The sequence below is a fragment of the Triturus cristatus genome, chromosome 7 (genome assembly GCF_964204655.1).
Source record: "Triturus cristatus chromosome 7, aTriCri1.1, whole genome shotgun sequence".
NCBI classification, from domain to species: domain Eukaryota; kingdom Metazoa; phylum Chordata; class Amphibia; order Caudata; family Salamandridae; genus Triturus; species Triturus cristatus.
Genome location: NC_140590.1, coordinates 560,967,059 through 561,255,416, shown reverse-complemented (window position 1 = coordinate 561,255,416; position 288,358 = coordinate 560,967,059). Strand labels below are relative to the sequence as shown.

The window sequence follows — 288,358 nt, the reverse complement described above, 5'->3', positions numbered from 1 at the left end:
CTTCAATCTCCTCCTCTTCTGATTCAGGAGTAATTTCTGTGGAACTGCTCTTTTCTTTTCTTTTTCCTCCACTGCTTTTTGGAACTTCAGGCTCTCTTTCAGAATCTGATCTCCTTTCTGAGATTCTCAATGGTTCTCTTGAAGCCTTTTCTGCTTCTTTTCCTGAACTTTGATTTTTTCTCACTGGTTCTGGGTCTTCATCATCACTGGAATCTGACTCTTCAAAATACTCTCTACCAGTCCCATCCTTTGGGTTTGGAACTCTCAGAGTATGACTCGCATGCACCCAGTTTTTCACACCAGCACACTTCACTGCAGTTGTCGTAGTTAGAATGACTTGTCTTGGTCTTCCCCACCTTGGAACCAAGCAATTTCTTCTTCTGTGAACTTTAATCCTCACCCAGTCTCCTGGACTCAGGTCATGAGCTTGCTTCTTCTTAAGTGTGGTAGCTTCTTCTCCAATCTGGTGAAACACAGAATGAACTGCGTCAGCCAGGCCTTTACAGTAATCCAAAATCATGTCATCAGTTATTGTCATCAACTTATTGACAGGTACATATGCATGTCGCATTGCACGTCCCATTATGATTTCGTGCGGACTTAAACCAGTAGTTCTATCTGGAGTAGATCTAATAGTCATTAGCACTAGAGGCAAGACATCCGGCCATTTCATACCAGTGGCTAAACACATCTTACCAATCCTGTTCTTGATTGTGCCATTTATCTGCTCAACAACACCAGAAGCCTCTGGTCTGTATGCACAATGTAGCTTCTGCTGTATGCTTAATGCTTCACAAATCAAACTCATGAGTTCATTATAGAAGTGTCCACCTCTATCAGACTCAATCGTTACCGGAAATCCATACCTAGGAATCAACTCTCTTAACAGTAACTTTGCCACTGTTACTCCATCATTTCTCCTAGTCGGATAGGCCTCAACCCATCTTGAAAACAAACAGACTACCACTAGTACATACCTCAGTCTGTTCACTTGGGGCATTTCAATGAAATCAATCTGCATTCTTGTAAAAGGACCTCCTTCTCTACCTATTGTTCCCAGACTCACCACTGTCTTTTTCCCTGTGTTAAATTGCTGGCAAATCAAACATCTTTGACAGATACTTTCTGCAATTGTCCTGAACTTTGCATTGTACCAGGTTTGCTTGAAAGACCTAATCATCGAATCCCTTCCCAAATGTCCCTGGCCATGATGCATCCTTGCCATTGCTGACAGCATGGAGTTCGGCATTACTGGTCTACCATCTCTATAGACCCAAACATGGTCTGTCTCTCTTGGGGCACAACCTGCCTTAATCCAATCTTTCTTTTCTTCCTCCTCTGCCTCATCCTGCAACTGTTTCACTTCATCCCACGTCTCTAAGACATTAGTAAACATCACAGAACAAAAAGACATTTCACCTTCTCGTTCCCGATTAATGGACTGGTTATTCTTGGCGCAATATTGAGCAATGTCATTTGCATAACGGTTGCCCACTGTCACAAAATCATCTCCTTGTCCATGAGCAGCACATTTCACAACTGCTAATTCTTTAGGCAGCTGTATCGCCTCAAGTAATTTCCCAATCACTTCAGCATTCTTTATTGGAGTCCCACACGACGTCAAGAAACCTCTTTGTAGCCAAAGTTGGCCAAAGTCATGCACAACTCCAAATCCATACTGACTATCAGTCATCACAGTCGTTCTCAAATCTTTCCCAATTTCACAAGCTTTTGTCAAAGCCACTAATTCAGCAACCTGCCCAGATTTCACTCCTTTCAATGATGATGCTTCCATTACTTTTGAAACCTTACACACTGCATATGCTGCACATAGCACACCCTCATCATTCCTCAGGCATGATCCATCCACAAACAACACATGATCACTCTCATGCAAGGGAAGATCCCTTATGTCTGGTCTCGGTTTTGTACAGTAATCAAGCACATCCAAACAATTGTGATCATCTTCTGTTTTCACACCCACATTTTCAATATCCGGCAACAATGTCGCTGGATTCACATTCACACATCTCTCAAGAGTCACATTTGATGCTCCCAGAATGACTTTCTCATATTTAGTCAACCGACTATGTGACATGTACTGAGTTCTGCTTCTTGTCAAAAGAATTGCCACATTATGAGGTACGAATACCCTTACAGGATATCCCATTATGATTCCCTCACTCTGTTCTAGGCTTCTGCATGTTGCAGCCACAGATTTCAGACAACCTGGTAAACCTACAGCTACAGGGTCAAGTGTCGATGAGAAGTACGCAATAGGCCTTCTCAGTAATCCATGCTTCTGAATTAACACTGAAAGTGCACATCCATTTCTCTCACTGCAGTACAATTCAAATTCCTTTTCATAATCTGGCATACCCAAAGCAGGGGCTTTACACATTCTGCTTTTCAACTCTTCAAATGCTGCCATTTGTTCTCCATCTAATTCCAATGGGTCTGTCATCTCACTTTTTGTCAGCTTAATCAGTGGCTTTGCTATCAGCGAAAAATTAATTATCCACTGACGACAATAACTCACCATTCCCAGGAACATTCTCACCTCTCTCTGGGTCTTTGGGGCCTTCATTTCCCTGATAATTTTGATCCTGTCATCAGTCACTTTTCTCAGACCTTTCTCAATATTGTGTCCAAGATAATGCACCTCTTTCTTGCAAAATTGCAATTTGGCTGGAGATACTTTTAACCCTCCATCTGCCAGATGATTCAGTAAAGCTATAGTATCTACTTCACAAGCTTCACGTGTCTTTGATGCCACAAGTAGGTCATCAATATACTGCACTAGTACTGAGTTTTCAGGCATGATCAAACTCTCCAATGACTTTTTCAATAACTGATTGAATATCGAAGGACTCTCTGTATACCCCTGTGGGATACGACACCGTGCTAAAATACGCTGGCCAAATCTAAATGCAAAAATCGGCTGGCTGTCATGATGCAATGGAATTGAAAAGAAAGCATGACACAAATCAATCACTGTATACCACTCAGCATCATGTGGAATCTGATACAAAATCACTGATGGATTTGGCACAATAGGACAACATGCCACCACAATTTGGTTAACTTTTCTCAAATCTTGTACAATCCTGAACTTCCCATTAGGCTTCTTTAGCCCCATTATCGGTGAATTACACGGACTACTCAGTAGTTCTCTCAGAACTCCCTGCTGAATCATTTTCTCAATTATAGGAGTTATTCCCTCAATTATTTCTGGTGTCATTTTGTACTGAGGAATGTTAGGATAAGTAATTCCCTCTTTCACTGAAATTTTCACAGGATCTACATTATTCATCAATCCCACATCCTCTCCAGTAAAATCCCAAACTGTCCTTTTCACTGTGTTTCTCAGTTCTTGAGGCAAATCCTCTGGATCAAACACAGCATATGCACCAATTAACTCACTCTCTCTATTTTCTAGAGTCATTCGGTACAAAACATCCTCATCTGGTGTTTCAAAAGCTATTCCATCCGGTGTACAAAAAATTGTACAATTCATTTTACAAAGTAGATCCCTACCTAACAGGTTCACTGGACTAGTGTCACAGACGATAAATCTGTGCATGTCTGAAAATTTCCCTATTTGTACTCTTACTGGTTCAGTAAGACGTGTCCTTATTTGTGTATTGGCTACACCAACTACTTGGATTGCTTCATCCGAGAGAGGAAGATTTCTAATATCTGTTGACCTGACAGTTGATCTTGTCGCACCTGTGTCTACTAAAAAAGTAACACCTTCTTCATTTATTTTTCCATCCACAAATGGTCCTGCCTGGTCTATTTCTAGAGTTGCACCAAGTATGCACTCTTCCTCCTCTCTTCGGCACCGTCAATAATCACCCTCAGACTCACTCCCTTCATTCTTTAACAAGTACTGTTGTACCTGGTTAGAACGCCTTGGTTTGTTTACCTGCTCATCATTGTAGAATCCCGAATCCGGATTATACTTTTGTGATCCTCTATTCTGCGGCAAGGGCGGTTTTGGCTCTTGACTCTGCTGTCTCACAACTTTCTGTTGTTGCTGCTGTTGATTATTCCCCTCGTTCTGCACCTGTTGATTTAAGGATTTTCCCTCATTATTCACTAATGGTGGATTGGTACACTCAGATCTCCAATGTCCCAGTTGGCCACAGTTGTGACATGGGAACTTTTTTTTAGCTTCCTCAAGAGTCCCCTTTCCTTTTCCTGCATACCTAGGTCTATTCCCTGCATTATTTCCTGCATTATTCGCCTGTTCCACCAACTGTGCTTCCTGTCTTTCCGCAACTTTCACTTGTGCCCACGTTGCTTTCTCTTTCAGCTTTCTCTGTTTTGCTTCAATTTCATCACTGAAGTATTTTGCATGTCTCAGAATCTCATCTATTTTCTTACTCTGCCAATCCACAGTATGCTCACGAATTCTTTCACTAATCTCAGGTCTCAGGCCATATACAAATCTGTATACAAAATGACTCAAATCCTTGTCACCCAGGTGTTCATCTCCACTGAATTGTTTAAATGCCAGTATCAGCCTCTCGTAAAAAGCATGAACTGATTCTTTTGCTTCCTGATGTGTTCGATCTATTTTAACCCAGTCTGTCTCTTTTGGAGGTACTTTATTTTTCAGGTATACGATCACCTGCTCATACTTTCTCATTACTTCTGGATCTGGTGCTCCTGTTCTCTGATCTCTTGGATATTCCTCAGTAGGCCAACTCACAACTATTTTACACTCAGCCCACAAGTCTGCTGGAACAATTATATCAAACAGACTATTCAGGTCAATCCACAGCACTTTTGACAATTTCACAAACCTGTCTACCTGCCTATACCACTCGACGGGCTTTTCTCTCAATCGAGGGAAATCATTCGTAAATGATAAAATATCCTGTCTGGTCCATGGAACATGTACATATCCTCCTCCAGGTATTTCTCTCATAGGATAAGTATCCACTGGTTTCTCTTTTTCTCTCACAGGAAATGCTGAATAAGTCCTATCCCCTGATTCTTCTCTCTTTTTGTACCACCTATCCTTCCACTTCTCAACATCGCCCCATTTTCGCAATAAAGCGATCATCTCTTTAATCTGTCCTGTTCTACCAGTACCATTCAAATTTTCAATATCTTTATCTGTGAAATCCATCCTGTAAGACTTCTGCAACACTTTCACTTTATCAATGTCAACTCCATAGTCATTTGCTATTGCTCTTAATCTGTCATGTGTATTTCTCGCTCTCCAGGTGATATTTTTACACATAAACAACAATTCACCATCATGATGATTTTTTAGAATTTCTGTTGGAACTGTCCCTGCAACAAGCTCTTCTAATTCTACACGTAACCTAGCAACATCAATTGCTTGTGAATCTTTATCCCTCTTTTGAAGAACTTTCATCCATTCATTCAAATCTTCAGCTGTTATTTCAGTAGATTTTCTCACTGGAACCACTTTCTTCTGCGGTTCTAAAATTGGCATCCCTGAACAACTAGCTTCACCAGCATCCAGTCCTGAATTAGACTGTACCTCTAATCCTTCACTACATGTGTCATGTCTGAATTTTCCTGCCCTTTTTCCTGAATCTCCTGAAGGACCAGCCAAACTTGTCAATCTATTCCCAACATATGGAATAACCAAACCATTCTCACCCGTCCTCTGCTTATCAAAAACAGGCATAACCGGACCTATGGTTACGGGTACCGTAACAGCATCTAGATTCTTTGTCAGTTCTTTGATCTTTTCAGTCAACTCCGATGTAGTTCTGGCTAATTCTCTCGTATTTTCGCCACTGCTTCTATTCTCTCTTTCCCTGAAAGGATTACCACTTCTTAACTCAGGTGTCACATTTTCTGTCTCAATGATACGCACTGTATCTCTTATCGGAGAAACAACTGGTGTACTCTCTTCTGGTTCCGGTCTATATGGAGGTGGTCTTTTGTAAATCATGTCATTCAAGACCTCATCCTCATATTCATTAACTCCATATCTTCTCACTTCTGCCTCAGGAACCCTTTCTGTTCCCTCTTCAACTGTTCTCATAGGATATAATCCCTCTGACATACTAGCATCTCGCCATCTCGTCATTCGATCATGATGAGTTTCACGACCATGTCTCCTCCCGAACATATACCTATAGTTGCCTCCAGACCTCTGTTTCTCTCGCTCATGCACTTCCTCTTCCCATTCCACTAAAGCCTCGAACTGTGTCTAACCCAATTTTCCAACCATATACAGGTATGATACCCATATCTCGCAGCCATGAAGGATGCAGGCGTTTTCGATGGAGGTAACAATTCACCCTCTCTCGTTTTAACATCTTTATCCTTGTCGAACCAATTTTTAATCTTTCTGAACAAAGATTTTTTCTTTTTCTCTTCTTGGTAATACATTTTAACGTTTACCAAACTCTCTAATCCCTTCCTTAATACAACTGCACAATATGATTTTTTAACCAATAACAGCGCGACTCACACTAACGCACCAATCCTAAAGCGTTTACGTCACTAGAATAGCTCTTCCAATCCTTGCGCGGCTCACACCAACGCACCAATCTCAGCGCGAGCACTATTCTGATCTAATATCCAATCAGAGCGCGGTCTGTTTGACGTCAGCAGTCGCTGCAGTCGCTTCTGTCTCCTGTCTCTTGTCACTCGTCTACCCCTCCTTTACAAATGTACTATATCTCAGCCTTCCCCTGCACCTAGCCAGTAGGCAGCAGGTGGTACAAAATGCATGCAGCCAATGGACTCCAGCGAGTGATTTCTTCACTCATTCATTAAAGGCAGAAGGGGGTGGTCCATTGCAGGACATCAGACAGCACCTCTGGAATGTCTCACACCTACAGTGGCCCACTAGAGACTTGCATGAGGAAGCATTGGTCCTATCCCTCACCCCAGAGAAGGCATTCTGCTGGCTACAGTGGAGCTATTTGTTTCAAATCTTAGAGAGGGCTGGCTTGGAGGTCTGACATTACCATTAAGCTAAGATGGCTATATGATGCCCCCATGACATAGGTGTACTGGGGAGGCTTTGTGTCTGACACATTTTGGATTAATTGTGGATCCAGACAGTGCTGCCCATTATGTTCTCTTATGTTCTTCTCGCTATTAGAACCTTTTGTGGCTGCCATCAATTAACACCCACAGATTGTGGGGATTCTTATGCCTGCGGTGGATTCAAAGATGATATTTTACTCACCCTCGAAGACCTTGGTTCCTCCATCATGAACCTATTACTGACCATCAATGAGTTGTCTCTCAGTGCAGGGTATCATGACAATTGGTGTAAAAGCCAATCACTGCCTATGTCCAGACTCACTAATTCTGCCTCCATTGTAGGCTACTGCTTTCTGTGACAACAGAGTAAACTTAAGTATTTAGGGGTAATACTTAATAGAGGCCTAGACGTCATGGTAAATGACAACTTGACACCTCTGATTACAAATCTTCTAACTTTGCCCATTGGAAAAAACTAAGTATGTCAACGTGGGGGAGGGTACACATGATCTAAATGGTGGTAGTATCATGTTTCAATTTCCTAATGAGAATCTTGCAACTGGCAATTACAACACGCATGCTGATATCCACAGACAAAAAAATTAGGACTTTATTTGGGTAAATATGAAGCCATGACTGATTCCCTCTAAATTGACAACAGACAGGAGATCAGTGTCCTAGTTCTCCGTCTTATCAAAATCTTACCATGTATAACCAATTGTTGTTCATGCTCCACCCCCCACCCCACCATCTTGGAGGAACACTGTCTTGGTGAAATTGGAGTGGAAGGTCATTCGCTACTAATCTGATCTCTCTACCAACTAACAACCAAATTATACCATTGAAGATCCTGACCTGGAGACCTACCACAAGCAAATAGACGTTGATGCAACATTCTATAACATTCTCTGTCCTTGCAATGGTGGGAGCCAAATCCTAATAATCATCTAAATCCAGATATTTAATCACCCCAATATTTTACCCAGATAATTTGAAAATGATGTCTTCACTTGATCTAACGGTTAGCGACTAGCCTCCTTATCAGAAAAACATAATTCAGCAGAGTTAAACAAAATAAAATATTGGAAGCATAACAGACTGATTTCTAGATCAAAAATAGGGCAAAAAGTGCATTCATTACAGAATAGTCAAAACGAGGTACAGAGAAAAATGCAATAAGGGCCCAATTGCATAAATACAGAATCAAAACGTAGTCCTAATTAAACATTTTTAAAGCAAAACCTAAGTCTGACTCATAAAGAGTTCTGACCGCATCCCCATAAAATAATCTAAGTAAAATTGAGAAAATAGTAAATCCCCACACAAAATCAGTCCTATTGACAGCTGTAAAGTAAATCCAAAAAGAAGAAGCCCATGGTTCTAAAGCCCAAGTATTTTTATACACAAATTACACCTTCTTTGAATAGATTCACAAAATTCAGCATGGTATGATCATGGTTAAGGTCACACTGGCAAATCAGAAACAAAAACGTAATTTTCTAAATCTTTAGAAAACCATTTCTTAAGGTAAGAGAAATCTTCTGCTTGCTCCCTCTTCAACTGCCTTTTGGAGCATTGCACAACACAAATGAAACATTTCGTAAACAATGGCTCATAGAATTAAAACATATACACAGACTCTTCTAGCTGATGTCCTTGAAAATGATACTTTGAGCACACAATAGATGCTTCATTCACAATGCATGTTATCTAAAAATGTTGTATATTGCTACAATATTGACATCATTCACTTGATGCTCCTCGGAAACAAGGGAAGAGATAGTTTTGCAGCGGGGTACTTATTCGGGAGGGAATGAGCAGGAGCAATTTAAATAGAACACCAGTAACATTAGTTTACAGTTCTAAGTGACCTAGGTAACTCGTTCCTACTACATCATTAGTTCAAAGGTTACGACTCTATGCATCATTAAAAACTCTAATTATAAAGAATACTTTTCACATGATATTGGTGCAGTTTGCATATTTTTGAAAGCGCTACAACAGTTCCCCCTCTGGTTATATTAATAATCACTAAAAAAATCAATTAATTACTTTATTAATCAAGTATTTAATTGTTGAAGTCTTCCTCCATTCATCTCATCTATTGGATCTCTTGATCTCGATATTCATTCAGCTAAAAATAGATTTGCTCCTTTCCATGATTTTGTATCACTTTGTTTCTCTCCTGTCTTATTACCATATCCTTTCATTATACACTTTATTCGTTTTAATAAGAACAACAAAGAAATTGCACAAATCAAAATTGTTGGTAATGGTGTTAAAACAGCTTGCAGAACTCTATCACCAACAATACTTAGCCACTCACCTACTCTCCCAAAACTACTTCCTATCTTCTATATCCAAGACACTACAGTTTCCGAGACACCTGGCTCTTCTAATGACCTAATTTCATATGTCAGTTTAGTTATGTTAGTAATGCATGAGTCAACCACTTCACTATAATCAGGGACATAAGAACAGCACTTCTTTGCCACAATTACCCAACAGGCTCCACCCTCTTTCACCAAAATAATCTCCAAGGCGAGATTTTCTGCATTACCATTGCTCTAATTGCCAACATCTCCTCATTCACCAACTTAAAAGACCCTGCTTTATCCATGGCAAGTCTATCCATAACTCTAGATAAACATTTAGGGGCCGATTAGGATGGCGGAAGGACCACCACCGCCGGCCCGGCGGTGTTGGTCCTTCCACCATCACACAGCAATTTACCCACTGCCCAATTAGGATGGCGGTGGTTACCGCGGCATAAGCAAAGTCTGTCCACCATTTCACCACCAAATGCAATCGTTCTGATTGCCTGGCAGATGGTGCAGGGTGCCTAAAATGGTGGCGGGGCCTAGCAGGCATCGTCCACCAAACTAGGATGTTGGTGAAAAACGGCCTTTCCATGACGGTGATGCCGCCATGGAAAGGCTGGCGGGGGTTGGGGGAGGCGTTGCTGCACTGGGGGCGGTAACCATAGTACCCCCCTGCATTTCCCTGCACTGCGTGGCAGGCACCACGTGGTGCCTGCCACGTAGTGCAGGGAAATTCACAGCATCACATTTTAGCATTGTGTACGGTGCTGCAGCAAGCAGCACTGTCCGCAATGTTAAATTCCCGGAATGCGCCTGCCAAACTGGCAGGCGCATTGTAATTGCAGTGGTGGGATCGCCACATGACTGGCGGGCGGTCCCTAACACCGCAACGATGGCGGGCACACTCATGTCTGCCCACAATCATAATGAGCCCCTAAATCTTTACATCATTCTTGGCTACTCCCATAGGAGGAATAAAAGCCATGAATATTTCTAAAACCACTAGCCCAAAACTTCTCTTCATTCTTCCCAGATTTTGAGCCTCTTTCAATTCTTCCACCTGATAGATTCTAGGAAGAACGAAAGCTAAATATCTCTAACCTACCCAATTCTTTGGCACATTGAAATAAACAGTCTTCCCACAAATATAATAAATAGGTTCTTACCCTATTAGCAACTCCCCACGAATTTAATAGGTTTTGTCACATGCTTTCACCAACAAATTCTACCTTACCTTCTTCCATTGGACTATGGCTTAACAAACACATTTCACCTTTCCTTTCTTGCTTTATCGTCAATCTTGGAGGTAAACTTGAAAACCATAAATTCTTCTTCTTCTTTGATCTCTTCCAAAGCAGTCTCATGCGCTTCTAAAGTCCTTACCACTTTTATGCCTCTCTCATTATATTCCACAAAAGTGGCAGCAGACACAGATCGGGGATGGCAGGGCAGAGGGTGGGGGATGAAGATGGGGTAAAGAAAAAAAAAAGAAAAACTTTTCTCCTCGCTGTGTCTTGCCAAGTCTCTCCGCCGTTATCTCTCCATGTCTCTCCCGGCACAGAAACAGATCACCCAGCAAGTACTTAGGCTCCCCTAAGCCAATCACAGTGCTGCAAGGCTTGTGATTGGTCTCAGCTCCATGGTTCAGTGCTCAGGCAGAGACAGGGAGCCTGGGCATGTTCTCCATCCATGCCCAAGACAGCCGGACAAACATTCAGGCACACTTACAGAGTGCCCAACACTACTCCTCCTGCTCTGTGAGCAGAGCAGCCCGCCCCGCAAAGCTGCAGCAGCAGGAAAAAATAAAATGATAATAACAATGAGTTATTATCATTTTATCTTTACTTTATTCACGCTGCAAAGGAGTGGGGTGACTATCCCCCACCTGAAAGGAGGAGCCACCACTGTTCCATAGTATAATCACCGTCTTCCTTACTTAATAAAGAGGAATAAGCAATATCTATTTTATTTTCAGCTCTGATTTGTATAATCTCTTTCAAATATTTACCATATTTAATCTATCACTTTCACTAATGAACAAATTCTCCAGTGTCACATTAAAATCGGTCAGGTATGGGGCAAAAACTCCTCATAATTAAAGGTAGAAACAAACACATTGCAGGAAAGTGAGTACAAAATCTCCAGTTGCTTGTAAGTTGTCCTGTCCGTATCCAATTTAGGAAGAAAAGTGCACACGAAACAATTTTAACCTTCATAAATTCAATATATTCTTTGATCATTCCTGTATACACTTCATCTCTAAAACCACTAAATAAATACTTTTCATGTACTAGCATGCCTTGTCCTCAATCCATATGGTTAATTCTAATGCAGCATCACTAGATATATCTTCAGAAACATTTCCCACCGAAGTCAGTAAGCACACCAACAGGCCAACTAATATCACTAATATTACAGTTAATAATGCCATCCCTAAAATTTTACAGCAAGTGCTGTATCCCATCTTCATGTTAGAGACCACAAACAAAAAGTAAAAACAGAAGCAAAAACAAAAATTCCTGGTAGCAAAAATCTAACTCTTCTTTATCTTCTTATTTTATAGCCTAGGCAGGAAAAACTAAAATAATTAGTTCAGTTCTCCCCCCAAAAAAATTAAAATCTCAGCTCATAGTAGTATGAAAATATCAAATCAGCTCCAACAAATCTGCTAGTAAAATTGTCTGTGCATAAGACTCTTTTCAGTTGTGTCAGACCTTAAACAGCCTCCCTGTGTCTTATCTCAATTTTCATCAAAACACAATATTTCAAAATTTCTATTTCACCCTCAAGGCAGTTTTTCCTCTGTATCAAATGCTAGGTCTGAATCATTCTCATAATAGCCACGACACCAGTTCATAGGGAAGCAATCATCTACATCTGTGTCATTTTCTGATGTACTCTGGTGATGCATACTTTTGATTCGGAACTCTCCCTCATCGATCTTTTGCCAGTCGATGTTTCACTCTATCAGTCTCCCAGCCTGACTGCTTTCTTGTCACTGACTCACAGTGTTTTTGTTTGCAAGTTCTCTGGGAATTTCTTAAGCCCTTACTTCTTCAGTGATAGTCTTTTGTTCTCGGTTTCTCTCAGAACTACGGCTCTCACTTGATCTTGCATTCTGTTTAGACTCTCTTCTGTCTGCTCTTGCTACAGTGATTTTTTTTCTTCCAAAGGTGGTCTTTTCAACTCTGATTTTACATTGTATCTTGTCAAGCTTATCATTTTAATCAGAGTCTAATTGTTCTTGTTGCCACCCATGCTGTGCTCTTTTGCATGACAACAGTCCTTCACTCTAATCACTTGGTAACTGGACTTCTGGAGTTTCAAACTCTTCATGGGAGCTCTCACTCACTTGAAACTGTCTCTTTAAATTTTTCTTTGAACTTGCAACTTGATCTTCGCCAGTTAGAGGAATTTTCACCCCCTCTAGATACACGCTGCAAACTTGCCGTGGACTGTAACTCAAACTGTCACTTTGTTCATCAGTCTCTGCACCTTGATCATCAGGATCATCAACTTCTCCCTCTTCAACTGTTTTAACTGCCCTCACTCTCGTCGTGTGAGCAGCGTGGATCTATTGAGGCACTCCAGCACATTTGCCTGCACAACTGGTAGTCAGGATAACTTAATAAGGGCCACTCAACCATTCATTTAAACATCCCTTGTGGACATGTCTACAGATGAAACTCCAGTCCCCTGCATTCAGACTGTGGCAAGGCATATTCCTGCAGTCTTCAGTGACTGAACCCACCCACCTGGTTGAAGACAGTTTTTACCACATCATCCAGGCCTTTGGAATAATCCAGAGCGATTCAATCAGGTATTGAAACAAATGCAGCAGAAGGTACATGTGCACGTCTCATTGCTCTTCCCATGATGATTTCATGGGGTGATAAACCCGTCTTTCTGTTTGAAGTATTTCTTATATTCATCAACAGAAGGGGAAGTGCATCAGTCCATTTCAGACCTGTTGAGGCACAGACTTTTGCAAGATTGTTCATGAGGGTATCATTAGTCCTCGCCACCACACCAGAGGATTGTGGTCAATAACTGCAGTGGAATATGCTTGATCTCAAAAGCAGTACATATTATCTGTAGCACTTAATTCTTGAAGTGAATGCCACGATCAGACGCCAAATCGGGGTATCAACTCCCCCAACTGTAAGGCTATCTGCGCTCTTAATGGGAAATGCCTTGACTCATTTAGAGAACAAATAGAATACTACCAAGCCATACTTAAGGCCGGTCTAAAATCGCAGCTCAAAGTCTGCTGTAATTACATAAATTGGCCCTCTGATATGCCAATGTGATTCACAACAGTAACAGTCTTTTTTGCTTGACTGTATACATGGCAAACTAGAAAGTGGTTCCATACATCTTCGGAAACAAGTCACTATCCTATATTTTCCCAATACAGTTTGAATATCCTAGTTAGGATATATCTCCCTACATGACCTTGATTATGGCGATATTTTTAGATGGGCTGCAACATCAAGTCAGGTAGAATATACGTTTGTTATTTGTTTGCATAGAAATCTTGATAATTCATTTTGTAACCCAATTTCATCTATTTCATTTTTTCATCATCAGGAGCATCTTCCTGTAGATCTCTCAACTGACTTAAAGAAGTCTACAATGAGTCCATAAAAAACAGTTTACATTGATTAAACTGTGTGTAACATTATCATTTGCAAAATGTTCATCTCCATTTTCCTATATCATTGTCCCTTCCTACAAGGCCCAATACCTTGCCAGCTGGACAGCATACTTGTTTCATAATGTGACCAAATCCTTTCCCGCCTTATGGGCTTGCCACTTTACAATTACCACATATTTTAGCTTCTGAATTGCACCCAACAAATCCAATATTTACATGCTGTTTTTAATTGGAGCACTAAAGATGTCATAAACCGTTCATAATCATGCACAACACCAAAACCATACTGGCTATCTGTATAGACTGTCGTATTTAGATTCAATGTCAAGCAGCAAGGTCACGTTAGAGCAATGAATTCTGCTACTTATGCTAATGTCACATTTGGTAAGGAGGATGCCTCCAACGTTTCTGAAACAGAACATACTGCATAAGCAGCTCTCAATCCTTCATATGGATCCCTCGTACAGGAGCCATCAACAAACAGTGTCAAATCTAGTTCCTCAAGTGTGACTTCTAAAATATCTGGTCTTGGTTTTGTACATAACTCAGTCACCTCAACGCAATCATGCTCTAACTCGTCATCAACAATATTTTTCCTGCCATCACATTTGTCTGAAATTGGAAGGTTCAGAATATGACACCTTCAAATTGAAATGCTCTCTGCTCCATATATAACTTGTTCATCATAACGTGTCAACCCGCTGTTAGTAATGTGCTGTTTTTCTTTCTTGTTAAAGGAATTTCAACAGAGTGTAGGGAATAGACAATTAAAGTATGGCCCATAACAATTCCTTCAGTTTGCTCTATTGCCAGACAAACTGTAGCAACCAATTTTAGACATCCTGGAAGACTTAGAACAACTGAATCCAACACTCCTGAAAGATAGGCAGTTGTACACACGAGCCCTCCATGTTTCTGAGCAAGTATTGAAAGTGCACACCCATCTTTTTCATGGCAAAACAAATAGGAAATTATATTGTAGTCAGGCATCTCGAGTGTGGTTGCGTGACACAAACTCACTTTCAGTTTCGTAAATGATACAAGGCACTACGTCATCAAATGGTATCATGTCTTCAACATCATTACGTGTCAGCTTTACTAAAGGCTTTGGAGTCTCAGAAAAGTTTGGAATCCATTGCCAACAGTAACCAACAATTGTCAGAAACATTCAAACCTCCCTCTGGGTGGTCGAGGGAATCAATTCCAGAATTGAAGAAACACGTTCTTTTGAGACTTTTCGCACACCCTTTTCAATATGTTGTCTGAGATAAATAACTTCCTTCTCATAGAACTGCATTTTTGCTGGGGAGTCTTTATGCCCTTTTCCGCCTAATGATTCAACAATGCAATGGTATCAACCATGCAATCCTCTTTCGTTTTGGGCACTATCAAAAGTCGTATATGTACTTAATTAGGACTAAATTAAATGGCAATTTCAAGCTTTCTGAATCCTTTTTAAGAATTTGAGAGAAAATCAAAGGGCTATCCTTGTGAAATTCTACACCACACAAGAACATTATTTAAAAATTTAAATACAAAGTTGAACTGCAAATCTTCATGCAATGATATTGGAAAGGAACGCTCGGCACAAGTCGATGACTTTGTTCCATTCAACCCAGCAAGGAACCACAATTTTGTTAGAATTTTGGAGGTCCTGAACAATTCTTCATTTACTATTCTGTTTCTTAATATTACAGTGTCGGCAGTGTCCACAGATGGGTAGCTACTGACAAACAAAGTTTTACCTCTTAATATGGCTATTCAAATTCGAGAGGTTGCTCAAACACATCAAATTTTACATTTTAGCCACCTTTTAGACTAATACTAGGACCATTTTTGTAGCAGGGTTTGTGCTTGACCCGGCAGGCCACTGCAGATTGTTACTATGGCAACAAATGATATTATTTATTTAGTGGACAGATACTAAAGTTTTAACAAAGCTTAGCATGTGACCGACGCCCCCTCTGCAGACTACATCAATGGTGCTGAATGCATGGAGGCGGCTGGGCTGCGCTGATGCCGGGCCAGCTACAGGAGATTACAGTCATTCAGGCAAGGCTTCATAGTTGTCAAGACTATCATTTCGAGGCGAATTGATGATACAAATGTTTCCATTGTTCTCGGAGCTCTCAACTGGAGTTTTATTGCCCTCACCAAAATCAAAAACAAGTTACTAGTTCAGTCTGCTGAATCAGAGTTGAAATGTGAGATTGAAACCTAAAAACCTCTTAATGAGTCTCTGCTTAAAACACAAACAGTCGCATAATGAGGAACTCTGAACCAAACGGCCTCACTAATTGTCAAATTGAATTGCACTGTCCCCCACAGGACCTGCCAGTACACTGGACCATTCATACAGGCTTCTTTTACATCTCTGAAGTTCTGGGTTTGCAACGCGTCTTTCAGGAAACCACGCTTATGCAACTCTACATACACCCTTCATTGTCTTGCTGGGTTTCCCAGCAACACCAGCCAGAACAGCAGATCTTTGCAGATCTGGGAAATTATTAGATAACCTTTCACAATGAGGATGTCTGATTGCGTTACAATCGCGCATAAGCTCTTTAAACTGGTTCCCATAATCACTATGTAGTGAATTCTGTCAGCTTTGGCAGCTGGACTGCTACGGTCATAAGAATGCAGAGCATTTTTCACACATTGTTAGCGCCAAGGACTTGATATGTCAGGTGAAGGAGAAGCAGCTCAAGCTTTACCTGGCTTACCCCACAACAGAGCAGCAGCGCACAATCTCAGTTTCCAGCCGGAAGCCCAACTTCTTGGGGCCATGGTGGAGTGGGGAGATCAGCTAAGGCAGTGTGAGAAGGAGAGAGGAAGCGGCTGCTGAAGCTGGAGGGGATTCCCCCAAGCACACCCGCCACCGATAAGGTCCCATTCCTAATTTATTTACCTGCCAGTAGTATTCCTACAAGTAGTTTTTATTTCAATAGTTGTATCTATGTGCATTAATTTATTAGCTCGCAACAGACAGAGGTAGTCAGGCTCCTCTGCTAGTTTCAGTGAGCTACCAGATAACATTTACAGTCCATTTTACACAAAAGTGAAAAACACAAACTGCTAGCTCTAAAAAACAAGTGCTGGGCTGGCCTGAAAGAAAAGAATACAAGCTGAGCCTGGGAGTTACCTTTTGTTAAGGTTCAATGGTGGAGCAGCTGTTTGAGGAGCTACAGGGAGACGAGGACAACACCACGATGAATGCGAAAGAATGTCAGTGACATGGGAGGAGGTGGGAGGGACAAATGCTGTAATAAAATGCAAGCAGCTATGGCTCTGAAGCTGAACATGCATCCACGGTGTAACAGGAACTGGAAACAAATAAGAAAATAGTCCCCCAAAGAACAGACAAAGAACCAAAGCATAGACGTACAGTAACTGGACCCTGCTCAGTGGGAGGAATAAAGAGAAAAAGGAGGGACAAAGAGGTAGGACTTCCCACTAGCAAGCACAGATTTTTAAAGGACACTGAAACAAACAAATGAAAAGCAGGGGGAACGGCTTTAAGCCCAAGAGAAGTATATCCTAAGTATATACAAGGTCTTGAATGCTCGACCTAAAATCATGGAATGCAAGAAGGGGGCACCCATGTTTCTAAAATGCCACCTCTGCATGGGCGACAGCCTGCGTCCAAAATGTTGGCTGGACTCGGGAGGGGGGTGCTCTGGACAATTTGTCACTGGTAGACACGTAATCGCTCACACCATTGACACCCAAACAAATATACATTTTAGAAGGGGACAACCGGACTATGAAAGGAAGAAAAGAGAGCACGGTCACAAAATTGAAACTAAAGACCGAAATATTTTTCAAAGGAAGGCTGAAGACGCAGCATTTACAGACCTGACAAGCCAATGGAAATTACTCGTAAATTGCCCTTTGCTGCAAGACTACTGAAGTGAAACAGTCTGTAGTGCTACCAAAATGCTGGCAGAAGAAGGTATGCAATGCTGCCTTAGGTGGTGCTGGCATGCCAGGGCACACGATTATGGACCAAGGGGGCCCTGAGCAAACTGTAGCCCGAAGATTACTTCTTCAGCCACAATAGAAGCGCTGAGGAATACCAGCATGGACATTGTCTTGTAATGTAACTGTGTTTATATAGCGCTTACGACCCATGGCTAGAAGTTGACAAGCTTTGTATTTGCATGAGTGAGCAATTCAAAACATGGAAAATTCTGAATGAGTGGAAATGTACCCAAGATAGGAGAGGGTGTGAAAGCAAAATGTGGCTTGCTCACTGGAATAATACAACACAAAAAGAGATGTGACACTTCAGATCAAAATCTAATGACTCAAGCAAAAATCCTATAACTCAAGACATTTATTTCTTTTTATGACGAAAGCCTCACCCATCCTAAGGTGGCATGCTTCGTCATTGGGCCCCTCCTCACACCAAGAATGGAAATTCACTGATAAGGGCTACAACTCCGGCTCACACCTAAGGGAGGCGACAGAAGGGTTTCTTTATTTTTTTATTTTTATGTAGTGCGTGGTATCCGCTTGACAGCTAGGTATGGGTCGGGTGGTCAAATGTAAGTCCAGTGTGCAAAGTAAATGTGAAACAAAACTAACTTAAAACTGCCTTCTGGTGGACCAATAAGGAATATGCTACTTACCAGTATGCATCTGTTCTTGGCATGTAGAGCTGCAGATCTACACACTTGTGCATAGATCGCTATCTGGTATTGGGTCCGGATGTTTGCAGTTTGTTTTTCCTCTTGGAAAGCCTTTGGAAGTCACGAGGTCGGTGACTACTCCTTTGGATTGTATTGCACATGGGCTTCGGCTCCATCCTCAGATTGTTTTTCGCCAGCAGGGAAAGATGGAGCGTAGTAGTAACAGTAGTAGTAGTAGTGTGCTATCTAAATAAGATAAACTGGAACAGATAAAGGTAGCCGGGGAGGCGGGTGGGCGTGTGTAGATCTGCAGCTCTACATGCCAAGAACAGATGCATACTGCTAAGTAGCATATTCCGTTCGAGGCATATGAGCTGCAGATTACACACTTGTGCATAGATTATATAGCAGTACCCACCGTTAGCGGCGACCACCCGTATCTGTTGCAGTGGTTTGAAATAACGTTTTGAGTACAGCCTGGCCCACACTAACTTGTTGCTTAGTTTGCACATCTACACAATATTGTTTGGTGAAAGTGTGCGGTGTTGACCATGTAGCTGCTTTGCAGATATCATCTAATGGGATGTTCCCTAAGAATGCCATGGAAGCCCCTATTTTTCGTGTAGAATGGGCTTTCGGGGGAATGGATAGCGTTCGCTTTGCTTTATGGTAGCAGATTTGAATGCATTTTACAATCCACCTAGCTATCCACGATTTTGAGATGGGGTTACCTTTGTGTGGTGGAGAGAAAGAAACAAACAGTTGTTTGGTCTTACGGAAAGGTTGTGTTCTCTGAATGTAGTAGAGTAAGGCTCGTTTGACATCCAGTGTGTGAAGAGCCCTTTCTGCAACGGTCTGTGGTTGCGAGAAAAATACTGGTATTTCTACTATTTGGTTTAGGTGAAAGGGAGAAATGACTTTAGGGAGCCGCTCGCGCTGTGTGTGAATTGCTGCTCTGCTCACTCGTGGACGCATTGGGGGCTAGTACTGCTGCGGAGCATCTTCATTAGCATATCCTGAGACCTGGGAGCACATCGGCTCGGTCACCTCGGCAGGGGGAGAGCCTGGACTACAATCTGCCGTCGGAGCGGGACTGCGAGGTCCAGAAGTGCTAGCGCCGTCCACCGCGCGCACCTGGTTCCTCTTCCCGCCCCCTTCTCTCCTCCTCTATTTTAACCACGCCTGGAACGCGTACGCGGGACGCGCGCGGACGAAGAAGCGGGCGAAGACCGGGCCAAGAGCGGGCCCGTTCGTGACCGGTAGTGACCGGACCGGGCTACCCCCCTGTACCCCCCTGAATCCTCCTGCTGCCTGATTTCCTGTGGATCATGGTCGGACGCGAAACCAGGAGCAAATCCCTGTTGGCTGGAGGATCACAATCTGCCGCAGGAGGTATGGAGAAGTTTCTTACTAGGGCTAACAATATTATTGACAAAGAAATTGTCACATTGGAGAAACGATTGTCCAAGGAACTAATGTCTTTCAAACGTTCCAGTATGGGCCCTTTTGCTAATGCTAAAACCCCTGAAAGACCTACTGACTGCTTGCCTGTGGTGGATGCCCAACTTTTACTTTCCGATTCTGCCCCCCAGCTAAGTGTAGACTCTGTTGTTTTATCTAATCCCTCCATCGTCATTGCTGATTCTAGCCATGTCTCCGATTGTGCAAATGTTTCTCTTACCTCTGTAAATGATGGAAATTCTACCCTTCTTACAACTCAGGGGGGAATAGAAGGGGCTATTAAGAAACGGAAGAGTCAGTATTACAATAAAGGTAAAAATAACGGGAGGGCATCTAAAACAGCTAGAATAGATGGAGTATCTGCATTGTTGAATTCCGAAGGTGGAGGGAGTTTACCTAGTAACGATATCTCCATGGATAAAATAGCAACCCTACTAAAATCGATTATTTTTCCTTTAGAGGCCAAACTAGATAGGCTTGATTTTAGAATGTCTAATATAGAGAAATCAACCGCTATACTTTTAGCTAACTCCTCCAAGCCTAATAGTTCTGGTCTCCCTCCTAGCATGCCTGCCCCCCAAATTATCCCTCCTATTACTGTGCCCCAAATTCCTGTTTCAACGTCCACAAGCATCCAACATGATCCCCAAGTTCCTAGCTCTGTTAGCCTAGTTGCCTCTCAGAATATCCAAGCCCCCCCCCCAGGTTCGCATATCCCACCCGCACTTTTGTCTATCGATACCCAAGGGCCCCCACCCGAAGACCTCAAAACTCCAAGAACTAGACGGCCTGACCTACCACCGGAGGCCAACCGGTTCATGGTAATTCTGGCAGGAGCACCTCCATTAGATAGGGGTGAAACCGAAACTTTTAACTCCCTTAAAAACCAAGTCATAAAATGGCTTAATTGGAACCGACCCTTACCGGCACATCTGCACAATGAAGTCATCATGGTGAGGAGGGTACCATGGATTGGTAAAACCCCTAAATCCATTAAGGGAGACTGTATCACTGTCAGTTTTAGAGACCCACGTACTGTGTCTTACATATGTGCGGGTGTTAATAGGTCATTAGATTCCACTATCCAGACTCTCCCTGTCTCCTTTTTCTTCCCCCCACCCATTAACCCCATGTACTATGATGAAAGCAATGAATGGTCTAGGGTTGAACGTAGGGGAAGGCCTTTTCGCCCAAGTTACCCCAGATTGCCCCCATTTCAGCCCCCGCAGATCACCTTCTGGGATTATAATCGATATAGTTGTCTCGATGGGCTAGAGGGAGTCGACTGACTACCCAGTGCTTCCACCACTGTTCCCCCTCTACCCATCGAGACTAATCCTGCCGATAGCGGGGCTACTGTGGAGTATTATACCTTACCAGTAACGGTTGGCAAAATAACTTCTGATCTACTCGATCTGACCCCCTTAACTCTCGATAAACCAACTGAAGTCCACCTTTCACCACTCGATGAGGCTATTGCTGATAGGGGATGTACAATGATTTCTCCCTTGGAAGAGATATCTACCCCAAGTGATCAAGGGTATTCCATGGTGAGCTGGAATATAGCTGGCTGGCGTCAGAGAGCTTCCGCTCTAGGGTGGAGGGAACTTATCCTTGGGTTTGATATTCTATGTTTACAGGAAACATGGTCCACTTTAGACATTCATTTTGATGGTTTTGTTTCTTATAACTGTGTTGCCCAGGAATCTGCTATGGGGAGGGCTAAAGGGGGTCTGCTTGTCCTTATATCAGTTGATCTCCCGATAACTGTAGGTTCGTATTCTACTGTTGCCACACATTCACAAATCCTGGAATTACAATCCAAAAAGGGTAGGAACACTTTACTGATCAATCATTACAATAACACATTTGATCCGACCAGCACCCTGGTTGTGGACGAACTGGAAGCCTTCCTAAATAAAATCTGTAATAAATCCCACACATCTTATGACATCATATGGGGAGGGGATTTCAATATCAGAACGTGCCTGAACTCTCAAACCCCAGTTTGTGGGTTTGATGGGGATTCGGGGGAGTATTTAGCACATTTTCAACACACCCCATATGGGACTTCCCTTAATGGTCTTCTGTTAAAATTTGATTTAGTTATTCACCAACCAGCTCTTGATAAAAAGGGCAACATTGTTCCAACGTTCAAAGGGAGGGATACTGAGTCGGTTATTGACCATTTGTTGATTTCAACCCATTTGATGCCATTCTGCACAGTGCCAATAATTAAGGACTATTGTCTGAGCGATCATAATGCCCTAACTATGTCTATTCTTATCTGGGGCCCCAGAATTACGCCTACAGGCAGGGTTGTTGACAATATTGTCCCAAGTAGGCCTAATGGAACCCGGATAAAGTGGTGCACAGAAAAATCAGAAAAACTACATAGTGCAGTTGTGGTAGGTGGTTCCAGGCAGATATTTCGCTGTCTGGAAGTCAATGCCCTCCCTAAGGGTATTATAGCGGATTTTGAGGATCTAGGCACTATTATTAATAGAATTTTTACTAACAATAAGATGAATTCTAGACGGGATAAGGTTGGCTGGTTCGACCAAGCCTGTACAACAGCGCTAAAAACCCTTAAGCAAGCACTATCCAATCTTCCAAGAGACAGGGAAGTGATTAAAACCTTGCGGTCCAATTATAACATTGAACTTAAACGCAGGAAAAACGAACTCCGGGAACAAGCCTGGGACAATCTGGATTGTGCCGCAGCCCTCCGGGATTGTAAATTGTTTTGGAGTACGATTAATGCCCCATTCCTCCAGAAAGAAGATTTCCCAGTACTTACCGCATTAGTAAGCGAAGATAGCTGGGTCCGATATTTTTCAGGAATATTTGACCCCCCTGAGGAGTCTTATGATAAAATCTGTATGAATCCCCAGCTGACCCCGCAGACTTTGGGAATCACCATCCGAGAAGTAGTCACGGCAATTAATTCTAGTAAAGGAGGTAAAGCCCCGGGACCTGACGGGGTCCCGATAGATCTTTACAAACATGATCTGGCCCTTTGGAGCCCCCTATTGACCCAGGTCTTTAATGCTGCCACTGATCTCTCCACCCCGGCAACCTGGAGTGAATCTGTTATTATCCCGATTTATAAGAAGGGAGATAGAGGGGAGGCCAAAAACTACCGTCCCATCTCCCTTTTAGACTCCTCCCTTAAAATCATGAGCCGGGTACTACTACTACGCCTGGAGGAGTGGGCGACCAATAACAATATCCTGGCACAATCCCAATATGGCTTTAGAAAGGGTTTGGGGACCATTGACCAGTGCATTAACCTCAACCTTTTAATAGGTAAATATACCAAGGTCAAATCGGGCTCCTTATTTCTTTGCTTTGCGGACCTCTCTAGTGCCTTCGACCTGGTGAACCATTCCCTGTTGTGGACAACCCTTCTCGATATGGGAGCTCCCTCAGCCATTATCCATTTCTTAGCTAGGTTATATTCCAACCTTACCACTCAGATACGATATGGACCAGCAGGAGAGTGTACGAGAAAGATTATGGTAAAATCAGGCATTAGGCAGGGGTGCGTATTGGCCCCCTTGCTTTTTTCCCTTTTTATTAATTCTATGGAACAAGAATTAAAACAGGTCCAAGCAGATGCACCACAAGCAGGTGGCCTACCAATTCCAGTGTTGTTATATGCGGACGACACCGTCTTATTATCTAGAACCCCAATCGGCCTACAGCGGCTAATGAACTGTTTTTATGATTTTATCCAGGGCAAGAAACTCAAAATTAACAATTCTAAAACATTCATTATGGTCTGTGGCAAAAAGGTGAATCACCCCAAGTCTTTCTATTTTAAAGATAACAGAATTGAGGTTGTAGATAACTTCTGTTATCTGGGCATTACTTTTAACAGTCAGGGCTCATGGACACCTGAACACATTAACATAAAAGCTAGGTTGGGGAAGGCTACACTAGGTGTCTTCCGATTTGCCAACAAACTGGGCAGCCGACGGATTCCAGCAATGCTAAATATTTATAGACACAGATGTTCATCAATAGCACTTTATGGTTCAGGGGTATGGGGGTACGGATGTAACGAAGACTTACAAATTCTGGAAAATTTGTTTTTGAAACGGCTACTTTGTTTACCCTCATCGGCATCTAACTACCTGGTCCACGAGGAACTAAGGTTGGACCATATAGCCGATTTAATCGAATTGAGACCCCTCCTGGTATGGAGGTCTATTTGGCTGAAGGACGAAACAAGTTTTACAAAGAGCATTATCAAAGATTGTCTGTCTTTGGATAATTTCAAGAATATACCATGGATAAAGTATGTGACCACTACTTTTAGAGAACTCTTTGATTTGGATGTACGCAAAGATCCCGAGATTGTAACCACTTTATCCAAAAAGGAGGTGAAAGAGGAATTTATGAGGGTAAAATTCGTTAAACGGAAAGCAGACACAAGTAACTACTCAACCCATGCTTTCTATTCCTCCAATGCAAACGTGGGTCCTGGTTTGCCTATCTATCTCAAAATAATCTACAGGCAATCTCACCAATTCGTCCTATCCAGACTTAGACTTGGTATTGTCCACAACCTTGTGGCCTTTCCAAAAATGAAATATTATACAACATCTGCCTGTCCATGTGATGAACTAACCAAGCAAAGTACCCTTCATTTTATGTTAATCTGCCCCCTTTATAAAGCCCTACGTATTGTTTATTTGAAACCGTTATTTAAAAAATATTCCGTGTCTTCTACTTCAAATGCCATGAAATTGTTATTTTCACTTGCTAGCCCGGATTTGTGTTTTTTTATAGCAACTTTTATCCTGAAATCTGTTGCTGCAAGAAAAAGTATGGTTTTTTAGCTATTTTTTTTTTTTTTTTTGTACTGCTGACTTCTGTATGCCCTGAAAACAACCCATGATGATATGTACTTTCCCTGTGTAATGTCACATGTATGATTTTATCTGTGTACTTTTATGACGTTTTTTAAACTGTCGAATAAAGTTTATGACTCTGACTCTGACTTTAGGGAGGAATTTTGGGTTGGTACGGAGAACAACCTTATTATGGTGCATTTGGAGAAAAGGTTCTTGAATGGTAAGTGCTTGTATCTCACTGACCCTTCTAAGGGAAGTGATGGCTACAAGAAAAGCGGTTTTCCATGTTAGGAATTGTAGTTCGCATTTATGCAGAGGTTCGAAGGGAGGCCCCATTAGCCTTGCGAGAACGATATTTAAGTTCCACACAGGTGAGGGTGGCACTCTGGGGGGAATTATTCTTTTAAGGCCTTCCATGAAGGCTTTAATGGCAGGTACTCTAAAGAGTGAGAGATGTTGCCTGTTTTGTAGGTAAGCTGCAATAGCTGCGAGGTGTAGTCGAATGGACGTATAGGCTAGATTGCACCTTTGTAGGTGGAGTAAGTAGCCTATTATGTGTTGAATGGACACGTCCAGTGGATTCATGGTGTTGTTATGGCAATAAACAACAAAACGTTTCCACTTGGCGGCGTAGCACGCTCTAGTGGTAGGTCTTCTAGCTTCGCTGATGACGTTCATACAGTCAGGGGGAAGATTTAGGTACCCGAATTCTAGGATTTCAGGAGCCAGATCGCAAGGTTGAGCTGCGCTGGGTCCGGGTGTTGGATCTCTCCATGGTTCTGGGTTAAGAGGTGTGGAAAGAGGTGTAGTTTTTGGTGCGGCACTTCAGAAGGTTCCAGCAGTGTGGTATACCACAGTTGTCTGGCCCACGTTGGAGCTTCTAGGATTAGTGTGAGGGAGTGTAGTTGTAGTTTGCGCACCACTAGTGGAATGAGTGGGAGAGGCGGAAAAGCGTACGCAAATCTGCCTGACCAGTTCATCCATATCGCATTTCCTTTGGACAATGGGTGTGGGTATCTGGCGTCGAAGCTTCGGCATTTCGCGTTTTCGTGGGTGGCGAAGAGGTCTATCTGTGGATGCCCCCACATTTGAAAGTACGGGTGAAGAACTTGCGGGTGAAGCTCCCACTCGTGGATCTGTTGTGTCTGCCTGCTGAGCAGATCTGCCACTGTGTTTTGGACTCCTGAGACATGCTGGGTTAGGAGAAAGATTTTCTGGGGTATTGCCCATCTCCATATACTCTGTGCTAGGTGAGAGAGCTGTGGAGAGTGTGTGCCGCCTTGTTTTTGAATATAATACATGGCTGTCATGTTGTCTGTTCGGATCAGGACTGCCTTGCCTGAAATTTGAGTTTGAAAGGATTTTAGGGCTAAGAAGATTGCTAGTAACTCCAGATGGTTGATATGGAGTAACTTTTGTTGAGGTGCCCACTTGCCCTGTGTGGTGAGGTGTAGTAGATGAGCTCCCCGGCCGGAGACCAATGCGTCCGTTGTCAGTACTATTTGAGGAACCGGGTCCAGTAACGGTCGACCTTTGGAAAGGTTTATGGTATTCCACCACTGCAGAGAGCGATGGGTGCGACTGTCTACCAACACCAGATCTGTTAATTGACCCTGGGCCTGGTTCCATTGGTGCGCTAAGCACTCTTGGAGAGGACGCATCTGGAGTCTTGCGAGAGGCACTATGAAAATGCAAGAGGCCATCATCCCTATTAGTTGCATAAACACTCGAGCTGGAAGGGAGTGTTGAATTTTACGCGTAGAGCTTGAATGCTTGCAATCCTGGCAGAATTGGGGTAGGCTAGTGCTCTTGAGGTGTCTATGGTGGCACCGAGGTATTGTTTTATGTGGGATGGTTGGAGATGGGACTTCTGGTGGTTTACTGTGAAGCCCAGCTGGTGGAGTAATTGAATGGTGGTAGATGTGTGTTGAACACACTGATTGTATGACCCAGCTTTTATCAGCCAGTCGTCCAAGTATGGGAAGACGTGGATGTGTTGTCTTCGCAAATGTGCTGCTACCACTGCTAGGCACTTGGTGAATACCCTTGGTGCTGTTGTGACTCCGAACGGGAGCACGTTGAATTGGAAGTGTTGTCCGTCCACTACAAATCTGAGGTACTTGCGGTGAGCTTTGTGCACCGGAATGTGAAAATATGCGTCTTTTAGATCTAAGGTGGTCAAAAAGTCGTTTTGGGAGAGGAGTGGAAGTACCTGCTGAAGCATTACCATATGAAAATGGTCGGAGTGTATGTACGTGTTTAGGGGCCGGAGATCTAGGATGGGCCGCAGAGTCTCGTCCCTTTTTGGTATGAGAAAATATAGGGAGTAGACTCCCATGTTTTGTTGGTTGGTAGGAATGGGTTCTATTGCCTGTTTTTTTAGGAGGGAGATTACCTCCTGCTTTAGGAGTATTAAATGTTCTTGTGACATTGGGCGCTGCCTGGGTGGGATGTTTGGGGGGTAGATATTAGTTCTAGGCAGTAGCCTGATTGAATTATTTGTGTCACCCATTTGTCTGAGGTGAAGGTAGCCCAGAAAGGAAGGAAATGTTGGAGTCTGCCCCCGACCGGAGTGGAATGGTCTGGGGGGAGTGGGGGGAAGTCCTTGGGTAGGCATTGTGGCAGAGCGGGCGTTGTTTGTTTTGCCTCTGCCTTTATTATTGTTACCCCTATAGCCGCCTCTTTGATAACCCCTCGTGAAGGTGGACTGAGTGGGGGATTTGCACGAAGTGGACGCGGTGTCTGAGGAGTAGCCTCTAGATGTACTGCGAAAGGAAAAGCGGCGACAGGAGTGTCTAGGAGGGTGTGACTGTAAGGCTCCCATGGACTTCGCCATATCCGTATCCTTCTTCATTTTTTCTAGGGCCTCATTCACCTTTGGGCCAAACAGATGTTCCTGGTCAAAGGGATGGTTAAGGATGGAGGCTTGTACCTCCGGTTTAAACCCTGATATTCTTAGCCAAGCATGGCGACGGAGGATGACGCTGGTATTGATGGCCCTGGAAGCTGTGTCTGCTGCATCTAAGGCACAGCGTATAGAGGTGTTAGTGATCGTCTTACCCTCTTGAATTAGTTCGTTGGCCCTCGCTTTATATTTTTCAGGGAGGTGGTGCATTATGCTTTTTAACTCGTCATAATGTGCCCTGTCATATCAGGCCAATAGCGCTTGAGTATTGCCTATACGCCACATATTGGCTGCTTGTGACGCAGTGCGCTTTCCTGATGCATCCAGCAGCTTCGACTCTTTGTCAGGTGGTGGTGCTTCGCCTGACGCCTGGGAATATGCCCTTTTGCGTGCAGTGGACACCACTAGGGAATCTAGTTGTGCTGGTCCTCTGATGTAGGAGGGATCTGTGGGGGCAGCTTTGTATTTCTTTTCTATGCGCGGGTTAATGACCCTGGCCCTAACTGGGTCCTTAAAAACTTCTGGCGCATGCTTTACCACTCCTTTAAGCATAGGTAATATGGAGGTAGACCTATGCGTGGTGTCGAATGTGTCGAGGAGGAAATCTTCCTCCACGGGGTCGGTATGCAAGTCTACCCCGTGATAGTGTGCCGCCCTTTGAAGTAGATGGTGGAACCCCAATGAGTCTTCTGGTGGAGATGGCATGGAGGGGTAAAGGTCCTCTTGTGGGACGTTGGGGATATCAGGGATATTGTAGTCGTCCCATGGGTCTGGGGTTCCTGTAGGAGTGGGGTCCCCTGTGGGTAGGTCCTGGGGGACATCCCCTATGTCATCATATGGGTCCCCGTGATCATCATCGTGTGGAGAAGGGGTGGGAGAAGGATGAGTTTGGGGTGGAGAAGGTGGAGGGGGTGGAGGTGGAGAAGGTGGAGGAGGTAGGGAGGTATTCTGAACGGAGAGGTAGCAGAGTCCTTCCTCTTTGGAGGCGGAGGTGGAGCAGGCTTCTCCAAATGTCTCTTTTTGGAAAAAAGTGTCAAATGTCCAGTTTTTGGATCCTTGGTGAGTGTTTTCTGCAAGGGATCCGGTGTAAATAAGTCCGGTGAGGCTGGTCTGTCCGTCGGCGCTGAAGGCGTCAGAGCCGTTGGCTTTATAGGCTTTTCCGTGCCGGTTCGTTGTTTGGAACCTGGTTTGGGAACCTGGTTTGGGAACCTCCGGACGCTTGGTCGGCGCTGAGATGGATTTCGGCCTCGAAGTGTCGGTGCCGGTGGCCTTGTGTGCTTTGGTCGGCACCGAAGGTGGTGTCGGTGCCGAAGAGCTGGGTTTCGACCCCGAGTGCTTTGGTGCGGAGCTCGGTGTCCATATGGGGGTCGGCTTCTTTTTCGGGGCCGAAGCGTGTTTATCGGCACCGGGGATAGGCTGGCTCGAGCCCGAGCCTCCGGAAGGCTTGCTTGGCTTCATCACCGGGCCCGAAGGTGGGGTGTTGGAAGTAGTGTCCTTGGTCTTGCCTAGGCCCGGAGGAGAAGGTGTGACCGGAGCCTTTTTCGGTGCCGGCAGGGGTGTGGGAGGGGATTAGTACTCACGACTCTCTGCGCCGGGGTGATGTCCTCCACATCTGAGTGGTCGGCCTGGAAAGCGCTGACGAGGCCCTCTTCAGTGTACCGCTCTGGAGCATCGATGCCTTCTCCGAAGAGGTCGTCCGGAATCGTCTTCGAGGAGTGCGCCATAGTTCTTTTGGCTCTTCGGTCCCTAATCGTCTTTTTGGACCGGAAGGACTTACACGCCGGACAGTCTCGAGCCTCGTGTTCAGGGGAGAGGCAGAGATTGCATACCTCGTGGAGATCGGTGTGGGGGAGTTTGGACCCACATCGAGGGCACTTTTTAAAATGGAGTCCGTTCCATTAGCCAGGACCGAAGCTTGGAGAGGCCCGAAGGCCGCCGTCGACGACTGGAACTGAAGGTCTGTGCCGATGAGAAGGCGCGTCGAGTGGGGGAGATCGCGATCGAAACAATACCGCGGTTTGGGGTGAGGATTGCGCGTCGACCGTCAAACTGGAAGCTGTTCGGAACCAGAGCACGAAGATCACATCCGAGCCCGATGGCGGAAAAAAACAATCTGAGGATGGAGCCGAAGCCCATGCGCAATACGATCCAAAGGAGGAGTCACTGACCTCGTGACTTCCAAAGACTTTCCAAGAGGAAAAACAAACTGCAAACATCCGGGCCCAACACCAGATGGCGATCTATGCACAAGTGTGTAATCTGCAGCTCATATGCCTCGAATATGACTTTATTGACGGTCACCAGGTGGCAGATTAAAAATGAAAGGGAGTGAGAACTTCAATCATATCCAAAGTATGTCTCTGTATGGACTGACTAATAAACATGAGAGAATAGCATTTGTAAATTCAGAGGCTGCTGTAGCATCCAGAACGAAATGTATTGCACACAAGGCTAATTAAATAGAAAAGAAACAAAGGATGTCAGAACTATAAATTTGGAAGGTCGGCATGCCAGAACATTACAGTCAGAGCAGACTGAACATTGTCACAATTAGAGCAGGGTGAGGGCGTTAAAACTGTGTCTTCACATGGTTCATAAGCAGGCACCATAATGGGCAACATCTGCTACCATCCCTGCATTCTGGTCCTGATAAGATCAGATGTTACATTGCAGGAATCAAAGTAGGGCCACAGAACCACACAGTGCTTGAGAGCAACTTGAAGAGTGCCTGCAGGGAGTGGGACATACAAGGAAGACATCTAAAAAACACATAGGCTTATGGAGTGCATCACGAAAAAATAAAAAAAAGAGTTCCTGAATAGACAGCACCCGTGGAAGAATAGGAGCAAATCACAGAGGTGGAATGCAGGCTATGCTCCACAGGAGGGTCAAAGACAAGCTGGACGAGCTAAAACAAATAAAGCTAGTTAACAGAAAGCAAGCAAACGAGAATGGCAAAACACAAAGCCAATGGTAAGCAGAATGATTACTAGGTTAGCTTTCAGCATCTCCCAATATATCTTTGCAACCAGTTGCCGTGTCTCTTAGGGTTCGACCTAAAAAGATTCATCATCTACAAAGAGAAACTTACGGGGGTGTGGCCACAACCGCCGCCAAGATGGCCGCTCTCTTGTGAGACCCGGGCCCTACAATTGGCCGTAATCACTGCCATCACCATCTACAGAACTAAATGTGTGCCCTGCTGTGGAGGCGCTTTATTGCAGGATCGGAGCTGGCAGCACACTGCTTCGGCAGTGGAAGATCAACGCGGCCAGCGCTGCCTCTGAGGCCCCTCGGCAACAGGGGCCGCGGGTGAGCCTGAGGCCAGGATCACTCTATCCCGCTGGTGCGCTTGTGAACTCCACCTCCTACCCCCATACATACCATCGGAGTGGCTGCTGGGTGTACGTCCCGCGCTAGGCCCAAACATTGGAGGGGCCAACTCCCTGGATACTACCCTGCTGTTGACGGAGGCCGGGTTACGGCGCCCTGTGAAGCTTAGGCAGCGGATGATGCGAGGGCTCGCCCGGTACCTGCTGGTTGGGTGTCGTCTGCCCCCTGACTGTGTGGCTGCTGGGTCGTGGCCCTCCCAGGGGTTGCCCGGGGCTGTGGCGACTGGCAGGAGGGCCTACAGGCATGGCTGGGGTAGTTTTGGACCATGCGGCGGGCCTTAACGGAAGTGGTGAGTTTTGCCCTCCATGTGCCACATCATTAAACTCTGTACCTGTGGGGGTGCTCACCCGCCCACCGGAACGTGTGCCGTGCCAGCGCATGCAACATCACACATTGAAGAGCTATATTTGCCACTACCTGAGGCGTGCCTTCTGGATCCTTTGATACCTGCCATTGTAAGCTACAGACCTGCGGCTGGCCTGGTGGGTCGTCGTCGCATCGCATGGTCGCTGGCGGGACTGCTTTGTTGCACGCCTGCTCTATCTACGAATCGTCTCATCTCGCTCTATCTTGAGATTATATGGCCTCCTAACTCTTCTTTGAGAGCTATGTTGTGCATCAAACACCTAGCCTGTCCCACTCAATATTGCAGCCACACTCCTGACCTCCTGAAAGTCGTTCAGACTTGCGCCCTCTACATGGGCCGGCGGCTTGCTCTAGCGCCATCACTGCACGGTGGGCTACTGTTTCTATTGCTGTTATCACTTCTTAAAACTGTCGCACTATGGGCCATACAGACCCCAAACAACGTCAGCTCACTTTCGTTCGCACCAAACCTATCAGAGGCCACAGCTCTCACTCGGACACTGATGAGCATGTGGACAGAGACCTAGTTTCGGCTACTACTAGCGATGTGTCAGCCATCATGGCCGAACTCAGGGCAGGTTTCCGTGCAATGGATGCACGCTTTGATACCCTTGCAGGCTGGATAGATAGACTGGGTGAAAGACTGGATCACCAGAGGACCAGGACAGATGGTGAAGAGGAAATTATTTCAGGCCTGGAGGACACCGCCACAACAATATAGAAGCGGTTGTACAAACTAGTACGGACCCTACAACAATTATCCATGAAAAGCGAGGACCTGAAAGCTCGGTCTCACAGGAATAATATACGCATATCCGGTATAGTGGAAACTACCAACATGGGGTGCCCCAAGGTGCATGTGGAACAACTCCTGTCCGATCTTTTTGACCGTTCCAGCTTTTCCTCTACCTTTACTGTGGAGGACACACATCGCTCTCTGGGCCCTCAACCTCTTGAGGGCGTCCTACCTTACTACATTACGCCTCCTCAACTATAAGGACAGGGATGTCGCCCTCCGCATTGGCATGTGAGAGGAGCCCACTTAGGCACCAAGGCACTACCTTTTCACTCTATCCGGACTTCACCCCCAAGGTGCAAGAGGCCTGCGGGAAATGTAACGATGTGAAAAATCTTTTCGTAAACTGGGCATTTGGTATGCAATGCTACACCCATCCCGCCTACGGATGGAACATATTGGAAAAACCAGCTTCTTTGACACCCCTGCTGATGTGGCCACTTTTTGTAAAAACCTACAGGAAAGGACTCCCACTTCTCGGTGACCATCGCCTGAACATGCTGGACCAGAGCATACCCAGCAGTTGCCATTACCTCACCGTGCTGAATCAACATGATAATCATTTGTTTATATATCTGATGGTCTATATGTCACTGCTGTCATGTCCTCTGTTATAAGATACCACCAATCACAGTATCACATTTTTTTCCTATCACAGTTATTTACTAGCGGTTGATTAATATCTGTATTGTATGGCCTCGCTTTTTTCCGGTCATTGGTGGCCGAGTTTTCATTACGCTCCCATGTTGACCCAATTCCTATATATTGGGGTCTCCTTTTTTTGTTCCTCTTTTTGGATTTCCCTAGATGTCTTCTAATCTAGTGTGGGCGGGGGGAGTGGGTATTTTGGTTTTGTCTTTGTTAATGTTAGATTGTCTTTTGATGCCTGCTTGCTGCACAATATTCTACCATGTGCACGTCATCACATGTCACACATCCCTCGTAAACGCACATTTTCATCTTATTACTCTTCTTCACTATGAGCAGAGTGGTTGACCTCTCCACCATATTGTGGAATATATGTAGTACTAATAACCCGCAAAAAGAGAAGCAGCTGCTGGCATTTATGAATAGACATGATATTAAAATTGCTTTTCTACAAGAGACTCACTTCTCCCCTAGCACTGACCATATCTTTGCCAAAAGCTGGGGCCAAAATTGGTATTTTTCATATTATAGCTCATACTCGTGCGGCACCTGTACCTTGGTTCATAAAAGTATTGATTTCCTCTTTCACGCTTGTCACTCCGACCCGAATGGTCGATACATATTCCTTCAGGGTACCCTTGCAGATGAAAATATTCTTTTAATAAATATATATGGGCCAAATGTGGACGACCCTGATTTTTTTCAGGAGTTATACTCTCACTTAGACAGATTGGATTGGCGACCTTAGTATGCCACAATGTTTGCATACAGACTCCACTAGCATACAACCCAGTGACAAACCCCGAGCTGGAGAAATATTCTGTCATATCACTGACACATAGTCGTTATTGGATGCCTGACGCACTCGTTACCTGTCCACTCCAGGATTCACATTCTACTCTTCACCCCACTTTGTCTGGACACGACTGGATTATTGGTTCCTCTCCGCTAATGTATACTTGTGGGTTTCCGATGTCGCTGTCCTCCCCCGGACGCTCTCGGACTATAGTCCAGTTCTTCTTTTCAAGTTACAAATACCATATGAATGCAGCTCAGAATGAATCTGGGGATTCCATAGTGAGGCCCTCCATAATCAAGTATTTTGTGGCAAACTTCTTGAATCCATTATTGAATATTTAGCATTGAATACGGGAACAGTCTTGACCCAGTCCACTTTGTGGGAGGCCTTCGAAGTCTATGTCCGTGGAGTGTGTATTTCAAAACACACAGGAATCCTTTGTGAAATCTGTACATTGAGAATGCCTTACAGGATATAGACGATGCCGCCGCGGTTGGTAGAGATGCCCGCCTACACCAGAGCTCTGTTTTGTTGGCAGAGTCCTGGGAAGTCGCAGATAGGGAAATTGCATATTTGGGCCGGCAAGCCACCACGGAGAGGGGGAGCCACCCGGCCGCACCCTTGCACGTTTACTGTGCCCGAATCGGCTGCATAATTATGCGACTGAACTTCAAACGGATTCTGCAGTTCGTATTACAGGCATGTCTCCGCTGAATTTCAGCATTACTATCAGGATCTTTATGTTTCCTGTGTATCAGGAATCTCTTCTGAGATTTCCACCTATCTTGAGGAGATCGCAATGGTCTGGCTCATTGAAAACCAACAACAGTTCCTTAGTGAACCACTGACCTTAGAGGAGGTGACACTGGTCATTGATGCCCTTGAGGGTTCCAAAGCTCTGGGATTTGACGGGCTGACTAGAGCCTTCTATAAAGCCTTTAAGCAACAACTAGTTCCTCATCTCCTAGCATTGTAATACAAATCCTTGGAACTTGGCACATTACCCCCACACTCTGCAAAGTGGTACTAACGCTGTTGTTAAAACCAAGTAAAGACCCCTGTCGCTGCGCCTCCTACTGACCTCTCTCATTGCTGAACTTAGACAATAAAATTCTAGCAAAGATACGTGTCACCAGGTTAGCTCTGTTGATGGATCAAATCATTGCCCCAACCCAATCTGGCTTTGTACCTCACCGGTCGACCTCCCATAACCTACGAACCATATTTGAAGGCCTTACCAAAATCTCCCAATCCACTCCTGCAGTTGTGGCCCTGTTGGATGCCAAAACAGCATTCAACTCTCTCGAATGGCCCATTTTCAAAGCCCTCTTTTATAAACTTGGTATCCCCCTCTTTCGCCTCTCTGATCATGCTTTTATATACCAACCCTACTGCTCGACTACAGATCAACGTCTCACTTACTGACTCATTTCCTATAACGCGGGGTACTCGGCAGGGCTGCCTGTTATCCCCCTCTTCTTTATTATTGCAATGGACCCCCTTATCCACGTTTTGCAAGATCATCATGAGCACCGGGAGCTGCAGCTCACCCATGGTCCCCTACTGCTCTCTCTATGCGGATGACATTCTGTTATTCATTCGCCATCCACAAGTCAATCTATCTCCCCTCATACAGGAGACTGCGTGCCATGGTGACCTCTCCGGCTCTGGATTAACTGGGCGAAATCCCGTAGACTGATGATGCTCAACCAGCGCCTGCAGAATGTCCTCTTAAGTGGGATGTGGATGGCATCAAATACCTGGGCATCCAACTTCATAGAGACAGCTGGGTCAAGTTGCCTCTCTCCATGGCTAGACATTTGGCCATTATAAAGATGGTCGTACTCCCTCATTTTTTATACTTCTTCTCTAATATTCCCATTCTCTTGCCTCAAACCTTTTTTCACTCACTACGTAATCTCCATATACACCTGATCTGGGCCAGGGTGCGCCCCCGCTGGGATATCCTCACCCTCTCCTATGACGGGGTGGTCTTGGGGTTCCTGATTTCTACTTCTATTATCTAGCCGCTCAAAGCCACTATACCCATCGGTGGTATCATCCGGATGCCCAAGTTCCATATCTTTGCAGTGAAGGTGACCAGCTGGATGGACTCCTACATTCACAGGAACTGCCTATGGGTGTCCCGCTGGACACCACCGCTATTCAGACTGTATCCACAACCTGATGGGCATGGCATTGGCTGCAACACCTGCTGGGCAGAGGACTCCTATACTCTAACGCCCTCCCTCTTCATGATAATGGGTGGCTTCCACTCACACTGGATAAATTAGTCCAATGCAAACTCCGCCGACATAACCTATCCACCATGGGAGACCTATTCCCAAATAGCCACATCTTACACCTAGCTGTTGACCCACAAGTACAGGGAAACTACATGGACCTCCTTATTTTCCGGTGCCTTCATAATACTCTTCGATTGCTTATACCTTCCTCTCCGCTACCCCCTAAAGATTTTCCAACTTTGACGCTAGGGGTGACTGATATGGACAGAGACCATATGGCATCTAGAATATATCGTCTGTGTATTACTATGAAACCTAATACCACTACAAGGGTACGAGAGGTCTGGGCGACAGAACTGGGGATTCCCCTCACTGATAAGATATGGACGTACTACTGCATGCAAATTCAACGCATCTCTATTAGCCATAGGCACATACTGCATTTTAAGTTTCTTTATCCCTGCTTTCTATCCCCCCTGTACATTGTTAAATTCAACCACACTCGATCGGATCAATGTATGAAGAGACACGATCTAGGGCCAGACTTTGCACACTTCACCTAGACATGCCCAGCGGTTGCCACATACTGGACCTTTGTCTTTTCGCACATATATGCCATTATAGAAACAGAATTGACACCAAACCCACTTGTCGCACTCTTGGGTTACACTCAAAATACACCCCGCTCTACGTGCGTCTCACCTCTATGTGCTCCTGTTAGCTAAGCCAGAAATCGGCCTGCAGTGGGGCAGCACCAGATCACCTGTCTCCCTAAGAGTGGCTCAAGACTATGAGCCGCTGTGAGAGTGTCAGTGAAGACTATGCCCATCTTCACCCTCTCACCTCCCGCCCCAGGAATATTTGGTAATCTCTCCGTACATATCTCCGCACAATTGAACAAGATACTACTAATTGATGTCTCTCTGCATTACGTTTACTCTTTGGTGCCCCAAATCAAGATTCCCATTACCTATGATTCCTAATTGATGTGGCATGTTGTTGAACCATCTTCATGTGACGATAAATCATTCTTGCAATTGTGTATCTACACTGTGCTTCGGCCATGTGATTTCAACAGCATGCAATTGTTTGTTGCCATCTGAAAATCTAAAAAAGACAATTTAAAGACTAAAATGCAAAGAGAAACCCACAAGAAACCAGCGCTATCAGACTCCTGAAGCTTCTCTAGGCATGTCATTCACACGCTCACACACAATCCTGCATACAGCATAAAGCCAAATGATGATCAGAGCCCATACTGAACATATTCGCCATAGCACATTATATGCGCCTCGTCTTTTGCCTTCTCTGTGCAACATTCTGCCACTCATCTTTTTGTGCGTTAAGTCTAGACACATGCTTTGTCAGTGTACTCCACAGTGCCAAATAATTCCTCCTCAGACTTAGTGCGAGGGTTGCAGCGGCTCATTGTCTTTAGGTAGCGTGGTGCTGCTTAAACAGCACAGCCAAGGCAAGGTGATGTGTCTAAGCAATATATAACTAACCCTGTGCGGAGTTCGCGGAGTTGCAGTACGTGGAACTCGCGAAGTGCAAAAAAAACTCCGCCGCACTACGCGGAGCTCCGTAAGCGGCGGAGTATGATAGAAAAATGCTGTTTGCGGTCATTGCACAGTGCCAGATGCTTGTCCGCACTGTGCAATCATCGCGAACGGCACCACGCACAGTGCAAGCGGTCCCTGCTTTCCTTTTCTGCTGCTCGAGTAGATTTTTACTCAAGCGGCACCTATCTCAACATGAACGGGCTGTTTCTCAAAGCGAGCGGTCGCGAGCATATGCAACCACTCGCATTGAGAAACCTGACCCCTCCCCGTTGAGAAATCTCGCCAGGAGGTTGATTTTCCACACTTGCGCTCGCCAACTTGATGTTGGCGATCGCAAATGAGGAAAAATCTCGCTGGGAGGTTGATTTTTTGCTGTCGCCCACTTGACATTGACGAACACGAGCCAACGGTACAGCGGCAGGACTCCCAAGCTGGAGTGAATATGTACAATGAAGAATGGAGGGCGAAAGGTTAATAGTTTAAGCAAAAAGGCAACAACACAGTGTTTTGGCTAAGAGAGGGCTACCTGGATTAACAATTACAGCTGGAAGTTGGCCAAAGGCGACGGAAAGCAGTGAAGTTCGAATGGCGGCCATTCAACACAGTATTTTGAAGTTGGGGTTTCACTCAGGACAGGGAACCTTCACCCCTGCCCCTCTCTTATTTCCTCTGAACACTAACGTGTTGGAGTCTCCTGCAGACCTACAGTAGCCAACTAGCTAGATTTACAGGGCTTAACGCACCTACTGTTTAAGTGGCCACACAAGCCCCTGGACTCACAGGCCGGAGGGGAGCAATCACTGGCGATAACCCACAAGTGCAGCAAGACCCTATTGCACCAAAATCGCTTCTTGACAGCAACATAAGGAAAGACCCCTGGCCTAGAAAAGAAGAAAGTTAGATCACAAGTTCTCTGTCCAGTAGATGTCTGAAAAAGCACATGAACCCCTGGTTAGAGAGCTCTAAATAAAATCATTTGCCCACATGGTGTTCTGGTTTACCAACTGCGCCCGGGGGACGGAGCGCTGTTTAATCGAATGGATATCAAGCTCAGCTTACGCTGCACCTTCCAACTTAGCAGCAAAGTCTTTAAGATGTCGCGTGTGAGACAGTGAAGCTCACTCAGATCAAGGCCTCATTGAGAAGGTTGGTTTGTGTCACTTTTGTAATGCAAACCCGGTGCAATGTGTTCGCAAATCTGCTCCAAGAGTAATTCCTGTGCCCAGCCCACGCAATGAGTGTGTGCCGGTGTACATGTTAGGCAACAAATTTGAAATGGTGGTGCTGAATTTGTACACCTCTTCCTACTTTTCAGTTCTTTTTTACCTGCGCAACTCCTGATCCACTCTGTTTTTAACATCACCTATCTCAGCTTTTCTGCTACTTTTTCCCCTTTCTGCCCGAGGCCTTCCTCTCTCATTGTCCTGCTTTCTTTCCTTCTCTCTTTCCTTCTCTTCTTCCCTCTCCGAGTTATGATAGTTCTCCCAGTTAGAAGACAGGCTCTCTGCTTATGGTAGTCCGGGCTCTTTTCTAATACTCTGGAGCAGAATTGCTCTGTTTTCAGGCAGCGTTGCAACAAACATTGTTGCACTGCGTTGCGTCAAAGAAAGAGAGAAATACAACACAATGTCTACTAAGATATGGCACTGTTTTCCTCTCCCCCGAACTGGCACACTTCTGCCCGCCATGCGCCAATGCACACACCCTTGCACCATCCTGCAAGGGTGCGTGCAATCTATCAAGCATAGCTTTTGCCCTGGCGTGGAAGCCTTCGAGTAGCTCTACTTAGCATTACTTTACACAACTTTCCAATTAAAATCACGATTTGCACCGTTTTGCACCGGGTTTATGTCACTTTTGTGATCAAACTCATGGCCTTCAGAGTGCAGCTTGTATTAGCAACCAGCATAACTCAGTGCCCCATCTTCATCAAGTGCTTGCAGCTGATAATGTCCATGATTTCTAGTCACATGTTCACATCATAATAAAAGCCACCCCAATCTTTCATCGTCTATCAGTGAATTCAATACCATTATATTGGATATTGGTTCTTAGAAGTGTGGTACAACATGCTAGATGAAAACAAGTCATTATACATGGAGCTGCTTGTGTACACAGGGTGCTGCTGCCTGGGCATGAAGTTTGAGCTAAGTATACAGATGCTTAGCATTGACACGTCAGAAGTTCTTTTGCAAATGCATATTTCAACTGATTGCACACAGAAATATGTGAAGTAGCTGAAACTAAAACTGTGCCAAGGCACACACAGAATGTACCCAGCTCCAAGACGCATGATAAATCATCTATGCTTGTGCACACTGGACGACGCGCTGATCCAGCATAGAGGAAAGCTCCCTAATGCAGCACACAAAGAAAAAGAAAAAGCAATCATGGCGGAGACACTGCCTGTGATAATAATGCTAATGGCAATGGGCTGCTTTTTGTTTAGTGCTTCACTACTACCATTTCGAAGCATTGTTAACAGGTAGTGTAATCTCTGCTGCAATGGTACAGTTTACCAAACTCAGCAGGATGGAAGGCAGCGTTGCCAGGATTCTTACTAGTGATCTCCAGATGGTCCTGTCTTTGGGCCACATCTTGCAGCAGCAAGCGTTCAACTCACTCAGCTATCCTGCTGAGGAAATGAGGTGAAGACGTTCATAGAAGGAGCAGGGTACTGTATGTATGAAGTAGCAGGCTTTAAGGGTGAGGATGGCAAACTGAGCAGACAAGAGTCACGATCTGAATAAGGTATTCCCAGCACATTTATGTGTCCCCATGTACACTTCAATTGGTCACAACAAGTGTCTTGTTTTTCATCTTACATAGCCACTTGGAAAAGGCAATGCACTATCACACAGTCTCTGGTTTCTGGACAGTATCCTTGTGGGCACTGTTTATTTGTGGTGCCCCATGGCCACAATACTGGTGAAATCCAAAGGAAAATCAAAGTTACTTACTTTAGGTACTTGACACTCTTGAAGCAGCAAGGGTGAACAGTGGTGACTTACTCCAGTAGGTGGTGGGAGTTAGAAATTCCGGTTCAGTATGGCCCAGTAAATAAAACTCAAAAAAATCAATGTCTAGACAGAACTTTAGAAGAAAAAATAACTACATGTAAAAGGTATTTACATAGTTCAACTAAAATGAGGCACACAAACAAATCCAAAACTTTTTGAAGCTGAGCTATGACCTTTAACATTATTATAACTTCTTAGCGCTAGGCTCTAGATTGCAGTTAACATTCGGTTTATAGTGAAAGTTGGCATATGGGGGGGGGGGGGGGGGGGGTTGTCCTGGACTAACTCAGGGCGTTTCATTAACACTTGGTTCCCTACTTCTTAGCAGGAGCAAAACTGTTGCAAAAGTAGGTCTAAATTTTGGCAACGCTAGACCAGACTCTGGTCCATAGATACCTCTGAGATACCACAGGGTGAAATAAAATGTGGCCTCTCTAAAGCCAGGAGAAAGGAAGACCCCATCTATCTCGTGCTCTGACTGCTGCCAGTGATACTGTGGTCACCCGAGGTCCTCTCACCAGTATCTTATAAGAAACAGACCACAGTCAACTGGAGTACGGAGACAATTTAAGGAACCAATTGATGTTTTTCAGGGCATTGTTGGAAATAGTGGGCCGACACTATTGATCCAAAAGTTGATCTTCGCGGGGCGGGGGTGGGGGGAGGCTTGTATCTTGAGATGTGCCAAAGCCTTTTCTAGATCATCTCGTGAAAGAGTGCTCATGTGACTGGAACCACTCACAACAGTGTCTGGTGACAGCAGTTCCAACCAAGAACTGGTCTGGTTTATGATCAGGTTTGACTGTGACTTCTGCGAGTGGTATTTCCAGAACCCTAAGGGATAGAAACATGGCTGAGATTCATCACCCCCAGCTAGCAAACCCACTAACAACATTAGGGGTATGACGTCCGACTCCATCCTGTTCCTTCTGAGGCAAAAGAAGGGTCAATACAGGTACCCTCAATGCACATAATGGATTGACGGAAAGTGCATGCTCAGCCTGACACCAATGACAGCACTGCGACAGTTCCATGACCTGGATGGTCGTCTTCTTTCCTCCTAGTGGTGTGGGTGGCCTTGTTGCTCTTGGGAAGGATTTGTCCATCAAGCTATCCTCGCAAAGGTCGTCCAGTCAGCAGCGGATTTTGCGCATTTTCCCAGAGATTAGGTCCCTCCTAGCAGACAGTAAAACTCCTTAGCAGGCAAGAAGGTCCTCCTCCTCTCCCCAGATTACAAGTCGACACAACAGGGTTCGCAGACGAATGTTATGGCACTTTTCCGAATGTAATATTTATTTATGAAGTTCTTCTAAAGTGCACAAATATCACTGACTACTCATTTTTAGAGCCGATATTTAATGAGGAAATAATGGTGCAGCAAAGAGTAGCAAGGTAGCGAAGACGAGAAGGAAGGACAGCTGACACTGTAGTTACAGCTCAGCCACAAATTGCATTGTAGATTAGTTGATGGATTTGTTTAAGAGACTAAAACTGGTCCCCTTAACACCTACCATTGTACTGTCATATATACCAATACTCGAGAGCGCGGCTCGGTTTGCGAATGCTTCTTTTCTATTAGGAATGGATGATGTAAAGTTGGGATCATCCTCAGAGGAAAGTTACCACAAGAACTATTTATAGACAAGTTGGTTGGTCTGCCTATCGATGTGGATGTACATATATCGTCAGAAGCCATGCCTGTTTGTGGATGCAATGCTGCTTTTCGTTATAATGGCGCTATGCACTTATGGCCAATGTCCACTGACATTGCTCCGCTAGCCAAACGCTTTATTAGAGCGACAGCAGTGTTCGGTTATAGTCAGTTTAACAAACTTGTGGTAATATGGAGTGCTCATAAGTACTTTTATTGTTTTTATTTTCATTGCAGTTCTTGTTTTAATAGTGCTTGCACAATTAATGTTGTATGTCACCCTCTCAAATGTTGGCTTCCCTCCTCAGTGCCCCCCCCGCACCTCAAAAAAGAGAGGAGTGGGAGAAGACAGCGAAAGGGATCAAAAGAATTCCATGCAGGTCTCTGGCAGGTTAGCTTGGCCCATCACATACAATCTGTGGCCTCCCAATGCCCCTTTCATACTACTCTATGGCCTCCCTTAAGGAGCGTGCAAGTCTGGAGCGGCTGAAACTGTCTGTAGAACTGGAGAATAGTGAACTGCCAGCACAGAGCTCCGACTGGGCGACTGCCAGAGGAGTCTAAAAAGTCTACTAGAAGTGTTACATTTGATGCTAGTGTGAATATGTCATGAATTTTGCTAATGGAAGCTGCTAATGCTTTAACTCATGGTTGTGATGCAGAGTAGGCCCCTCTAGCAGGCCACACACACACACTTTCAACTTTACATACAAGAAAGACAAATCAGAGAAAATGCACCATAGTCAAAAACTGCCACAGCTTGGATTCTACACCTCTGGTGAGAGGTTCCAGGTATGAGTCAAGGGAAATCCTTCTCCCTAGTGCGCCCTGAGCCCTCAAAAATGAGGAGATCTCTGTAAGAGGGATCCATTGTTCAGACGGCTGCTCCTTCTATGGCCGGTGACTTCAAGACTCGAACCACAGAGATGACACATCTCCACCTGTGGTCTGATGGCATAGCTATGGCTGCACACTGAAGACCTCGGTCACTAATCAGCTATATTACATAGCTATCAACAGAAGTGTGGAGAGAAATTAGAGACGCACAAATTACCCCCCAAAGTCACAAAGTCAGAATATAGAATCAGGAGAGGGTGAGCCAGCGGCACATGACGGCGTTTCTTGTGTGCTGGTGCCCTCCCACACTTCATGGCATTACAATGGATACAGCACAGAACCACACACAACTACTGAACAATGGTAGTGAGAAGATAAGGCAGGATAAGATTATTAGGCACTGCAGGTGTAGATGTAGCCAGCGAGCAACACCACTTAAAGTGGGCACTGGAGTTGTGGAGGGAAGGTGTTTTTCACAGTTGTGACGAGATGTGCTGTGCAATAGTGGTAAGAGGGAGGGAAGTGACCACCCAATGAACAGTGGTTACTGCAGTTGTGGATAGAAGATGGGTACCACTTTCTGAGAGTAGGTACAGCAGGTAGGAAGAAGTGTGTGGCTCTGGACCCAGACACGGCCCTGTGAAGTGAGATGGGCACAATTCTAAATAGTGGGCACTGATGTGTGACTATAGTGCAGTGGCCAACCCAGGAACAGTGGCTGAGGCAGTTGTGAATGGAGAATGAGGACCACTTCTTGATGGGTACAGCAGTTGTGACGAAATGTGCTGTACTGGGAAAAAAGACATCGCCTATGTGACTGGAGGGCAACCACCATGGGAATAATGGCTATTTCAGACCAGGAGGGAGGGACATGACCACCTCTAGAAAAGTAGGCACTGCACATAGAGAAGGTGGTGGAGTCGGTGACGCCTGGTTGTTCAGTTATAGCTTGGCATAAGCATTGCATTCACCTTTCCATGAAGCAACAGAAGGAACTATGCCAGGTTGGCAAGAAGGCCTTTGTTTCCCACTAATGCACATACTTGCCCTTATCTGTCCAATATAGAAGTATACTTTTTAATATAGTTCCTAGTACTAGTGCGCAAGCTCCTTATAGGTGCTCCAAGTGTTGATACGATTGGTGAGGCACAGTGAGATGAGGTGATTTATTAAAGATCCCACAGTGTGGTGTAAAGGGAGCCTGGGACTACAGCTCATGTCTTCAACAGCGACAGTTCACCTATGTAACTGCATCTACTCCTTTAACACAGGTCTTAATTACCAACAGCAACCAGTCACCCAAGGTCAGGAAGTGCAACACGATAGCGATCTAAGGTTTCAGAGTGAGAAAATCTATTTTCATGTTAAATAGAGCAAAGGATCATAGTTTGTGGTGCTAGAATTCTTTTAGAAAGGAGCAGTGATTTGTACTTTCCTCCAAATCGACTTAGTCTGGTGCATAATGTGGGATCTCTCATACACCAACAGACTCTAGCGCTACCAGTCAGAAGCGTAAATGTGCAAGCAGGACGTGACCTCGTAGACCATGAGGAGCCTTTCTGGAGGAAAAATTAGCATTACTATAGCACAGAGATGGACTTCTGCTTGGGAACCCAGACCACAGAAGGAGCTATACTCCTACAGGTCCAATAAGAACTACAAACCCACTAGTCCAAAAGTATTTTACTTCTGCCCGTAATTCCAAGATGCCAAGACAGTACTTACCTTGCCAATGGTTGCATGTAGGGCCCACCAGCACTCATTTTTGGGGACTCAAGACTTATTTTTCATCATTAGACTCTGACACAAAACAAGAGCGGAAAAGGTAGGAAAAAGGGAAAGGAGGCAGAGTGACATTGAGAGAAGTAGGGGTTACAAAGACCTTGAAATAGTGAGATGGATGAGTGTGTGTTGTGGTGAATGAAAGAGGCACGCGGTGGAATCAAGACTACGTAGCCTTGGCATTTGCCTACATTTGGCAGCTTCTGAGTAAAGCTTGCGGCCTCAGAACTTTTTCTTCTACCAATTAGGCACTGTCATTGCATTAATGCACTTCTGAACTGTGCCCATTGCTTCACCTCCTCCTAGTCCTTTCCCTCACCTTCAGCGAGATCATCACATTGAATATAGTATCTCTAGGGCTTTAAATGGGCAGGTGCTGTCCGGTACTGAGTACCTGCACTTCTTTGAGAGGGAGAGCACCTGCAGTTAGTTCTCAGCACTGCTGAATATATTTAATGGAAGAGTACTGGCACTTCTCAGGAGCAAAAAGGTACTCTAAATAGTAATTTCCTGTACGTTTACACTTCAATTTAAAGCAGGGTTCTCCAAAGTCGGACCTGGAGCCGGATCAATGCCAGATTTTTAAGACAACTACATTTATCTAAATGAGGATATGCCAAAAATCTGGCATGAATCCGGCCCTTCAGGTCCGACTTTGGAGAACCCTGAATTAATGCACTGAATATTTCAAAACTCCTGCGCACCATAACGATCTCTTAAAAGTCTGTGTAAGGGAGTAGGGCTAGTTTGAAATCTTTGTGCTGTGTGTGCACAGGGCTATCTATGGTACGGGCCCACCTGCCTCAGGAAGAAGTTTTCTCCAAGTCTTAATTTAAGATTCACAGGAGCCTCCCTACTACTGGTTCAAAAGTTTAAGAAAGAATGCCTTGAAGGTAAGTCTTCATCTATCACAGCCCAAAGCTGTGGAATTCACTTCCAGTTACTTTGTGTAAAACTCGGGATCTTTTATGCTCTCATAAAACCCTAAAACCCGGCTTTATTCGCATTAGTTGCTGGCTCGTCGCCTTTTTATGTAGGTGTATTCTCCCTTCAGTGCTAGGGGACCTGAACCGGGATTCGGGCGCGCTAAAATCTTTTGACATAACATTTAGTTGAAAGGGAATCCACGGCATTCCGTCGGCTTCCATGAAGCGCTGGGGCTCATGTGGAAACGTGTTTTATCTGTTTTGCTTCTTTAGGTACAAATGTGCACACTCGAGGCCTGGTGCTTGGCGCATGCGCCCGCCTCTGACCCTGGTCTATGGATGAGCAGTTTTAATGGCACTGAGCAGCCTTCACTGGAGCAGACAGATGTGTGCTCTACGCCGGTGGGTGCAGCTGCAGTGACAGAGTTGGCTGTTAAATGATTTGCCTCTTCATTCCGACAGTATTGCTGTAGTCATTGTAATCAAAATATCTAAATTTCAGTTGGACAGGCATGACCTCTTGGAAGAGAGAGAAAGAGAGAGAGAGAGAGAGAGAGGGGGGGACAGAGAGAGAGAGAGAGAGAGTGGGGGAGAGAAAGAGAGAGAGGGGGGGGGGGAGGGGGAGAGAGAGAGGGGGGAGAGAGAGAGGGGGAGAGAAGGGTGGACAGAGAGAGAGAGAGGGAGAGAGAGAGGGAGGGGGAGAGAGAGAGGGGGAGAGAGAGAGGGAGCGAGAGAGAGAGAGAGGGAGGGTGAGAGAGAGGGGGGAGAGAGAGAGAGGGGGAGAGAGAGGTGGAGACAGAGAGGGGGGGGAGAGAGAGAGAGAAAAAGAGAGAGAGAGAGAGGGGAGAGAGAGAGAGAGAGAGAGAGAGAGAGAGAGAGAGAGAGAGAGAGAGAGAGAGAGAGAGAGAGAGAGAGAGAGAGAGAGAGACTGGCAACCTGTGCCATTCATAGGTCGGTGGCCGCGGCGCTTCAATGCCACACATTGTGCTGATGCCTTCAAGCTGCCTGGCATGCGCCCTGCCTCCTGAGCTATCAGCAGCTGAGAGGAGCAAACCCCACCCTCGGAGCTGCAGCCTGCTTGGTTGGGAACATTTCCACTGGCACGACGACTGGAAGAGGTGCTTGCCAACCCCTGCATGTGGCACATGTTTACACTTTGTTAGCTTTTTACAAAGACAATATTCTGTACTACACACCCTGGGGCTCATTAGTCGTGATTTTCCTGCTTTACACCAAAAGTCTGTTAACATGATTCTTTGTATACTAACATAAACATAAACGTTTTCTTAATCATTGTGTAAGAGTATGTATATTTATAAACAGTTTATAAAGGAACACTAAAAAGATTCATGCCGCAAAACACTTACAAGAAATTTTCTAAGCACGACAATTTCCATAAAACCAGCACCACAAACAACACTTCACCATATGGTCCTTGAAAGAAAAGTGCAAGAAATGACACTTTATTAGGCACCCCCATTAAAGAAAACACCAGCCAATAGTCTGGACAGACTCTTAATCTTCGATTCTCACCGCACACACCCTTTAACAAACAGCACACTCCCTGCACGAACACTACACGTTATCACCGAATAAATACAAGTGCACGATCCTTTCACCCACACTCAAGCTTCATGCTCAACACACATGATTTTCACTACAAGGATTCCTTCTGCAGTCACATTGTCAATGCTTGTTGACCTTGATGATACCACAGGAGAATGCGAGTTATAAATAGGTATATATGGGTGATGAGGAGACCTTTGGGTCTGTGGTGGAGTAGAACACGGTGCACTCTGTGCCATGTATGGATTCTGGTAGGTGACAGTGGGTTGGAGCCGGCCTCCCCTTGTCAGACAAACAAGAGCAGATAAGGGGCTACCATCATGGGGTTTCATAAACCCATCACAGCCTATCTTGTACAGGATGCCCAAGCAGTAAACACATCACCCTGCATAGGGACGAAACCAACAAGCTCATAAACCCATCAATCACTCGGTCTGGGAACGAACTCAACAAGCTCGTAAACACAACATGCTTCCCAAGAAAAGGCACGACACACAATAAAAGCTTCATAAATCTTTATGGAATTAAATAGTTTACATTTGATTACCACAGGACAAAGATTCTTCAGGAAACACCTACATAAAACTAGAGACAGCAGCCAGTGGGAGCCCTCGAGCAAAGCTTTCTGGTGCCACTGACCCAAAACATGGATGGACCACAGAGCACTGCTAGCACAGGAATGCGACCACCCCACAGACTCACAGTTTAGTTCCCAGGAGTCCTCCGGAAAAACAGCAGTTATGGAAGTGGCGCCTACGCCTTGGCCCTCAGGGTCCACTCATACATAGTGTTACAATGTGTGTGACCTTCACTCAGCACAAATGAACAAGGGTTTAACTCAAGAGAGTTTTCTATGGGCATCCCTCACAAGTGCAGAGAGGAACAATGACTCCCCTTAGACCCCGTTTTTGCCGATAGCCCGACTACCCCACATTGCATCATGGACCCAACCCGGAAGGTGCATCTTTGCAGGTATCCGAAGAGGCAGATGACGTCTTTCAGGCCGTCCATGAAGAAGCTAAACATTGAATAATCCTACTCCCATCATTTAAATCCATTGTGATAAAATACCCTTCTGCCAAGCCAGAGGACCACAAACGTAGCTTGGCACGAAGGGCGAGAATAAATCCAGTCTTAAAATCAACACCAATAAACAAGCCAACCCAACCACAGTTAATATGAGCAGCCAGGAGGGGGCAGTGAATGTAGTCTGGGAGACGCAGAAGATGCCGGGGTTGGGGAGAAGAAGCAGAGCAATGGAAGTGTTCAGGCCGAGGAAGCAGCGAGACTGGTGACGGTCAGTAGTAAGTAGCAGCTGTGGGTATGTGCAAAGTAGTGACCACCACATCAAGCCCTCTTGAGCTACCATGAGGGATGGCCGGGGCTTCGCCGATCCCAGAGCTGGATGGGGGAAACAGACAGTAGTGTCAGCAGCCGCACACAGCTCATTCCAGTCCATCCCCCCTTCCAGAGCTTCAGCCCATCCTCAAACTCGCTGGATCTCAAAGAGCTTCACATCCGTGTCGTACCAGATAGGGGGATCCATATTCCTAAAAGATACAAAATGAGAGGGTGATATATCCATCAATAAGGAACTCTGCAGGCAGGGTCTCCAGCCTTCACACATCTTGGAGACATATGAACACCAGTATCTCAGACCCTATCTGCATATGTAACAAACATGCACTGCCCAACGGTCTTCACTCATACACCACTCACATGACACATCTACACCCTTAGCCTACCTTCAAACGCCACCTACATAAGTGGCACGCATATAGCCTGGCTTCATACACCACCTATTAATGGCTGGCTCTTATAAAACAAAGTGTTCGACAAAGAGAAGGAGAGTAAAAGGTGGGCTATTTTTATAGAGGTCCTACACATAGGCCCTAAGTAGCGATATCAACGAGAGATGTGTAGTTCCTACAGGGTGGAAAGTCGAAGGGGAATAAAGTTTTCCGAACCCGGACTTTCACCTAGTGAATGTAAGTGCACAAGGGAAGGGAATCCCTTAAGGGTGGAACTGAAACCCTCACACACCCAGCAAGCTAGGTGTCATGCTTCATCATCTGGGTTTTGCTCCTCATCGGGTCGGCGGTGCAATACCCGACGGGCACCCAAACAGGGGCTCTTTTTCGGAGATCTTTTGTTCCCTGCCGTATGGTGCATGCGTGTGAGGGCCCGGGAGTGTAGATGTAAGTGAATTAAAAAGGTTGGTTAATCTGAAAAGTAATTTTATTGGCTCAGTCAACCACCTAGTTAAAAGGGGGTGAGTGGCGTCAAAGCTATATTTGCTCACAAAGGAGGAGTGGCTAGCTACGCTCTACTCTTCTGGTCAACATGTTTCGCGCCCAGTCAGTCAGAGGGATCTCATGGCGCTTCGTCAGGACCTATAATACTAAAGTGAAGTGTGCTCAAAAACTATCTACAGTGTGGTGTGAAAACAAGGGTGAAAAATAGTATGTTAGTCAACCCTTAATGGGTGCCCCTACCTTATGTATTGTTTATAAAAGGGGTCACCTAAAGAAAAGGAAAAATTGGAAAAAAATATATAAACCAACAGCCACCCTTGGCATCTGTAAAACATTTAAAAGAATTAGTCAATCACCACTAGTTCAGTAAAGCAGTGATCCATTTGATATAATCTAGACTGAAATTATACTGGACTACTAACTGGTTATTGACCAATCGACCAATATATGATTTATCAGGACAAGGTAAAAACGGTTAAAACAGGAAGCATAGCAAGGCTCTGGTTAGAAACACAACCATTATTTCAATTGTAGAGAACAAATCATGGTTACGTGTAGACTCACCATTTCTTTTTATAAAAAGCTCATCATCAGGTGCATGGCGCGTCAACAGGGGGAGAAACACATTCGTTCCCTATGGTATAATGATATTGTAGAGAGAAGAAGTAGAGGCATAGGCAAATATGAAGTTAGCAAGATCACATGGGAGAGATCTCCATCTCTGGTGTCTCATAAACATATTGCTTAAGCGTGTGACACCTCTCGTGTGCTATAATACTATGATCTATAACGTGGTTAACCAGGTGCAGCTAACCGAAGACGAGACAAAGGTGTGCATGTCCCGATTGGATCATAAAAAAGCCTATGATCAATTATAGAACACAAAAATGAATGTGAGTACAAGCAGCAGTTTCTGACTCAGTGTGTGCCCGAATTAGTCCTTGCAATCCTTAGCGTGATGTCACAGTGCAAATGTGCGTGTTGAAGGAATCGCGCCCAAGATGTGGAGAAGTCACATTCATGGACCCGTAATGATCCTGATAATGACCAGTACAGAGTCCTATGAGATAGAGCAGCTCAAAGGCATTGCATTGCAGCAATCCGAATGTGTCCCGGGGATGGACAGAGACCCCATAAAAAGTGCGGTTATCCTAAAGGTGTCTAGAGTGCCCCAACGGGTATCTAATGTTTGGAAACACACGTCCGAATTAATCCTCAAGAAACCCAGGGTGTACTTACTTGGCAAAATTCCCCTGGAGGTGAGTAAACCTGCCCGCGTCGCCGAACCCGGAAGCTGGGAAATGGGTCGGTGACGCTGTATTTTATTCAAACAAGGATTGGTTAGGAGCAGGTCACGTGTGATGATGTCACGTCCATCGCACCAATCACTAGCTAGGTGTATATTCTGATTGGCCAGCGGTTGGTAATGTGTGACGATGACACGTCTCTAGCAACAAACACTAAAGGAGTGTATGTCATGCCGGGTTTGAAAAGGCGTTTATTATGGGCGCCATGTTGTAGTCGTCAAAAGGTGTTTTACATACTACGCAGAAGGGAATAAGTAATTACCCCATGGAGCGTAATAGTATCGAGAGAGGCCAGCCACGGAAGTATGCTATAGTAATAAATTTCACCCAGATAAGCACCCCATATGTAATGTCTATTGTCGGTGGTTCTTGCCCGATCTGGTTAGTTAGGTAACCCAAACCGGGGGCCATGATGGAGTGGTGTGTGTCAATGAGGCAAGGAAGGCTGATAGACGGGATTTTGGCTCTATTAGTGTAAGGAGCAATGCCAAAGTCAGTGATACAAACATCCGTCTATGCTATGGTAGCTGAATCACAGGCTCATGGTGCGGTGGTGCAAATGTAGGTCAACATTAAGGACCAAGTATCAGTAAGATCATAAGGTGGTACTAGTACTATCCTGCCTCCTCAACACTATTGCTGGTACGGAGTCCTATCGATTAGATATCGTTGACCAAGGTATGTCATCGTTGAGGCCAAGTCTATCCAATGAAAGGCGATGTACCCAGCGTTGTTCTAGCCTGAACAAGGAATGTTGAGACATTCCGGGCTGGCTTTCAAGGACAATCCAATGTAGATCTGTCGGGCTATGTTTACATGCAAGGTAATGACTGTAAAGTTTCGTGTTAGATTTGCCACATCTAATGTTGCTTTTATGTTCGGTGATACGTGTTTTCACTGCTCGTGTCGTCATCCCTATATAATAGAGATCGCATGGGCAAATTAGTAGATAAATACAGTTAGTGGAATTACAATTTGTATGTCTTTTCAGGACCCATTCGAAAGTGGCAGTGAGGCGAATAGATTTTGCCACAATAGTTTGTCCACAGCAAGAGCACCCTCCGCAGGTATAGTGACCCTGTACAGGGGGAAGATTCCAGAGGGTGTTATGTGCTGAAGTTGTTTGTTTCTTTGGTCTCGTGTGTATCAAGGTGTCTTTCAGATTGTTAGTCCTTTTAAAAGCGAAACGTGGTGGGGGAATCATAAGTGTACCTGCGGATAGTATTCCCCAATGTTTCTTTATCACTTTTTTAAGATTGTTGGACTCTGGTGTAAAGGATGTTACACAAGTAATGATTTCTCTGGTGTCTTTTGTTCTCACTTCCAAAAGGGCCGCGCGATTGTTATTTCTGGCCCTCTTCATTGAGTTGTGAATTACTCGGGGAGGATAGCCTCTTTGTATCAAATTCCCTGAGAGGATGTTGGCCTCAATTTTGTAGTCTGTGACAGAGCTACAATTTCTCCTGAGTCGAAGGAATTGGACACGTGACCTGCTCCTAACCAATCCTTGTTTGAATAAAATACAGCGTCACCGACCCATTTCCCAGCTTCCGGGTTCGGCGACGCGGGCAGGTTTACTCACCTCCAGGGGAATTTTGCCAAGTAAGTACACCCTGGGTTTCTTGAGGATTAATTCGGACGTGTGTTTCCAAACATTAGATACCCGTTGGGGCACTCTAGACACCTTTAGGATAACCGCACTTTTTATGGGGTCTCTGTCCATCCCCGGGACACATTCGGATTGCTGCAATGCAATGCCTTTGAGCTGCTCTATCTCATAGGACTCTGTACTGGTCATTATCAGGATCATTACGGGTCCATGAATGTGACTTCTCCACATCTTGGGCGCGATTCCTTCAACACGCACATTTGCACTGTGACATCACGCTAAGGATTGCAAGGACTAATTCGGGCACACACTGAGTCAGAAACTGCTGCTTGTACTCACATTCATTTTTGTGTTCTATAATTGATCATAGGCTTTTTTATGATCCAATCGGGACATGCACACCTTTGTCTCGTCTTCGGTTAGCTGCACCTGGTTAACCACGTTATAGATCATAGTATTATAGCACACGAGAGGTGTCACACGCTTAAGCAATATGTTTATGAGACACCAGAGATGGAGATCTCTCCCATGTGATCTTGCTAACTTCATATTTGCCTATGCCTCTACTTCTTCTCTCTACAATATCATTATACCATAGGGAACGAATGTGTTTCTCCCCCTGTTGACGCGCCATGCACCTGATGATGAGCTTTTTATAAAAAGAAATGGTGAGTCTACACGTAACCATGATTTGTTCTCTACAATTGAAATAATGGTTGTGTTTCTAACCAGAGCCTTGCTATGCTTCCTGTTTTAACCGTTTTTACCTTGTCCTGATAAATCATATATTGGTCGATTGGTCAATAACCAGTTAGTAGTCCAGTATAATTTCAGTCTAGATTATATCAAATGGATCACTGCTTTACTGAACTAGTGGTGATTGACTAATTCTTTTAAATGTTTTACAGATGCCAAGGGTGGCTGTTGGTTTATATATTTTTTTCCAATTTTTCCTTTTCTTTAGGTGACCCCTTTTATAAACAATACATAAGGTAGGGGCACCCATTAAGGGTTGACTAACATACTATTTTTCACCCTTGTTTTCACACCACACTGTAGATAGTTTTTGAGCACACTTCACTTTAGTATTATAGGTCCTGACGAAGCGCCATGAGATCCCTCTGACTGACTGGGCGCGAAACATGTTGACCAGAAGAGTAGAGCGTAGCTAGCCACTCCTCCTTTGTGAGCAAATATAGCTTTGACGCCACTCACCCCCTTTTAACTAGGTGGTTGACTGAGCCAATATAATTACTTTTCAGATTAACCAACCTTTTTAATTCACTTACATCTACACTCCCGGGCCCTCACACGCATGCACCATACGGCAGGGAACAAAAGATCTCCGAAAAAGAGCCCCTGTTTGGGTGCCCGTCGGGTATTGCACCGCCGACCCGACAAGGAGCAAAACCCAGATGATGAAGCATGACACCTAGCTTGCTGGGTGTGTGAGGGTTTCAGTTCCACTCTTATAAAACAAACCCACAGCCTCCGCTTGTACCCCCACATGTCTTTTCCCTCCACCATGGCATGGCCTCATAAAATAGAAGCACGCTTGTCATGGGCAGACACACACATACATAATTCTGTCCTCCTACACCCATAACATCCACATGTGGCACACTTTAACCTTTCGGTGGGCTATTCGGGCTATGAGTGGTTACTTGACAGTATCTGTGGTGAGAACTGTTGTTTTCTACTGTAGAATCGTGGCCATGGGTGTCGCTAAAGTCCAATTACTTTGTCCATATACTCCTCTACTACTCCCGGCTCTCCTACTGCACTTGGGTGAATATTGAAGTCCTATTTCACGAGGAGTTAGGGAGATTTAAACCCACACATATTAGGAAGGAATATGCTACTTACCAGTATGCATCTGTTCTTGGCATGTAGAGCTGCAGAGCCACACACTTAGGATAGTAGATCGCCATCTGGTGTTGGGCTCGGATGCTTGCAGGTTGTTGTTGTCTTCGGAAGAAGTCTTTGGTCACGAGTTAGGTGACTCCTCCCTTGGACTACAGTGCGCATGGGCATCCACTCCATGCTCAGATTGTTTTTCGCCATGATGGGAAATTATGGAGTTTGTAAAAAGAGAGAGATGTCCATGTGTAATGTCTAAGTAAGACGATGCTGGAACAAATACAGGTCCCGGGGAGGTGGGTGGGCGTGTGTGGCCCTGCAGCTCTACATGCCAAGAACAGATGCATACTGGTCCGTTTGAGGCATATGAGCTGCAGATCACACACTTAGGATAGACTATATAGCAGTGTCTCCCCTAGCGGTGGTCACCTGTATCGGTTGCACCATTTAAGGACAGCCTGACCTACAGAAGCTTGTTGTTTTGCTTGCACGTCAACACAGTAGTGTTTAGTGAAGGTGTGTGTTGTAGACCATGTGGCTGCCTTACAAATATCTTCTAAGGGAATGTTTCCTAAGAATGCCATGGAAGCCCCTATTTTGGGTGTGGAATGCGCTCTAGGGGGAACTGATAGTGTGCGTTTAGCCTTGTGGTAGCATATTTGGATACATTTAAATATCCACCTGGCTATCCCGGATTTGGAAATGGGGTTGCCTTTATGTGGTGGAGATAAAGCAACAAATAATTGTTTGGTTTTGTGGAATGATTTGGTTCTGTCAATGTAGTAAAGCAGGGCTCTTTTAACGTCTAAGGTATGAAGAGCTCTTTCAGCTACCGAGTCCGGATTTGGGAAGAACACTGGTAGCTCAACTGATTGTTTAAGATGGGACCTTTGGCAGGAATTTCGGATTTGTTTAAGAACCACTTTACTGCAGTGTAATTGTAGGAATGGTTCTTGTATGGTTAAAACCTGGATTTCACTTACCCTTCTAAGGGATGTGATAGCAATAAGGAAAGCCACTTTCCATGTGAGGAACTGTAGTTCGCATTTATGCAAAGGTTCAAATGGGGGTCCCATGAGCCTTGTAAGAACAATGTTTAGATTCCACACTGGGGAGGGTGGTAATCTGGGGGGAATAATTCTTTTAAGGCCTTCCATGAAGGCTTTAATCGCAGGTACTCTAAATAGTGACAGGTGTAGTCGATTTTGTAAGTAGGATGCTAATGCTGCTAGGTGGAGACGTATGGATGAGTACGCTAAATTACATCTTTGCAAGTGTAATAAGTAGCAAATGATGTTCTGGATGGATGCATCCAGTGGGCGTATATCATTGTTAGTGCAGTAAATGGCAAATCTTTTCCATTTTGCAGCGTAGCAGGCTCCAGTGATAGGTCGTCTGGCCTCTTTTATAATATTCATGCAGTCTGGTGGTAGGTTGAAGTAACCGAACTCTAGGACTTCAGGAGCCAGATCGCTAGATTCAGTTGACCTGGATCTGGGTGTCTGATTTCTCCATGGCTCTGGGTTAAAAAGGACGGGGAGAGGCGCAGTTTTTGGTGTGGAACTAGAGAGAGTTCCAGCAGCGTTGTGAACCAGGGCTGGCATGCCCATGTGGGAGCTACTAAGATCAGTTTGAGAGACTGTTGCCGTAGCTTGCGTACCATGAGTGGAATGAGTGGGAGAGGCGGAAAAGCGTACGCAAATCTGCCTGACCAGTTCATCCATATCGCATTGCCCTTCGACTGTGGGTGGGGAAACCTGGCGGCGAAGGTTGGGCATTTTGCGTTTTCGTGTGTGGCGAACAGATCTATGTCTGGTTGGCCCCATTGTTGGAAAAAGGGGAGTAGGACTTGTGGATGTAATTCCCATTCGTGGATCTGTTGAGTCTGTCGACTTAACAGGTCGGCAATCTGATTGTGAACCGCTGGAAGGTGTTCTGCAAGTAGGTATATGTTCTGGGGAACGGCCCATCTCCAAATGTTCTGTGCGAGCTGGGACAGCTGGAGAGAATGTGTGCCTCCTTGTTTTTGTATATAATACATGGCTGTCATGTTGTCCGTACGGATGAGGACAGTTTTGCTCTGGAGATGTATTTGGAATGATTTTAGTGCTAGGAATATTGCCAGTAGTTCCAGGTAATTGATATGGAGCACTTTCTGTTGAGTGGCCCATTTGCCCTGAGTGGTGTGTCCTAGGAGATGGGCTCCCCATCCCGTGAGTGATGGGTCCGTTGTTAGCACTATTTGTGGAAGAGGCTCGAGGAACGGCCGCCCTTTGGACAGGTTTATTGTGTTCCACCATTTTAGAGAGCGATGTGAGCGGCTGTCCACCAACACCAGATCTGTTAGTCGTCCGTGAGCCTGATTCCACTGACGTGCTAGACACTCTTGCAAGAGACGCATTTGTAGTCTTGCATAAGGCACAATGAAGATGCATGACGCCATCATGCCTATGAGTTGCATGAACACTCTTGCTGGAAGGGAGTGTTGGGTTTGAAATTTTGCGATCAGAGCTTGTATATTGGCTATCCTGGCTGGGCTGGGATATGCTAGGGCTTTGGAGGTATTTATGGTGGCTCCCAGATATTGATGTATGTGGGAGGGTTGGAGATGAGATTTGGGATAGTTTATTGTGAATCCCAAGCTGTGTAAGAGTTGAATAGTTTGGTGAGTGTGTAGAACACATTTGTTGAATGACTTGGCTTTTATTAGCCAGTCGACTAGATACGGGAAGACATGAATTTGTTGTCTTCTGAGATGCGCTGCTGCCACTGCTAGACATTTGGTGAATACTCTGGGCGCAGTTGTCACCCCAAATGGAAGGACTGTAAACTGATAGTGTTGTCCGTCCACCACAAACCTTAGGTACTTCCTGTGAGCAGGATGTATGGGAATGTGAAAATAAGCGTCCTTGAGATCTAGTGTGGCAAGGAAATCGCCTTGTAGTAGTGGGAGCACTTGTTGAAGAGTGATCATATGGAAATGATCTGAGTTTATATACAGATTTAGGGGTCTGAGGTCGAGTATTGGTCTTAGAGTCCCGTCCTTTTTGGGGATTAGGAAGTACAGTGAGTATACCCCTGTACCCTGATGTTGTAAGGGAACTGGTTCTATTGCGTGTTTTTGAAGCAATGCGAGAACCTCTTGTTTGAGGAGCGTAAGATGGTCTGGTGACATGGAACGCTGCTTGGGAGGTATGTGTGGGGGGGGGGGGGGGTAGTGGTGAGTTCCAGGCAGTAACCATACTGGATAATTTGTCTTACCCACTTGTCTGTTGTGATGGAGTTCCAGACAGGTAGGAACGGTTTGAGTCTTCCCCCTACTGGAGTGGAATGGTCTGGGGGAGTGGAGGAAAGTCACTGTTTTGTGGCGGGGGAAGTACGAGTGTTGGTATTGCCTCGACATCGTCCCTTGGTGTTGTTTCCTCTATATCCTCCTCTAAAATATCCTCTACTGGGGGATGTCTGTTGAGAGGTTTTGAAGGTAGAGGAGGTGTCTGCTCCCATATTTTTGGAGGCTCCTCTGTAGAAGGAGCGCCGAAAGGAGCCGCGTGGTTGTGGAGACTGCAATGCTCCCATGGACTAAGCAGTCTCGGTGTCTTTTTTCATTTTTTCGAGTGCAGTGTCTACTGCTGGCCCAAATAGCTGTTCTTGGTTAAATGGTTGGCTGAGTATGGAACTTTGTACTTCTGGCTTAAAGCCTGAAATGCGTAGCCAGGCATGGCGTCTGAGGAGTACACTTGTGTTTATTGCTCTAGAGGCGGTGTCTGCGGCGTCAAGTGCGCATTTAATTGACACATTTGAGATGAGTTTTCCCTCTTGTATAAGGTCATTTGCCTGGGTCTTGTCTTGGTCTGGCAGGTGTTGTAGCAGATTCTCCAACTGATCGTAGTGAGCCGTATCATAGCGTGCTAGTAGGGCTTGGGTGTTGGCAATACGCCAATGATTAGCAGCTTGTGCTGCTACACGTGTGCCCGAGGCTTCTAATAGTTTAGATTCTTTGTCAGGGGGTGGTGTATCTCCCGTGGTTTGGGAGTTGGCGCATTTCCTTGCGTTGGAAACGACAAAAGAATCCAGAGGGAGCTGTCCTTTGATGTAACAAGGATCTTCTGGGGCAGGTCTATATTTTTTCTCAATTCTTGGGTTAAGCACCCTGGCACGGACGGGGTCTTTAAATACTTCTGTGGCGTGTTTTGTGACACCTTTAATCATAGGTAGAATTTGTACTGTTTTCTGAGACTGTTCAAACGTTTCTAAGAGGAAATCTTCCTCGGGTGCATCTGAGTGCATGGTGACGCCATGGTAAATTGCTGCCCTGTTTACTAGTTGTCCAAACCCCAGGTGGTCATCTGGAGGTGATGGTTTGGAGGGATATGGTGTAGGGTCAGGCATATCTGGTCCATCGTCCAATGGTGCGGTATCTGGATCCGTGAACAGCTCATTAGGATCACCAGGATCACCCCCTCCCCCTAGGTCATCATCATCATCTTGTGGAGGTGGTGTATGTGATGGAGATGGTAGAGGTAAGGGTGGTGTAGGCAGAGGGGGTGGGGTAGAAGGTCGTATGGGAGAGGAAGGAGGAATAGGTGATGTTGCCGAAGCCTTCTTTGTTATAGGAACTGGGGCAGGTGGTGTGTCTAGTTTCAGTTTCTTACATGGCACTGCAGTGACATGTCCAGTCTTTGGATTAATATAGATCATTTTTGTGTTGCATCTGGATGGAAAAGTTCTTGTTCTTCAGGAACAGATTTTGGCGCCAATTTATTCAGTTCCGATCAAGGTTTTGGTGTATCGGTTGAGTCTTTGGCTTTAGGAGGTGTATTATAGTCCTAAGCCGGTGGTTTTGGTGCCGATGAAGGTTTCGTTGCTGATGAAGGTTTTGGTGCCGAAGTTAAGTCTTTCGGCTTGGGAAGTTTCGGTGCCGGTTTATCTATGGGCCTCAATGTTTTCGGTGCAGAGGGTGTCGGATCCGATTTCGGTGCCGAGGGGTCTTTTATCTTCGGTGCCGAAGGTGCCGGGGGTACAATTACTTGCGGCTTGCTTGGGCCCGAGCCACCGGAAGGCTTATGCTTCTTCGGAACCGAGCCCGGAGGCGGGGCTTCTGAAGGGTGTTTTCGGTCTCGACTGAGGCCAGCTGGCGAAGTCTTGACCAATGCCTTTGGTTTTGGAGGGGTTGGGGCAGGGGCAGTGGTACTCACGCGTTACCCAGGAGTAATGGGGTCGTCTGAGTCGTCTGCTTCTGAGATGATTTGAAGTTCCTCGGAATCTTCCTCCGGGACATCGGGACCCTCATCAAAGATGTTTTCTGGTTCCGGGGCTGGTTTGTGTGCCATGATATGGCGTCGAGCTCTTCGATCCCGAATGGTCTTTTTGGATCAAAATGCTGCGCAGGCTGGACTGCTGGCTTCGCCGTGTTCTGGTGATAGGCACAGGTTGCAGACTTTGTGATGATCACTGAGCGGAAATTTTGCTCCACACTGGGGGCATTTTTTAAACGGCGTCCTTTCCATGAGCCGTAGGCCTCACGGCGTGGATAGGCCCAACCGCCCGCGTCGACGTCCGGAATCGAGCCGATGAATTCAATGTCGAGTGAAGGTGCTTCGATGTAGTTGTTAGAAGTTTTTTCGCTTCGAAAAGCTAGTATTTGAGATTTTCAACCGGAGTGGAAAAGTTACATCCGAACCCAATGGCGGAAAAAAACAATCTGAGGATGGAGTGGATGCCCATGCGCACTATAGTCCAAGGGAGGAGTCACCTAACTCGTGACCAAAGACTTCTTCCGAAGACAACAACAACCTGCAAGCATCTGAGCCCAACACCAGATCGTGATCTACTATCCTAAGTGTGTGATCTGCAGCTCATATGCCTCGAACAAATTGTTTACAGAGAATATACTTATTTTCATGTCAGTTACAGCTTTAGAAAGGAATTCGTCTTAATGCATAGTACAAGGTAAAATGTAGAGAAGTTAAAATTAGACACTCGTTAAACACTTGTTAGAAAACTGGCAGGTCGGGTGTCAGACAAGGTGATTGCAATGTATTTCTATGGTCGGTACACTGGTGCTTTGTTCTAGCACCCCGCTGCCCCGGGCTCATGGTAGCTCAGTGGCATGGAGATCCACTTACCAAAATGCCAGGGTTAGCTAAGGGACACCACAAACCTTTTAGCCCTGATGGCATCACTGCGCTGACCTTTCTTCCTGCATCAGCTTCCTATCTGTAGGATGAGTGACGAAGGGACAAAGAGTGAAAGGTATAAAAGTAAACACTTCTCTAAAAGTCCTGTGTATTTTCTGCTCCTGTCTTTATGATCCCCAAGACCAGAGGATGCAAGAGCAGTGCCAGGGGAACCAAAGGGCAGCAGCTACCTCTAATTAACGTACAAGGTCTGTCAGTCTAAGCCAACATGGCAATACTTTGGCCAAATCAAACAATACCACCATCCAAAAGGTCAACGCAATCCTAACGACTGAAAAGGGTGGCAACTGGTTGGTCTTGGAATAAGCAGAAAGCATCTAAAGTCAACACACTACAGTATTCTGCTGTTTGTAACAGTGGTACTGGGCACAGTTCAATAGAACCGTTCAGACTCAAAATAGGGCCCAGTGCCGTTCTGAGAGGACACTTTGGTTTTGGCATTCAAGGAAATTCTGAAACTTTAGAAATGTTTGAAATTGTGAGACTTTTGGTGTCAAAGAACATCCGCCAGACAAGGACGTTCACTGGGTTGGTGGGAATGTACTGGGAGCCGAAGCATCTTAGTTAGTGCAATACCAAATTTGTAATCACAACAGCTCTGTAAACATGAGTCTTCAGAGGTTACAACAACCAAGCCAGCTTAACAGGAGACCCTCAGGGATCCCTAAGGGAAAGGAGGGAAAGCTGTGTTGCTTTGGGAGGTATGGGTACCCCATAAAGTTAAAAGGGGTTATAATACCTGCCAGAAATGGAGCCTCAATTCTTCCCTGACAGTAAGTCATGGAACCAGTCACAGATCACCAGACTGCAGGTCCCCGGCTTACACTACCAAACTAGGTGCTGACTGACCTAGGACGTGTAGTGTGTTCGGAGCAGGATCATCAGTAACTTATCTGGCATTTCCTCAACCATTTTGCACATGATGCAGAAATGCCTCAGATTCGTTCCAGTTAAGGATCCTTATGGCTCCTGGGAAAGGTCTCTCCTTGAGCTATACTCGACAAGGGTCTCATTAAGCAGGGCCTTGGATTGATCTCTCCCAGTCAGGGCAGCTCCTCTGCTCTAGTGAAGGCGCTCATCATAAGAGAAATGGCAGCAGCTCTAATCTTTTTCTCTGGTATCAGTTTTAGGCCCAGACTCTACTGAAGCAACAAAGGGAGGTCTTCCTACTTTCATGCTGTCTCTTTAACCCGCTGCTTCAAATCTCCCTTCCTACATCAACATGAGTACCTAATACATGCTACAGACTTCTACACCTGATAGGAAACAGGGACGCTGCAGCAGAAAGCCTGGGCCCAAATCACATTTTAATTCAAGCTCCACAGCCAGCCACAACAAGTACGATATTTTCCATCATGGGGAAGCCGCAAATGAACACTGGATGTGACGTGGGAATTCATCGGCCAAACACCCCACGTTGCACCAAAATGTTGCAGCGAGGAACAAAGCCTTGCTCTGCTCAGACGACCAATCTAATCCATCAAACCACAGTGGGAGCTCTAAAGTTGCTACAAGAACATGGAAGCTGGAACAGTTCTAACCCTAATGTTCTCTTAAGCTACCTGTGTTACTTTCTCTAAGAAGGCAATTCATGCGGTACATACATGCAGCACATAATGCTATCGAATCACAGTTATAATGGAATAAACACATTTTAACTAGAGGCTCCGGTGTGTGGGTAAAAATACTTATGCGCCTGCATTCCAATCAGATGCCACAATATTGAATGTCACAAAAGCCTGGGGCAGGGGACACCATTCACTATGGGTAGTAGTACAGTTTTCGTGCACTCTCCAGAGGAGCAGAGCCTGGTGCTCTGATGCTACAGTAACAAAAACAATGCGGACCTTCTGTGGCCTCAAAAGTGTTGGGATCACAAGGGGGTCACCCAGAAAAGTGTACAAATACCAGGATGGTACAGGAGGCCTCACTGTTCAAGGACACTCATCCCTACACACTTTCACCCACTACATAAACTAGTACAGACGTAGTTTATGAGTGCAAGCCATTGGGGAGGTGAATTTCATCATATTTTTACCAGTACCTCATCACACCCACGTCCTTATCATGCACTCCCTTTCCCCGCTATGGTCTGCGCTCATACAGAGCCTAAAGTCCCTTTTTGAAATTTCACCGATAGGAAATATGGATTGCAAGAGAGGATATAACGTGCTGCATAGTGCAGGAGCAATGAGAAGCAAGAATTAAATGACCTCTCACCCTTCAGAAGTGAACACCTATAGGTTCAAAGGAACTAGTATTATCCAAGGATTTTGCTCTCTACTTGAGTAAGTTACTCTCCAAGCAATGACTTGCATCAGAGGATGACAAGGACAAACCGTGAGGCAGTTCATAGCAAGAACACAAAACATGTACATCACAAACTCAAGACCAACACCTCACAGACAACTATGAACATGATTAGTTATCATTGTTCAGTGAAATGGGAGCCTGCTACTGCTGTGAAGGGGTATATTAATTCCATAGACCCTCGTGTGGCCATTCAGGGTGTGCACGTTTTCTTTGCTACAGAGAATCCATTGTATTAGCTGTCTTTGCAGGGCAGGACGGTATGCTGAAGGCTATCAACGACAGCTCCTCTGAATCAGGATTATTCCCTAACAAACTCAAGACCGCCTTCATCAAATCTATTCTAAAGATGCCAGGCAGCGACCCAACTGATGCTTCCAACTACTGGCCAGCATGCAACGGCCTGTTACAAGACCTGCCTTCAGTCATTTATCAGTATTCCTGTAAGAAAATGTTATTCTCTCTCACTTTCAAATTGGATTCCTTCCTGGTCACCACAATGAACTCACATTGATCGTCAAATGGGATAGCATAAGCACTGACACAAATGGGGTCACTGTTCTTCTGTAACTAGCCCGCTCTCCTGTCATTGATACTGTTCACCAACTTACATTCCTTCGGACACTTGAAAACAAAATAGTGGGCACTGTCCAACATCCGCTTCCCTTCTTCCTCTCTAAAAGATGATTCTTCATGCCACTTGCCTTTTTCTTCTCAGCACAATTCTCCTCCACATTCGGTTGCAGTAGTTAATGGCTCCACCATCACTCCTCTCTGCTTTACTAGGTAATGTATACCGCAACCAGAGCTCATCCCCTCCTCAACAGCTAAAATTATACAGATGACGCACAAGTCATGCTGAAGCACAGAAAACATCAGATCTTGACACCTGTGCCACAGGCCTTGAGGGAGTTGATCGCTGTAAGTCAACTAACCGCCTTAAACCTAATACATCAGAATCAGAGTTACTAACATACAGGAAATTGACCAACTATCACCCCATGGCCATCTGGCAAAAGAAATTGGTCCAACATCAAACTCTTCACCCAAGTAAGGATCCAGAAGGGTAGGGGGTGGGTCTTAATTGACTCTAATCTCTCCCTTTGTGGTACATGTTAATAAAGAAACCAAAAACTCTTTTGGCTTAAGTTTTCCCTATGTTATAATTTCCCCACATATCGGTGTCCCTCAAAGGGTAAAACATCACCACATTTAGCCCTCTCCTGAATAAAAAAAGCAAAAGGCATTAAAGGTCACAGTCCATCTCTACCGGATTCACAAATGTCAAACAATCCAGAATGTGGATGCAAGCCAGCAACTCCTCTGTGTAGCCTAATTCACATTTCACCAGCCCTTGAATCAATACAATGGCTGCCTATGGCTAGATTAAAATCTTTAAAAACACAATGAGCAACACACACCAAGCACACCACAGCACTGGGCAACTCTGCCTACAGCAAAAACTCTGAGCACACTGCCAATCTAGATCACTAAGCTCAGAATGGACCCACTCTTGACCATCCCTTCCTTCAGTTTCACACCAGTTAAAGCACTTTCTCAGTACAAGTGAACGCAATATGGAACTCTATTGCTGCAAGAGTAAAAATAATTGACAGCTTCCTTGGATACCGGAGAACCTAAAAAACTGTCTCTTTCCACAAAAATAACCGTCTAGTATAAAACCCTACTAAAAACTGCAGTAGGTATCCCATGTCTACTCACACATGTTTCCTGCATCACCTAATATCTATGCACATCTACCAGTTTGGTACCCCTCGTTTACGACGTCTTCAAACCTCAACCGGCACACCTCCCACATAAGACAAACTACAACCACCACCCTATCAACCATGCATTCAGAAAAAGGCTGACCAGGAGCTAGATGCAATATAAATTCTACAGGCTGAAAGGCAGATACTTTAAGGGGTTACACCACCCATACATCCCCTTAACTGGGATACAGTCCTACAACACACCCTGTGCCACCAACCAAAAACACTTTCAGTCAGATGTACTAAGATAAGGATCAGGTTGCAAAAACTGGTCGCAAAATGCACATCAAATTTTTGTGTCTTCTATGTGGCTTTGCGGGGCAATTTTTGTACAATCAGGTCGATTTGCAAAATTACAGTTCGCAGGGATCACAGAACAACTTGCTTATTTAATACTAACTAGGCAGGTCGCAATTTGGTGCCCCCTTTGATTGGCTACAAACACAGAAATGGTGGCATGCAAGGAACAGCAGACATCCATATGTTAACATTTTCTAAATTTTTTTTTTTTTTTTTTTTTAATGCAGCCCATGTTCCTTAAAGGAAGCAGTACTGCTTTAATAAAAAAAAAGCTTTCTGTTTGGAAAAACAAAATCAGGGAGAACAGGCAGTGGTTCCCCGATGCTGCCAGAATGATTGCCCTCTGCGAATCAGTTACCACCTGCTTTGATGCGTCACAGCTGTAAAATGGTTTGTGACAGCAACTGTGGTCACAGACCATTGATACATTTCGCACCGAATTGCAATTTGGAAAGAACGCAGCTTTTACACCCCTTTCAAACTGTGATTTGATAAGGGTTGCAAAAACCATTTTACCACTTCGAAAACGATTCCCCGTGCAAAAAGGATTTGGTACATTTGAAATAGCCGTTCTGCATTCGCAAACACTGTGATGTTGTGACTGTGAAGGTTTGTAAACTCAAAATTGCTCAGTGCAGCCTGGCCCACTGCTCCAGAGCTCACATTCAAAGTCTGTGCCCAAACAGAACCCCCACTGTCAGAGCAGGGCACGCAGGATCGGTCCAAACAGAAACTTACCTTAGATAGATGACGCCCCACATGTAGGTGCGGAACCACATGGCGGTGCCCGAGTTCGCCTGGTACTTGCGAATCAGGATGGGGTGAGGCACTGGCAGTAACCCCACTAGCGTGCCATGCTGGAGGAACTTGAGTATCTCAGACTCATCCGTCAGGCCCCTGCAGAGACAGCAAGCAGCGCAGACGTCATTGTGAGCATCGCTTACATTTTGCAGCATCTCCGAACCTTTACAACTAGGGTTTTTAATACATGGACTACAAAATTCCCAATCTGCTGTAACTGCAGTTGATTTCAGAAAGGCAAAATTACTTGAAGGAAAGACTAACAAAATGTTACAAAGAAATGCCACGTGGCATACAGTGCCGCTTCTAACATTGGGTGGGTTGTCCCCTCCCACCCCTCCGTCATTGACTGCTCAATCTGGACTTTGAAGAGACCAAACGTTCCCAACCAGTGGTGTAAAGGGACCTTTTTAAAGCGCAGTAAATGTGAATATTGTAATGTACGGGGCCTGCGACTGCTGGTGAATGAAAGGTTCCTATGCCAGCTGCTTGTTTTTTCCTTCATGAAACGTATCAATAAAAAGCACTCGGATCGGTTTTATGTTACTTATGTATATAAAAATGTCGAAAAAGCTGGGAAAATAGTGATAGAACATTCAACAAACTGAATTTACTTGTAAAATAAGCAGCATAGTCCGCCTTTTCCAAGCAGCATAATTCAGCCCACTTTGCCACATAATTTGGTCGCGGCCATATTTAATATGCTGTGTGGGGGACGGATTCACGTCCTTAGCCAGGGCACATGTACAAATGTACATTTCAACAGGTCTTTAGGGACACACCACGCAAACCTGATAAAGCAGACAGGAATGAACATTCTCGCTGTGCAAGCCTGATGCTGTTAACTTGCAGGGGTGCAAGCATTACAAACCCTGAGGAACCGACCAAGTGAGCCGAAGTCTAAAGGATTCACCACACAAACTAAAGGATTCACCACACAAGCGTGGTGAAGCGAGCGGATACATGAAAGTGCAGTCTCACGCTTGTAAAGAATTCACAGGACGAGCCTGCAGACATGAGAGAGCTTGGAAGCCGCTGGCTCTAGCCCTAAGGGACTCACTCTCAAAGTGAGCCTGATGAAACAGGCACACAATGAAGCTGTTGGTTCAAGCTGTGACACACTCACGGCGCGAGCCTGATGAACTTACCTCACATAGTAGTAGCCACTGTCCTAGACTCCAAGGGATTTACTGTCCATGCCTAGTGAAATGAGTACACTGAGGGAAGCATTTTCACAAAATAGAAAGCTATCAGCTATATTCATGGATGGGAAAAAAGTGTATGTATAGGTATTTAAAGAGTTCAGAGCTTGGTAGACAAACCATAGTGATGGCAATATACCATTATGTAAATCTTGATTAGCATAATACAATATAGCCAGGGACCATGGAAAAATTCGCAGATGTGTAAAATAGGATAGGAAGCAAAGGGGTATACTATTTTTAGATAATTAAAAGCATGTAGTCACAGTAATGGTCCCACCCACTGGCGAGGAAAAAATGCAAAAACAGCATATCAGATCTGAAAGTAACAGCCAAGAGTTAGGATACCCCCACCTGTGGGTACCAACAAGTCCATCATGGGGGGGTGTGGGCTTCAGTAAAACAGGACAGCTGTTCTCAAACTCTGATGCGGAAATGTTCTGTGCTACTACCTGCTCTCCGAACCCTGGATAGCCTGTTCCATAGATTGCCAACGCATTTGATCCTGTAATCTGCGGTGAGCCACTGGCATATTGGGGGATATTACCAGTAGGCTGCGGGATGTGACACTATTTCAGGGCTGGAGCTACGGCCTATCCAACTCTTAAGAAAATACTGCAGATTCTTCTTTAGCCAGTGACACACCCGCAACTCACATAGTAGATGCTAAGACTTTGTCAGTTTCATAGAGGGTCGGTATCAGGGCAGGGCGACTGGTACAACCGCACCTGGCGCTGAGCTCGGAGGCCGCTGCATTCAGAAATAACTTATGGGTTCAAAAGCACCTGCTGCAGAGTTTCTTGTGTGTCCAGCAGTTTTGAGGCAACAATAAAAATGGAAAGATAACTCTGGTGATTAATGTTCCTGCAGGAGAGAGACAGGAGTTTTGTCTCGTGGCAGTTTTGACTCACCATAATGTGGCGCAGAGGGTTAATATGCCTGCTGTGAAGAATATGTCCCATGCAGATCACAGAACTGTATTTTATGTGGATAGCTCAGTGGGGTACTACTGCTTTTGTCAAAGAGATCCACTTGTTACTTGCAGTTCATAAGTTACCGTGACCTATGAACTCTCAAAGACCAGCATGCAAACTGCATGGTATAGGTTAGATCGTTTTGCTTTTTCCCCAGTCTTTCATTGCTGCTAAAAACGGTTTCTTTGGGTAGAAATATATTCTTATTAGTAATGCTAACCCTTACCACTGTGGTAAATTGTACATTTTGAGTTTGTGCTTCTCCAGACCAAACACTCTTGAAATACACTGCCTACTGGTATGGATGACCTGTGACTCCTACACCTAGTAATCCTCACTTTCTGATGTCACATTTGCTATAGACTGATTTCCACACGTATGTTTCATTGTCTCTGTATCATATGTGTGTATAGAAAGTGTTCTGAAACTACAGTGGTATGAGTAGTGCTATAAAACAAATGAAATGCATGTGAGAGAAGGGCTATGGAAAGATGAGGGGCATTGTTGGAGAGTGGTAGTGAGGAAATCCGAGGAGAAGTACGTCATTGGGGGTGTTGAGGGCAGAAAAGATTGTTGCATCGGGCACGGAATGCGTTCCACTGGTTACACACTTCCCTTTTCTCAGCCTTCTGCAGCACCTTCTCTCATGGGATTTCAGGTTGTGGTCTCATTTATACTAACACTGAGTTTAGGCAGGAAATTCCCAAATTTTCCAACCCCAAAATTAAACTATTTTATCTTCCTGTGAAAATGTAAGGAGAGATGCAGAGGTGAAAGGAAAACCCAGATAGAGAGAAAAAAGGGGAGATGAAGTACTTATGCAAGAGGTATGGACAGATACTGAAGAAAAAAATGAATTACAGAAAAAAAGTCTCAAGAGAGAGATGAAGAAAAGGGGGAGAGGGGAGCGAGTCAGCAAACAAAGAGTAACAGAGGAGAAGAGAGACTAAATCAGAGATGATTAGAAGAGAAAAGGGAAATGCAAAGAAAAAAGGCAAAGCGCAAGAAAAAACAGTCAGGAATAGATGGAATAGGAATCAGGTATAATTCGTACAGAAGATGAGAGTGAGGGAAAGGAAGAAGAGGGATAGAAGATAAGGGGAAAACAGAAAGTGAGATGTAGCATGCATAACAAACACTCTTACAACAGGACAGAATGCACACTTACACTGTGCAGAAGAAGCAGATGAAGTCCTTTCAAAAGAGTCAGTGGCGGGACCAGAGGTCAGTGGGCGCAGAGGTGTTTGTGGGTATTGCACAAAGACAGTGTTTAACATACTGAAGCTCTAATGATACTAGTCTGTGATACTGCTTGACATTCTGAGGCACTGTAGATATTGACTGGGGATAATCCTTATACTGTGGCTCTACAGATACTGGCAAAAGTGCCCAACATACTCTGGCACTGCAGATAGTATGTGATAGTCAGGGACGGCTCTATGGTGGTGCGACCAGTGCCACCGCACCTGGTGCTTACTTCAGGCAGCGCTGTGTTTGCAAGTTTATTTTGGTTTTAAAAGCACCTGCTGCCGCGTTCCTTGCCTACAGCAATTTCCAGGTAACAATAAAAATGTCAAGATAACTCCGGTGATTAATGTTCTTCCAGGAAAGAGATCAGAGTTTTGTCTAGTTGAGGGTTTGACTGATCATAAAATAACACAAAGGTTTAATATGCCTGCTGCAAAGAAAGTGTACCATGCAGATCACAAAGTTCGTATAATGTAAATAACTAGGTCAGTGGGTTACTGCTTTTCTAAAAGACATCCTTTTGTTACTTGCAGTTTGTAAGGTAAAATCCTAATATAGAACAGTGAATTGTTAAAGGTCATCAATCAACTGCATGCACACTGCAAAGTATAGATTAGAGCATAGTCTAATGTTGCACAAAGGATTAATTTGGGTAGAAATCGATTCAAATTATTGAAGAGAACCCGCAACTATAGTGTTCCGTTTTCAATTATGAATTTGTGATTCTCCAGACCAAGCATGCTGCCTACCAGTATGGATGACATGTCACTCCTACACCTTGTAGTCCTCTAGCTTATGTAACATTTCCTGTAAGCTGATTTGCGCACGTATGATTGATTGTCTCTGTGTAATATGTGTGTGATGCAAAGTTCACTGACACCCTAAACTGGTATAAGCGGCACTATAGAACTAATTAAATACATCTGAAAGAGAGTGGTTATGGAGACTTGAGGGGCACTGTTAACAGGTGGTGGTGAGGGAATCCATGGTGGAGATGGTCAGCACCTCCACCATGGATGGGGGGCGCCACCAAACATTATCGCACCGGGTGCCACCAGCGCTAAAGCCAGCCCTGGTGATAGTGCTGAACATACTGTGGAATTACAGACGCCAATATGGAGATAGCGATCAGCATATTGTGGCAGACCCAGGTGTGCGGACAGTGCTCAACATACTGTAGCACTGCGGATACTGGTCTGGGAATAGTGCTCAACATACTGTGGCACTGCAGACACCTTTCTGAGGATAGTTATTGTATTGTGATGCTCCAGACACTGTTCTGAGTACATCGCATAATATAATGTAGCACCACAGACAGGGATATTTGTTTACATACTCGGGCTCTGCGCATAATGCCATGTGGAAGGTGCTTTACATACTGGTCAACTTTGGATTTCATAGCAAAAATGATTACTAGCTAGATATAGTGCTGGCCACACTGTGGAAATACAGTGCCTGGCAGTGCTGAGGTACATACTAGGGCTGTGAAAAAGGACACACTGTGGTGGTTTTCATACAGAGACATTATCAAACCTGAGCATATACAGTGCTTTACATGCAAAGATTATACTGACTTGTATCCGTTGCTTTACATGCTAAGATTATACTGACTTGTATCCGTTGCTTTACATGCTAAGATTATACTGACTTGTATCCGTTGCTTTACAAGCTAATGTATCCGTTGCTTTAAATGCTAAGATTATACTGACTTGTATCCGTTGCTTTACATGCTAAGATTATACTGACTTGTATCCGTTGCTTTACATGCTAATGTATCCGTTGCTTTACATGCTAAGATTATACTGACTTGTATCCGTTGCTTTACATGCTAAGATTATACTGACTTGTATCCGTTGCTTTACATGCTAATGTATCCGTTGCTTTACATGCTAAGATTATACTGACTTGTATCCGTTGCTTTACATGCTAAAATTATACTGACTTGTATCCGATGCTTTACATGCTAAGATTATACTGACTTGTATCCGTTGCTTTACATGCTAATGTATCCGTTGCTTTACATGCTAAGATTATACTGACTTGTATCCATTTCTTTACATGCTAAGATTATACAGACTTGTATCCGTTTCTTTACATGCTAATGTATCCGTTGCTTTACATGCTAAGATTATACTGACTTGTATCCGTTGATTTACATGCTAAGATTATACTGACTTGTATCCGTTGCTTTACATGCTAATGTATCCGTTGGTTTACATGCTAAGATTATACTGACTTGTATCCGTTGCTTTACATGCTAAGATTATACTGACTTGTATCCGTTGCTTTACATACTACTACATTTTGAAAACGAGTCTATCGTCCTCTATATGCTTTAACTTTGTGGAAACTGGCGTGTCTGTAGTAGTTTACCTAATGGGGAATTGGAATATGTTATAGATTTGTCTTCAAAACTGCTTGTAAGAACTATAACTTTGCAGCCAATATATTTATTGCATTCTGCTGTAAGGTGCCCAGTATGATGTCATTGTTTTTAATACTCTCTCGGAGAGAACCCTCCAAAGCCCCTTCAAGAGGGCGGGCTCACTGGTTATGCTCGCTGACTCAGTGCAACATGGGGCTAATATTACAAGAGTATCCATGGCTGTTTATGTTTCTTCGTTCATCTCTGTGTCTGATAAGTTATTAAGCCCACGGCAAGGCTTCCTCTCCGTTTTGTTCCTTCAGCACATAGGACCTCAGAGGCTTCATCTGTAAACCTGGAGAGGTCAGCAGAGCCCAGTGACCATGCGGACATTCTAAGCAAGTGACGTAAGCACGTCAAGCAGCACAGACGTCGAAATATCATTCAAGACCTGAGAGGCTTGAACCCATCCTCAGGAACTGGTGATGGAATCCCCTCCTTCAACCCAAGCATTTTGTTCGATCTCCTTTTGATATGACTAGATTGAACCACTGTTTTGGATGAAAAACCTTTAATTCATCCACAGGTATTGTTAATGGTCAAAGTGATGCATTGCTTTCGAACTCTTTTTGCAGGACTGCTCTTAAATGGTTCTCGTTTTTAGGTCTCGGCTGCGCTTGCGCAGTCTCGCTCCGAGATTTAATGTTTTCAGAAGAGGGGCTTGAACCCACCCCTCTTCTCCCCTCTTCTCCATTGGCTGGCCTCTTAAATGCTGGTCAGCCATTGGAGAAGAGCTTTGCCTCTCCAAAGAAGCCCCGTCTTTTTCGGATTCGGGGGCGTGTTTTTTACTTTCTTTCTCTCCTCTGGAATGTAAACATTCCAGCCAATGGCAAGAGGAGAGAAAGAAAAACACGCCCCCAAATCTGAAAATGCCGCTGCGTTTCTCCGAGGCATTTCTGCTTGACCTCGGAGAAAGGCGGTGGTGTTCAAGGCGATTCCCTCAACGACTGGTACGCCCAGTAGCGAAGCCAGTGTGTCACAGGCCTCCGAGCAAGGAAAAGCAATTATAATGAACGCAGTTTAGAACGAGAAACAAACTCCTAAAACGTACCAACCATGAGCTGGGTGAGGAGGGTTTAATTTGAGCCGGTGGTTACATTTGGGGCCCACCAAATTTTTTTTTGGGGGGGGGGGGGGTCAATGGTTTATTAGACACCCTTGAGATACGGCACCCGTGTCATTCCACAACGGCGCTGCTGCACTTCTGTGAAAACCTTTGGGCACTATTCGCATTCCTGTGCAAATTAAGCACCGGTGAAAAATGCACCTATTACAGATTATTAATTTTCTGTGTGTGTGGCTCTGTGTGTGTGGCTTTTTTTTGTAGGTGGCTCTATGTGTGGTGGCTCTGTCTGTGTGTGGGTAACTGTGTGTGTGTAGGTGGCTCTGTGGGTGGCTCTATTTGTGTGTGGGTTGCTCTATGTGAGTGGCTCTGTGTGTGTGGGTGGCTTTGTGTGTGTAGCTCTGTGTGTGGGCACAAATGCAATAGGTCTCGCAGTTGAGAGTGATTAATCTATTGACATTGTAAATAACAATGCAGTTTCTTTAAATGTTTTAAAAACAAAAACAAACAAAAATAATGTCATGAGCAATGCCAATAGCTCTAACTTTAACAATACCGAGACCATTGCATTGTAATTGCTTGTTCTATTTTGTAGAATCAAGCAAGGCTTTAAGTGGGCCGGGTCTCACCGGGTCTGAGCACCGGCAGTTTTTTAAAGGGGGGCTCCAAATGGGTCTCTATCGGACTCTGTTTTGTGCCCTGGCACAGGCGGTCTGTTTTTTCCCCCGAATGTAGTGGAGAAGTCACAACATAACATCATGCCAGGTGAGCGTTGCAGGGGAAGGGAAATCCTTTAAAGAGAGTCATTATCTCTCTCGATTTCCCTTCTCTTTTTAAAACTCAGGAGCAGCAGCATTGTCACGGTGTCACCAGGGCTGTAAGGGGAAGCGTTTTCAATATTATATACAAGCCACAGTTGCTGCTTATTTATCTTATGCAACTATTATTTATCATATGAAACTAACAACCATTGACAAAGCCAACAGTCCTGACTGGTTGTAGGTATGATGTTACTTTTTGTATCATATCTGGATGCAATGACAGAAACAACAAAATACAAGTCGGGCGGCACCCTAAGCTAAACATAAATTTTAAGTTTACGTGTTTTAAGCCACGCCCTTAATTACATTGGCCACGCCCCGTTATGAGACCCCCCAGTTTTTTCATCCCACTTAAAGCCCTGGAATCAAGGTAGTTCAGGCGGAGGCCCCTTGGTCGGACTAGTATGTTGTGCTCTTTGGAGTCTGCCAGGGATCCATCCTACCTCCAACATTAACTTGAGCATGGAGCAGGGACTTGATGATCCAACAGAATGACAACGACACCTAAGGTGTCATTCATGAACCCGACAGACTGCCTCTTCCCTATATGAAGGTAAATCCGCACAAAATGGAAATTCCTTGGCCGACATCCTTCCCAATGGGATTGCCTATCCACTATTGGCTCACTACTCCTCCTTTCCCAATGTTAGATGCTACTGTCCGCTCACTGAGGTTTACTCTAGATTCCGAGCATGAGATGAAAACTAATGTTGCTAAGCAGGTTCAACGCTGCATTTGCTCTAGCAAATTAAAAATAATAATTTCTCCACCTGGCTTGTGTTTCTTTATTGAAACTCTGGAAATTTCCAGGCTGAGTGGAGGCAATTTTCATTTGGTTGCCCTACATGCTTTACCAGTGGCAGTGCTTAAAATAACATATTTGGCCATTGAAACATACTCTGCTGGAAAGCTGTGTCATAGCTGTCTAGGATAGGTGCTGAATTGGGATAATTACTAAATAACAGACCGAAGGGAGGAGCCTAGCGCGCAACCAAGATGGACGCGTAGGCACAGGGCTCCCCGGACCCTTGCCGCTCCTCGCAACTTATCCTGACATTATCCTGGATTTGTGGACGGATTCTGGAAGATGAACCTTGGCTGAATCCATAACTCTTTTCAGAACGTAAATCGGACCTGGGAGACCTGAAATATAGCGTCTTGCATTTTGGAGGCCCACCTGGAAGCTGTGCCCGGTGCTTTGGTGACCTGTGGGGCCGGGGAGTAGTTGAACAACAACGGCATCGGAGCCTTGCCAATGACCGCGCCCCCACTTTCAGTTTCGCTTTTGCACTTCTGCATGGCCTGATCGAGGAGCTACTTCGCGCGGCTGGGGTGTCCTCCGGCCTTTGTACTGGACTGATTTGTGCCTTTTTCTCCACTCTTCCGAGCGGGCTCTTGGACAGTCTGTGTCTGCTCTGCTGGCACCCTTTTGCTATCGGTCCTGGCGGACCCCTCCGGTGAGCATCGCTCAACATGGCGGGCAAGGGGGATCCCGAGAAATGGAGGACCAAGACATCCCACCGTGGGGGACCAGCCCAGAGTAACATCATGGATCGTTATACCCAGGTCAAAGGATCCCCCGTGGAGGACTCTGGTGGTGGCCCGTCCGTGCCCACGGAATTGTCGCTGCAAGACGTTATGGGCGCCATCAACGGCATAAGGGAGACCATCGCCCGGCAGTACGAGGCTCTGGCCCGTAAAATTGACACGGTTGCCATTGATGTTACGTGAATTCGGGCGGATCTCTCTAAGACTAACGAGAGGGTTCAATCGCTGGACTTGAGGACATCCACTCTTGTTACGGATGTATCAGACCTCCAGGCAACTCTTGGCGATCTAAAGTCGGCAAACGACACGATGTCCCGGCGGCTGGAGGATTTCGAAGGTCGGGCACGACACAATAATATCCGCGTCATAGGTGTACCGGAGACTCTCGACAATCGTCCGGTGGACCTCATGGTCGAAGATCTCGTCCTCAACCATCTTGCTCCTTCTGGCCTGAGCAAGTTCTTCGCCGTGGAGCGTGCCCATCGTGTCCCGGGCGGTAGGCCTCGACCAGGAGCTCCCCCGAGGCCTATTATTGCAAAACTTTTTCATTACAGAGACCGGGATGCGATCCTGCAGGCCTCGAGGGTGCACGGCCCAGTTAACTATGAGAATGCCTCCGTTAACTTCTTTCCGGACTTCACCCAACTCGTTCAGAAACAGAGAATGGGCTTTCAGGGGGTGAAGCGCCGTCTTCGAGATCTGGAACTTAAATACTCTATGCTTTTCCCTGCCAGGCTTCGTGTGGAATATGAAGATCGGACTCTCTTTTTTGAACGCCCCGACACTGTGAGTGACTGGTTAGACTCCCTGCCGGACCGGGGCGAACGATCTGGGCGTACTGGCGGTGCTGAAGGCGGAGGGCCTCCGCAGGAATGATTCTTGGTCCTCTACTTGACATTTCCTTCTGCGCCCAGCCAGGTTCTACTTCAATTGTATATTTTGTCTATTAATGTTCTGTTTGGATGCGGGCGGGGACGGGTCCCTTCCCTCCTCTAGGGTCTTTTTGTAGCATGGGATTGTTAGGGCGACAGGCACACTGCAAGTTGGGGGGGCTGTATAGTCCGCAGGGGTGCAGGGTGGGGGGAGTTGCAATGGCGTGGGGGTGGGAGGGGGTCAGTGGTTATTGGGTTGTGTGTTTTTTCTTTTCAAGGCGGTGTGCTTGTTTCCTTTCAGTTTTAGGTGTCTGGCTGCGTGCCCGGGGACACCAGCTTCTTGTGTTGGGATGGGGGGGGACGGGTTGAAACTTATGTCTTGGAACGTCAACGGATTGGGGGACCGTATCAAACGTGGGGTTGTGTTGCAATATTTGCGCCGATTGGCCCCTGATGTGGTATTTCTTCAAGAGACGCACTTGGTGGGCAATGTATGTCATGCCATGAACAGGGGGGGTTACCGACTGGTTGCACATTCTGGCTTCACCACTGGATCCAGAGGGGTGGGCATCTTGCTGCGATCTTCCCTCCCGCTTGAGATTGACAAAGTTACTCTTGATGATAGAGGGCGCTATGCGTCCTTGACTGGACGGTAGGAGGGTCAGACCCTTTCATTGGTCTCGGTCTATGTTCCCCCGGGCCTCCAAACCTCCACTTTCTCTGATGTGGGTCGTATGTTACTTGAACTTCCTGATAGTCTCTTGCTTGTGGGTGGGGATTTTAATTCCGTGATTTCTGGCGAGTTGGATCGTTACCCTCCCAGAGCCCTCTCTGCCGCCCAGGCGTGGCTCGGCGGGTTCTTGGACACTTTTGGCCTAGTGGACTGCTGGAGGTTGATACATCCGACACAGAGTCAGTACACATTCCACTCCGGGGCTCACGGGAGTCTCTCCAGACTAGATTATTTTCTTATGCCAGCGGCCCAGACCAACCGGGTCCGGGAGGTTAAGCACCTGGCCCGGGGCATTTCCGATCACTCCCCATTGTGGCTCCTCTTCGATACCGGGATGCGATCCGCCGGGCGGGTCGCCCCCATTAACCCCTGGTACCTGCGTGACCCCAAGATCCGCAAGGGTCTCATTAAGTCGCTTGACCAGTATTTTCTTGAGAACGAGGGGTCCGTCTTGTCCTCAGTGTCCTTGTGGGAGGCTTTCAAAACGGTTCTCCGAGGACACGCCCTATCCCTGATCGTGGAGGCCAAGAAAGCTAAGAATGGGGAGGTGGTTGCGTTGGAGGCTGAGATATCGGAGTTGGAGGCTGCCTTGGAGACGGCCGTCACTCAGGACGGGCTCCACGCTCTCAGCCTGAAGCAATTCGAATATAAGTCCCTTGTTACGGATGCTGCTCGGACACTGTATAGGGAACAGCAGGGTAGGCTGTATGATGCTGGGGATAAGGCGGGTAAATTGATTGCTTGGCTTGATAAGAAGGAGAGAGTGAATCGAGTGGTCCCCGTGCTTCAGACGTCGGAGGGAGTGAGTGTGACTGACCCTGGTGAGATTGTGGAGTGTTTTGCTGATTTCTTCCGCGCTGTGTACTCCCCGGTGTCTGATAGGGATGAGGCTGACTCCGGTCACTTGTTGAAGGATATTGCTTTGCCCTGCCTGTCGGTGGATGAGCGTGAGCAGTTAGATGCCCCGTTATCGGTCGACGAGATTGCTACCGCGATTCGTTCCCTTCACTCAGGCAAGGCTATGGGCCCCAACGGACTCCCTATTGAACTTTACAAACTGCAACCGGATAAAATTGCGCCCTTTCTCCGTCGTATGTTTTCGGAGTCGCTTGAACTTGGTTCTCTCCCTGCTGACCAACGTCTGGCCACTATAGTCGTGATTCCCAAGGACGGTAAGCCTCGGGACTGTTGCACCTCGTACAGGCCTATTTCTCTGTTGAACGCCGAGCCGAAAATCCTTGCCAAGGTTCTTGCTAATCGCCTGCTTACTGTTATCTGTGACCTGGTGCATCCGGACCAATCCGGTTTTATCCCGCACCAGAATACAGCCCTTAACTTGCGGCGCCTACATGGCGTACTTGCAAGGGCAGAATATCTTTCAGAGCCAGCAATTGGTTTCCTTGGATGCCACGATGGCCTTTGATACGATAGAATGGCCGTATCTTTGGGCCTCCCTTGCAAAGTTTGGATTTGGGGCTGGATTTATTAGTTGGGTTAAACTCTTATACGCTGCTCCGTTGGCTCAGTTGGTCGTTAATGGGAGGGTTTCCCGGTCCTTCGTTCTTGGGAGGGGCACTAGGCAGGGGTGTCCGTTGTCTCCCCTGCTCTTCGCTCTGGCTTTGGAACCGCTCGCTGCTTGGCTTCGTTGGGAACCGTTGATAAGAGGGATCCAGTGGGCCCCTGGCTTCGAGGATCGAGTTTCGTTGTACGCGGATGACATTCTCTTGTACTTCACCTCACCACGTCAGTCACTCAATGTGCTCTTTGACATCCTTACTTCCTTCGGCAAGAACTCTGGTTTGATTATTAACTGGTCCAAATCTTGTGTCTATGCTATATCCGGTGGCTTTCCTCTCTTGCCTTCTCGTTTTCCCATTAAGGCGTCCCACTCCGGCTTTACGTACCTGGGGGTGTACGTCTCATTGGACCCGGCGGTCCGCTACGAGCATAATCTCCTCTCTCCACTTCGGAGATTGAGGTTAGACGTGGCCCGTTGGCGTAAGCTTCCCTTGTCTCCCCTCGGTCGTGCGGCGCTTTTTAAAATGATGTCTCTTCCCCGATTCCTTTACGCACTTCAGAACTCCTTTGATATTATTCCGGCGGCCTACTTCCGGGAAGTGGAGAGCTTACAGAGGAGGCTTGTTTGGGATGGTCGTGCACGTATTGCTCTTGCAAAACTGACTCTCCCCTGGTATCACGGTGGGCATTGCGCTCCCGGACATCAGGAGGTACTATTGGGCCTCCCAGCCATCTGCTATTAACCATGCAACGTACGCACCTGGTCCGAATCCGGCTTTCGAAATGGATAGATTTTTGTTGCCTGGCGGCAACTTTAACAGAGCGCTTTACTCTCGATCGGCTGGGAGGAACTTAACCGGTCCCACTAAGATTGCTGTGCGAGTGTGGAGGGCTGCGAATGTGGCCATGGGCTGGAATGAGCGTCTGACGGGTGCGACCCCTTTGTTTGCGTCTGAGAGATTGGGAAGCCTCTGGACGACGAAGGGCTTTGAGCGTTGGGACACGATTGGCATCAGTAGAGTGGGTGACCTCTGGGTGAAGGGTGCGGTTAAATCCTTTGCTGCGCTGCAGAGTGAGTACGAATTGAGTGAGAGGGAGTTCTTTCGGTACGTCCAGGTTCGGCACGCCTTGCTCTCGGCCTTCGGGGCTGGGACTGCAGTCCCTGTGTCTTCGCCACTCGAGGACCGCATACTCGACGGTCACTTGCCCGACAGTACTATTTCCCTTATCTATAAAAAACTAATAAACGTTCGGGCGGATCTCCTCGTGCGCCTTCGGGAGGCGTGGACCGGGGATGGTGTGGAACTGGACGATGAGGATTGGCAGTCTGCGCTGTCCTCCCCTAAGGAAATGGCCATACCCGCGCGTCTCCGTCTTGTCCAGCTTAAAATTCTCCACCGTGTCTACGTGACGGGCCCTCGTTTAGTTTTGATGGGTTTTTCTGAAGACAGGCTCTGTAGGCGCGGCTGTGGGCTCGGCGCCACTTTTCTCCATGTTCTCTGGGAGTGCTGTGAGGTGGCGGAGTATTGGCGCCGGGTGCATGCTGTCATGGAATGCGTCACTGGGGTCGCTTTGTTGCCCGAGGCTCGCCGATGTTTGTTGAACGTGTGGGAGCCTAATGACTATAATGCGGCTCAGACTCGGTGGGCGGCCCTTGGGAACATGATTGCTAAGAGGGACATCGCACAGCGTTGGGGTTCCCGATGGCCTCCCACCGTGTCAGTATGGAAGGAGAGCATGGATTGGTGCATGTGCAGAGAGAAGACTGTGTATGTGTCTCGGGGTAAGCCGGGGGCGTGGGGTAGAATTTGGGGTCAGTGGAACGCATACCGAGGAAACATCTGCACGCCCCCCCTCGTGGACACATCTGATGCTGCCTTGTCCCCCTGATCCTGAGGTTCCCGGACTGTTACATTTTATCTGTAGACGGTTGTGGCTCTCCCGTCGCCCCCACCTCCCCCTTGCTCATCCTCATTGTCCACCTGAGGGTGGAGTATGTATTGTGTAGTTCCCCGGATGTGGTTAGACGCCCCTTTTTTGATGGTTTCCGCCTTGCTTTTTGGTGTTATTTTATTTTCTTTTTTGTTTGTATTTCTAAAATCTGTGTATCCTGATAACCTCTGAGGTGCACTCTGTAATTTGTTAATTCGGCTGGGCCCCAGGGGGCCTGTTGCTGCCGTGATGTTGTTTACCATGTATATATTAGCGGCCGGCCCTGGTGGTTGTAGACCCATGTTTGTATTGATTTTTATGTATAATAAAGGTTTTCTCAAAAAAAAAAAAAATTAAATATCAGACCGAAGCAGATCTGTACCCTTACAAGGCAACACAAGGGGAAAGGGTCCAACTGGTGATTGCTAGATGTCAAGAATTGCATCCCTCTTTGTTCCCCAATGTCTTAGCATTTCAAAGCAGGTGAGGTGAATCTTGACTTCCAAAGTTGTATCAAAACTTCTTCCCGTACCTTTTACCACCTATGAAGACACACATGAAAACACACACTTACTTGTCTATGCAGATCTTTTCAACTTGTGGCACGAGCACCTGTAACAGCCTCATGATTGTTTGCAGGGGAAGCTTCGCCTTCCAAGACAACACCTGCAGGACAAAGGTCACCAAATCAATTCCTTCTTTTCTAGTCGAGAGAGTTAGAGAAAATATCATCCCCACACACGAGATCTCTGTTCCAGGAAGATGCAGATTAGACCCCTGGGAGACGCATCACAACTCAACGCGAGGCTGGGGCATCACAGGTCACCACAAGGCAGAGGAGGCACAGCTCAACAGACGAAGAGAGAATCACAACTTGGAAAAGCCAAAGCTTAGCATAAGAGGGAAGAATCATAGTTAAGACTAAGGCACATGAATTCCAAACAAAGCTAACAAGATCAAGAATCCCATGCATTAATTTATAGTTTAGTAAGATTCATGGAATCCTAGTGGCCTCAGGCTTCACCAAGTCACACTTGAAATGCCTCTAGCCTGGAATCCTAAAAGTCAGCGAACACAAGAACACACTAACACACACACACACACTCACACGTGTGCTCTCTCCCCAGTGCTGTCAGTCCCTTTGACCCCTTACTCCATCCAACACTCACCCAGTCAGGTGTGGGATTCCACTGTGTACTGGAGGACACACTGGAGAGCCGTCGACGATCCCGCCTGGACTGAGAACCTTCCTGTAAAAGAAAAGAAAAAAGGGCTGAACATGGAGAAATTCTGCAACATACAATTAGCCGTAGCGTCAAGCACACATCCTACTCTTCCTTTTACATGTTCTGGCGCCAGATCTAGGTGCCATCAGAAAATCAGCTAGAGTAGCTCTGGCTCGCAAGACTCAGGTCACCAATTATTTCCCACACAAACACTGACCTTCCTTTCTCAATATAATTATTCTATACTACTGGGACGATGGCAATACCCTTTCTGGTAGGTTGATCCTGGGCTCCTTCAAAAAAAGTATTGAATGCCCAAAAATATACAGGCAGGACAAATCTTCGATAAAAGACTACAAGCATCTGCCCTAAAGTATCTACAACAATTTCCTATATCTATACTCATCCAATGTGAGATACTCTGCAACACCCACAATATGATTTAGGAAAAGGCATCATATCTCTTGCTACAGATGGTTTAATAATGCCCAACCCTCACATATAGTCAGGCCAATCTCCTTGTCATCCCCACCACCAAGAAATCCAGACTGGTAGAAGAAAAGAGTCTTTGGGTGCTCCACTTCTCTGAAACAGTCTAACTTACCTACATCAAAACAGACACAAACGATCAGCCCACCTTCAGAAAACAGTTAAAAAACATCCGGTTTTAAAATCAGAACGCAAATGCCTCCCTATTTGTCACCCTCACATACTGATTCTTTGTTATTTTTTTACCCAGGTGCCCCCTTCCATTTTCCACCTTTCCACCATCTTGGATGTAGTATACTCTCTAGAAATGTATCTCTAATTGCATGTAGAATGCAAAACTCAACCCACTACATACATTCATATGTTCCCCCTTCCACATGACATCAACCTAAAGACAATGTCTCCACTTCATCTCACATTTTAATCCTCTCCCACATCTCAAGCCCAAAACCGTTTTTCATCTTATGGTCTCAAAATATATACCTCTTCCACGCCTCTAACACATCCTCAATCTTATTCTCATCTCATCATTCCAAGCACTGAACCTATTCATATGTCACGTCTCACTATCCCTTGCTCTTTACCTCCCCTACATCTCAGACCCAAGCTTGGATTCCTTTTCTTATCACAGTCCAATGGCCCAAATTACTTTCAAATTTTTATAGCTCAAGCCTCTCTGGCATTTACTCTACACAGTGCCTTGCCCCTATCCAGTGATAGCCTGGATCTTCCAGATTTTGAATCACTTTCTAAGGTTCTTCTTACAACCAAACCATTTTCAGAAGACCACTGCAATCCTGCTATGATGGCAAAGTAATGTGCCCTCTCTGCCCCCTGTGCAAAAAGAGCGACCATGGATGACATTAGCTCAAGGCCTGAGGCAGTGAAGAGCAACTTCTCCACACCATATCTCAAAGTGCATGTATGGGGCCCTTGTGTTCTAAACATAGCTGAAATCACATCATGAGTGCCCATGATTCAGGATGACCCTGTGGGCCTGGGTCTTACGGGGCTACTCAGTGCCAACGGGTTTAAAGTCTGGAGAGGTTATTATGGACAGACATGAATGTTTCAGAGAATGAAAAGCAGAAGTGCTGCTCAAGGCTGCAGTGATAAAGAGGATTTATGAATACTGTAACATTCCAGCCTTCACTAAGAGATGAGTGGGGAGCTTGCAGGGGGAGGTGGTGGAGAAATTCCATATGGAGAGACTGTGGAAGTACAGATGGTCTTAACAGGAAAACAGTTTTGCAGAAAGAGAAGTGGGAGATTATGGGGTACAGAGGTGTGCTTTGGAGTGGGTGAAAAAGGGTGTAAGACAAGTGAATATACTTCAGAAAGAATGGTCAGTAGCAGGCACCTTTTTGAGTTCGTCTCCCAGGTCATCTCCTACCCAACTGTTCATTTGTTTTCTATACCCTTGTCAGCAGGACTGCAACCAACTCTCACTCCAGAGCCTGCTCTCTCTTCAAGTAGTTCAAAAAAAATTCTTTCTCTTCACCCCTAAATCAAGTGTCCTTTCTCTGCAAGTAGGTTTCTGCCCTACCAGTCAGTTCCCACCACAACATCCTCACTTAATGTAAACTCTTATCCCTATGTCTACTTCTTTAAATTTCAACCCTCCCTCCAGGGAAAAAGATCATCCCAATTTTTTTTTCCTGTTTTAGGTCAACTCTCACCCAAGTCTGTTCTTAATCTTACTTTCCGCTCTCTCCCCAACACTCTATCCTCTAACTCCGGTGTTATCCAGGCATCTGCTCCTATCTCATTTGACCTCTCATTTTCTTTCAAGGTCAACTCTCACCCAAGTATGTTTTGGCCACTTGCCATCCTCTCTACTCTCGGCTCTCACAAAGGATTCCCTTTATACCTTAAAACTGTATCAATCAGAGTTCTACTCTCCTCTAAGGAAAGTACTCACTCAATCATACTCCATCACTCACCTTCTCCCCAACTGTTGTACTTTCTCTCTAGCTCAGATCTTATTCATCTCCCTCACCCAGGTCAACTTTCCCATACATCATCTAAACCCAAGACATGGCAGAGCCACCTTGTGACTTAGCAATGGACGCTGGGGGCAAAGATACACAGACAAGCATCTAAGGCAATGTGAAAACATATCTTGTTATGCTCAATATATTTAAGAACTGAAATGTGTGCAACTATAAAATATTCTGTTGTGCATATATTCACTGTGAGCAAGTTAGAAAAATGATTTTATTTTTCTCTCACTTAGAGGTGACCTCTCCCAGTCATCCTCGTTTCTACCCTCAATGCTCTAGTCAACACTTGCCAGGTAAGCTCTCCCACACAAGCCCTGTCCTGTACTGTTAGCTATCATCCATACTTTTACATTATAAAATGATCTTTGATAGAAAATCTAGCACTATCATGCAGTGGCAAGCAGGTCTATCTGTGGGGACCCTCAACAATTAAAGTACCGGAGTAGGACTTGGGGTTGGAGTTCCTATTCGTGGATTTGTTGATGCTAAGCAGGTCTGCCAAGTCGCTATCTATCCTAGGAATGTACCCTGTGATGTACTGTCCAATACCAAATGCTCTGGGCTAATGCAGACAACTGGAGTGAGTGCATTCCTCCCTGTTTTTGTAGGTAGAACATGGCAGTAGTATTGTCTGCTTTAGATCACGACTACTTTCTGCTGGATGAGGGGAAGGAATGCCCCGAGGGCCAGCTGTATAGCTAACAGTTTAGGTGATTGACGTGCAACCTCTGGTGTGTAGGGGCCCATGCGCCTTGGATGGTGAGGTCCTAGAGCTGTGTTCTCACCCAGTGAGAGAGGTGTACATGGTGATGGCCTCCTGTTGAACTGGGGCGAGAAATGACCGTCCTGCAACAGGTTGTCTGCATTCCAACACTGCAGTAAGCGATGGGTACGGCCCCATATCAACACTGGATCCTCCAAATGACCCTCCGCCGGAGAGCAATGCGCAGCTAACCATTGTTGACTGTTACCTGATGATCCAACTAAAAAAAGCGGCAGTAGTGGTTGAAATGCTTGCACCCTTGCAGGGCTGGGATAAGCCTACCTTAGCGGGAGTCGAGAATAGCACCGAGGAAAAGATGCACTTGGAGGGACTGGTTGTGAGATTTGGTCACATTGATGATGAAGCCTAGGCTGTGAAGGACTTGTATGGTGGTCTGAGTGTGCGCTAGGCATTGGTGCTGCGTGACACACTTTATCAGCCAATCATTCAGTGTTAGAAATGAGGGTCTGTAGTTGGCAGGTTGTTACCCTGTCCAAGTAGGGACTCTTCTTCCTAGCCAGGTTAAGGGGGATACATTTCTAAAATAACATCTGCTCACCCCCTTGGTAACTTGGCATGAGCAGTCAGGCTTATCTCAGAGGGAGTATGAAAAGCATTTGCAGATAACCAACAGTAATACAATGAAAGCATTACAAAAGGACACCACATCAGTTTTAGAAAAAATATCCAATATTTTATCTGTGCAAAACAAGACCAAAAATGATAAAAATCAACCATACAGTTCTTAGAAATAGCAAAAAGCAAAAATAGACTTAAAATAAAGTTCCTTGCAGTTGATAGCTCTGTCTGGGGCTATTACAGCATCTTGAACAACAAATCCAAACAGTTCTGGCTGACTGCGGCTTCGCAGGCCAGCTACAGTGTCAGGAAGACCTGCAAACAGTACCTTTAGAACTGCAGGGCATCTGTGCCATCGCGATGAGCCTCGAAGAGCTGGCGCCGGTGAAGGCAGTCGGTGAAGGAGTCTTCGGACCCTTTAAGTCACACGAGTTGCAGATGGAACTCCGTAAGGTTAAAGTCAGGAGCACTGGCTTCGGGCTGTGGTGCGAAGTGCAGCAGTGCGGCGTGTGGTGCCCTCAGGTAGCAGTGCAGGCAGCGGCTCGCTGGCAGTCGCCCAGCGGCGTCGGTGAGACCAGGGCTGCGGTGCGAAGTGGGGCTGTGCTCGTTGCGGTGCGCAAGAATATGGTGCAACCAGTGGCAGAGTCATTACTGAAGCGATGTCGGCGGACCAACTGGAATCGTTAATGTCAGTGTCAGTAGGCCAAGGCTGCGGTGTGGGACGGTGCAATGCAACGTGTAACTTATGAGCAGTGCCATCAAACCACATTGCAAGCAGCGGCATCGATGTTGGCGTCGTTGGGGATACCAGGGCGGCGGTGTGGAGTGAGGCGGTGCAAAGTGCCGTGCCCACAGATCACGGTGCAAGCAGCGGTTTGGAGGCGACAGGGGTGAGACCAGCGTTGTTGTGCGAAGTGCAGCGGAGTAATCTGTGGTGCCTTCAGGACACAGAGCCGGCAATGGCGTCGTTGATGGCGTTGGGTTGCTTTTTTTCTGTTGCAGCACAAAACACAGTTCCCAGTGCTGGTAGCAGATGATCTTGAAGTCTTTGCTGTTCCTGGGACTTCTTGAACTGGGAGCAAGTTCTACCTCAAGCCCTTCAGAAGCTGAACAGGGGGCAAGTTCTACCTCAAGCCCTTGCAGAAGCTCAAACAAAGAAGGTGCAGAAAGTTCAGTCCAGTCCTTTATCCGCCCAAGACAGAGGCAGCTACTGAAGGCCAACACAGCAAAGCACACAGAAAAGTGGTAGTTCCTCCTCACAGCTTCTCCAGCTATTCTTCTTGGCAGGTTCCTTGATCCAAAAGAGTTCTAAAGATCTGGGGTCAGGCACCCAATATTTATACCACATTTAATCTTTGTGCTTTTTGTGGCAAGGGTCTCTGAGCCCAGTCCAAATCAGTTCTGCCCTCTCTGGCCCAGCTTCACTACAGGAGGTGGACACAGCATTGTACAGAGGAGACACTGCCTATTCAGGTGCTAGTGAAAACTCCTCCCACCACTCTAAATGCAGAAAAGGCCTATTCAGCCCAACTATGAGTCATGCAGTAAAGGCAGGACACACCTCAACCCCCCTTGTGGCTGTCTACAGTGAATGCACATCCCCAGCCCCTGTTACTCGAAAACCACACAGTCAATACACAAACCAGCAGAGGCCCACAGGATGGTTAGGCAAGAAAAAACCTACTTTATAAAGTGGTATATTCAAACACATAATCTAAAAATCATCTTCACTAAAAGATGTATTTTTAAATCCTGTGTTCAGGCATACTAAACTCTATTTCTCCATCTTGTCCCAATGGAACGTTAGGCTTGAACGATGTTACAAAGCAACTGCCATGTAAGCCTCTGGCACAGATAGCCTGTCAATAGTGAAAATCGAAATTGGCAGTATTTCACTATCACACACACCAGGACATGTCCTACCTTTCAACATACCCTGCACATGGGGGTACCTTGGGCCTACCTGATGGGTGCCTTACATGTAGGAAAAGGGAAGGTTAGGGCCTGGAAAGTGGGGGCACTTGCCAGGTCGACATAGCAGTAAACACTGAGCGCACACACAGCATTGGCAGGTCTGAGACACCTTTGAAAGGCTGCTTGTGCGGGGGGCACAATCAGTGCTGCAGGCCCACTAGCAACATTTGATTTACAGGCCCTGGTCACACACAGTACACTGTACTAAGAACTCAGTAGTAAATTAAATAAGCCAAACATGGAAACACCAATCCATAAACACAATTTACAGTAGGAGCGCTTGCACCTTAACACTGAACAGAAGTGACAAAGTGCACAGAGGCACTAAACCAGCAAAATGAAGTCCAACATACACCTGAAAACAGGAGGGCAAAAAGACAGGTGAAACACACCAAAAGATGTCAGTTCTAACATCCAGGTAACGAAACACGTGGATGAGATCCGTCTGAGGTGAGCGACTACCACGGCTAGACACTTGGAAAACACAGTAGGGCTGCGGTGGCCCCATAGGGCAGTACCTTGATCTAATAATGCTGGCCACTCGCCACGAATCGCAGGTATATTCGATGCGCCGGGTGGAGAGCTTTGTGAAAGTAGGCATCCTCCATATCGAGGGCGGTCATGGAGTCATCTTGCTGTAGCAAGGGGATGACATCCTGGAGTTTTACCATGTGAAAGTGCTCCGATAGGATGTACTTGTTACGAGCCTGAGGGAATCATTCATTATAGTGAGCACAAGCCCTTGCCACAATATTGCAATGGTACTTGTTCTATGGCTCCCTTGGCGAGTAACGCATGCATCTTCTCATGGAGCAGATGCTGATATTCCGTGGGCAGTTTGTGTTTGCAGGGAAGAATGTTTGGTGGTGAGTGCGTGAGTTCTAAACAGTACCCCTCATCTATGATGTCGAGAACCCACTGGTCGGAGGTGATTTCCACCCATCGGTACAGTAACCCCTGCAGTCTTCCCCAAGTGTTTATTGATCGGGGAGGACAAGTGCGTCACTGTTTTGGCAGTGCAGTCCCTTTGGGAGCTGTGTCCTTTGCCCTGTTATTATTCCCCTCGGGGCCTTCCCTGTAGTAACCCCTTGAGGGAGTCTTTTGCTGTTGTCTGTCGAAGGTGGTAGAAGTCTCCAGGGTGGGAGATTTTGTTGCACTGCGATACTGGGAGTGGTGAAAGAAGCTGCGGGAAGCTGGTGTCTGGAGGACCACCATAGCTTTGTCTCTATCTGTGCCTTACTTGATCTTTTCTAGCATCTCACTGACTGGCGGTCTGAAGAGATGCTCCCTACTAAAGGGCACGTTCAGGAGGTGTTGCTGGACTTCTGGCTCAAAGCCTGAAATTCGCAGCCATACATGACGGAGGCGAAGGACACAAGTATTTATACTGCGAGCAGCTGTGTTAGCACCATCTAAAGTGCACCGGAGGTTAGTTTCGTAAATGATTTTCCATTCCGCCACCAACTCCTGCCCCCGTTTTTAGGTCTCGCCTGACCCAGCGCATGCGCTGGTCTGGCGAGACTTATTGAGAGGTCTCTAAAAAGTGCTACCAGGCCAGCCTAGAGCTACAGTGCATGTGCGCGGGCGCGCGCGCCGCGCTTTACCGCGATAACTTTCACTTTCGCGGCCTCACGGCCGCTTTTATGTTTGATCGCGATCACTTTCGCGGCCCCACCGGCCGCTTGACATAGCCAATAGGTCTCGCTTTTGGGACCTTATAAGTATTTAGTTATGCAACTGTTGCATGGCTAAATACTTATAAGGTCCCAAAGGCGAGACCTTTTGGCTATGCCAATGCTTGTTAATATTGTTGTGGGAGATGTTGGATAAGGTCCTGTATCTGATCCCAGTGAGCCTGATCATACTGGGAGAGAAGCCCCATGGAACTGGCAATGCACCAATGGGTGGCAGACCGTGCCGCAACGTGATTGCCACTAATCTTCTTATTCTTCCGGTCCCAGGTGTGGGAGGGGGGCATTCTCTATTCCCTGGGAGTTTGCACTCTTCCTAGCATGTGGACAACTAAGGAATTGGGGAATAACTTCCCCTGATGAAGGGCGGGTCGGAGGGAGAAGCCTTGAACTTTTTGTCCACCTAATGTGTGGCTACTCGTGTCTTCAAGGGTTCTTTAAAGATGTCCCCAGCAGGCTTAAGCATGCCCTTTAGCAACGGAAGCTACTGGAGGAACCGCTGTGAGGAAGAGGAGTTTCCATGACGAAGTATTCTTCATCGTACTGGACACGAAGTTCCACCTTGTGAAAAGTGGCCGCCCTAAGTAACACCTCATGCTACAAAGTGGTCCTGTGCGAGGGCTTCGCATGGAATAGGTCGAGATCTGTGTCTGCTGAGACTTCCACGTCCTAATCGTCCCAGGGGTCAGAGGCCTGCGCTCAGAGGATCATAGGGATCAAAAGGATAGCTCGGTTGTCCACTCCCCCTTAAATGTTAAGAACCCTGTGTTGAATGTGACTGAGGGCCCAAATGCAGCAGAGGAGAAGTAGGGGCAGAAGGAGGAGGATGGTAAGTAATAAAGCAGTGGAGAGGTGCACCTATTGTGGGTTCTTGTGTGTTATCTCAACAAGGGGTTTGAGGGCCTCCTCGAAAGTCAATTTCCTCTTATGAGAAACCGAGTCTTTAGGTGGCTGTGGAGGCTTGACCACGATGCGACCAGTGCCATGCTAAATGTGGATACATTGCTTCTTGGCGCTGAGCTGTTTTTGAAGCCATTGGAGTAATGGCTGGTCGAGAGCCTCAGAGGCAGCAGTGCGCATGGCAGCGGGTGGCAGCCTGGAAGAAGCAGAGGAGGTTTAACGTCCAGAGCGCACCAAAATGGGCTTCAGGTCGGTCAATCTCAGCTCTTTTTGTTTCGGCTCAGGGTGCCTCTGCACGAATGTCTTCGGTGCGGAGTGTCTTGTTTACGACGATGTCAGAGATGCAGTCTTTGGATCCGGCACCGAGGCTGCCATTAATGTTGACGCTCAGGGCTTCGAAGAGGACTTTGGCACAGTTGTGATGAGTGCGCCGGGTCCGGCTCGGTAGTTTGGAGCCAACCAGACACAGAAGCTCAAATCTGGCGCTTCCTTAGGGTGAGTGGCTTGTGGGATTGTGGTTCTCACTGCAGCCTTTGTTGGTAGACGCTGGACCTGTGGGGAATCGCCTGGAGCCAACGCCTACGGTGAGAACGTCTCTTCGATACCGGAAACAGACGGCGGGAAGTCCTCCTCCGCTAGATCCCAGAAGAAGTCCAGAGTATCCTCTTCCTCCCGTCAATACAGCATGGAAGCCGAAGTGATGCATCCCGCTCTTCGATTCTGAAGAGTCTTCTTGTTAAGGAACACAAGGCACTTCTCAAAAATCAAAAGAGGGAGGGAGAACTTAAAATTCCACTCAACTTCCCTTAAATGAACATGTAAAATCAAAAGGAGTGGAAGAGTTGTGTTGAGATGGGGGCTGGGGTGGGTAACACCAAAATTGTTGTGCGACCCTCAACAGGCTAAGTCCTTCAGTGTGCACTCCAAGACACGTCCTCTCCAGCCTGCACAGGGCATGTCGCACAGGAGTCCTCGCGATGCTTAGATTACAAGCAGACGTTACAAACCTCATGTAGATCTATCCTCGGGTACTTCGCGTGGCAAGTCGGGGAGAACCGGAAAGGCGTCCTTTCCATCACGTGAATATTCTTGGATGTCGAAGTGCTGGTAGGCCAGAGCTGCTGGGCCCTGAATGGTAAAGACTTTCGACTGCAGGACGAAGTTGAAAAAATACACAACGGTGGAGCTCGATGAGTACATGTGATTGAAGAGTCAACAAGTGACGGATCTGAGGGCTCAACGAGCACACCACCCAGTGTTGAACCGGAGCTCACAAAGAAACATCTGAACCAGACAGCAGAGAAAAACAATTTCACAATGCAGCTGATGCCCATACGCATTGCCGGAGATAGGTGGAGTCACTCTACCTCGTGACATGAAAAAACTTCTTTGAACAAAAACAAGTTGTACACATCCAAGCCCAACAGTAGATGGCAGTACTATACACAGAATGTATATCTACGGCTACACATGCCCCAAACATTGTGCATTATAGACTTACAAGGTGTGAGCTTCGATGTAGCCACTGTGCAGAAACTCTGGAATTTTCTACAGTACAAGGCACACAATCAACACTGCCAGTACAGGGTATTTTCATTTGATGTTACATTTGTTTAACATGCATTTCCAAGTGTTTTTGCAGTGGTGGGAGTGCACCTCAGGTGACAGAAGAGATTTGCTAGATGACTGGTAGCTCAAGTCTAACTGCCATCAGAAAGTGTTTTAAAACTTGCAAAAGACAACTAATAATCTGAAAAATATGATGAGCCAGATGAGATACATAAATAAGAGGTCCTCATAAGCTCAGCTCCTTCCACACCAGGGAGTAGAGATGTACACAAGAGCCTTGAACAAGTATTCTTTAGAGAACAGGCAGTCTCCTATGTACCTGAAAGCCCTTTCCTTTCTCCTCGGATGCATTCTCATTATGTTAAATGTATTTCTTCCTGGGTTCAATGGCATCAAGCATCCTCATAAATAACAGACCCCGACGGGAGTGCAATGAATATTACTGGTGGCAGAAGTTAGGAAAGTGGGAGGACAAACTACTTTTTCTTCTATTGCTCATGTTGAAAATCCATCAGGAGCAAGCTGGCCAACTCCACAATATGAACTACCTGAACAAGCCCCTGCATCCTCCGGAACGAGGCCCAGACCAGTTCATCTCTATAGCAACTGCAAACTTGTGAGTCTTCATATTCGTACATTAAGAGCTCAACCTCAGGCGGGACACTTGAATGACTGACTGCTCAGGTGGGTTTTTTATATGTTTTTCGACCAATACCCCTTCTGCAAAAGGTGCTCACCATGCTAAAGTAACATAGGACAACGATGCTGCCATCTCACATTAGCCACACCAGTGGGGCTACCCAGACATCCATATACTGTCCAAAGCACCACTGAGGAGGCCTCTGTGCAGGCCACATCTCCTGACCTGGATGTTGGGAAAAGGACCGCAAGGCAGCCTTCCCTTGGTGAACTTTACCATGTAAATCCAACTACTGGTAGTGCCAGAACACACGGACAATCTGAATAAGGTCAAATGCTCAGTGTTAAGAACTCGTAATGTCTTCAAGTGAAAGAGCTTTCTATTTTGAATGCCTGGAGATGCAGTGGGGCCTGAGTAACTGCCAGGAAGAGACAGTTCTAAAACATCTTTATTTAATAATTACAACTTCATTTTTATACAGTGCTTCAAACCACACACCTGCCACTTCTTACTGCTGTAAGTAACAGGTATTGCTATCACCCAATGTAACTGTAATTTACTAACCTATGGGAAGATGGAGGGCTGCGTTAGCCTTTCTGGGATTGAAGCGTGTGACTTGACTATTGCATTTGCTTCCAGCGGTGAGCCTTTAGCTCACTGAGCCAGCTTTGCAGCGGTAAATTTAAGCCCAAAAATAATCAGGCTTATCGTTTTCCTTTATAAACAAACATTTGTCAGTCATTAACACTTACGAAAATGTCTTTTATCGCATACCCTTTTTCACTACATCAGCGATTAAGGATCCTTTTAGATGGTCTTAACAGGCTTTCTCCAGGGACCCATGATTATACTGCCACAATGACACCTCCTAGCTAATGGACTGAACAGAGCCTCAAATGACGGCCACCTTTGTTTCGGAAAAACTACACATTAATCCAGCCTTAAGCACCTTTGCTGGAAAGTGGCTTTCCTTCTAGAGATCTCATCAGATAAGAGGGTTATCCAAGACAGGTGCTTACTTGAACCATACACTGTATTCCATTTATATTAAGTTTCCTTTGAGAATTCACCCTCCTTTCCTTAGTAATGTAATTTCAGATTTCCAAATAAAATAAACTTTTTTGCCGTTTGTAGTCTTTCCAATGTCATGCTCTCCAGCTGAGGGCACTCTATACGCAGGACGCAGGCAGGACACTTGTGCGCTTCTTTGATATAAATCGGGAAGGATCAAAGCAAGCCAAGTAGTTATTTGTTAGCAATGGAGCTATCTCCACCGCTTTACCTTCTTCAGCGAAGCTGGGATCTCTGAACAGTGACCTGCACCATAACTACAATAAATACCCTAGCGGATCATTTCAGGGTCAGCATAAGTGGAAGTGGATTCCACAAGTGGAACATCAACCATTACTCCTTTATAACTGTTCAGGTTTCAACTCCGAGACAAACACTGTGATTGCACCAGCTTCTATTGGTTTGCTTTATTTAATTCTCACAAGTCCTTCTTCTCTACCTTCCTGGTTTACCCTGCTCAGGGTTGGAGATGGATTAGTCATTCACTTCTAATACTTAGGGATATTTAAGACGATCCCATAATGGGGATATAAAAGTCGCCCATTCGTAGTCCTAGTTCTCCATCACAGGTGTCCCCTCTGAATGCACAAATACACCTCTTGCTGTCCCGCTAACCCTGGAGCTGAGCTGCAGATGAATAAAACATATCCTTATTCTGAACTTCCTGACAAAATGGACTCGCATAAGGGACACGGCATTGCATTCTAGGACAAGTGACTACCATGCATCCTCAAGGTGGCTATGATGAAATTCCGTTCTGGTGAAGATGACTCCTATTTTAGCCATTTCCTGCTTTGTTTCTTTCCTTTTTGAAAGAAAACTGAAAGGGGCTCTGGAGCCAGGGGGTTTGCTGGCATCACATGTCAATTTCAATTGGATTTCATTAAATAAAAAAAGAAAATGTAGTCTATAGAAGGACATGTTTTCTCGTGAAATTACATCGCACAAATGTTAAAGGCTGCTTATGCTTTCAAAGAGGATACCCATGATGGAGAATTAGTAACATAAGTAACTTGTGCCTCATTCCCACGCAGTCAGCTCTCACTCAGGCGCCCTCTCTTCCTGATCTCAGTTCCAACCCTTCGACCTCACTCACCCACGTCAGTCCTCCCCAGTCACTCGCTCTTCCCCCACATTTGCTCTCACCCACCATCTTTTTTCAGGTCTGCTATCTCCCAGTTCTCCTAGCTCTCACTCATATGTCCTCACTTCTCCATTAGTTCTTTCACTCACACACTACCCATCACCCAGGCACTCTCGCCCAAGCCAGGTCTCTTCTAGTCATACCCCGTTGAAGGACTCTGTGTCACTGAGGCGTGCTGAGGGGCTGCCTTCCACCGGGGACTGCGCGGAAGAGGTGGGCTCGACCGTCCGCAGTGTGCCATCCTCTGAGACCTGCGCTTTCTCAGTCAGCTTGTCGATACCTGGGGCAAAACAGGAAATAGAGGTTACACAACGGGGTGGGAAGGTAACACCACAAATGGTGGCGAGAGACAGAACAGAGTGTACAGCTGTCTAAAGAAATGTAATTGGGGATTTATATTCCACACCATGGAAAGAGTTTACACCATCACAGAGCGAAGTCAGGGTTAAATCACCCATCCTAGAGGGCAGGAGATGGAAGGGGAGCAAAGAGTGCCACAGACAGTAGCACACAAGGAAAGCAGAGGACTACACACTACATAGGGGTCACACACTACACCTTTGCAATTATTTACTGCCATTGTCAACTTATGCATCTTAACTACAGAGGTGAGACGTCACAGCTCCAGACTCTGGTCCAAAATGTTTTTTCTTCCTACAGAATTTCTCCTCTAGCAACCATGGAAAGGTTTATTAATAATTCCGAGTTCTTAAAGAGCAATTTTCTACCATTAAACATTCATGTTGAGAACCAACAGGATATTTAATGGCTGCTTTCCGTGCCAGGGCAGGGCTGCCCGTCCAAGAATGATGTAAACATTGCTGGCCACTTGAACGGACTCCATGTGACAGTGAGAACATGAGCTAAAAGCGAGGCCGCATCCGGCCCCAATGCAGGAGCTAGATTTGTAGGGTAAGCACTGCCAAGGGTTTCACCATGTGTTGAAACAGCCTGAAAGTTGTGGAAGCGGCAGAAGCGTTTAAGATGTGAATTGTTCTGTCTACAGAGGCCCAGACTGTCACCGCCCAACAGATTCAGAACTGCCACCGAGCCTTCACTCTGCTCTTAAATTCTCCCATGCCCCGCCTCGGGTTTACGGACTGCTGCCGCGCCTACAGCAACTCCGGCAAGGAGCGCACTTTATAAATGCTTCTAAATTGATTCATTGATTTCATTTTAAGGAGGAAAGCTCAAGATGAAAAAAAAAGTGAAGAGCAGCCTTTAAAAACTAATGCTTCAGAGTGAGGAGAGGGCAGATATGATCAACCACCCTCCAAAAATTAGCATAAAAGGAGACATGACCATCTGAGTAGAGGCACGCCGGCCTGTAGGAAATCTGGACACTACATTATCACAAGTGACCTCTGAAAGAGCCTGCAGGGCTGAGAGGGGGGGGGGAGGGGGTGTGATCAGTCGCATGTCAGGCGGAGTGAAGCATGCATCCGACTGTGGGGCTATCCTGCGGCCACGCGCCTGGGTACCACCCTTAAAGCCAGGCCACCTCTGCCATTAGGAGCCCAAACACAACCTAAGGGCCAGCGCTTGGCACAAGCTTCCAAGAGGTATGCTCCTGAAGGGGTGCAGACTTTCAACCTCGTAGGAGAATAATCTGGCAAAGCCTGCACTTTAGGGGTGTAAAAGCGACCAGCTGCAAATAGCAAAGCGTGTGGCTGTGGGGGGAGAACGCATGACGCAACTAATCTCATGGGATAGGAGCGGGTGAGCGAGAATTTTATTTGGCAACTTGATGAATAAGGCACTTTATTTCGGCAGCAGCACAATCCCCAGGACTCACAGTGATTTACTGCGACAAGAAAAGAGACTGAGCGCAGATTAGAGGGCTTGTTATGAAGTATCTGTTACAGGTGTGTGATACTGTTAGAAATATATACAGCCGCTGGCCAAGGAGGAAATGCGATGGTAACCTTTGCTTCCTTGAGACTCGTGCATCATGTCTGACGTGGAAGAATATACACAAAGCACACAATATGTCCTGCTTTGTGTGTTAATTCTGAAGAGTCAATAATGTATTTCGACACTTTCTTCTTACAGGGAGATGGGCTGCGCCTTTCCACTGATGGCGCCAGGAACCATGGATGCTGACCAGAGTCGCTGCCGGGGAGACGGCATGCCTTACCCGCTGATGCCAGGCATCCACTGCCTTACTAGCAGTCAGACCTGCTATGAGTCTCTACATTAGCAGTGTCCTTCCAGGGCCGGGCCCCTGTCTCTTCAGAAGTGGTACCCAGGAGCAGGCGGTGCTGGCACGGCGGGGGGTAGGGAGTGGAGAACATACTAGAGGTAATGCCAGGGAGATGAGATTGCTGGTCCAGGTGGTTGCAAGGGGGCGACTCCGCCTCACCGACGGCAGTTCAAGGGGCTGGCTCGGCCATATAAGCGGCTGTGTAAGGGTGTTAGCTATCCCTTTCGAGACGTGAGTCGAGAGGGTCTCTCTGATGAACCAGTTTTGGGACGAAGTAAAAGTCTGATTGCCAGCAATGGCGCGAGGGATGAGGCTCGGCTGTGTCTGCAGTAGTGGCAATGAGGGTCGCTGCCTGACCACAGCAGCTGCGGGAAGGAAGGCTCCTCCGTAAAGAGAGAGGTACCAGCACTTTGAGCTTTCTCATAGGTAAGAGCGGAGCCAGGGAGGGACCTTTGCTAGAGCTGGGATGGCGACAGGGGAAATCTGCCTTCACGAAACTGGTGCTAAAAGGAGGGGTCTGCTGTTTCATCAGCGGTGCTGGTCACTGGCTTCCCATTCACCAAGTGTTGTGCAGGGAAATGGCTCTCCCAGAAGCTGGAGTGGTTCTGGGGAGCAGCCTCGGCCTGATCAGTGGGGGTGCTGCGGAGGCATCTCTGCTTCATCAGCCATGATGACTCTTGGCACATTCTGGTAAGGCGGCCCTGACATAATAGAGAAGGTTGATGGAGGCTTCTCGACTTCACGATGGATAGGTTCAGAGGTGGAACTACCAAAAGTGATGTAAAGAGAGCGGCTTTGCCATGCCAGCAGTGCTGCTAGGGAGGTGTTTCTGCTTTTCCAGAGATGGTGTTTGGAGGAGACTCCAGTGGTCTCTCCTATGCCTTACAATGCTTGTTACCTGGGAGGTGTTGCTCCCTCAGAGGAGAGATGTAGTGATAGACTGATCCATTTTAACATAACCACAAAGGCTATCTTGCCTCTGCAGTGCTACTACACTGAACCCTACACTACAGAGATTCTACACACCTTACATGTGCTTCAGATGGTGTAACACTTTTTCATTTGACTTGAGCGTCACGCGCAGGGGCTACACTCCTGCAGCATGGCATCAGTCAGATTCCAGGGATGTGTCAACACGACAAGGCAATCCGAACCCAGGGTTTGTCTGCTGGAATTGGTGCCACCTAACGGTATGATCAAGAAGAAGGCCACAAGATTCACTTCAGTGCTGCCGAAACACTGACTTGCCATTTATGGGCTGTCTGACAGAGCACCCACACTAAAGTACTGTATTAAAGATGTTGCAGAATGTCAGCAGCCGAAGACATACGCAAGATCATGTATAGTACTGATGTGATACTACTAGATGGTCTATTGAAATGGAATGTGTTTATAAGACATCAGATACATCCACCCGATTTGCGTCCTTGAGACTCATAGTATAAAAAAAGCTTTGAGCATTGTGAAGTACACTTTGGTTAAATGGCTATAATTATTATGTGCCTGTTGAATAAAGGTGAATTGATAGATTGATTGATTGATGGGCCTGCTGAATATTGTGGAACGTCAACTGACATTATTCAATTATTCTGACAACCCACCTGCCTGTTTGTAAAGCCATTGCTGATGTTATGTTTTCATAAATCCAGGAAAAACAGAGATCATGTTGATGGGGAAAGCATCAGACATCTGGTCAGATGATTGGTGGCCCGTCCAACTGGGCCCTGCTCCCACTCCCAAACTTTCAGTAAAAAACTTGGGTATAAAAGTAGACCGGACGCTGTCCATGGAGGACCATATTGCGCCCACTTCCAGTTCATGCTACTATAGCCTCCGACTTCTGCGGAAAATACTCCCATATATGCCTACCTGTCATCGTAGGACATTAGTGCAGGCTACGGTAACTAGCTGCTTGGATTACGGCAACGCGTTGCTGGCAGAAGTAGGGGAGACTCACCTGGCCAAACTGCAAGTGGCTCAGAATACAGCAGCGAGAATGATTCTCAACCAACCGGCAGGCTCCCCTTCGATTCCGCTGCTCAGAGAACTACACTCGCTATCTGTGAAAAAGAGATCCTTTTTCAAGATCTGTTGCCTTACCTATAACACCTTGAACAACAGTGGTCCTCTTTACTTACAAAGAAAACTTCTCAAATACTGTCCCTCTAGAAGACTCAGATCCAGTTCGCTGGGCCTCCTTCAGGTTCCCCGTTTTCGTCTTACTCAGACTGGCGGCAGAGCCTTTTCATATCTTGCTCCAAAATATTGGAACCAGCTCCCCCAGGCTTTGCGATCAACCCCTAGCTACGGCCTTTTCAGAAAACAGCTGAAAGCCTTCTTGTTCTGAATCTTCTCTCCAGCTTCTTCAATGCTCCCCTTGTAGGACTCTAACCTTCTAGTCAGCGCCGAGATGCCCCAGGGTCAGTTGAGCACTCTATAAACTAACTAACATAACATAACCTATAAATAAAAAAATAAAAAGATGTATTAAAAAAAAATAAAGAGGAGGCACCAGGTGGATGGCTCTGGTGGGCTCTGCCTGGTCATGGCCGCTTCTACGAGGGGTCTGTACCAAGCGTGGCAGATGGTTAAAGGAATACAAGGCCACACAAGATGGGACTGGGATGAGCTGGGTAGAGTGACTCACTGTCGCTATCGAACTAGTGTGCCTGCTCCCATGAACACCATACAGAGCATCTATTTATTTCTAATGTGATGAACCTGGTGTGAGGGAGGCAGCTTCTGACGGGCACCATACATGGTATTCTGATGGCAGGGGCCAGCTGAAAACTATGGGGCCAGGCACGCAAATCCAAATTTTGGAGAAGGAAGGAATGTGGGAAGAGGGCGATGAGAGCAAGTGCTCCAATGGTCTAGGATGGATGGATGAGGGATGTGCAGATGTATTTACTGGATTGACTCTGTAGGTGATGCAGCGTTAAACAGCGAGGGAAGTGAAGAGTGTGGCTGAGGTGTCGCTGTGCTGTAGGATGGTGGTGGCTTGGTTTTTAGCGCTGTGATAGGTTATCTAACCATCTAATGAAGTGATATTGGAGAAGAAGGAAGCACTATTGCTGCCTATCAGCTGAGATGTGAGGCAGGCAGGTGTGGCGGAGGATGTAGGCTACTGACTGTGTGGACTTGTGGCTGTGGACGGAGTGAGGCAAGAAGGTCTGGTTGATTTTTCACTATCCCGGGCTGAGGATAACTCGGCCAAGACTTGTCTGTGAAATTGAGGATGTTCTGCTGTCATATCTGTGCACCATTTATGAAGGAGGGCTTGCTTCTTTGCTTCACTAGATTCAATAAATGGCAAGATAATAAGTGTTGCATAGAGTCGCACTGGGACAGAAAGAAGGCTCGAGCACCAAAATTAAAGAGGCCCCTGTTAGTGAATTAGAAAGCTAAAAAAAAGTGCCCAATATTTGCAAACTGGGTCAGTTTTCAACTTGTTAAGATTCGCTGTATAAGAGTTTTGCAAGGTATGGAGCACTGCATGGATTTGAGCTTGCTGCAGGCAATGCTTGTTTTAATATCAGGGAAATCAACAGTAAAAACTGGCACAGCGGACAAAAAAACAGGCCCACAGACAGCCAAAAAACTGGTATACACACAACTTGTGAGACCAGCCCATCGGGCACTGCCTGATTCCCATACAGTGTGACCGTAGGGAAACAGACCCAATATACCCTTGAGGGCTTGGGCAGGTTGAAACAAATAGGTAAAGTGCCAACAAGGGATTTTGTTTGAAAAAATGTATATCTTTTTTTGATATTAAAAAATAGATTTGGAGATGAGTTCAAGACAGATACTCAACAGTATGTCAATTGGCTGAATTAATCAAAATATGAAAAACACACACGGGATAACTATTTTGTGAAATTATCACAGATCTTTTTATATATTCAATCAATAAAAAGGAGTACATATAAACAAATAAATGTGCAATGTAGCATGAAAAGAGACAAAAGTGAATGTTATCCACAATTCATGACATAAAACATCTAATCCAAAAGAAAACACAGAGATCTATCTCATGTCAAGAGAATAATCAACTGTACATAAATGTCATGGATATAGATGATGCAGTCGACGTTTCGGTCTGTGGTGGTGTCAATCCGTCAGACCATCTTCAGGACAATAAAGATTTCTAAAAAGACTCCTGTATAAATATAGTATCAATTAGTTACAACAAAGTAAATATAATTGTTCTCTTCTTGCTAATAGAGAGAGAGAGAGAGAGGATAGCCCGTGTGTGAAGAGCAATCTTTATAAATTATTATCGTGAGGTAATGTCCCAAAAACCAACAATATCTACAACATTCCAATGTCTGCATAATTGAGGTAAAGGAGGGAGAGCATGCTAGTGTGAGTAGCTGGCTGCAGTCTTACGTTCTAATACGTAGCTTACTTATGGCTTATTGGACTCAATCACAGAGGAAGCAATTTCTTATCCTCGTCAAATGGTTTATGCTGGTTCTATGAAATCAATACAAAATTACAGCATATAATGATCCAACTAGTGAACAGTTATAATGTGGTGGCTTTAAAATACATCTCTTATCGAAACATACCCGGTCCTAGTTCGAAGAGGACGATCCTTCCTAATGTTTATGGAGGAATATAGCAACACTGCAAGGCAGCACACTGAATGGAGTACTCTTGTGTGTCAAAAGGAGGAGACTGTCCTTCCTGATTTAAGGTTCTTTATTTAGAACTCTGTAGTGACAATAAGAGACAACATCATATCAATTTATGTTGTCAAAGATAAGGATCATTGTCGTAGTGACAAGAGTGGCTAATTACATATAGGTTAACAAAACATGATATAGTTGGACACTATCATGGATAGAGGCAAGTCATTGATTTTAATCGTGACTCATTGTATCCTGTTTGTTGTTTGAGCATATAATCAAAAGGGGTGATTACTTGACACAATGTCTGTGTTTCAGCTCAGTCACTTTTAAAGCTAAAATTAAAACCCATATAGAACGATCAAAATTGTAAAACAAACTTAATCAAGCATAACGAATTGATTCGAGGAAGAGAGAAAGGGGGAATTGAATTAATCCCAGCATACACTTAAACAACCAACTCAATGATGTAGTGTAGGAGTTAGGAAGGGGGGGAGGGAGGGGAGGGGATGATGACAACCCCAGGGACAAATTACGTGAGATGAAACACGAGGAGTCTGAATTCTACTTACATTTCTGTCCAAGAGTAAAGGAATTCGAAAAAATTCGAAAAAAACGTCCGCACGCAGGAACCCGACCGTGAGTTAGCGGTCCGCGGCGTTTATTTGAAGGACAGTGTCAAAATGCGTGTCAGGTGTTGGCAATTAGCAAATAGAGTTAAAGCACAGCAATAGTGAAACGTAGCGGCCATCTTGGAAAGTCTACGTTTAATGGTCGATTTACATGATCAAAGCGTCGCGTAATGTACAGCTGACGGACATCTTAGGAATTGTTCCCATAGTACATTAAAAATGTTTCACCACTGCATTCTGTGCTAATCGGTGTAGAAATGTTAGGTGCAAAGGTGTTATATGCAGCATAGCGGCCATATTGGAATGGTCCAGTGTAGGACAAACGTATTCCATGCGATAATGGCAAAGTTAATTGTGTTGCCAACAAAGATAGATTAAAAAAAAATGTTGGTGACATTAGAGGGGTCGATTGAATATTATTTCCTATGTTTGGCTCAAAGACTAGTTTTCTTTCATTATATACCTGTAGATCCCTAGAGTAGTGTCATTGGTTCATGTCATTACGAAAGACAGTTACATGATATAAATGGACAGAAAACAAAATTGAACAATCATCTAATCGTTTTGGCTACACTGACTGGTATATACAACGCTAACAGCTTAAAATGTTTTTGTTATACAATATAGTTTCACAAAAAGCTCCTAAACATTTTTCAATTGCCTTCTAATAATTTGAGTCAACTTATAGCCAGTTCAAAACACATTTTCTAAACATCAATACGTAACAAATGATGGAATGAAACATAATCTCATGATACCACATTTGATAGTATAATTTAGCATAATCAAGATCTTGTTAGTACATAAGAATGCACACCCAGTGAGTACAATGAAAGATATGAGATTCTTCATAAATTAAACATTTTGATATCATGTTAGACATGCCAGGGTATGCCATTCAGTCGCTGTGTTTAAGCCTTGTTTTATGTTATCAGTTTTACAGATCCATTGATTTTCTTTGATCGTGAGTATGCGATCGACGTTGGATTGTCTGATCGTGGGTCTAACCACTTCTATAACCCACCATAGCATCTCTTTTTCAGTATGTCCCAAACGTGTGTAATGCTCAACAAGTGGGGCATTCTCGACCCTGCATCTGATTCTAGACTGGTGTTGTAGAATGCGACTCTTCGTCATTTGTGTTGTTTTGCCTATGTAATTCAAACCACAGGGGCATTGAATACAATAGACAACATTTTTGGTGTTGCAATTAGAAAAAGATTTTGACCACACCTTTTTTCCATTTAGGTCAAATGATTTAAGGTTAATGGTGCTTGAGCATGCTGCACAATTGCTGCACTTATAGTGACCAATCAGAGGTACAATTTGTCTCATGTTGTCAATTACATGTTGCTGTGGCATTTTATACGCATGGACTAATCGATCTTTCAAGTTTGTACCTCTCTTAAACGAAAATAATGGTTCTTCTGTCAGTTCAGGGAGGGATGCTAGAAGGGTCCAATGTTTTTTCACGATTTTTTTGATTCTGTTTGTGGCAGTCCCAAAAGTGGTGACACATGCCAACATGGGTTCTGTTGTCTTGTGTCTGACTTCTAATAGAGCATTCCGATCATTATACCACGCTCTCTTTAATGATTTTTTGAGTAGCTTTTTTGGGTATCCTCGTGAGTGAAGTTTTTCTTTGAGTTTTTTTGCTTCAAAGAAATAGTCCTCTCTCTTAGAACAGTTCCTCCGCAAGCGGAGGAACTGTCCAAAGGGAAGACCATCCTTTAACGACTGTGGGTGATGGCTTTCATATTTTAGAAGAGTATTACGTGCTGTTGGTTTAGTGAACAAGGTAGTGTAGAGTGTGTTATCTACACCTACCTTGATCGAGATGTCAAGAAAGTTCATACATTGACTGTCTGAATCTAGGGTGAATTGCAGATTCGGATTTCTCGAGTTTATCCAACTGTGAAATTCAGACAGAAGTTGCTTGTTCCCTTAACTTTGCCATTATCGCATGGAATAAGTTTGTCCTACACTGGACCATTCCAATATGGCCGCTATGCTGCATATAACACCTTTGCACCTAACATTTCTACACCGATTAGCACAGAATGCAGTGGTGAAACATTTTTAATGTACTATGGGAACAATTCCTAAGATGTCCGTCAGCTGTACATTACGCGACGCTTTGATCATGTAAATCGACCATTAAACGTAGACTTTCCAAGATGGCCGCTACGTTTCACTATTGCTGTGCTTTAACTCTATTTGCTAATTGCCAACACTTGACACGCATTTCGACACTGTCCTTCAAATAAACGCCGCGGACCGCTAACTCACGGTCGGGTTCCTGCGTGCGGACGGCTTTTTCGAATTTTTTCGAATTCCTTTACTCTTGGACAGAAATGTAAGTAGAATTCAGACTCCTCGTGTTTCATCTCACGTAATTTGTCCCTGGGGTTGTCATCATCCCCTCCCCTCCCTCCCCTCCCTCCCCCCCTTCCTAACTCCAACACTACATCATTGAGTTGGTTGTTTAAGTGTATGCTGGGATTAATTCAATTCCCCCTTTCTCTCTTCCTCGAATCAATTCGTTATGCTGGATTAAGTTTGTTTTACAATTTTGTCAGTTCTTTATGTGTTTTAATTTTAGCTTTAAAAGTGACTGAGCTGAAACACAGACATTGTGTCAAGTAATCACCCCTTTTGATTATATGCTCAAACAACAAACAGGATACAATGAGTCACGATTAAAATCAATGACTTGCCTCTATCCATGATAGTGTCCAACTATATCATGTTTTGTTAACCTATATGTAATTAGCCACTCTTGTCACTACGACAATGATCCTTATCTTTGACAACATAAATTGATATGATGTTGTCTCTTATTGTCACTACAGAGTTCTAAATAAAGAACCTTAAATCAGGACGGACAGTCTCCTCCTTTTGACACACAAGAGTACTCCATTCAGTGTGCTGCCTTGCAGTGTTGCTATATTCCTCCATAAACATTAGGAAGGATCGTCCTCTTCGAACTAGGACCGGGTATGTTTCGATAAGAGATGTATTTTAAAGTCACCACATTATGACTGTTCACTAGTTGGATCATTATATGCTGTAATTTTGTATTGATTTCATAGAACCAGCATAAACCATTTGACGAGGATAAGAAATTGCTTCCTCTGTGATTGAGTCCAATAAGCCATAAGTAAGCTACGTATTAGAACGTAAGACTGCAGCCAGCTACTCACACTAGCATGCTCTCACTCCTTTACCTCAATTATGCAGACATTGGAATGTTGTAGATATTGTTGGTTTTTGGGACATTACCTCACGATAATAATTTATAAAGATTGCTCTTCACACACGGGCTATCCTCTCTCTCTCTCTCTATTAGCAAGAAGAGAACAATTACATTTACTTTGTTGTAACTAATTGATACTATATTTATACAGGAGTCTTTTTAGAAATCTTTATTGTCCTGAAGATGGTCTGACGGATTGACACCACCACAGACCGAAACGTCGACTGCATCATCTATATCCATGACATTTATGTGCAGTTGATTATTCTCTTGACATGAGATAGATCTCTGTGTTTTCTTTTGGATTGGATGTTTTATGTCATGAATTGTGGATAACATTCACTTTTGTCTCTTTTCATGCTACATTGCACATTTATTTGTTTATATGAACTCCTTTTTATTGATTGAATATATAAAAAGATCTGTGATAATTTCACAAAATAGTTATCCCGTGTGTGTTTTTCATATTTTGATTAATTCAGCCAATTGACATACTGTTGAGTATCTGTCTTGAACTCATCTCCAAATCAATTTTTTAATATAAAAAAATATATAAATTTTTTCAAACAAAATCCCTTGTTGGCACTTTACCTATTTGATTCCCATACAGGCCAGTTCGACCCTGGTGATGCCATGGTGGTCGCGCGACGTTAAGACGAGGAGCCACTCGGTAGGTTCTGAAATGGCCCCTATGGGGTAAGGTGCGGGCTCTGCCCTACCAGGGATATGGCTCTGTCTCACCACCGCTGTAACTGCAGAACTAGTTATACCAGGAAGGGAGAATTGTCCTATCAGGGGTGCCTTGGTGTGCCTTACAAGTGCCGACTGTAGGGAGCCGAGACCTGCCTTGAAAGGGGAGTTGAAAGCAAGTTGAGAGGGTGGGGTGAGAGTCCTGCTATACTAAGCGGTGGTGCAGAGAGGTGTTTCTCGGTCTTGAAAACAGTGCTCTTTGCCATTACAGGCGTGGTGCCGGGGAACTGGCTCTCATGTATAGGGAATCATGTCAGGTAGGTGGCACAGCACAAACCCGGTTGAAGACAGTGCTGATGGATAAGCCTTACTGTTACACCTGGCACCATTGACGCGAGTCTCCCTTCCATTTTTTCGCTGTGTCTCCTCTGTTTTTGCTGGTTATAGATGCTCTGGGCGCTGTGCCCCTGCCATTCAGTGCCACAGCGTGAATGCTCCCTTTGTAAAGATGACATATGAATTGGTACACCCATGTTTGGCTTATTTGGTTTACCTGTTAGTCCCTAGTAGCGTGGCCTGTGTGTGCCCAGGGCTGGTAAACCGAATGCTGCTGGTGGGCCTGCAGCACTGGTTTGTGCCACCCACGGAAGCAGCTTGTAAAGTGTGTCTCAGACCTGCCACTGCAGTGTCTGCGTGCAGTCCAGAACTGCCATCTTGGCTGTGAAGTGCACCCACTTCCCAGCCCCTAAACCTTCCCTTGGCATCCTGTAAGCCCCCCTTATGATAGGGTGCATTGTATGTGTAAGGTAGGACATGCCCTGTTGTATGTAGCATGTCCTAGTAGTGAATTACACCCAATTTCGTTTTTCACTACTGTAAGGCTACCTGTTCTCCATAGGCCAGAATGGGAGGTCTGGGCTATTACATTCTATAGTCCTAATTGACCCACAGAACATGGTAGAAAAACGAATCTAGTATGCCTGAGCTCAGAATATTAAAATACATCTTTTAGTGAAGGTTATTTTTATATTCTGTGTTTGAAACTACCACTTTTAGAGAATAGGTACTTTCTTGCCTAAGCCTTCCAGTTTGCTCTGCTATTATGTGTATTGGCTGTCTGGTTTTAGAGGGACAGGGCAGGCTGAGTCAGACCTGGGTTGAATAGAGCGACCTGCCTTGGTGTGAGGGGAGGGGTAGCTCCTGCACTTGAATAGGGCTGTGCCTGGCAAGGTGAATGCTGGCTCCACCTCCCACTGTGCGTCTGAGGCAGACCCCCTCTTTCTGAAAGGAAGGATGCAGCCTGGTAAACAAAGTGCTCCAGGGCTGGGCAGAACTGGTTCTGGCTGGGTTCAGAGACTTGGGACCCCTAAGAACAAAGACTTTGGGGGTATAAATATTTGTGCACAAACCCCTACAATTTATATTGCTCCTGGATAACAAGAAAAACCTCTGTCCGTGTGACTACAAGAATCTGCAGGAGAAGGACTGTCCTTGTGCTTGTGTGCTGTTTCTGGGACTGGCCTGCAGCTGTTACTACTGGACTTCAAGAAGAGGAAAAGAACTTTGACTGGACTTTTATTTTTTTTGCTACAGCAATTACCCAAGGGCTAGAAGAGAGCTAGCCTCCTGCTGGAGTCTCAGGCACATCAGACTCCACCATCAGCCTCCTGTTTCCTCCCAGCGAGGATTACTATCTGCAGGTGAGGCGCCTGTGTGTTCCAGGGCCTCTAGTTCTACTGCTGAGAAGAGAGCGCTGAAAATCGTCGCTAACCTCCGTTAGCGAGCCGCTGCAGCTGGTGAGCGTGAGAAAAATCGTCGCTCAGCTGTCGCCGAGCGCTCGCTAACCCCGAAGAAGATCGCATCATTTGTCACCGGGCCTGAAAATGCGCGCTATCCGAAAATCATCGCAGCTCCTGTCAGCGGGCCTGAAAACGCACGCTATTTGAAAATCGTCGCAGCTCCTGTCAGCGGGCCTGGAAACGCCCGTTATCCGAAGATCATCGCAGCACCTGTCTGCGGGCCTGAAAACGCCCACTATCCGAAGATCGTCGCATCGCTTGTTAGTGGGCCACGAAGCGCTCGCTAACCCCAAATCATCGCAACAGGATCATCGCAGCGCGGACGCAGAGCGTTCGCCATTTTCCCCACATCGCATCCGGATCGTCGCTTCCTCGCGGAGCGCCATCTTTGTCATCGCAGCAAGATCGCACACGCAACAGGCTCGGTGCATCATCCTCCCCTCGCGGCAAGGATTTTATCGCATCACCGGCTCAGCGTGAAGAAGTTGTCGTTTTGTCCTGCCCGCAACCCAGCGCATCATCCTCCCTTGCGGTAAGGATCCAACGCATCGCTGGTTAGCGTGAGGAAATTTCTCGCTACAACTCCTTAGCGACATTTTTGTTGCTTTGCTCCAGGAACCAGATACTTTGTGAGTAAAAGGGTCGCAGAGACCACTGCCTTTAACTAAACATCATTTTGTGCATCCTGAACTATTTTTCCTTGCTGCATTTCTAAAGTAATTATATTTTTATAGTATTGTGGATTTTTACTGTTATTGGTCTTGTGATTAAGTCTATATAAAAAATACCTATTTTTCATAACTACTTGAGTGGTGTCCATTTGTAGTGTTCCTCATTATATTACTGTGTATGGTCATAAATGCTTCACACACTGCCTCTGAGATAAGCCTAGCTGCTCGTGCTACGTTACCACAGGGTTGAGCAGGGGTTGTCAAAGGGTGTAGGCTGCTTACTCTGACTTAGGAAGAAGGGTCCCTACTTGGACAGTGGCCAGCCATTGCCAACTAGAGACCCCCATTTCTAACACTTACCATACTGAACAATGTCTGGTAGGTGGGACAAAACTAACTTACTTCTAATGCTTTGGCTGCTTGAACATGTGTTTGTCAAACTTTCGTCATCTAGACGTTACAGCTGGACCATCTTTAGAGAAGGAAATTTCACCTACGAGCTTTTGCATGAGATCCGCCCTCGCAATGGCCATGATCACCTTACTATCCGGCTCAAAGATCGCAACATCAATATTTGAAGACCCCAAGGTGCAAAGGCAGTCTGACAAGTAAGTACATTTTCTTTCCTTTGCAGGCAGGCCATTAAAAGAGTGATTACTGCCCAGACTCAACAGCAGCCCCCGTTATATTTGCAGTTTTTGATTACTAGCCAGCTCAGCTGCACAAAAAATAAGTGTTTAGCCATGCAACAGTTGCATAACTTAATACTTATAAGGTCCCAAAAGCGAGACCTATTGGCTATGCCAAGTTGCCCTGCGGCTGCGAAAGTGAAAGTGATCGCAATCGCGATCAAACATCAAAGCGGCCCTGCGGCCGCGAAAGTGAAAGTAATCGCGGTAAAGCGCGGCGCGCGAGCCCGCGCACATGCACTGTAGCTCTAGGCTGGCCTGGTAGCACTTTTTGGAGCCCTCTCAATAAGTCTCGCCAGACCAGCGCATGCGCTGGGTCAGGCGAGACCTAAAAAATCACAATACAAAATCTTCTCTACGCGTTATTGCTGCTCAGAACCCCGAGCCCCAACACGGGTGGTGCTAGTAGCGTTTTATTTTAAAAATGATGCACTTAGCAACCGAGAGTGACAGGGGCTGCGGCGGCCTTACCCGGGGTGGCGATCAGACTGGTCTTCAGCGTGCCTGGCTCTGCGGGAGCCGCTGGCCTGGACCCCTCCATGGAGGCCGCTTCCTGGGAGTTGGTGCGGGAGATGGGCTCCGGGGTCTTCTTCTTCCGCTGGAGGGCCTTCTGTATGGAGGGCGGGTCCGTCGGCAGGTTCGCCAGCTGATGGAAGACGTTTCTCTTCCGGATGATGGCGTAAACCAGGCTGGAATTGCCTTCCGGGCCAAAGGCACAAGCGGGGCAGGAAAGCAAACATGGACAGCACGTGTTAGAACCAAAAGCCAAGCCTGAGTAATGAGCAGGAGCAGAACAAGATAAAACAACAGGCAGCCAGGGCCCACCTACCATCAAACTGATACTGGATGATGTTGTTGAAGACCTCCAGCAGGAAAAAGACCAGGTGGTGGTTCTGCACGGCGGAGAAGAGGAACCAGCTGGTGGAGAAGGCCTCGAGGAGGTGCAGCAGCTTGTTGGCAGCCACCATGGAGAGGGACTTCAGGTACGGGGACACTGCCGCGCGAGGAAGAGGGGGGGACGGGGGAAACGGAAGAGAGGAAATGACGAGGTCACGGAAGGAAGTTATAGAGAGAGGTTGTCCGGTAAACACCAAAGAAAGATAGGAGGAGAGTGCAGGGAGAAGGTGGGATAGAGGTAGTGTAGGGAATGTGGTGGGAAGAACAATGTAATGAGAGACGAAAGTGAAAGGTGAAGGGAAAGAAAAAAACAGGAAAGATAAGATGTAAGCCATAAGGAACAAAGAAAACGGGAGACCCAGAGGAAGGAAGAAAAGAAGCAAAATGCATCTGTTTAGATAAAGTCTGATGTTAGGCCATACAAATACACACATGTTGGCTCAGAGCACATATCCTTTGTGAATAGGCATTGCGCCTGGAATTCCCTACCCTATATACACACTGCCCTTTTACTGCAGAAGTCTTAGGTTTACTATCGTGTATATAGGTAGTGCCACCTGGTGGGACTGCCTGGGAACTCACCACGAGCTTTCTGCACAAAGTGTGGTTGATGGTGGAGGTTGGAGGCTAGTGTTTTATGCAGACCGTCCAAACTGCTGAACGTTTTGGGATTCACTTTCATGTGTGTTTGGGCAGGCACTATTTTGGGGAAAAGCTTTGGGATTTGCTTTATCGTGTTACCCTACACCCAGACCGCAAATTTCGGTAGAGGCCATGCGATTTACGCTGTTTTATTATCAACGGTTACCTTTAGATAATCAATTCTGTGTGATCCACCACCTTCTGGAGGAGTCCGGGATTAACAATTGTGTCTTTCAGACAGAAACTTGATGTGCGTGACTTGGGGTTCACTATCACGAGTACGGACCGCACCATTTGTTGCATGAGCAATTAAAATTCCCACCTCACACTACCTGTGCGTATGAGCAACGGTAGCAGTTGAGTAGCCCTGTAAATCACTATATTGTGCTGAAATCCCAGAGATTGGCCAGCAGTTAGCAGACAGCGCCACCTGCTGGACATTCCGTGGTATCAACTACCCTCTGTAGAAACCATGCCATTTGCAAGATTCTTAGTTTAAAATTAAGTAGGGCTCTCCAGCTCTCATATGCTGTTATCTCTGGCTGTGGGCTCCAACAGATTTGGACCCGTAGTCTTCATCAGCCCTGCTCTCCGCTATTCTCCCAACAAGCAGCCAATGTATGCTGCCTTGTGCCAGGCCTCCCCGGGAATTAGGGCTGCTCGATGTTAGCCCTGGTGCATCGTGAGAGAAGGTGGTGCTAAAGAGAAGATTATGGAGAAAAGGGGAAGGAAGTACATAGATGGGAAAGGACGAGAAGAACCCGGGAGTGGGTGACTGGATCGGAAGAAGTAATGAGCCAACATATGGTTGACAGGGAGAGGCCGGTCAACCGGCGGGAGGAAGAGACTCACAATAATTTTTTTATTACAAAGTGTAGTATATGCAGAAGTGAATTACACCCAGGCCGAGCACAGTAACTGTCTCTGGAAGCTTCATAGGCTCGCCAGGAAACGCCGCCCCCGCCCTCTGCATGCGGTGGTCCCTTCCCGACAGTACACGCTTCTAGAGACAGACATCGCTCGTGGCTTTCCATCCACACAGCACTCCCCATTCCAGACCCTTTACCCAAGACGGGGGAGCGGAGCAGGCACCTACCGTTCACCACGATGGTCAGGAGGCAGTCGAAGAGAGGCTGCAGCCGCTGATGGCCGCTCGTGATGATCTTGTGAAACACCTGAGGAAACAGGAACAAAGCGGTTACTGCAGCACTCGGTGCAATCTGGGACCCAAGAAAAGGCAAAGACCCGCCCGATCCCTGGAAGGGTACAATTCCAAAGTTAAAATGTGAAAACAAATACTGTCACAGTATCGAATATATATATATGTCTATGTGTATTTAGTACGTTTCTCTGCTATTACTGCACAAAAGGCAATGACAAACACCCATATTTCACATGTAACTCACATATGGAAAATATTCATAGAGAACTGTGAAATACAGAAAATATTTCACGGTTCCCTGTGGAATACGGATTTCATCATCTTAATGATGACCTCAGCGCCAGAAGCAAACAATGCAGCACTCCGAGGCCATCTCACTTCTCTGCGCCTACACCTGGCCTTAACCAGCTCTACACACCTCAGTGCAGGCATCTTACCACGGGGAGACGGACAGACGGAACCACACTGACAATACCGTGTCTGAAATGCAGCCAAGTACTCTGCTGAGCCCGCTGATTGGTTATTGACTGTGTGTTACAGACCAGTGCTATCAATCACACGGAGTTTGCAGGGCGTCGCTTAATCAGTGAACTTGGGGGTGTGGAGCTCAAATTTCCCAGCTAAAAAAGTAGTGGGCTTAAGGGTGGAGGGGTGAGATGACCATGGTTCAGGATGGACTGTTTCTATTAGAACGGGGTCAATACTGATTAGAGTGGCACAGTGGATGAAAAACAAGGAGTTGAAATGCTACCTCAAACAATTGCCACTGGTTAGACCAGTGATATTCAAGGTATGATGGGGGGCTGCATGCGGCCCTCCTGACATTTACATTCAGCCCCCTTGTCAACAGCAGCACTGGGCTGCTGTTTAATCAACTCAGCACTAAGGTCAAAAATATGTTAAATAAACAGGCAAGCATACCTTTAACCCCTTCAGCGCGGCGCGGATTTCCGCGCCACGCTGAAGATTCCGTGCGCGGGCGGGGCCATGACGGAACGGTTCCGTCATAAGCACAGCCCAACCGACGTGCATGACGGAACCGTTCCGTCAAGCGCGTCGAAGGGGTTAAAGCCTAATTCAAGTTAAAGAAAGGAAATAACTAGGTCAAAGGTCAAGGTCAAAAGAAATGTTTATTTAGACCATGGGTACTCACAAACTTTCTCTCGGGGGCCAAATTTACAGTGTGGTTTGTGGCTGAGGGCCGCACCGGTGGGGGTGGGGGCGGGGGCAGGAGGCGGGGCTAGAGCAAAAAAAAACCTATAATCATGAGGTTGAACACAGGCCCCTGCAGCGGACGCCTTCGTCCACTGAGCCACCAGACCCGGCATTCACACATCTTTGTCTGTCTGTCTGTCTGTCTGTCTGTCTGTCTGTCTGTCTCTCTCCCTCTGTCTATCTCTCCCTCTGTCTCTCCCTCTGTCTATCTCTCCCTCTGTCGATCTCTCCCTCTGTCTATCTCTCCCTCTGTCTATCTCTCCCTCTGTCTATCTCTCCCTCTGTCTATCTCTCCCTCTGTCTATCTCTCCCTCTGTCTGTCTCTCCCTCTGTCTCTCCCTCTGTCTATCTCTCCCTCTGTCTATCTCTCCCTCTGTCTGTCTCTCCCTCTGTCTCTCCCTCTGTCTATCTCTCCCTCTGTCTATCTCTCCCTCTGTCTGTCTCTCCCTCTGTCTCTCCCTCTGTCTATCTCTCCCTCTGTCTATCTCTCCCTCTGTCTCTCTCTCCCTCTGTCTCTCTCTCCCTCTGTCTCCTTCTCCCTCTGTTCTCCCTCCCTCTGTCTCTCTCTCCCTCTGTCTCTCTCTCCCTCTGTCTCTCTCTCCCTCTGTCTCTCCCTCCCTCTCTCTGTCTCCCTCTCTCTGTCTCCCTCCCTCTGTCTCCCTCCCTCTGTCTCCCTCCCTCTGTCTCCCTCTCCGTCTCTCCCTCTCTCTCTCTCTCTGAATCACTGTTTGTCTCCCATTCGCTCCCTCTCCCTCTGTCTCCCTGTCTGTCTCCCTATCTGTCTCCCTCTGTCTTCCCCCTCTCCCTCTCCCTCTGTCTTCCTCCCTCTGCGCACTCTGTCTTCCTCCCCCTGTCACCTCACCTGCTGCTCTCACTCCCTGCTGCCCTCCGTCACCTCACCCTGCTGTCCTCCTCACCCTTTGACACCTCACCCGCGCTGAGACAGCTTCCGAGAACACACACAGCCGCCGCCGCACCCAAGTACTTAACAGGTGTTTTAAAAACCATTCACTTGTTAATGAGGCTTTATTGTATTTCACCTCTTCTTAGAGCCCCTGCATCAGGGGCGCTAAGAAGAGGTGACATTCAACAAAGCCTCATTTACAAGTTAATGGTCTTTAAAAGAAATCGCCCGGGCCCCAGAAGCTCCACGCTGCTGCAACCGGCGATGTAAAAAAACACACAGGTATGCTGTCTGTAAAGTCCGCGGGCCGCCACGGAAGGCTTGCCGGGCCGCCGCCGGCCCGCGGGCCGTACTATGAGTACCCGTGATTTAGACCCTTGGTCCTCAAACATAAAAGAGCAAAGCAATATTTGTTTATAAATAACAAATCATTAAATATAAAAAACCACAGCAGTTATAGATTTCATAGTAATTCCATTTTCTTACATAGTAGATTTCATCCTAAATTATGGTACTTAAAAATCACGACTCTATGCACTTAAAAACCTTTTTAACTTCAAGCATAAACCTCCCATTTGCACATGCGAGGTCCAAGAAGTGCATCTCCGTTAAGAGGTCTGCAGCCTCTACACGATTTGTAATACCATATTTTTAAAACAAAGGTCGCAAAAACAATTTCCGTGCAGCAAGGAGCTTAAAGCAATCTAATAATATGTGCAAAATATCGCATTTTGTGCCCAGGTTGCAGGTGCACTTCCCTCCAGAGTCCATCATAGCCCCTTTAATTATGTCGTTCAAATAAGAAGGATTAATTCCTATTCGTAATCTTAATACTTCCTTTCTAAGGCAGCGATTGGGTAGTATATCTAAATACGGGAACGGTTGGTCAGATTGCCATGACTTAATCATGATTTTCACAGACTTTTTCCCATCTAGGTACTTGCGAGCCTGAGCTCGAGAAATTTATTTCACTAGTATCTTAAGTTCTCGCTTTGCGACATTAATTTGTAGGTCATGGGGGCACAATTTTACTTTCACTTCCCTACATACCGTATCTAAAGATTCCCCTACCCTCTCTGCCCATTTCAGTTAGCTCTGCAAAATTTCACAATGACACCATTCTGCTATTTTATGCTCCTCCCCATACCCCAGATGTTGCCAGAATTGAATTAATGCCATACGTGCCATTACCTCCCAAGATACCATGCCCGTTTCCGTTCTTACTGCCTGAATCATAGAGGAGCTGGGTAGGGACAATACGTTTATTATACATTTGACCTCTTCCACATTCCACCCTCTACCACTCGTCACCTTCTTTTACCACTATAACAGGGTGCACTGCACCGTTTAACTTTATGAACTATTTCATTTTCCAAGACATCTTGCAGCAAGTGTAAAAATATGACAGTCGGTTCAAAATTCAAACAATGCATTTGATTAACATGCAGAACGGTTTCATCTTAGTACCTATATTATCAGTGCACTGAGAAGTATTTCTTTCTAAAGCGATAGTTTTCACACATGAATTTAGAAACATTCATTCCACCCTGAAAACAATGGCAATAGAAAACGAAGAGTTAACTCAGTTGTAATGTGCACTCTGGGTGGTCTAGGTTCCTATTATAGTTTATTAAATCAAACACAGAAAAAGGTTATGTACAGCGCACATCTTGAAGTCATGCATTTCGAAGTCCTCATATGTGATAATGGAGAAAAAGGAGGGAAAGTGAAATAAATGAATTGCCTAGGATCACACAATTTGGTTAAGTGGGGAAGCCAAAAATGAATCCCATGTTTTTTGGTTTCACATTGTGCAATAGAGCCACTAGGTGTATAGGCTTCACTTTGATTCATCTTCACCCACCTTACCATCAACCCCTACCCCCTCAAGCCACCGACTGCCACCCTCCTGGCATCATTGCCGCCCTCGGCCACATCACAGACCAAACTTGTTGACCCCCTGAGAAAACGTTTGCAAGTACCCACTGGTTAGACTATTTGTAAGCATTCATCCCATCACCTTTTGGGTGTTTGATTGCCAATAGTATGGCTGAAAACTTGAAACTGGTCCACCTCTTCAAACCTATTACTGTCATTGTTAGTGAATTCCAAAAAGTTGTTCATTTGCACCCCTTCAAGGAGAACCTCTATGGGTGCAAATTATTATCTTTCTGGTAAAGTGGTCACTATGTATATTTAAGATCCTGATCCAAAAAATGAACATGTTTAAACCTATCAGAGAGATGAAAATGATGTTAAAAACTGACACAGACACAGTAGACCCAATTTAGGGCTCCCAGATCCAATTACAAAACCAAGAACGCATTTTAGGGGTATCACACTGCAAACACCCCCACTGAACCTACAACCCTGCCCATCACACTTGGTAGTTCTCCCTGGGATCTTATGACTAGGGTCACATACGACACAAAGACCAGGAGCCCCTAGGATCATTTATTTTAGATATATATTTTTACAGCATAAACTCTTGTTTGTCTCTGCCACAAGAAGTCTTGATGGTAGAGATGTCCAATCAGGCTCCATGTTTCTAGTCCTTATCTTTTACAAATCATTTTATCAAGTGACTGAAATCCCATTTACTAAGCTCAAGTGCCAAACAAAGGAGAGCACGCAGAAAAATTATTAGGGCAAGCCAGAGCAGAGTCACGAGTCTGGCTTGCTTCAAAGCGTCTGTGCAAGAATGTATATCGTGCAACAAACATAATGTAAAAATATAATACAACCTCTTCAAAATTCAAAAAAGTGTATTTCTGTAACATTTGAAAGTCTTTCACCTTGGTACATCAGAATGTATCACCGCATAGACAGACATTTATTAAAAGTGAAAGTTTTTAAGAAATATTCATGGCTCGTCCACAAGCGACAATGCTATTATTAAGCTAAGAGGCAATTCAGGAGCCATTTAAACCCTAAACATGGCCTAAATATATAATAAGATGGAGGAACATTACAGTCTATTAAATCAAATATAAAAGGCGCTTTTACAGCACACATCCTGAACTCAAATATTTAAAAGTATGCTCATATGTGATAAGAAAAGGAGGTTCCTTCAAATGAAATATGTGCCTTGGACATGATGGAAAGCTGGCACGGATTGCAGGTTATGAAACTGAGCCACCAGGTGGATATCCATGTTAGTCGCTCTCTCTCTATCCCATTTAAAATGTTTGTCTTCCATTCTTACCTCACAATCGGAAAAACCAACAAAGAGATAACAGATCCAAGTTAGAGCCCCATGACACCAACTTCCATGCCAAGAATGTATTTATATGGGAGGGGGGGGGGGGGGGATTGGGGAACACATATCAAAAAGCCCCTGAAGATACAACCCTGTGAGTTCGAGTATGGAGTCCAGCTACTACCTGGCTGGCCTGTGCCTACTACAGTGCCCCACAACGGCAGGTGCTGCCAATTACCCATATTCTCGTTGGCACACTAACCTCTCACAATACAGTTTTTGATGCACTATGTGTTTTCATGATTACCAGGGTTTGATTTTTGTTTTTTTTACACGCGATAAGTTTAAGGATTTTTAGCTGGTAATTGTTAAGTGTGTCATGGGAAGCGTTAAAGAGCTTTACACATTTCTTGTCATTGAGCTACATTTTTTATATTCTTTAATTCCACCTCTGCATTCTTTTACACTTTTTCTTCATTCTATAATGGAAAATATCTAGCATTTACTATGCTAGGATTAAGTCTGACATACTGACATCATGAATACCTATGTCAAATACATTTTTAACTCCTGTTCGTACATAGATGCAATGTTCATGTCGACCTTGATAAAGAAAAGACATTAATGTTGTGTACACAGGCAAACACGTTCTATAACACAAAAGTTCTATCTAGGGACATTTTATATTATTTATAACTTGGCCACATAGAGATAGTTTGATCATTTCACTACAGAATGTTTTCCATAATGTGTCAGTAAATCATTTCTACATCTGGTTCTATTTAAGGTACTAAATTATGTTTTTTTGCTCTAACCTGATGACATTTATATTCACAGGTGTATATATTTGAATTTAAGAGAGCGTTTGCTAACATTTGTTCCAGTCAGAGGATTATCAAATCCAATAGCGTACTGGCGGAGACTATGGATAACCCCTGAGCTGTCTCAATATGCAACTGCTTTCAAAGATATAGGGGCTCTAGATACCTCATGCAAGATCAAGTGGCTGCAAACCTTGAAAACTACACTGGTCAGTATGGGTATGCGACACCTGTGGGATGAGCCAGAGACTCATCAATTTCCCCCCAAAAGAAAGATGAAAAGACTATACTGGTCTATGGTGATAAATCATAATATCACTACCTCAGAGTCCACATCATTGACGGGCAAATATTTAGAGTGTAAACCCCACCAACAATATGAGCAGTATTGGGTTGTCATCATCAAACCCAGGGATAGACGTTTATATTTTCAATTCCGGGTAGGCACACTACCCCTAAATGTATTCACATGTAAGTGGCACAGTGATAATGATAGTCTTTGTAAGATGTGCTTGGAACATGATGAACATTATTATCACATTCTATTTGTCTGTCCGGCATATCAGGCTCCCCGCAATAAATGGTTGCGTCCACTATGCAAAAACTTGGGCGTGCCATTACGATGAGAATACTGCAGACTGACACTGGTGCCCAGTGTGTAGTAGCTGTTGCAAAACATTTTAAGTTGGGCATGGTCAGTACGGGAAAGAAAAATGGCAGAAACCGGTTTGAACACCCCAATTTACCTAAATCAGAGTTTGTAAAGAAAAAAAAAAGAAACCAAAAGGAAAAAAAATGAGGTAACAATGGTTACGTGGGTATTGCACCAGAAAAGTAGTTGTTACCATGATACTAGATGGCATTCCCAGTTATACTGCAGCAACATCTTCCTTGTTGTGATAAACATTATAGCCTTTCTTTAGTGTATCTACCACTAGAACTTCATAAAGTTACGAGCCCCCCCCCAAACAAAAGTACTTACCTTGCTTCAAAACGCCAATTGTATTATAGACTAATTTATGTCCTTTTATCATAATTATGAACTTCAGATCAATTCGTTTTATTAATCATAATTTTTAATGTATGGATTTTAATGTATGTATTTTTTTTAACATGATTGACATCTTTTTTTTAAGCGCACATTGTATTTAGATTGTAGCATTCTATGGAAGGTTAATTGCTTTTTTTTTACTGTACATTGTCTTTTATGATCTTAATTGATCGAAATAAAGATTGACTGACTGATTACCAAATCCAATGGCGAAATGTGTTGCCTTAGAGTGTCTTTTAAGACGATTATTACAATTTAAATAACTGGAAATTCAAAATTAATTGTTTTGGCTTGATGCATGCGGACCCTTATGCCACATCCACGTAAGTGGAGCACGAAACATAACTCTTGACGTTATTCGGGACCCCAGTGTTCCTTACTGGAGATTCTATGGAGTGGGTTATTCCCACCCTTGTCTGGCACCCACTGCACCACAGTGCCTTACATACTATAATATTTAATGCACGCTATCTGAACACGCTACGGTGTGCGCCAGCATTATCTCTGCCTCTTTCAAGTGCTCATTCACGCTCTCATTTACGAGCATGGACCAAGCCAGAACAGCCCAGTCCAGTGCATCCCAGCAAGAGAAGAGGCGCCTGCCCTCCTTGGTGATTGCAGCTGCATGGCTCTGCAAAGACCTGAAACCGGTGTCACGCATCACTTCATACCTGCAAGTTCCTTATTACTGCTTCTGCTCGTTTCCTTGCTTATAACTTCACCGAGTGCAGCTATGAAACTAGTATTTTCCTATTTGGCAATGCACAGAAAGGATACATTTTTCATAAATGCACAATTTAAGCTACATTTGTGTAATTACTGGGGGATCTGAGCTCAGACAAAGATATCTAAACTAGAGTAATCCAGGAAGCAAAAGTGGGAGAGGAAGCTAACCCCCCCACAACTTACATGGCAAGCATCCAGATAAAAAGCACAGCTGGAATAAAGGAAAAGGACCTCTTAAATGCCATTCATCCAGTACACATAGTCCTAAAGTAGTTGCAGACATCCCACAATTTCATGAATCTCAAAACAGTGCATAGCTACACTCAAGTCACATGGACCCCCTTAACGCCATGCACCCAATTGCAGCATGTTCTGATTCTAATCAGAAAGACCCAGTACAAAACAGAATAGGGATATTTATTGCTCTCAAACACACAATTGCACATTTGATTCCAAGTAGTATATTTGATCCTCATCCTTCATACACGTAGCAAAGACCAGCTCTCCACTACCAACTCTGTACATTAACCCTCTTCAGATGATACAGCAGTAGCCCTAGAGACAGGGTCTGGCCAAAGATCCTATATTGCAGGCCTCATACTCACCACAATCAGCAGGTCCGCATGAGTGCCGGTGAAGACGGGGATGTCCATGGGCACACGCACGGAGTACGGCTTGTTCAGCCGAACCCCAAAGTTCCGCTCCCCACTCAGCAGCAGCAGGATGAAAACCCCAATGTGCATTAAACCAACGCGGGCTGCAAAACAATAGGTAACAATTACACTGAATGATAAACTTTACATAAACAAGAATCACCTACTCCGAAAAGTGTTTCAAGGAAGTCTAGAGATGATACACTAAATTTACGTCTCTTGAAATCATGTATACATTTTGTACTCTGAATTGTGAGTCTGCAATTAGGTTGGGAGGTGTTTTACACCAAGCGAGACCTTTGTTTAAAAACATTCAGTAAGTGTTGTGCTCCAGTTGATATATTTTTATTGATGTGACCCTCTACATAAACTGTATCTGACTGTGAAAGTACATTTTGTATTAAAGTGACATTGAAATAACTCCATAGTCGGCTGACTATATAGTCGGCTGCTGTTAGTGTTGCAAAATATTTTGTATACTTCACTAAATATACCAGTATACGTATCCAACATTAGGCAGAAGAGTACGCCTATTTATTTAAGCTCGTCTTACACTGAGTTTTCTTCATTTATTGATATTACTGTGGTTTGGACCTTACTGACCAACCTCAAAAAACGAAAATTGAATTAATTAAACATAATTCCTTCAGGAGTGTTTTGCTATACATAATCTCTATACCCATGGATGCACTCATGCAGGTGTAAACCCCAGATGGGCCTATAGTATGTGGAACTTACACTGATCCGCACGGGCATCATTTAGAAAGAAGAGAATTGGAACAAGGACATCCAGAACATCACTGCTCTTCAGCACAAAGAACAGGAACTTCTGCAAGAGAACAAGAGAGACAACAGTAAGACAGAGGCGGAGCTTAGCAAAGAATGACACTGCAAGGGGGTTCCTCAATCTCCCACCAGAATCTCCTCTGCACAATCTGCAGGCAAGATTTATCCCCTTCACAGTTTAGAACCACACAGCCAAAGGTCAACCATCACAAGGACAATACAAAGAACACTAGGAGCCGTTTTGCAATGGCACAGCTCATATACTTTATTGTGTCATACTAGGACAGACCAGAGTTAGACTTCAGATCCACCCCTGAATGTCCAATAGCTCAATATTCACAGGCACTTTTTTATACCCATTTTTCTTTATCGTCCCATGTACCTTGTTGAAGTCACAGAGCTTCCAGAAAAGGACCAGCAGTTCCTGGTGAAACTGTATCTTTTTTGCAGAGTTTGGCAGGTAAGTCTGGGTTAAGGGGTTCGACAACAAGCGAGCAACTCCCTTTAGGATGAACTGGAAATCCTGAGGGTGCAATGTCAAACAAGAAGTAAGTACAAGGCCTGGTGCACAGGGCTGGGGAGGCAACGTAAGTACAAGAAAAATATGCATCATCTACGACAATGGTTCACTCTACACCATCCTGCAAAATCGGGCCCATCTCCAAAATGGTTTTAAATGCAATCTAGCTTATATTCATACCTTTATTGTTGCCTTCAGCCAGTCCTCTCTCTGTAGGCCGGGCTTAATGTATTTCCATGCACAACAGGCCATCAAAGTCCTCACAATGATTGCAAATGCAAAACTCTTGCAACAACAATATAAATCTCTATCCGACTCGAGTGATTTGGTAAGCAATCAAGTTATTATTAGGCAGTTTTCCTTTTAAGTTGAAAAACGCTCTTATCTAATTGGTTCTGGTGTTTCTGTCCTTATGCTACAAATATTGAAACTTGAATTCCATGAGTGCGAGTGTAGATTACGTTTCTCAGATTGCCCCAGTTTGTCAACATGGCCCTAGCAAGCTCCAGCGACACCGCTACTGAGGGGATAGTCCATTGCCTTGTCAGGGCACAAGATTCAAGAGTAGAGGATCAAATACATTGGAACACTTGCAATGGCAGTAAACATACATACATAGCACACGGCTATGTCCCTTTCTGTAATGAAAAGAGCCTATGGGTGTAAAATAGTGCCCGGCGGGCAGGTAGTAGGATATTCGGAATCGACAAGGACCCTGGATTTAGTGCAATGGAGTCACCATGAAAGTAACTTCACGCTACTCCCTACATGAAGGAATTCAAGCACAGATGCTGCTGACGCCCGACATGTAGAGGCGAGTAGATTTACAGTAAGTATGAGCATACATGTTACAGAAACATTAGATAACCGACTTAGGGCCTTACGCACGAGTTCTGCATTAAATGGATGACAACTGCTGCATCCGGTAAATACTGTTTCCCTGGCATGGGGTATAATGTGAGTTCTGCAGGTTGGGCTGAGGAATACGTTCTGCCTTTGAGGGACGCTGTGCATGGACCAACTGCAGTCCCTGTATGACTTCTGCCTGCTTACCACTTTAGTCTTTGACATACTAGAAACCCTATGCTTGCTTCCATGGATTACTGATCCCAGAATGTTCTGTCAAGCATGCACTATGAATTGCTGTCAATGGTGGTAGTAGTGCTGCAGTTCCTCAGCCCAGGGTGGAGTTGCAAAACTGGCCTGCACAAGACTATTTACTGTTGTGTGCCATTCCAATCTCTCACAAGTTCTGGAGGAAAAAATCCAGACTCCACCCTGGGCCTGCTGCTGCTTGGAACTACTTATAACCTGCCATTGACTGAGGCTCCTTGTTCGTGCCCTGAAGTTTGAAACTCTGTGTACCGGACCTCATGTTGCTGGTTTTCCTGTCCAGTTCTTGCCTTGTTTCAAGGAAAGCCTGCATCCTATTACTGTGCGGCTTGCAGATGATTTCGCTCAGCCCTGCATTGCTTTACTCCCTTATCTGACTTTTTCCTACAGTCCCTAATTGTTCCTAGTTTGTTCCCTATGTTACTACTATTATTTCCACTTTTCTTATTCCTTTACGTCTGTCATAGCTCTTGCATTTTCGCCCCTTCTCATTGATTCTGCCTCCTTTTTATGTTCCCATTCCCGGTGTTACTCTTGCAGTCTCTAGTTCCCTTGAAGCTCCTGTCTCTTGCTTCGTACAGTTCCTAGAGTCCTTGTGCCAGTTTGTTCTCAAGTTACTCCTAGAATGCCTTGCTCCTATTTCCTATAGCTCTTAGTTTCCTTTCTAGTGTTTGCTATGAGCACTTCTCTTGAGCTCATGTCTCCTATGTGTTCTATTTTGTCCTCACCCGTGTAGAAGTGTACTGATTTCGTATATAGGTTGGCTTCTGGTTTCCAGGAGGCAATTCCAGACCAATCCTTTGTCTTGTGCTACATGTAATCTTAAATGCCTTAATTGTTACAGTGAGACATTTGTATTTTCTTAGGTATCGCCACTGTCTCCTGCTGGACTCATAAAGGCTTGTCTCATGTATGTAAGTACAATCCATGTTTGTGACCTAGGTTCCAGATAGAGAATCACTTTTGCAGCCTCCTTTCTACAGGGTTTGCAGGGTGACTCTCTGTAAGAGTAATCTGCACAAAGCCCCTGACATTCCCTGTTGCTGTGAAGTTCTGAGTCTCACCTATGTACAACCCCAGTGGTTTGTCCATTATTGGTTTTGTTCCCTTTTTGTTTAGGGTTGCTTTGCCTTCTCTATCCTGTTCCTGTGCTTTACCCTGTTTGTGTCTGTTCTTGCCTGGTTTGTACCTTTGCCTGCTTCTTTGCATCAGTAAACTACTTCTGTGAGCAGATATTCCTTGACCTTGATGGGTATTCTGCCTGGAGTTCATGATAGTATCAGTGTTTTCTGCACCAATTACTGCATTTTTGCATATTTTCCAATCATTTACACGCATACAACTTCACCAAGTTTTTCAGTGGCAAAATATGTCTGGGGAGTAATCTGGGTGTGGGGTAATTACCATGTGTGCTATGTGCAACCTGAAGCAATTATCCCACAACTCATGCAAATCAGAATTTACCTCACTTCTCAGAAAGCTTCTGAAGCCGGGTGTGCAGAGGCAGAAGGGTACTATTGCCGCTAAATATTAGAGAGGGAGGACTAACAAACTGACTGGATAAAACTAATTAAAGAGACTAGTTGCACAAAGACTGATAGTAATTACATGCACATTAAACTTAAGGAAGGGGTTGTCTCTTACCTCTTCGCGATGGATCCGGGATAGGTAATTCACAAACAGGTTGTCTGGTCCTGGAGGCTGAAGAGCAAAGAAAAATACGTTTAAATGATAGTACTTCTGAGGCTCTTAACCTGGAGGCTCTCTCCTGCTACCAAATTTGTGGGTACCCTGACACCTAGTGGCACGATCGAACACTGCATCTGAAAGCTGTAAGAGAACACTGCATGCCTGGTAGGGTGACTGACTACATGTGCTAGTATAGAAGGCAACCCCTTTCTATAAAACAACGCTTACCTATGAACCCTCGCCAGAATCGTTCTGTAAACCAATCAATCAATCAGTGACATTTATAGAGCGCACTACATACCCGTAGGGTCTCAAGGCGCTGGGGGTGGGGGGGTGCCGCTACTGCTCGAACAGCCATGTCTTCAGCTTCTTCCTGAAGGAGAGGTGGTCTTGGGTCAGGCGCAGGTCGGTCGGGAGGGAGTTCCAGGTCTTGGCGGCCAGGTAGGAGAAGGACCTTCCTCCTGTGGTCGCTCTTCGGATGCGGGGGACGGCGGCGAGGGCGAGGTTGGCTGATCGGAGGTGGCGTTTGGGAGCGTAGAAGTTGACTCGGCTGTTGAGGTAGCTCGGGCCTTGGTCGTGTAGCGCTTTGTGTGCGTGGGTGAGGAGGCGGAACGTGATTCTTTTGTTGACGGGGAGCCAGTGAAGGTCTCTCAGATGTCCGGAGATGTGGCTGGTTCGTGGGATGTCGAGGATGAGTCTGGCTGAGGCGTTCTGGATCCGCTGGAGTCTCTTCTGGAGCTTGGCGGTGGTACCGGCGTAGAGGGCGTTGCCGTAGTCCAGTCGGCTGGTGACGAGGGCCTGGGTGACGGTCCTCCTGGTCTCGGTGGGGATCCACCAGAAGATCTTCCGTAGCATGCGTAGGATGTTGAAGCGCGCCGAGGAGACGGCGTTGACTTGCCTGGTCATGGAGAGGGAGGAGTCCAGGATGAAGCCCAGGTTGCGTGCATGGTCTGTCGGTTTGAGTGCGGTGCCCAGGGCGGGAGGCCACCAGGAGTCGTCCCAGGCGGAGGGTGAGGAGCCCAGGATGAGGACCTCCGTCTTGTCCGAGTTCAGCTTCAGGCGGCTGGTCGTCATCCACTCGGCTAAGTCAATTCTTTTGGCTTTTGTCCTCGTCATAGGTTTTGAACCTCAATGAGGCACACAGAGCAGGTACTACAGTAGCAGCAGCAGTAGTCCAAACATCTCTTAACCCTCAGGAGCTTGGGAGTTCATATATTAGATAAACATTAAGACAAGGATGGAGGGAAAGCAAGAGGAATATTGGGTGAAGACAGAAACAACAAATTACAGCTGAAAAGGGAGGTTGTGTGACAATGGTAAAGAGTGATGTAAGGATGACCCCGCACAATGGAATAAGTAACACGTATTTATTAAATCGCCAACACATGTGAGAGTAGTCTGGAGGACCTTGCCTACACATCCTGTCTGATCAGTCTCCAGTGTCTGTTCTCGCAACATTCCAGAACGTCCAGCTGCTGACAGTGACATGCAGGTTATAACACCAAGTGCGGTGTTCCATCTGGAACATAAGTACATGCCCATACATAACACATCTTCCCCCTTTATTGACAAAGGGGGTGCAATACACACAAAGAATTAAGTATGTAAACCTTTACCCAAAAAATATCATAAAACCAAGTAATAAATAAATATAATATAAAACAGTCCTACTAACAATTAACAAGTAAGATCCAGTTATACCTATAAAATGGAGTGCAAGCGGAGCCATGGAGTCTGAGCTGACCAAGCTGGAAAGTTATATAATGGCGCAGTTGAAAAGCTTCTGCAAGGAGATGGGGGTACCTGCCCCAGGAGCCACCATGAAGATGGAGCTCCAAACGGTTCTGAGGGCCTGGGAAGAGTCCCACTCCCAAGAAAGAGAATGATGAGGTGGAGGAGTGCCCTTCCGAGGTGCTACCTGCAGTGGATGAGGAGAAAACTCTGGATTTCAATCTCCTGTGAGAGCAGAAAGCAGTGTATCCCCCCAGGGCCTGTCCCCAGAGGAGTTGAGGGAGAGGAAGGAGGAGAGGGAATTCAAGCTGCAGATGGCAGCTAAAGATGGAGGCTGAGGAGAAAAGGGCTGAGAGGGATGTCAGACAAGCTGAGACTGAAAGGGCCCTAGCTGAGAAGAAACTTTTATTGGCTCATAAACGGAGTCTAAAGTAGCACAGCCCCCAACTGGTGGGCAGACACCAGGGTTGGTGAAAGTAGCACTTGGGGAGGAGATAGAGCCAGTCAGTTTTGGGGGACAGACAGAAATGACACTAGTTTCCCTAGAGGATAGAGAAATGGTGCCTAGTGGCCACATGCCTTCCAAAACTTAAAAGTATAGGCAGTGGGTCACCATTAATGGGCAACAGGTGGAGGCTCTGCGTGACACAGGAGCCAGCATCATGACTGTCAGTTGGTGTCAGCAGAACAGATCCTTCCGAACACATTCCACAAAGTCAAAGTCGCCAACAATCATGAGAGCCATTTACCGGTGGCTCTGGCTCTACTTGTATGTTTTACATGTCCTAGTAGTGACAATCAAACTATTTCATTTTTCACTACTTTGTCGTCTGCTCCTCTTATAGAATAGCATTGGAAATTCCCTTATATCCTTTTAAGTGGTAATTCCTTATCCCAGAGGAGTATCTTTATCATGTTTAGTATGGTTGGTACAGTAATGATAAATCCTCCTTGCTGTTCAAATTGGATTTAACACTACTATGATAGAAATGCCCCTTTTAGAAAATGGACATTTCTCTGCTCTTAACTTAGCTCTGAAGGCCTGCAGCCTGTTCCCCCAGACAACCACAAACACAAGAAGGCCAGTTGTGACTGAGCACCCATCTGCATACGTTTGCATTCTGATTACCCTGCCTGGGCAGACGGGAGGAAGGGGCTCACACTGGCACATCAATGGGTAATGTCCTGAACCCGCACAAAGGACTGATGAATCCCCACAGATAGCCTAGCAGACAGGACTGGTTTGAAAGGGGTGCTGGTGCACTTCGAAACCACTATTTGAAGTTACCCCACATCAAAGGCAGATTTGGGTATAAGTACTGAGTCTATGACCCCCCAAAATCAGACTCTTGGATCTTGGACTGAAACCCTGTCAGAAGGGCTGCAGTGCTGCCCAAAGGACTCATCTGGACTGCTTTTCTGGTTGTTGCCCTGCTGCCTGCAGCTCAGCGACTCTGTTGAAGGAGAGCTGAACTCTGCCTTCTCCCCAAAAGTGATCTCCAAGGGCTTGTTGGCTTGCCCCCTGTTCTATCCGAGGTCTCAGGAACATCAAAGACCTCATGCTTCACATCAGCCCCTACATCACTCCGAGCGGGTCTGTGCCACTGGCAAACCAGAGGAGTGAGCAAGGTGCCTCATCTCCACCCGCACCGGTCTGTGCGTGCCTGTTGCCACGGGCAAGTCCAAGAAAGGAGTTGGGTGCTCCCCCCTCATCCCCACACCATCCGAACTCACACCATTTTGCACTGGCAAGTTGGAGAAGTGAGCGTGGTGCTTCATCTCCTCCCTGCACCATTCTGAGTGTGCCTGTTGCCACTGGCAAGTCAGAGAAGTGAGAGTGGTGCTAGTCTCCTCCCCGCATTGTCTTGAGCGTGCCTGCCCGCCTTTCCGACTGCCCCGAAGGAACTGAAAACAAGCGACGTGCTGAGTCCCGAACCACATTTGTTCTATTTGTTCTACAAGTTTAAAGGATACCATAAGAGCTCTAAGAGTGTCTCATTGGTGCCAAGTGCTGACTTTAGACCCTTGCCATTACAGCATTAACTTGTGATGTCCCGATTGGATTTCTGTAGTCTTAGTGTTATCCTGCACAGACAAAGATTCTTTCTTTTTCTAACCTGGTGTGGAGTCTCGTTTTGTGGTGTATTTACCGTGTTGTTGTATGAGATATTGCACAAATTCTTTACACATTGCCTTCTAATTTAAGCCTGCATGATCTGTGCTAAGCTACCGGAGGTGAGCACAGGATAATTTAGCATTGTGTTTTGACTTACCCTGACTAGTATCGTGGTCCCTACTTGGACAGGGTGCATACCTCTGCCAACTGGAGACCTGGTTTCTAACAGTCACATTATGATATACTTTCAAACAAGGGTACTACTCACAAATATAATCCTGTAACCTTCTTAGTTTGAATACAGGATGACCCACACTGCTCATTTTATTGCTTGTAGTGGCACCTTCATTGTCTGGTATAGATATACCACCAACCTCCCACTGATCTTGCTGATTCTGATGACCTAGGTTGTTAGGCAGATCAATATCATTCTCTAACCACCACTCACAATCTGTCTCCCACCACCATTCTTCCTCTTTATAGAAGAATTGACCATCATCCCTTTTGTTTACACACAGAAATGGAAGATAAATGCCATACCTTCCCATCACCTAATAGTATTGAATTGAAAAAACAATTCTCTACTGTTAGAGGTTCTGAAAACCTACTTTAGTTCTTCCCAATGTGCCTACTTATTTTTACTTGTACAATATCACCAATGTTTATTTGCACTGTTTTGCTGTTATACTTTAAGTCATGATGTGTTTTTCATACAGTTTGTGCCATTTACAATTTAACTTTAACCACTTCAGATGTCCAGTCAACCCTCCTTGCTGTTTTTAGCCAACCAACATTATCCTTGGACATTGGAGTTCTCCCCCTCATAAGTTCAAAAGTACTTGAACCTGGGCTCTTGCACAGAGTGATCCTGTACGCCCACACTGTTTTAAGTGATTCTCTCCTCCACACCAAGCTATTGTTACTAGCCAATTGGACAAATCCTTTGATCACATGGTTAAACTGTTCAACTGCTCCATTTCAGCTGGGTGATGGACAGAAGTAGCCTTGTACACAATACTATTTCTTTTGAAGTAATCCTTAAAACATTCATTCAGAAGTAAATTGAGCACCATCGTCACTCAAAATACTCTTGGGTAACCCTTCTCTCATGAAAATTCTGCCAAAAAAATTATAATCCTATTGGTGTCTGCTTTTTGCACCCCATCTACCTACTTCTGCCCACTTGATAAAGCCCTACATTTTCCCAAGGCAAACTGGGAATAGAAATGGGACGTAGGGGTGGTCTGAACGCAACTTGGGATTTGTCTGAATTTTTACGTTGTATATAATCTCTGACCTTCCTTTTTTTTCTCTGTCCACTCCCGGCCACCCACACCAGCACTTCACCCTGCTCTTGGTTTTGCCTATTACTAAATGCCCTTCATGACATATTTCCAGAACCCTGCTTTTTAATTTCTCAGGAAGAACAACTTTACCATTTCTTAAGATCAAGCCTCCTTTAAAGGATAGTTCATTTCTCACTTCCCAAAAAGGTGACAAATTGTTCTGAATCAACTTTTTTTCAGGCCAACCCCTTGAAATCATACTACACACATTTGCAAGTAACACATCCTATATTTGTTCAATCTTTCATTCTTCACTGGAAATGCCATGAAATTTCTCTGAAATGTTCACCGCGCAAAATTCTTCCACCGCATCCTCACTCACTTCACTCAAAAAATCTGCCACCACATTCTTTGCACCCAGAACGTACTCTACATTGCTGAGGAGGCTCTCACCAGACCAATTTGCAAAATGGCCTCTAAGAACCACATGCTTATACACAGTACCTGAAAGTCTTTAGGGAAGATCAATGAACCAAACAGCAAAGAGTGCAAAACACTAGGGTTAAATTGGATAACACAAACTCCCTAGCGGATGATACCAGGATATTATCTAGCGGAAGATAGCAATTGACGTTCTCTTTGTACAACAAAGCCAAGAATTGAGCTAGTAGTTTTCCAAAGAGTTGCAGTGCTGCTTTAATGCCAAAGGACAGCATCTTATTCTGTGAATGCTGTTACCATGTATTGTGAACCAAAGGGATTTTCGTGGTCCTTGTAAACTGGCGCATGTAAACATGTGTCCTACACATCCAAAAATATAATCAGTTATGCTGATCTGCTGCCAAGACCTGGGACAGGGTCAGCGTCTTGAATTTTCAGAGTGAGAGGATTTAGTATAAACTCCGTATCAGACACAGCCATCCCCATTGTGGGAGGCTTGCTCTATGGCTTTTAAAAGAAGTAGTCTCTCCACCTCCATTTGAAGTTCCTCAGACAACGACTGAGGCAGAAAGGTCTTTGGTGATGTCAGCTGTGGTAGATGTCAAAAGTAGCCATGTCAGACTACCCACAGTACCCAGCATTAGTTGTCTCTCTGGGTCCAGTGATGGTAGTGGGTGGAAAGCTTCCCTGAGAACACTAGCACCACCCTACAGTGGTGTGCGTACCCTGCATTACAGTGGCGGTGGCCCTCGGCAGTGACTGAGAATTCATTGTCAATGTAATGTCCGGTGGGGAATGGTTGGACAGCTGCTCCTAAATGTCTCTTCCTGTGCTGCGAGTTTAAAGGCGAAGAACAGGAAGACACACCTTGAAGCCTTTGCTTTACAACACTGGAAATCATTGGTCAAGTGGAAGGTGGACTGGGTTTGATGCATTATCACCTGGATGGAACACAGCAATCTACCCAAGACTGTCCCTCTTTTGTACAGTTTAATTATTTCATTTATCACAGTATTGTGTTGAAGAGAATTTGTTTCGAATGGCAATTGAATAGCCTTGCCCTGACCTGCTGTCTTACGTCCAAAGAATTAAACCATGTTTGAATCACATGGAGAGACCAATTTCAAGACTGGTACAAAAGCATTTCTGAGGTTTCTGGATAACATCAGCTTTTGCTCAGCTGCTGCCTTGCCAAGCCTGATCATAGCTGGTCCTGCTCCTGAACATGTCTAAGGAGCAAAAAGGAACCTAGATTCAAATTCATGGCATTGTTCTAGCACTAAAGATCAGTAAAGCTCCTATAAGTGCTCACATTGAGACAACACGAAATGAAGTGTAAGAAAGCAGCTAGAAAAGTAACTAGAAAAGGAGATAATATTGATGTGCATTTTAAAAGGGAAATTGCTTTCAGCTAACAATTCAACAGTCTTAACACTTATCTAATGTATTCAATGAGAAGTCTTGATCACAATCTCAAAGGTTGATTCAGGTGACGCAGTGAACAAACATGTGCCAAAGGTATATATGGTAGTTCAATTTCATTGTACTTCCACTTGCCAGTGTAAGAAAACATTACATCTTTCTGGGAAGACAAGGTTTGTCATTACATGGCGACCTCTTGACCAAGACAACCCCCTTATAATTAGGTTGTGGCTAATGGGAGCAAAACGGGGGGGGATTTCAATCTGGGACATCTTTTTGAACAGATTATATTCTTTTATACGTTAGAGATGCGCAACTGGATCTTACTACTATAGATCTTCAGAATGATTTTGCTAGCATCTCAAGATTACGTGTTAATTGGCCAAATCCTGCATTTTTCCATTTTGAGGTATGGTTTTTACCTCAGCAAGTACAGTTGGATCCCAAGTTAAAATGGGAACTCATAACACACAAATATATAGGGATTAATGTTTATCATTTTGCTGACGATCTCCAAGATGGTCAAATAGGGAGGGCAATCCAGGTGCTTAGAGTGCAATTCAAGTTTTGGTCCAGATTAGCACTGTATGTTATAGGCCGAGTAGCACTGATTCAAACGGAGGTCCTCCCACACCAGTTATATTATTTAGCCAATCTTCATTAAATACTCCCTCGCTTCTTTTTTAAAAACGTTGACAAAACACTGGAAGAATTTATTTGGAATAAAGGCGGACGTCGAGTTGCTAACTCTACTTTTAAACTTCTGGTTGAAGCGGAAGGACCTGGACTCTACGACTTTAAACAATATTACCTGGGGGTCCAATTCAGTGGGTTGCTAGGTGGCTGGCAGGTCATCCCCTTCAATAATAGACTTCTCTTTGTCAGATAATAACAACTGCCTTATTTATTCATCAATACTGTCGGCAAAATGCCTACTATCCTGTTTCGGTCCGCAGCTATACACAGCTCTGGAGTGCCTTTAGCACTCAAGAGCAGTTTTACCACATGTGGCTCCTTATGCCCCTATCCTCCTCCTTGGACTGTTGACTCTAACCAACCAAATCCGATCTACTCACATGGGGTTATGGTCCGAGTAGGGTATATTAACCCTAGCTGATTTACTTACCAAAGAGGAAACTATGGCATTTATGACAGAGTTTGATATTTAACCTGGTAATTTTCTTACTTTTGTACAAATAACAATGTTATGTTTGTGCTGTGTTGTGCTGTGTTTATGTTATGTTTATGGCATGTCGATATGGTAGGTTATGTTGATTTAGAGTGCACTATCAGCCAGGAGGGTATCCTGGCGCTGAGCTGGTGTGAATCTAGCGACACCTAGGACCGAGTGGTATTACTCAAAAAGCCAGGACTTCAGCTTCTTGCGGAATTCAAGCAGTAAGGAGGAGGCTCTTCGCAATTTATTCCAGGCCCATCATTTGAGGCCCTCTATGCATGAAGTAATCCAGATATATTTTGCACTATTGGCGATCGAATGGCTTTATCAGGTACAGCTCCAACACTGGAACCAACACAGGAGTTCCCTGCGTATGAAATGAGAAGGAGATCTGGCAGGAACATGACATGAGGCTGAATGGCAAAAAATATTATGATACCCACACAAAATCTCTCACAACTAGTGTTTTAAATATATTCATTTTCACACCTTGAATAGAGCCTACTTGACCCCACATTGCATTGCTAGGATATATCCTGGAGCAAATTCAGCCTGTCCCCAATATCATACTCCAGATGTGGACCTATCGCATATGCTCTGGTCTTGTGGCATTCTTTCCCTTTACTGCACTGATGTCACAGATATTTTTTTCCATGCAATGGGCAGGACACTAGATCATTCCTTAGATCTACTGGTGTTGGGTCTCTCCGCCCGACCTGAAATGGGCAGAGCCTCAACTAAATTCATAGATTTTGCATTGTTGTTGGCAAAAATGAATATTGCAATAAATTGAAAGAGCTCAGCCTCCCCAATGATGGAGGCATGAAGTAATATTTCACTCCCCTGCTTGTTACCCAAAAGTACACACTTACACAGAGAGGAACAAGATGGTTTGAGGAAGCACAAGGTTTGGATTCATTTGTGAAAGAATTTAAGACTCTTGTCAAAGATGATGCTTGTCCTTGTCAGAGTCCCCAACCCCCCCCCCCCCCCGACCCCCACCCCCCCAGGCGAGTTAAAATACTTGCACTGGTAACAGAATTCAGTTGAGTTGCATGAAGGTTTTTTGCAGCCTTACCTGTCTGGGTGCTGAAGTATGCGAGGTGATATTCCGTTAATTTCTCAGGAGCACCACCTTTACTATTTCTTAAGATCTAGCCTCCTTTAAAATTTAGTTAATCTCTCGCTTCCCAAAAAGGCAACAATTCTTTCTGAATCAACTTTTTTTCAGGCCAGCCCCTTGAAATCATACTACACACATTTGCATGTAACACATCATGTTCTTGTTTAATCTTCCATTCTTCTCTGGAAATGCCATGATATTCCTCTGAAATCTACCACCACATTCTTTGCACCCAGAACATACTGTACATTGCAACTGTAATCAAAACGGACTGACATGTGGGCTAATGTTGCAGAAGCCACATAAAGTCTTTTCGAAGTTAAGACTTTGGTAAGAGGTTTGTGGTCACTGTGCAGAATAATTTTATTCCCTCTGATGCACTACCTAAAGTGTTCTAACTCCCACACGCACATGAGTGCTTCCCGCTCAATGACGGAATACTTTTCCTTCGTAGGGGTCAGAGAACGGGATACAAATGCTATAGTATCCTCCCTGGCCAATTTGTACATGGCTGGGTCTGAACTGGGGTGGCGAAGTAAACTAAAGAACGATGATGGATTCAACCCAGATCTGCGACGAGGGGGGGAGGGGGTGTCTGAAAGGTTTCAGCGCTTCGTCCATCATCTCCTTGTGTCTGCTTTGTTTGCCCTAAGTTGGCAGGGTATGCCCAGACGTGGGTCCCTTGCTCACTAGAATCAAGCTAGCCTGGCTGATGAGGGGTGTCACCCCGAAACCGGTCCCAGGATGCTTGTTTCCGGTCAAGGGAAGACCTGACTTGGCAGTTCGGGTTGGACTGTTCCCATAAGGAACAGTGTCAAGACTGATTTGCATATGGCTAAGTCTGAACTGGGGTGGCAAAGTGAGCTAAAGAACAATGATGGATTCAACCCAGATCTGTGACTGGGATTAGTGTTTGAAAAGTTTCAGCGCTTGAAAAGTTTCAGCACTCCGTCCATTATCTCCTTGTGTTTGCGATATTCCGTTATGTGCCTTGCCTAAAATGTCATTAATTGTACGAAGTGACCGGTAAATAGAGGAGGTGGGTGCCGTGGGTTAAGGATGACAGTTGGGGGCAGGGATGGAAAAGGAGGTAAAAAATACAAAAACATGCAATATTGGTTCGAATGCTTGGTAACTATTTGTCAAGTACAGTTGTCTTTAGTGCGAATGGCAATAAAATATATTTAAAAAAGAAAACCATTCTGCTATAAACAATATGTGCAAATAATATGTTCTACATTGCTCATCATTTACAGGTATCAAAGACTTAACTTCCACACTCACCCTTCCAAAAGCAAAACATAAAACATTGTTTTTTTTCTGTTTGAGAGTAATGCAGGAACAGAAGTACCCCAAAAATAGAATGCGCCCAAGTTTAATATACAGACTTAACACTGAAAATAATGTTTTCATTGTCTTTTCTGTATCTACAATAAACTGTTGTAGTAAGTTATGGGAGCTCTACAATTGGCACTGCTCTTCCCAGACTTTTTCCTGATCCACCAAATCAACAGCAATTCAGAAATCTACAGGGCACGAAATGATAGACCAAATCTGTGTGACAAGCACATAGTGGGAGGTATCAGTTCTTAATATGGAGTCAGGAAAAGTAGTCAGTGAAGACTGCTTGTACAGAACTTTAAGCACTCTACAGACGCCTCAACTCATTGAGATGGACATAAGTGAGGGACAAAGACAAAAGAAAGGAGGGGAGTACGAGGGGAATGATGGAGAGACGTGCTTAGTGCATGGTTATTCCCCCCAGCACTGATCTTTTATAGAAGGGGAAACCGTATACTGTGGGTAGTGTACCTTGGTCGCCTAGCAGGGTGAAAGTTAATGGGGATTGGTTGAATACGAAGGGAGGCTGAAGTGGATATGACATTTGGTCATGTAGGTTACGGATGTAGCACTTAGCGCTGTTGCTAGGCCACTTCCAAGCACTAATTGGAAAAGGAGAAAAGGAAGTACTCAGAAAGAGGAGTGGAGGGGCAGATTCCTTCCATGTATATACTGCAAAAGAGTGATGGGCTGAGTTGGCTGAACTTGTGAGCGCAGGGTCTTACACAGATATCTGCAACCGTATCTCAAACAAATAAACTATCTGAGTGGCAGAGCAGTAAGGAATATGCTACTTGCCAGTATGCATCTGTTCTTGGTATGTAGAGCTGCAGAGCCACACACTAAGGATAAGATCGCCATCTGGTGTTGGGCTCGGATGATTGCAGGTTGTTGTTGTCTTCGGAAGAAGTCTTTGGTCACGAGATTGGTGACTCCTCCTCTGGACAACAGTGCGCATGGGCATCCACTGCATCCTCAGATTGTTTTTCGCCATGATGGGAAATGATGGAGTGTGTAAGAAGTAAAGAGAAAGGATGTCCATGTGTAGTGTCTAAGTAAGACAATGCTGGAACAGATACAGGTCCCGGGGAGGCGGGTGGGCGTGTGTGGCTCTGCAGCTCTACATGCCAAGAACAGATGCATACTGGTAAGTAACATATTCCGTTCGAGGCATATGAGCTGCAGATCACACACTAAGGATAGACTATATAGCAGTGTCTCCCCTAGCGGTGGTCACCTGTATCAGTTGCAGCAGTTTGGAATAGAGTTTTTAGGACAGCTTGGCCTACTGAAGCTTGTTGTTTGGATTGTACATTAACACAGTAATGCTTAGTGAAGGTGTGTGTAGTAGACCATGTTGCTGCTTTGCAAATGTCTTCTAAGGGAATGTTCCCTAAGAATGCCATAGAGGCCCCTATTTTACGCGTAGAGTGCGCCCTAGGGGGAACGGTAAGAGTCCGTTTAGCTTTTTGGTAACATATTTGGATACATTTGACTATCCATCTGGCGATACCCGATTTGGAAATAGGGTTGCCTTTGTGTGGTGGAGCGAAAGCAACAAATAGCTGCTTGGTTTTCCGAAAAGGTTTTGTTCTGTCGATGTAATAGAGCAAGGCTCTTTTAACATCTAAGGTATGAAGTGCCCTTTCGGCTACTGAGTCTGGATTAGGGAAGAAGACTGGCAGTTCCACTGACTGGTTTAGATGGAAAGGGGAAATGACTTTAGGGAGGAATTTTGGATTCGTCCTAAGAACCACTTTGTTCCGATGTAGTTGTAGGAAGGGTTCTTCGAGAGTTAAGGCTTGTATCTCACTAACTCTTCGCAGGGAGGTGATTGCGATGAGGAAAGCCACTTTCCATGTTAGGAACTGCAGTTCGCATTTGTGCATTGGTTCAAATGGGGGACCCATGAGCCTTGTAAGAACAATGTTAAGGTTCCACACTGGGGAAGGTGGTAACCTTGGAGGAATGATTCTTTTAAGACCCTCCATAAATGCTTTAATGGCTGGTACCTTGAAGAGGGATAGGTGTTGTCTATTTTGCAAATAGGCAGCTAATGCCGCTAGATGTAGACGTATAGAGGAATACGCTAAATTGCATCTTTGTAGGTGTAATAAATAGCAAATGATGTTGTGGATGGAAGCATCCAGTGGTTGTATGTCATTGTTAGCGCAGTAAATGGCAAATCGTTTCCATTTTGCAGCATAGCATGCCCTTGTAGTAGGTCTCCTGGCTTCTTTAATGATATTCATGCAGTCTGGAGGAAGGTTGAGGTACTCGAACTCTAAGACTTCAGGAGCCAGATTGCCAAGTTTAGTGTTTGAGGATCTGGGTGTCTGATTTCTCCATGGTTCTGGGTTAAGAGAGCCGGGGAGAGATGCAGTTTTTGATGTGGAACTACTGATAGTTCCAAAAGTGTGGTGAACCAGGGTTGACGTGCCCAAGTGGGAGCCACTAGGATGAGTGTCAGCGACTGTTGTTTCAGTTTGCGTACCACAAATGGAATGAGTGGGAGAGGCGGAAAAGCGTACGCAAATCTGCCTGACCAGTTCATCCATATTGCATTGCCCTGTGACCGTGGGTGTGGGAACCTGGCGGCGAAGGTTGGGCATTTTGCGTTTTCTGGTGTGGCGAACAGGTCTATGTCTGGTTGTCCCCACTTTTGGAAGAATGGGAGTAAGACTTTGGGGTGTAGTTCCCATTCGTGTATCTGCTGTGTGTGGCGACTTAAGAGGTCTGCCACCTGGTTCTGAACCCCTGGGAGGTGTTCTGCTAGCAGGTAGATGTTCCAGGGAATTACCCATCTCCAAATTTGTTGCGCCAGTTGGGACAGTTGTAGAGAATTTGTCCCTCCTGGTTTCTGTATGTAATACATTATGGTCATGTTGTCTGTGCGGATGAGGACAGTTTTGTTGTGGAGATGCACTTGGAAGGATTTCAGTGCTAGGAACACCGCTAGAAGTTCTAGGTGATTGATGTGGAACTGTTTTTGTTGAATGGTCCACCGTCCCTGAGTGGTGTATTGAAGGAGGTGGGCTCCCCACCCTGTGAGAGATGCATCGGTGGTCAGCACAACTTGTGGAAGGGGCTCCAAGAACGGCCGCCCTTTGGAAAGGTTGATGGTGTTCCACCACTTCAGTGAACAAAGTGAGCGGCTGTCCACCAACACCAGATCGGTAAGTTGTCCGTGGGCCAAATTCCACTGTTGTGCTAGACATTCCTGTAAGGGACGCATTTGAAGGCGTGCGTAGGGTACTATGGAGATACATGACGCCATCATGCCTAAGAGTTGCATGAACACTCTTGCGGGAAGAGAGTGTTGTGTTTGAAATGTTTCTATCAGACTTTGTATGTTGGCTATCCTGGCTATGCTGGGATAAGCTACGGCTTTGGCTGTGTCTATGGTGGCTCCCAGGTATTGTTGTACTTGGGAGGGTTGTAGGTGAGACTTGGGATAGTTGATGGTAAATCCCAGGTCGTGCAGGGTGTGAATAGTGCGGTGAGTGTGGAGAACGCATTTGTCTAGAGAGTTGGCTTTTATGAGCCAATCGTCCAGATAGGGGAAGACATGGATTTCTTGTCTCCTGAAGTATGCTGCCACAACTGCTAAGCATTTGGTGAACACCCTGGGTGCAGTTGTTACTCCGAATGGGAGAACTGTAAACTGATAGTGTTGACCGTCTACCACGAATCGTAGATACTTCCTGTGAGCGGGATGCATAGGGATGTGAAAGTATGCGTCCTTGAGGTCTAATGTGGCAAGGAAGTCTCCTTGTTGGAGTAATGGAAGGACCTGTTGGAGAGTGATAATGTGGAAATGATCTGATTGTATGTACTGGTTCAGAAGTCTGAGGTCCAGTATGGGTCTCAAGGTTTTGTCCTTTTTGGGAATGAGGAAGTATAGAGAATATACTCCTGTGCCCTGATGTTGTGGTGGAACAGGTTCTATTGCGTTTTTCTGAAGCAAAGACTGTATTTCCTGTTTGAGGAGCGTGAGGTGGTGAGGCGTCATGGGATGGTGTCTGGGTGGTATGTTTGGGGGCGGGTTTATGAGTTCGAGGCAGTAGCCAGATTGGGTAATTTGTCTTACCCACCTGTCTGTAGTGATGGTATTCCAGACAGGTAGGAACTGTTGAAGTCTGCCCCCGACTGGAGTGGAATGGTCTGGGGGGAGTTGTGGCAAGTCACTGTTTGGTGGCTGTAGAGGAACGGGTGTTGTTGTTGTTGCCCCGTCCTCGGCCTTTATTATTGTTTCCCCGATACCCTCCTCTAAAATATCCTTTGTTAGGGGATGTTTGACCTGTAGATTTGACTGTGGAAGAGTTGTCCGCTCCCACATTTTTGGAAGCTCCTCTATAAAAGGAGCGCCGAAAGGAGCCTCGGGTTTGAGTGGACTGCAATGCTCCCATAGATTTTGCAGTTTCATTATCTTTTTTCATCTTTTCTAGGGCAGTGTCCACTGCCGGTCCGAATAGTTGCTCCTGATTAAAGGGTTGAGCAAGAATGGAGGTTTGTACTTCCGGCTTGAAGCCGGAGATGCGGAGCCATGCGTGGTGTCTAAGCAAAACGCTTGTGTTAACTGCCCTAGAGGCGGTGTCCGCTGCGTCTAATGCACATTTAATGGAGGCATTAGATATTAGTTTGCCTTCTTGTATGAGGTCAGTGGCCTGTGTTTTAAAAGGTTCAGGCAGGTGTTGCAAGAGATCCTCCAGTTGATCATAATGGGCTCTATCATAACGAGCCAATAGGGCTTGTGTATTCGCGATACGCCAGTGGTTAGCCGCTTGAGTGGCAACCCGTTTGCCGGAAGCCTCCAGGAGTTTAGACTCCTTGTCTGGGGGTGGCGTATCTCCGGTTGTTTGGGAGTTGGCCCTTTTTCTGGCATTAGAGACGACTAGTGAGTCTAGGGGGAGTTGCGCCTTAATGTACGCAGGATCTTGTGGTGCTGGTCTGTATTTCTTCTCTATTCGGGGATTGAGAACCCTGGCCCTGACAGGGTCTTTAAAGACCTCAGTGGCATGCTTTATCACTCCCTTGATCATGGGTAGAATGTGGACTGTTTTCTGGGACTGCTCAAAGGTGTCGAGTAGAAAATCCTCCTCAGGAGCGTCGGTGTGCATGGTGACACCATGAAATGACGCTGCCCTATTAATAAGCTGACCGAACCCTAAATGGTCATCAGGAGGGGAGGGTTTTGAGGGGTATGGAGCGGGGTCAGGCACGTCAGGTATAGGGTAAGTCCAGTCATCTACTGGTGCTGTGTCCGGGAGTGTAAAGGGATCAGTAGGATCAGTGGGATAAGTGAAGAAATCTGGGTCTCCCCCTCCCCCAAAATCATCATCATCCTTTGGAGGTGGTGTATGAGAAGGAGATGGTAGAGGTGCAGGCGGTGGTGTTGGGGGGGATGGAATAGGGGGTAATGTAGGACAGGAAGGACGTAAGGGTGAAGTTGCACAGTCCTTCTTCTTTGGAGGTGCTGGAGGAGGTGAGTCCAGCTTCCTTTTCTTGTAGGGCACCGCTGTGACATGTCCAGTTTTTGGATTTATGTAAATCCGTTGTTGCTTAGGATCAGGTCGAAAGAGTTCCTCACTGTCCGAATGCGGCTGTGGCGCCGACTTTTTTGCGTCTTTCTGGACGTGCTTGGGCACCGAAGATGTTTTCGGTGCCGACGAGCCTTTCGGTGCCGACGATCCTTTCGGTGCCGACGAGCCTTTCGGTGCCGACGAGCCTTTCGGTGCCGACGAGCCTTTTGGAGTCGGTGGAGATTTCGGCGCCGACGAACGTTTCGGTGCCGGTGGAGAGGTCGGGACCGAGTGACGTTTCGGGTCCGATGTATTTTTCGTTCCCGAAGCCTGCTTTGGTGCCGAAGGCACAATGACGTGGGGTTTGCTCGAGCCACCCGCAGGCTTGCTTTTCTTCGGAGCCGGACCCGAGGACGGGGCTTCAGAAGATGTTTTCGGGTCGCGACTGTGCCCAGTTGGCAGAGTCTTGACCAATGTCTTTTTGGGTGGTATTGGGGTAGGGGGGCTGGTACTCACAGGCTGCCCCGCATCTGAATCGTCTGCCTCGGACACGATTTGGAGATCTTCGGAGTCATCGTCAGGGACGTCCTGTGCAAAGAAGTCTTCTGGTTCCGGAACCGGCTTGGCCATGATATGGCGTCGAGCTCTCCGGTCCCGGATGGTTTTCTTCGAACGGAATGCGGCGCAGGCTGGACAGCTGGATTCGTTGTGGTCTGGTGAAAGGCACAAATTACAGACCTCATGATGATCGTTATGAGGGAACTTTGCTCCACATTGGGGGCATTTTTTAAAAGGTGTCCTTTCCATCAGCCGCGTCCGGAGTCGCGCCGATATCGAGTTCGACTTCGAGTATTCAAGTTTTGAGAGTTGTAGTGATTGTAATAGGTTTTCTGCAGGAGCGGAAAAAAGTTCATCCGAACCCAATGGCGGAAAAAAACAATCTGAGGATGGAGTGGATGCCCATGCGCACTGTTGTCCAGAGGAGGAGTCACCAATCTCGTGACCAAAGACTTCTTCCGAAGACAACAACAACCTGCAATCATCCGAGCCCAACACCAGATGGCAATCTTATCCTTAGTGTGTGGTCTGCAGCTCATATGCCTCAAACACATGGATTATTCCCTCTAGTTTGTGTTCTCCCCTCTGGCCACAAATGGTAAAGTCCTACCTAAGTGGCTTGAGTGAAAAGTGGGCTTCTCCCTCAAGCAGTGAGTGTTGGAAGACATGAATGTTCACCGGGTGCTGACGGGGAACATGACCCAGGACCTCACTGGTTCCCTGGCATCAGAGCACGTATGGAAAAAAACTATCTGGTGCACTCCTAGCACCTCTACATAGAAGTGGGCCGGGGATGAAAGACATTGACAAGTGCAGTGAGGTTTAGCCAGTCTCTCCTGTTGCAGTGAATGTTTAAAATACTGAGCAATAAAGTTGAAAGTGTGGATGTTAGTGACAGAAAACTACTTTATGGTAAATACAACATTATATTTTTTTGACCATACAAACTGAAAGAGGGAGAGCAATGCATGTTATGAAGTACTTATTATTATCAACTGCCAAATCATGTTTTTATTAAAATATTGTTTAGGATTTAAGACATTCTGTTTTTCAAATCAACGTTTATGGCCTTTTATGCTAAAGTGTAATTTACACTGTGTAGCAGCAGAAGTGCTTCACTCCAGGTCTCTGCCAGTCAATGTTTATGAACTCAGTGATCAATCCGCCAGCTAGATGGATGGCTCAGTCAGGTTAGCAGTCGCCGCTGACACATGTGGCTATCTGAAGGTCACACGTTTGGGCCCTGAAAAGGATGCGTCAGCCTTCCACAGCAAGTAAACTGAGTACCGTTAAGTTGGGTACCAGTGACATCGGTTATTGACAGTGTGTAGGAACAGCAGATGTTGACAGTATGTAAGAACAGCAGATGTGTGGTCTGGAGTGCTCTATAAGGAATACATTATTAGCATCACAACTGGTATGAGTGGGTGGCACTTACATCTGCATCATCCATGGCTGTGCTGGTGGTGGTGCCGTCCACGGTGGGGCTATTGCTGGCTGCTGAATCGTGGTCCAGGGTGGTGATCAGCACCTGGGCCGCCACCTCCACAAGTGGCTCCCGGTAATCAGAAAAGAGTAGGTGGTTGTAGGGGATCCCGTAGCCCACCGGATCGTAGGCACAGACTATGTTAAGAAGAGACGTGAACAGTGGCAAGGCATGTCTGAAACAAAAAGAACATTTGTCAGAGGGCTAGCCATGTAAGGTACAGCCAGGATGCTATGGTGTCTGTATATGGGTATGAATGTATGCAATTAAGTAAGCATGTTGCAAATCTGAGAAATCCATGTATCCTTGTAAATGTCATTAGATGTATTTTACTTCCTATTCTGCTTTAAATAAGGACAATACAACCTGGGTGGAGGATGAAGGCAACCTCCACATTTGTAGTCAAGGCTCCCTAGGCAGATTTAGCAAGCCTTTGAGGTGACTGTATATTAAAGTCACATTTATCAATGTTCCTATTAACCATGTGTAGTGATGAAGTCCGTGACCAGGATGTAGATTCATGTAGAGTTATTAGTTACAGTTACAAGTAGTCAAGTAGTAGAGATACAGCCCCACTAGGAGCAGTCTGCCTGCTGCTCAGCCCATACTCCAACTGCCACACTCAAGCATCCAGGCACCCAAACATTCCAGTCGAGACTCTCACAACAACATTCCATGCATCACATTCACACTGGCTGAGCAGCTAGGGAGAACATAACCAAGTAAATATAATACAGATTACTACATATCCTCCTTTCTTCTACAACACAAAAATAGAAACCAGAAGTAAGAAAAGGTTCAAACAAAGTGAACCCAAGCAATGGAAATGAACATGAGTGGAGAAAAGGCAAGAGGAAAGTAACCCAAAATGTGAAGCGAAGAAACCCAGAAAAACCACTGTGATTAAGAAGGAAAATACAGAGGAGATAGGAGATATAAAAAGTAAGCACAAGAAAAATGGAAGAAAACTCAGAGAAAATATACACGAGATGTACCGGAAGTACATGTAAGAAGAATACACAATGTAGAGGAGATGCATTGACAAAGATACATAATATATAAATCACCCACCCATCATCCTCCACTTATAGGCTCATATGACTACCAACATGTTAATAGATTATCTTGGCAATTGACTTCAATTGGCACACAAAGGGAAGTGCAGTTCTCAAATGAGAGCATCAAAGACTGACTAACAAATTTCTTTCTTCGCTACCTGCTTCTCATGCGAATGTCAGAGGAAGCGAAATTGGAATGCACTTCTGCAACTTTTCACTTTCATAATTGATCCTGGATTCCGGTAAACTTGTTTAAGGAGTGCTAGCTGATTGATGGATGCCATCTTGGTAAGACGAGTCTATTCTGAAGAGGAGATGAGACATGATGCCACAGGGTAGAGAGCTCTCAATCTGGAATCCTTTCATGCCCTTTAAGTGAGACTGATGCGGATTTAGTTGGAAAATTATGTCTAATTTCACATCCATCAAAGTCTATTTTAGGGTTGGCAGAGCTTCCAGCTTAGGGCTCATCTAGCTTATTTCAAAGGCATGCATGCATCCACTTGATCTAGTTCCACCTCGTCATTCCTTTTTCCCCTTGTAACCAGGATCTTACTGATCTTACACTGATACATCGTTCACTGTTTTGACTGTCTAATAAACCCAAAAAGAGTGCTGGGTATCTTTGACTCGCCTCACAGTTAGCTCCATCAGGAAAGAAAACCTGCTGGATCAAAACCCACCCTAGCTAGGCTAGACTGCTTGCTGGCCTCTGCCCGCATTGCCCCCTAAAATTCGACAGTATGTCTTTGCAAATAAAATTGATAGAGCACAAAAAAGTGTGTTTAATTCCCTCAAAATATCACAAGGTTAGTGATTACATTACAATAGGCAGAGCCCGGCAACAAGAGGTAAAGACGCATAGTCACCAATGAGCTGTACACTCAGTGTTGTATGTACTCTGTAAATATGTGTCACATGGTCACTGAGGGCATTGTCGACATCTTTAAGTTAGCATGAGCCTGGTAGTCATGATGCTGCTTTTGCACACGATACTTCTTGTCTTTACTTTTGCAAGACTCTGTTTATGCCTTTCACATGAGAACTCTCTGCTGTGCTTGTTCTCTGCCCGTTCTTTCAGTTTAGTCCTAACAATGTGAGCAAGGTCGATAAACACTGCCCCATGTTATTCTGTTCTGGTCAGGCCCTAACACCTAAACAAAACATACCAATGCAGCTGGTTTTGCTGGAGAATCGTACTTTGATATTATGGGGATGCATGCTTAGGTAACACACACTTGGAGAGGGACCTTTCCAGGGAGAAGAGCAACATGCACCTGTGATGTAGAAATACAATCTATGTCCTAAGGTATGGGGTCTACTGACAAAGCCCAGAGATCTTCTATTATATAATAATACTTCTTCTTGCCAAGCGGATGGAGCATAGGCACTATAGTCCTTTCTGCTTAGTCTTTGTATAATGACGTCTCCCTTCATGATATATGGCCTTACTGCAGTGCTAACAATATTGGTGTTATGCATCCATATGCTTGTAGTGGCACGTATACTGCATTTTAGAACACGTTAGTTAAAATAAATGTTTTAAACTAGCTTTGTGTTTCTGTCAGATCTTATTGTGGACAAGTATGAGAGAGTGAGCGAAAAGGTGTGTCTTATTACCATGATTCCTGAGAGATCCAGGAGTGGTGTGTCCTGGGGTGTCTAATCATTTGTTTCTCCGTTTGTGAGTAGGAGAACGAGTGAGACACTATAGCTAGTCGGTCTTGGGTTCGTGAGCACTTAGGTGGTGGAAAGGTTTAGCCCCTATACACCGGGGTCCCATTTTCTTGCGCAAAGTTCTGTGTCTGTGCAGAATCCCTGCAACATATGGAGAAAAGCCTTAACCACACAAAGCAGCTAGCTATATTTGCACGTAACCAAAAAATGGTAAAACATCAGGTAACTGTAAATGTAGCACCATGCTTACAGCCAGGGATAACAACACAAAAATGAAAACTGGGAAATGTCAGAGCAAGAAAGCCCATAATATAGTTCAGGAGCTTCAACAAATTGTTTCATGGAATTTTGTGCAATGTGCAGGTCTCAGGTTTGTATCTAGTCTGTCTAGTTTGTTGCATAATGCTGCCCTTTATTTTGTCACACGGGATATGTAAAAAATTTTTTTTTAAATAGTAACACACCATTAGAGACTGTATATTAAAAAGTATAACACATATGACCACTTCACACTCTCCGGCTCTTGCTCTCGCCCCAAATTGCACGAAGAACATAAGGACATATTCATGAGCGTCCTAGAAGAATCTATTACTTTCTTATCTAGTCTAAGTGAAAATTGTGCAGCAAATTGTTGAGCACATTATTTCAAAAATTTATCAGGGGATAGAACCCCCCTTCCCCAAGCCCTCTGTGAGGAAGTAAGGTTCACTCGCTGAAATTCAGGTCAGATACAACAACACACCATTTTAACCAGATGCCACTAATCCACATGCTGAATTGTACATAGTTTACTCTTCCAGTGTATATTTGCACCCTTTATGTTCATGTTGGTCAGATATGTAATTGATTAATTTGTTCCTTGAACTAGCAGCACAACTTTCTAAATTGTAAGATAAAAATTAATTAAAGCTGCCCTTCATATACTAATACCATGGATCCACCACCCCTAATCGACCTAGAAGGAACTATGTTTTGCGCTCTGTCCAGTCTCAGAGACTGTGAATGGAGATATTTTTCAACTAGTACAAGATTGCGGATGCTCAACAGTGTTGCTGGGCAGTGTTTGGGATAGCCGAGAGCCAGGAGGGTAGTGTGAGAAAGTGTATCCTTAGGGCATTCTAGGGTAACCCAACTGACCTTAGTCATGGGGAATATATATGTATGTAAAACTCAGGGTGTAGACTCTGCATAACACACAAACACGGTCTAACAAGCCTGACCTCCATGGGTGCTAAACAGCAAAACCTCCCCCTTTTGCTAAAACAGCAGCACCCAGGGTTCAACGTGATTTGCTGCTTTCTCTTCTTTCACCACTGAGAGGAGACTCCGAAAGCTACTTGAACCAAAACACCCTGGAAAAAGTAAATTCCCCTGAAGAACCCTGAACGGCAGAACTGTCCCCAGTGTCTTTTAACCCAAGACAAAGTGTGAATATTCACTGTTCATCTTGCTGCTCACCTGTTTTCTGTGGAGCAGAAAAACTGCACCCAGGGATTGGATCCACTGCCACTCTCTGGGGACGGCGCCAGGTACATGGCCTCTGAAAAACAGGTCAGCAAAAGCTTCAGCAACTCCGTCCTGGGAAAAGAAGAAGAATACGCTGTAAGACAGTGCAAGGATGTGAGTTCAAGTGGCACCTCAGTTGGAAAGGGAACACAAATTACTCACAGTCCAAGGAGTCCAAGGGGTATTCACAGAAGGGGGTCAAGTAATACACACATAGTAGGTAGTTGGATTAAAAGGCTCTACAAGGTAAACATGGCTAAAACAAAAAATACCCTGGGCTAGTGGCTTCACAAATATCAAAGGAAGAAGTGTTTCTTTATCCCCATAAAAAAGAGGTTGGAATAATTCCGGTAGGAGTTATGTTTCAGAATGCCAATTAATGACAGAATGCAAATAAGCAAGCAATACCTCTTCAACAAGAAATTACCATGCTGCCTTTTCTCTCCCTCTCTCTCTCTCTTTCACACTCCAGCAAACGGACCAGTTTATGTTTCACCATAATCTCCTAGCCAATGTCCAATCACATAGATGTACTCACAAACATACAGTCACAAGAGATAGACATCAGGCTCACACACATCTGCTTCTTAAATGACACCTACACATTTGCAGAGAAGATTCCAGACAAATAAAGTTATATTCAGTTAGGCAAAAATAGAATTTTTCTAACAGTACAAAGTGAAATTAAGCATTTCCCTGAATGTGCAATACAAAGTCTTACATCTGATATAAGCCTAAAGACAAGCTTTCTCATTAACCTAATTGTTCTGTGACGTTATATACGATAACAATTAAGGGGCTTCCTTGATGAATTGCAATATCCTTACAACATACAGTAGCAGGTAGTTTATCCAACATATAAAAAAATGCAATGGCATTAAAATAATTGTTTTTTATAAGCCAAGATGTACATTTTAGATTTATGCAGTGGTACTTACCTCTGAACAAATTAACATTTGGATAATACATTGAGTGGACACATCCCCAAGTGCTCAGACTTCTTAAGGGGATAATGCAGTTAAATGCCTTGAGGAAGTTCTGGGATGAGACTGGACTTAAAATCAATGCACTGCAACAGGAATTTACAACTATGGCTCAGCAGCTCAACCACGGTGGTGGTTCTGCTCTATGTCAATCTATGAGTCCTGCTCCTGCTTTAGTCAACGCAATGCACGTAGTATGCAGGAGAGAAATATGTGCAGATCCTGTGCACAATCTCTGCACAACTACGGTGGTGAGTTGCTTGTACTGTATTTTGGTGGGCTTTTAATTTGCCACACATGGCAAATCTTTTCATTTCTGCTTCTCACAAACTAGAGCAGAAATTGCAATCCAAGAGTGATATGTTTTCTTTTCCATCTTCTCTTCTTCTGGAAACTTTAATACTGACGTACCTGTGTGGGGCCTGTCGCTTTAGTCATGCTCATCTCCCTTACCAGAAAGAGTGGAGATGGAGGGTGGTGGATGGAGGCCAACCGTGATGACAAAACAAACTACATGAAGCTTTAGAGATACACTGCAAATAGGGAGGTCATTAGAAATTGATTTGGCGGCCCTAAATATCCGCCGCCTCCATAATGTGTTTTGCCGTAAACTAGTCAAGTAAAGTCAAAATAACTTTATTCGGTTCAAATGGACCATTAAAGTGTAGCATACATACAAAGTACTTAAAATTATCATATCCAGTTTATACAATGATGTGACTCGTGACTCTGAAACTGTATTTTTTAAACATTTAAAAACATCCTTTTCTTTTAAAGTTCATACCGTTTCCTTATTGTAAATGCAATTCTGATGTAATTAGTACAGCACGGCAAATAGCAACAGTAGACAAAGAGCGTAAAAAACTAAAACCCTCCTGATAGGTACAAGGGCGGATTTCTCTTAAGATTGGAGTAAGAAACCGTGCCCTAAGCTCTTTGTAAAGTGTGCAAAACAGCATAAAGTGCAAGGTGCTTTGTTGTGCAAGATTATTGCGAGGACAGGGAAGGAGATTCTCGCACCATCCCGCCTGTTTTGGAAAGGCCACAAGAAAGTGCAATGTGCAAAGACGAAATCTAGTCATGAGAAAACGAAACTGTGAATTAGTAGTAAAAGACGAATAAAATTGCTGTTGTAAAGGGGACCGATCTAAATGGGGTTGCGAACCTGATTTCCGTCGACGGGTGTTCGACTCAGCAAAATGAGCTTCTTTTATAATCGTTTTCATGTATGCGTGGATGCTAGCAAGGTTATCGTAATAATGCCCCAAACCTCTTGCAAAATTCCTCTTTGACAAAACGGAGACATGGAATTGCCAGGACATTATCAAGGGTCATACAATCCCCGATAATTTCCCATGAGAACATTAAATCCTCTGACATCCAAATTTTAGCCCATAGAACTAATGGGGCAATATTAATTTGATCCTCAATAAAATTCAGCCCTACCTCAGAATGACAAAAGGCCGTGGAAGCACTTTTTGGGGTAATCAGTAATCTTTTTATGAACTTATTTTCTAAGGTTTGTAATTGGGTGCTTTTCTGGTGTCCCCACACTCCTGCCCCGTAGGTTGCAACAGACAGGCATTTTGGTTTATATAAAGTGATTAATTCTGCTACCGGCTTGTGGCCCAACTTGCAGGCGAAGTGGAACAGTCCCTCTACTACGCGAGTAGTATGCTGTACCCTTACTGTAACAAGATGGTCCCAGTTCAATTTATTGTTAAAGACATTCCCCAAATATGTAAAATTGGACACCTTCTCAATAGTCTTGCCCTTTACAATAAATGTTCTTGCTTTAGTTTGACTGGGGCCACACACCATAATATAAGATTTACTAAAATGTACTTTTAGTTCAAAAGCTAGCATAAAATCAGTAAAAACATTCAAAGATTTTTGGAGGCTATTGGCAGTTAAGGCCATGAGGACCATGTTGTCCGCATACGATAACAGAGGGAACGGGTAACCTCCAATTCTAGGGAATGCTAGTGCCTGCTCTAAAAGAGAGGACTCTAGGCTATTTGTGTACAGAAGGAAGAGAAAAGGAGCCAGGATACACCCCTGGCTAACTCCCTCTGTAGAAACAATAGGCCCAGTCCTCTCTCCCCCAGAGCCAAATCGTAGAGCAACAGTAGTGGACGCATGCAGCCTACGCAAGAGGGTAATGAGAGGTTCCTCAAATTTAATTTTCCCCATCTGGGCCCATAGCTTCTCCCGATTAACCGTATCAAAGGCACTGGACAAGTCCATGAAGCCAAGGTGGAATGACCCCTTCCTTGCCCTTATGTACTTGCCCATAATCAGAGATAAATTGAGGCACTGTTAATTCATCCCCATGCCCCTCCTAAAGCCATAATGTGTTTGGGACATAAACCTGGAGGTGTCTGCCCAGGTCTCGAGGCGCGCTAAAATAACCCTCCCCAGAACCTTGACGGTAGCGTCAATTAGGGAAATGGGCCTGGAACAGACCGGGTCGTCCTTACTTCCCTTTTTGTACACTGGTACCACTATGGCCTCCGTCCAAGAAGATGGAATGGGGCAATTATTGCTGCTCTAAAGACACTTGTCAGCAGAGGTGCCCAGAGTTGAGAATTGCTTTTAAACAGATCTAGAGGTACCCCATCAGGGCCTGGGGCTTTTAAGCAAATCCCCTTCGCAAGGGCCACCTCGACCTCACTCACTGTCAAAGAGGAGCTAAGTTGGTATGCAGGGATTGGGTCTATGGGGACATCTAAGCATGGCTACTGCGATGTAATACCATTCGGGTTAAATATGTTTGAGAAATGAGATTCCCAAACTTTCCCCGATATCATGGAGTCCATACCCCTCACGCACTTCGAAAATAGGGGACGATTTATGACCTCCCAAAAACCCCTGGTGTCTTTTAAGTGCGCTAGCTCTCTCTAGATCATCCCAGGCTAATCTTCTCACCTCTTCTTTCCTCCGGGTGATTGTACTTTTAGAAGCCTGTCTGGCCTCTTTAATCAAGGTTCTGTCAGGTGGGGTTACATGCAGTGCCATCTTCAGATCTTTTTGTGCCTCTGAACACTCTGTGTTGAACCATTTTGTCTCATGGGCTACCCGTCTGCCTATTGACTTTGTCAGGCCTTTAGATATATCCCTAGTGATTAATTGAAAACTCTGTATAACCGTTTCTGGGGGGAGGAGTCTTGATGTAAACATTTCAAAATGGAACTTAAGTTAGCTTTAACAATATTCTCCTCGAATTTGGGGGGGGGGGATTTCTTTTGCTCCATTTCAATCTCACCCTTTTCTCCTCCTGAACTGTTACACGTAAGGAAGCAGTGAGGGGATTATGGTCGCTCGCGTTATTGGGCTCCACCCCAAAGCTATAAACGAAGAAAGCACATTTTCTAGATGTTAACATAAAATCAAGAACGCTTTCCCTTCCTCCGCCCATATAAGTGGGGTACTGTATTTGAGGGCTGCTGACCAGGGTGTCATAGAAAAAGATGCGGTAGTGCTATCCCTGCACACCAAAATGGTGTTTGATTCAATTGAGTGTCCCTACCTATTTGAGGTGCTTCGGAGCCTAGGGTTTGGCCTATTGGGATGGATCAGGCTCCTATACACAGATCTCAAAGGCTAGGTCAAGGTCAACAACCGCACGTCCAGAATGTTTCCATTAAAAAGGGGCTCTAGACAGGGGTGCCCCCTGTCCCCATTGATTTTCTCGCTGATACTCGTGCCATTGGTAACATGGTTCAGAGAGGATCAACTATTGAGAGGGTTGAAATGGGCTGATGGTCAGGAAGATAGGATATCCATATGTGCCAATGATATTCTGCTTTTTCTTGCATCGCCGACAAAATCAGTGCATAGAATTCTAAACATTTTCACTAACTTTGGTAAATATTTTGTATACTCGATCAACAGGTCCAAGTCAGTGATCTTCGCTATCCAAGGACCGATCTCAAGACTCCCACCAGGATGCGAGGTGGAAGTGGCGGAGGTTGAATTCTGATATCTCGGAATCTACATAATCCCTGACCTCAATGTTTTTCATATTAAAAAAAATAAATAAATTGGGCAGTACCTCTGGGCAGATTGCGAAATTATGTCAAACATTGGAGGACTTTGCCCCTCTCCCTATTGGGACGAGCTGCCCTTTTTAAGATGCAGGCACTCCCCCGATTCTTATATATCCTTCAAAATTGTCCGAACAAGGTCCCGGAATCATACTTTAGGAACATTGAGAGTGAGTTCAGGACTCTGTTGTGGGATGGAAAGGCGACTCGCATCACTTAACATAAATTTACCAGAGGGTTGTACGACGGGGGTATTGCACTTCCATATTTAGGCCTATTTTACTGGGCTTCGCAGCTGGTGGTGGTAAACCACTGGATATATCACTCCCTGTCAGACCCAGCCCATCTTCTAGACAAATATCAGATGGGAAGGGAGGGTTACCTAGGGGCCCTTTATTCTAAGGTCAGAAGAGGTCGTTACTTTGGCCCCACGGCCCATACTGTTGACATCTGGCGTCAGGCCAATAGAAGACTCGGATGGTTGGATGCCCTGACTCGGGCCACCCAATTGTGGTCAGCTTAAAAACTGGGAACACTGTGTAATCAACCCAGGTTTGATAGATGGGACACCATATGTATCTCTACCATAGGCCACTTATGGAAAAGAGGGAAAACACAATTTGCAGAACTGAGAAAAGAGTATGATCTGGCTCAGGGGGAGGTCTTCCGATCTCTACAAATCCGCCACACCCTTAAAGCTGCACTCCAGGTCAACGGGGATATACCAGTCATGCACCCTAGAGGACAGGCTACTTTCTGAACCCCTGATGAAAAAAGCTATATCATTAACATACCGGAAGTTGTGTAATAACTTACCCGATCCACTCCAGACCCTCCGAGAAAAGTGGCAAGACGATGTCGGACAAATCGAGGACGACGACTGGCAAACTGCACTAATGTCCCCGAGGGAGGCGGCTATCCCTCTCAAACTTCGTCTTATGCAACTAAAACACTGCATAGAACCTATCTCACTGGGGTTACTCTTACAAAGATAGGGCACAGAGAAGATGCACTGTGTCTCCGTCAGTGTCGTGAAGAGGCTACCTTTTATCATATTATATGGGAATGCCCCTGGATATGGGCCTTATGGGAAAGGGCCAAACAACACATGCATAGTGCCATAGGCAAAGAGATTAAAGTGACACCACAACTGGGGCTCCTCAACATATGGGAGGCAGCAGACCTTACGGGGGTGGAACAGCAATGGGTCACTTTGGGCTACACACTGGTGAAACGCACAATAGCGATGCACTGGGGAGCAGCTGAGGTGCCGTCCTTGGGGGGTTGGCAAAGGAACTAGATAAATGCATGATTGCGGAAAAAGAAGTATTCAAATCCAGAGGGTGTCCAAAGAAGTGGGATAAAAAATGGGGCAAATGGAATACATACCGGGGGTGAGTTGTGTATCTTGTAAACTGGTGAGTTAGAGCTGAAAGAGCGACGGCTATAGGTGGCCGAATAGGAGTGAAATATTTGTTGAACTTGTACTGTATTTTACTCTCTCTGATGTGATGTACTAAACGCTGATGTATTTTTGACTGATATGTTCTTCAAAATAAAAAAACATCTTTAAAAAAAATAATAATAATGGATTTGGAAGTTGAGTAATCGAGTATGAGAACAGGTGAAAATGAACCCCTGCCTCCTGATATTGCCAGACCTTTCAGCTGCCTTCGATACAGTTGATCATCCCACCTACATACATACACTGGAGTCTGGAATGGGATTCACCGGTAATGTCCTTCACTAGTTCTCCTCCTACCTTTCCAACCAGCTTAAGTGTCTTCACATGGGAACCTCAAGGTCCCAACAGATACCCATCACCTGCAGAATTCCACAGGGTTTCATGCTGTCCCATGTAATCTTCAACCTCTACATGGAACTGCTTGGTGCTTTTCTCACAGACAACAGCATCAAGATTCAACTATAAGCTGACGATACACAACTCTACCTGAGAGTCTACTTTCCTTCAGACATTTAGTAACTGAAACACTGCTTCCTTATCACCCAGACCTGGATATTCAGTGCCTATCTGAATCTCAATCCAACCAAGTCAGAATTTCTGTTAATGCCAAGAACTGCAAACAAGAAACAGTACAAACCTGGATCAATGACATGAACAATGATGGATTTAAACACCAACTTATACTTTGATTCATCCATAACACCAAACCCGCCCTTAATGAACACATTGCCAAAAAACGACGACAGCCTGGTGCCAGCTCTCTCTTCTAAAGAAAGTGAAACTGTTTCTTTCATAAAGTAACTTCATGGCTGATGTTTAAGACCTCGTACTCTTGCATCTGAATGGCGGTAATGCCCCACTCCATGGCCTCACAGACTCTACACTGGCACCCTTTAAGGGCATCCTACAAGCAGCAGCATGTCTAATCCATGGCCTGAAGAAATATGACAACATTGTCCCCATCCTCATGGAGCTACACTGGCATACATACATGCCTGAGTGTAAGTTTCTGCATTATGTTTCCCTAATTTAAATTAACAAATTAAAGCCCAACAAAGTTTCCATGTCGTCTGTGCAGCAACACGTAGACTTTACTCATGAATAACAGTGTGTGCTGGAAACCATTATAGAGACAATTTCTTTTTGCAGGGGACAGAAGGATCCCAATACAGAAGTCAACTACTGGTGTAATTGAGATTGCTGAAGCGTGGAGACATGTGATGATGTTTTACATGTCACATTTTAATTATTTTCTGTCTGTGGAAGAAGAAAATTGGTTCCCATGGGAATTCCTGCAACTGAACATTTTGCAAAGCATGTTGCTTCAGGATTCTGCATTATGGAAACAGAAGGGATCCTTGAAATACGCCTTTTCCTTACCTGAATTGTGGTGGCAGCTGAGACATTCATAGACTGAGGTGCTTTTATGTAAATCTAGAACACATCTATAGGCTACCCTTCAGATTAGCAAATTTACTCACAGGTATTGTTACTTCTAAAATGAACATAGGAGGCTGGATAATATCATATTAACACCACGAATGATTTTGCTACAAAAAGGAAGAGGTATATTTATGCAATGGTCTGGTATATCAATGAGTGGAGTGCTGTGATGGCAAACTATGGCTATTACACCTGAACAATGAGTTAGTCATGTGAAGGTGGTCTTGCGATGTGTTCAAGAAGCTTTCACACAGCTGTTTAGAGGCTAGATATGGGACTGAGTGGAAGTGTCTTTTTGTCAAATGCGAAGATATTTGGCGGAGGTGTTCAGCTTTGCGAAAGCCTGGAAAGAATGTCTTTAAGAAAGAAGTGGAAATTTGAGGAGTATCATGACTGACCGTAGTTTTAGACACTTCAGCTATTATAGATTATATGGGGTTCTATGAGCTTTTAGACTCCTGATGTATACTTCATCACTGCGCAAAGCAATACACTTACTATGGTACATAACACTTTTTACAGGAAGCATTACTTTCTTGTTTCTAAAGATGTGGTTGGTTCCATCTCCTGATAATTCATCTTCTACTATCTCTTTGGAATTGTTATTGGAGGAAATTCGCGCTTTGCGCCCGTTTGTGGAAGAAACAAACAGGAAGATGCAATTTCTGGAGGAAAAATGGTCTTCTATGGAGAACAGAGTCTCTGTAATGGAACTACAACTCTCGTTGGTTCAAGACGACTCTCAAAGACTCTCCTCTCTAAAACAGGAAGTTCGTAAACTTCAACAGCACAATGAAGATTTGGAAAATTGCAACAGGAGGAATAACCTATGCATCTATGGATAGCCGGAAGCTTTGGAAGGAGAAAATCCTGTCACTTTTTTCTCTTCCTTTCTACCTAAACTACTTGATATGCCTCCTTCATCACTGAACATTCAAAGGGCTCATAGACTTGGTCCACGTCCTTCACTCTCCTCATCCTCGGTCAGCCCCCGGGGTGTTATTATTCTCTTCTTGAAATTCACTGACTTGCTCTCTGTTCTTTCTGCAGCTAGAGCCAAACGACAAATTTCTTGGCTAGGACAGAGAGTCTTTCTCTCTCAAGAGGGCTCCAATGTAACAGCAGCCAGGCGATAAGAGTTTCTTACTCTTCTTTTGATGGGTGCTCGCTATGGCCTTTTTCACCCTTGTATCTTTAAAAAGTGACTTATCAAAACCGAACCCTGTCCTTTGAAGATCCTGCAGAACTCAAGAAGTTTATCCACTCCCATTCTTCGTCCAACATGGATACCACTAATCCTCCTACGGGATGACATGCTCTACTCATGTTATCAAGACTCTCATTGTCATCATAATGTTAATAATTGAGTTGCTTATGGCTATGCTTACATTTGTTCCTTGTTTGGTCTACTCTGTTTGTTCTACGGGTTGACATGTTTATATTCATTTTTCTATTATTTTCATGGTTTGTCATACTATTATTATAGCATTTAATTATGTCTGTATTTATCCCTCTTTTTGTCTTCCTTGTTTATCGTCAAGTCTTTATTATAGTAAATTCCTTGATTCAGCTTTTCATTATCGCTACAGTTTCCCTTCTCCTTTTCTCTTGTTTATATTAGCTGTGCTCCTTTTCTTATTTATCCTTATAACTTACTATTTCCTTTATTTTCTCTTCCACTGTTATTCCAATTGCCATTCCTATAGTTCACATTTATTAGTTATTGTTTGCGTTTCTTAGTTTTGTTTGACATGTTTTCTTCCATTAATTCTTTATTAACTTTATGCCTTTTAATTCTCTTTTATCTCCATACAGGTTCCGTCTGTCATGTTTATAGTTGTTTCGTCCGTTTGCATTCTCTTCTGTGTTCTAGTGTGGTTTGGACTCCCTGGTTTGGGCGTCTCATCTTCCGTTTGTCGCCACTGTCCCAGTCTTCTCTTGTTATCGTTCGCCCAGGTATGTTTTTCTCAGTCGTCCTTTATGTGTTTCTCCTTTGCCTACTATTTTTCTTTTTTCTTCCCTAACTTTCTTTCCTTTTCCTATATTTGCTTCTCCTTTTATTGTTCCATTAATGCATATTTAGTTCTGTATAAAGCTTTAATGTTTTTGCATTCAGAGTTATTTCCTGGAATGTAAAAGGTTTTAGTAGCCCAATTAAGAGACAGAGAATCCTCTCCCACCTCGCCTCTTATAACCCCGATCTAGCACTTCTGCAAGAGACCACCTCACTGAATCTGAGGCGTTGAAATTAAAAAGAGGCTGGGTAGGTACAGTTTTATTCTCTCCTTCTACCAATAAAAAAAATGGTGTCATAATTTTATGTCATAAAAAGTTAAAATGCAAAGTTTTATCCCAAGAAACTGATACAGAAGGTAGATGGCTACTAGTTAAGTTGTTAATTAATAATGTTTCCTTAACTGTTTTTAATGTTTATGGTCCTACCCATCCGGATTGCTCCTTCTGGCCTCAAATTACGCAAAAATGTGTTCATTTCCAAGATGATCTTTTTATACTAGGAGGCGATTGTAACCAAGTTGTAGACCCATTTCTCGATCGCCAATCTCAAGTTCGTTTTGTTCCCAACAAGACCCATAAACATTTTCACAGCACTATTTCCCAAGCACATCTCATTGATTCCTGGAGACTCTCCCACCCCAACTCTTTGGACTTCTCTTTTTTCTCTCCTCCTCACACCTCTCTTTCCCGCTTGGACTATATCTTTCTTTCTCAACCTTTATCCCAAAATCTTCTCTCCTCCTCTATTGAACCTATTGTTATTTCAGACCATGCCCCAATAGTTACAGATCTTGATTTGCTCCCTCCACATCCCAAATCCTCTTGTTGGCGTTTTAACAATTCTCTCCTTTCAGATCCTCTCTTTTCTTCTTCTTTTCGCTCATTTGCAACTGAATTATTTGATCTTAATTGTGCCCCCAACTCCTCTCCTCATATCATTTGGGACTCTTTTAAAGCTACAGCAAGGGGCTTTATCATTGACTTCGTCAAAAAAAAAGAAACGCTTTATTCACCAACGTAAAGCCACTTTAGCACATATCAAGCTTTTGGAACACAAATTTTACACTTCTTCAAAAGATTCGGTCTTATCAGAACTGATCCGAGCTAAACATGCTTTTAATAAAACCACTTCTGATAATGCATCCTCCATGCTTCTGCATAGTAGTGCTCGTAACTATGTTGGCCGCAATAAGGCAGGGAAACTTCTGGCTAATTATCTCAAAACGCGCAAGGACTGCACCCTCATAAATGCTATATATTCCTCCAATGACACCCTTTTGCACAAAGACCAAGAAATACTTAATGAATTTAAGCTCTTCTATCAAAATCTTTACACCCCAGAATCTCCTCCATCTTCCTCTACCATTCAAGAGTACCTTGATAAAATTCCTCCTCCCCTTCATCCCATCTTAATCTTCTTGATCTTGAATCAGACTTATCCCTTACAGAGCTGTCCAACGCCTTAAATTCTCTCACCAAAGGGAAGACTCCTGGCCCAGATGGTTTTTCTGTTGAATTTTATTTGCACTTTTCAGATTTATTACTACCAAAACTTTTATCACTCCTTCAGTCATTTGCTTTAGCTGGTAAAACAGAAGGTACCTTTCAAGAGGCTACAATTTGTTTAATTCATAAAGAAGGACGAGACCCTAAATATTGCAAGAACTATCGCCCGATATCTTTGGTTAATGTTGACTATAAATTATTTGCTAAAATCCTTGCTCTACGTTTAGATCCTCTCATGCCTCACCTTATTGGGAAAGAACAGTGTGGGTTTGTCAAAGGAAGACGTACCTCTGATAACTCACGGCTTTTTCTTAATGTTTTAAACAAAATCCCGTCCATCTCCACTTCCCTAGCAGCCATATCAGTTGATGCAGAAAAGGCTTTTGATAGAGTAGACTGGTCTTTCTTATTTGCCTCGTTACAATGGCATGGTTTCGGCCCCAACGTGATTTCACTTATCTCTCTATTATATTATGCTCCCAAAGCCTCCGTATTAGTTAATGGTTGTATATCATCCTATTTCCCTCTTCAACGTGGAGTCCGTCAAGGATGCCCTTTATCCCCTCTTCTTTTTGTCCTAGCTCTTGAACCCTTTCAGTCTTCTATCCGTAACAATAACTCTATTTCTGGTTTTCCTTTTGGGGACCACCAACTAAAACTTTCCGCATATGCGGACGGTATCCTTTTATTTATTTCTGAACCTGACACCTCTATCTCTCCTTTGCTTCATGAGTTTGACTCCTTCTCCCAGGTCTCTGGTTACAAGATCAATTCAGACAAAACAGAAATTCTTCCCCTCACTAAATTTTGTCTTCCCCATTCTTTTTCGTCCACTGGATTTGCCTGGAATGATTTAAAAATTAAATATCTAGGCGTATGGTTTTCCAACTCAATTGCCTCTTCGGTTAAATTAATTATGACCATTGCTTTATCTCCTATTGATAAATTACTCTCCTCCTGGAATCCTCTTTTCCTCTCTTGGTGGGGTCAATTAGATTCAATTAAAATGATGATTGCCCCTATTTTAATTTATACGCTTTCTATGCTTCCCGTTCACATTCCTGCCATATACATGAAGCGTATTGATTCCTGCCTTTCTAAATTCCTTTGGAAGAATAAGAAAGCTAGAATTGCCCTCTTTTCTTCATAAGACAAAGTCTAATGGTGGAGTGAACTTCCCTGACTTTCGTCTTTATCATAAATCTTTCTCTTCGTCAAGCCTTGAAATGGCTCTTATCCGAAAATTCTCCCTTTACTCCCCTTTGGTTATCCATTGAGCAAACTTTATTATTAACATTCTCCCTCAAGTAATGGCCTTTTCAGTCAAAACTCCTCACATATCCTTTCCCCTATTTAGACACACTTGTCCCCTTCTGAAACCTTTAGTTTTGCCTAACCCTCTCTCTCGCGATCCCTTCCTGGATTCTCCCATTCGGCACAATTCTCTGATTCTTCTTAACAACAGACCCATCTTCTGGAATTCTTGGAGATCAAAAGGCATTATTTGGATTAAACACCTTTTTAATGGTCTCTCGCCATGTTCTTTTCCCCAATTTCAAGCCTTATTCCATTGTCCGCGTTCCTTTCTACAGAAATTTACCACTCTAATGGCTATTATCCTTGATGTATACTATTCTCTTCCCCGCCCTTCTCTTACTGAATCCCAAAACTCTCTTCTTAAACTTCTCCTTTCCTTGCCCAAGGCTTCCCTTATATATAAATATTTCTAAGCCCCCAATCCATATCAAGCTAAATCTAAATTAGAACTCTCCTGGGAATCTGATCTGGGATAAGAATGGACTATCTTCTTATGGGACAAACTTTGGTCTAGATCCTTAAAAATCTCTTGCTCTGCCTCCCTCACTCAAACTATGTTTTTTCTCTATCATAGACTTTACTTTAACCCTGTTTCCATCGCTCGTTTTTCTTCTAATTCTGAATAACTGTTGGACTTGTGGTTCTTCTGACGCTAACTTTATGCATCTTCTTTTCATCTGTCCTTCGGTCTCAAATTTTTGGGGGTCCTATATTTCTCATAATTTTAGACTTTCTATCTCCTATTCTACACCCTTACTGTTTGCTGGAAGTCTCTCCGACTCTTTGCCTATACCCTCATGTGATCATGGTCTCTTTGATCTCATGCTTGCTCTAGCCTTTCAACACATTACCCTCAATTGGAAAAATCTTTCTAAACTTTCTATACAACACTGGTGGAATAGCCTCTGCCACTTTCATAGACTTGATGTTGCCTTCGCCTCCTCCTGTAAACCAACACTTAGAGAGCTTTTTTGGTTACCCCTTACTTCTTATTTAGATCAGATTGTTTTACAACGTAATTCCTCCCTCAATTCTGAAAATTTTAAACCCTCTTGAATACTCTCTCTCTGCTCTCTTTCTTTATCATTCTCGATGATCTGATATATAGCATTAATTGATCAATGCTTGTTTACATTCCGTTGTATTATGCAATGTAATTTGCAATCTTTTGTTATGTTAATATATTAGTATTTTCCTTCCCCATTCCCATTCCATATAAAACCTTAAAAACAGCTTTTATTCTTCTTTATTATACTAGCCACCTTTTTTGTTGTAATTCTGCCTCAACATTTGATTTTATTGCTGGTATTTTTGTCTATTTCTTTGTTTGTACAATAAAGCTTTTCAAACTGAAAAAAGAATTCAAAGAAGTTCAATAAAAATGTGCAGTAACATCTAATGTACGCACTAGCAGATTTAACCTACAAGATGGAGAACCTAGAGATCATTACATCTGTGATGGGGACAAGACAGGGTTATGTTTAGAAAATGCAGCATATTTGCCTTCTGACAAGAAAAAGCGGGTTTCTAGGTTTCAAAAAATTGACACAATAGGATGGTAGGAAATCCAACCATCTACGAGCACGCGTCACAAAATGATCAATAATTAGAACTGCAATAGCAGAAACAGTTTAATTGCATCTTTTCTACTCTGAGACCACTTCGAACCCATGCTTAGAGGAAAGTTTGCTCTTTCCCTTTGAGCTGCCTGTACATCTATTATGAGCCTCACTTGTATGTCTGCAAAAGCATGCAACATGCAAGACTACTATCCACGGAGAAGCTTATAAAAGAAATGTTTTTTTTTTTTTTTTTTTTTTTTTTTTTTTTTTTAAAAACCTTTATTTGTGCATAGTAAAAGAACAAATACGGGCCTACAACCATCAGGCCGGCCACAATACGGTTGAGCACAGAGACAAACAATACATCCCCTGTGCGTCAAGGTCAAGATTAGCAACGATTCAGGATTCATACACTGGAGGGAGCCTTGACACCGGGGGAAGGAGAAGTGAAGGTTAATTTTAAGGTTTTCAAAAAAAAAAAAAAATTTTTTTCCGGGAAAAAAGTCAGTAAAGGATAGAAACAAGGAGATTCGAGTCCGCAAGTCGGCTTCATACACTGGAGAGCAGCAGCATCATTAAAACAGCCATAGAAAATCTCATACAGTAAGGCGATGCAATTAGAGAACAGGATCATCACAGTAGTAAATACGCACCCCCTAAAAGCCGCCCCCACTCAATCCACCCCACACCCGGACCCCGAATTGAAACAAGTATAGCGCAGAGACATGAAAGAAAGAGGCCCATAGAACTAAAAAAGAAACAGTAAATTACCCCCCCCACCCTACACCAATGCGGAGGCTATGGCCTACCCCCCCCCCCAGCATAGTGCCTGTCGCCCAATGAACCCGAAATATAGCCGAGAGAGAAAGTAGGAATAGAGTAAAGAAACTAAGAGAAGAAAGAAGAAAGGAGGCGGGGAGGAGCCCACGTATCCTCAGGAGCGCCCGACACCACCGGCCAACCAAGCCTCCACACACTGAAACCCCACTACACCCAAAGGCGGTCGTGGGAAGATAGCATGTAACACCACGGAAATGAAGGCAGACAGATCGCGACGAGTGCGCACAACATAAGTAGACAATTCCAGTCCCAGTCCAGCCCGGCCGTGAAGCCATGATGATAGAAAGTAATCTAGCCCTGGCCCGATCGCGGGCGTACGATTAGACCCGCCCCCTCGTGAATGCCCCGCATCCCGAACAGACAAAGACAATATGGCCACTTGGGAGAAGATGGAGAAGTAGAGTCACAAAATGGCCGCCGATCATCTATTGAGGTCCCCTTGCACACCATATAAAATCCAGACCTGGCTTGTAAAGTACATGAGTTCCACATAAAAGGAGTCGTAGGCCACCGTGAACAGTTCCTCGAGGTCGCCAGGTGTAGTTCAGCTGGAAACTCCTGCGGGCACGGTGAGGCAGGCAACAACAAAGCAGGCGGCAATGACCGGGGAAACAAAGTATCTGCCATTGAGCAGGAGAGCGATTGATCCCGAGCGCCGGGAAAGCCAAATGCAGACACCAGTGTAGCACCGTTATACCCAGTCGTTGCTTCCCCGCAGGAGGACCACAGCACTGGCAGACTCACGTCTTGTTGATCACAAACGGGGCGCTCACGGCCCGCAGCAGACAGTGTAGAGTCGAACCGCTCACTCAGCGTTTGCAAGCCGACACACAATTGCAGACGAAAGTCCCGCAGGGCAGCCAGAACGGAGCCGTATGTCAGCGGAAGCTGCGTCCCCCCAACGGCAACAATCCGGGACGGCACTGGGGAGCTGGAGTCTGGTAGAGGGAGGGCGAAGCGGGCAGCGGGCGAGACCGGAGCATCACCCCCCCGCAGCGAGCAGGCAATCAGCGCCATGTTTTACCGTTGAACGGTACCGTGGCCAGGGGGGGGATCGTGACAAGGAGGCAATTCCCAACAGGTCTGCGCCGCAACAGGTGAAAGCCAGCAGTCTCTTCCCCTCCCTCAGGCTCTCTTTGCAGCCGACTAGACCATAGAAGAAGGGGGTCTGCAGCCTTCTACAGCGTGGTCCACAGAGCGGGGTAGGAGACCCGCCACACCGGGGCTTACCCTCTGGCTCCAGCCCATCAGATGCAGGGTACAGGAGGTGTCCGGGCGTCTCTCTCCCGGCTCTTCTGGCGACCGTGCGTGGCGTGAGGCGGGATCGGGACCTCGGGCTCAGATTTGCACCAGCGGGTCCGGTGACTGCAACGATTCCAGGGGGTCGGCCGAGGCCACAGTAGAGCAAGGGTCCAGGGCGGGGAACAAAGGCACCAAAAACTCCGGCATCCGGGCGGGCTAAGACTTCGGGAAAGCGGCGGCGCAGTCAGCGCGTCGTCGCACGCGTTGCACCTCGAAAATCGGCAAGGATAGGAATCAGGATGATAGTCCGAGGCCAAGGGCCGACGGAGCCGGGCGCTCAAGCGACTGCTCCGGTCGCCATCTTGGCTCCTCCCCGGGTTTATAAAAGAAATGTTAACATTTCTCCAACTCTTAATGTTTCTATAAAAGTAACATTTTAAAGTGATATATTCGGATATCAATTAAAAGTTTCAACACTAATTTTAGAATGATTAAAGATGATTCTTCTTAGGACTGTATAAATGATAGAATGACACCGTTGTATATTTGCATATCGTATTCAACAGTAACAAAATTAACCAATATTTTCAATCTAAACATTTGAAATGCAGCACAGAAGAAACTATATCAAATGCGGACACATTTATTTGCATGTTCAAAAAGGAACCTTCTTGTAATAAAATGATTGATACACACAAACGTACACATCTGAACTTGTCACATGCATTCACCTGGCAATGACTACATTCACAGACACATGACCCCCTTGGACATATAAATCTTAAACAATCACCTTTGCAACTTATATCTACCAGACCCCCATCACACGTACAACCTGATCCCCTCTTTCTCCTCTTACACTCACTCATGCCTCACCCCAAGTCTCACACTCGAACCCTTGACCTCGTGTCACATACGCATACAAGATCCTTCTGTCACACACAAATACCTATGACCACACCGCATAAGTACGGGAATTACACGCTCTTAGAAATACAGAGGGAAACATTGCTATCCTCTAAAACACAAACACCTAACTATCCCTCAAAGCAGATACTGAAGCATCGAACATGCAGTACAAGTATGGACCTCGTTCTTACCTATTGAGGTCATGGGCATAGTTGGGCTGAGGGGAATGTGCAAATCCAACGCCGGCCTGCCAGATGTATTCGCAGCTATCAATGGAGTGAATATCCTCTGCAGTGTCCTGTGTGCAGGGCGAGATGTTTAGACATAGCATAAAAAGCAGGAAAGCTTTCATGACACTCACAAGGCCTTTTACAATAAATAGCTAATGGTGTTCAAGTTACTCATAAACATTGTGTGTCAGGTTGTCAGATTGCTTGCTTCAGCCTTAGATCCATCACTGTGGAGCGTGGATCTAAGAGTAGAGCCCAGTACAGCTGTAACTTCCAAAAAGACTTCCATATTAAATCAGCATCCGGTACTATTGGCGAAACTGAAAGACAGTCTAGGGGCTTCATATATGGCAGACAGAAGAGTGTAATCAGTAGCCTACCCAGAATTTTGGGGGGGAAATCTGGAGAATCTTCTGGAGTGTTACAGTTAGATATATTATAAATACAAAAGGAATTTTACTGAGAAAAGGCATGGCAATGCTTGGGGTGAGCCAGTCGGAAAGAACATTGCTGGGTCTAGGTTCCTTAAAACAAAGGGCAGAAGCCCTCACCTTAGTTATGCAAAAAGGAAAAATAACTACTCTGGAACACCGGTTTTCAAGTATGCGTGTCCTCTCTAGAATTACATGCATTCGATTTCTTCCAAGACAACAGGGAGAATTCGGGGCACACATTTATGGTCAAGTCTACCAAATAGCACAAGGTGCCAGGTTGCGAAAGATATATTGTGGGCTTACTATGACCATAGTGTTTTGCAGCCCGCCCATTGTTTACCATTGGTTGGCTTTACTGTCACTCTCATTTGCCTGCTTCTTATTCAGTCGCTTGCACTGTCCATCTTCAGTCTTTTCTTCCCAAGCACACCAGCTCTTTACCATCTCTTTGACTGGCTGGCTTCTATGGTTCTTCTGCTCGCCTTTATTGACCTACCTTTTTCTTTTGTCTAAAGCACTCCACATGAGTGCATGTGTTTTCCAGTTGTCTCCCTCATGTGCTTCACTCCTCTCTCTACACTGCTCTCTCTCATCCATGTTCTCCTCTCCCGGCCCACTCTGTGGTTCACTTTCCCTCATGTGCTCATCCCCATGTTGATTTGTCACCCATGTGCTACTCCCCATGCCCCCATCCATGTTGCTCACTCTCGCCAGTTTGCTTTCCTCCTCACTACATATTGCTCTCTGTCCCCCATTTCCTTTTCTTCTGCCCACATCCTCTTTGCTGCTCTCCACCACCCACTCCCTCAGTGTCCTTTCCAGCCTCCTGTGTTGCTTCTGCCCCCCCATGTTGTTGCCCCACCTGCCTGCTCTTTAAAAAATAACAAAGATTTTGTGCATTCTTTTTCTCCGCCATTCATTGATTAACTGTGCATCCTCTTTTCAATGGTACAGCTTAGTATTGCTTCAAAGAAGGATCACTAGAAAGCAGTACATCAATTTATATTTTAGTTTAGATTTATTTTTCTCTTTTGATGCATTACACCTCCTTAGCACTGGAGGCTGAGTCGGTCACATCTAGGTTTCCATTGAGAACATGTATAACCTAGTTGCTTCCCCCCCCACCCAGACATTTGTACTCTTCCTATTTCCAGCCCATTCCAGCTCCCCGAGTGAGCCAAAAACGATGCTTTCCTTTCCCATATAGTTAAGTTCTTGGGTTGCACATCACTTCTTCCTTCACCTCTGCGATCAGTTATCGTGCCTATCCTATTATTTCCATTCTCCAGTATGTCAAACTCTCATTTTGCATAGGCTTCTTCTAATATGTTCAGTACTTGGAGACGTTGGGCATCTCATTTCTCGGGTGTGTCTTGTCATACAAGAGATCATTGACTGCCACTGTTTCCAGAGCATCTTTTCTTTCATCCCGTCCTGTGCAAGAGTTTCCCGTAGCCAGTACCCATCATACCTTTTAAGGCCACATATCTCCTGAGGCTATAAACTGTGTGACCCAGTCTGCTAGTAGTTTGGTTTGTTGCCTAAAGAACTGATATGATCTTTTCCATCCTATTATATAGTGGATAAAATGACTGGAGACATTCATAACAGCATCACCTCCGCACACTTTTCTATTGCTGTTCCTATGGGTTCCTCTATAGCTCTCCAGACTTTCTCCCAGAAATGCTTAATCTTCGGGCAGGATCATAAAAGTAATAAAGTGCCCAGGTTACCACACTCCCTCCAACAACTGCCTGGCCTGTCGTTTATGATTTATTCATTGCATCATCTATACAATATTCTGAAAACTGTTGCAAGGCCAGTTATGTGTGTGCAAAGTTGTTAGCCCTCATCATGGTATCTGCCTACTGGTCTACATCCATCTTTTTATATTTTTATTTTTTATTGCAGAGTTTTATATAGCGCAAACTTGACCCGAAACGGGTATCAGAGCGCTTTACATAGCACCAGTTACGTTACATTAGGACACACATTCATTTTTGTTAGGCACGGGGAGATTAAGTGATTTGCCCAGAATCACAGGATGTTCAGCGTTATTGCAGAGACTCGAACCCAGCTTCCCAGATTCGAGGTCGACCGCCCTAGCCGTTAGGCCAACTCCTCTCCCTTCTCATCTGACTACCCAATTCCTTTTCCCAGGATTCCAGAAATAGCAATTTCCTTCCCGCTTCCAGCCTTGTAAGGAGTCTGTAGATAGTGGCAATACTATATTTTGAGTGTTTCCCCAGTAGAAGACATCTCTAAAAGGGGGTCAGCCACATTGTTGACACAGTCTTAAACCGTGGATTTGTTACCCAGTGCCTTGCTTCTTGAAATGTAAAACAGTCTCTCTCATCAAGCTTAAAGTCTTCTTTAGCTTTAGGAATGCTTTAACTATGCCTTTGTGGCACAAGCCCCAGTTCAAGGAACATCCTTCGTTTCTCCATGCCCTAAGGTTTGCATTTTCCATATCAGAGGAGAATTTCGGATTAGCCCTGAGTGCTGTAAGGGGAAATGGAAATTAGCTTGGCCTCTTTCTTTCTGACTCCGGCTTGGTCCCTAGCCTACATCACTGCTTATTGAATGGGGAAATGTAGAGCTTAGTATCCTGATATTTTCTTGACACATAGTGCATCTCTGATAGTGGTGTATGAGGTATGGTGTGGTTTATCAAGCACCAGGCTTTGCTGGTTTCCTTTCATGCCCTTTCCGATGAAATCCTTACTTGTGCCGCTTAGCGATATCATCAAATGTCCATGACTCCCAGCCCTCCATCTCTGGGCCTGATACAGCATTGTCTGCCTCCTATTTTTGCTTTCTTCCTCTGCCATATTTATTTCTGGCACTGAGGCTGGTATTTCTGTGTCGTCTTTTCTATTGCCCAAGGCAATGTTTTGAAAGAAATAGAGCATCTGATTTAGAGTTTGGCGGATGAGTGTTTAGTCACAAACGTGGCGGATATCACTTCTGCCTCATTATAATTTCATCAGGATATAATACTTCTGCTTCTGGATAGAATGCATTTTTAATAAAGCAGACAGGATATCCGTCAAGTTTGTGACTGAGGATCCATTTGCCAAACTCTTATTGAGGCCCATAGTATTTTGGAGAGAATCGACATTTTGATTGCTTTGATGCTTCTCATCCAGGACAGCTTAAAAAGCTTTCAATTACCTGCATCTTTTATAATCACCTTTTAAAACTCTGCCATATTTCTGTGTCTAGAGTCCATGATAGTGTTCGCCATTAATACCCAGATGGTTAATTGTCATGTTGGGTCATTTGAAAGGAGTCATGTTTATCAATAACTGCGTCTCTGCTGTGTTTATAGGAAGGTTTAGCCCCTCAGATTTTCATATATTGTCTTTGAAGGCTCATGTTCTCATATTCTTCCAGCTCCTCTATCAGGACTGGCATTATTTCTGGCTCTAATTTAACCCCTTAATTGCTGGGACTTTTTCCTCTAGTGCCGAGACCTTTTTTGGCTATTTGGGGTAGTTGGCGCTTAGGACTCCATAACTTTTTTCACACATACATGTCACATTCGCACTTTTTTTCCAAAATTCTGTGGATTCTAAAGGTACCGAGGGTTTGTGGGTTCCCCAGAAGAGGACCAAGAAAATAGGCAAACATTTAGTAAATGTTGAGTTTTTGGGGAAAACTAGGAAAAAGGTGCTCGGGATAAAAGTGTCTGTTTTTTCGTAAAATTTGCACCAACGAACGGTATACTGTGCTAAAGTCACCATCTTCCCAGCTTTCAGGAACATGCACAGCTGAATAAAAAAAAACTTTGTTTTGTTACCACTGTTTTGGCATTTTAAAGAAAAACAGCCCATTAATCCTATTTTGTGTTCTCTCAACCTACTTCCAGTTTGTGATGGAAACCAGTGTGAAACCCAAGGGTGACCCAGGAAAGCTATAGATTTCTGAAAAGTACACAATTCTGAATTCAGCAAGGGGTCATATGTGTAGATCCCTCAATGTTTTCCCAAAGTACTAACTGTTGAAATAAGGAAATATTGAAAATTTGTAGGAAAAACTGGCATTTGTGACAACGTTTTCACCTGTAACCTTTAGTCATGTTCGCCGATTTACAAAAGCAATATCCCATTTACCACTCAAAACTGACCATTTTTTTGAAAAGCGAGTAGCTGTGAATTTTGGGCCCTAGCTCAGCTGGCAACCAGAGAAACATAGCAAACTTGCAAATCTTTTAAAACTAGACACCTAGCGGAACCCAGGGTGGGTAACGTGCATGACTCACGCTAGGTTTTTTTCACCCAGAATCCCTTGCAACCCTCACCTTTGAATAGAAAAAAACATTTTCCTAAAATTTCTGTGATGGTATGTTCTGGAATCTGCGGGGAGCCACAAACTTCCTTCCACCCACCAAGTCTCCAAATACAAATAGTATCTCACTTGTAGTCCTAGTGCATGCAACAGGAAACAGACCAAAATGCAACATGGATCCATAACATTTTTCACTCAAAACTAACTCTTTTTTGCAAAGAGGGTAGCTGTGAATTGTGGTCCCTAGCTCAGCTGGTACCTAGGGAAACCTAGCAAAACCGGCACATTTTTGAAAACTAGACATATGGGGAAATCCAGGAAGGGGTGACTTGTGTGGCTCTCATCAGGTTATTTTGCCCAGAATCCCTTGCAAACTTCAAACTTTGACTTAAAAAACACATATTTTGGTCACATTTTAGTGATGGAAAGTTCTGAAATCTGCGGGAAGCCACACACTTTCTTCCACCCTAAGTCTCCAGATAAAGATGGTACCTCATTTCTGTGGGTAGGCATAGTGCCCACGACAGGAAATGGCCCAAAACACAACATGGATACATCACATTTTTCCACTGAAAACTGACCCTTTTCTTTCAATAAAGGTGGCTGTGGATTTTGGGCCCTAGTTCAGGTGGCACATAGGGAAACCCAGCAACCCTGCACATTTTTTAAAACTAGACAACTAGAGGAGTCCAGGGTGGTGTGCCTTGCATGGATCCCATGAGGTTTTCTTACCCATCAAGCCCGTCAAACCTCAAACTTTGCCAGAAATCACACATTTTGCTTACATTTCTGAGATGAAAACTTCCAGAATCTGCAGGAATTCACAAAATTCCTACCCACAAATTACCCTCTCCCCTTCAGGGGTGCAGAAAGACAGTTGCCCCATTTACTTGGGGTGGGGGCATGGATATGCCTATTCTGGGTAGCCCCCACCACTATATTTGTTTTTCTGCAAACTTGGCATTTTGAAACTGCTGTTTTGTTCAACCGGTGACTGTATGCATTTCCCTCCTAGCTTAGGAGCTGCTTCATCTGATCTGTGGTTTTAAATTGTGCTCGGAAAGTGCATGCATCGCTCGTTTTTTGGCTTGTAAAGTGATTAGTTTAAATGTGTTAGAAGCAGTATTTCAGTGACTTCAAAAAATGTCCCTTATCTGAAAAGTAGAATCTGGAAGTTAGGAAGTGTGGATTGTGCCTGTCTGTATCCAGGGAGACTGCGAATAGAGAAGCACCTTCCTGCCAAAGCAGTCTGGGTTTAAGGTCACTTGGCTCATATAGACTTTTTGTATGGGTTGTTGCATCTGTTGCTGTGATTGGTTGCTAGGACTAGTACTTCTATGGGACTGATGGCCTAGGGTTTGAGTTCTGATTGACTGTTTGGGTTAATCTTGCTACTCCTCCCCAGCAGCCAGAGTAACACTTATAGTGTTAATATATTTGATGTGTGTATAGACAAGCACTCTTGTGTGCAAATAGCTCCATGCATGGCATGAAGAATAGTGGAGAAAGGGGGAAACCTTTTCTCATCCTTCTCTGGCTGTAGACCTTGTCAGAAATTCTCCTGCTGATTAGTATTCAAGCAGTGGAAGTTTGATATCTTGCCAGTGTCCACAAGAGGAGACCATTGCCTAGGCCTATTTTTCACGGTGGATCATCTCAAAAAGGTCAAGTTTCTCTATGTGTGCAAATGACAGGAGGATCACTCTTCCTTCTCCCTTTAAAGGTGATGTCAATCAGATACAGGGCTTTCTCCACAGTCTCTCATGCATTTTACCCCTAGATAAATCCTTCCTGGTCTCGGAGTAAAAGTGCTGTTATGTCGGAAGGTAATCTGGCCACTATAACTTTGGTCAGAAGCTTTGCAAATACATTGAGAAGTGAAACAGGCCTATAGAAAGCACAGCCAAGGGGAGATATATTGAGCTTGAGTATTAACGCGAAGAGGGCTTCTGTCATGTTTGTCATCTGGGCCCCTGTGTATGTCACCTCATGCAGGGCTTCTGTAAGGATCCCCAACACTGATGGCGCAAAGGTTTTGTGAAATCCAGCCATGAGACTATCCTGCCCTAGCTCTTTCAAACTTTTCAGGTTTAGAATTGTGAGTAGCACCTCTTCTTTCATTATGGGTGCTCAATTTCTTCTTTCGCGTCCTAAGTAAGAGTTGAGATTATTGTCAAGTCTAGGCAGGCTGCTCTCCTTTCCCAGACTGAAGCTTCACTCTCATACAGTTCAGAATACATTTCTTTGACCTTTTCAGTTTTCTTAGAATCTCCAGCTTAGTGGGATCCTTGTTGCTATCAACTTGCATGGCTTGTTGCCCCCACACAATATTTCATACCTACCTCTGCCAGTATTTGTTGAGTTATATTTTCAGGGATTTGATGAGTCATCTCATTACAATTACTTTCTTTCAGATCTTTTGTGACTGCATCACTTTATGTTTCTTTTCTTTCTCCTCAAGGTTAGTTCTAAGCTTCTTGGTTAGAGCCTCCCTCATCTGCTCGAGCAGGGCTGCCACAGTGATAAATTGGCCTTTGAGGAAGGTTTTGCTTCTCATATTATCGCTTTGCTTACTTCCATGTTATCATTCAACTAGATGCATTTGTTGAACCTTGCCATTCCACTAGGTCTCTGATTCTTGAGTTTTTTTGAGTTTCTATGTGTCCCTCTTCTCAACACCCAACCCCTTTCCCTAGTCTAGGGAGCACGATTGGCCCATGATCTCAGTGTTAGGGGCTCCTGGTCTTCTACTTCTACTTGTGACATTTGCTGGAGAGTATGTTGTATATGCAAGCACAGAATCTGTGCACCACTGAAAAGTGGGAACAGTCTACCTGTACATGGTGTCAGTGTTGACAAAATCTATCAGGCCAATTTCTAGAAGAGATTTAACAATCCCTTTAATCTGAAAAGATTACACATAGGTTACTTGTTTTATCCAAGCATCGGCCCTAATTTCTGTATCTTGGAACCAATGCTTGCACAACGTCTGTAAAGACTTCCACTGTCTGTCCTGCACTTCTCTGTCAGTTTTATGTTTCTTGCTATGGCTATTGTGGTAATCTTTCCTCTTGCTGAATGAGTTGTAGGCTTCGCACTGAACAGAAAAGTGAAAAGGTTTAAAAAAGTTAGAGGAACAAATTAATAAATGGGGGACTCAAAATTAACCTTTGAAATATAAAACTGGGCATGGTTTGTAAGATGCTCCACTGATAGAGAACTTCAGTTTTGCTAACTCGATAAAGATACGCACTCTCCACATTAAGATAGTCTTTTCTGAACAGATACTACATGTCAAAAGAATGCTTCAGCTGATCAGCTGAAAGAGTTATTATATCAGTCTAAACAGGACAACCTTAAGCTCCTAGATTGGATGACTTCCAACAGGAACTAGTTTTCTTTTCAAACCTTCTAGGTAATCAAATATTATGGGAACATTGAAAAAATAATATCTAGAATTATTTCTCAATATGATACCACTGCTGCTAGATTAAATCCTAAGGAGGTATATGACAGGCAACAGTTTCAGTATTCAAGAAAATGGAATGTACCCTCTTCACAACACAGCTAAAGGCCCAATCCTTTCTTGTTACCAAAAGGAGAATCTTTTATTTTTGCTTAAGTATAACCGTATAGTTGGCATGCCTTCTAGCTGCCTTCAAAATGTCTCTTGCGACCTAAGCAAAGTTTAAAGGTCCGCATTACAGGACCTTAAAAGTGGAGTTCTGGACACCCTAACAGTCCAGACACTGCAAAAAGTTCTATGTCGGGTGTGACACACAAATCGAACAGGCTACTCATTATCACAACAAACCTCTCACTTGCAGGTTTTTTATTTGTATTTTTTTTAGTGTACTTTATAGTTATGAACACTTCAATATAACCTGTCCAATGAGGAATGACTTCCTGCATAGATCATGTCCACACTCCTTAAATTCCCTATAAAAGAGTACAAGAGATCTTCCTTTTTTCTGCATAAGAAACATGGCTGTGGTGTTTAATTAATAGAAGTAGAAAATACACACTCACCTATCTGACTAGCCTCATCTCCAACACATTTATTTAAGGATCGGATTATGTCTTGGACTGCAGACTTCTGGTCAAGAGTTCCCCAGCTGGTGCGAACCCGTCCTATAAGCATCACTACATGCTGAATGCACATGATCTTACAAGAGAGGCTGTCAAAAACATGCTTCTTTTTTGGAAGAGCAGACGATAGAGCAAACAATATCACCACTTTTCCTGCGGGCTCCTCATCAGTATGAAAAAACATGAAGACTTGGCTGTTTGGACAAGCTTATGAATAACACAGACAGAAACAGCCTCCATCTACCCCAGCGCCAAGAGACCTTTTTGGTGTACATGTGCTTAACAAATGCTCTTTAACATAAAATAACAAACACATTGGAAATGACTCTACATTTTTAACCAGACACTTTCAGGGAGGTCGAAACACTATAGAGTGAAAGACATGTGGAACACTTTGGTCTCAGACAGTATCGCCTTTGAGAACCTGAAAGATATCTAGGGGGCAGAAGGGGACTGAGGGCTCGTTTACTCGTGCATCTAGTTGCTCTGGAAGAGCTTCCCCGGCAGTTTCAGCTAGAGCTTTACAAGTGGGGCTCACAGCAAACACTATGTTGTGCTTTTCTTTGATGACCGTATCTGGAAGCCAATAGAAATGATAAGGAGGGCGGTATGGCGGTGAGTGTGCATCATTCCAAGGCATAGGCACAGCACAGGAGAGTGGTGCCGAAGAGGCTACCGCGCAGGTGGGTTACCCTAGATGTTGCCAGAGCAGTCAACATCTATGGTGAGACATGGCAGGAGAAAGTGAATGCTGAAGGAAACACAGTTTCATAACGCTGCAGACAGTCCCTGACAGAAGGAGCAGACATTACAGGTCCCTAAAGCTTGGAGAAAGCATTACAGCACCGCTGCCTTTTGTATTTTGTGCATATAATGAGCTGGCACTGTGAACTATACCACTGAAGGAGCATAAGAAGGGCACAAGAGCATCATCAATGTAATGCAACTCTGCTTCAGAAAGATGTTACTCCAGTAAAGGATATGTTAAGGTTTTTCATATTGACATGTAAAGATTCACCCTTAGAATAATAACATTATTCCTTGGCTCTCCTACAGTAATGTTATTCTTATGCTTTGGAAAAGACAGTAACAATGTCTAGAAAACCTTCAGAGTTTAGCTTTTTCCCAAAACCAAAAGTTCACCATGAATTCGAGTCAATCTGTAATTTTTTTAACATGTAATACCTGTGATGACATGTATTCTATCAAATGTTCATGCAACGGTAACATGTAAATGGAATATCAGAATTGTTAAGCATTCAATGGCGTTATGTCTCGTAACTCCTGGTACAACATTTTCCTGAGCACATTTACCTCTGAATCAACTATTTCTGCACGCGCTGCCTTGCAGTAATTCGTTTTAATGCAGTGTCACAAATGAGCCACAATCAGCTTGACTCTTACAGCACAACTCTCAAACTTCCCATAGATACGTCTCTCACTGTGTTCAATCAATCAATCAATCAATCAATCAACTCGCATTTTTAGAGCGTGGCACTGTCACCCCTGGGGGGGGGGGGGCTGGGGTGCGAGATCTCCTTTGCAAAGCCAGGTCTAGAGGAAACGGTAGGAAGAGGGAAGAAACAAGCAGAAAAAGTCAAAACAGAGGGCAGAAAAACGAGCGAGCCGAAAAGGCAAAATAGAGGGCACAAAAACAAGCAGAAAGGCAAAACAGACCTGAAGAGTGCAGAAAAACGAGCAGAACAGATTCTATGATTCATTTCAGATTATTTCCTGTGTGCTGTGACTTTTTTGTTTTTCAAATGATTGTACTGCAATCTACTAGGACCAGGTATACAACACAATGTTTGTGTTGACATAAAATACAGTGTTACAAGAATAATGTTTTAGCAAAAATGTATAATGTTATACTGATATATTTTTTTTTTTTGAAAGATTTTTATTTTCTTTGCAGAAGTACAAACATTTTCCCTCAGCATAGAACAGTACAACACACGATATCACAATCAGCACCTTGAAATCGCCTCTCTGTAACTTTACATCTCCGATATCACCGCCCCATGTGTCCTCCCCGTGGTCTCTCCTATCAGTCTGTGTCTGAGGTTTCATCTTCCTGCTCTAGTGGTGGATAGCATATGCCTCCCCTGAATTTATTCCATGCCCCCCATATTTTACTCCATTTACGAGGGCACCCTCGCCTAATGAACATCGATCGTTCAGCTAGCATGGCAGCGTCCATGTCCCTTCCCCATGCGACCAGCGATGGTGCCTCCCCCGCCCCCCATTTTTGGGCTATGTTTCGTTTAGCTACCATGATCCCCAGCGTAGTCCAACTCTGAGCCTGACGAGTGAGGTCATTGGGTTCCCATACATTCAGCAGACAGCGTCTAGGTTCCAGCACTAATGACACTCCCTCAGACTGTGACATTGTCGTCATCACCCGCTTCCAGTATTCTCTGATTGTGGGGCATTCCCATATTGTGTGAAAAAAGGTACCCTCCTCCCCGCAGCCGGGTAGACAAAACGGATGTGCTGCTCTGCCTATCCTATGTAGTGTGTGTCTGGTGTAGTATGATCGGTGTAGAATCCGGAGCTGCACCAACCTGAGTCTCGAGGGTATGCCCGCCTCCCACGGCGAAGCCAGCGCCTCCCGCCATTTCGAATCGTCAAACTCGCCTACATCGCGGGACCATTTCTCTCGCAGGGGTCTCGTTGGGTCCTGCAGGTTGTTTACTAGTTTGCGGTATGTGAGTGACGTGGCCTTCTTATGCATATTATCTGTCAACAACCTGTCCTACATGGGCGACGCCTCCGGAACTTCAGTGCCGGGTGGTAGTATTGACATTAAGGCATGCCTAATCTGTGTATAGCGGAACCATTCCGAGGGCACTAGTTCCTATTGCTGTTGAAGGCGTTCAAATGGGACTATTACACCCTTATGCCACATGTCGCCCACCGTAGAGATACCGATGTTGTCCCAGTTGTCAAAGCCCTTGCTGTTCCTAAGTCTTCCTAAACGCTTTATATCCCACAGAGGCGTGAGCTCGGTCATATCCCCGCGCCACCCCAGCCTGGCCTGAGACGCATGCCAAATGGCGACGGTCTGCCTCAGAGGACCGATGAGCGCTGGGGCCAGTCTTCCGTCGTACAGGGGTGATAGCACATCGCTCGTGCCCAGTATGTCCCTATCCACCTTAAACGCGGGGTCTGACTGTGGAGCATGGAGCCATTGGTTGATTACCTTCAGCTGTGCCGCCCAGTAATAGAGTTGGATATTTGGAAGCGCTATCCCTCCGTCGTACCAGCTGCGTACCAGTTTGGATTGTGCGATGCGTGCTGGCCGTTACCCCATAGAAGGCCAGCTAAATATGCCGCAATTGTGCGGAAGTACGCGGGTGGTACCTGATACGGCGTATTTTCCAGTATGTATACAAAGCGGGGTAGGGCCAGCATTTTAAATAGCGCTGCTTTCCCCAACAGAGTCAGCGGCAGCGCACCCCAGTGACGTACATCTCGTTTGAGGCGGTCCACTGGAGGTTGCAGATTCCGTTTGAAGAAGTCCACTGAATCCGCAGTGATATATATATCCAGATATTTAAATGACCCCTCCGCTATCCGGAGCGGGCAGTCCACGGGAAGTCGTGGGGGGGGGGGGGGGGGGAGCCGCGCAGCACATACATTACTGATTTGGACAAATTTATGGTGTATCCTGATGCCCTTCCGAAAATCTTATAAATATTGAGCAGGGTCAGTATGGAACGCCTCGGGGAGGACAGGTACAACAAAACATCATCTGCATAAAGGGAGACACGATCCTCCCAGCTATCCGACCATTTGAGTCCCCGTATCATTGGTTCCCAACGTATCCACGCCGCTAGAGGCTCCAGCGCCATGGCAAAGAGCAGCGGCGACAGGGGGCAACCCTGGCGCGTGCCACGCGTCAGGGGGAAATCTTCTGACATATGACCATTAGCAGTAATGTGAGCCATTGGTCTGGTATTGAGGAGCCAGACCCAGGCACAGAATTTTGGCCCAAAACCCAGATGCAGTAGCACTGCAAATAAGAAGGGCCATTCGACCATGTCGAATGCCATTTGCGCATCCAATGAGAGCAGCACCGCCGGTTCCTGTAGACACTGCGTCCGAGCCAGTACGCCATGCAAGCGCCTCAAATTGAGGGCCGTGTTTCTGCCCAGCATAAAACCAGACTGATCTGGGTGTACGATTTCCGGCAAGTGTGGTGTTAGCCTAGTGGGCAATAGTTTTGCGAGGATCTTAGCCTCCGCATTAAGCAGTGATATGGGACGGTAGGAGGTACATCTATCAGCGGGTTTGCCCGGCTTCTGTATAGCCACTATGGTGGCCGTACGTTGATCCAGCGGGAGTTCGCCCACCTGGAGACTGTCAGTAAACATGTTGAGCAGGTGAGGGGCAATAGTCCCGACCGTCCTCTTATAGAGTTCGACCGGTATGCCATTCGGTCCTACCGCTTTACCTGATTGTAGTGTTTCAATTACCGCCTGTATCTCTTCTACTGTGAGATCTGCCTCAAGTGTGCTCACTGCCTCAGGGGTAAGTTTGGGCATATCAAGATCTTTCACATATGCCAGCGCTTCTTCCACTGTCATGGAGGAGGCTGAAGAGTAGACTGCTTGAAAGTGTCGCGCAAGGATATGCACTATCGCGCGTGGATCAGTTGTTACCTGTCCCTCCCCGGAGCTAAGCTGCGCTATCCATCTGGCACCTCTATCCCTTCTCTCTAGCCATGCCAGCAATTTCCCAGTTTTATCACCGATGTCATTTATCTTGCGCCTTGTGGCTTCCAACTGCTGCTTGGTGCGCTCTGTGATGTGCTCCCTATACCGTGTCTGCGAGACTCGTAGGTTGTGAGATGTCTCAGGAGTTGGGTCCTGGGCCTGCTGGGCCTCTGCCGTGTGCAGCTCCTGTTCTAACGAGTGCAGTTCTAATTGCTTTTCACGCTTATGCGCTGCAATTGAGGCGATGGCCTGCCCTCTAAGGACTGTTTTATATGCCTCCCATAGGACAGTCAGGGAGCCAACTGAGGAAACATTTTCCTCAAAGTAAAGGCTCGTAGCTTTCGTGATTGTCTTTCGGATTGCGGGGACTTGGAGATAGCCGGGGTATATTGGATAGATGCAGCGTCTTGTGGTAGTTTGTTTATTGGAGGAGTATCAGAGAATGATCAGCTATGCCCCTGGGTCTGATTTCTATGCTGTCTATATTCTTAAGACTACCTGCCAACCCCAGGAAGTAATATATTCTGGTTAAGCTATTGTGCACCCCAGAGTGGTATGTGAACTGTTACGTTGTTGGGTGATGTTGCCTCCACAGATCCTCAAGCCCAAGTGCTTTGAGAAAGCTCCCAAGGCGGGACACTCTCGTGCCACCTGCTCGCGCAGGGTATCTATCAACAGTTTAGTCTATAATGGCGTTGAAATCTCCGCCAAGGATCAGCTCCCCATCCGGTAGGTCAAGCAAAAACCCACTAAGCGCTGGGAGCGCCGTGGCGTGTAGTGCAGGAGGAATGTAAACGGAGACTATATTTAGAGGCCACCCTTCCCATTGAGTGACTATCGCTGCGAACCGCCCTGATCCATCAGTTTTAACTTTATGTATTATTAAAGGGGACTGTCTCCGCACCATTATACCAACCCCCCTGGACCCTGAAGAAAAATGAGAGTGCGCCACCATCCTGTACCCCCATCTAGCCATTGCCTTGCTAGTGGTACTGGTAAGGTGGGTCTCTTGCAGTAAGACCACCGCTGGGGCGCACCTCTTGCGACACTGCAGGACCAGACCCCCGTTAAATCTTGTCTCCCAGGCCACGCACATTCAATCAATCAATCAATCACATAATTTGTAAAGCGCACTACATACCCGGTAGGGTTTCAAGGCACTGGGTTGATGGAGGGGGTAGGGGGTGCTGTTACTGGTCGAAGAGCCAGGTCTTGAGTTGTCTCCTGAAGGTCAGCAGGTCTTCGGTTTGTCGCAGGTCGAGGGGGAGGGTGTTCCAGATCTTGGCGGTGCGATGGGAGAAGGACCTGCCTCCGGAAGTGGTTCTCCGGATGCGTGGGACCGTGGCCAGGGCGTGGTCAGCGGAGCGGAGATTCCTGTTGCGTACGTAGAAGGAGAGTCGACTGTTGAGATAGGCTGGGCCGGTTTTGTGGAGTGCTTTGTGTGCGTGGATCAGGAGCTTGAAGGAGATTCTTTTGTCGACGGGGAGCCAGTGCAGGTTCCTCAGGTGGGGGGTGATGTGGTCGCGGCGCGGGACGTCGAGGATCAGGCGTGCGGAGGCATTCTGTATTCTCTGTAGTATGCTGATGAGCTTGGACGGGGCTCCGGCGTAGAGGACGTTTCCGTAGTCGAGTCTGCTGCTCACTAGGGCCTGGGTGACTGTTTTCCTTTTGTTGGTCGGAATCCATCTGTAGATCTTGCGGAGCATGCGGAGGGTGTTGAAACAGGTGGAGGAGACTGCGTTGACTTGTTTGGTCATGGAGAGTTTTGAGTCGAGGATGATTCCCAGGTTGCGTGCGTGGTCGGTGGGGGCCTCAGTGACGTCGGCCACCAGGAGTCGTCCCATGCGGAGGGGTTGGGTCCGAGGATGAGGATTTCCGTCTTGTCTGTGTTCAGTTTGAGGCGGCTGTCCTCCATCCAGTCGGCGACGGCCTTCATTCCCTGGTGGAGGTTGGATTTGGCGGTGAGGGGGTCCTTTGTGAGGGAGAGGATCAGCTGAGTGTCGTCGGCGTAGGAGATTATGTTGAGGTCGTGCTGTCGGGCGATGCGTGCTAGTGGTGCCATGTAGACGTTGAACAGTGTCGGGCTGATGGAGGATCCTTGAGGGACGCCACAGATGACCTCGGAGGCCTCGGATCGAAACGGGGTGAGTCAGACTCTCTGCGTTCTGCCGGAGAGGAAGGAGGTGGTCCAGTCCAGGGCCTTGTTACGGATCCCTGCTTCGTGGAGGCGTAAGCGTAGTGTGTGGTGGCAGACGGTGTCGAAGGCGGCAGAGAGGTCCAGGAGGATGAGGGCCACCGTCTCGCCATTGTCCAGCAGGATCCTGATGTCGTCTGTGGTGGCGATGAGGGCAGTCTCGGTGCTGTGGTTGCTGCGGAATCCTGATTGGGACGGGTCTAGGATGTTGTTGTCTTCGAGGTGCTGGGTGAGCTGGGTGTTTACTATCTTCTCGATGACCTTAGCTGGGAATGGAAGCAGGGAGATGGGCCGGAAGTTCTTGAGGTCGCTCGGGTCTGCCTTGGGCTTCTTCAGTAGGGCGTTGATCTATGCGTGCTTCCAGACCTCAGGGAAGGTGGCGGTCTCGAAGGAGAGGTTGATGATTTTGTGCAGGTGGGGAGCGATGGACTTGCTGGATTTATTGAAGATGTGGTGCGGGAGAGGGTCCGATGGGGATCCAGAGTGGACTGTTCCCATGGTCTTGATTGTGTCCTCGATGCTCACGTTGGCCCAGGTTGTCAGGGTGTCGTGGGCGGTGGGGTGCGGTGGGTTCGGTGCGGTGTGGTCAGTAGGGGTCATCCGGGGTCTGAAGCTGTCATGGATGTCGGTGATTTTCCAGTGAAAGAAGGTGGCGAGGGAGTCGCACAGGGCTAGCGATGGTGGGATGTCGTTGGCGTTGGAGCTTGGGGTGGAGAGTTCCTTCACGATGGTGAAGAACTCCTTGCTGTTGTGTGCGTTGTTGTCAAGCCGGTCCGTGAAGGAGGTTCTTTTGGCAGTCCTGATGAGGTGGTGGTGGTTGCGGATGGCGTCTTTGTGGGCAGTGCGGCTGTCTGGCGTCTTTTCATTGTGCCATATGTTTTCCAGTTTTCGGCAGAAGCGTTTGGAGTTGAGGAATTCCAGGGTGAACCAGCTGACTCTTCTGCTGGTGTCTGTGTTGGTGGGTTTTTCAGTGGAGCGACGGTTTGGGCGCAGTCTTTCATCCAGCGTTCGAGGGCGAGTGCACCTTCATCCGGGTTGGTTGGGGTCGTCGGGGGATTGAGTGCGAGGTTTATCTGTAGTTGTTCTTCAGTGATTTTGCCCCAGCGGCGGCTGGGGGTCTGTAGGGTGCGGTGGTGTGTGGGTGGTTTTCGGAAGGAGAAGTGGATGCAGTGGTGGTCTGTCCAGGTGAGTTCGGAGGCGTGGCTGAAGGTGACGTGGGGGCTTGAGGAGAAGATGACATCTAGCGTGTGGCCGGCAATGTGGGTCGGCGTCGTGACGAGCTGTTTCAGTCCGAGGTTGGCGAGATTGTCGATCAGGGTGGAGGAGTTGTTGTCGTTGTTTTCCAGGTGAAAGTTCAGGTCTCCGAGGAGGATGTAGTCGGTGGAGCTTAGTGCGTGTGTGCTGATGAGGTCGGGGATGGAGTTGCAGAATTGAGGCCGGGGTCCTGGAGGTCTGTAGACGAGGGTGCCTCTTAAGGTTGTCTTTGGGTTCGTGTGGATCTGGAAGTGCATGTGTTCGGCGGTGCTGAGGGTGTCGTTGGTGTTTGTTGAGATCTTGATGGTGTTTTTGTGGACGATGGCGATTCTTCCTCCGGCCTTGTTGATGCGGTCTCTGCGGGTGATCTTGTACCCATCTGGGATGGCTATGGCGATGTCAGGCGAGGAGGCTTCGTTCATCCAGGTCTCGGTCAGGAAGGCGACGTCCGGTGATGTGGAGTCGAGTAGGTCCCAGAGTTCTACGGCGTGTTTGTGTGCGGAACGGGTGTTGATCAGGATGCATCTAAGCTGGTTGGCTTCCGTTGTGGTGGGTGTCTTGGCGCTTTCGTGGCAGGAGAAGCTGCAGTTCCGGCAGGTGAAGGGGCCGTGGGTGCGCCTCGGGCGGCCTTGCAGCAGGTGTGGGTCCTTCCTGGGTTGAGAGCGATGAGGGTGTTGGCGTCGTAGCAGTGGCGGACATCGTGACTGCTGCGAGGGACAGGGATTCTGGCGCTGGGCGCGGTCAAGGCGCAGACGGGCTTGCCTTAAGCACGCCTTCGGCGCGCCAGCGGCGCGGCCGCAAAGCGGCCGCTATATATGGGAAGGTGGGGAGGGAGGAGCTGCTGGGACGCGGGAGGCGAGGGACGGGTTGACAAATGGGCGCGGAGGAGGCGGGGCCCCAGGGGAGGCAGGGACGGGGGACCGGAGACCGGGGCACAGAAAAGAAAGTGTACAAATTCGGGTCACAGAGGCACAAAAGTCAGCGCGAAGGACGGCGAGGGCTACAGAATAAAAAAGGGCACAAAGCAAAGCGGGGGGCAGGGGGCACAGAACAGATACAGGCACAAAGTTCACGGGGGCACAGAATCAGTGCAAGGGTAAAGAGGACGGCGAGGGGTACAGAATAAAAGGGGCACAGAGCAAAGCGGCGAGCGGGGGGCAGGGGGCACAGACAGAAACAGGCAAAACAACAGGCGGCAGCGAGAACGTACCTAAGGCCACCACTGGCCACCAGGGATGAGGCGCAGGTGGAGCCTGCGGGTGGTGGAGGGCCTCGACTACTCCGGCGGCCGCAGTGACAGCAGCGACAGCGGGGGTGCAGGCGGTGCTGCAACCGGGGGGTGGGGACGAGCGACCTACCAGAAGGTCAGGGGTCGCTCTACGTTCTACGTGAGCAGGGAGAGAGGCTGTACTGGAGTTAAAGGGCCCACAGTGGATATCCCTTGTGCTGTGTCAGTCATTACAGTGGCTGGTGTAGCTTGTAATTGGCGTTGCGGATTCACCGGCGCAAGTCGTGTGTTCTATATTGTTTGCTTGTACTGTGTATCTAGATACTACTTCCATCATTAACTTGAACTTTCGAGAAAAGCATTCAAACAGCCCCACCCCCCTCCCTGCCTCCCTGCCATACGGACTCAAAACTGCCCGCCACCCCTGTAGGAAGGTGGATATCTGACTATGGTTACCCCCAACTTTTTGCCTAGTGTCTAGCTGGTTTTTCGACTTAGTTGGCCTGAGATCCTGCCATTCAGGGTCTCAGGCTGTCTGCTCTCTCTTTAAAATGGACTCCATGTACCCTAGGTACATAACCAATTGGTAAGGATCACCTTATTGGACCCTGTACAGTGTACCCTAGGTACCCAGGGCATAGGTGTACCCTAGGCCTCCCAGGGGCTGCAGCATGTATTATGCCACCCCTGGTCTGGCCTTCCAATCAGACACAACTGGCTGATCACTCAGCTGGGGCAAGGTCGTGTAATCACCCCTTACTTAGATATAGTATGCCTATATCTACCCTTATATATAGACACATGTGTACCTATCAGTCACTCCTATGGCAGGCCTTAACAATCCTGGAGGCAGAGTGCTTGGTAACATGTGAGATGGTGCTCTAGCATGAGCTGAGCCTGTCTGCAGCTTTCGGAACCATGTCCTTATAGCTGTTCTATGATATAGCCTACCATATACTCTTAAAGTGCCTTATAATCTTAAACGGTTATGGTAACTATGGTTTGGCTTTATCAAAACATGTCGTGTAAGGTGTCTAACACTTTGGAATAATACCCCCATACCATTTCTGGTGATGAGGATATTATTCCTCCCTTCTAGAGGGAGAGACATGTTAAAATCCTACTTTGCTGTTTAACTCTAACCAAAGCCTCAGCATCACAAAATGGATGCTGCTGCCACAGACACAAGTCTGACCTCCTGCAGCTGGGAGTGATCCCAGCCAGGGAGGCCTGGACAATAGGTTTCCTGCTTGGGGAGGTGCTAGCACCTCCCCAGACAGCCTTTAGTGTATTGGGGCAGGGTGGGCTGAAAGGAATGAGACATGCCTGGGGCACACAAGGTGTTCCTTGCATAGTCCAGTTCAAACCGGCGCTGGGGCACTCCAGCCCCAGCTCTGGCGCGAAACTGGACAAAGGGAAGTGGGTGTAACCACCCCCTCCCAGGTCCCACCCATAAGGCGTGACCTAGCAGGTATCCCAGCCCCCCAGATTAGTATAAGAGTGGGAGTTGGGCCTCAAGACTTTAGATTATCCTGAACCTGCAAAACTGAACAGAAACTCTGGACCTTCGATATTCGACGAAAGAAGAAGACTGAAGAATCTCCCTTGTAGCCAAGGAGTGGCTACCCTGTGCAAACAGGCACCATCAAGAGACTACCCTTTGCTTTGTGAAACGTTCGACGAGGAACCGACTGCAGAGCCCGACCAGAGCCTTGATTTCCAGACTTCTCCGACCCTCATCCACATCTGCAGCTGAGCTGAGATCCGTGGAGGCGACGAGCGACGTGGGACCGGCTACCTGGGAAAAGTGGCTAGTAACTTACAGCGCAGCTTCTGAGGTACCCTCGAAGTTGTGCACCGGGGATTGAGAAGCCCCAACCCCAAGCACCATCTGCACCGAAGACCAGCCCCCCACACTCCACGAGTCCTGCGTGGGGCCCTTCAGCATTTTCCTGCTTGCCGCGTCTGTCCGGTTGCTTGCCCGCTGGCTAGTGGCCTTGGTGACGACGCTCCCTGAAATCTTCTGCGCTGGTTTGGCTCCTCCAGACTGGCTCCCGCTTCTCTGCAAAGAAGAAGCACCCCAGACCTTCCTGGTCTGCACCAGAAGCAAGTCCCTTGTTCTTCGTGGGTTCCGCTTGCCAAGGCTTGGTGAGTCCTAGTCCAACTTCGACGCCGCCGACAGCAAGAGCCTTCGTGGGACAGCTCGCCTCCTGGTCCTGGTCGTCCTCGACGCTTCCTGGTCCTCCTGGCTGCAGCGACAAGCTTCACCTTCACCTGCAACTCTTCACGACATCGCCTGGTTCCTCCCTGGTTCCACGTGGTCACTGGCTAGTGACCTTGACTCTGTCCCCTCTGCTTGCAGGTTTCTTCTCTTCTTGATCCCAGCCTTGGGATCCACCGGACACTCTCCCCTGACTGCCTGTCAGCATCTTTCTTCAGGCATCCATAGGAGTCGACGACGAAAACGACGCATCTTCACCCCTATGCACCCGCAGCCTGTGGGCTAGGTAACTTGGGTACTCCGGTGCTCATCAGGATAGTGACTATCCTAGTGTCTAGTTTCCAAGTCTCAACTTCCTAGCTACTCCGGAAGTGTCCTAAATCTATCTACTTCTAAACTGTAACATTGCTATTGACTTTTACGCATTACGCGTGAGTGTTTCCACTCTGCACACGAATCCCGTGGGCCTCCCACTTCCTAACTAACGCTAGTGTAGTGTAGCCCCAGCGATTCCCTAGGCCTAGGCCTATTCTATTTCCGTGACAGTGGTTCTTATACCACTTATTTAGTATATGGTTTGCGTGGCCCCTAGGGCCTAACTGTATTACTTACCTGTGTGACTTACTGTATGCATTAATAAGACTGTGTTGTACTTACCTCTAAACTCATAAAGAGTGCTGAGGGTTTGCTTAGAATAAATACACTTTATTTTATATATATATCTGTTGTGGTGTCCTTTCATTTGGTATTCAAGGGATTATATGTGGTATCACAGCTGGCTTCACATGCCATTCAGAGTTTAGCCTAAGACTGCTCTTGTCCATGCTACCACTAGGATAGCTGGTCTATAAGGTTGACTTTACAACCAATCACCATAAGGGTATTTGGACTGATATAAGGTGTACACTATAACTAGTGACATCATACATCAGGCCAACTTCTCACATTGGTGAGCAGCGGTTGGGATCTGAGCTTGCTGTTGTAATACCATTGTAATCTTGAGATACTAAATTGAAAGATCACACAGATATTGTCTAGGTACATATAACATAGTTTATAATACTTAAGTCCTACTGGACTTAGTGGTTGTAGGTTGAAGGGAGTAACACACCCTGACTACAACTACTAGAGAGGTTTAGTAGAAACAACTAGTGTAGGTAGGTGCACACACCACACCCTCACTAGATCATGCCTCTGGGAGGAGATCAAGTAGATGCTCTCTCAGGAGGGGCAGGTCTGCAGAAGACCCCCTCTAGGTATGATACCTTAACATTCCAGGAGATGAGACAATTGTGTACCTCCAGAGGAATAAAACAGGGTGCAAACCCTACCCTCCTTCAGTTAAGACAACTCCTAGAGGAGTATGATGCTCAGAGGGCATCTCAGGAAGGTGCCCTAGGCACAGAGGAGGGTCTACCCACCACAGAGGAGTCAGATGGGGCTTCAGATGGGGAGGTAGACAGCCAGAGCCAAGTAAGGAGACTTAGCCAGGCTAACTTAAGTTTACATGGGAGTTTGCATGGGATCCCCCCATACAGACCCACAAGTAGACATTCACAGAGAAGCAGGAGGGACAGATCCCCTTCAAGGGAATCCATCCACTCCCATGTCTCTAACATCTCTAATGCTTCCTCTCACAGGGGAATGACTTCACCTGAGGGAAAGGAGCATGCAGCCAGAATGAGGGAGGCTAATCTGAGGATTCAGAGGGAAGAAATTGCCCTTGCCAAAGAGAAGCTTGCTCTGGCTAGAGAACAAAAATTGTGTGGGTCAGAACCCACTGGTGGCAGCAACATTCCTAGAGATAGGGATAGGTCTTATGACCATAGAAACCTAAGCAAGATAGTCCCCCCATATCAGAATGGGGATGACATCCACAAATGGATGACTGCTTTGGAGAGGGCCTGCAAAGTACAGCAGGTACCCCAAAGTCAGTGGGCAGCTATCTTGTGGCTCTCCTTTTCTGACAAAGGTAGAGACAAGCTCCTCACAGTCAGTGATGAGGATGCAAACAATTACAAAGTCCTGAAGAGTGCTCTGACAGATGGGTTTGGCTTAACCACTGAGCAATATAGGTTGTTGTTCAGAGACACCCAGAAGACACAGACACAGGACTGGTCTGATTTTGTGGATTGTGCCACTAAGGCTTTGGAAGGTTGGTTAACTGGCAGCAAGGTGCAGGACTATAGAGGATTGTACAACTTGATTATGAGGGAGCAGATCCTTAGTAATTGTCAGAACCAGCTTCTCCATCAACACCTGGTAGACTCAGATTTGACCTCTCCCCAAGAATTGGGAAAGAGGGCAGATAAATGGGTCAGGACCAGGATTAGGCCTAAAAATCAGGGTGGTGACCAAAAGCAAGATACCACCAAGCCTCAAGAGAAGGGTGGGGATAAAGCAAAAGAGAAATCTTCCTCAGGGCCCCAAAACTCCACACAGGGTGGTGGGTCCCAAGCTCCCTCCTCTACCACAGTTAAAAAGCCTTACTGCCATGTGTGTAAAACACCTGGGCATTGGAAAACTGACAGCAGTTGTCCACAGGCTAAAAACAAAACTGTTCCTCCAACTACTCCTGTCACACCACCTATTACTGTCAGCAGTAATCCCCCAGGTGGTGGGAGTGCCCCCAAAAATTTGGTTGGGTTTTCTTGGGGAACACAGGGGGATCCTGGCTTAGCCAATTCCCCTACAGCAGCTACTCTTGTCTGTGATGGTGGCATGGGGTTTGCCAACTTCACTGCCTGTCCCAACACTTTGGGTAGGTACAGACAGGAACCCTACATCAATGGTAGAAAAGCTGAGGCCTACAGAGACACTGGAGCTAGCATCACTATGGTGGCCCATAGGCTAGTTCCCTCTGAGCAGCTTTTGCCTGGTTTCTCATACCAGGTAACTAACATTGATGGCAAACAGAACAGTCATCCCATGGCAGAGGTATGTCTCAGCTGGGGAGGTGTCACTGGCCCTAAAAGGGTGGCAGTGTCTCCAACCTTGCCTGTGGACTGCTTGCTGGGGAATGACTTAGAACTCTCAGCTTGGGCTGGAGTTGAACAAGACACCCATTCTAAAATGGTAGGCCTTTCCAAAAAGGGTAGTGGGGTTGTGCCAGTCACAACCCCTGTCCAAGTAGCTTTCCTCCCTGAAAAGGTTGGAAGGGCAGTGGTAGCCACAGCCCAGGCACAGACAGACTTCCCTGTAGAAATTGGCAGAGCTGTGACAGTCACAGCTCAAACACAAACTGAGTGCCTTCCTGAAAAGGTTGGCAAGGCTGTAATGGTCTCAGCCCACACTCAGACTGATATAGGTGTAGTGAAGCCTGAAACTATGGATCACTCCACACAAACAGAGAGTAGTGGGGAGGAAGAAAAGTCTCCCTCTCCCCAGACATTAGGAAAAGGTCAGCCTCCTCAGGGATCTGACCTCACCCCTTGTGAAGGAACTGCCCCAGAGGTAGCCAGGCCTGGCCTGGCAGAGCCTCTGATGTCAGTGGCCCCTTCCAAGGTGGGACCCAGTCTGGTGCAGGTAGCCTGCCTCTCTCTACCCTGCCTCAGTCAGCCCAGGGCTGCAGAGGTCAGGGAGGCCAGTGGACCCCAAGAGGGCCCCTGTCCACAAGAACCCCCCAATCAAAAGAATGAGGATTGCCTGACTAGTAGCCCTAGCCAGGTGATGGGTAAAAACATTCCTGAGGGATCCCCTTTACAGGTAGTTAGGGACCTTCCCCAGAGGGATTCTGTTGGGCACAGGCAAACCTGGGACCTTAGGGCCCCAAACCTGACCTGTCCCTCCAGTAAGCCCACAAAAGGGACCCAGCCTCCAGCTTTAGGTAGCCAGAGGCTGACCCTGAGAGCACAGTGCAACTCAGTTAAAGAAAGGAAGGCATCCATGGTGGAGGATGATTGGAGGGAGCTGAGGCCTCACTTTGAGGGCACTCACTTCAGTACTCCATCTCAACACCAGCCTTTTACTTTGCAAAGACACACCAAAGGTAGAGATTCCCTATGGTGGAGACCCTATGATATCTTTAGGATGAGGGATTGCTTAGTGGACCATGAGACAGGGGGTAACCATGCCAGTGCTGGTTCTTCCTTATATGGCCACTTAGGCAATAGAGGCTTACCTTGTCAAGGCCAGCCTTATCTCCTTTCGTTTGGGGGGGGGTTGTGTAGGAAGGTGGATATCTGACTATGGTTACCCCCAACTTTTTGCCTAGTGTCTAGCTGGTTTTTCGACTTAGTTGGCCTGAGATCCTGCCATTCAGGGTCTCAGGCTGTCTGCTCTCTCTTTAAAATGGACTCCATGTACCCTAGGTACATAACCAATTGGTAAGGATCACCTTATTGGACCCTGTACAGTGTACCCTAGGTACCCAGGGCATAGGTGTACCCTAGGCCTCCCAGGGGCTGCAGCATGTATTATGCCACCCCTGGTCTGGCCTTCCAATCAGACACAACTGGCTGATCACTCAGCTGGGGCAAGGTCGTGTAATCACCCCTTGCTTAGATATAGTATGCCTATATCTACCCTTATATATAGACACATGTGTACCTATCAGTCACTCCTATGGCAGGCCTTAACAATCCTGGAGGCAGAGTGCTTGGTAACATGTGAGATGGTGCTCTAGCATGAGCTGAGCCTGTCTGCAGCTTTCGGAACCATGTCCTTATAGCTGTTCTATGATATAGCCTACCATATACTCTTAAAGTGCCTTATAATCTTAAACGGTTATGGTAACTATGGTTTGGCTTTATCAAAACATGTCGTGTAAGGTGTCTAACACTTTGGAATAATACCCCCATACCATTTCTGGTGATGAGGATATTATTCCTCCCTTCTAGAGGGAGAGACATGTTAAAATCCTACTTTGCTGTTTAACTCTAACCAAAGCCTCAGCATCACAAAATGGATGCTGCTGCCACAGACACAAGTCTGACCTCCTGCAGCTGGGAGTGATCCCAGCCAGGGAGGCCTGGACAATAGGTTTCCTGCTTGGGGAGGTGCTAGCACCTCCCCAGACAGCCTTTAGTGTATTGGGGCAGGGTGGGCTGAAAGGAATGAGACATGCCTGGGGCACACAAGGTGTTCCTTGCATAGTCCAGTTCAAACCGGCGCTGGGGCACTCCAGCCCCAGCTCTGGCGCGAAACTGGACAAAGGGAAGTGGGTGTAACCACCCCCTCCCAGGTCCCACCCATAAGGCGTGACCTAGCAGGTATCCCAGCCCCCCAGATTAGTATAAGAGTGGGAGTTGGGCCTCAAGACTTTAGATTATCCTGAACCTGCAAAACTGAACAGAAACTCTGGACCTTCGATATTCGACGAAAGAAGAAGACTGAAGAATCTCCCTTGTAGCCAAGGAGTGGCTACCCTGTGCAAACAGGCACCATCAAGAGACTACCCTTTGCTTTGTGAAACGTTCGACGAGGAACCGACTGCAGAGCCCGACCAGAGCCTTGATTTCCAGACTTCTCCGACCCTCATCCACATCTGCAGCTGAGCTGAGATCCGTGGAGGCGACGAGCGACGTGGGACCGGCTACCTGGGAAAAGTGGCTAGTAACTTACAGCGCAGCTTCTGAGGTACCCTCGAAGTTGTGCACCGGGGATTGAGAAGCCCCAACCCCAAGCACCATCTGCACCGAAGACCAGCCCCCCACACTCCACGAGTCCTGCGTGGGGCCCTTCAGCATTTTCCTGCTTGCCGCGTCTGTCCGGTTGCTTGCCCGCTGGCTAGTGGCCTTGGTGACGACGCTCCCTGAAATCTTCTGCGCTGGTTTGGCTCCTCCAGACTGGCTCCCGCTTCTCTGCAAAGAAGAAGCACCCCAGACCTTCCTGGTCTGCACCAGAAGCAAGTCCCTTGTTCTTCGTGGGTTCCGCTTGCCAAGGCTTGGTGAGTCCTAGTCCAACTTCGACGCCGCCGACAGCAAGAGCCTTCGTGGGACAGCTCGCCTCCTGGTCCTGGTCGTCCTCGACGCTTCCTGGTCCTCCTGGCTGCAGCGACAAGCTTCACCTTCACCTGCAACTCTTCACGACATCGCCTGGTTCCTCCCTGGTTCCACGTGGTCACTGGCTAGTGACCTTGACTCTGTCCCCTCTGCTTGCAGGTTTCTTCTCTTCTTGATCCCAGCCTTGGGATCCACCGGACACTCTCCCCTGACTGCCTGTCAGCATCTTTCTTCAGGCATCCATAGGAGTCGACGACGAAAACGACGCATCTTCACCCCTATGCACCCGCAGCCTGTGGGCTAGGTAACTTGGGTACTCCGGTGCTCATCAGGATAGTGACTATCCTAGTGTCTAGTTTTCAAGTCTCAACTTCCTAGCTACTCCGGAAGTGTCCTAAATCTATCTACTTCTAAACTGTAACATTGCTATTGACTTTTACGCATTACGCGTGAGTGTTTCCACTCTGCACACGAATCCCGTGGGCCTCCCACTTCCTAACTAACGCTAGTGTAGTGTAGCCCCAGCGATTCCCTAGGCCTAGGCCTATTCTATTTCCGTGACAGTGGTTCTTATACCACTTATTTAGTATATGGTTTGCGTGGCCCCTAGGGCCTAACTGTATTACTTACCTGTGTGACTTACTGTATGCATTAATAAGACTGTGTTGTACTTACCTCTAAACTCATAAAGAGTGCTGAGGGTTTGCTTAGAATAAATACACTTTATTTTATATATATATCTGTTGTGGTGTCCTTTCATTTGGTATTCAAGGGATTATATGTGGTATCACAGCTGGCTTCACATGCCATTCAGAGTTTAGCCTAAGACTGCTCTTGTCCATGCTACCACTAGGATAGCTGGTCTATAAGGTTGACTTTACAACCAATCACCATAAGGGTATTTGGACTGATATAAGGTGTACACTATAACTAGTGACATCATACATCAGGCCAACTTCTCACATTGGTGAGCAGCGGTTGGGATCTGAGCTTGCTGTTGTAATACCATTGTAATCTTGAGATACTAAATTGAAAGATCACACAGATATTGTCTAGGTACATATAACATAGTTTATAATACTTAAGTCCTACTGGACTTAGTGGTTGTAGGTTGAAGGGAGTAACACACCCTGACTACAACTACTAGAGAGGTTTAGTAGAAACAACTAGTGTAGGTAGGTGCACACACCACACCCTCACTAGATCATGCCTCTGGGAGGAGATCAAGTAGATGCTCTCTCAGGAGGGGCAGGTCTGCAGAAGACCCCCTCTAGGTATGATACCTTAACATTCCAGGAGATGAGACAATTGTGTACCTCCAGAGGAATAAAACAGGGTGCAAACCCTACCCTCCTTCAGTTAAGACAACTCCTAGAGGAGTATGATGCTCAGAGGGCATCTCAGGAAGGTGCCCTAGGCACAGAGGAGGGTCTACCCACCACAGAGGAGTCAGATGGGGCTTCAGATGGGGAGGTAGACAGCCAGAGCCAAGTAAGGAGACTTAGCCAGGCTAACTTAAGTTTACATGGGAGTTTGCATGGGATCCCCCCATACAGACCCACAAGTAGACATTCACAGAGAAGCAGGAGGGACAGATCCCCTTCAAGGGAATCCATCCACTCCCATGTCTCTAACATCTCTAATGCTTCCTCTCACAGGGGAATGACTTCACCTGAGAGAAAGGAGCATGCAGCCAGAATGAGGGAGGCTAATCTGAGGATTCAGAGGGAAGAAATTGCCCTTGCCAAAGAGAAGCTTGCTCTGGCTAGAGAACAAAAATTGTGTGGGTCAGAACCCACTGGTGGCAGCAACATTCCTAGAGATAGGGATAGGTCTTATGACCATAGAAACCTAAGCAAGATAGTCCCCCCATATCAGAATGGGGATGACATCCACAAATGGATGACTGCTTTGGAGAGGGCCTGCAAAGTACAGCAGGTACCCCAAAGTCAGTGGGCAGCTATCTTGTGGCTCTCCTTTTCTGACAAAGGTAGAGACAAGCTCCTCACAGTCAGTGATGAGGATGCAAACAATTACAAAGTCCTGAAGAGTGCTCTGACAGATGGGTTTGGCTTAACCACTGAGCAATATAGGTTGTTGTTCAGAGACACCCAGAAGACACAGACACAGGACTGGTCTGATTTTGTGGATTGTGCCACTAAGGCTTTGGAAGGTTGGTTAACTGGCAGCAAGGTGCAGGACTATAGAGGATTGTACAACTTGATTATGAGGGAGCAGATCCTTAGTAATTGTCAGAACCAGCTTCTCCATCAACACCTGGTAGACTCAGATTTGACCTCTCCCCAAGAATTGGGAAAGAGGGCAGATAAATGGGTCAGGACCAGGATTAGGCCTAAAAATCAGGGTGGTGACCAAAAGCAAGATACCACCAAGCCTCAAGAGAAGGGTGGGGATAAAGCAAAAGAGAAATCTTCCTCAGGGCCCCAAAACTCCACACAGGGTGGTGGGTCCCAAGCTCCCTCCTCTACCACAGTTAAAAAGCCTTACTGCCATGTGTGTAAAACACCTGGGCATTGGAAAACTGACAGCAGTTGTCCACAGGCTAAAAACAAAACTGTTCCTCCAACTACTCCTGTCACACCACCTATTACTGTCAGCAGTAATCCCCCAGGTGGTGGGAGTGCCCCCAAAAATTTGGTTGGGTTTTCTTGGGGAACACAGGGGGATCCTGGCTTAGCCAATTCCCCTACAGCAGCTACTCTTGTCTGTGATGGTGGCATGGGGTTTGCCAACTTCACTGCCTGTCCCAACACTTTGGGTAGGTACAGACAGGAACCCTACATCAATGGTAGAAAAGCTGAGGCCTACAGAGACACTGGAGCTAGCATCACTATGGTGGCCCATAGGCTAGTTCCCTCTGAGCAGCTTTTGCCTGGTTTCTCATACCAGGTAACTAACATTGATGGCAAACAGAACAGTCATCCCATGGCAGAGGTATGTCTCAGCTGGGGAGGTGTCACTGGCCCTAAAAGGGTGGCAGTGTCTCCAACCTTGCCTGTGGACTGCTTGCTGGGGAATGACTTAGAACTCTCAGCTTGGGCTGGAGTTCAACAAGACACCCATTCTAAAATGGTAGGCCTTTCCAAAAAGGGTAGTGGGGTTGTGCCAGTCACAACCCCTGTCCAAGTAGCTTTCCTCCCTGAAAAGGTTGGAAGGGCAGTGGTAGCCACAGCCCAGGCACAGACAGACTTCCCTGTAGAAATTGGCAGAGCTGTGACAGTCACAGCTCAAACACAAACTGAGTGCCTTCCTGAAAAGGTTGGCAAGGCTGTAATGGTCTCAGCCCACACTCAGACTGATATAGGTGTAGTGAAGCCTGAAACTATGGATCACTCCACACAAACAGAGAGTAGTGGGGAGGAAGAAAAGTCTCCCTCTCCCCAGACATTAGGAAAAGGTCAGCCTCCTCAGGGATCTGACCTCACCCCTTGTGAAGGAACTGCCCCAGAGGTAGCCAGGCCTGGCCTGGCAGAGCCTCTGATGTCAGTGGCCCCTTCCAAGGTGGGACCCAGTCTGGTGCAGGTAGCCTGCCTCTCTCTACCCTGCCTCAGTCAGCCCAGGGCTGCAGAGGTCAGGGAGGCCAGTGGACCCCAAGAGGGCCCCTGTCCACAAGAACCCCCCAATCAAAAGAATGAGGATTGCCTGACTAGTAGCCCTAGCCAGGTGATGGGTAAAAACATTCCTGAGGGATCCCCTTTACAGGTAGTTAGGGACCTTCCCCAGAGGGATTCTGTTGGGCACAGGCAAACCTGGGACCTTAGGGCCCCAAACCTGACCTGTCCCTCCAGTAAGCCCACAAAAGGGACCCAGCCTCCAGCTTTAGGTAGCCAGAGGCTGACCCTGAGAGCACAGTGCAACTCAGTTAAAGAAAGGAAGGCATCCATGGTGGAGGATGATTGGAGGGAGCTGAGGCCTCACTTTGAGGGCACTCACTTCAGTACTCCATCTCAACACCAGCCTTTTACTTTGCAAAGACACACCAAAGGTAGAGATTCCCTATGGTGGAGACCCTATGATATCTTTAGGATGAGGGATTGCTTAGTGGACCATGAGACAGGGGGTAACCATGCCAGTGCTGGTTCTTCCTTATATGGCCACTTAGGCAATAGAGGCTTACCTTGTCAAGGCCAGCCTTATCTCCTTTCGTTTGGGGGGGGGTTGTGTAGGAAGGTGGATATCTGACTATGGTTACCCCCAACTTTTTGCCTAGTGTCTAGCTGGTTTTTCGACTTAGTTGGCCTGAGATCCTGCCATTCAGGGTCTCAGGCTGTCTGCTCTCTCTTTAAAATGGACTCCATGTACCCTAGGTACATAACCAATTGGTAAGGATCACCTTATTGGACCCTGTACAGTGTACCCTAGGTACCCAGGGCATAGGTGTACCCTAGGCCTCCCAGGGGCTGCAGCATGTATTATGCCACCCCTGGTCTGGCCTTCCAATCAGACACAACTGGCTGATCACTCAGCTGGGGCAAGGTCGTGTAATCACCCCTTGCTTAGATATAGTATGCCTATATCTACCCTTATATATAGACACATGTGTACCTATCAGTCACTCCTATGGCAGGCCTTAACAATCCTGGAGGCAGAGTGCTTGGTAACATGTGAGATGGTGCTCTAGCATGAGCTGAGCCTGTCTGCAGCTTTCGGAACCATGTCCTTATAGCTGTTCTATGATATAGCCTACCATATACTCTTAAAGTGCCTTATAATCTTAAACGGTTATGGTAACTATGGTTTGGCTTTATCAAAACATGTCGTGTAAGGTGTCTAACACTTTGGAATAATACCCCCATACCATTTCTGGTGATGAGGATATTATTCCTCCCTTCTAGAGGGAGAGACATGTTAAAATCCTACTTTGCTGTTTAACTCTAACCAAAGCCTCAGCATCACAAAATGGATGCTGCTGCCACAGACACAAGTCTGACCTCCTGCAGCTGGGAGTGATCCCAGCCAGGGAGGCCTGGACAATAGGTTTCCTGCTTGGGGAGGTGCTAGCACCTCCCCAGACAGCCTTTAGTGTATTGGGGCAGGGTGGGCTGAAAGGAATGAGACATGCCTGGGGCACACAAGGTGTTCCTTGCATAGTCCAGTTCAAACCGGCGCTGGGGCACTCCAGCCCCAGCTCTGGCGCGAAACTGGACAAAGGGAAGTGGGTGTAACCACCCCCTCCCAGGTCCCACCCATAAGGCGTGACCTAGCAGGTATCCCAGCCCCCCAGATTAGTATAAGAGTGGGAGTTGGGCCTCAAGACTTTAGATTATCCTGAACCTGCAAAACTGAACAGAAACTCTGGACCTTCGATATTCGACGAAAGAAGAAGACTGAAGAATCTCCCTTGTAGCCAAGGAGTGGCTACCCTGTGCAAACAGGCACCATCAAGAGACTACCCTTTGCTTTGTGAAACGTTCGACGAGGAACCGACTGCAGAGCCCGACCAGAGCCTTGATTTCCAGACTTCTCCGACCCTCATCCACATCTGCAGCTGAGCTGAGATCCGTGGAGGCGACGAGCGACGTGGGACCGGCTACCTGGGAAAAGTGGCTAGTAACTTACAGCGCAGCTTCTGAGGTACCCTCGAAGTTGTGCACCGGGGATTGAGAAGCCCCAACCCCAAGCACCATCTGCACCGAAGACCAGCCCCCCACACTCCACGAGTCCTGCGTGGGGCCCTTCAGCATTTTCCTGCTTGCCGCGTCTGTCCGGTTGCTTGCCCGCTGGCTAGTGGCCTTGGTGACGACGCTCCCTGAAATCTTCTGCGCTGGTTTGGCTCCTCCAGACTGGCTCCCGCTTCTCTGCAAAGAAGAAGCACCCCAGACCTTCCTGGTCTGCACCAGAAGCAAGTCCCTTGTTCTTCGTGGGTTCCGCTTGCCAAGGCTTGGTGAGTCCTAGTCCAACTTCGACGCCGCCAACAGCAAGAGCCTTCGTGGGACAGCTCGCCTCCTGGTCCTGGTCGTCCTCGACGCTTCCTGGTCCTCCTGGCTGCAGCGACAAGCTTCACCTTCACCTGCAACTCTTCACGACATCGCCTGGTTCCTCCCTGGTTCCACGTGGTCACTGGCTAGTGACCTTGACTCTGTCCCCTCTGCTTGCAGGTTTCTTCTCTTCTTGATCCCAGCCTTGGGATCCACCGGACACTCTCCCCTGACTGCCTGTCAGCATCTTTCTTCAGGCATCCATAGGAGTCGACGACGAAAACGACGCATCTTCACCCCTATGCACCCGCAGCCTGTGGGCTAGGTAACTTGGGTACTCCGGTGCTCATCAGGATAGTGACTATCCTAGTGTCTAGTTTTCAAGTCTCAACTTCCTAGCTACTCCGGAAGTGTCCTAAATCTATCTACTTCTAAACTGTAACATTGCTATTGACTTTTACGCATTACGCGTGAGTGTTTCCACTCTGCACACGAATCCCGTGGGCCTCCCACTTCCTAACTAACGCTAGTGTAGTGTAGCCCCAGCGATTCCCTAGGCCTAGGCCTATTCTATTTCCGTGACAGTGGTTCTTATACCACTTATTTAGTATATGGTTTGCGTGGCCCCTAGGGCCTAACTGTATTACTTACCTGTGTGACTTACTGTATGCATTAATAAGACTGTGTTGTACTTACCTCTAAACTCATAAAGAGTGCTGAGGGTTTGCTTAGAATAAATACACTTTATTTTATATATATATCTGTTGTGGTGTCCTTTCATTTGGTATTCAAGGGATTATATGTGGTATCACAGCTGGCTTCACATGCCATTCAGAGTTTAGCCTAAGACTGCTCTTGTCCATGCTACCACTAGGATAGCTGGTCTATAAGGTTGACTTTACAACCAATCACCATAAGGGTATTTGGACTGATATAAGGTGTACACTATAACTAGTGACATCATACATCAGGCCAACTTCTCACAACCCCAACGCAGCAGAGTGCTCAGAACCCAAACCCTAAAACATTACTTGCTTGCAAGGGAGCAGGAAGTCCGAGGAAGACCATTTACATCCCCTGTCCCAAAGTCCAGATGTTCATAAGTTGTAGCGTAACCGAGCAGCCACCGCTAGCCCTAACGGGCATCCAGACATACTGTGCACCTTTAGTACAGGATAGACATGTAGTGTCTCGCTATCCGGCTTCCCCCTGTGACTGTCCTGCTCCTCCACCCTTCGGTCATGGTCAACGAGGTCCTCCGCCATTCCAGGATGTTGTCTCCGCCTGTCGGAGCGCCCGGAGCTTTTCACCTTTTGCCACCCCTCGAGCCAATCGTGAGCCTCCTCTGGCATCTCGAAGAACCATGTCTTCCCATCCGCCACAACCCATAGCCGCGCTGGAAAAAGCATGGTGTAAGGTAGTTCTCGGGCTCTTAATTTCTTCTTGACCTCTAGGAAACTCCTCCGACACGCCGAGACCGCCGCCGTATAGTCCGGGAAAAAGGACACCACTGAATTCTGCACACGTAGGGGCGGCGCCACTCGGGCTGCTTGAAGAATGGCATCCCTGTCGCGAAAATTGTAGATGCGAGCCAGGACCGGCCGGGGGGGGGGGGGGTGCCCCAACTTTAGGCCTGCCCCCAGGCACCCTGTGTGCGCGTTCCACAGAGAAGAAAGTGGAAAGCACCCTAGGCTGCAGTCTGGCTTTTATCAGTTCCTCTACGTAGAGGTCCATGGCGGGGCCCCCTTCACTCTCGGGAATTCCCGTAATTCTCACGTTATTGCGACGGCAACGCCCTTCCTGGTCATCCAGTTTCGTCGCTATGTGCTTGTTTTCAACCTCCAGTTGCGTCACTTTTTGGAGTAGGAAGTTAGTGTTCTTTGTTAAGGTGGCCGTCGCTTGTTCCACTTCCGTGACTCTAGCGGACATTTTCTGGAAGTCCGCTCGGAGGAAGGTTACATCTGCGGAAATAGACCCCACTGTTGTTTGAACATTATTAAGGGTGGCCATGATATCTTCCAGTGTCACTTTGGGCGCTCCAGTTTCATCCGAGACCTTATTTGTGTGCCCAGTCCGTTCCGGAAGTGGGGGAGAGTCTTAATTATAAGCAAATTTATCTAGCTTTCCCTGCTGGTGCGTGCGGTTCCCTTTCCCACTCATCTTCGGGCAGATAAATGCTCTCCTTTGTTACCCCTGCGCACCGTGGGGCAAATGGTGCATCAGGGAACACTGGGGAGAAGTCCCCGTCTGCCGTCCAGCCCCCCCTGGTCAGCGCTCTCTCAGGTGGGGGGGGGGCAACACCGACCCAGTCCCTGTTGGTTATCACCTGTTCCTAGCAGGAATCACATCTCCAGGCTCGCACAAGGGTCAGCCACAGCTCCACAGATTCGCTCTCCCCACCTCTTGCCCGCTCGAACCTCCCCAGTCGGGCACTGCAGCTTCTGTGGAGCACCTCGGGGTTGGTGCCAGAGGTTCAGTGCACTGCCGCCTGGCGACGCCGCCAGCTGTGTCCCGCCGGTTCCCCCTTCACATATGGCACAAAGGAGGGGCGGGTAGCCGGTTCACTCCTGTAGTAGGCTCCCCAGGCGCCTCACCAGGGGCGCCTCACGCAATTCATGGCACAAACTTCAAACTTTAGAGGCCCCGACAGGACCGGCACAGCAATTGCGGAGCAGCCCCTCACCGCTCCTCACCGGCGCCCCGCAGGTCCCGCCACCAGCCGCCCGCTTCACTTCATTGGTGCCGGCTCAGGGCCGCAGCCGGGATGCGGATGCCGCTTTGTCCGTCGGGCGCTCACCGCCGTATCTCACAATCTCCGGCGCTCCTCCTGGGCGGCCCCGGGCCTCCCGCACAGAGCCCGGGCCGCTCCACAAAATGTAGTCCCCGGTCTCGGCCGCCAGTGTAGGCCTCATCAGACGGCCCGGTCCTCACGGCGTTCTGGGCCACGGGGAGACTCCGGGGTCAAACCAGTCACCGCCGCTCCTCGTTGGCCCGCGTTGATGTCCTTTGGGCACAATATATGTCGCGGATTACTGAGCGGATTTCAGGGGAGACAGCCTCACCCTTTGAGCTCCTTTAGGCTGCGGCCATCTTGCCTGGCAGCAAGCCACGCCCCCTATACTGATATTTTTAGTGTGAGTCCAACTCATAATACCCTGCAAATGGCTCTGATGGTGTTTTGCCTTTATCAACTACAAATAGTGGCTGAAATACTCCTTTTGTAATTGTGTAAATTTGCAGCAGTGTATATAAGTAATCTATAGAATTACTGTTTCACAATACCCTTCAGGAGTTTTTTAAACAATTAAACTTATATCAGCTACCTAGATTTCCTGTAGGACCTTGTAGGCATCCTGCACCACTGAATTAACTAAACAGTTCTGATGGGTACCAGGCCCCACTTGACGGATGTTAAAGAACTGCAACACTGACACTCAATAGAGTGTTTTTAACAAGAGGCGTGAAATTAAAACATTTCTGTTTCTGCTGACTAACCTACTGCAGCACTGAAAACTGTTTGATTTCCTCCATCCTCTGAATATGGTTGGTTCTGACATGGTAGAACCTGATGCAAAGCGATCTTTCTCCTTTAGGTATACTGCATTGGCTATTTTACTTCTAGCATTTATTTTATGCATTCCTTTATTTGCATTGAATCCAAAAAATGCTTGCTTATATGAAAATAGCACTAATTATTGTTGAGCTTTGAACCTGAAACCCTAGAGGTTGAACCAAGTCATTCTCTTTAAAACAACCCCAGAATCAACCTCCCTGGATGCTCAGCTGTCAATATTCACCAAAGTAATGATCAGATACTTAAATAACTGGCCACAATCTTAATTCAATAACAAGTTAACATTTGGTGCAGCTTAAACAAAATACAAATGAAATGTCAGTAGAAGAGCACACTGCCTTTGCCAGGTTCATCAAGTATGTTGAATCCTTTATTTTGGTGACCAGAAGCATCCGCCACTAAAGCTTCTTCATAGCCAAAGGAATACAAAGTCTATCTAAAACAAGGGTACATTTATGAAGGCTAGTATTTTTTCTCTCCTCCTGGTTGATAAGCTGGAAAATAGCCTCATGCACATTCCTAATCAAAATCACTCCCTCATTTAAATCCACATCACGACCTTCCTCTAGCTTTTTATTGACAACATATCTTCCTTCAATAGGACTTAGTTTTCCAGATGCCATGTTTTCTATGTGGCTGGAGAAGGAAGTATAGTAATTGAGGAATGGAGTTCGCTTCAGACCTTCTACTCCTAAGATCAGTGCTGAGAATGGTCTTGACTTTGACCCTTAGGTCAACATCAAGAGGCCTCCAGACTGAGGAAGCAGAATGGACACTGGGAAGCAGAACTAGATATTAAAGATGATGGAGTCCAAAAGGAGGAGATCTAATGGAGTATAAATAGTCGCATGAAGTTACGCATCCCTGAGGAGAACCAGTTGAGACTACAATTTAAGGAGTCAGAATTTTAGCTGGGGACAAGGCTTTAATGTCAGAATGACCACAATTATTTTTGAGAGTGGACAGACGAGTCCTGCTAAGCACGAAGGCTAGTACCCTTCAAAATAACAGCCATAGAGTTTTGCTTGAGCCACAGAGCAAAAGGAAGCAAGGGGGGGGGGGGATTTGAGGGAGGAAACATGAGCTGCATGCCACTATGAAAAAGTGGTAAATAAATGCACTGTCCTCTCCCTTCCATCTCTTCTCTCAGAGCCATCAGTGTCATACTCAAAGAGCCTGGTAGAGTTGAATAACGCAAGGACAGGCAAACCTAATTCTGAAAGCATCAGAAAATTAGTAGGTATGACTTTGTAATGCAGTAATGCTTTATTGTAGTGTACTTGCAGCTGATTCAGGAAAATGACTGGACACCGGTAACGCTATCACTGAGGTAACATGGAGGTTCAGGTTCCAATGCTGCAGAATGTTATCTATCACAGTAGCAGTCTAGTCATAGTTTGGTAGTAGTATTGCTGTAGCTGTGATAATTAGTTGTGGTTATAGTTATTTTCATGTATTGCTGTAGTTGAGGTACTCCAATTGTGATTTAGTACTGTACTTATAGATCATAGCGTTGAGGCCCTGTAGTCATGTAATCGTATTGACGAGGTGAAGAAGTGTCATTCGGGTAGTGTTGTATTTTAGGTGTAGTGTTGTAGTGCTAAAGTTGTGACATGGTAGCACTGTATGTTATGTTATATTATGCAGATTTGAAGAGTGCACTATCACCCTGGAGGGTATACGAGTATTGAGCAGGTGTGAGTCTAGTCAAACCTAGAGCCTAGTGGGAATACTCGAAAAGGCTTTTTGCAGGACTCAAGAAGTGAGGAGGAGGCTCTTATGTGTAGCAGCAGGTTGTTCCACACTTTAGGAGTACAGTACAACAGTAACTGTAGTATTTTAATTTATCCATACTGTTTAGGTTGTTGTTGTACTATAATTTGTAGTGTGGTGTTGAAGTTACAAGGTTGTAGTTTTGGGGTGGCATCTGTGCTTCATACACACAGTGAAAAATGTTGGGGAGACGGGATTCAGAGGACAAGTGTCTCCAACAGGCAAATGCTCATACTGCACTCTGCAATGTTACAGCAGATTCAGGGAGGTAAAATCACCAAGCACAGAGCAAAAGTGCGTGATTTTCCTTGGCAACAGATGTTTAATAGCGGATGACTTGCACTGACCCATAAAACACAACATTACAATAGATTTTGACCTGAAAACAAATGTCCTGTCACAGATTTCTTACACACGAACAAAAATGTGACAGAGGTAACTTCCTGTGGTCTTCCTGGGTTGAAATCACCAGGAGAAACAACAAAGCAAGATGATATCAACAAATACAGGGACAAGTAAACCATTTAAATACCATCAGCAAGTGTACTTTTCAGAGAAACCTACTACACAGAATTCAGAATTGTCAAACTGGGTAAAATCTAGTAATGCAAATGCATTGAATTGTGGAGCCTCCTGTTCCCAATGGATAGTAATCACATCGCGGTCAGGACCCATTACGCACATAGCAATTTGTTATATGTGTAAATGCCATTAGCTGGTGGAAAATAAAAGTATTGGCAAAGCAACATGTCTAGCTTTGGCACATGTGCAATTTAACATGTATCTTTTTGTTTCAAAGTTTACAATATAAAAAATAAGTGAGTAACCCCACAGCCCAGGCAAACCACTGCTGACACTGAACTGCACTCCTTTCCAGGCAGCTGTGGATGTAATAAATGAAAATGTGGTCTCTCAAAGTGCAAGAGAGCTAGCAGGCTGACCCACTGCCACAGGATATATGTGCGGGGACACAATGTGAATGACAGCTGAACAGACCAGTGGATGAAGACGACTGACCAGAAGTCTACGTATGTATGTATGAGGTTGACCACGACACCAAAGCTGCCTCTAGGCCAGACCTAAAAGGAAGTGTTGCAAAAACTCTGTCTGCAGGAAAGAATTCTCAAGTGGAAGATTGTGGAGAGGATACCTTTGTGGAGAACAGGCTAACTATGGCTACTTCAGACAGAAGAACTAGGGCTAGCTCTCTGCCTAGACGCAGTATAGGCAGACATCCGGATCCAGGAAACGGTATGTAGGGGGTTTTAATAAAGCTTTAAATATCTCATTTCTGTGGCTTTATTATGCTGTAATGTTATCACCCGATTTTATGGTATTAAGAAAAATGAAGGTGGAGCTGGCTTTTCTGGGATTCACACTCATGACACTAGGATCTCCACAGGTGGCAGGGGAGTCCAATTCAATGAGCACTTTTGAGTACTTTCATCATAGTCGTAGTACTGCATGTACTTGCTCACTGACTTGCATGATTTTTTTTAATCAACTCACACTCACTACATCTGTGTTTGAGCATCCAGGTTAATGTATTCATACAACCATGGGTCCTCCATAGTATAGTCTGTGATATTACACGTTCTTGTTGTCAGGAGTTAATTTACTGCTGTCTGACATTCTCTGGTACAACTTTTGACAGTCTGATTGGTGTTTAAATCAGCTAACTAGGATAGCCTGCCATCAATACAGAAATTCAATAGAACAACAAGGCCACCAGGGTGTAACTACTTTAGTTTTTTGTTTCAGTGGATGTTTTTTACAGTAGTACTGGCCCATAGGTGGCTTTAGGTGCCATTTGTGATCTGTATTCAGTAACATATTGGTATAGATTGATCTGGCAGGCTGAATTACAGTGTCTGAACTTATCCTTAACCAGTTGCGGTCTTCAGTTTACTTTTGTTCCACCAGAAGCATTGCTGTTCTTCCTCACATTCGGACTCCTCTGTATGTGGGTACCAGTAGGTTAAGATTCTCAGTGACTGAAGACTGCGAACAGATACTATTGAATCAGGGACTCTGCTAAGAACTCGAGTCAAGTCTGATAGCAAGCCTTGTCTACAGCCAGGACAATTGAGAATTAAAGCTTCTTCTCTACAGGCAGTCACCCAGAGACTGTAAAAGTCTGGAGTGACAGAATTTCTTCAAAGGGTTTCTGTTACTGTTGAGCTGCTTCTGTATTCTGCTATCTCTAAAATGTTCTTGGATTTACTGGGGAGGGTCAATGTAGAAACAATTTGTGGAATTTACCTTTTTTTGCACCAGATCATGTCTCAGGCAAACCGTTTGCTCTGCCCTTCTGGTAGTAGCGGTCCAGTTGAGAAGATGCCCAGCTCCTACATCCAATATGTATCTTCAGGAATGGGACTGTCAAGTTATCTACCCCACATTCTGTTCTGAACCAGCTCCCCGCTGCTCTGTTTCTAGCTCTTTTCTGGGAATCTGCTTCTAACCTGACTTCTGTCCTAGGCTCAAGATCAATACACAAGATCAAAGGGAATGGTACTGAATATGCCCAGAGTATTGACAATGGTCAGTTCAAGCACTTCAATTCAGCAATTGTATGCTGCCTCACCCTTATATCAATGAAAGTCTTTCCTTTCTAAACGAGTCAGTCTATGGATGTTGTGTCATCAGGCTGCCACCACTAACCGCCCAAAGAGGTCATTCAGGTTGGTGTAGTTGGTAGCCAGACCTTCACTCTCTTCAGTGTGCACATCAACATACTAGCTGCTACGTCAGGTAGGCTGCCAAATGGAGGTGATGTAGCCATCATATAACTCACGCCACACAGAGTTAACTTTTGCTCTCCATGCCTTCTGATGCTTTAGGCCAGAGACCCAGGCGTATAGCTTGGTCAATAATATTCGGGAATGTAAGTCTGAGGTTGTCCCTCAAGTGACACAAGGTATCCAACTAAAATGTACAAGGGGTGGTGCAGTTAGATAAATTTGTTTGGAGTTTGGAAAAATAAGAGTCCTTCTTGGTAGGATTAATGAATACACAAAGTCATGAGCTAGCGAAAACACTTCACACACCCCTAACCAAAACATGTCACAAAGACTAGTTGAATAATAAATAAATGCTAGGAAATACTATAGGCCTGGCAAATGACACAGTGCCACTTTTACAAAGTGGCAAAAGGCAATGCCACATTGACATAGCATACTAGTATGTAAGCAAATGAGGATGATGTGTGCTTGGTTCATTGAATTGTGCGTTTTTGAAGTGGCTTCTGTAAAGCAGAGCCTACTTTTAAAAAAATGCCCAAAGCAAATTCACAGCCCAAACAACTGAGCATGCCATGTATGGGATCCAGGTGTCTACTGAGGCCAACAAGTACAAATAGATCCTTATCTGTGATGCCTTAACCTTGGCTACCTGGCATACAAGCTCACCTATGGTGGCCTACAACACACCTGCAGTAAGGACACCACCAGACTAGAGGTGAAGTACGGAAATAAAAAAGCAAGACAGCAGACCTTCTTTGGGAACTTACCACACTGCTTTTCCTGTGGCTCTGGACTGTGAAGTCAGGGCAGAAAAGCAAGTCAGCTACAGCCAGCAGCAAGGACTCTGCCAGCGGCCGAGAATTGTCCTCATCCTCATCACTCTGTAAAGTAAAACCAGAAGATAAGAATATACAGAAACTAGGCTGTAGCAAAAACACCATCCGAAGAAATCATTTACACTGCATTCTTCCAGAACCCATCCAGCACATTACTATTACCACATGCAGCCAACACCTCAACAACAAATTGCCTCCTTGTCCCTATGCCAGGCACTAAGCAGAACAGCCAACACCGACCTTCTCCGCATTCTCCTAGAGCTTTATAAGTAAACAACACACCTCCTCGTTCCACCACTAATTCACCAGCACTCAAAATAACTAGAAGCTTTCAAAATATGTGACTTAACACGCATGGCTTCACACCCAGTTCCACTGCTTCACACAAAAAGCAGTGCTGATAAATAAAGTCAACACATACTGCTCCACGCCCGGCCCCTGGGACAGTTGACCAAAAGAAGCCCCTCCAATCAGGATCTTCAAAGATGTAGGGTAGGATGCGGGTGAGCAGCCGTGTGCAGTTCAGAACGATCTGCTGCTCCTTCTCAGAGTGGCAGCCACTCTCGGCCCCCTGCACCAGTTTCTCCACAGCCTGCGTGAGAGACGGAAGAGAAGACAAGAGCAGGTGATTACTTAGTTCCATGTGCAACCATCTCAGCAGTCTACCCCCAATGAGCACAGTACTGTTACATTTCTACCTGCTCCCTTTGCCTAAATTGTGCCAACACCCAGTACAAATTTCACTGTTTGCCCCTCACCTCATCCGCAAAATAAAGTAATGCAATACAAATATTATAAATATTTGTGTATACTGTAAATGATGAACTACAAGATTGGTCAAAGTATTGCAGAAGAATCAGCAGTATTTAGTGCCCGAGAGTCTTTGTAGACTGCACAAAACAAATCAAATGAATTTTAGGCTTCTGATTGTTGAAGGTGTTACTTTGCAAAAGGCTAAAGTTAACAAAGAAAATCCAAGGGTTCCCTCTTTAACATTCATAAATTGTATTGGATAAAAGTTACAACAATTGAAAACACAATATTAACATCTATACTCCAGATACAAATACATTTTGTTTTGATGCTCTGATGCACATTCTTACGTTAAGTTAAAAAAGAGAAGCCAGGAAAGAACCCAAAAGTGTTAAAACAAATGGACCTTAAGGTTCACGCCCCATCTGCGGACTTCCTACCTCAGGCATGGCTGTGCCCGAAAGAGGCCAAGTTCTGGACACTTGTATAAGAGTGCATCAGGGAGATCTGTGGGACTGCTGTGCCCTGACAGCCACTGGAAGCTCTTTTGGGATTGGTCAAAAACATCCCGGCCAGTGTATGCAAGTTAACAATAAATAAATAAATAACAACAATGATGATATTACTGTTGCATGCTATACGGTGCGGAGACCCACAGGCTGGGAGGCATAGGTTTCAGGGGACACAAAGTCCCAGAGGCGGGTGTGGGCAGTGCCATCTCCAATCTCGCCCTGCAACAGGCCCATTCTGCTGAGACGCACACAGAGGAGTCCCGGCCTACATCGGCTGGGGTGGCTGCTGACTTGCCAACCCCCTATCTTACTGAGTGCCCGGGAAAACCGACAGGCCGCGTGTGACACGTAGACACACGGCAGGCGGCGGAGACTACCATCCAGTGATTGGATATAGGCACATAGAGACCTCAGTAACCAGCCGTTGAAGGTAGGCAGAGGGCCTCGCACGACTCCGCAGCTCAAGCTGGATAAATATGTGTATTACAAGGACTCTTCAGCATTGCCTGAACGACGGGCCCCAACGGAGGCGGCCCTCACACCCGAAGGGTCTCCCAAGGTCAAGCTTGAGGATTATAATGTCTGCCCTCAATAACGTGGAAACTACAGTGGGATCGATCTCCTCAGATGTCTCCTTTCTGAGAGCAGACTTTCAGAAAATGGCCACCAGAGTCTCTGAGGTGGAAAAGGTGGCGACCACCCTCGCGACAGACACCAGCGCCTTACAACGGAAGGTCAGTCAGAAGCTGACAACAAGATCATGGCGGCCAAGCTGGACGACCAGGAAGGGCGCTCTCGATGCAACAATGTTAGCATTACGGGAGTTCCGGAAAGAGAAGGAGGCCAAGCAATGGATCTCTACGTCGAAGACCTTATTAAAACCCGGCTCCAGCCCAGGGGGCTCTTCACCTTCTTTTCAGTGGAAAGGGCGCACAGAGTCCCGGGAGGCAAGCCTAAACCGGGCCCCCACCCCCAGACCCATCCTGTACCGTATTTTCAATTTTCGAGATCAGGACATCATACTACAGACTGCACGGGTGGCTCCTCCGCTACGTATCCAGAACTCAGTGGTCTCATTCTTCCCGCGACAGTCACAAGGCGAAGGAGAAACTTCCAGGAGGTCAAAAAAGAACTCAGAAGCGGAGAGCTAGCATACTCCATGCTGTTCCCGGCCAAGCTGCGAGTGGTGGCAGATAGAAAAACGTGGTTTTTCGAAATACCTGAGGAGGCCCAGGACTGGCTAGAGGGCTGGCGACGGGTAGGAGGATCCCGGCGGGCAGAAAGACACCCACAACGACTCCAAGAGGGGAACGAATCAGGGGATCGCACAACCGAGAACAACAAGGAGGACCCCCCACATCAAAGGCCAGGCAGTGATGAACAATGTCCTTAAAACTGTTGAGCAATATCCTGCCACATGGACCGGCCTGAAATCAGCAGCAAAGCCAAAAAAGTGACTGTGGAGCTGGACCCGCGTTGGCGAGACCGGCCCGTCACAACCAGAATACGAATGGCACATCACATCGGAACTCTAGCGATGCACTTGCATGACAAGACTGACAACCGGATTATCATCTTTGAGCAAGGGGACGCCTGAGGCGCTTCTCTGACTTCCTCCCCCCACACGCAAGTACTGTTTAATGGGATCGAAGCACTCTGCATTGTTGGGGAGGCGGGTAGTTGGGAATCCGTCTGGCAGGGGAGCAGGGAGGAGGGAGACGGGGGGGTTGTTTTTTTTTACTGCAGGGGGATTTTGTTTCTTGTTCTTAGTTGTTTATTTTGTATTATACATACGAGCAAATGCACATCTAGTGGACTCAGTCATACAAATGTCACTACACATGCCGGATACACCGCTGGCTGAGACACGCCTTCATGCCTTTGTCACCAGACCCACAAGGTTATGGCAGACACGACCCTTAGCTCACAGGTAAATAACAGGTAAATAACGCGCATACACTAGGGTCGCCCTTGACCGTAGTCTCCTGGAATGTAAATGGCCTTGGTAATAAGATAAAGAGAGGCCTAGTGTTGCAATACCTCAAAAGACATGCCCCATCAGTCACTACGATACAAGAAACGTACCTGGTTGGTACAGCAGTCAAAGAGTTGGACAGATGGGGCTTTAAAATGGTGACCCACTCTGAATTCACATCGGGCTCCAAGGGGGTCGGGATCCTGCTCCGTAAGAGCTGCCCTTTGGTACTGACCGCAACCTGGACTGATGATCAGGGTCGATTTGCAGCGGCCTCCTGTCAGTGGGAGGGGCGAATTTTTAACTTTGTCTCGGTGTACATTCCTCCGGCACTACACACAATAGCGTTCCAGGCCCTAGGTAAGTTCCTGCTCGATCTGCCCCCCGGGGAACTCATGATAGGGGGCGATTTCCACACCATAATGGATGCCACATGGGACAGGCATCCGCCTAGTCGTCAGGGAACAGGTTCATCACCCCTGCAAGACTTCACCGACGCACTTGGTTTAGTGGATATTTGGCGCATGCGTCACCCTTCAGAACACCAATATACGCATCACTCAGGCGCGCATAACAGTCTTTCCCGGATAGACTATTTTTTCACCGCCCAAACGGGTTTAGACAAAATACAGGAGATCAAACACCTCCCGAGAGGCATCTCCAATCATTCACCCCTACTATTAACATACATCACGCCTTCTGGGTCGGCGACGTATTTTCCCCATCCACCCAGGATACCTCAAAGTTCGGAACGAGCGGTAGACCGCGCGTAAGGCGATCACGCAACAGATCCCATTGACACCAACACCCATGCTCTAAACTTAGCTTGGCAGGCCTACAGGGACCATGTATGGGAGGTGGCCAGGGCACGGATCACGAAAACACAACACACGATCTACGAAGTGGGGGACAAGGCGGGCAAGTTACTGGCATGGCTAGACAAAAAGGAAAGGGCCAGCCGTTGAGTGGCACAACTTAGGTTACCTGCCGGAGAGATGATAGCAGACCCAAATGATATCGCAATGGCATTTGCGCATCATTACGAAACAGTATACACTCCCATGGCAACGGCAACAATCGAGGAGAACTTAGAATTCTTACGAGACATACAGCTCCCAAGACTGACACCACAAGACGCACAACTACTAGAAGCGGACCTCACTAATGAGGAAATCACTGCAGCCATTAAGGGACTCCAGCCCAGAAAGGCGCTGGGACCCAACGGGATACCGGTGGAATGGTTCAAAAGAGAGACGGACACACTGGTACCACACTTGTTGAGAATGTACCAAGCCAGTTTGGCAGGGGATGCTCCCACAAGATCAGAGGGTGGCTATACTCATAGCGATACTCAAACCCGGTAAACCTCCTCAGGAGTGTTCCTCCTACCGACCGATCTCGCTCCTCAAATCGGAAGCGAAAATACTGGCAAAGGCGCTAGCGGCCAGACTGCAACCCCATTAGGCGACGCTCATACATCCAGACCAATCCAGATTCATAACAGGCAGAAACACAGCGATGAACCTTAGACGCCTACACGGTATACTAGCTAGTGAACCCGATATACAAGAGGAGGCGGTCATCCTTTCGCTGGATGCTAGTATGGCCTTCGATCGGGTGGAGTGGCCATTTCTCTTTGCGGTACTGCAGCACTTTGGGTTTGGACCCAAAATCTGTGCATGGATAAAGTTACTATACTCACAGCCACTGGCGCAGGCAGTGGTCAATGGCCGATTGTCGGAAGACTTTCCGCTGGGGCGAGGGACTAGACAAGGCTGCCCCCTCTCCCCATTACTTTTCGTGTTAGTACTGGAGCCGCTCGCGGCATGGATTCGGACAGACCCAGTAATAAAAGGATTGAAATGGACAGAGGACTGGGAGGACCGTATCTCCCTGTACGAAGATGATATTTTATTATATTTGACACACCCAGAGCGATGCCTTAATTGCCGGTTAGACATTTGCGCTTCATATGGCAGTCTCTGGCAATTCCATCAACTGGAACAAATCTGTGCTATACATATTCAAAGGCCCACCCCCACGCTTGCCCAGAGGGGCTGAAATACAGATAGCATCTGACGGTTTTGGGTATCTCGGTATCCACATCACGCCAAATCATGCGCAATTCACGGAACGTAACTTGCTTCCACCTCTGAAGAGGCTAAAGAGTGACGTTAGGAGTTGGCACTCCCTCCCGCTGACACTGTTGGGGAGGGCTGCGTTGTTTAAAATGATGGCTCTCCCCCGGTTTCTTTACGCACTACAAAATACACCCATGCCAATACCCGACTCATATTTTAAAGCCATTGAGGCGGATCACCTACTCTGGGAGGGGAAGCCTCACCGTATAGCTACGCGTAAACTAATACGGATCTGGTACGACGGTGGCATTGCGCTACCAAACATTAACATATATTATTGGGCCTCCCAGCTTATAGTGATCAATCAATGGCGGCATGCCCCCCAGGACGAACCGGCTCGGTGTATGGACAGGAACTTGATGGGTACGAATGGAATCATGGGCGCCCTGTATGATAAATCCAAGATAAACAAGTTGATCGGCCCTACGGCCCACACGGTGCAGGTTTGGTTTAAGGCTCAGCGGGCACTGGGCTGGAAGGGTGTGATAACTCAACACACACCATTGTGGGACTCTTCCCGGTTTGGTAAGCTGCGTAAGAGCGAAGGTTTTACACAGTGGGACCTCATGGGCATTTCCAGGGTGGGCGACCTTTGGAAAAAGGGGGAGGTGGTCCCTTTTGCGCAACTCCAAGCAACGTATCAAATGGCAGGAACAGAGCAATACAGATACATGCAAATAAAACACGCCCTTACGAGGGCCATACCTCCGGGAAGCGATCTATCCGAGTCCTCACCTCTGGAGGATCGTTTGCTAACCGACTCTCTAACTAAAAAAGCAATCTCATTAACATACCGGAAGTTGGTTAACAATCAGAAAGTCCCCACACAGACCCTTAGGGAGAGATGGCAGGCGGAGATGGGTGAGATGGACGAGCAAGATTGGCAGGAGGCGCTGGCGTCCCCACGAGTGGTGGCGACCCCCTCCAGACTAAAGCTTGTGCAGCTTAAAATACTGCATAGAACATACTTCACAAGATCGACACTTCACAAAATAGGGAAGGCAGACACGCCGCTTTGCCTTAGGGGCTGTGGGTTTACAGGTACATTCTACCACACTATCTGGGAATGTCCCAACATTCAACAATATTGGAGGGCGGTGATGGCCACAATAACCCAGGTTTGCGGGGTCGATGTCCCCCCTGAACCACGGAGATGCCTACTTAATGTGTGGGAGCCAACAGATCTCAACCATGCAGCGCAGGAATGGGTAACGCTGACCATCGTATTAGCCAAACGAAACATCGCACAACACTGGGGAGCCCCGACGGTCTCCTCCCATCAGCAATGGTGCCGAGACCTTGATAGCACCATGGTGGCAGAAAAGGCAGTTTTTATTAATAGAGGATGCCCCCGAAAATGGACACTTGTGTGGGGAAACTGGAACACTTTTCGGGGAAACATATGTGCCCCTCCACCTGAGGACTCAGACCTGGACTTGAGCGACTAATATGTCAGAGGTGTGGTCCCCACTGGGGGTCCATTTGGGGGGGGAAGGCTAATTTTGCGAATTGTATTACAAGATATCTGGGGTGACCATATTTCAATTTATAACTCGGAATGTACAGTGAAAACGCTTGGTATGTGATGTTGGCAAATGGCTGTGTTAATCATGATGATGTATTGCTCGATTTGTTGTATTTACTAATGATATTAAAAAAAAAAAAAATTTAAAATGATATTACTGGTTGAACGACGAGGGGCAATGTACTGCGAAAGGAGGTTGGCCCCTACAGAAAAGACGTTTCATACCGTCAAGAACAGTTAGAGGGATTCTGATCCTGGCAAAGTCTAGACCCAAAGATATTTGAGGCCTTTTTAGCTTATATATACATATCTTTGAAGCGGGAGATAAACTAGATTGCTGTGCAATGATGTGTTTCCAGGGAAATATGATAGATGCGTAACCAGACTCTCATCGCTCTAGTCCAAATGTGCGAGATGATATTGAAGCATATGACTGACCAAGAGCCATTATTTCTATCGAAAATCCTTAACAATTTCTAGAACGGTGGTTTCATAACTGGAAATTGCTCATGATGTTACTATTCTTGATAAGTGTGCTAAATGGAGAAGGCTGCTCTTTGGAACCCCTTGTCAGTGTGGTGTGGAGGTACAATGGAATAAGAGAATTGTATGTGATTTGATTACTGAGGGGGGCTTCAACTGCTGTTAGTTGTTTTGATTCTGTTGGTCAAGTACTAATAAAAAATCGTTAATAAAAAGTAAAAAAGGTTCACTCTCCTGAATTAGTGGCAGTGGAATAAATGGACAGTAGTAGTAAAATATGGTGGCGTTGCCAGCAGTTTGACAACAAAGGATCCTGGCAGCTATGGTTACAGTGTGTGTTCATCTAGGGTACAGAAACAACTGGGCACGATGTTATGTTAATGGGGATTTCTGAAGTGCACGCTGGACCCCGGAGGGATATCCTGGTGCAGGACATAACAGATCAAAGAAAGCCAGAAACTTTGGTGAAAAGAGAAAACGATGAAGAGCTGGGATGAGAGGTTATTTTTATTGTAATGCTCAGAAGATTTATGGCCTACAGGTCTGCACATGATAACAACTGACAGGGATGAAATCGGTGCAGTTAAATCAGTGTTGTTCTGGTGTTACTAAATCTAAGTAAGTAGTATGACTGCGTATGACTTGTTTACTGTTTGAGAGTAAATTCTTTATAAACATGCAGATGAAAGAGAACCCCCAAGAGGTGCCTGGCATTATGATGACTTTGCAGGCAGCGTACAGGAAGCCAAGGGCATGCTTTCCAAGAAACTTGGGCCACTTCATGGCTGTCTAGAGGGCGATGGCCTACTACTGATACTGCTGGGGCGACCAAACATTTTCCCAAGGCAAAGGCAGAGACCAAAATCAAAGAAATGAGAAATCTGCATGTTCTAAACTGCTTCCTGTGTTTGTAGACAAACGGTCTCCAAAACAGTGGGGTGAGGCCATTGGATGAGAACAAGACAAACCATCCAGAGAGCCAAGGAGCACTGCTAGTCGCTCAGCCTTTTCAGAAGACAAGTGCAGGAATGTAGACCTGGGGCATTTATGTGGTATGCAGGAGTCCAGAATTTCCTGCACGTAAACACCATGTCAACCACAGGCAGCCAGTTACCACAAACCTATCCTATGCAGCATCTGGATACTCCTTGGGGACAGCCTCGTAGTCATAGGCCTGTAGACGCCTTGTTGCATTCTATAGCAGTGGTGCGTGCTACGGCCCAAGTATAAGGGCCAGTCATCTTTTAGTCTATATCGAAGAAACTGATTGGACGGAGGAAGAGAAAAACGGAACAAAATTTCCAAAGAGGAAATGCAGAAACGTCTAAGAGTAAGATAAAGGGGGCAGAGAGTGTCTGGAGGTGGATTAAAGATTGAATCTGCCGCAGATTCTAAGCAGAGCTTAGCGCACTAGCACTATTTATTTTACAAATTAAGGACTGGGGACCAGGCAAACCCTAAATCGGTCAAACTGTACAGTACATATTAACGTGTGCATCTACACATGCTAATGAAGCAGCACTTCGATGCATTGTATTGCACTGTATTCAGTGATGAGTTGAGAGCTATGCTGAAGCAGAGTGGCGGTACAAGGTGCACCCTGGTGTGTAGGAGAACACAGTGTGATCTTCGAGCAAAGCCTAGTCAGTGGGGAGCAAAAAAGGGGGCATGACTTAAACCTCAAAGTAGTAAAAAGGACACAGAGTGAACCCTACGTACCTTGTAGCAGAGTGTGGCCAGGTTAGACGGGGATTCTTCCCTCACCGCCCGTATTTCTGCTGCTGGAACCAAGGCAAAGACATCCTGAACCGAGGTAGCCGTGTCTGCCCAGAACTGGTCCCAAAAGGCATCGTCAGTGGCCTCCACCGGCTGCAAATAGACAGAACAAAACAACAAATGAGAGGTTCCAGCTGCATCAGGTGAGTGAAAGTGGTAGTGGTAGTGCATACCCTCATACTCAAACATAATATTCCAACAACCTATACATGGATTCCAAGCAGAAAATCGGTCATTAATAGGAGTTACAGAGAGAAGGATCCTTCGCTGAAGAAGAAGGTTTCAGCGTCAAACTTCTGTCCAGGAACACACATTATTTGCAAGCATACATGCCCACTTTGGGGGAATTCCTCACAGGAAAAATCGCTACAAAGTGACATACATGGGATTTTAAAAACGTTTTCATGCAGAAGAAAGACTAATCCGTAGAAAGGTGCGGATGACTCAAGCTTCAGACTCTAGGCTCCAAGCAGGTGGGCTAGCTCAAGGCATCCATACGGATAGATGTAAAGAAAGCTTTGGACATCATTCCTCTTACGCTGAAACTACTACACAGGCTTCCACTTATTGACCGGATCACCTTCAAGCTAAACACAGACTTCCACTCAGGCCCCCCCACATGTCTCAGCAGCAAAACAATGTGCACATCCAACCAAAGCAACTCAAGGGGCAGAGTGTGCGCAGTCTGAGGGCACCAGCCATGTGATGAGCTTTACGAGGCTGTGTGTAGAGAACAATGGAACTATGCAAAATGCATCTAACAGTAAATCAGACAAGAAATCAGAGGAAAAAATAACCCACGCAAAAATAATCCGATGTATAATATTGAACTGAGGACTTTGGATTTTTAGATGTGAGGAAGGTAAGGGTGTGTCTGGAGGTGTGGGAGTCTTCTCAAGAGAAAAGAATGAATTACAAACAAACCTCTCCAACTACTGTAAGACAAGCATTTACAATGCAATGGTCTCGGCAATATTATAGGTAGAGCTATTGGTATTGCTCATTATTTTTGTATCATTTTTGTATCCCTAAATAAATGGCATTGTCATTTCTATTGGCATTAGCTTTTTTTTGCATGTGTGATACCTATTGCATTAGCAGAGAGAGAGTGAGGTAGTGAGATAGAGAGAGTGAGGTATTGAAATAGAGAGTGAGGTAGTGAGAGAGAGAGTGAGGTAGTGAGATAGAGAGAGTGAGGTAGTGAAAGAGTGAGGTAGCGAGGGAGAGGGAGAGGGATGTTGTGAGGTAGTGATATATAAGCATAGAGTGATGTTGTGAGATAGAGAGAGAGGTAGTGAAAGAGAGAGTGAAAGTGAGTTAGTGAGATAGAAAGAGTGAGGTAGTGAGATAGAGAGTGATTGAGGTAGTGAGTGAGAGAGTGATGTAGATAGTTAGGTAGAGAGAGAGTGAGTTAGTGAGAGGGAGTGATTGAGATAGTGAGAGAGAGAGAGGTAGTGAGAGAGTGGGGTAGTGAGAGAGTGGGGTAGTGAGAGAGTAGGGTAGTGAGAGAGAGAGGTAGAGGATAGTGAGGTAGTTTTAGAGAGAGAATCAACTACATAGACATATAGACCTAGTCACATAGATGTAGACATACACTATGTCATTGATCTACACATACAGAGCCACCCATACACACATACAGAGCTACTCACACACATATACAGAGCCATACAGATACAAAGCCACACACATACACAGTCACCCACATACAAATACAGAGCCACCCAACATATATTATGAGGCATATGCGGAGCTGCATACAGCTTCAAATTAAACCAGATCATTTACAGGCAACCGTTAACAGCAAAGTGTACCACGGCCTAGCGGGTTCGGCTGTGGTGCGCCGTTGGGAGAGGATGTGATGGAATCCCGGCGATGGGCAATGCCGCCAGACCTGTGAAAAGGCACCTCTGGCATGTCGGCACTGCGCCTGCAGATGCTGAAGCAAGTAATTGATCAGCTTTACAGGCCAGGGCCTTACCACCCTGCATTCGCCTGATCTCGGAGCTAAGCAGGCCTGGGCCTGGCTAGTACTTGGATGGGAGACCTCCAGTTGCTGGAAGCTCGAGTTTTGGTTTCGATATTAAAGTGAGTTAATAAAGAAATGCCCTGGTCTGGATGTGCGTGCGCATGTGTCTGGTGGGGAGCCTCGGCCCGGTCTTTATGCCTCCTGTGGGGAGGGAGTGGCCCTGAGCCAGGCCTGGGAAGGAGCCAATCCCGAGGCTCCCTGGCTGCTTGTACCTGCCCATCGTGAGGTGAGGGTGCGGCGGTTCGGCGCTCGCTGCTGACATCTGCGGTCACTGCAGGTCACACTTCAGGATCAACTCCCAGCCCTCCTCCTGCCGGGGTCAGTATATTGAGCACCATCGCTCTGGGTCATAGTGACACCAGCTGTTCGTAGCACCTAGAAACAGCAGAGGTGCTATACCAGACGCTCTCTGTGTAATTACACAGTCTACGACCGGAAATACATGGCCACAAAAGACATCTGCTTTTCCCAAAAGGTGGTATTGACAGCCCAGTGGATTGAAACATTACAGCCCCCTGCTGCTGATAAGGACCGGACGGCCCCGGGTCACCAGGACGCAGTGCTAAGTGATGTTTGTTTACCAGCACTGTGCATTCTGGGAGTTGTGGTTCTGCTGCGTTCGGTTGGATCAATTGAAGTAAGGTCCCTGGATCCAGTGAAAGAAATGCCCGGGTCTGGATGTGCGTGCGCATGTGTCTGGTGGGGAGGGGGGAGGGGGTGTATCAAACCCAGCTGCAATCCATCTCTCACCCCTGAGTGTGTGAAAAAAAGCGACTGACGTGTTGGGCAATTTCATTTCCTGCACCTTTCTTCCCACAATTGCGCAAGGCCCCCCGGAGCGTCTGAACCTGACGGCAGCGCTTAGAAGCCATTCGAATCATAGTCCGGCGCTATGTAAACACTCATGCCTAAACCCAGTTCATAAATACCAACGTCTGTAAGCAACTGTTTCTGGATTCTGACGAACGATTTCCTATAAATTGGCGCACACCCATTAGCTCAAAATTATTAGCTACCCTACTGTTGGTTTTTAAGCAACTTAATATCAAAATGAAGAGTTACAAACTTGCCTTAAAGTAAGAGTGTGTAACGTGCCATGGGATTGGCCTGAGGGCTAGGATGAGAACTACTACTACACTGCTTCCCCCTGCTGGATATTGTGCGGTACTGCATGGGCGAGAGGCAGCCCCCGAGACGAGCTCTCCAAGCAGTGGACGGTTTTGTTGTTTGTGTGGGTCTGTGTGAGAGCTAGGCAGCATAATAACATCGCCGCTCTCGGAACAGTGCACAAAATTCCAAATTTCCAACCAATTGTTTTTGAAGACCTTTTAATGCCCAGTACGCCGCGGCATCTCATGCCTGGGTGCCAGGCACGCGCCATTCCTTGTTTGCAGCTAGAGCAGACGAGATCTCAGTGGGATGAGAGGAGGGGCCATCCGTCGATTATACTCAGCCTCTTCCCGGGAGCTGAAAATGTATTCTTTTTGTGCAGTTTTTCTCTTCTGGAGAAGGCCCCCTCCGTGCGCGCTCGTTTTTATTCGGAACTTCTGTTTCTGAAATCTTTTAGGTGCCATTTCGGAAGAAAATACATTTAACAACGTAGTGGTTTCGGATGCAGCGACCATGCCGCCGCTGACAGGCGCATTAAGGGGACGTGCAAGCGGCTTCCTCATTAGATGGAGCACAGATTGCTGTAATTTCGCCAATCGATCACCGAATTGTAGATAAGAGCCTTTTGTGCACGCGCTCTCTGATCTTTTTACATGCGTATCCTCACGTGCAGGGATGGCTTCAGTCAGAGGGTTCTCGTGTTTGTAGTTGGAGAGCAAAATGCAGCGAATGACCCGGTCGAACATCTTTCTTTTCAAGAGCAGCATGAGGAACGTCTTGTTAAACAAGCACACCACTGCCTTTCTCCGAGGCGAAGCAGAAATGCCTCGGAGGAACGCAGCGGTGGTTTCAGATTCGGGGGCGTGGCTAAAAAGTAGAAAGAACAGCACGGAACACGCCCCCGAATCTGAAAAAGACGGAGCCTATTTGGAGGGACGGCTCTCACCTCCAATGGCTGGCCTCCGTTTAGGAAGCCAGCCAATGGAGGAGAAGCAAAAAGAGAGGCGGGCTAAATAGCCACTCTAGGAAACATTAAATCTCCGACTTCCGGTTCTGCCTTCGGCAGACCGGTAGTCCTCGACCTAAAAAACAGGTAATTAAACAACATTAAGATGCATTCATTTTCTTTTTTCTTAGTATTTTTACTTCGGATATTGGAACACAGACCCTCAACATTTCACAGCGGGATGTACAATTCCCTCATTTATTGTGATGTTTACCATATGCACCCAACATTCCGAACCTGGGACTCCCCACTTCTACCGGGATAGAGCTGGCTGAGGTATCCACAGTATGTGCACTATTCGGAGATGGCACTCCACTCAACCATACCGATGTTGTGCACGAGCATGGGCTCCCTAACACGCTATTTATAGTGCACGCTAGTCCACTTGGATATAATATGCTGGGCTGGGCTCCTGACAGGGCCGAACCATCAGCACACAAACTGGTGCACTTGGTACACCTGATGGGCACTGGTAGGTACCTGACACGGTGGATGTACCAAGGTATACAGGGACACATACCCTCACCCCTAACTACTTTAGGGGTTTAGTGGGACACGGAGATGGGCAGGGTTCTGACCAACAAAGAACGGGCCTCCCTTCTCAATTATCTGAGGGTAGTCTCCCGCAACTCCCACTTCAAATGTATTCAGTATATGACAACTCAAAGAGCGTACCTCACACCACATCGACTACACATGATGTTTCTGGCCATGGCAGCGAACTGCGAGATGTACTGAACAAGACGCTGACCATATGGTCATGTCCTGCCCTCTCCACCTACTGGACACAGATAGCGGTCACACTGCGGGAGGTGATGGGGGGACACTCATGGACCATGGCAGAGGGCTGCCTGCTGGGCCTGTATTCATATCCTAAGGTTTACAAAGTGCTGGCCTGCCTTACGGCTGTTCTTGTCTAAGTGGAAGGACATTTCCAGCACGAGGTGACCAGAGATGCCGGCCGAGCACCTACAAGTGCACTATACTCTGCCTAGAGACCAGAGGCGAACCAAGAAGCAACCTTGACTCCTACAGACGTCCATGACCATCCTACTGGAACCCTTGAACCAATCATCACAGAGAGAGCAAGGGCTGCTAACAAATCAACTACAAGTGCAGGCATAAGTGCGTGATGACTGCCTGGAAGAAAACTGCTTCAAGTACCATCTGAACCGGCTGCATCCCCTTGCGTTTGCTTTAATTCAACACCCGGCTGGTTGGCCGTCCAGCCCAGACCAGACCAGACCAAGTGAGACCCCCCCCCCCCGCCCCGCTGGGTCTGTTAAGAGACCTCTGTGCTTGAATGCATATACCCCATTTTGTTACCATAAAACTAAATCAGGATGTTGTCTTGCCAACTGGTTTGTATGAACGCACACACACAAGCTCCAATACACTATCCACTTCCTGTGCTTGACATTGTTGAAGAGCTGCCATCGTGCCTGCATTGTTGTTTCCAAGCTGTTGTGGACATTCAGGAACCTCTATGGTCACATCACAAACACTCAATATTCCTGATTTGCAACAAAGTGACCTTTCTTGACAGGCAGTTTGTGTTCTCCTTTGTGTTAAGATATATTGTACGTTTCAGCCACGGTTTTTCAAAATTAGCATTTGCAAAGACTAGTTTTTAGTTATCATCATTTACGCATCGCATTGCATTGCTCCTGTGTCTTTCCATCACCGGTGTGTCCCCAGCTATGAGAACATTAAAACTTAGCAAACACATTAGGGCTTAGCAAGCATTATATAGGTGTGCAGCCAGGGGCCCAGGTCTGATGTTGTTTTAACCCTCCATTAAATAAGTATTGTGTTATGTACAGGACTTTCTGTAAATTATACATATGATACCTATTGTTTATAAAGTAAATATCTCCATGTATGTTGAGATTTTAATAAATTATTCTATCATCACAGAAATCTGACTGGATATTGCCATCTTCATTGAAACTGTGCTAATTGTGTTTACTTGAAATAGACTCGCCCTGAGGGCGAAAAAGGTTTGCTGTGCCAACTTTCTGCCCAGGTCTAGTATTTGAAGCTCTGGTTGCATCATCATTTTTAGGTCGAGCCTGGGCAGCGCATGCGCTGCTCTGCGAGCAATGCTGTACAGGAGTATGGAATGGAAGCCCCACACACTCTCCACCCATATTTATCGTTGGTTTTTGTCATTTTTCTTCGTAAATGCTGGCTTCTGCTTCGGTAATAGGCTTGGTTCCTCCTTAGTACCGCCTTGTCTGCATTTGTAACCTCCCATGGCGATTGGCCCTTTTACTTCGGTTGTTACATGGTATGTTTTATATAGTCTGTAAGCACTATTTTCTTTAATGGTTTCTCCTACTGCAGGCACCACATGCTTTCCTGCAACGGCTCCACTTTGCTTGCTCCTTTTCATCTAAATGTTGTGGCAGCACGGCACGCTATAACTGTAGTGGCTGTGTGGTTTTATTTTTCTTGCAACTTAATCCTTTTAATCTGTATTATTTTTGTCTTTTTTTACCAGCAGGGCACGCTTTAACTTTAGCAGCCGCACCCTTTCCGTTCAGTTTTTTTTTTTAGCAGCACAGCAGCTTGCTCCTCATTGCAGTCGCGCTTTTCTGTGGCTCAGCTGGCCAAACTATTTTTTCATTTGTATGCACTTTTCGTAAGCAGCACGGCACAAGCGGCGTACTGCGCTGCTTACGAAAAAGTTACAATATTGAAACAACAGAATTTTGCGAGCCCAGCCTTTCTTTTCTCTGGCAAGGCTGGCCAAACTTTATTTTTTCAATATTACGTTTTTTAGATGCTCGGGCCGCTCTCTGGCCAGCTATCAAGATGGTGGGGCAGCGTGAGTCGTATAGCAGCACCTGGCTTGCTTCCTGGGCTGTGTTGCGGTCAGCAGCGGGTGCGGATGCGCTCCTTCCTCAAAGGTCTCCGGGGCTGTCACCGTCATGGTGTCCAAGAAGGCACTGCTCATCCTGGCCAAGGCAGCACTAGGGGACCTCATGCGCTGCAAACATAAGTTCAAGCCTTCCAGTTTATTATCCTGGGTTGAAACGAAGTTGATGTACACCAGTAGTTTGACTTGGTTGTTTTCTATTAGTAACAAAGACAACACTGTAGCACAAAATAAGATATTTGTGTGTATGGGGTCATGTGATTTATTCTTTTGCTCACATCCATTCATTTGAATGCTTGTGCAGAACAACTTTGAGCACCGACCGCGTCTCGCCTTCCTGCCTTCTATCTCTGGTTTACCCTTGTTGCCCTTAAGTTTCGTGTAGCAGACCTTCTGCTATTGGTAAGGCCTAGTAGCGCTAGTGGAGTCTGTACAAGACTCCATCGCAGTCGTGGGAATCTGATTGGTTTTGAAAGTTCTGTCATGAAGTGTTGTATGTCAAGAAACATAGGTTCTTGTGGGAACAATAGTGTACTATATTGGTACTACAATGCGCAATGGCCATAACAATGGGTCATGTGGATTTCAGACAGAAAGGAGGCCGAGTACAGTGTGATTAAGTATTTACAGTTTAAATCAAATTTTCAAAAGATTTTGCAGATATATACAACAAGTAGTGCTTAGTGTCCCCAGTGTGCAATGGAACCAAAAAACGGACTAGTGACATTTGTGACATTTACAGCTTGGTTTGCATCATTCAGAAAACGACCGTTTAAAGTTCTCACATATTTTCAGACACTGTACTCAGTAATCAGTGCTGATACAATGATTCGTTTTTTATATATGTCGACGGCGTTTCAACCCTTCCAAGGATGCAGGGTCTCTTCAGGACCTAATAATATAGGGACATCTGAAAAGATAACAATGCACGCACCACGTGTGGGAAGTGAAGAACACCAGTCAAGTGAGAAGAAAGTGGGAGTATACTCACATTGGACCCAGCCGGAATCCAGAGAAAGCTCTGGGGAAGGCACAGATAGATCTGCATCCAAACACACAGTACCAACAGTCGCAGATGTGCACATGGAAAGTTGTTGCAGAACTTGAATAATGGAGCACTCGCAGCAGGGATGCAAAAATAGCTGTGACAGAGATGTGGCACACAATCTGTGACGACTGCAGCAATAACTGTCTCCAGACAAAAGCATTCATTGCAGTAAACTATTTGAGTAACTTTCAACTGTCCTCCAAGAAAAATTCATGCAGCAACAAGTTTCAGGTGATCTGTTTCTTCCACATCACTGGCTTGTTCGCTTCTTCTGGAAATTTCATTTAACAATACACCAATGCAGATGTTAGATCAAACTCTCACCTGCAGCAAACAGCTTTCTGCTCTCCCACTGACGACCTTCTCCTGAGAGCACATCAAACACTCATGGGCTCCTTCGACTCTGAACAGAATTGCAATCTCCTTTCTCCCACCCTCCACCCACTAGAAGCTTCTCCTTGGGGTAGGCTCCCAATGCATCTGGGAGGATGGTGAGACCTTCGAAAAGACCGTGTTGGGGCATCCAGGTTCCCCGTTATGAATCCTCATTTTTAGGTCTCGCCTGACCCAACTTCTTTGAGTCTTTGTAAAGAAGCGAATTTTCTTTAAGACTGTGTGCTAGAGGGACAAAGCCTTTTACAACATGGAAAATTTCCCTCATAGAAATGTTTGACAAACTCCCCTCTAGAAGAACCATTGGCTCCGACTCCCATTTCCTGCTCTTTCACACCTGCATTAAACTATACGAATTGTAGGACGGTCCCTACTGTATCAAGGCCAAGTGCTTCGTTTCTAAAACAATAAGCGGCGGTGCCTGCGCTGTGAATATCGGGAGTGGGGTGTATTAAGTATTGAATCCACCTCATGCCTCTTTCATCCGCCATGAGACTGCCTATTTAGCTCACTCTTTCAAGTTTTTTTTTCGGCCTTCTTTCTCTTTGTCCCTGTTTTTCTGTCTTTCTCTTCCTGTTTCTTTCACCCTTTTGTGTTGTTTCTCCATATCTCTGCGTGAAAGTCCAATGAAGATAAACAAGTGCCAGTCTGCTCAAATGAGTGCAGGTGGGCACCACCCACAACCACCAGCTCAAATTAAGCACCATCTAGGCCCTAAACTTTGCAACAACCGGTCCATACAACCGTGTAACGTTGGAAACCTGTCTTTATTCGGGAAACCCCCCAAAATCTATAATTTCTACTATCTTTTACATTTCAGTTTCCCTCCCCTCTGTGTAAACGGTTTAACGTGGGAAAAACCCAGTGCCCAGATGGTTTTTGGAATGAATGCATTGGCTCTAGAAATATTAAATAGGATAGCATTTTGCTTAGGGTTTCCGTTACAAAAGCGATGCAATCCGGCACAAAGCGTGTTATTGGTGTATGCTTCCCATCCAAAGGTGGAAAGCACGCCCCCAAAGCAATGCTGCTTTGTGCTTTTTTGTGCTACTTTGAGTCGGGGGGGGGCGGATCATCGCATGCAATCACATCGGATTTTAAAGAGAATCCTTATTGGTTAGATGGGGTGGGGATTTGCGTAAAATAATTACACCTCCTTGAGGCAGGCATAACATTGAGAAAAAGCTTTCTCCTTTCGCTTTTTCAACTGTGCATTTGTGTTAGAATGCTCTACAGCACATTTACAATCATGGAAAGCTTTATACTATGTTGAAGAATAGTATTGTGTACTGGAAGTGTTCTCTTCTAGTACAAACTCTATGCTAGATCTAGGAGCATCAGTGGTGCAACATTTGCAAACTTACCAGTGTTGTAAAGTCGCAGCCAACACAACCTTTATCATTGTATGGTTTTCAACGTGCTTTATTACCCACCACCCAGCCACGACCTGTGCAGGTAAGAGCGGTGGGGCCGGGTGGGGGGATTTTGACGGACGATGGAAAATTAAATAAATAATTACTTACAAACTAGTCATGCTGGGAACTGAATCTTCGAATTGCTGTTCACACAGGTGGGTAGAGTTGTTGCCTGAATACCCACAGCTGTTTGGTGTCCACATGCCACGTGTACATGAAGGAAGCCCAGCACTAAGGAATTGATATGTCTACAGTGGTCTACATTTGCAACTAATGAAACTAGGCCTCAGCATGATGGGGCATGTAGGCAGCCAGCCAATCTGACATGTGTACTGGCAGAGGGCTGCATTAACAGTGCAATTGCACTAATCAGCCCCGTACCCTGCCCTCGTGCTGTAACAGAGTGAGCCTGTAACACATTAATAAAATGGTATTTATTACCATTTTATTAATGTGTGTGCATGCTGAACTCGCAGCAGGTGGAGAAGATGCTCCTACCCCATTACGGAGGAGCCACAGCTGCTCATCCACCCATACATTCCTCCCAATGAGTTAAGCAGCATCCACTCCAGAGATCTGTCTTTAACCTACATCTAACTCATGTATTAATTGTACATGTTCTGTGAATGATGAAAGTTTGTTCTAGTCTGCCCGGCAAAATCTGTTGTGTGGGTAATGGAAGATTATACTTACGTCTTCTAGTAGAGAGGCAAGCTTGCTTTGCTACCACCTTGCTGTACCTGTTTGTAAGGAAGCAAAGTTTGCACTGCTACCAGGGCCGAACTGGGACCGCAAACCAGACCTGCCAATTTACGCACAACCGGCCCCAGGGGGTGGGGGTGCTGGTGGGAAAAATGGTCCCCACCCTCTTGGCCCACTGGGAAAACGCCTGGCGCATGCTACAGCCAGTCTGGCCCTGACTCCTACTGCTTGAGGTAAACGTGTTCTCTGATGACTTTTGCTGCTACTGCCCAAGTTCTCCCTATCCTCCAAAGGAGGGAAGCTTGCACTGTTTCTGCCCAAGGTGTACCTGTTCTATGAATAAGATCTGTTTCCACTATTGCCCCTTGTTATGAAAACACAACCGATATATTGAATGCCCTTGCGTAACATGCATCACTCTGAGCTTCTTTGCGGGCAGTGGGATGGGAGCGCCCAAACTGGTAAGCAGTGACGAGCGAGACATACTCTGGGCTCCCGGGCACAAATTCTGTGGTACAGCACGTTCTGACATCCAGCAGACAGGTTCTCTCAAGCAAGTTAGGTTTCTTTTCAGCGATGATGCTTTGTACAAGTGTCAGTTTTTCTTTTACGCGAATCCTGCATCGAAAATCACACGAGTTCATTGAAAGCAACATCGGAGTTAATTTGAAAAGTTCTAGTTTTCATCCTGAGATGATTTGAGGCGCTGCGCTTTCCTGTAAAGAGTACTGATTTAAATCAAAATGTTATTGAGAAAGTTGCTGTTATTATGAATTCATTTTACTTTCTTTGAGTGGTACCGAAATGAGCACACTTCAGGGAATTCTAAAGTGACAAATTTTTTAAGTGTGTGTTATGTGTTAAAATGTGCAAAGATGCACTTCAGGCAACGTGCACGTTACCCCTCATAAGCTCAAAATGGAAATTCTATTTAAGAGTAATCTACACAGAACTCTAACACTTAACAGTACTAAATATATCGCAAATGTGTATGTTGTTGATAAGAAGTACCGCCCTTAAATGTATATGTGCGAAATTCACATTTTCATCTACCAGGTGTGATGACTCAAGTGGCTACCACGTCCACATCATGGGACTCTCTTTTGCTTTCTGGTCTCCAGTTCGAATTCCTGTGGGTTTATTAAACTCCTCTCGAAAACGATAAAATGAGAGCCCTCGAGACGGTTAACAGTGAACATGTTATTCAGCGCGAAGAAACACCTGATGAACATGCTCTTTACAAATACATGCATTAGGTTTCTTCTGTGTTTCTCTGCATAAATATTTTTACTCTGAATAATATTGTTATTGTTAGTATGGTCATAGATAAATACACATTCACTTTACCTCCCCGGCCTCCTTTTTAATTCCTACATTTCCAATACAGTTCATATTTAGGAAGATTGTTTTACGCTGAGAGAAACGTGCTACATCACGGTGTTAGGCATTTCTTCTTTTTAGCTAAGTGTATTCTGTATGGATAATCATAACTTTGCAGCATTTATAGATCATGTGCTAAACGCTAGTGATTTTTTTTTTCAAAAGAGAAAACTTTCCTTGACTTCAAATTACTGACGATGGCGATTGTAGCACACTTTTTAACATTTATTTTTACTTTTTCAGTATAAATCTAAAAGTCTAAGCAATACATCTGTGGATGTTGGTCAATATAGTACAATTGAGTTATGTGGTAGTGGAATTTACAGGTAAAGTGGATACCAGCATCAACTCCAGTAGGTGCTTAGGTTGGAACCAAGGGAGAACCAGTGCCTAACTTTAGCCTCCATTCACAGTTCTTGCTGTGTTCATGCGGTAGCAACTGTCAGGCACACACTGTAGAAGCTATGAAAGGAACTGATGCTTTGGAGGCACAGGGTGGTTTCAAAACCCCTATTGCTCCAGAGTGTTGGTTCTCATTTATTAGGACATTTGCCCTCATGGGTGGGATGTTCTAATAGCTTTGGGCTATAAGGATAGAATAAAATAGAATAGAATAGAAGATCATGTCATCTTTTACATCTCGCCTTTGGGACCTTATAAGTGTTTAGCCATGCAACACTTGATGTTGTTGCACCAAGGATATTGTGCTGCATAACTAAATACTTATAAGGTCCCAAAAGCGAGACCTATTGGCTATGCCAATGCTTGTTTTTTAAGTCCACAGCACTAGTAGTTTTTTCTACTCATCACCACTGTAAGACAAAAGAACCAGGCAAGGCTCCGGCAGACGTAAATTGGTTCTCCTTTAATGTAGACCCAAGCAACACTGGAAAAACAATCCACCACGAGCAGATATATTATGCTACTATTCAGTCTACAAACATCAGAGTCCACACTACCAGTCACAACACTGACATACAGCAGTCAAGTATGTTTCATAGCTCCTCTGGACTGGACTGAGCAACAAGAACACAGAAGAGGACAAGATGCAACAATTCCCAAGACAAGCAGTCTCCATCGTTTAGAAGCACTGAGTCACTTGATTTCCACAGTTTGTTCTTTGTAATGTTGTTTGACAGGGGCGCGCGCCTTCCTCACTCCCCCTGCCGTGCTTTCTCTTGGCAGCTCCCCTCTAACGCTCTTCGGGACTCGGTATTCTGCGATGAAATACAGACCGCAATCACACATTTCTTCGAGCTAAACATGGGTTCTGTAGATTCCCCGTCTATGCTATGGGAGAGTTTTAAAGTCGTTATCTGTGGTGAGTGCATCTCTAAACAGTCTAGCGTACAAACGCGGCTCTCTTGACAAATTAGAAAGGGAGATCAAGGATCTCGATACCTCTCGTGCTCGGGACCCCGACCCTGATAAGCTTGCCCAGATCCGGGGGAAACTGACTCATTTCACCGAGGAGGCTAACAGAGAACCTGGGGAGAGGAGTTGGCCTAACGGCTAGGGCGCTCGACCTCGGACCTGGGGAACTGGGTTCGAGTCTCGGTAATGACGTTGAGCATCCTGTGATTCTGGGCAAATCACTTAATCTCCCTGTGCCTAACAAAGAATTAATGTGTGTCCTAATGTAACGTAACTGGTGCTATGTAAAGCGCTCCGATACCTGATTGGATTCTGGTCAAGTTCGCGCTATATAAAACTCTGCAACAAAAAAAAACCTTACTTTTCTCAGCAGCGTGCCGTTTCGGCGAGGGTGATCGCCCTGGAAAAACCCTGGCTAACCTTCTTCGCCCTCCTCGGGCTGTGTCCTGCATTAATGCCCTCCGTGACGCGGTCCTGATTGAACAACTTCACCCGAAGACATCAGAGAGCGTTTCATTTTGCTTTATACACAACTTTACACAGTTCTTGATCAATATTTCGACACCCTTCAACTGTTATGGCTCGGTAATCCCCACTGGGAGTTCCTGGACGAGCCTTTCTTACTAGCTGTGATTAATGGTATGCCCGGTGACAAGGCTCCTGGCCTGGACGACCTGCCGCCCTCCTTTTACAAGGCCTTTGCCCCCATTTTGGTTCCCCATCTAGCCGCCATGTATAATGAGTCCTTTGAGACGGGCCAGTTCCCCCCATCGCTTCGCAAGGCCTTACTCACTCTACTCCTAAAGCCGAACTGCGGGACTCTTATCACCCTCTGTCACTTATAAACACGGACAATAAAATGTTTGCTAAACTGCTAGCTGCACGCCTTCTTCCCCTCATGCCGCTCATTGCCCGCCCGGATCAGTCCGGTTTTATCCCCGACCGTGCCACCTTACATAATCTTCAGACCATTTTGTCCGTTCTCCATCAAATTAACCCAGCGCTACCGGCAGTGGCGGCCTTGCTAGACGCTACTAAAGCCTTCCACACTTTAGAGTGGCCTTTCCTGTTCTATCTTCTCCCCCGCTTGGGCTTCAGTCCCATCTTCATACGCAAAGTGTCGCTCCTTTATACCCCTCCCACCGCCAGTCTTCGGATCAACGGCCAAATCTCCGATCCCATTTCCATCGAGCGCGGCACACGGCAAGGGTGCCCATTGTCACAAATGCTATTCGCCATCGAAATGGAGCCTCTGGCGGCCCGACTGCGCCAGCACCACACCCAGAGGGGCTTCGGCTTTGCGACTCGTGCCCTACTTGTTTCTATGTATGTGGACGATGTCACCCTCTACATCCGCAACCCTCAGGAGAACCTCAGCCCTCTGGTTCGCGAGGTGATACGCTTTGGCGGCTACTCCGGCAACCAGGTGAACTGGAACAAGTCTGTACTGTTTCCTCTCACTGATGCCACGTTGCCCTTCGATCCGGATTATCCCTTTGTGTGGGCGACTGAGCCCACCAGGTATCTAGGGATATGGCTGAGTAGGGACGTCGATGAACTCTGGAGGGCCAACTTTGGCTGCGCGGTGGACTGATTGGAGTCCAAAATTCCCCTCTGGAATCGTTGGCCACTCTCTCTGGCCGGTCGCATAGCCGTTGCTAAGATGGTGGTGCTTCCGAAGTTTCTATATTTATTCGTCAATATCCCTATCCCCCTCACCGCTAATTTTAAACTTCGCTCTTTGGTGATCTCTCTGATCTGGGCCGGCCGGCAACCCAGGATTGCTTATAGTATTTTGACGCTTCGCAAGTCGTGCGGGGGTCTAGGGCTGCGGGCGGGGTAGTTTTTGGGGCTCTGGGGCGAGGGGGTCAGGTAGTTTTTTAAAATAGGGGTTTGGGTTTTAGGCCTAAGGGCAATGAAAGGGGTATTTGTAGGGACAGTGCAAGTGGGTGGGAGGTTCTAGGTAGTGTTTAAGGGTTAGGGACAGCATGGAGGTTGGGAGGGGATCAGGGCATTTGGACCTCAGTGCGTGGAGGGTGAGCGGGGGGGGTCATCTGCATACTACTCAACACCCGCTGGGTCCCCAAGCACGTCGTCGAACTCTGGGATCCGCTCGACTCCTCCGGCCCGGACGTTGCCTTCCTGACGGAGACCTGGATGAACACCTCATCGGCGCCTGACATAGCCAGAGCCATCCCAGACGGCTACAAGATTACCCGCAGGGACCGAAACAACAGCAAACCAGGAGGAGGAATCGCCATCATCCATAGGAACACCATCAGAGTCTCAACCAACACCGAAGACTCCCTCGGCATGGCCGAACACCTACACTTCCAGATCCACGTCAATCACACCACCACCCTCAGAGGAACCCTCGTCTACCGGGTCCCTGTTCACAGGTCAGCGAATCCATTGCCGATCTCATCAGCACGCACGCCCTCGCCTCCACAGACTACATCCTCCTCGGAGACCTGAACTTCCACCCCAAGAACGCCAACGACAATAACACCACAACCCTGATCGACAACCTCGGACTCAAACAGCTTGTCACAACACCCACCCACTCTGCCGGACACATGCTCGACCCCATCTTCTCCGCCAGCGAGCATGTCACCTATAGCCACACCACCGAACTCCACTGGACCGACCACCACTGCATCCACTTTTCCTTCGAGAAACACACCGCGCACAACCAACTGCAACGGATCCCACACTGCAGCTGGAAAAAAGTCACCGAAGATCAGCTCATCACCACACGCGACCGAAACTCTCCACCTGAGCCCTCCGAAATCGACGCAGCAGCCCACAACTTCAGACAATGGATCGACGACTGCGCCAACACCCTCGCCTCGATCATGAAACCCTCCAACAGGCACACCGACACGAGAGCCATCTGGTTCAATGCCGACCTCCAGAACTCCAAGCAGACCTGCCGAAGACTCGAGAAGCAGTGGCGCAACAACCAGACACCAGACAACCACGCAGCCCTCAGGAACGCCAGACGCAAACACCACCAACTCATCCGATCCGCCAAAAGCACCTCCATCAAGGAACGCATTGATATCAACGGACGCAACAGCAAAGAGCTCTTCAACATTGTGAAAGAACTCGCCTCCTCCAGCTCCAATGACGTCCCGCCTTCACAAGAACTCTGCGACTCCCTGGCTACCTTCTTCCACCGTAAGATCGCAGACATCCACAACAGCTTCGACACCCAGACGCCAACAACAGACACCGACACCCCCGACTAAACACCCACCAAACACACCGACCTCCTGCTCTCCTGGAACCACGTCAACAACGAAGACACCACCAAAATCATGAACACCATCCACTCCGGCTCACCTTCCGACCCCTGCCCCCACCACATCTTCAACAAGGCAAGCTCCATCATCGCACCCCAACTCCGAAAGATCATCAACAGCTCCTTTGAGACCGCCACCTTCCCGGAAAGCTGGAAACACGCCGAGATCAACGCCCTACTCAAGAAACCCAAAGGACCTCAAGAACTTCCGACCCATCTCCCTGCTCCCGTTCCCAGAGAAAGTCATTGAGAAGACTGCCAACAGACAACTGACCCTCTTCCTGGAGGAGAAACATCCTGGACAACTCCCAATCCGGATTCCACAGCAATGAAACCGTCCTCATTGCCACAACTGACGTAATCAGGACACTACTGTACAAAGGTGAAACCGCGGCCCTCATCCTCCTGGACCTCTCAGCCGCCTTCGACACCGTCTGCCACCACACCCTGCACACACGCCTCCGCGACGTAGGAATCCGAGACAAAACCCAGGAATGGATCACCTCCTTCCTCACCGGCAGTACCCAGAGAGTCTGCCTCCCCACTTTCCGATTCGAAGCCACCACGATCACCTGCGGCGTACCCCAAGGATTATCCCTCAGCCCAACCCTTATCAACATCTACATGGCACCACTCGCCAACATCGTCAGAGCACACCACCTCAACATCATCTCGTACGCCGACGACACCCAGCTGATCCTCTCCCTCACCAAAGACCCGGCCACCGCCAAATCCAACCTCCACGAGGGAATGAAGGCTGTCGCAGACTGGATGAAGACTAGCCGGCTGAAATTGAACTTGAACAAGACAGAGGTCCTCATCCTCAAATCCATCCCCTCCGCATGGAACGGCTCCTGGTGGTCGGCCACGCTGGGAGCTGCCCCGACACCCACCAACCATGCACGCAACCTGGGATTCATTCTGGAAACCACGCTCTCTATGACCCGGCAAGTTGATGCTGTTTCGTCCTCCTGCTTCAACACCCTACGCATGCTCTGAAAGATCTACAGATGGATCCCCACCAAAACCAGAAGAACGGTCACTCAAGCACTCGTCAGCATCAAGCTGGACTATGGCAACGGCCTCTATGCAGGAACCATGGCCTCACTCCAGAAGAGTCTCCAACGCATACAAAACGCCTCCGCATGCCTCATCCTCGGACTCCCTTGCCACAGCCACAACACCACCCACCTGAGACACCTGCACTGGGTCAACAAGAGAATCACCTTCAAGCTCCTCACCCACGCCCACAAAGCACTCCACAACGCCAGACCAGCATACCTCAACTAACACCTCCTTCTACGCCCCAAACCGCCAGCTTTGCTCCACCGACCCCGCCACCGCCCCACGCATCTGTCGAACGACCACTGGCAGTAGATCATTCTCCCACCTTGCCGCCAAGACGTGGAACGCCCTCCCCGCCCACCTGCGGCAGACCCAGGACCTGCTGACCTTCAGGAGACTTCTCAAGACCTGGCTGTTTGACCAGTAGCTGCTTTCTCCACCCCCTTAGCGCCTTGAGACACTCATGGTTGAGAAGCACATTCTACAAATGTCTTCATTGATTGGTTTGTAGCTTAGGGCGGGGGAGGGGTGATCACGACCTTAGCCATGCATAACCCCTTTACCATTCATGCCTTTACCATGAAATTACATGGTAAGGCATGCGTGGTAAAGGAATGCTTGGTTAAGACGCATTCGAGGTTTAGGCTGCGTGCTAGAGGCACGTGTGGTTTATCCTGTCGTGCCTCTTATCATACAACCTCTATCACATGCACTCTGCAGTGGAGAACACCCTGGTTGAAAGTAGGAACGTTTTAGTACTTAACAGTGTGCGCAGAAATTGTGCGTGCTGACTCCATGTGTTCATGCAAGGGTACAAAGTATACCAATAGTAGTGCTGGACATAAGTGTACCGAGTGTACACTGAGTAAATGTGCCTGCAAGGGTGCATTATATGGATGACTTCGAGTTCCATTTTGGGAAGCCCAGGCCTGCCTGGTGAAGTTATGATGAGGAGAGGAAAATTCCTCTCCTCATCATAACTTCACCAGACAGATTTTTAGAATGCTGCATTCATGTGAGCTGGGAAGAATACACACCGGAGGGAAGGGAGACACTCTGAAGAGGTTGCTTTTGAATTCAGTGATAGATCACAAGGAAGGGGCATGGACACATCTCAGGAAAGGAGATGGGGCTGATAAGGGAATCATAAAGAGTATGGCTGGAAGCCTGGGCTTAACCTTTTGATGCATATATCACTGGGGCTGATTTCCAGGTGTGAACTCTGGTCACTCCCATGAATTGCGTGGTGGCTCAAACAGATTAGGAGTCATGCCTGCTGTGACAGACATCTTTCATGAGGAGAGAAGAAACAGAAAAGTTTCCACTTAAAAAGAAGCAGAACCCCAACATAACACTTCAAATACTCAGACACTAAATGACATTTGGTAACTGGAAAAGGACTAGAAGGAGGAGAGGTTAAGTCACTAAACATTTGTCATCTGCCAAGCAGCCATAGGAGCTGTGTGAGAAGGGGAAGTTATGCAAGACGTCTGCCTGTGACAAGGAATGGGGGCCAAGGCCTTCTAGTCTCCCTGCTGGGTGAGCGGACATCACCCTGGGAAACAAGACTACCTGCCCTGGAGCACCAGTGCCTGACTGCTTGCCAAGACCAGTGTGCCCTGAGAGGAAGAGGAAGGCACTAGATGGAGCCATGTCCAGTGGGGATCCCTACCATGAGGATTTCCTGTGCAAGGTGTGAGGATTCCGCTGAGCATCAATCGGGCTATAGCCTGTGTGCAGGACTGTTTTCTGCGACCCCCGAATGCCACCGAGCACTGTGCGGAGGGTGCAGAGCCCACATGGCCTCGTTGCGGAAACCCCATATGCCAGAAGAGACCATCGGTGAAGAGGTTGAGACACCAGTGGGCCAGGATTCATGCATGCCTGAGCGGTGACTCCATATGCCAGGAGGGGCCTCCGTGGTGTGGGCAACAATACTTGAGAAGTCTACGTTGCGTCCGGAATATACTGCAGCTAACCCATGTGCCAGGAGGTGCCGCCGGGACCAAATTTCCAGACTCCGGGCCCTCACTATTGACGGGAGGGAGGCTTCAACCAGCAGATAAGACATATCCTCTCCCCAATAACAGCTATTTCAGCAGCCTGTAAGCAGAGCAAACTAAATCATACCCCTGCCTCAGATTACTTACTTACTTATTACCGTACGTTATGCCGAATGGCATGTAGGGCAGCCATGAAGGATCTCCACTTCTGTCTGCCTTGGGCAAGTTTCTGTAAGGTGCCTCAGCTGTGGTTCACAGTTTCTCTTTCTGTTTCACAGTTCACCTTCAGGTGTTCCTTGGCCAGCCTCTCTTCTATCTGCCTTCTGAGTTCCAGTGAAGAACTGTTTTTGTGATGGAGTCTTGTACTCTTCTGATGGTGTATTCTATTCATCGCCATCTTTTTTCATAATGATGGTGTCCATGCTCTCTTGCTTGTATGTGGTGAGCAGTTCTGGTTGGAGATGATTCGTGGGCAGAAAATGTGCAAGATTCTTCTCAGGGTACTGGTAAAGCAGGCTGACAATTTGGCAATTTTGCTTTTTGTCATCGACCAGCATTCTGATCCATACATGAGTGTGGACAGAACGCAGCTCTGGTAAAGCCTCATCTTGGTGTTGCTGTTGGTGCTGAGATGACCTCCGCATATTGCTCAGAATCCTGGGGCCATATTATACAAGTGCCCCAGGGGTGCAATGGGCATTTGCGCCCACTTTGTGCATACCCAGGGTACTTTTCAATTATAGAAGGTGCTGCAGATGCTTGTGCGGCCCCTTCTGTAATACTGATAGTGCTGGCGCACATAAACCTAGGTCCTGTCCCCAGACTGGACCCAGTCAACGTTAATCAACCCTCTAAAACAATCTATACAATACTGAGAGATAATTCTGCGAATAGATAAAGAAACCTGTCACCCAATTTGTATGGCAAAACATTATGCATACCAACTAGAATAGAAATGGCAGGCATCTTGTGTGATTTTAATATTGCCCATTCCTGCATATCCCAATCTGCATCTCCCCTCATCAGCTTCAAGTCTGGGCACTCTAAAGCATGGAAATTCTAGCAGAGCAACAACAGCTTGCACCGGGTATGGCCTCTAATGCAGACTGTCCCGGTGGAGCACCATTCCCTTTCTCTCTCCAGGGCCCTCTTTGATAATACAGAATGGCAACCCCTTACTGCAATAACAAGTCCAGTATGTGGGTTGATGGTTCAGCAGGCACATGCAAAAACACTAGTTTGGGGCATGAAGAGTAACTCATAGCAACAGACTAATGTAAACTGCTACTGCCCTCTCTCTCTCACTCTTTTCCTGCCACCACACTTTAAGCACCACAACCTAAGACAGGATGAAAGTGCTATTCTGGCCACTCGTGCCCATCACTAAAACACTCCCCTTATCGCCACACTGCAAATACCACAACTTTCCAATCAAGCACTCTCTTGGGTGAAGCGTGGTAGCCAGCTGATACTGCACTTCAGTGCATTGAAAGGGGCATGAAGTACTATACAAATGCTCTTGGAATAACAATTGCATATCAAGAAATGGCTTACAAGGGTTGGAATCTGGAGCTCAGAATTAAAGTATAGATAGTAATGCTTTCTTGGCCTCTTGAAAGGCTCTTGAAAGGCCTCTAGGGACTTCATTCACCCTGTTTAACCTCTCAAATACTGGAGAAACTGATAGCATTCACTACATTCCCAAATCATCCATTTACCAAAGAGTATAAAAAGCTAAGCACAGAAGGTGCCCGAAATAAAACTGCTGGCCGACAAATACTTCTAAACACAGACGTGCAGCCCCCATAACTACTTTTGTTCATCTGTTGTGCACTCAGCCTATGACTTACAGTCCATCTCCCTTTGTGACTCCAGGTCACATCCTTCCATCCATCTGTTTCTGGAGCTTAACTCTGAATGCTGAATTTGCAATCTGTGAATGATTCAAACAATGCCAAGATTACATAGTTTTCCATTCATGCAGGAAAGTTTCACAGTGTTTTTGTCACCACAGGTTTGTGGCAATTTGACCTTGCATTTTAGTTGGAAAATATCTGACGCAAGTAGGGGCATATTCAATATAATGTGGAAAGAACACACACACACGTCCCTCCACATAGCCTCGCTCACTTTAAATCCTCACCTACACTCCACCACTCAGAGTGACATCCCACTAGCTACTCCAAGCGATGCAGGGCACTCTATGGGTATCTTTACCTCAGCACCTTTTTTTGTTTTAATTAGCTGAGATCAAAGAATAGGAGCGTCAAATGTCCAAGGAATTATTCCCTGCCAGCAGAAAGTCAGGTGCCGGCGACCTACTCAACATTATGTACAACACCCTCTCCCACAGACGTAACAAATAACATTATTTTAATGTCTAGTTATATACAATTGCAAATAATGCACCACAGAGGGCACTCTTCATAACTGCATCATTAGAGCATAGTACCACAACATTTCCTGCAACGGCAGCGCAATCCCAAGAGGGTACAAGACACAAGTGACTTGACTATAGGACAGAGATCTAAGGGTTACTGATCAACCATAGAATCTCAAGCTTTGCATCTGGCCCCAGACACGTGGGTTTTCATATTTGCTCCTTCTGCTGGGTCGGTCAGCCCATATCACCGCTGTCCCATGAGGTGTCTTGCCATACAGTTACTGTCCACCAGTCATGGTTGTGATACTCTGTCAGTGGTCTTCAACCTTTTTTATTCTGTGCCCCCCCCCCCCAGTGGAAATTTTTAAAAAATCACCGTGGCCCCCCTCAAAACTTTTCACAATAATTCTATTAAACTGGCAATGTTTAAATATGTCCAGACTTATTTAAAGATTGCTGTTAGGTTATGTTATCGTTTTAAAAATACAATCAAAAACATGATTGCCAAACATACTATTCTGCTCAGGCAGGCCTTACTAACATGTGAAAGTATCCACAGTGTGATTATTAGGAATGGGGGTGGAGGTTTAGAGTCCCTTTCCTTTTGACACCTTCTCCCAGCTAGGATGCAAATGACAAAAGTCGTTGGTGATGGCCCATTACATTTTATTCTGCTGAAAAGGAAGCACTGTTATCAGCAGAATTATTTCTTTGGCTAGAGCCAGGCGCACCCCCTGGGATCACTTGAGCCCTCCCCCAAGGACCCCCCCCCCTCCCTCCCCCAGTTTGAAGACCCCTGCTCCCTGCTCTAGAGCTAGGCAGGCCTGAGCATGAATGATTCTGCAAGGTTGAGATTAGACTTTAGCAGCGGTTCTAAGACTTTGCTATAGACTGATCAGTTTATGTTGGGAACAGACAGTCCCCCTTACTATATAAAGGCATCCCTTGGGCATGTTCCTGACAAAATCTATATCAAACTGAAGTAGATAACACAGTTGAAGTGGCAGATTTTCTTGCAAGTTGCTGAAGGAGAGGGACAGATTGGCTGTACCATATTTGTATTGCAATGTATTATTTTTAGTTGCATTTAACACAGCACTTCGCGCCTCTGGCAAGTAGCTGAATGAAGCAGGTTTCCAGAGGGACCGCACGGTACTCCGTGGGAGTGCTTTGCATGCAAGAGTGTGTGCCCGTTGTGTGGGCTGCATGGCTGGTGTTTCAATGATGTGTGTGCGAACCACAGTTGTGCTCTTGTGCTTTTTGTTGCTGAGAGATAGGAGGATTAAATATTACACACTAGCTCATGGATGGATAAAAAGCGTGCGAGTCAGTGTACTAAGTGGGGAGTGTTTTCGTATTGTTCTTGACAAGCACCACACAAAAGTCCTGTTACATCACAGTGAAGGTATAGCTTCACATAAACACAAATGTAGAAGAAAAGTGACAGAGTAGACACAATGGCACAAGTGGGTAACATAACATCGTTGTCTGTATTATAAAACGTAAATATTAAAATGTAGGAGGGAGGAGCCTAGCGCTTGACCAAGATGGCCGCGTGAGCTTTGAGCTCCCGAGACCCTCGTGCCCTCCGTCGATTATCCTGTCTCTAATCCTGTTTGCATGCATGGCATCGTGCAGATGACTTGTCAGGGAGGCGATTGATGCTACCCACGGTCGGATCGCCCACCGGGAACCGGAGTTATGCATGGCGGAAGATTGAGGCCTATCTCCGAGGGATGCCAGGGGCTGGAGTTGGCAGGATGCCCGACCTCTAATTGAACAACAGCGGCCAGGCGAGGTGTGAACTACCGGACGGAGGTCCCCATCCTTTCACTTTCACTTTCTCGCCCATTGTTGGCCCTGCCCAGGGAATGCTCTCGGCTGCTTTATTATCATTTGGACGCTCTGCACGCTACTCTGGCGGCCCATCGCAGGACTGCGCACTCCTGCCTCCTTTTGCTGGAAGAGGGTCGTCCTGTTTGAACCGACCTGCTTGAGCCAACCATGTCGGGCAAAGCAGAGGTGGATCGGCTGAAGCCTAAGGCCACCAGGCGGGGAGCCTATACTCAGGCCAATAATATGGACCGCTACGCCCAGCAGAAGGGGTCACCGGGTGGACCGAGCCAGTCGCCGGATGCATAGAAGACTGCCTCACCCTTGGCCCCGGAGCTCTCGCTCCAGGATGTCATGGGCGCGCTCGAAGGGCTGCAGACTTCGATTGGGAGACAGTTTGATGCCCTGGCGCACAAAGTGGATGCCATCTTGGTGGACGTTAATCTGATCCGCGCGGATTTGGGCAAAACGAACAAACGAGTTAAAACCCTGGACCTCAAGACCACGGGCCTCGCTGATGATGTCTCGGAACTACAGACCGAGGTCCGTAAGTTGCGGACCGAGAGTGATCTCGCCGCCCGTCGGCTGGAGGACTTTGAGAGCCGGGCCAGGCGCAACAACGTGCGCGTTATCGGGGTCCCGGAGTCCTCGGACGAGACTTCTGTAGATCTGCTAGTGGAGGACTTGGTGCTTAACCATCTGCAGCCTAAGGGTCTTGGAAAGTTTTTCGCAGTTGAGAGGGCCCATAGAGTGCCGGGTGGTAGGCCCAAGGTGGGAGCCCCACCGAGACCGATTGTCGCCCGGCTCTTTCATTTTCGAGATCGGGACGCTATCCTGCAAGCATCGAGGGTGACGGGCCCGGTCCCCTTCCAGAACGCTTCGGTGAATTTCTATCCTGACTTCACCCAGCAGGTGCAGAGGCAGAGGCAGGGCTTCCTGGGGGTGAAGAGGCGGCTTCGGGAGAGGGAACTGAAATATGCCATGCTCTTCCCTGCCAGACTACGTGTGGTGTACGAAGACCGAACATTCTTTTTTGAGTCGCCTGTCATGGCCGATGAATGGCTGGACGGTCTGTCCCGACGACGGACGGGAGAGGACACTGCCGCAGACGGGGACAGTGGCCGGGATGAACAAGGTTGATGTCTTCGGAACCGGACTGACTCGATTTGACTCTAGTTAATGACTTGAACAGAATGCAGTAAATACGGAGGGTTGTGGGAGGACGAGGGGAGCTCTTTCCTCCCTTAGGGTACTTTTTGTAGATTTTGGGGTTGGTAGGGCGACAGGCACACTGCAAGTTGGGGGGCTTTGTAAGCTGCAGCAGGGGTGCAGGGTGGGGGGGATAGTTGGGATTTTGGGTTTGTTGTTGGGGGGTTTGTTTCTGCAAGGCGTATTGATTATTTTCAGGACTGTTCCATGGTGGCTCTTCGGGTGTGGGGTGGGCCTCCTTACGTTTGGGGATGGGGGGTAGGGGTTTAAGTGTTATTAGCAGGAATGTTAATGGTTTGGGGGATCGCATTAAGCGCGGGATTGTTTTGCAATTCCTGAAACGGTCATTGCCGGATGTCGCCCTACTGCAGGAGACGCACCTTATAGGTAACACGTGCTATGCTCTTAATAGGAAGGGTTATAAATTCATAGCATATTCGGGATTTTCCTCTGGGTCCAGGGGTGTGGGCATCCTAGTCAGAGCCTCGCTACCATTTGAGGTGGATTCCACCATGGTTGACGATAGGGGGAGGTTTGTGGCGGTGGCGGGGCGGTGGGAAGGAAGAACTTTGGTTTTAGTTTCGGTTTATGTCCCGCCGGCCCTGCAGGCCTCCACGTTTACAGATCTGGGTAGGGCCTTGCTGGATCTCCCGGGGGGTATGCTTGTGGTGGGGGGTGACTTCAATGCTGTCGGCTCTGGGCTGCTGGATAGATACCCGCCCAGAGACACAGGGGGGGCTCAGAAGTGGCTTCCAGACTTTCTTGACACTCTTGGCCTGATAGACTGCTGGAGGCTCCGGCACCCCACACAGAGCCAATACACCTTCCACTCCGGAGCGCATGGTAGCCTCTCTAGGATTGATTACCTGCTCACTCTGGCTGCGCATGCCTCAATGGTGTCCGAGGCCAGGCACATGGCGCGTGGTATATCGGACCATTCGCCAGTGTGGGTCAGGCTGGATGTTGGCCGTGAGGGAGGGGGAAGAGTGGCTCCTATTAACCCTTGGTACTTCCGAGACCCCAAGATGCGCAGCGCACTGGTGAAGACAGTTGATAACTTTTTCAAGGATAATCAGGGATCCGTGGACTCGGCAGTGTCGCTGTGGGAAGCATTTAAGACCGTGCTGCGAGGGGAGGCCCTCTCCCTTGTAGTGGCGGCCAAGCGGCGGAGAGATGGCGAGGTTATGCAGGTTGAGGAGGAGATCGTGGCTTTGGAGGGAGCGCTAGAGGAGGAGGTTACAGAGGCCTCACTGCATGAGCTGAGCTTGAAGCAAGCCGAGTATAAGGACCTGGTGACGAATGCTGCTAAGACCCTCAGTAGGGAACAGCAGGGCCGCTTGTATGATGTTGGTGACAAGGCCGGGAAACTCCTAGCTTGGCTGGACAAAAAAGAACGGGTTAATAGAGTAGTGCCGGAGTTGACGGGAGAGGGGGGAGAGGTGATTGTGGAACCTGAGAGGATTGTACAGTGCTTCACGGACTATTTCCGTATGGTTTATGCCTCAGTGTCGAATAGGCCACCCGAGGACTCGCGTGAACTTTTGCGTGATATCGCTTTGCCCTGTCTTTCCGACGTAGATAGGGACGATTTGGATGGAGACATAACGGTCGATGAGGTGGCGGGAGCTATCCGCGCGCTGAACTCGGGCAAGGCCTCGGGCCCGAATGGCTTGCCAATTGACCTGTATAAGCTGTTTCCGGATAGGGTTGCCCCTCACCTGCGCGCCATGTTCGTGGAGGCGCGGGGGAGTGGGACCCTCCCGTTGGATCAGCGACTGGCGACAATTGTTGTTATACACAAAGATGGTAAACCCCGAGATAAGTGTGCCTCATATAGGCCTATCTCACTTCTTAACGCCGAGCCGAAGATTCTGGCTAAAGTCCTTGCGGTCCGATTGATCAGGGTACTTGGAGACCTGATCCACCCGGATCAATCCGGTTTTATTCCGCATCGTAACACCGCGTTAAACCTTCGGCGCCTTCATGGCGTAATCGCCAGGGCGGGCACGCTGCGTGAACCAGCCGTTGTGGCCTCTCTCAATGCCACGATGGCCTTTGATACGGTGGAATGGGCACATTTGTGGGCTGTGCTGGCCAAGTTCGGCTTTGGCCATGGCTTTGTGAGCTGGGTGAGGTTGCTGTATGAGGGACCCCTTGCGAGTGTGGTGGTAAATGGCCGGGCGTCGACTCCGTTTCAGCTTGGGAGGGGCACTCGGCAAGGTTGCCCCCTGTCGCCATTGTTGTTCGCCCTCGCCCTTGAGCCACTGGCGGCGTGGATACGCTGGAACCCGGATATACGGGGACTTAGATGGTCGCCCGAACACGAGGACCGCATTTCGCTATATGCTGATGACATCCTGTTGTATCTTGCCTCGCCCAAGAAATCACTGATAGTGGTCTGTGACGTTCTTACATCTTTCGGTAGGAATTCGGGTCTCGTCATCAACTGGAGTAAATCGTATTTATATGTTCTGAGTGGCGAGGTTCCACCGATCCCGCGAACTTGTTCGATCCAGATCGCTCAGCAGGGCTTCGTGTATCTGGGGATCTTTATCTCCACGGACTCTGCTTTGCGGTATGAGAGGAACCTGCTCCCCCCCCTGGCGCGCCTGCGGCGGGATGTAGAGGGCTGGCGGAGGCTGCCGCTCTCCCTCGTTGGGCGCGCTGCCTTGTTCAAAATGATGTCTCTTCCCCGGTTCCTCTACGCATTGCAGAATACTCTAGATTGGGTACCGGCCAAATACTTTTGGGAGATTGAAAGCCTCCAACGAACGTTGTTGTGGGACGGGCGGCCGCGAATAGCAATTGCTAAGTTGACGCTTCCATGGTATGATGGGGGTATTGCGCTTCCAGACATCCGACGCTACTATTGGGCCACCCAGCTGAGCGCGATTAATCATGGTCTCTATGGCCCTGCCCTCAGCCCTGGTTATGCCATGGATAGGTGGTTGCTGCGTGGTGGTAACTATCACAGGGCGTTGTACTCGCGGTCCCTGGACTCGTCCCTCACGGGGCCCACTGGGGTGGCGGTGCGTGTGTGGAAGATGGCAACTGACTCGCTGGGCTGGAAGGATAGGCTCACCCTCGCTACCCCGCTGTTTGAATCTGAAAGATTGGGTAGGCTTTGGCATACAAAAGGTTTTGATAAATGGGACCTGATCGGCATCTCCAGGGTCGGAGATGTGCTGATTAAGGGGAGGGTGAAGTCCTTTGAAGAGTTGCAGAAGGAGTATGAACTGGGGACTTCCGAGTTTTTCCGCTATGTTCAGGTGCGTCATGCCCTCCGGTCAGTCCTCGTGGAGGGTGAGAAGGTGCCTGAGTCTTCTCCTTTGGAGGACCGGATCCTTGATGGCCATATGCCTGAGAGCACGATCTCGCTCATCTACAAGAAATTGATAAACGTCCGGGCGGATACGCTTCTGGGGCTGCGGGACCAGTGGACTAGGGATGGACTCGAGTTGGATGACGAGGATTGGCAGTCTGCTGTTTCCTCTCCCAAGGAGGTTGCGATCCCGTCGCGTCTGAGGCTGGTGCAGCTCAAAATACTGCATCGAGTGTATGTGACGGGGCCAAGGCTGGTTCATATGGGATTCTCTGAGGAAGGCCTATGTAGGAGGGGATGTGGTATGGTGGGTACTTTCCTGCATATCATCTGGGAATGTGGTGTCATCGCGGAATTCTGGAGGAGAGTCCATGCAGTGATGGGGGAGGTGACGGGCATTGCTATGCAGCCGGAAGCGCGGTGTTGTCTCCTGAATGTCTGGGGGCCCACTGATCACGATGCGGCACAGACCCAATGGGTGACTCTGGGTAATATGGTCGCTAAGAGAGATATCGCGCGATTGTGGGGCTCCGCGGGGCCCCCCACATTGACCGCGTGGAAAGAAAATATGGATTGGAGTATGCTCAGGGAGAAGACAGTATATTGCGCTAGAGGCCGCCCTCGGAAGTGGCACGCCATCTGGGGGCGGTGGAATCAATACAGGGGGGGAATATGTCTTGCCCCTGATTTGGATCCCCCGAGGAACAGCTTTCTTCTTGACATTCTTTCCAGCTCCGTATATATGATTAATTGACTTCTTGGGCCTCTGCTGTCCCCCTTCTTCCTCTTATCACAGTACTGTGACTGTTAGATGATTGGGGTCCGGCCTCCCCTGGGGGGCTTTCACCATGGGCATTCAGTGTTTTTGCCTTGCTGGGGTTTGTTGTGTGTTTGTGTTTACTTAAAAATGGAATCTTTTCACTGCTCCTTTAATGCAATGTGGACGCTTCTTTGTCCTTCTCTATCGAAGCTGCCGAACCTCCGGGTTGTCGGCTGAATAGCTGTGTCCAGACTCTTGAAGAAATAAAGGTTTTTAAAAAAAACAAAAAAAAAAAAATATTAAAATGTAAACAATAATCATGGAACAGAGAAGAACTGCCCAGAGGTCAAGAGCTCTAGTCTTCAGAGGTGTAATCTACCGGCAAATCCAGAACACACTCTGTGGACTCCCTTTGAGAGTGACAGAGGAGGAACACACAGGAATGAGCGTTACAGAGCCAGCCACGACACATCCCAAGAGATGTGCACTACAGCGCGTGCTTGTGACCTATGGGAACCCATATTAAATGCCAGCTATGGTATGTGCTTTGAGGAGTGCACTCAGGATTGGAAAGGAGAAATCCACAGAAGCTGGCATTATACAACAGAGAGCATGAGCGCTGAGGAGTTCATACAAGCGGGGTGGAGATCTACCCATAGGAATGGGTATTACATAGCGAGCCATAGTATATGCTGTGAGGAGTTCACTTGGGAGCTGCACGGGAGCAGCCCTTGTGCCATCAGCCATAGTACACGCTGGAAGAGTCCACGGAGAAATCCAAAGGGATGGCAAAGGACACAGTCATAGTCCATGTCTGAGGGGTCCGCCCTGGTGCAGCGCAGGACAGCCCAAAGAAAAGGCCATTCTACAAATAGCCATGGTATGGGGTATGAAGGGTTCAGCTTTGCGAGGAAAAACTGCATACTTCCAGACAGAGTTTATTGTTTGATAGTCCACTTGGGAGCAACAGGGAGTAAACCAAAGGAATTGTGTCAGAACCCCTTTCAGAGGGCCACGGGACACACCAGGGCTACTGGGTCCAACCATGTTGGTTCAGTCCTTTTACTCCTGATTTCCTGGGGCCTGGCCTACTATAGACTGAGAAACTGGGCCATGTACCCCTTCTGCACTCAACTCTCAGTGGTAGGTGTGGACTCTACACATTTAAAGAAATAACGGCATTCATAAGCAACAACACAATCTCCTTGAGGTCGGGGGATCTAATTTACCTGGCAACTCCTTGTCCCACACTCTTCCTTGCGATGTGGTTGGGGTTATTCCCCATTCTCTGGTGGTCACATCCACGGAATGCTCACTAGTAGGCCTTACTTAAGAGTCCCCTTTGACTCTTTATGAAACAGTCAAAAGTGTCACCTTCAGCAGAGAGTCTGCCGGGGCCCAACAGGCCAGTTTCAAGTCTTACCTGCTGCAGCAGCACAGAGATGTTCGGCATTTCAGCGGGTGCCCCGATTGTGGGAATTTGCAATCTCCGATCCTGTTCGGAGGAGTCAGGCTGCTCGTACTACACACAGCAACACCAGGAAGGAGCAGGCTCTCTCTTGAGCAGTGCTGCCAGCCTCAACAGCAAATCAGAGGTGTTCCCAGCTTCAGTCAATGCGGTAAGTTCAGTTTTCCCCTCAAAGGGTTGGCAGGCTGGGGGTGATGGGTATAGGGGGTGTTGATCTTCATGCTGCTAACCGGTGCCCAGTGACAGCACGTCCTCTCGGTGTCCTCGAGAGTCCACGTGATCTGTCAGGTGGCAGATGTAGATCTTGGTGCACAATTTCGACACGCAGGTTGTAGTTTAAATGTTCCGCGGTGACAGCCCGAACTTAGCAAAACTCAGTACAAGAAGCTCCTCCTGGCATACGGGGTTGCCACAATACTTGCTGGCAAGGCGTAGACTTCTCCTGGGCGGACAAATATCACGGCGGACCCTTCTGGTATACAGGGTCACGGCTAAAGCTCACACAAGTCTTGGCATTCTGTCGGCACAGTCATTTCTACAGTGGCTCCCTCTAGCAAACAGGTTGACTGCTGCGAAGCGGTATGGGCTTGAGGCTCACCGCACAGAAGTCAATGCATAGCTCAGTCCATGGTGGCCCTCTCCTAGCATACATGGGTTGCTGAATCACTACTGCACATGGGCAGTGACCCGATCAGTGCACAGCTGTCTCTTCACACCTCGCACCAGCCGTCCTCTCGGTAAGGCTCCCCACTGGACTTCGCTCTCTCCAATGTTCTCCTCTTCCTCACAGGGCACACTGGTCTTGGAAAGCAGGCAGGCACTGGTGCTCTAGTCTCCCAGGCAGGTGGTCTTGATTTCCTTGGGTGATGACTTCTCACACAGAAAGGAGGCCAGCAGGCCTTGGCCACCAGTCCTGTGACACAGGCAGAAGTCTTGCACAGTTTCACTTATCACACAGCCCCTCTGGCTACTTAGCAGATGACAGTCTGGGGTCTCAACCTCCCCTTCTTATAGTCCATTTCCAGTCACCAAATGTAATTTAGGGTCAGGGCCTTTGAAATGTTATGTTGGGGGTCTGCTTCTTTTGAAGTCTACACTTTTTTCGCTCTTCTTCCTGTTGAAAAGCTGTCTGCCACAGCAGAAGAGACTCCAAAGCTTACAGTCCCATTACACAGGCCATAGGAGTGACTAAGCGTTCACACCGGATGTCAGCCACATTGATATGTGCTTCAAAAGGTTAATTCCGAGCTCCCAGCCCTAATCTTTATAATTAATTATCAGCCCCACCTCCTTTCTAAGATGTGTCCAGGCCCCTTCCCCATGATCTATCACTAAATCAAAGAGCACCCTTGTGAAGTCCCTTCCTTCACTGTGTCCCACACAGCTCACGGAATGCAGCAATACATGAATCTGTCTGGGGGGGGATTACTCTACTCCTCATGTCTTCACCAGGCAGGCATGGGCTTCCCAAAATGGAACCAATGGTCCTCCATGTAATGCATCACTACAGGCACACTTGCACTAAGTATACATACACAGCACATGTACTGTCCAGAACTTTCACCGCCATGGATTGTGCCACAGTAGGAGCACATACTTCCGTCACACTCAATCACTCTGCGCACTGTTCCAAATGTATCCTTTCTGTATTGTGCCATTGTGTTCTACTTGCAAACACACACATGGCCAGCACACACACGCACCATGTGTGTTGCACAACACTTCACCCTTCATGTAATGTACTTATCGCAAGCACACATACACCCAGCACTTGCTTTCATTGCACACGCACTGCACAACATTAAATCTCTCATGTAATGTATTCCTAGCAGGCATACATACATTCAGTACATGCACTAATCATGCTTGTACTGCACAGCACTGCTCTATGTACCCCTTCCCAGGCACACATACATCCATTGCAGACTCCCCACTTCAACACTGCGGAGCACTCTACATCCAACTGATGTGGAGCAAGGATAAGTTAAGCACACAGCAGTGGAACTTTAAAAAAGGTGAGTGAGCCTGTAGGCCGGACTGTAGTGACACAGGATAAAAAGGACCGGTTCACTCCTACTGATCACTACACGGTATGATGCCACCACCGTACTCGTGCTGCTTAGCTCTTGGGGAAGGTCATGGAGCAACAGATACCCCTCTAGCTTTTGCTTAGCAACATGAATATCTTTGGTATTTGATTGTCAGTTAGAAGAATCACAGATAAATAAATATCACCAAAGACCTGTATCGTGACAAGAGTCCTTTATATATAGGGATTGTGGGAAGGGGGGGGGGGGGGGGGGACAAAATCAAAATTTCCAAAGAATCTACATTGAACAACAATGGTGCTCTGTGAAGTAAAGTGGTCACACACTGCAAGTGAGTACAGTGATCAAAAAAACATAAAAGGTGATCATCAGTTGGGCAATAGGTAATACTCTGATCTGTTATAGGATTAATACAACAAATGAATACATTTGCAAATGGTGAAATCAAACACCTTTCTTCTTAGCTCCTGGTGAACCGGCTTCTAAATAAAATGTAACAAATGTTATTAAAGAAAAGGCAAATCTCAAAACTTTAACACAGATGCCTCAAAACCAAGAACCCTCACGACAAAATGTGTCTACAAACACAATTGAATTTACAAATTATACATAAAGATGGCCAAACAAACTACTACTCAAGGAGGACTGACAGTGCCAAATGTTCAGCCATGAACACCATAAAATTCTATTACAATTTTGCAATGCAGAAAACGGTCTGATCTCCTCCCTACCTTGACAAGACTTCTGAAATGAACTTGTGACAGATAATTTAAACCAAGTAGACATAGTGGAACCTTACCAAACAATCAAAAGAAAACAATTGTTCCCCTAATATACAATCAAAAGTAATCACAGCAGAAAAACAATCTCCCTCTCTATCATCCTTTTAAGAAATTGCTAACTCAGAATTTAGAGACACTGTAGTCAGCAGCCCACGTCGCTGCCCATCAAACTCCTGCCCTCCTCAAATTTTCAAAAATATTTTTCTATCAACATCTGCAGCTATCCAAATCAAAAATATTATGAATAATTATTTTTAAGCATGGGAATTTTTTCATTAAGAGGCACTGAAGAAGGTATACGTAAACCTGTATCTGAAGAACAATATGGCGCCACAAGACCCTAACAGCCACAAACCAATATCTCCAATGGACATTGCCTTAGAAAACTTATGGAAAGAGCCTAATCTGAAAATTCATAAAAGAAATCTAACTACTATCAGACAAGCAAGCATGATTTCAGTCAGGAAGAGGGACCAAACCTGCCCTAATCGACATTTCGGATGATCTAAAAAAAGAGAGCGAAGAGTTACCCTTCCACCGAATTCTAAATCAGGCCTCATGCCACTGCATTCTACTCTCAACCATGAGGAAGCTGCAAAAGATCCTGAAATCAGCAGTAACACTACTTCTAAAAGTAAATATTTAACCTGAATCTCTCCAGTCATGTAGGCACTATGTCAGCTTCCCATTGCAAGAGCCTTTTTTCAAGCTAGTATGCATCACCCATAGAGCGATAAACAGCAAAGGGAGAAAAATTCTACAATTGAAAATCACAAATACTCCCAACCAACAAACTTGCGCTCCAGTCCGGCAACTGATTTAATAATTTCTGTTTACATGAAGAAAACAATTGGAGGCACTTCTTTTTCAATTCAAGCTGCCAGACCCTAACTGCAAACCTTAGAGACACTTACAGCGTCGAAAAATGGTTAAGACCTTGTTTTTTTCGGCACAATACATCAAAGAATCTATATGATCTCATTCACAAAATTCCTCTGTGCCTATAGACAGATGCCCAAATAAGACCCTCCAAGATCAGGGAAGAAGCAAATTAGTTCAATCCCTTTACAAAAGATGCAAATCACACAGATGGTTCACTCCATCAAATCTCACCTAACAAACCTAAAGAACCAGCTGTCGGACATACCACACAGTGCCTCATATTAGAAGAGGCCAGGTACAAAGTTGAAAAGAATTGAAATAATCATTGCGCAAAATGTAACCCATCAAAGGACAAACTTTTCAACACCTTCAACAGCCAAAAGGAACAACCAAAGATGCAACAACAATTATCACCTGACCACGGGTGACAACCATCTACCTTTTCAATCAATCAATCAATCAATCAATCAATTTGTAAAGCGCGCTACTTACCCGTGAGGGTCTCAAGGCGCTGAGGGGGGGTGCCGCTACTGCTCGAAGAGCCAGGTCTTGAGGAGTCTTCTGAAGGCGAGTAGGTCCTGGGTCTGCCGTAGGTGGGCAGGGAGGGTGTTCAAGGTCTTTGGCAGCGAGGTAGGAGAAGGATCTGCCGCCGGAGGTTGTTCGTTGGATGCGGGGGACAGCGGCGAGGCTGGCAGAGCGGAGCTGGCGGGTGGGGGTGTAGAAGCTGAGTCTGCTGTTAAGGTAGGCTGGTCCGGCGTTGTGGAGTGCTTTGTGTGCGTGGGTGAGGAGCTTGAAGGTGATCCTCTTATTGACGGGGTGCCAGTGTATGTCTCTCAAGTAGGGAGTGATGTGGCTGCGGCAGGAGACGTTGAGGATCAGTCGGGCGGATGCGTTTTGGAGGCGTTGTTGTCGTCGTAGGTGTTTGGCTGGGATTCCTGCGTAAAGTGCGTTGCCGTAGTCCAGTCTGCTGCTTACGAGGGCCTGTGTCACCGTTCTTCTTGTTTCGGTCGGGATCCACTTGTAGATCCTGCGTAGCATGCGGAGGGTGTTGTAGCAGGAGGAGGAGACGGCGTTGACCTGTTTAGACATGGAGAGGGAGGAGTTGAGGCTGAATCCTAGGTTGCGTGCATGGTCCGTGGGTGTCGGTGCTGTTCCCAGTGTGGTCGGCCACCAGGAGTCATTCCAGGCTGAGGGGGTGGGTCCGAGGATGAGGACCTATGTCTTGTCCGAGTTCAGCTTCAGACGGCTGCTCCTCATCCAGTCGGCGACGGTTGGTTTTGGCGGTGTGTGGATCCTTTGTGAGGGAGAGGATGAGCTGGGTGTCGTCGGCGTAGGAGATGACGTTGAGGTCGTGATGGCGGGCCACTTGTGCGAGGGGGGCCATGTAGATGTTAAACAGCGTCGGGATGAGCCCTGGGGGATGCCACAGATGATGTCGGTGGCTTCGGATTGGAAGGGTGGGAGGCGGACGCTCCGGTTTCTATCGGAGAGGAAGGAAGTGGTCCAATCGAGGGCCTTCTCTTGGATTCTGGCTTCTTGGAGGCGTGTCTTTAGGGTGCGATGGCAGACCGTGTCGAAGGCGGCTGATAGGTCCAAGAGGACGAGGGCTGTTGTTTCGCCGTTGTCTAGTTGGCGCCTAATGTCGTCTGTGGCGGCGATGAGGGCTGTCTCGGTGCTGTGGTTTCATCTGAATCCGGACTGGGACGGGTCCAAGATGTTGTTGTCTTCGAGGTGGCAGGTCAATTGTATGTTGACGATTTTCTCGATGACCTTCGCCGTGAACGGGAGCAGGGAGATGGGCCGGAAGTTCTTGAGGTCCTTGGGGTCCGCTTTGGGCTTCTTGAGGAGGGAGTTGATTTCGGCGTGCTTCCAGCTTTCCAGGAATGTCGCTGTTTTGAAGGAGATGTTGATGATCTTCCGTAGTTGGGGTGCGATGACTGCGTCTACTTTGTTGAATATGTGGTGTCGGCACGGGTCTGACGGGGATCCTGAGTGGATGGAGTTCATGATCTTGCGTGTCTCGTCGTCGTTGACGTTGGACCAGGAGGTCAGGTGGTTGGTGCTGGTGGTGTTCGCAGGGGAGGTGGAGTCTGGTGTGGTCGGGGCGGTCGTGGTGTTGAAGCTGTCGTGCATGTCAGCGATCTTGCAGTGGAAGAAGGTGGCTAGTGAGTCGCACAGTTCTTGTGAGGGCGGGATGTCGTTGGCGAGTTCCTTTACGATGCTGAAGAGTTCTTTGCTGTCGTGTGCGTTGTTATCCAGGCGGTCTTTGAAGGAGGACCTCTTGGCTAATCTGATGAGGTGGTGATGTCTGCAGGTGGCGTCCTTGTGGGCTGCGTGGTTGTCCGGTGTGCGTTCGTGGAGCCATTTCTTTTCCAGTTTCCGGCATGCGCGTTTGGAGGTCTGGAGCTTGTTGGTGAACCAGGTGGCTCTCTTGCTGGCGTGGTTGTTGGAGGGTTTCTTGAGCGGGGCGAGGGTGTTGGTGCAGTCGTCGATCCACTGTTTGAGGTTGCGGACTGTGGCATCTGAGTTGGTGGGGGTCGGTGGGTGGGTTCTGGGCGACGGTGGTGATCAGCCGGTCTTCGGTGACTTTGCTCCAGCAGCGGCGATGCAGCTATTGGGTGCAGTGGTGCGTGGTTGGTTTCTTGAAGTTGAAATGGATGCAGAGGTGGTCGGACCAGTGGAGTTTGGTGGTGTGGTCGAAGGCGACGTGGGTTCTTATGGAGAAGACGGGGTCCAGCGTGTGGCCGGCGGCGTGTGTGGGTGCAGGGACGAGTTGTCTGAGGCCGAGGTTGGCGAGGTTGTCTATCAGGGTGACGGAGTTGGCGTCGTTGTTGTTCTCGAGGTGGAAGTTCAGGTCCCCGAGGAGGATGTAGTCCGTAGAGGCGTGGGTGCTGGCGAGGTCGGCGATGGAGTCGCTGAACTGAGCCCGGGGTGTCTGTAGACGAGTGTTCCTCTGAGGGTGGTGTTGGGGTCGGTGTGGACCCGGAAGTGCAGGTGTTCGGCGGTGTTGAGGGTGTCGTCTGCGTGGGTGGCGACCTTGAGGGTGGACTTGTGGATGATGGCTATTCCTCCTCCGATTCCGTTGGCGCGATCCCTGGGGGTGATCTTGTAGCCGTCCGGGATGGCTATGGCGATATCGGGCGCCGAGGAGTCGTTCCACCAGGTCTTGGTCAGGAAGGCTAAGTCTGGGGCGGAGGTGTTGAGCAGATCCCAGAGCTCGACCGCATGTTTGCGTGCGGAGCGGGTGTTGAGGAGTATGCAGCGTAGGTGGTTGGGTCCTGTCCTTGGAGGTTTGGTGGGTCTGTTGCAGGTGAAGCTGCAGGTGCGGCAGGAGAAAGGTCCGTTTCGGGGCGGCCTGGAAGCAGGTGTGGTTTCGGCCGGCGTTGAGTGCGTGGAGGGTGCTGGCGTCGTAGCGGAGTCTGGTGTCCTGGCGTACGCGGGGTCCAGGGGTTCTGGCGCTGGGCGCAGTCCAGGCGCGGACGGGCGCAGACGGGCTTGCCTTAGGCGCGCCAGCGGGCGCGCAGCGTCCAGCATATATGGGGAGGTGGGAAGGAGGAGCAGCTGGGAGGCGGGAGCAGCGAGTGGGCAGGGGGCGGAGCCGCAGGGGGCACAGCGGCGGGGAGCAGTGTAAACAGAAGCAAAATGGGGGCACAAGAGGGGAAAAAGTGGTACAGAAGGCCAAAGAGGCGCACGGGGGGAGGAAGCGAGTGGCACCGAGCACAAAAAACGGGGCACACAGGCAGAGGGGCACAGAGGGGGGGGGACAAAACGAGTGGCACAGAGCACAAGTGGGTTACAGAGAGGGGGAGCAGTGGCACAGAGCCAAGGACACTAACCAGCGGGTCGGTGGCGGCAGCAGGGGCACACTTATCAGCGAGTCGGCAGCGGCAGCAGGGGCACCCAGTCGGCGCTGCGTGGAGGGGGAGCAACCTACCACGAGGGTCAGGGGTCGCTCACCTCACCGCGCAGCGTCCGGCATATATGGGGAGGTGGGAGGGAGGAGCAGCTGGGAGGCGGGAGCAGCGAGTGGGCCGGGGGCGGGGCCACAGGGGGCACAGCGGCGGTGAGCAGTGTAAACAGAAGCAAAATGGGGGCGCAAGAGGGGAAGAAGTGGTACAGAAGGCAAAGGGGCGCAAGGGGGGAGAAAGCGAGTGGCACCGAGCACAAAAAACGGGGCACACAGGCAGAGGGGCACAGAGGGGGGGGGAACAAAACGAGTGGCACAGAGCACAAGTGGGTTACAGAGAGGGGAAGCAGTGGCACAGAGCCAAGGACACTAACCAGCGGGTCGGCGGCGGCAGCAGGGGCACACTTATCAGCAAGTCGGCAGCAGGGGCACACAGTCGGCGCTGCGTGGACGGGGAGCGACCTACCACGAGGGTCAGGGGTCGCTCACCTCACCACGAAGTCCGGCATATATGGGGAAGTGGGACGGAGGAGCAGCTGGGAGGCGGGAGCAGCGAGTGGGCGGGGCCGCAGGGGGCACAGCGGCGGGGAGCAGTGCAAACAGAAGCAAAACGGGGGCACAAGAGGGGAAAAAGTGGTACAGAAGGCAAAGGGGCGCACGGGGGGGGAGAAAGCAAGTGGCACCGAGCACAAAAAACAATGCACACCGGCAGAGGGACACAGAAGGGGGGGTGAACAAAACGAGTGGCACAGAGCACAAGTGGGTTACAGAGAGGGGGAGCAGTGGCACAGAGCCAAGGACACTAACCAGCGGGTCGGCGGCGGCAGCAGGGGCACACTTATCAGCGAGTCGGCAGCGGCAGCAGGGGCACACAGTCGGCGCTGCGTGGATGGGGAGCAACCTACCACGAGGGTTAGGGGTCGATCTCTAGGCTTTCAACATCCTTAGTTTGGATGTTATCTCAAAGATCCTCAACCCACTGTATTCCTAAAGCCCTGCATGTAAACTGATCCTGAACTGTACAGATTGCTCTCTCGTTCCTTTAGCTTAAATGATCCGCTCCTTACCCTCTACATGTCTATTGTCTCCGAGTATTCCCTACTCTGTAACAGCCGGTCTGATTCACTCTCTACTATATTTCAGCAAACTGAACTCTCCGCACAAATTAAAAATTCTCCTTATGTTTAACCATTCTTTGCAATCCAACACCCTCTAGCTTATCTACTCATTCAAACTTCCATTTGCATGAGCTCTCATTTAATTCCTATTAACTTATTTATCGAACATAGAAACTGGAGAAAAGCATGGAACAGTTTCCCTAGAGTACAACACTACTTCCAATATCCAACAATAACAAATAACCACTGAAATTCCAGCTAACATTGGGTTCCCAAGTACGGCGCTACTCACCATAAAGTTCTTCAAAGCCTTGTCAGGTGTAGGAAAAGCTATAAAAATGCAATTATATTACAATACAGTGCGCTTTAGACATTCTACCACACTATTTGCTCTGTAGAGTCTGTTAGCTATGGCAGAGAAGCAACTCATAGGAACGGATTTTAGAAAATCAGCAATCGAAGTTGGTCATAGCAGAGGGGAGTAATCCTCAAGAATGGGCTTTGTACACCCAGTTATGGTTCATGGCTGGAGGAGCCTACCCAGGAGTGGCAGGGAGCAACCACTGGAGTAGGCATTACACAGACAGACGCTCAAAGTGGTTTCAAGTGTCTACTCATCACAACACAGAAGCATCCCATAGGAGGTTCCTTGCAGCTTTACATGAGTCCTATGAGGCGGACATGGAAAAAGCTGCTGTAGGAAATAGTTAATGTTGGTTGGATGAGGATTAAGTGGAAGGGTGTTAGAAGAGGAGAATGGCTAAAGGTTATAGAATGGATGTTTGGGCTCAACCGGGACTGGGTTGGTGTTACCCACACTAGTGGGAAGTGCAAGGGCAGAGGTGAGAAGGACATGGTGGTTAATTCTAAGGAGGGCTGAAGTTAAGATAGGAACGGCGAAAGGATCACATAAGGGAGATGTAAGGCATAAGCAGCTACGCTGCAGGGGTTCTGGCCAAAAGTCCTTCTAGGACTTACCAGGACCAAACATGGTAGTTATCTTTGGTACTCAGGAAAACAATTATGGGTCCCACAGAGGAATTGTTAGTTATGAGCTAGTAGAGGTAATTTCTTCTTATTTGTTTTTATTGACAACAGTCACACAGCGGGTGGCCTAACATAGAACTAAACTTAAGCTACCAGTCTGACTTATTAAACAAACTTTTTACTGGGACTAGGAGAAGGGAGAAGACTGGCTATGTTCCTGGTTGGCTGATTTTGCTCAGTCTGAGCCGATCTGTTTGCAACCTTACTGCAGGAAATCCTTTCGATCAACATAGCAAAATAGAGCAATTTTTTCCAATTGTAAATATGTTGTTCCTGGGAAAAGAAAAAACTATTGGCCCAAACTTGTCAAAGAAAGGTGACCCCTACAACCAAAATAAAATAATGTAGAATTAATTCCCTTTTAAAGATCAATTTTTAAGTCCCTTTCTGGAAGCTAAAAGCAATTATTTTCAGCTTTAGCAGAGATGTGGAATTGCTATTGTTTGAGAACCAGTTTATAATTCTAGTAGAATAGTGAGCAAGGACAAAATTAGGATCTCGCAACTTATTTGATACTGCAAACGTTTACATTATCTTTACTTTTAAGGTCTTTGTGAATGTGAGCTCCTGAATTGTTTGATATGCCAGATACCGCCATTGACACAAATGCAAATTGTTGCATACTCAGGGAAGACGAATGAGGGAGCTCTCCAACACAGTGTAATACTGATCACAGCAGAGGCACGTGACAGGCAGCTGCATCCTTGTCATAATAGTTGTATATTGTTCTCGGCACATTTTCTGAAGGGCAGTTTTTTTTGTCACATATTCATGTGGGCATTATTATTTGTCACACTTTCAGATGACATGAATATTCGGCAAATATTCCAACCAGTATTATGCTAGGATGCTTACTCTATACAACTATACATGTGCTGTAGAATAATGGCCAGTGGGCATAGATTTACTGGTGAGTTACAATAGCTGTGCAGATCATGGCACTCCACCTTGTTCATTGAGTGGATCTGAACCAAAATTTAAACTATCAGTTTCCCTCTTTAGTTGCTTTTTTTGCTTTCCATTAACCAAAAAGCCAAGAACGAACTCAATAACAAATAAAACAACCAAGAGTCCAATGTGTTTGACAAAATGAAGCAGTTACACTTGTGTAAGCATAGCATTCTGGAAATGCTTTTGGGTCTCCCCATTTTCTTGCAGTAATCACACACAATCAGACGAAGAGGATGTTATTTACAGTCTTGATAAAAGCCTCAAGTTATTGGGCGAAACACGTGTCGGCAGAACTGTCACCATTTGCAACAATAAAAAGCAACAATTAAAGCAATTCATGAAGGAAACAGATAGGTTGCAATTTGGTTGGAATCCACGGGGAAGTACCAGGATCTGCACAATTCATACCCACTGTTCATACTGACTGGGGAGAGAGAACACTCCCTAAAGGAGCCTAGGGGCACTCTGTTTAAAGAACTTTAGAACACCTCAAGCTGAGATGTCTCGAGACTTACAGGTGGCATCAGAATACGCCGCATACTTTGACACATTATTCAATGGCACATATTATGTTAGACATTGATCCCTGGCAGATAATGGGATACAGATTATCCCATTGAACACAGTCTGAATGTCATTACTGTTTGGCACATAATCAGAATGGAATTATTTTGGGCACATATTTTCATAGGTATTATTCTCTAGAATATATTGTGATAGTTGTATCTATCATGCTGGGAATGATTCTAATTGAGAATCATTGTCTGGAATATATTCTGAGGGGCAAGTACATTTATTGGGCATCATTCTTCGGCATGCTCTGAGGAACATTATTCTACATGGTACATACCAATTCTCCTGACACGTATTCTGGTGGTATAGTTTCACCTGTGCAGTACTTGGAATGTGACCGCACAGTGGCACAGAAGTTTCATTACTGTACCATAATACTTCAGTGCACTGTGCTACTCTTCATTTGACACAGCCACAAAAGGACAAGCTGCAACTGTGCACAGGTGAAACTGTGCACGGGTGAATTTGTAATGGTTTTATCCAACAATTGGAGTGACATCAGCTGGCGCGTTCAAAGGAGGGCAGCTAGTAGCAACATGCATGGGGCCAAATGGGGAGATAGAACATTTTTTAACTGACTTCTGTGCACCCACCTCCCACAAACAGGAATACCCCTTCCCCTCATGTACCCAAACATGCTGTCCACATACAATGCACGCTCTGGGTCAAACAAGGGGTTCCACTTTCAGCCATCTGCACTGGGTATACCAGTGAGAGAAAGTAGGCCGTTATTAGTATTGAAGGGTGCAGGACAAAGGCCTGTATCCCACGCACTAAAGTCACCTGCCCCTAAAAACCAGCCTTGACATTTCTTGCTGAGCTGAACACTCTGCAGGGAGGAAACCGCAAAACCATTGTTGAGAATAGCTTAGAGACCTCATAACTCTGGACTCCAGAACTGTAAAGAAAATACCAGGTCTAATAGAAATGTCGAAATTAGGAGTAGGTGGCAAGGTCCCTGCTTGGTTCACAGGTATAACCCAGTGTCCCGTTCTCCAGTACGTCATCACTGGATATTGACAGTGTCTGTTCTCCTGTCAGTTCGCCTAAATAGTATCAGTGGCATAACCAGGCCCCGAATCTCTCCTCATAAAACAGGTAGAATACGTACTTTGTCTCCAGTGAATTGTCATGTAGCACAAGAGTGTTCACAATTGTATATTTCTGTTGGTGAGTATAAATAAGGGTATTGCGTCTACAGCAGCGCTCTGAGCAGGCCACAGCCTTGCAGTGCAGTGAGCCAGGTCCTATGGGGCCCACCAGTTCAGCCATTTACCAGCTGAAGGGGGGAACAAAAACCCTACATTCCTGCCTGTCACATGCTAGTGCTGCAGCGCAATGTCAGCAGAAGTCCCTTTTGTGACACAGCGACTAAGTGGCCACTGTTGTTTACCATTGGTGTTCTAGGCACATGGCATTCTTTCATTTCAACTGAATAACAAATGCAGTGCCACTCATTTGTAGACTTACCTCGGTAATGCTTTTGGACCTGGATACAGGTGCTACACGAACAGTTAAATAAAATGTCCTGTTGATTTCAATTATGTTTTGTCAAGTGAGACTAATTTATGAATTTGCCCAACACAGGGTGCTATTTCACATGCATTAATTAACTGTGCCACACCTCATGTAAAGGCTGCTCGAGCCACATCCGATTAAGTACCCATCCATCTGTTTATCCCACTTAAAGCACTGGTCTAAAGTGTCTCTGGGCCCGAGCACCGCTGCGATCTCCATTCTATTAGTGTGTCGTCTATTCAGCACCGAGGTCTGCATCCTGCTGCCCCTGTCCATGGACAGTCCCCGGTCTCTGCTGATCTGGCCGTGCATATAAAAAGAATACACGGTCTCTAGCGTGTCAGTCAGTATACACGGGGCCCTGGCATGTATTTCATCAGTGCATGTGGGTCAGAAGCGCAACTAGAGTACAATTTCGGGAGGGGGGGGGGAGGAGGGGGGACTACTATAAATTTCGTGGGGGGCTGATTCTTCCAGCAATATGCAGAGTGGAGATGCAGGGGCTCTAAGAAGAGGTGAAAACACAACACAGCCTCGTAAGAAAGTAAATGGTCTTTTAAAGACCTGTGAAGTACTCGGGAGCGGCTGTGTGTGTGCCCAGGAAGCTGTCTCATCCCGGGCTGCCACACACGAGGGGGGGGGGGGGGGGGTAGGGGGTGAAACCCTTTGAGCCCAATGGGCGTTGCGCGCCTGATGTGGGTGCATGCCGTATGGATCCGCTACAGGCTTTCTCCAGTTCAAGTACACTGCCCCAGGTCTCTTTTGGACGTGAGTGCGGCTTACACCCGGCAGTGGCGCCGAGCTGCTGTTCTTCGGTGTCGCCAGATGTCGTGGTTCACACATTAACTGATTGTTTACCTACAGCCAGGGGGCTGGGGCACGGCGGAGGTGCTACGCGCAGCCAGAAGCTGGCACTGCAGAGCTTTCTGGGAAAGGGATAATCCGGTTATGAATATGACGCACGAGCTAGTGAGAATGTGAAGGGGTGGAGGCACATCTGTGGGATGAGGAGGGCAAACATAAAAGGAACCACAGAGAGGGCAATCATCAAACCTCACCTGCTGCATTATTCACGCCTCCCAAGTGCGGTGCAGAACTAACCAAAAAAAAGGTTTTAAAAAAACATTCTCAACGAGAAACGGACGCAAGCCCTTTCCACGTGAACTATTCTACTCTGTCAATCTTGTCACAGAGGACACCCCCTGGTAAAATACTGTGCATCCAGCTCTGGGGGTTTGAGCAGGGCTGACGCAGGAGATGGTCTCCAGTGCGTATGCCACGGCAGGTGTGTGCTGTTCTGCATTCTCTCACGTAGTACCCCCTGGTCTCCAATGTATCATCGTCAGCTTTCAGAGGTGCGAGAGCAACATAAAGCTCGAACCAGAGGCCTGGCTGTGGCTCGAATTGAAGTCCTTTTAGAATCTCGAGACTAAACGAGCCGAGCTTTCAGGGCAGGTGAATTGGCCTAGAGGTAAGAGCCACCGATCCTGAAACACCGGGAACCAGACTTTAATTCAGGCCGCGCCTCAACATCCCATGACTGACTCTAGCTGCGCCAAAAAACGTATCTGGGTCCGTTGTGAAATGCTCTAAAACACTCGGGCCAGGTTTGCTCTATGAAACAAGCATTGGCATAGCCAATAGGTCTCGCTTTTGGGACCTTATAAGTATTTAGCTAAGCAGCACAATATCCTTTGTGCAACAACATCAACTGTTGCATGGCTAAACACTTATAAGGTCCCAAAAGCGAGACCTATTGGCTATGCCAATGCTTGTTTCCTTGGTCACAGCTGTGCTTCATGTGCTCTTCCTCCGGTCCTCACTCAGTCTTTCACAATAATTAGATGGTTATGCTAACACAATCATCTGTCGTGCCAGAAGTTCTTTTAGGTTTCTGTATAAGCCAGGAGATATCACCTCTAGAGCAGTGCTTCCCATTCTTTTTAGAACCGCAAACCTTCACGACTCACCTCGCTTCAGTGAGCTTGAGGTGGGAGACTTGTTAATGTAACTACAGTGTTGTTTTGATAGCACACTATTTACAGGCAGCACGTTATCCAGTGAAATCACCACTAAATGTGTGAAGACATAGTTTTGCTGATAAAACTATCGCACACAAACCTGGAGAACTAGTTTCAGTGGATATCTATCATTTGTGCATCACCAAATAAATCGTCTAAATTCGTTTTGATGCTATCAAAATCTTTGTTTCCGTAACACACCTCAGAATTACCCAAAAATTAGCTTATTTTGCTTTTCTAACTGCTGGACGTGTGCACTTCACTTTTTACAGGTGTTTACATTTTGTTGTTACAAAAGACATCTTTCCTTTCACTCTTTCTCTACCACAGCAAGATTGTCACATAATTACCTACTTATCTGACTGCAAAGTGAGGAATTTGTAAACACCAACCCTCATGTTAAAAAACATAAGCAGCAATTTGTCAGAAGACCCAACCTTACATTCGATCTGTCTCTGAAGCGCAGGTAATGTGACAAGATAAAGACCGAATTAAAAAACTTCTTTATTTATTGCTTAGACCTTTGGCACCCACATAGCGGCCAAGGTTTCAGATGTGTGGCATTTTCATAATTTCAGTGTAATTGAGTGACATCCAATGACTGAGTGACACTCGCGAGCTAAATGAAGCGATGAAGACAAGAAAAACAAAGATTTGAAATTACCCCATTGGTGCTATATGAAGCTTAGTGCTAATGTTTGCTTAAATGCACTTGCACCGAGGTAGTGCCGACATGTCTCAAGCAGTCTGTACCTTGCTGTCCTGGCTGAGAGGCAGAAAAAGCAGGTACATGGCCTCTGTATGGTGTACTCAAGCCCTGGTTTCAATTAGTTTGGTTAGAAGAAGTACTTGGGCCACCATGTTTATAAATGCTTGCTTACTGCTAGTGCATCCCACAAACTGACGGTCGGTCGAGGCTGCGAGATAGCAGCCGTGGTCTCAGCTGCTAGGAGTCCTTATTATTGTCACTGACTGCTTGAGCCGCCCAGTCCACAGCGGCACCACACCAGTGCAGCCAGAGAAGAGCAGTGAGCTGCAGGCTAATGTCGTAAAACAAAATATTTTCACGAAATCGGTCGCATTACAGACCTGAATGACTGAGCTGTCGGCCATGATGGCAAGTCTCCAGCAGCCCTATCCAGTGGCAGGGCATCATGAGAGAGGCACAGTGGCGGGCTGCTGAACAACTTAGAAACCGAACTGCCGCCCACTACTGACTCATGTCTTGACTCTGCAAATGAATGGACAATGTTTGTCACGTGACATGAATGCCGCTGCAGTCAGTGAGCGCAGCTGAGCGCAGCCTGGCCGGCGCGAGTGGACCCATGCATGCGATTTCATGAAAACTTTATAAGTACAAATTCAACAGTAGTTCGCTGCAGTGTGGTTGCACACTGTGGCCGCCAGAGCAGCACGAGGTCCGTCATACTTTGCTCATAGTGCAATAGCGATGTTCCCGTTTACCACTTGTTAGCAACTTAAGAGGGCGCCATAAGGTCGAGCATTGCTAAAGTTAAAAAGCAGACTCTTCAATCTATATTTTAAAACAAGCATTGACTGTGTGCGCGCCTCGCGCTCAAAGTAAAAAAAAAAAAACAGGTAGAGACTGCCAGAGTCAAGGGCACGCCCAGGGGAGCATGCGCACTGCACACTGCACTCGTGAACTTACTGAACTGCTTGTCATCCTCGGGATCAGAGTTACTCATACTCACCAGGTGAGGCTGCAACCAGGGCACCAGAATATCTGCGGGAGGCGAGGTGGAGGTGGAGGGAGGAAGAAAGGAAGGCATGGAGGTTGGCACGGCACAGGGAAGGGAGGAGGGGGCAAGGAAAACAAGCGCGCGCTGCGCGAGTGGTGCGCAAGCGCGCGACGGCAAAAGTAGGCTGGCGAGTGGGCAGGAAAGGAATTTTAACAAGCGCGCGTGCCGCACAAGAGGTGCGGGTGCTCGTGCGACAGCAAAAGTAGGCTGGCGAGTGGTATGTGATGCAGTGCGCGCGGCAAATGAAAGCCATGGGGCTGAAAGCTGGCGGATGCTCGCGTGAATGCAAGCGCTAGGCCAGCCAGCAGCACTTTGAAAACTCACCTACAAAATGTCTCTCCGAGCAGCTCTTGTGCACTGACTCAGCGAGACCTAATACTATGAAAAAATGGGGCTTCTACATTACATGATTTACATTCCAAATATTTTCATGGCTCAGCTCGTATCCCACGTTAGGCTCTATTTTTACCAGAGTTTACTCAGTCAACCTTACTTCAGCTCCCCAACGAATCAAGCTTGGTTCCAGCTCCTCTCAATTCATGAGCCATCATTGAACTCTACTCAATCAATCAATCAGGGGGGTTGTACAGCGCGGCTACTCACCCGTGAGGGTTTCAAGGTGCGGGGGGGGGGCAATGGGAAGGGGCTGCTGATCTATCTGGGTGTGGAGGTTCAGTCGAAGAGCCAGGTCTTGAGGTCCTTCCTGAACTGGGTCAACAACACAGATTGCCTGAGGTGGATTGGCAGGGTGTTCCAGGTCATGGCGGTGAGGTAGGAGAAGGATCTTCCTCTGGTTCTGGCCTTGTGGATCCGTGGGACGGAGGCCAGGGCCAGTTGGGCAGAACAGAAATGTCTGGCAGGTGTGTGATAAGCGAAGTGGTGGTTCAGATATTCTGGTGCAGCGCCTTGGAGAGCCTTGTAGGCATGTGTGAGGAGCTTGAAGGTGATTTTCTTGTTGATAGGGAGCCTGTGGAGTTGAAGGAGGTGTTGTGTCATGTGGCTGTGGCAGGGGATGTCGAGGACCAGTCTGGCTGCGGCGTTTTGTACGTTCTGTAGTTTCCTGAGCTGTTTCTGGGGGATGCCGGCATGGAGTGCGTTGCCGTAGTCTAGCCTACTGGTGATGAGCGTGTGGATGACCCTCTTGCTGGATTCTGTGGGGCATCATCTGAATGTCTTTTGAAGCAGGCAGAGTGTGTGGAAGCAGGATGAGGATACCGCGTTGATTTGGCGGTTCATTGAGAGCGAGGCATCCAGTATGATGCCACGGTTGTGTGTGGTCCGTAGCAGTGGAAGGGGTATCTAGTGTGGGGAAAACCAGGAGCCGTCCCATACTGAGGGGATGGGTCCCAGGATGAGTACTTTAGTTTTGTCTGAGTTGAGCTTGATGCTGCTGTCTTGCATCCAGGTACCAACTGCCTTCATTCCATTGTGAAAGTTGATTCTGGCGGCTGTGGGTTCGTTGGTGAGGGAGATGATCAGCTGGGTGTCGTCGGCGTAGGAGACGAGGTTGAGTCCGTGGCTTCTGACAATTGCTGCGAGGGGAGCCATGTGGATATTGAAGAGGGTGGGACTCAGGGAGGAGCCCTGGGGCCTCTGCAGCTGATATCTGTAGGTTCTGAGAAGAACAAGGGGAGTCTGATTCGCTGTATTCGGCAAGTCAGGAAAGAGTGGAACCAGTCCAGTGCCTTGCTGCGGATGCCGGCGTCGTGGAGTCTCGTGATTAGGGTCCCGTGAAAGATGGTGTCGAAGACAGCCGAGTCCAGTAGGATGAGGGCTGTGGTTTCGCCCCGGTCGAGGAGGGAGCGGATGCCATCAGTGGCGGCAAAGAGTGCGGTCTCTGTGCTGTGGTTGCTTTGGAAACCAAATTGGAGGTGTCCAGGACGTGGTTCTCGTCAATGAACTCTGAGAGTTGGGCATTGATGGCCCTCGAGGGCCTTAGCTGGGAAGGTGGGGGGGGGGGAGGGAGATGGGTCGGAAGTTCTTGAGGTCTGCCGGGTCAGCGGACAGTTTCTTAATCAGGGGGTTGATCTTGGCGTGTTTCTAGTTGTCGGGGAAGGTGGCGGTTTGGATGGAGCAGTTGATGGTGCGGCAAAGCTGGGGTGCGATGGAGGCGGCTGCTCTATGGAAGATGTGGTATGGGCAAGGATAGAATGGGGCTCCTGAGTGGATGCTCTTCATGGTCTTGAGCGGAGTCCAGTTGAGCACGATCTGTTGGGGTGTGGCGTGGTTGCGTGCGGTGGCGGTGGGCGTAGTGACGGGGTTTTGGGTGTCGAAGCTGTCGTAGATATGCCTGATATTCTGGTGGAAGAAGGTACATAGTGTGTTGCAGAGGTCTTGGGAGGGTGGGATGTCTGCGGTCTCACTATTGGGCCTGGCAAACTCCTTGACGATGGCGAAGAGTTCTTTGCTGTTGGGTTCGTTGGCATTTATTCCATCTTGGAAAGCCGTTTTCTTTGTGGTTTTGAGGAGAAGGTGGTGTGCGTTGACTGCAGATTTGAATGTTGTGTGGGTTTCAGGGGTTTTATTGTTCCTCAATCTCTTCTCGAGTTGTCAGCAGGTGCGTCTGGACTCGTGGAGGGCGGGAGTGAACTAGCTGGCTTTCTTGGAGTGTTGCTTGCCTGGTGTCTTCTTGACGGCTGTGTGCGTCAGTGCGGTGCAAGAAAAAAAGGAAAGAAAAGCAAAAGCACAAAAGGGGGAGGCAGGAAAAAATAAGAGAGAGAAAAGTAGAAAGAGAGACAGAAGAGCAGTCAAGCAGAAGAGCAGTGACGCTCTACCACTAGACTACCAGAGATGAGGCACTGGCAGGAGCCTGCAGGTGGAGAAGGACCTCAAACTCCTGACCAGGGGTCAGCAGCAGTAATGGGAACAGCAGCAGCAACCAGACTGAGCTGCGCCATGAAAGGAGCAAGTCCACCAAAAGGTTAGTGGACTACACTCTCACTGCGCAGCGGCCGCCATTAAGTAGTGCTGCGGAGGGGGCTGGACAGCTCGGAGGTGGGAAAACACAGGAGTGGGAAGTGTCACTGAAGGGGGGGTGGGGCCGCGGGGGTTTGCAAGGGCAACAAATGAGGAAAAACAGGAAAAAATGAAAGAAAAGCACAAAAGGTAGAGGCAGGAAAATAAAGAGAGACAAAAGGCCAGTCAAGCAGCACAGCAGTGATGCTCTACCACTAGACCACCAGGGATAACACGCGGGCAGGAGTCTGCTGCGGATGGAGGCGGGCCTAAAAACTCCTGACCAGGGGTCAGCAGCAGACACAGGAACAGCAGCAGCTACCACACGGAACTGTGCCGTGAAAGGAGCAAGTCCACCTAAAGCTCCACTCGATCTCGTCTCGTAGTGCCATTTGATTCATGTTTCTATAATAAAGTGTATTTCTTCTCCAGAGGATATTTAATTCTACTTGGATGTTTTGTCACACCTATGTAATGCAGAATTCACTCAATTTCTCTACAATCTGGTTTTACTCATCCTTGCAAATCATCTGCACAGAATAGTTCATGCCACTCTTAATTGTACAACTTGAAATCATATATGCTGATGTCCTCAGGCTTGCGCACTTCTAAAAGATCTTTGAACCTGGTTTCTCCAGCTCAGTGCCACCCTTCATAGATCTAGTGGATGCTAAAGCCAGGTTAAAAGTACCCAGACTCGCGTTCATCCCTCCCTCTATGACATACAGTCAATTTCACTCAACGAGAGACCATGCATATGCCCAGGTTTCTGTACAACATCGCCTCCCCTTTACCATGCTGAGCGCTGGACATTAATCTTTTTCTGCAACATATAGTAATCAGTTACAGGTTTTATGCCCTCTCTCCCATGTGTCAGTCACAAAGAAACCCATCAGAAGGGTTGGACTGGAAACCAAAGTAAGACCTAGGAAAAATACTTAAGCCAACTCTGCGGTGCACATGACCAGGAGTAGAATGGGCCCATGGAGACATGGTTGGTCACCCTGCTCTGAAAGCCATCCACTAGTCTGCAACCCACTGGGGAAATGCCAAAGTGGCAGACTGGCCAGTCCAGCCATGCCTTCGCTATTATGTATTTTATTATCAACGCAAGTGGTCCCTATGGGGGAAGTGCGGCCCTTGACTACCACGGCAATAGTTATACAAAATCCTTCCTACAAGTAAGGTTTATTATGCGACTTGTGCATTTATTCTCATTTTAACAAAAATCCTGTTCGAAAGTAAGGACTATGTTTTGCAATTTACAGTATCAATATTATGACACGGTGCTCCTATTTAGTGATGGCACAGTGAAAGTGATAAAGTGAACAAACAGTGTGTAAGTGCTATACACAATAATATATATACACCTGACTGATAGGGGCATTGTGATGTTACATGCAACACTCGGTTTACGAGTGTCGCAATCCATAATCAACTTAAATTAAAAAGGAGTCCACAGTAGAAGTTGTAGACGTTTTGACCCACAATGCAAATTTAAATAGAAAAGGGCCATCATCAGAATCGAATACTGTAGGATGCACCTAGAAATGAAAGAATTGTGAGTCAATTTCTTTTTAATGTATGTTGAGTAGATGATTAAAAAATTATTTAACTGAGGTCTTGAGACCTACTAGAGGGATTGTGGCCACAGTCCTACAATCCTAGATGTGTATGTCACTGGATCTGGGGGTAGATCATCAGGCTAGCGTCAGGATTGGGAAAGCTGTGAGGAGAGATAGTGGATATTACTCTCATGTGTAGTGACATAAAATGTCTTAAATGTAATAGTGGTGCAAACTTACCGGAATTGGTAAGTAGTGGTAAGTCTCTTGGAGGTGGATGGAACAAGAGTGACCAGGACAGAACCGGAGGTGGGGTAAACCAATTAATTACGATTCTCAGTGCACTTGTTAATTAAATAAGGTCTCTGGAAGAGACAGACCAATAATGTCAATGGTTGTCACAGACCTAATGACAACATGGCCATTGCAAGATTACTGCAAACCATAAGAAGCCCGTGGATCCTCTTAATGAATGAGTGGGCCGTGGGGTCCAGCGCTGAACTCTATTGCTAATGAAAAACAAATAGGATAAATTAAAGAAACGCTTCCTAGCATGTGATTAAATGTACGCGAGGAAGGAAAACGCCCATCGGGTCAGTGTTACCAACAGAGAAAGATTACTCAGATCAACAGTGTCTGGCACTATGCATAGACCACTATTAATAACATTAACTTAATTAAGTTAAACAAGTGCAGGAAAGCTAACTATTAAGCACAAGGTGCATGAGGGGTATAGTTCAAACATACTACTGTGGGTAATAAATAACCATTCAGGAGTATATAACTGCAACAAAATGCGGCAGCAATGTCCTGAAAACGGCTTTGGAAATCAAAGTCAGAAAATAGGCAGCACTGCCATAGATGATTATGACTAACATAGGGGCCAATTACGACTTCAGAGTCGTGGCGGTGGTTGGGAGAACACTGCCAAGCTAGCGGCCTCCCAACATTACTGGAATAATGGGCACAACATGGGCCCAAGCCACAACACAAAAAGGCTAAATCACCCTGGGGCCCTTTTTGTGGCCATTTACCTGATTTTCCAACAACCTTTTCATGGCGGTGTCCCCACCACGAAAAGGTCGGCGGAAAGGCAGGTCATTATACACATGGCGGCGCCCATGCTGGCACCAACACCATTAACCGACGCTGTCCTTACCACCGCCGCCACAGTATTTCATATATCGGCGGTGGCCTGTTGGCGGTCCAACCATATAGTTCAGAGGCAGAATCAGGCAGTCTGACCACCAAGGAAGCAGTGGTTTGACTGCCAACGAAGGTACATCGGTCCCAAGCCCGCCGAAGTCATAATCAGCCCCATAGTTTGGATGCAGCCGACTTTGCATTATAGATGGGTGGCGAATTAGGACACAGTAAAAAAAAAAAAACAATACGAAGCACCAACTTCTAATATGTGGAATTCACCAATCTCAGTATGGGGAGCCCTCAAGAAATGAGTGGCAGTGTAACATTTTTATTAATCACGTATCTAAATGTGTAGAAAAAGAATAGTGATTAAATACAATGTAACCCAGTCATAATATCGATACTGTAATGGCTCCTGGAAGTAACAAACTCAACACCTGCAACATGCCCAGACTCCTGTATACTTTGCATCAGATACAGAGTGCCCCATCAGTGTCAAGAACACAGCTTATCAATATCGTGCTCAACACATGTACCGCGGCCCACACCTGAGCCAGGCCCGCGCAGCCACAGTCCATGTCTTAGAGGCAATCTTCCCCATCGGGTTTGTGCCCCAGACACAATCACTGCACCTATATCATTGTGAAAAATAGATACTTGCATCAGGCTTCTGTACCTGAACCATGGGCAGCATCTGCAGCACACAGACTCCCACCAAGCTGAACACCATCTGCAGTACACAGACCCACAACAAGCTGAACACCATCTGCAGCACACAGACTCCCACCAAGCTGAACACCATCTGCAGTACACAGACTCCCACCAAGCTGAACACCATCTGCAGTACACAGACCCACAACAAGCTGAACACCATCTGCAGCACACAGACTCCCACCAAGCTGAACACCATATGCAGTACACAGACCCCCCACCAAGCTGAACACCATCTGCAGTACACAGACCCACAACAAGCTGAACACCATCTGCAGCACACAGACTCCCACCAAGCTGAACACCATATGCAGTACACAGACCCCCCACCAAGCTGAACACCATATGCAGTACACAGACCCCCCACCAAGCTGAACACCATCTGCAGCACACAGACCCCCACCAAGCTGAACACCATCTGCAGCAGACCCCCACCAAGCTTAACACCATCTGCAGCACACAGACCCCCACCAAGCTTAACACCATCTGCAGCACACAGACCCCCACCAAGCTGAACACCATCTGCAGCACACACCATATGCAGCACACAGACCCCCACCAAGCTGAACACCATCTGCAGCACACATACCCCCACCAAGCTGAACACCATCTGCAGCACACAGACCCCCACCAAGCTGAACACCATCTGCAGCACACAGACCCCCACCAAGCTGAACACCATCTGCAGCACACAGACCCCAACCAAGCTTAACACCATCTGCAATACACAGACCCCAACCAAGTTTAACACCATCTGCAATACACAGACCCCAACCAAGCTGAATAACCAAGCTGAACACCATCTGCAGTACACAGACTCCAACCAAGCTGAACACCATAACCTTCACCCCACATGTGCCAGTGATGCAAAATTACCCCATCTGCAGCATGGCTCTTACTCACAAGGCTCCATCTGAACCGTGGCAACTATCAATATCTTATACACAAACTGCATAAAATAAGGCCATCCAGAGTGACACCACTTGCATCATGGCTCCCACATGCACACGTCAACTACCCTTTCTGTAACGTGATACCATCTATAACATGGCCACCTGTACCTCCGCTCCACCTCTCCTCTGATTACATTCTGTACCATACCATGCTCCCCTCCTGTACCCTAACGGCCACCGCTATGCCCCCCAGTTAAACCATGCCCACTCCCACATTTACCGTGGACTCCCACTGCACCAACCAGCATAGCGACTCAAACTGTACCTGCGTTTTGGTGGTGAGCTGTATCACAGCTTTCCTGAAGTTGAGCTTGGAGTCCGCGTTCCCCATGGCAGGTGCCGCGGCTCCGGCCCCGATCTGTGGGCCGCGGCAGGTGCTGCGAGCTCCGATCCCCTTCCTATACCCGCAGCCTCACCGGTGTTGCAGGCTCCGGCCTCGGGCTCCTCCCGTCGCTGCCCCTAGCCGTTGCCGGTTGTGGGGCCCTCTCTATCCACGGCGCCTCCTCCTCCCGGATGCAGCTCCCCAGTTCCTTGTTTTCCGCCGTCAGCGGCAGAGGCTCTGGAAGCAGGAACAGCAGCCGGTTCCACCCTCCGCCCCCAGCCTGCCTCCTCCATTGCAGGTCCCGCCTTCCTCTTCCTGGGTGACTCCCCGTGCCGGGCATCAGCGACACAACACCTGGAGACTGGCTTCGCGACCAGAGCAGGCCTCGCGCGCAGCCGCTGTATGTCGTCTGTGGCATTCCTGGCATTTTTACCAGATATCACTTTGCATTCTTAGATTTGCTCGCCAGCTTTTAATATAATAAGTATGGATTTAAAAACACGCAGACAGCATTCACAGTGTTGTTGGCAAAAAATTCGTAGGTCTTGTTTGAAGGTCTTGTGCAGTTATACGTTTTTTCTTCGCTCCTTACGAATTGTGTTATTTTATGTGTATGCATATCCACATATTTGCATCTGGTCACTGTATCACTTAGTACACTGAATTGTATATTTTATTTATGCAGTCATATCTTAATTTGTACAATATACGCTGTGACATTTTTAGCTTGTCCGTTGTGCATATCATTTCTCCCCTGGGCTGTTGTATTGTAAGGAATTATAATCCCTAATTTTACAGTTAATCACTCATTTTATACATTGTGATCTTTTCTAGAATGTTTTTATAATGTTACAATAATGCCTGTTTAAAGGATATATTTTTGTATTATTTCTGTAGACCTCAGTCGAGTTCCAAAACATAATAATAAATAACATTGAATTGAATTGAAATTTACAAGTGGTGATGCAACAATTTTCAAAGAGGGGGTGCTGCCAGAAATGTTAAATCACCCAAATCACATACACAAGAAAATGGTAAAGGTGTGGTATGTAGCCAGCTGTTGTGCATTTTGGAGCACACAGTCACAAATATATTACTAAAGCGTGGCGTGGTAGTGCACTTTCATTTACAAACTGCACATTTTCATTGAAATGGCCACTAAATTTGCTGAGAAATCTATATAGCGGACAAAGGACAAATTCACATTCTCTGGTATACTGCTGCACCGCCCACTGGCCCATCCGGGCCATGGGTGCTCTCTTTCCCAAATCTAGCAGCCCCTCACATCTTGAAGGCTGCACATTTTACAATGCTGGGAGACCTGAATCTTCACTTAGATGACCCTAAATGCACCAAAAGTTCATCACTTATGGCTGGCCTAGAAGTGATAAACTTGCAACTTGATACTCTTTTGTAACGTGCTGTTTCAATCGAGTTTATGTTTCTTCTCTGCTGAAACCTTACTGGTCCCACTAGTCTGGCTGACTCCCCATGCCCCCCCTTTGACCTTGTGTGTTTCCCCCCTTGACATTTTGATTTTTAAGTTATCTCTTTTGATCCATTTTGTTGTTTTACTCATACTTACCGCACTTTGTACAGTGCTCATTATACCTGTATGGGTCATGTTTGTGCTTTATAAAACTTTTCAAATAAATAGAAATAAATATGTAATTCTGGTCCCACTCACGTAGCCGGTCACCTGCTAGACCCTATTTTTTCAAATCAACCTGACCATAGTATGCCCTTTATTTGTCTTGGTCCGATCACTTTGCAGTACAATTTATACTGAAAGTAATGCCCCCCCGTCAGTTGATTTGTTTGGCGCCGGAACAGAAGACCAGAAGATAGATGGGCTAAGCTCAATGTTCTGACCTTCAATAAGCTTCTAGCTGACATTAGACCGGATCTTAAACACAGTTCTTTCAAAGATCGCAATCGTATCCATAATTGTATGCTACAAGCGGTAGAAACATGCCTTCCTTTGTCTACCAAATGTTCAAGTAGACACCTGCCACTCGACCCTTGGTTCACTGATAGGCTTAGAAGCGAAAAGTCTAAGTGTAAAACGTTAGAAAGATGCTGGAGGAAATATTATAATGAAGATTCTAAAATAATATACAAAAAGGCCTTAAGTGAATATTATACTCTTTGTAAAGCGGCCTGCGCAGAGTTTTTTCACATAAAATCCTCCAGGCTAAAAATTGCTCAAAAACTCTATTTAAAGTGGTAAAAGAGCTATCGAGCTCTGAGACCTGGACAATTTCCTCTGCTCTCACCCATAGTCAATGTAAGTATGTAGTTTATTATACAGTTAATTAAAACTCACAATTTAAAAACATCGGAGCGTTAAAAGTACATAAAACAATCCTTGTCTCAATTTATACTTTAACATTTAAAATACAGCCTTCCAAACTGAGTTTGTTGATGTTATGCTATAGGTAGAGGTCATATCTGGTCTCGGTTTTATCGTCTATTCAGTCCTTTTGAGGTGGGTAAAAGCAGGGACAAAATACTTGTACGTCAGAGTGCCTAGTCCAACATTTTGAAGTGGGTAAAAGCATGGATAAAGTGCTTATGCTTCAAGGTGCAAACATGGGTTGGACGAGACAGGCCCACATGTAGATTGGCTGTTAGAGTGCTCAATATAAGTAGTCTAGCTGCATGTTATTCTGCTGTTGCCTGTGGCTGGAGCTTGAGTCTTTCAGCCACTATGTCAAAGTACTTTGTAAGTCGGCAGTTTAGCAGGATCTCTTCTGAGTTAAAACACAATTTTACAGCCTGCCTACAGGTCCTGATGCCCTTCTGATTCAAAGTTGGTCGAAATAAGGCACGTCATATGTCCATCAGGCTTGGGCAGATGCAAATAATATGTAATAGGTCCTCATTTCCTGTTCCACAAAGACGACAGGACTGTTCTTCAGGTCTCCTTTTCCAAGGTGGTAGGTGAGGGAGAATTAGTAAAATGCCAAAGCGCAACTTTAAACATTTTTCTTTTATCTTCTGTTTGACTCCTGTTTTCAAATAAGCTTGTGACGTAAGAGCTTTATAATCATTAAGTACTATCCATCCATGAGCCCTCTTGGCCAAAGTTTCCTTATCTTCTGTTATGGATATCATTTTTGTTACTTTGGTTACAACCTTTTTAAAGCTCTTATGATCAACGGGGGATTCCCAGAGGTTGGTCAATTCAAGCCTTTCCAGTGATTCGACCAGGTACTCTCTGGCTGGTGAGTTCTCTCGATTTGACAGCTCAGTCCAAAGTTATGCATTAATAGATCCTTGCTCTGCGCCTCTGATCTGGTGCCAGCTTTTTATATAGACACCCCTTCTTTCCACTGATTGAGACCGAATTCCATGCGTATTTGTTCGGGCGACACATAGTTTGGTAGCTGAAAGATTGCTCTATACGTGCTACCAATTATTTTATCTAAGACTATCTCATCTTTCCCTTGCGTTGATTTGCTCCCATACGTGAGCATTGGCTGCAATCATGCTCAAATCACCTGTAATAGGGGATCTGATGTTCGGTCTGGTAGAACTTTCTTCAGGGGCCTCATTGCGAGTTAGCTCGTGGTGCCCTTCCAACGCAGGGCCTCCAATTGGGGATTATACAAGCCTCTGCTATCAAGTAGAACTCCAAGATACTTGTAGTGGTTTACCCGGTCTAAGCTGCACCCATCCAGGAACCAAGTGATTTTCTTGGTCTTATGGTAATTCACTTTCATGATTTTTGTTTTCTTTAAGTTAATGTGTAATGCATTGCATTGCGAGAATTTATTAGTGGTGTCCAGCAGGTGTTGGAGGCTGATTGGGGTCCGACTTATTAAAACCAAATCATCCGCATATAGGAGATTGGACAGCGAGATTTTTCCCAAACGTGGGGCGTGCGATGTACTGTTGTCCAATTCCCCTGGAAGGTCTGCTAAAAAGAGGTTGAACAGCATGGGGGATAGAACAGAACACACGCTTGTTTTAGGCCTTTGGAGGTGTTGATTAGCCTTGAGAGGTGCATCCTGGCTCCCAGCTTGATCTTGACCCAGGTGTCAGTGTGTACGGATTTAGGAGAGGCTTAGGTATCCCCCGCTTTTCCAGCTTCTTCCATAGTTTGTCAAATGCTGCACTATAATCTATGAAACATAAAAATAGCGAGCTCTTTGCTGCTTTGGCCACGTCTATCAGCACGTTTAACGCCATGATGTTAGTCGTGGTACCCTTTCCTCTGCAGAACCCGGTTTGATTTGCGGGGATGATGCGTTTTGAGGATGCCCAGGATATTAATTCCTCTAGGACTAGCCTAGCGTATTACTTTGCCTCTATATCGATTGGGGTGAGGAGTTGATAATTGTTAGGCATACACCTGTCGCCCTGCTTGTAAATTGGGCTAATTATCAATCCTTTCAAGGATGCCGGGCTTGTTCCTGTTTCCTGAATGCCCATGAAGACCGGTACCGGTGTTTTGCTCCTGAATTCTGCATCATGCTTATACAATATTGGGGGTATTCCATTTGGACCTGGTGCTCCTTCCAGCTTCCCTTTAGATATTTGTGACTTGATCCGGCTGCTGTTATTTCATTACTAAATTCTTTATTGTTTGATGATGGTCTAGAGCCCGTTGTTCCTCCCACCCCGAGGTCCTTTTGTTTACACGGGATCTCGTCGTGTTCAGTGCCCTTGCTAGTCCTTTGTCTAGTACTATCTGTGTTGTTATCACTCATATTCCTCTCAGTGACCTGCAGTTTTTCTCCAGCTGAATTACCCTCTCGATCTTTGTCATTAAAGAGGTTGTACAGATGGTCATAGTCAATTTGAAGAACTTGCTCTTTACTTTACTGACAAAGTTGAAAATATACATTCTGTGCTGCTAAGCAAAAACCCACTAGATACTCTATTAGAAGCTGAGAACACGCCCAATGCCAGTCTGGACCCTACGATGACAGATCTTATAGACCACATTAGATCTTCCTGCAAACTGGAATCCTGGACCCCCCTAGACCCTAGCTCCTATAATCACCATTTGGCAAACATTAAATCCAGTACCCCTTACGATCTGCTTCCTCCTCATGTGCTGAAACAGCTTGACACTGTCATACTCTTGACAATAATGGAACTCTTAAATGCATCTCTACAGGAGGGCATAGTTCTGCATGAATGGAAACATGCCATGGTACGCCCTCTCCTAGAGAAAGCCAATTCCGACCCTACCACCCCATCTCGCTGCTCCCTATCTTTCCCAAAATTTTAGAAAAGTACATTAATGGCACTACTTGATCCGGTTTAAGAGCCGGTTTCTCCACTGAATCCACTCTCCTAGGGGTGACAGAAATGTTAAGGCACCGGTTAGATGAGGGTGAAACGGAGCACTCATTCTGCTGGATCTCAGCGCTGCTTTCGACATGGTGTCACACTGCGTTTTGGTAAGAACCTTACAGTCGTTGGGCTTGGGGGGAATGGTCTTGGAGTGGCTCTGCTGTTTTCTTAAGAACCGTGCCTTCCAGGTCTTCTCTGCGTATATGCAAGCTCTAACTCTTATCCTACCCCATATAGAGTTCCACAGGGCTCGGTGCTGAGACCACTGCTATTTAATGTATACGTCCGGCCATAAGCAGAGGTTGCTGAAGAGGCCGGCTTGTATCTTTTTAGGTCTTGCCTAGCGTTGCAGCGCATGCGCTGCTCGCTCTGCGAGATCTTTTGTCGTCGAGTTGATTTCGGAAGTGGACTGGAAGCTCCGCCCATCCTTTCTAGTGGCCGGCGCCCTCCTTTATGGTAAATGCTGGCTTCCGATTCTAAGTGAGACTTTTTGGTAACAGCCTTGTCTTTTTTAGGCCCCGCCCACCCGGACTGGATCTTTTGCTTGCGGCGTGATGCCGTCTCCTTCAATTACTCTGTGAGCACTTTATTCCTCACTCGCACAACGGCGACAGCTTGTTAGTCTTTCCTTTATTTCCGCACTTCTGCCACTCTCCGTGCAGCGCCATGTTGCTGTTTCGGTGCACTGTCTGTACGTGTCTGGTTCTGCCGTAGATGCTGCTGGGGGACCTGTTTGGAATGGCGATGCAGTCAAAGGCTTCTGCACATAATGGCAGAGGAGAGGGCAACTGTTTTGAATAGTGCGGTGAGTGGTGGTAAGAGAACTGAGTACTGGAAACGGATTGTCCTCAGAGTTGAGGTCTCCTGGGCTGGGTGGCAGACACATTCAAAGGCGGGAGCGTGAAGGTGCAGTTGGTTCCCCCAGCTTTACTGTCACGCTCCTTTTCCGGTCTGTGTTTCCGGGAGTGGCGACGACGGCTAGAAATACAGTTTAGATTCACTTGTGTTTCTCTGTTTCCCATGACCCAGCAGTAGAAAACAAAAATGCACGATTGTTGTTTTTAGGGACAATAACGCTTTTTAGTCGGTAAACAATCAGTAACAAAGTGTGTACTACTCATGCTAGATAAATTAAATGTTTACTGTTTTGGCTTTACATCTCCAAGGCAAACTGAAATTATGCCGCACCAGTGGATCAAATTATTTATCAGGGTTGGCAAACGTGTGCTGCAAGAAAATGCAATCTGTAAACATTAGTATTTTTTTGATATTCTAACAACTAATAATGCTGTATACGTTTCTCCACCCTCCCCCACACACACATTTAGTAGCCGTTTGGCACCCGAATACACTGAAAGTTAAAGCGAGAGCAAAAGGTGATCAGTTAATCTTCACCAAAGGTCTCGGCTTCAACTTCGCGGGACTACGGAGAACTGAACACCCTCTATTAGCAATGGGGAGAAACGTTTCACAAACAGCTGCGCCTGTTTTCAGCAATTTTTGACTTTTGCACACATGTATTTACAGTCCTGATTGCTTACATGCTGTGCACTTGCACACATTGTGGAACATCCGCCACCCCATGTGTTAAAGTGATGTCATGTTTCGCATGTGCAGCCTTTAAGTTCTGTGCGCACCGTATTCAGGCTTCTGGTGTGTGCATCAACTTGTGGTTCCGTTTGTAGGGGTTTGTGTGTATTTTCTAGGGTCACATATTCACAGTATTTTTAAGTCTGCGTGCGAGCTTTGGGGTTAGTGTGTACACTTATTACTCTGTATGGGGAATATTAAGGCCTCTGGAAATACCAAGGGTTTTATGTCTTGGGGTTTCTTTGTAAAACGTTCAGGGCTCTGTGTACATAAAATTCAGGGTGCCTGTGTATGAGAATTTTTCAGGTTTAGTATGTGTGTAATATTTGAAGTTCGTGTTTCCTTTTTGCAGCATGTGTGGAATTGTGTGTGCAGACTTTTAGCTTCAGTGTAGTCCGTTCTTTAGGCTCTCTGTGTGTAGCACGGGAGTGGTTCTTCATGCGCAAAATGTGGCTGGATGGATAATTGGGTAGACGTGAGGGGGGAGGTGAAAGGAAAAGAGGCGGTTAAGGATGGATGGATGGGTCGCAGTGCTTAATTTATGTCGGTGGATGCATGTGATAGGCACCAGCACTTGCCCGTACGTTCCAAATTACATTTAGTCTTTGGGGTTTGTCGCCTGTTGCATCCTATTTTTTGTGTGTGCAGGTTTATGTAGCGCGAACTCGACCCAAATGTATCAGAGCGCTTTACATGAGCACCAGTTGCATTAGAGACGGACACATTCATTTTTCTTGAACATGGTCCCCCTGCTTCAAAGTCGTCCTCCATAGCCATTAAGCCACAGCTGCACCCTTGGGTGCCAAGTGCAGCTTTAAAGATAACAGAGAGTAAGGAAGAAAGATTAGTAAAGGATAAAATGCAATAGGTCTCGCATTTGCGAGAGTTTGAGCTATTGGCTTTGCAAATGACAATGCATTTTATTTGTGTGTTTTGAAAACCTGCGAGGGCGCACTTTGCACATATAGTCCTTGCTTACAAGGTGCAAGGCTGGCAATAACTGCGCCTCTTTTACTGCCAGCCTTACTTCTCATAAGCAAGGACTGGAAGTACAAAGTGCGTGTTTACGAACCACTTGTAGCTTTTCAAAACCCATAAATGAAAGGTATTGTCATTTACAATGCCAATAGCTCAAACTCTCACAAATGCGAGACCTATTGCATTGCAAATGCTTGTTTCTTATGCTGACGACACCCAGATCATTTTTTCCCTTTCTTCTTCTGAGGGATCTGAACTCTCAGTCCTTCAGTTAGGATTGAGTAAAGTTGTGTCCTGGTTGCAAAGCAACCGGCTCAAATTAAAAAGGGACAAAACTGAAGTCATGATCTTAGGCAAAAGACATGAAATTTGGGGACCGCAATATTGGCCTTCAGAACTTGGAGCTCTGCCCACACCTGTGAAGCATGTTTGGAATTTGTGTTTCATCGTACATAAACATCTGTCGATGAAACAACAAGTAGCCAAGGTGTCATCCACCTGTTTTACTGGTTTGAAATGGCTAAAGAAGATCTTATGCCTAATTCCCCTCTCAGGACAGAGAACAGTAGTCCATGCCCTGGTCACTTCTAGACTGGACTATGGCAATGTTCTTTACGTGGGAACCAACAAAGCGACGATCCAAAGGCTTCAACTAGTGTAAAATGCAGCAGCTAGACTGCTTTTTCGTGTGCCTAAGTTCTCCTCTGTCTCAGGGACTCTTCAGGACCTACACTGGCAGACGGTGGAGGAATTGGTGAAATTTAAAGCTCTGTGCTATATGTTTAAAATGAAAACAGGTGTGGCCCGCAATATCTTCAAGATCTGGTCCAGCGTTATCAGCCCTCCTGTCCCCTGCGCTCCTCCCAGCAGACCAGGATTGTTGTCCCAAAAGCCAGATGTATTAGTATGCGAGGCAGGTCTTTCTCCTACTTAGGACCGACCCTGTGGAATTCTTTACCTGCATACCTGCGAGAGGAAACCAAGCTTGGTGCCTTCCGTAAGGGTTTAAAGACGTGGCTATTCTAAATTCTAATACTAATCCCTTTCACTTACTTCTTTTCCCTTCCGACCAGCTTGGCGCCGGGAAACCGTTTGGAGTATCTGCTCGCCCTACAAATTCAATTTAATAATAATAATAATAATAATATATGGAAATCGGGTTTAAGAAAATAATTATTTGCACATCACTAAGTAAAGTGTCCTGATTTGTTTTGATCCAAATAAAAATGTGGGTTTCTATCACGCTTTAGAAGGAAAAAATGCTTAATTTATGCTTTCTTATGCTGAGATATTTTGCTTTTATTTATACAGCTCATTTGAAAGTATTTAAATGTTACTCTCACTTTATATTCAGAGAATGAAAAGTAAACACCATTCTCCATGTTAAACGAACAAGCAGCAATTTCTCTGTTTTTGAATGCACAGCAAATGTGGCAAGATAAAGACAACATTTAGAGCTTTTTCACCTTCAGAACTCCACCATAGTGATTTCTTGGGGTGCTGTAGCAGCCCCAGCACCCCTACTTCCAGTGCCTATGCTTTCTTTTACTGTGGACCGCTACTCAATGACTACTGGAAGCCGATAACCCCCTCCTAAGCAGTTTCTACAATTTGAACCTCAAAATAATATATAAACATACAGAAAAAAGTATATTTCAAACAAATACATAAATTATTAAATATATTTCATTCACTAACAAAAAATATACAAAAATCAAAACGTTAAATTTAATGGAAGGTTATGATGCTTTCAAAATGTTGGCTTATTTCTAAAAGACGAAGTGATATGCTTGACGCTAGTATACCATTTTGTCTTTTTTCCTCATAGTGCATGCTCTGTTTTTGTGATGATACGGGTAACAACCTTTACAATGCAGTCATTACATCGCACTACCTTTACAACGCAGTCATTACATCACACTACCTTTACATAGCAGTCATTACATAGCAACATCCTTTACATCGCATGTCATTACAACGCAGCCATTACATCGCATGTCATTAAAACGCATGTCACTACAATGCAGGCATTACATCCCAAGTCATTACAACGCATACCATTGCAACGCATAGTACCCTTACACTATCCAACACTTACCCTTCTGTTGCACTCACTGGAGTTAGAATAGCAATTTTTACCTTTACACTATCCAACACTTACCCTACTGTTGCACTCACTGGAGTTAGAATAGTAATTATCACCTCTATACTATCCAACACTTACCTTAAATGGGATGTAATGGTATGCATTGTAATGGTATGTGTTGTAAAGGTATAATGCGATGTAATGGAATTTGTTGTAAAGGTAGTTTCTGAAAATGCGATGTAATGGTATGCGATGTAAAACAATGCGTTGTAAAGGATGTTGCGATGTAAAAACTGCGTTATAAAGGCATGCATTGTAAATGTATGTGTATTAACGTCATACATTCAATGTGGATGATACTGGTGCTGCTTCAATGGAAGCCACCAATCGTCCATACTAAATTCAGTTTGCGGTAATTCCATAAGCAAAGATAAGAATACCAAATTAGTATTGAATTTATTTGCAATTATAAAGGATTGTAAAACTTTTAGTTTTCAATTTTGCTTTTTTATGTGTAAGTACTTTATACATTTTCCAATATTTTTTAATTTTTAAAGAGTCATGGACCCCCCCCCCCCCACCGAGTAGGGGTTGCAGACCCTCGAGGGTCCCCCAGACCACAGTTTAATAATCACTGCCCTAGACCATCTTAATTTTTATTTTCATACAATAAGCCATGTAATCATTGCCTTAATAATGTTTTACAGTACGTAAATGATTATTACAATTTCCATTGTCTGTATTGCACAGGGTTCTGTGATTTATTTAGATGACTACAGTTTACAAGGCAGAGGGCACATATGGATTAACCGTTTGAGTCCTTATCTTTGCGATGCGTATGATAACATATTTCCCCTTACTTGAAGATGGAGATATTTAAATTCATACTATTTACCTTCTTTGTGTGTGTGTTTTTTTAACAACATTCAGCTGAGAAACTCCAACTCCATATTTTATTTATTCAGTAATATATTGTGTTCATTGTTTCCCTTACATGTCTAAGTAAGTGCTTTGTACAAGTTTGTGCTCATCTGGTGGCAGACATTTGTCTACATAATTTTATATATCTCACCATAGCATGCTGTCCGGGTGGATACGTGATCTGGTGCCTCACAGAGGGGTGCTATAGTATAAAAGCTACAGTACAATTTGCCATCTCGCATGCAAATAATGTTGTCTCTTTCTACAGTTTTACATCTACAGATCGTAATCTATTTAAAAAAGCCTCCTCCCCCTATTTTCCTAAAACCCTGCATGAAAAAATGAAATTAACTTGACCTGCAACTTTCAATCATTTCCTCTCCTTCCTTTCATCCAAGTCACCTTCTCTTCCTTTCTCTACACGTCTTACTCTTTCTGAATCTACTCTACTCTGTGTCACACATCTGTCTGCCTTACTCTATATTGATATTTTTCAGAAAATTACGCCGCTTCACATCACAACCTCTCTCTCCTTCTCTGATACAATATCCCTGTGATGTGACAATAGCTATTCACCCCATCAACCGTTTGCATGAACTCACACTAACGATCACTCCTAGCTTTTTAAATTTAATTTAGTACAGAGAAACTGGGGGGAAATAAATGGAATAGTTCGTTCGGAGCACAAGACTAATCCCAATAAGAAGCTCCATATGGAAGAAAACGAGCATCCTCTCAACAAGTGTTATAGGGATGACCTTGAAGCATCCCTTTCAGTGTTGTTAGACCAGTTACAATCTCTTGTTATCTCCCTCCATTAAATTCTCAAGCAATCGGGGATGATCCCAATAGAAGAGCTGGGGAGAAACACAGGCCCACAGCCTGGATAAAGACTGCTGAACCCTCTGCCTGCTCTCCAGCGCACAGGTGACATTTTGAGGCTGCAACAAGGAAAAAAGCCTGGAGTTAGGCAGTGGTGGCCCTGGGGGAGATACAGAGGATCAGGGCACAATATCGGTGGCAGGAGGATGACATAGTGTACACTGGCACCCTTAGAGGCTGAGCCAGCACTCTTGCATGCTATTCACTGGCCCAGAAGACTATAGAAGGGGATCCCACCATATATAAACACTTAGGGGCGCTTGTTGAAGAAAGAGGTAGGTGCAGTGAAGACAAGTGGCTGTTGGCCCAGAATTGGACCGTGGAAAACAGCAAGGGAACCATGAGTTGTTGAGTCCTCACCTGACTGTTTGGGGGGGGGGAGGATTAACTGGGTGAACCGGGCCTGTAATTGTCCTATAAGGGGTAGGTGGATTATGTTCTGATCCTGAGAATTTTGGGGATATAAGAATGAATGTTCAAAAACTGATGTTCACTCAGCCCTGTCTCCATGACAGTGATCAGTGCAGAATGAATGCAAGCCTCCCTAGACACAAGAAAAGAGTCTTTTGGAACCACAGTGTACACAACACCCAGTATAACACGGGGAAAGAACAATCTAAACACTGACACTTGCATTCCAGGTGGGTGGTCAGTATGCCTGCTGCTACTCCCCACACGCCAAAGAAGAATGTGGGCAAATCTAAGGGCGCTACCAACTGATTTCACACCTGGAATGGGTGAACCTGCCACAGTGCAGAATGTGCCCAAACATTTCTAATGGACAGCCTGCAGAAGAATCTTCAAGAAAGGACTCAGTATCTACTGAACAAATTAATGCCATACTTGCAGCAATAACATAGACTCTTGAGGCTCTAGAAGCAAAAATAGATACAATGGCCATTAATCCAAGTCTACCCAGCGCAGACCAAAGAAAGATATCAGACACAGTCAAGGAGGTGATATCAACTCATGCAGGCACCCAACCCGCTGTGCTGGAACTGCAAAAAACAAGTATTGGACCAGAATGAAGTTACCAGATCTTAGGGCAATGGATTCCTAGGACTGCACAAGGAGGAACAACGCCAGGAAAGAGGGGTGTCGGAGGAATGAGCGGAAATAGAAACTCGGAGGCCTGAGTGGTGGTTGAATGGTTGACTTTTATTGAAGTAGGACAAATGGTAAAGATGATATTAGGCGAGTTTATAGTTGAGATGGTCAAGTGGTTTGTGCTTTAGGATGTCTCCTGTCTACTGCCCGTCATCTTCTGGTCTTCTGGGTCTGGGGATTGCCTTCCCGGAGTGTCTCCAAGAGAAGAAAAGAGCGGTCGGTGGTCTGTCCTGTCCTGAACAAGATTACCGTCACCACACCCAAAGTGGGAAAAAAAATAGAAGGTCGGGATGGAAGGGATACACTTCCCTCTTTTAGGAAATTCAAAGAAAGAAAATAGGCTCTCTTTTAGGTATACTTTGTGGTAGGGATCTCTGCTCCCTTTCCTTTCAGTCAGGTAACACTCGAGTTCAACAGATAAGGAATACCGGGTTGAAATAGCAAGGATTGAACAGGTTCGTTTTCACACGCCCCAACACTATTGCCTTAACACATTCGTGCTCTTGGTTGATGGAGCGGTCAAATACAGACAATTAAATAGTAAGGTTTCTAGTGAGAAAAAAGAGGGTGAAGGGGACTATGGATGGTGCTCGGGTTGTGCTCGATTAAGGTTTCTCGTGCCCTCCCTTTACAACCCCCTCCCCTGTTGTCCCACTCACCACGTCTGCCGCAGCACTCCAGAGTTGCGGCGGCCTTCCAGCGTCCTCCGGGGGCATCCACCAGTCTTCCTACCTGCGGTCCATGACCTCCCCATCTTCTTCGCCTTGCTGCGCGGCGTCCTCATTCCTCTTGCTTCCTAGGGATTCCTTCCGATGCTCCGTCCTGTCCGCATGGGTCTCGGAGTCTTCCGGGTCCCTGCTCCAGTCCGCCCCTTCCTCCTGCGTCAGACCCCTAAATGCTGGCTGTCCCGCCTCTTCCGGCATTCCCCTCTGTTCCCATTCGTCCGGCTTTCCTTCGTTCTTTGTTGTTTCCTGTAGGACAGAGGGAGGTGGGACAGAGGGAGGTGGGGTAATTAACTCTTTGGCGTCAACTTTCTCTCGACTGGCGGGATTGGCGGCATCAACTTTCTCTCGACTGGTGAGATCGGTGGAAAAAGGTAGGTTTGGTTCCCGCTCTCGTAGTATTCCTTCACAAGGGGCTTCCTGGAAAACATAAAGGACATAGCATTGAGGTATTCCTGGAACAGTAGCTCATAACAAGTGGCACCTGTTGTAGCATTTAATGTGTTAGGCCTCATGAGCTATTTTATTTCATTTATTTTTCTTCTATCCCTAATTAACCTCAGGTACCATACCGAATCTCTTAGGTCCCCGATGGATCTTGTTCTGTACTGAAAGGGACCGAAATGCTTAGGGGATGAGCAATTATCACATGAGGACCTGGAATAAGATATTTGTTATCATTCAACATTAAGAGTGAACTCCCAAGTAAACCCACCTCTAGTTCAATTAACCACCAAATCAAATTGAACTTAGCCTCAAACAGAATAATAAGATAGAAACAGCAGAGTTATTTATCTCCATACAACCAGAATGTATTTATTCAACCTAAGCAAAAGCTTGACGACTTTACCTAAAAATCCTTATAATTAATCTCCATTCACTTGAGAAAAATACCAACAATTTAAATTCTTTCATTCTCTCAAAAAGTTCTCTTCTCTGGTGGTACTGCCGATAACGTCTCACGTACAACACCTTCAAAACAGCAGACAAACTTACTCAGCATATACCACACTGAGAAAACCCATAAGTGTATATCCTGGGATTTTAGGCCACTTCAGACCTGATAACAACTTCAATACAACAATACCCTATTCTACACAAAACACTAAAACATTTCTCTACCAATTCTAATTTGTAACACATTTAAACAACAATATCACACAGCCCTATTGATACGAACACCCCTTGTCTCGTCATCTTCAGAACTGGCACTGGGTCAAATGTCATTCAACTTTGGTCTTGGGAAACCGATAGCAACCTTAATATAAATCCCCCTTATAGCCCAGTTTTGTCAGACTGTAAACCATACGACACGCTACCATAAAAACTGTTGTAGCATTTAACATGTTAGGCCTCATGAACTATTTAATTTAATTTATTTTTCTTCTATCCCTAATTAACCTCAGCTACCATACCAAATCTCTTGGGACCTCAGATGGATCTTGTTCTGTGCTGAAAGGGACCGGAATACTTAGGGGATGAATAATTATCATATGACGACCTGGAATAAGATAATTGTTATCATTCAACATTAAAAGTGAACTCCCAAGTAAACCCACCTCTAGTTCAATTAACCACCAAATCAAATTGAACTTAGCCTCAAACAGAATTATAAGATAGAAACAGCAGAGTTATTGATCTCCATACAACCAGAATGTATTTATTCAACCTAAGCAAAAGCTTGACGACTTTACCTAAAAATCCTTATAATTAATCTCCATTCACTTGAGAAAAATACCAACAATTTAAATTCTTTCATTCTCTCAAAAAGTTCTCTTCTCTGGTGGTACTGCCGATGACGTCTCACGTACAGCACCTTCAAAACAGCAGACAAACTTACTCAGCATATACCACACTGAGAAAACCCATAAGTGTATATCCTGGGATTTTAGGCCACTTCAGACCTGATAACAACTTCAATACAACAATACCCTATTCTACACAAAACACTAAAACATTTCTCTACCAATTCTAATTTGTAACACATTTAAACAACAATATCACACAGCCCTATTGATACGAACACCCCTTGTCTCGTCATCTTCAGAACTGGCACTGGGTCAAATGTCATTCAACTTTGGGCTTGGGAAACCGATAGCAACCTTAATATAAATCCCCCTTATAGCCCAGTTTTGTCAGACTGTAAACCATACGACATGCTACCATAAAAACTGTTGTAGCATTTAACATGTTAGGCCTCATGAACTATTTAATTTAATTTATTTTTCTTCTATCCCTAATTAACCTCAGCTACCATACCAAATCTCTTAGGACCTCAGATGGATCTTGTTCTGTGCTGAAAGGGACCGGAATACTTAGGGGATGAATAATTATCATATGACGACCTGGAATAAGATAATTGTTATCATTCAACATTAAGAGTGAACTCCCAAGTAAACCCACCTCTAGTTCAATTAACCACCAAATCAAATTGAACTTAGCCTCAAACAGAATTATAAGATAGAAACAGCAGAGTTATTGATCTCCATACAACCAGAATGTATTTATTCAACCTAAGCAAAAGCTTGACGACTTTACCTGAAAATCCTTATAATTAATCTCCATTCACTTGAGAAAAATACCAACAATTTAAATTCTTTCATTCTCTCAAAAAGTTCTCTTCTCTGGTGGTACTGCCGATGACGTCTCACGTACAGCACCTTCAAAACAGCAGACAAACTTACTCAGCATATACCACACTGAGAAAACCCATAAGTGTATATCCTGGGATTTTAGGCCACTTCAGACCTGATAACAACTTCAATACAACAATACCCTATTCTACACAAAACACTAAAACATTTCTCCACCAATTCTAATTTGTAACACATTTAAACAACAATATCACACAGCCCTATTGATACGAACACCCCTTGTCTCGTCATCTTCAGAACTGGCACTGGGTCAAATGTCATTCAACTTTGGGCTTGGGAAACCGATAGCAACCTTAATATAAATCCCCCTTATAGCCCAGTTTTGTCAGACTGTAAACCATACGACACGCTACCATAAAAACTGTTGTAGCATTTAACATGTTAGGCCTCATGAACTATTTAATTTAATTTATTTTTCTTCTATCCCTAATTAACCTCAGCTACCATACCAAAACTCTTAGGACCTCAGATGGATCTTGTTCTGTGCTGAAAGGGACCGGAATACTTAGGGGATGAATAATTATCATATGACGACCTGGAATAAGATAATTGTTATCATTCAACATTAAGAGTGAACTCCCAAGTAAACCCACCTCTAGTTCAATTAACCACCAAATCAAATTGAACTTAGCCTCAAACAGAATTATAAGATAGAAACAGCAGAGTTATTGATCTCCATACAACCAGAATGTATTCATTCAACCTAAGCAAAAGCTTGACGACTTTACCTAAAAATCCTTATAATTAATCTCCATTCACTTGAGAAAAATACCAACAATTTAAATTCTTTCATTCTCTCAAAAAGTTCTCTTCTCTGGTGGTACTGCCGATGACGTCTCACGTACAGCACCTTCAAAACAGCAGACAAACTTACTCAGCATATACCACACTGAGAAAACCCATAAGTGTATATCCTGGGATTTTAGGCCACTTCAGACCTGATAACAACTTCAATACAACAATACCCTATTCTACACAAAACACTAAAACATTTCTCTACCAATTCTAATTTGTAACACATTTAAACAACAATATCACACAGCCCTATTGATACGAACACCCCTTGTCTCGTCATCTTCAGAACTGGCACTGGGTCAAATGTCATTCAACTTTGGGCTTGGGAAACCGATAGCAACCTTAATATAAATCCCCCTTATAGCCCAGTTTTGTCAGACTGTAAACCATACGACACGCTACCATAAAAACTGTTGTAGCATTTAACATGTTAGGCCTCATGCACTATTTAATTTAATTTATTTTTCTTCTATCCCTAATTAACCTCAGCTACCATACCAAATCTCTTGGGACCTCAGATGGATCTTGTTCTGTGCTGAAAGGGACCGGAATACTTAGGGGATGAATAATTATCATATGACGACCTGGAATAAGATAATTGTTATCATTCAACATTAAGAGTGAACTCCCAAGTAAACCCACCTCTAGTTCAATTAACCACCAAATCAAATTGAACTTAGCCTCAAACAGAATTATAAGATAGAAACAGCAGAGTTATTGATCTCCATACAACCAGAATGTATTTATTCAACCTAAGCAAAAGCTTGACGACTTTACCTAAAAATCCTTATAATTAATCTCCATTCACTTGAGAAAAATACCAACAATTTAAATTCTTTCATTCTCTCAAAAAGTTCTCTTCTCTGGTGGTACTGCCGATGACGTCTCACGTACAGCACCTTCAAAACAGCAGACAAACTTACTCAGCATATACCACACTGAGAAAACCCATAAGTGTATATCCTGGGATTTTAGGCCACTTCAGACCTGATAACAACTTCAATACAACAATACCCTATTCTACACAAAACACTAAAACATTTCTCTATCAATTCTAATTTGTAACACATTTAAACAACAATATCACACAGCCCTATTGATACGAACACCCCTTGTCTCGTCATCTTCAGAACTGGCACTGGGTCAAATGTCATTCAACTTTGGGCTTGGGAAACCGATAGCAACCTTAATATAAATCCCCCTTATAGCCCAGTTTTGTCAGACTGTAAACCATACGACACGCTACCATAAAAACTGTTGTAGCATTTAACATGTTAGGCCTCATGAATTATTTAATTTAATTTATTTTTCTTCTATCCCTAATTAACCTCAGCTACCATACCAAATCTCTTAGGACCTCAGATGGATCTTGTTCTGTGCTGAAAGGGACCGGAATACTTAGGGGATGAATAATAATTATCATATGACGACCTGGAATAAGATAATTGTTATCATTCAACATTAAGAGTGAACTCCCAAGTAAACCCACCTCTAGTTCAATTAACCACCAAATCAAATTGAACTTAGCCTCAAACAGAATTATAAGATAGAAACAGCAGAGTTATTGATCTCCATACAACCAGAATGTATTTATTCAACCTAAGCAAAAGCTTGACGACTTTACCTAAAAATCCTTATAATTAATCTCCATTCACTTGAGAAAAATACCAACAATTTAAATTCTTTCATTCTCTCAAAAAGTTCTCTTCTCTGGTGGTACTGCCGATGACGTCTCACGTACAGCACCTTCAAAACAGCAGACAAACTTACTCAGCATATACCACACTGAGAAAACCCATAA

The 288,358-nt window shown here is 46.2% G+C and overlaps 1 protein-coding gene across 3 annotated transcripts; it reads right to left on the bottom strand.

The window, feature by feature from the left end:
- Window positions 1–47,919: 47,919 nt before the first annotated feature.
- HID1 (HID1 domain containing) lies at window positions 47,920–269,793 on the bottom strand. 3 transcript variants are annotated; one of them, XM_085617068.1, is made up of 19 exons: window positions 269,459–269,793; window positions 214,515–214,664; window positions 205,828–205,998; window positions 205,338–205,451; window positions 164,132–164,238; window positions 146,564–146,683; window positions 142,323–142,545; window positions 124,123–124,179; window positions 121,228–121,368; window positions 120,798–120,888; window positions 120,012–120,163; window positions 111,425–111,503; window positions 109,619–109,783; window positions 109,261–109,488; window positions 94,359–94,495; window positions 81,336–81,416; window positions 80,741–80,832; window positions 65,768–65,926; window positions 47,920–48,969 (listed from the first exon to the last, which is right to left on the bottom strand). In XM_085617068.1, exons 1-19 carry the CDS (start codon window positions 269,522–269,524, stop codon window positions 48,906–48,908), a joined length of 2,397 nt encoding a protein of 798 aa, XP_085473194.1. In that variant the 5' UTR covers window positions 269,525–269,793; the 3' UTR covers window positions 47,920–48,905. The 3 variants fall into 3 exon arrangements, with proteins under 3 accessions (XP_085473194.1, XP_085473192.1, XP_085473193.1); XM_085617066.1 differs by lacking the exon at window positions 269,459–269,793 and adding an exon at window positions 217,671–217,909; XM_085617067.1 differs by lacking the exon at window positions 269,459–269,793 and adding an exon at window positions 217,182–217,307.
- Between the last annotated feature and the right edge of the window lie 18,565 nt (window positions 269,794–288,358).

Bases quoted from the DNA above. Each gene is read 5' to 3' on its own strand.
- HID1 (XM_085617066.1), bottom strand. From the start codon at position 217,859: ATGCTGCCTAGCTCTCACACAGACCCACACAAACAACAAAACCGTCCA. The intron at 164,239-205,337 runs GTAAGTTCCCAA...CCCTGCACACAG, and splicing joins GCCACAGGAAAAGCAGTGTG to GACACTGCAGAGGATATTCA. The intron at 124,180-142,322 runs GTAAGTGCCACC...TTTGCTCTTCAG, and splicing joins CAGCCATGGATGATGCAGAT to CCTCCAGGACCAGACAACCT.